The sequence below is a fragment of the Python bivittatus genome, unplaced genomic scaffold (genome assembly GCF_059951505.1).
Source record: "Python bivittatus isolate LINGU-HERP-01145 unplaced genomic scaffold, Pbiv_v1 ctg000080_np1212, whole genome shotgun sequence".
NCBI lineage: Eukaryota > Metazoa > Chordata > Lepidosauria > Squamata > Pythonidae > Python > Python bivittatus.
Genome location: NW_028277035.1, coordinates 49,052,072 through 49,267,055, shown reverse-complemented (window position 1 = coordinate 49,267,055; position 214,984 = coordinate 49,052,072). Strand labels below are relative to the sequence as shown.

At 39.8% G+C, this 214,984-nt stretch overlaps 5 protein-coding genes and 1 long non-coding RNA gene across 7 annotated transcripts; 2 read left to right on the top strand and 4 right to left on the bottom strand.

The window, feature by feature from the left end:
• The first annotated feature begins 20,242 nt into the window (after positions 1-20,242).
• Positions 20,243-46,503, top strand: LOC103063533 (semaphorin-3D-like). Its single transcript, XM_007438714.2, has 17 exons — positions 20,243-20,445; positions 26,070-26,230; positions 28,295-28,357; positions 29,172-29,291; positions 30,903-31,005; positions 31,670-31,798; positions 32,391-32,536; positions 33,554-33,668; positions 33,788-33,857; positions 34,529-34,673; positions 35,427-35,649; positions 38,688-38,776; positions 40,387-40,428; positions 40,919-41,076; positions 42,073-42,137; positions 45,326-45,459; positions 45,691-46,503. The coding sequence occupies exons 1-17, from the start codon at positions 20,310-20,312 to the stop codon at positions 46,114-46,116; spliced, it is 2,325 nt and encodes a 774-aa protein (XP_007438776.1). The 5' UTR covers positions 20,243-20,309; the 3' UTR covers positions 46,117-46,503.
• A 2,493-nt stretch (positions 46,504-48,996) lies between these two features.
• On the bottom strand, positions 48,997-120,574 carry RAD54L2 (RAD54 like 2). Of its 2 annotated transcripts, XM_088134030.1 has the most exons (23): positions 120,401-120,574; positions 103,412-103,621; positions 81,934-82,132; positions 80,158-80,297; positions 77,539-77,673; positions 76,757-76,989; positions 76,369-76,551; positions 76,054-76,187; positions 75,275-75,471; positions 74,283-74,625; positions 73,577-73,754; positions 72,622-72,873; positions 70,238-70,356; positions 68,435-68,553; positions 67,260-67,359; positions 66,766-66,971; positions 66,364-66,539; positions 63,745-63,941; positions 62,833-63,029; positions 61,928-62,017; positions 59,551-59,643; positions 54,571-55,011; positions 48,997-51,731 (listed from the first exon to the last, which is right to left on the bottom strand). In XM_088134030.1, the coding sequence occupies exons 2-23, from the start codon at positions 103,563-103,565 to the stop codon at positions 51,664-51,666; spliced, it is 3,954 nt and encodes a 1,317-aa protein (XP_087990156.1). In that variant the 5' UTR covers positions 103,566-103,621; positions 120,401-120,574; the 3' UTR covers positions 48,997-51,663. The 2 variants fall into 2 exon arrangements, with proteins under 2 accessions (XP_087990156.1, XP_087990154.1); XM_088134028.1 differs by having other exon boundaries at positions 48,997-55,011; positions 120,401-120,573.
• Positions 120,575-137,531: 16,957 nt separating this feature from the next.
• On the bottom strand, positions 137,532-144,746 carry LOC148216693 (uncharacterized). Its single transcript, XR_015795065.1, has 3 exons — positions 143,919-144,746; positions 142,976-143,121; positions 137,532-139,351 (listed from the first exon to the last, which is right to left on the bottom strand). It is a non-coding gene; the product is annotated as an uncharacterized LOC148216693 (long non-coding RNA).
• A 151-nt stretch (positions 144,747-144,897) lies between these two features.
• On the top strand, positions 144,898-193,726 carry DCAF1 (DDB1 and CUL4 associated factor 1). Its single transcript, XM_007432399.4, has 24 exons — positions 144,898-145,063; positions 154,428-154,545; positions 155,894-155,970; positions 157,915-157,988; positions 158,973-159,086; positions 160,097-160,234; positions 160,704-161,177; positions 161,651-161,752; positions 164,059-164,217; positions 165,041-165,217; positions 165,823-166,032; positions 166,857-167,026; positions 167,320-167,444; positions 168,272-169,532; positions 169,852-170,050; positions 170,882-170,964; positions 171,391-171,475; positions 173,606-173,839; positions 175,113-175,206; positions 176,499-176,603; positions 177,930-178,003; positions 178,142-178,246; positions 186,258-186,510; positions 192,776-193,726. The coding sequence occupies exons 2-24, from the start codon at positions 154,436-154,438 to the stop codon at positions 192,832-192,834; spliced, it is 4,482 nt and encodes a 1,493-aa protein (XP_007432461.1). The 5' UTR covers positions 144,898-145,063; positions 154,428-154,435; the 3' UTR covers positions 192,835-193,726.
• Positions 193,727-197,462: 3,736 nt separating this feature from the next.
• Positions 197,463-201,043, bottom strand: RBM15B (RNA binding motif protein 15B). The gene has a single exon (XM_007432401.4). It carries the CDS (start codon positions 200,924-200,926, stop codon positions 198,113-198,115), a length of 2,814 nt encoding a protein of 937 aa, XP_007432463.2. The 5' UTR covers positions 200,927-201,043; the 3' UTR covers positions 197,463-198,112.
• A 1,277-nt stretch (positions 201,044-202,320) lies between these two features.
• On the bottom strand, positions 202,321-214,115 carry MANF (mesencephalic astrocyte derived neurotrophic factor). The gene is made up of 4 exons (XM_007432402.4): positions 213,953-214,115; positions 211,553-211,680; positions 209,976-210,117; positions 202,321-203,656 (listed from the first exon to the last, which is right to left on the bottom strand). The coding sequence occupies exons 1-4, from the start codon at positions 214,038-214,040 to the stop codon at positions 203,472-203,474; spliced, it is 543 nt and encodes a 180-aa protein (XP_007432464.1). The 5' UTR covers positions 214,041-214,115; the 3' UTR covers positions 202,321-203,471.
• Positions 214,116-214,984: the final 869 nt, after the last annotated feature.

The window sequence follows — 214,984 nt, the reverse complement described above, 5'->3', positions numbered from 1 at the left end:
GAAACCAAGATGGCTTACAACAGAAAAAAATCAAGATATAAAATACCAATCAAGAAATTAAAAACAAGGCAATTAAAATCAGTTTAATGGTTGAATAGTATTATTAAAGTATTGTTTTACTTAATCAATTTAACAACCTTTTGTTACAATGTTCATCCTCAGGAAGACTTCTGATAACCAAATCAATTAAATAAAACATTAAAAGAGTTGTCTAACTTGCTCAGATTGCTGGCTGGGGAATTCGGGGACTTGAAGTCCTCATATTTTCTGTGTATGGTCCTGAAAAAAAAATAGTACTCTTGTAACTATAATAAAGTGTTTCTCAACCTCAGCTACTTTAAGTTGTGTAGACTTTGACTCCCAGAATTTAATCAGAAATTACACACACACATGCAAAAGCTACTCAGAGAGACTGGGGGAACTCCAAAAAGCTACAGATAGTGGAGTGGAGAAGGGTCCAGAGACCAATTCTACAAAGCAGAAGTACCCTTCAGAGCAAAGCCAGGATTTATTGGGAGAGAAATGGCATCATTTGTTCCAAACTTAAATATCTTTTAAGATCCCATTGCCACCCTCACAATCCCGAAGACTCAATGACTTTGGGTATATGGACCTTCTGGTGCCAGGAACCTTCCACCAAGGGTCTTGGATGGGGTGGCGCTGCCTCAGGCAGACCCGGTGCACAGTCTGGGGGTCTTCCTGGACTCACAGCTCCTGATTGAAGAGCAGGTGGCAGCTGTGGCTCAGAGGGCATTTGCACACCTTTGGGTTGTGCTCCAGTTATGCCCAGGAGACTCTGTTCACTGTTACTCAAGCCCTTGTGACCTCACACTTGGACTACTGCAATGCGCTCTACATGGGGTTGCCCTTGAAGAGCATTTGGAAGCTTCAACTGGTGCAGGATGCAGCTGCAGGGGTATACCGTAAATGGTGCTGGTTACTAGGCTCATGTAACACCACTACTTCGTGAATTGCATTGGTTGCCACTGTGCTTCCAGGTGCAATTCAAGGAGCTGGTTGTCACTTTTAAACCCCTTCATGGCTTGGAACCGGGTTACTTGATGGACTATCTCTCCCTGGTTGTTTCTACCCATCCAATCCAGTCTGGCAGGATGGGCATGCTCTGGGTCCCTTTGGTCAAGGGGTGCCGGTTGACAGGGCCCAGGAGGCATGCCTTTGTGATACCTTCCTCGACTGCTGTATATTTTAATTTTTGCATTTGTGGTGGGAATTGTTTTTAACTTATTTTAATATTGTTTGCCCCTCAGAATCACTTGCTGAGATGGGCAGCTATACAAATTGATTAAATAAATAAATAAGATAAACTAAGAACCCTTCTGGAACAATTGAACGTATATTGATATTGTTGCTTCACATCTTTTTTTTTTCTTCTCGGTAGTGATGATGTGGGGGTGTTACCATATTCTGGCTCCTGTTCACTCAGAAGGCAAGATGGTCATGAAGAAATAACATTTTAACTACAGTATGACATGAACAGATACATTAAGATATTATAAGTTGTTTCTTTAAAGAGCTGTATTAACTCAAATCCTCAAAGCTCAGTGACGGATGGTATGTTTTGTATACAGCTGTTAGAAGAGTCTCTCTTCAAAGTTGCACTTGATTAAGATTCACGCTGTCTGTTGACTAGACTTAGAAGTCAAAAATCATCCTGAAAGAAAACATAGGCGGGGCACTTCTATACTGTTGCCATGGAAGCTTTACCTTACTAAAATAAACGTCCTATTTCAGAAAATGAAATAAAAATGGTACCAAGCACTTTCGTTTGCTCAGGGAAAATGAATGGCTTGCTATATATGATTATCTTCCCAGATAGAACCTAAGGCGTGATCTTAATGAAGAGCATGGCTTATGAGCTCTGCCCAAACCCCCTCTTCTTTCATAAGTGTGAAAACTCCTATTTTCACTTGTGGTTTAACTTAGACATGTGAAACAGGGTCGTTTCTCTCTTCTACAGCAAAAGAAGGGTAGGGGATGACTTTGAATCTCATCACAGCTTTTTCCCAAGCCCCAAAATTATGGTTTCATTCGTTGTCTAAATTAAGCAACAGAAGTGTAGGAAAGAAAATTACCAATAAGGGAATGCATATCATAGAAAGAAACCAGAAGTTGGAAAAATACCAAATGTAAGAAAGGGCGGACCTCTAGTGGCCATAACTATCAATAACAACTAGAAAGCAAATCCTCTGAGGAATGCTGAGGATTTCTGGAATATTTTCCAACCATAGATGGCGTCTATATTTTCTTCTGTGTAATGAAGCAACATGTTCTGTCTATGTTTGTGCATTTCTGCTGCCCCCTCATATTGCATCTTTGTGTATTTATGGGTATATCCACAGTGAGAAGCACAGCGCAAATCGCAAACATTTTGAATCACATGACTAGGAAGCAGGCTTAGAAAGGAACCATCAGCAACTTTCTAAGATGCTACCCAATTACTTCTCCTTTAGGGATGCATTGGATTTTTTCCCCCTGAAACAAGTTTTTCTCTGATCCAGCCCATTTTGTATCCTGATTTTTCTTTTACTGGCTTCCCTCCATGTCCAATTTGGTCCAGTTCTATTCTGTTTTCAGTGTTATCTTCTCTGAACTCTGAGCCCCCTTACATCATTTATTTCCAGCATTCTGCTAAGATGAAAAGAATAAAAAAGAAACATTGGTGAGTAAAAAGGAGGAAAACAATTTTCCAATACATTTTCATTTTTGTCAACAGTTTTGTTTTGGATACTATTTCTCAGAAAAAAAGTTCATACATAATATTTTATATTCTCAAATGCTTAGCAAACGGAGGAACAACTAAGCCTGCAATTCTTTTGGAATAAGCCCTCTTAGATTAAGGAAATGTAATATGAGTATGATTGAGCTCCGAACCAGTCAGGGAAACAAACTATGAAAAATGCTGGCAGTTAATTTATTTAGGATGTATTTCAGTTTATTTTTCAATAGATGCACACATGCAAATCACACTGTTCATTTTGCACCAGAGCTCTTAAAGGAAGAAAAGCAGGGGGAAAGGAACCATTGTAGGAGATACGTGTAGTTTTCAAACTACTGTTGGATTGTCTGCAATCCCAGTGATAAACAGTTTGGTTTTGGCTTAACGTATTATATGGACCTAGCCTTTAAGGCTTATTCAACAATCCACAGTTAAACCATTGCATCATAATGTAGGAACCCTGTTCCACGTGCAGGAAACATAATTCAGATCTCTGATTTCCCATCAGTAAAACAAAACACTACAGATGTTAAATTGCAAGTCCTTAAATGCCACCAAGGCACAGTAATTTCCTCAAGTTGCAGCCATTTAGTTGAAAAGCCTGGTCACCTTTCCATAGCCATGCAACTAAGGACAACTGCAGTAGCCACTTCTTGGCCTTGAACTGTATGCAGACAGCCATCAGATAAGAATTATTTAATTTTCAGCATTAGTGCCTGGACTTGCTTGTTTGCTCTTCCGTCTCATTTCCTTTTTGGTCGTGTCTTTTAGAGATTTTTGTTTTCATTGATTGTATGTAAGTAGCTTAGCTGGCACATTTTAATTATTTATCATGAGCTACATTATGTATAATTGATTACCTTGAGCAAAGGCCAGGTTTCCCATTCATGTCAGTCTCAGGAAAAGAATATGAGGGTAGAAACCAGGAAAAGTTGGAGAAACAGACAGTTCACCACAAGAGGTCCTCATATCTCACTACTCTTTCTATCATCAAAGAATAGGGCAGAAGCTGGGACAGATGATTTGCCAACCAGCAGCTTCTACTCATTTTTATGAATGGAGGCTGTCTCGAGTGACATCATAGCCTCTCCACTCCACCCGCACTTTGGAGTCTCTGCAATTCACAGGTGTTTGGGTGCTCTTACGGTAAACGCTGCTGGTTTGAGACAGAACAGTGGTACTGCCTGAAGACTGCCTCACATTCTACTCTTGAAAAGCACTGAATATATGAACCATCAGGAGACCTCAGGACAGGTGAGCCCTGACGTATTTCTTTTAATGGGATTATATTAGAAACAATGCTGAGCTAGTTCTGCGTATTTAGCATTTTTCCTTATTTATATTATATGAATAGGTTTGCAAAAGTGATGGATCAGCTTGGACATTATACCAATGTATATGAATATTTATTTCTAGAATGCATAATCTTTCCATTTCAAGAAGATTGAGATACGCTTTTTATATTTCATGGCAACACCTTCTTAGAGTAAAGAGAGAAAGCAGCGTAAAAAATAATAGAAGTATGGAAGATCATAGACCCCCTGTTAAAATTTCAGAGTATTTCTTTTCAGTAAGCGTTTGGGTTAAAATCTCACCTATACTTCTAATTAATATTCATAGGACTGGGAGATTGGTAGTGCAATTCTAGACAGGTTAATTCATATGAAAACGCTCAGTAGGACTTTCTAGTAAATGCATTTAGGAAGAGAACCTAAAACTTCAATGCCATGCAGGTTTACTCAGAAGAAAGTTCAGTTGTGCATGTATAGATGTATATGTGGGTAAGAATTAAATTACAGTCACAAATTATCATTTTTTTCTCAGTTGCCAGCAGTCTTAATTATTCTGTTTCTCAAATCCTGAAAACTCAATATTTCAACAAAATCTTAGACCTAGTCTCAGCATGGAAGCTGAACAGCAAATAACCATGGTTTGATATGCTACAGTACTAAATATAAATGTAGGACATGCACATATAACATATACATAATTAGATAGGCAGGTTGCATATTAAATAGGCCCATTTAAAGGAAATGTAACATTAATTATTGTATCAGAATTTCCCTTAGACAAGGGAGGAGATATTCTGATTCTGTGGGAAATAACATTTAATAACACTTTCCCATACATACAACATGTCACACAGCATAGCAGATATAATCACTTACAGGTAGGCTTCTAAGGGGGCCCAAATGTCTACAAATATTGCAAACCAGCAAATGTATAAAAAGGGGGGAGTCAGAAACCCAATAGTTCTTTTTTATTATTATTATTTTCATTTTTCTTTCTTTTTTTTTGTTTTGGTAATTAATTCTTGTTAAATTTGCTCTGTTTATCTATTTTTTTTTCCTTTTAATAGGTATTATATACACACACACACACAATATTTTTTCTTTCTTTTTCCTATTCTCAATGTTTTAAGCAATTTAAATAAGAGAATATGAGTATTTTTTAAACACATCAATATATGGAAATCACACGATGTACTAAGATTTATAACAACATAATAAAAAGGGGGGAAAAAATTAACAGCCCTTTTTTCCTGCCCAAGTTACAAACCCTTTTGTGGTATGCATCTCTGTTTGCATAGCTAAGCTCTACAAGGAGGAAAGAGGAGGTGTGGGTATCTCCAGAACAGTCAAGGGCACAGACCAAGGAACTTTAGGTCTATTATAGTTCTCCAATTGCATTCCTGAACAGAGGCATGGTATGGAAACTAGAAACATTCACTATTTCCAGTTTCCAAATTTAGCCCTGGAACCATTCGCTAACAGACATAAGACAAATACAGAGCAGCTCTCACAGGGAGAAAGTGACACAACTCCATGGCTGTTCACGCATCAACCTAATCATGGCTTGTTTTAATTGTGCTTTGTTAAATAAACCACAGTGGAAAGGTTGTTATAATGCAAAGCCATGAACCATGGTTTATAAACCATAATATTTGATTCACATGTTGTGCTAAACCAAAACCAGCCAAACTGCATCATACCTTAGTGTGATCTGTGAAACCAGCCAGTGTTTCCAAGTATAAACTGGCCTGCGTGGCTCAGCATTCTGCCAGTTCTGTTCCCAACAGAAGTAAGAAGGCTCTGGAGTGCAGGGGGCCACTAAGCGAATATGAGAAAGCAGCGTTAGGGAACAGCAAACAAGGCTACTGCAATCCTGAGCTACATTAACAACATTACTTCCAATCATGGTGGGGGAGGGAGGGTAATGGTTGCATTATACTCTGCGCTGGTAAGGCCCCATCGGAGTACTCTGTCCAGTTTAGGGCACCACCCTTTACATAGGACATGGAAAAGCTGGAGCAGATTCAGAGGAGAGTTACCATGGAGATAAGAGATCTAGAAACTCTTTGAGTCCTTTGAAGCACACTGTAGTTAAAGAAAGAGACATGTTTTTACTTGCAAAAGAGAAGACAAAAGAGATATGGTAGGAGTCTACAAATATCTAAAAAGCTTTCACATGCAAGAGGGAGCAAACCTGTTCTTTGTTTCAAAACAAAAAAAACCCGATCAGATTGAATTAAAAAAAATCAGATTCTGGCTGAATATTAGGAAGACTTTTCTGTTGTTCAGCAGTGGGAACAATCTGCTTAGAACCGTGGTGGACTCCCCTTTATTAGAGCTTTTCCAGCAGGGATTAGTTGGCCCTGTTGGGGGTGATCAGCACCCCAATTGGAGGCTGGACTAGATGTCCTGTGAGACCCACTCCCAACTCCTACATTCTGTGACACCCTCTGTACATTTGGAGATTGTCAAGTTGGGTAGAGACAAGTGTAAACTATCTCCCAAAGTTCTTGTGAAAACAAAAGACTATTTTTAGTTTAAGTCACTAAAGTCATTCCATTTAGAAGAAAAAAATACAAGAGTAAAACACACTGTACCCACCTCCCTCTGCAGCCCATTTCTTCCAAGACATTCTAATAAAAGAAGAAGCCAAGATTACAATTACTCTCTGATCGGTTTGTCATATGATACAATGGGAAACTTCTGGCTAAGTCTATTTTTATTGCTGTCTCCGCTAATGCCTTTCTTTAGAGCCCTGCTTTTAATGATGAGGTTAAGACCGTCCATAAAGAGGCTTAGGAATCCTGCTGGTTACACCAATCCCAGTTCATCAATAATTAAAGTGATTTTGGCACGGTGCATAACTTTAAAAAAAAATGCTCTGGTTATTCCATTGGCTACAGACTGCTCCTTCTGACATCCAAAAATAAGTCTGTGTCTCATTTTATCAATATTTACCAAGTTTCTCTTGAACTAAGCGCATTGCTGCAAAGATTTAAACAGCAAAGCAAACCTGTCCAATCATGTAACGAGGCGGTTTGATACCCATGCAACTATCACTGTCATAGTCTGTCATATCAGGGCCTGAGCTTGTAATTCTCCTGAATATAGAAAATAGGGATACCTACCATTTTGCTAAATGGCTGGGTTCACACATTGTGGAATAAGCCACAACTGACTGGGTCCATGCAACATCCGAAGCTATAACCCAGCTTTCCAGTGGCTCCATGCACAAAGCCAATCAAATCAGTACCAGGGGTATTATCTAAATTAGGCAACAACAGGTTCCAGCAACAATTTATTATGTTACCTGTTCAGAATCTATTGGTTTATTATGTTACCCCTTCAGAATTTATTAGTTTATTAGGTTAACCCCTCAGAGTCATTAATAATCCAGATGTAGTAAGGTGTGGTTTTAAAAAAGCTGCATTTCAACAAAGATAAAAAACCAACACCTGGGAGACTGGGATTCTCAAACTTTGCCTTGCTGTAATGACTCTCTAAGATTTCCATTAGGACTGACCTTTCTCATCACCCTGTTAGCACAGATCCCGGAATCTGCTCAAGATTGAGTTGAGGAATTAAGTTGAGCTTAAACCCATGAGAAGGAGGAGTTTTGGAATGTAGGAGAGACCTAGAAATGTCCCCCACATAAATAATTCCCCTTAAATTGGATAGCACTTCTTGATAATAAAAGGTTAGAAAATTTGGTCCTGGTTACTTTAGTCAGAGAACTGGGGACGTCAAGAGAAATATCTTGATCTCCCTTTTGAGTTGGGATAGTGAGTGCTCTGCTCTCTGCTATTTCTTAAAGCAGTCAGACCTTTTTCAGGCTTCTGGTGAGCCTAAAAAAAGAGGTGCTGCTGATTTAAGACGTGTATCAACTTTAACGATTGCATCCTTTTCAATAGCAGTATCTGTTTTTTCAGGCTCATCCAAAATCCTGAAGCTGTAGGGTCCGAAAAATTTTCATTGACATTGGGACTTCAGCGCCATTTGAATTCGCTCACAGCTGATAGAGAAAGGGCTACGTCTGAAAGCAAGCTTCATCTCCTTGGGTTCTCTGGGTGAAATCCTTTGCCCACTGACTACACCAGTGTTTCTCAACCTTGGTAACTTTAAGATGTGTGGACTTCAACTCCCAGAATTCCCAGAATTCCCCAGCCAGCTTCTGGGAGTTGAAGTCCACACATCTTAAAGTTGCCAAGGTTGAGAAACACTGGACTACCCAGTGAACATTCCCAGAATTCTAATTGCCCAGAAAGGCAGAATAATCTGTATTTCTTGCCACTCTCTTTTTTCTATGCGGCTTCTCTACTTTGCCAAGTAGTCGCAGAAGCCTGGCCTTTTGGGGGGTATCCTATGACCAAAGACTACACATCATTCTATCCAAGGCTGTAACTACTAAAGGGGAAATGTGTCATTGATCAAAAGATAATACCTGTTCATTTATCCTAACCACAATTCAAGTGTTAAGCACACAGCAGAATCAACTCCTAATGTTCTCCCCCAAGCACCTGCTTTTCTCTCCCCTGTGTTTCTGATGACATCTTCTTGGAGATGGTTTACAGAAGAAAGAATTTATTGATAAACTTGGCACCTGGATTCTTTCTGCTGTCTCTTTCTTCTAAATACAGACCTCCAGGGGATTATAAGGAGGACCCTTTGAGGGTAGCAGACTATGACTATTCCAAATTTGTGTATTGGAGGAGGGGGGGGAGAGAGAGACGAAAGAAAGAGAGAGAGAGAAAGACAGACAGACAGATATTCCAAGGGGTCAGGCATGTCTGTCCTATAATAAATCTCAGTGGACATTTTGAGGTAGAAATGGAGGAATGGCAAAGGAAGATTGCAGACAGCAATTCACGTGTAAAAACACAAGAGCAGCACAAACCAATACCTGTTTTCTCCCAAGCACACTGGCTGTGTTCACATGATGCTGTAGCTTACAATGAAGCTGGTTAGCTTGTGGTTCACTCTGTTGTGAGAACGCAGCCAGTGTGTTTACTGGTTGTGCACACTTAGAAAATTGAGTTCGTTATAAGTGAAGGTGTGGCATGAACAGAGCCTTATGCTTACTGGGGACTTCCCTGATAAATTAATTTCTACCTTAGGTAAGGTACGCACATCTTAACTATTATATTAAGTTTGTCCTTTATATAGTTTCTGATTTTCTTTTCCTTTTTGTTATTAAAAAGAATAAAGGATGTTTCACTTACTGCAAAAAAAAAGTATTCAATGAACAACAGAGGTGAGGCGCTGGGTAGAGGGTGAGATAGTTCAGAAAATAAGCAGCAAAGATCAATGGGAGCTTCAGCTCAGCAGCTTCCCTGACCTACTTCTATGGGTGCCTGAAATGTTCTTCTTCCTTCTCAAAGTATTTGCCTCAGAAGTTAAGCAAGCAAACAGAATTTCAGCTGGCATTTCAGGGCTTTTTAAGTGTTGGGTTTGCAGGTTTCAAATCCATTTTGGACTTTGTCCTTTCTCTCTTCATGCATCAAGTCAAGAGTACTTTCTTCAGTTACAATATGTTGAATAAATCATTTTCAGTAGTCTAAATTCACACCACATTCAAAGCCCAAGGCATAATGTCCTTTTCTATGTCTGTCCATTATTTCATTCTCAACAAAGGTGTCTGATTCACTAATATCAAACATAAAGAGCCACATCTTTCTCTGGGCCTTTTCTGACCTTGATTTTTCCACAAACTTGCTTCACGGATCATGAGAACCCATAGTTTTAATCATGGTTTCTTGCATAGGTCACAGCTAATGGGTTCACACATGATGTTTAGTCATACAATATGGTTCACAAAACACAATGGCAGGGCAGAACTAAACAAACTACACCATGTTTTCTCAGTTAACCATAATTTACAAACTGCAATGGCTACACTGAAACCAAACAACCAATAAGCTATGTCTTAGCTTCTGGTGTGTATCTGGCCATCACGTTAAGACATAAGGTGATTTCTTTTGGTTTAGCATGTTGTGTGAATACAGTCACTGTCATTTGTTAACCAACCACAGTTTATTTAACCTGTTGTGCAAACACAGCCATTGTGGCTTTCAGTGATACGTGAACCAAATACAGTATCCATTGAGAAGGAGAAAGACATGCAGTATACAATGCTGGACCACGCATGCAAACAGCTCTTTTGCTCCTAGCAGAGCCCCTAGCTTTCTAGTAAACACACAGGGAGGAGAAGGAGCATCCACACAGCCCTCATCATGTTTGCATGCAGGTGTTTTCATCTTTTGTCTGGCCTTAAGACCACAGGAACTCCCAAGTCAAGGACAAGCAATGGGGATTCAGCTCTTGCACCACCAAGCTCTGGCCCAAGCCAGGGGCTTGTAACAACTGAGAAAACACCTCTTGAACAGCAGGAGGTTGTGAAACACTCTTGCACGATGGCTAGACTCAAGCTAGTTTTCTCCTTGATCTGAACAAGGCTCTGCCCAGGGGGCTTTCTCGATGTCTGACTTCACCCAGCTTGCCTCCTGCTGGCTTCACAGGAGGCAGTCCAACAACCTTGTCCCCAAAACGTAACTCAAAACTTTGGCCACAGATTATGAGATCTTTCAGAGGGGCACTAAGGAATAATGCCTCCCTGGGGCGGGCAAAGGCCAGACAGGAGAAGCCTGGGCCCAGTAATAGGACACTGCTTCTAAGAGTACGGAGGAGAGCAGACTGACCCAAAAAGGCGACCTCCAAACCCAGGCCATAATTTTAGAGCAGTTACAGCTGAAAATGTTTGACAAGAAACAGATAACAGAAAGATACCCTCCCCTTCTCCCTCCAGTGCTCATTAAAATGCTTTCCCTGGACCTTGACAAGCCCTCCTACACCCACTTCTGCTATGCCAATTACTAGCCCAGCAGGAAGAAAGGGGGAGAACTGATAAGGGGAGGGGAAGGGAGGGGAGGGCTTTCTCATTAAAAGAAAATAAAGTCCAACTTTCATCTTTCCAACCCTGGAATGAGTGGGCTCAGAACTGGGGTTGAAGGAGAAATGGCAATGCCTCTGCAAACTGGCCGCTTGGCTCAAACACACCAATCATCTCTATACCATAAAAGGCTGGAGATTATAGCTCCCCAGATGATATCTTATATTTGTTTTATTTTCAGTGGCCTTCCAAAACGCCTTTGGAGGGCATTGGCACCCTCTCCGCTCAGGATTAACAAAGTCAACGGTAGAATTTCCAAAACAAATGCAGTAGCACAAGGGGCTTTCCCCTCTTCCGCCACCTGCTCCACTTTTTCTCTCTAAGCTTCTTTTGTCCCAGACAGACATCTCTGGCAGCAGAAATGATCTCCAGACCACCACAACCTCCATACCCAAATGGGGGAGAGGGTGGATGGTGACCTGCGTCCCCTAGACATGCAACTGAGACCACCCACTTTTTCCACAAAAGCCATCATGCAGCCAACAGACACCATCATGTGTTGACCTGATCCAGCTTTGAACAGATGACCCAGAGGTGAAAAGCTGTGGCATTCAAATCCTGTGCTCTCTATTGCCTGCCCTTTTGATGAATAGATCACCCATGACAATGATGAGCAGATAATGCTTGTTGGAAGCAGACCCACTTTCCTTATATGACCACACACAGTGCCCCTGACATGCAAAGCTTGCATTTTTCCAATCTTGGCCAAATTATACTTTTTTTAATCTGCAAATGGTTATCAAATCCACTATTAATAGTGTGAATATTCTATTAATATGAATTTTTGGCTTCTATCACAGGCTCACTTCCTTAAAATAAAAAGCTACACTCTGTGATATTTGAAACTTGCTATATTAAATGTGCACTCTGATCCTGAGTTCACCTCTGTTGAAAAGCCAGCAAAACTCAATTAACCAGAAATGACAATGCAGCAAGAGAAAGGAATCCCTCTACCCTACCACCTTCAGCTTTTAGAGGAAAGCAATATTTTCTGCCTACCGCCATAAAGGGAGTTGGTGACAGATGGTAAAAGTTGGTTGGAAATACAACTTTTCCAAGTTCCAACAAAACAGAGACCTTTGGTTCAGGTTTACACTGTTCTTTTATTTCAATTCTAATACTTCAAATCTGACCCCCGCACATCTTCCACCCACCAAATCAACAGCAACCAGAGCCTGGCACCGCTCCTTCTCTCCCCATGATGCCATGAGGCTTGGGCAACTGAGCCATTTCACTACTGACTCAATTTTAACTCCAGAGGAACTGCTGTGAAGACTTTTCTGCAGCATTTCCTCTGGAGCTGGGGGCAGGCAGTTTGTACCCCCTCCCCCAGCTCCTGCGATTTCTCTCTGCGTCCTGAAGCCAAGTACCCATAACACCTTGCCATCTCTCATTTCTTTAGGCGGGGTGGTTTTTCACTCCTCTGGCACAATCAGCAAGGGTTGTGGGAGGCATTGGCAAGTCTGCGCATTTTTCCATTCTTCCATTGACCAGTTACATGAGCTTTATATTCTCCCTCTTCCTTATTCTCCCCGGGTCCAGGGAGTAGCAAACAGGACACCTATGCAGCTGCATGAAACTGCTGCAAAGGGCCAGACTGATGACCTCAGTGGCTGGGTGAGAGTGCCCCCCAGGCTCCTCACAGCAAAATCCACTTAACTCAATGTCACTTGCTTTGGAGTAGATGCATCTAAAACTGCACTGGAAAACTGACAATGCAAACAGCAATTGGACACATCAGAAGCCATTAGGAATTTGAATTGTTTGACTAAATGTCAAGCCATGTGTTAGACAGATGATAGGTGTCAGTTTCATCCCACATGATGACATCCCCTATGCAAAAGCACAGAAGAATGTAGACCTTTCAAGGATTATGTTGCTTTTGATATGCTACTCAATTTTTAGACACACATATTTGCCTTTTATACTTTCCCTATGGGGTTATTGATGCATGTATTAATAATTGAACTCTCTTAGTGCTATTTTCAGCTGAGTTGGTCCTGAAAAGAACAATATATATGCCGCTGCCTTTTTAGGCAAGATTGCAAGCCGCTTATTATCAAAGGGAGCGGTCAAGACTGCGGTGTCTTTAGGAAAACTCCTCTAATCCTATGTGAAGCCAGCTTTGCTTCTTGCGTTGTGTCATTCCCAAGATACTCCAACACTGATGGTTTCTAATTCACCATCGGGACATTGCTCTTAATATAATTGGAGAGACTCTATGGCTGTTGCCATTTTGGCAGGCTAGAGCTGCCTTCTTTGAACAACTATGGACTAAATTTGGAAGAGCAGGATGTGATGATATGGCATGGAGGGCTGCCAGTTAAAAAGGCTGTGATGATCCCGCTTGCCACTGCACCTTCCCTTCCAGCCCACTTGCTTCCAAATCTCCAACATTCTCTTCCATCATAGAATGGTTACTTTATAAAAATAGATTCTCTTACTTAATAATAGCAGTAATGTTACTTGGGTATGGTGAGTAATTACAGCTACACCCTACTATGGCATTGGATTGTAGTTAGTTAAATGTTCCGTTGCCTTTGACATCAATTAGGATACATAAGTTTCAGGAAAGTGAGCTACTGATATCCAAGTATTGTCCAATGATTATCAGTTAACCCTTAATAAACTGGCCCATTATATATGCCACCTTTCAACAGCAAGTGTTGGACCAGCCATCAGGTAATTGCCACAAACTCAGTTGCCTGCTCCTGCCTTCACCCATAAAATTAATGAGATGAAGATGGTTCCTACAAGCCTCTGGCACACTAGGAAAAGCAATCAGCTTCAGAGGAAGTGAATGAGTCAAGCAAAGTGGCCTACAGAAAGAAGGAACCAATTTCCTTTCATTTCCAGCATCCCAGCTGAAAAAAAGGGGGGGGGGAGGTGGTACATCCTGACAGTGAAGGCTGCATTATCCTCCTTTAACTGTGTGGGGGATGGGTCAAGGGAGTACTGTAACCTCAGCCTTTTGTCATGTTGTTAGACGACTCAGCAGGAAAGATTGTGCTTCTTCCAGAGCATCATTTTAAGAGGGAAGTTATATGAAAGCAGCAGTTCTTTTGTCAGTTCCCTTGACATTGATCCAATAAAAGTGATGGGATATAATATGACTGTGATCACACCACACATTTGCCTATGGTTATTATCACCCTGGTTTATTCAAACACTGGGTTTGCACAACATAAGGAAGATTGGGGTGCAGATGAAGATGCATGGAGGGCTAGGCTAAAATGGGACTGGCTAATTTATAGTTTGGAATGTCATGCAAAGGTTGAAAATGGACCTGCAGGCAACTATATTGTCCAAAGACAACTGTTCTGGGTGGCTGAGAAGCCGAAGTCCCCAAGGAAGTAGGGATAGGACAGCTGTCACTCAGACGAGCGCCAGTTCTTCAGTTTTGTGTTTCCCTTTGGCTAAGCTCTTTTTCATCTCACTCACTCATTGATACACTAGTAACTCGCTTATGCAACTGTTACCGGACATATTCTTCTCACTGGAGGGTTTGATTTTGACTGGCAGTGGTTTGCTGTCAGGCTACTAATAGGAAAGACTCAGCTGTAGTTGCTAGCATTTTAAGAGCAGTGATAAGAAATCAGTGGATTCTGTGGCCAAACAGGAACCCGGTGAATGATAAACAGTGCTTACAATTCTGAGACAGAGACAGTATCAGCTGCTGCACTCTTGGTTGAACGTCTTGCCAAAAACAGCCTATTCCCTTACTCAGTGCAAGGGAGCACAGCAGAGTTTCTTCACATGAGAGCAAGCCCAGGCATCAGTAAGTTAATCTCTACTGAAAAAACAACAGCAACCAGACTAATATTAAGTCCTTTGCTGCTCAACATGGGGGAGTAACATTCTGTTATTTGAAAAGTTTGAAGCTGGCAACTTTTCCAGATTTGTCAATCTATAGATCTTCTAACTTGCATTTCTGAAAAGCCACCTTATCCCTCTGAAAACTTCCTCAAGGAATAGGAGGTGGATCGTCTGTGTTGATTCACCTTATATTTTCTTGTATATGCACTGTTCAGGATGCAGTCCTTTCACAAGTGAAAATCCTAGATCTGATAGAGATATATGGTCTTAATATGTTTATTTTATTTATGATCATACCTTATTGAATAACTTTTTAAAAAATTATGCTAATATCAAAAATCTCCTTGTCTCTTTTTCTGACAAACATACATAATCTTTCTGGAGGTTTTGCATGTGTATGTGTGTATACAAAGGGTATACAGGTAATCCTCAACTTACGACCACAATTGGGACCGGAACTTACATCGCTAAGCGATGCAGTCATTAAGTGAGTCACGCCTGATTTAACATTTTGGCTGCAGTCATTAAGTGAATCACCATGGTTGTTAAGCGAATCATGCAGTTGCTAAGTGAATCTGGCTTTTCCCATTGACTTTGCTTGTCAGAAGCCCCCTGGGAAGGTCGCAAATGGCGATTGCATGACCCTGGGACACTACAACCATCGTAAATACATGCCACTTGCCAAGCACCTGAATTTTGATCACATGATCGCAGGGATGCTGCATTGGTCATAAGTGCAAGGAGTGGTCATAAGTCACTTTTCTCAGCACCATCGTCACATCAAATGGTCATTAAACGAACGGTTGTAAGCCAAGGACTACCTGGTATGTAAGATTGTGTGAGATAGATAGATAGATAGATAGATAGATAGATAGATAGATAGATAGAAGTACACATACACACATTGCCCTTTTTTATTTCCACCGGCTGTCTGGAGTCACTGATATCAGGTTTGAATTCCAGCTCACGGTGCTACTCACACCCATCTACAATCTTGCAAACATTTAGGAAACAATCAAGAATTTAAAAAGACATGTGGAGGACATGCAAAACTCCACTGGGGCCAATGAAACCCTTGTATTAATGGTTGGTTGATGCCAATAGCATCCTGACTGTTTTAGTGGCATAAAATCTTTCACCTAACCATAAGTATTTCTACTGCAATAAGCCAAACAATGTGGTTTGCATATTAATACATGTAGGCTGTAGGCAGTGTATAAAGTCAAAATACAGAATACAATAAAAACTGCAAGCATTGACAAACATTAATGGCACAGATCTTCCTAATCACAAAAGGCATTCCCCAAAACCAGGTTTTAACTATTTTCCAGAAGACCATAAGAGTGGGGCCATTGCTGCCCCAGGGTGTAAGCTGTTCCAAAGGAAGGGAGCAGCCGCTAAGAACATTTACTCCATGCCCCTCATGTCCTCCCTTCTGCTAGGAAGGGACCTTTGGCAGGTCAAGTGGGCAGAATTTACTTGGTGCTGGATAGTGTCTTCCCGATGTTTGAGTTAGCATCACACATGAATAGTGCTGTGATCCCAAAACTGGGGCAAAATGATGTGAATCTGTGGGCTATTGAGCTTGCCGAGAATGAAAAGCCAAATGAAACATATCTGCTATGAGCATTTATATCTCTGTCTCATTGGTATAGCTATGAAAATGCCAGTTGGATCAGTATTTCAAGAAAGAAAACTAAAAAGAACAAAGTCTTCTTTTGTTAAGGAAGATGTGCTTCAGCAGATCTATAGGGAAACATCTCATAAAGTGATATTCTCAACCTGGAACCTTCCCAAATGGGTGGAAATTAGAAGTCGCCAAATACCCAGCCAGCATGAGAAAGGCTGCCATAAGGGAGTACGAGTTACTGATCCAAGGACAGAAAACAAAAGGCCATTGGGCTGGGGTTAAGTTATCATTACTGTGATCAACAAAAGAGTTTTGTCAAAGTTGATAGCCAATCAAGTTGAATTGGCCATGCCTTGATGCCTTCAGGAAGTGAAGTGACTTGCCAAGGCAGAGTAACTTGCTACAATATGTCTTGGACTTAACAAAGAGGATGAACCTAGCTATTGTGGTTTGTAAACTATGGTCCTCTGGCTTAATAAGTTGTGTGAGCATAGCCAGTTAAAATTATTAAAATTAATAACCTGCTTAAACAAATTAGGACTTAGTATGATATCTGAGCCCAAACAATCTTTCAGTTTTTCAATAATTGACTGGCAGCCAACCATGTGCAACCATGTACAGATCAATTTTCAATGAATACGGAAGAGGGTTACCTGGCTGTGTTCTCACAACATACTGAACCATAAGTAAGCCATATGTTATATGAAGCCAGCCTGTGCACCTTGTTTAATGTGTCACCACAAACCAGATAATTGATTTCATTAAATAAACTATGTTTCAATTAACCTTGCATATATCATGTGCATAAGGCCAAGAGCAACAAGGAAATGTACAAGTTTGGGGAAACACATCATGTAATGATTTCAGGTTTGTACATATATGCGCACAGACAGAAAAAAACACCCACAGAAATACAGTTCAAAGCCCTTTTTCCAGTCAGTTTCACCTTTCAAATTAAAGTCATCAGCACAAATCATCTGAGCAAGTTCAACAAATACTCATTAAATATTCATAGCTAGGGTTCCAAAAATCTGAATGATTACTTAAGAGTAATAGTTTTCTGTATTTCCTTGCTTCTGCCTAGTGATTGTCCAGATTTTTGCAGCCCAGTTCTGGAAACCCTACTCACAGATCTGGACAGCTGCACTAAATTTTGAAATCAAGATTAGGTCTGTCTAGTTTTTATCTCAAGCATGTTCACATTACTTTATGCAAGCTGGGATCCAAGACTATCTTGGAAGACAACATACTACTGACATCCCACCAACTATGAGGTATATGCCATGTATTTAGACTCGGGTTTTTTTAATGTGATACTGGATTATTGTGATACTGAATAATGCATTATCATAAGTAATTTTTTTTAAAAATGATTCTTCTGTGCATATTTACTAAGAACACAGAGTTCTTAAGAGTGAAAAAAAATTAGGTTGTCTTACCTGCAAGTCTTGAGAAGCAGAATAGAAAAATGTGGATACAGAAAGGGAGAATAAGAAACCTTAGCACTATAAAATATCTGAAGAAGGGGATATGTGAAGACCATAAGGTTGAATAAAGGGAGGGATCTGCAATGAGAATTCGATTATATTCATCTGGTTTTGTAGCTAGAACGTGAAATGTTAGGCTCCCTGAAATTTGGATAATCACATACAGTGCCACTACAGGGGAAAACCACTTGCTTTTAGCAGTTAAGTAAAATCTGGCATATCTCCACTAAAACCATCCCCCCCCCCCCGGCCTCTCTAAAGTAAGACAACAATGAATGCTAGTAAATTTGTAGACTCAACTAGCAAAGGCGTCTGGAAAGCCATAGCATGGGAGAAAAGGCACTAAATCCCCTTTCACATCACTGTGGTCCACGTCCTGACCCCTCCCCCATCTGCTCTTTTGAAAAAAGTAAAATGTTGTCACACAATTCCAGAATTAAGTGTACGCATGAGACGTACTTACCAATGGTTTGGTTAAGTACAGCTTACTCAATCCCAATTTACTGGGATTACACTACACACTGATCCATAAACTGACCACATTGGCTGGATTCATACAGCATATTAATTTAAAACAGGAATGGTTAGTTTAAGGTTCAGTGTGTCATGTGGACATAGGCTGTGTCTTAGATTTAAGCCATTTCAGATCTGAAGGGAAATCTAATTTTTTTTTTTTTACTTGAAGATGAATTTTGTAAAAGAATTTAGGGGAACCCTGCAGATTTTATTTATTTGCATCCTTCATGTATTTGCTGTGCTGTGGAAAATACTGGGGTGATGCTGTTGTCTCCCACAATTATTTTATATAGGATCTACCTGAGCTGGCCAGAGGACCCAAAATTAAAACAACAACAAGAAGTGCTAAATTTCAGCATATGCTAAAATAAGTTTGCCACTTTTATGGCAAAGCTGATGTTACAGAATTCAATTATAATGTCATGGTCAGATATGTCATTATAATATGTTTTAAATCAGATTAACTGGTTTTTGTATTAAATTCCTAAATTCCAGAATATCCTCTAATGTTAACAATTCTACAAGCAAAGATATTGGAGATTAAATGAATGAATGAGTGAATGAAAGCTGACAGGATAATTGGTAATATTTTTTACCAATTCCCTGTTTGTTTTTCAAATCATATAACATTTTGATTATGATGTCCTATTTTTCAGTCAGTGGTTGATTTTTCACCTCCATAAAAAAAGATAACTTTCTAAGAATTTACTTTCCTTTTTGTTTATGAATATAATTTAAGCACTGAAAATCATTCCAAGTTTGATGCTACTGAAAAAGCAATACTGTTCCACTCATCTTGGTCCTGGAGAAAGCTACTGGAAAACCTAATTGACGTATTTCATCAAGTATCTTCCCCTGCACTCAAACACAGTCTCACATGTTGTGTTTATATTAAATGATGAACTGATCATAACATCATTCAATAATGCAAAAGATCAGAAGCACCCTGTTCTTCCTGTTTCCTGTCTCCTTTTGTGTTTAGATCCAGACTTCTTTTCTTGCAAACTGAGAGCCAGAATCTATTTTCACTCAGAAGTCATCTCCAACACAAACCCAAGGGACAAATTTCAAAACAAACCTCACCATTTTGTTTATAAAACATAGCTAAGACTTTAAAGGTTAGCAAACTGAAATAGTAATCCCTCAGTTCCAGCTTTAATATCCATTATCACAGAACAGGAATAGGGAAGAGAGGGGGCAATTACATGAGGAGAATGAGAGGCAGGATCTCCCCGTGAAATCTCCTCCTCCTTATAAGGATGTCAAAGAATTTTGCCACTGCTCTTTATGGGAGTAGATTTGTAGAGAAATGCTCCCTGTGAATTCAGGTGCATTAAGTAGAAGTAAGAGTGCAGGGATTATGTCATGATCATAATCAAACATATATTTGTTTTTTAATATGTTTGCATAGGATTGGGTTGCAAGACTAGTAAAAACACATGGATCCTTGTCTAACCTTGTACATTCTAGTAGGAAATTCTGTATTGCTAGATCAGCAGTTTTTCAAGGTTGAGCAAGGACTCAGGAAGGGAAATGGTCCACTGAGGGAGAAGAAATATATAGAGATCATTTCCATCAGAAGACCAACTTCTGATTTAATGAAGACAGTATGAAATTCAGGTTCAAAATAGCTGTGATATCTGCCAGCTGCCAACATAACTCTAGCTCAGGAGCCAGCAAGCCCAGTAATGTCCAAGTAAGAATGACCGGAAACTGGAACAGAACACATCTGCACCACTTGCAGGTTCTCCTTCTGGATATGACATTCATAAGAATTCTTTTCTATTTCCCTTATAGGCACTTAGCAGATGTCTTCCCTTGAGTAGAACATGCCTCTGTGAATGAGACTTTCTGACTGGCCTATGTGTTTTGGGCTGCAGAGGGGATGGTCAGCTTGACTTTTGGCATGTGCTACTGCTTCACCACCAAGCTAGCCCTGGTGGCTTGGTATGTTCTGCTAACAATTGAGAACACCTGTTCCTGGAGGGAGTGGGTTCCCCGCCTCCGCTTCTCATACCAAGGTAGGACTTTTCATGTTACTCTCTCAAGTGAGTTCTAAGGATTGTGGTTTAATTACACTGAATTAGATGCAGATTGCTTCCCCTCTCCGCTCCCCCCCACCCCCGGACACTGCACCTTCCCTCTTTCTGGCATCTGCTAATCCCAAGTATTCATTCTGTGACCTCTGCTGAAACTGAAGCTTTCAGGAATTTAAGGATCTGTGTTCATTCAAGTCATCTTCACAGAAAAGGATTCCTCTTTTTTCCTACATTCTAATCTCAGCTGACTAGCAACAAACCCTGTGGGCCATTCAAAGTGAGTACAATATAGACATCATAATTATACATTTTGTCACAGTCCAGGTACTTTCCAAATAACTGGACTTTGGCTCACTTCCCATACTCCAATAGTAATGTTATGTTCCTTGGGAGGAAATCTTAAGTTCCTTTCTAAAAGAAATACTAGAATAGCAACTACAGGTAGCCCTCATTTAGTGACTGCCTCATTTAGTGACTGCAGTTATGACAGTGATGAAAAAGTATATTTACAACTACTCTTCACATTTATGACCTTCACAGGTCTACAAAGCAAAGGAAAGCTGAAGTAAGGTCATAAGCACAGTTGCAGTTTCACTTAGCAACTGCTTTCTTTAATGGCTGAGTTGCTGGTCCCAATTGTGATTGCTAAATGAGGACTACCTGTATTCACATATGCAGCTCTTCTTCTGAAACACAGATGCACGTGCAAGCCCAGCTCCTATCTTAACAGAAGTCCAACTTACACAAGTTTATAAGGGTACAGCTGATTGATATAATGTCAGGCTTGATTAAAAAATGGAGAAATTCAAGGTAATAATGATTTTTATGCCAAAGTGAACACCAATCAATTGTGTGGAGCATGGATGCTCCTGAATGGCAGTCCACTCTATAATTCTAGGGACCATGTAGTAACAGATATAGGACTCAGCATCTGGAAGCAAACAATTATTGAAGTGCTGAAAGCGGTTCAAGAATTGCACCATGTTTTAGGCTGGGTAGGAATTTAACATAGGACACTCCAGTTACTGTTGCAGACAACTGAGCTAAAGTTGTGCAGAATATTTGCCTTAAGATATATTGCTAAGAGTGATTATGCCCTCCCCCAGAGGAAAATGATAGATCTGGTTTTCTTTGAAAAACAAGAAGCTGAGGAGCAACATTGGGCCCCCCTCTCCTCCCAGTTCATAGTGTGCCCCAGGGTCTGTCAGATCATGCTAAAGATGCCTCCTCTTGGTCTTTACTGAAGGAAGTTCCCAGCCTCAGCAGGACCACGGGGGCAACCCAGACAATGGCAGGAGGTGTGACTCAGAGATATCAAACCAAGTTCAAGGGTGAAAAGGATGACAGGGTTTACATTATGAAAGCCTGCAGAGACGCCCTCTGCCCTGGAGTAGAATAGGAAGGGGAGAAAGAAAGAAACAGATGGGCCTGCCAAGAGGAAATGAGACAACCCAAGGCAGGGAGTGCAAAGGAAAGATGTGCCTGAGAGAAGGAGGCCAAGAACAACAGCACACCATGGCAGTGAAACATCCCTTCCCGAGTGACAGTCGGGGAGACCACCAAAGCCGTCGTGCACACATGCAGAGATTCTCATCTAGCGGCAGGCGCACCGGGGAGGAGACGCGCTTCTTCTCCCCTAAACAACGGCAGAGGCGGGCTAGGAAAGCACACACTGCCAAACAAACAGGCTGTGCAACGTTTCCCCATTTGGTTTCTTGTTTTGTGGTCAACCTCTGTGGCCTTGGAAAGGATTTGATACAGTTCAAAAGTTTGCTTCCACGAATTTTGATCTAAATTGGCTCCAAATAATGAGGGGTGCCTAGCAGCAGCCCAGGGCCTGCGTGCAGCTTCTCCAAGCCGCCTCTCCTCAGTTGCTTCCCTAAGTAGAGCATTGGGTCAGGGCTGCAAAGATCCAGACAAGCCAGTAAATAGCAGGACAGAGAATCTCCAACTCTTTGCAGGCCTCTAATGGTTGTTTGGATTATTCCAGCCCAAATTTGGTCAAGCTTCCTTAAGTAACTTAAAATTATATTTGGTGGCTTTAAGACTGAAGAGAGAAGACAGGGAGTAAAAGATTTAGAAATTCCCTGTAGGTAGTCCTCACTTAATGACCCTAACTGAGACCAACAACTCGGTAGCAAAGCAAAGCGGTCATGAAGCAAAAGATCACCTGACTGCCCTACTTAGTGATAGCAGTTCCGACAGTCCCGGTTGCAGTTGTTAAGCAAATCATCTGCCGTTGTTAAGTGAGACATCACGTGACTGTGACTTGCAATTTCTTGCCAGCTTCCCCATTGACTTTGCTTATCGGAAGCTGGCTGCAAAGGTCACAAATGGTGATCACGTGACCATGAGATGCTGCTACCATCGTAAATATGTGATGGTTGCCAAGCGCCCAAATCACAATCACATGATTGCAGTCATAAGTGCAAGGACTGGTTGTAAGTAACTTTTTTCAGCACCGTTGTAATTATGAAAAGTTGCTAAACAGTCATTAAGTGAGGATTACCTATACTGAAAAAAATGGGCTCAAAGAAAAGATGTTCTTTACTCTGGCATGCCCTCTTTTGCTTTAATCACTCCATGGCCTCCTTACTTCACCCACATGCAATTAACATAGTCCATGAGACATCCAAGAAGCTATCAACATAAAAAGCTAGTATTTCCATGAAATAAAGTTATTTGTGTCTATTGCTGACTTATGCCCCTTGGTTTTGTCTAGTTACGTTGAATTATAATCCATCATTCCCAGACAACATGAGAATGCATATGAGAAGTTGCAGTCCAACACATCTGAAAAGGTTTGGGTTGCTGAAGGCTGATGTCTAGCATCACATGGTTTCTGTGTCACGAGTTCCCACCTCCACTCCCATGAAACGAAAACAATGGCTGAGTTCACACAATGCAATGAGCCGTACCTTCTTTAACCATAGCTTCATGAATAAGCAGTAATAGCTGGGTTCACTTAATAGCATACCAGAAACCCTAATGGCTTTACAAATCATAATGGCTCAGTTCACACAACGTTTTAAGTCAAAGCTGAATAAATGCATTATGTTTTAGCACAACATGTGAAGCCAGCCAATGGGGGAAAAAAAGCAAAAAGAAGAAAGCATTTTTAATAATCCAGATATGATTAGGTAGCTTTTTCTGCTTCTATCCTGGTGCAGGTTTGTGGCTGAGTTCAGTCAATATGCTAGCAGTTATTCTGCACAATACATTTGTTGTTGTTTAGTCGTTAAGTCGTGTCCGACTCTTCGTGACCCCATGAACCATATTGCGCCAGGCCTTCCTGTCCTTCACTGCCTCCCTGAGTTTGCTCAGTTTCATGCTCATTGCTTCAGTGATGCTATTTAACCATCTCATCCTCTGCCGTCCTCTTCTCCTTTTGCCTTCAATCTTTCCCAGCATCAGGGTCTTCTCCAAAGAGATCTCTCTTCGCATTAGGTGACCAAAGTATCTGAGCTTGAACTTCATTATCGATACTTCCAATGAGCAATCAGGGTTGATTTCCTTTAAGATTGACTGGTTTGACCTCCTAGCAGTCCAGGGGACTCTCAAGAGTCTTCTCCAGCACCACAGTTCAAAGGCATCAATTCTTTGGCGCTCAGCCTTCTTTATGGTCCAGCTCTCACAGCCATACATTACTACTGGAAAAACCATAGCTTTGACTATGCGGATCTTTGTCGGCAAGGTGACGTCTCTGCTTTCTGCACAATACATACTATGAAACAAATCACAGCTTAGGATGATATATATGAATCTGCAAAGTTGCTCAATTCATATGTCTACAATAATAGCATTTAATGACCAAGTTGATTCCCATGAGATGTCCACTTCCACTAGCAATTCCCTATGGAGTTTGCAACATTGCTGTCTAATGACCCGTGGCTCCTATTTATTGTTCTTGTCCTATCCTCTACACACCCACACAGATGTTACTTTTAAAATCAGCTTTCCTGCACAGATACCTCTCTGGTGAAACAAGGCCAGTCTCGGCCCTTCAAAGATTGTAAAGGGAGAGAAACTTCAGGAATCTGTCATACTCAATGCCAGTACATTCAGAGAACCCTCTATTGTTGCTCTCCAACAATGGCATGCTGTAAAGCCTCCATCTCTATTTTTGAATAATGCCTTTGGACCCCTGGTAGGCTCCATACTCTTTTTAGAAATAAAAATAAGCAGATGCAGCCAAGGACTTTTTTGAAAGAATGCCCAGTTGCTCCCCTCCCCAAATGATGGCAGGGAATGTCCTGCAGAACTGGGGCTAGAGAGGGATACAGGTAGCAAATCCCTGAATTGCTATGTCCCCTGATCAAATAGAACATTTTCAGTGACCTTGACTAGTATTGGATTATTGATAGAAAGATGGCGAGTGGGGTGGGGGTGGGGGGCAGGGAGAATAGGCCATTCAGAAGTCATGATCTTAGTACGTATCTGGAACCTAATTACAGTTTTGACTTTGTTTAGGCTATAATATGGCTGTTAATGTCACCATGCCATTAAGAAACGAGCTTTCTCTCTGTAGAAAGGAGGAAAAAGCAGTCCCCTCTTTAGTATAAGGACAGTGATGAGATGCCCTGGTAGAACTGTATAGTGTGCATTTCACAAATATTGGATTCTGCTTGATCAGCTTGGTCAAGATTGAGGAGCTAAGCAAAAAGAACTGAACTAACAATATCTTACTGTTAAGAGATGTACCTCGAAAAATCCTAATTAAAAGCACTTCCTCCAAACTTCATGAAGACAGTATCTCATATTAGGGCTGTCCAAAGCATACAAAGGGGAACATGTTGGTGCCCCTCTTCAAAGTGCTGAGATTTCTACATCTTCTCAAAACGTCAACTTGGAAATCCTTTGGCAATGTTCAGACATGGGAATTCCTTGGACTTGGGGTGACTGGCTTCTATTTGGGAGGAAGTTGAGTTCATCACCTTCAAGAGTACATAGGATTGCAGACTGAATGAGACTTGCAATTCTATGAGAATACAGGTAGTCTCAATTTATGACCATTCGTTTAAACGACTGTTCAGAGTTACAGTGGCACTGAAAAAAGTGACTTACGACCGGTCCTCACACTTACGACTGTTGTAGCACCCCACAGTCACGTGATCAAAATTTGGGCACTTGGCAACCAGCATGTATTTATGACGGTTGCAGTGTCCCAGGGCCGCATGATCACCATTTACAACCTTCCCAGGGGGCTTCCAACAAAGTCAATGGGGGAAGCCAGATTTGTTTAAGAACTGTGTGATTTACTTAATGACCACAGCAAAAAAGGTTGTAAAATCAGGTGCAACTCTGTTAAGTGAGACCACATCACTTAGTGATGGAAGTTCTGGTCCCAATTGTGGTCGTAAGTCGAGGATTACCTGTATATGAGACAAATGACTGTACAATTGCAGCAAAAATGTTTGCTTTCCTTTGCTTAAGCAGTCCACATGCTAAAAAAATCTAAGCAGACACATTGATCCACGTTTTGATATTTTTAAAATTAATCTCTTTGGCTGTTTTCAAATATAAAGAAAAGTTATATAAATACCTATCCCTTTTCAGTGACTACAAGGATAAAATTGCCATTTCTTTGTTTTTGCTCTACCTTCCAGACCTGCTGAGATCAAACAGCGCCCGCCTGCTGTTGAACTCAGAGAATGACCTTGCATTCCAGTCACTCCTTCTAGATGAAAAGAGGGCTTGGCTGATGGTGGGAGCAAAGGACCGTATAATTCTTCTGCACCTTGATGGTCCTAAAAGGGAACCTCAGGAGGTAAAAAGTTTGCTATTTGGCCAAGATGTAACACAAAAAATGATGGCACTTCTCTTTGATTCTTAGATACTTAAAGACAGCTAATGTAATAATTTAGGTTAAACACTGTCAGGTAAGTCCTTCCATACAGAAGATGAAGTAGAACCAAAGTCCTTGCAAATGTCTCCGTTCTCAACCTTTTATGATCAGATAAAATGGTGAACAGAAGAGTAGGAATTACTTCAGGTTATTCTGCATCACTGTTTCCAATTTCAACTTCTGTTCTTGAGAATTATGAAAAAGGAAAAGAGGGAATAGTTAAGGAGGAAATAGAGTTTGCATTCTGTTTTTTTTCCTTTTTCTTTTTCCCAGTAGAGGTTTTTATCATTCCAAAGGCTTGGCAGACCGAAATTAGTTTTTCCCAATAGGAAGTTACAATGAAGATTTAAAAAAAAAAAAAAAAACTTTCTGAATTTCTGTACATATAGTCCTCACTTAACATCCATTCATTCAGCGACTGTTCAAAGTTATGATGGTGCTGAACGAAGGGACTTATAACTGGTCCTCAAAGTTCCAGCTGTCGCAGCACTCCCACAGTCATGTGAACAAAATTCAGGCCTGCCCACATTTATGACCACCTCCCCACCTCCACTGCCACCCCCCACCCCTAGCTGACCTTCATTGTCATCTTCACCTGCCTCCCCTCTGCTGGGCTCACCCTCCTGACCATGTGTGGGGGAGGTGCTGTGGAAATGTCCTGCAGGCCAGCAGGTGAGAGCTACGGGCGGGTGTGTGCTGCACTGTGCATCATGTGCCACTACCAACCAGGTCCTTCTTTCCCATGCCTCCCAGGGCCTTCTTTCGCAAAAGAAGGACCCAGCCAGCACACAAAAGGCTGGCGCGAAAGAAGGACCCAGCCAGGGTATGAAAGAAGGACCTGACCAGGGTGTAAAAGGAGGCCCTGGCCAGCGCATGAAAGAAGCCCCAGCCAGCACATGAAAGAAGACTGGTGCAAAAGAAGGCCCTGGCTGCACCAGCACAAAAGGGGCACAAAAGATGGCCCTGTCCAGTAGTGGCATGTGGTGTGGCATTTGATGTGGTGGCGGGCAGAGCCAGGCAGTTGGGGCAGTTGGCGATGGCAGGTAGGCAGGCAGCCAAAAGGGCAGAGATGGGGGGAGATAGGTGGATGCGGGGAGTTGAAATGGAGGCAGTTCCTTACCTTCTTCTAAGAATGGCTTGGATCCCAGTGGGTCCTCGCCTAATGATTGTGTGGGATTTGCTCAACGACAGCAATTGGGATTGCTGGAACTGCCATTGCTAAGTGGAGCAGTCGCATGACATTTCGCTTAATGACTGCATCGCTTAGCAATGGAGTTGCCAGTCCCAATTAGGGTTGTTAAGTGAGGATTACCTGTTACATGAAAGGAAAAACTAAAGCACGGGGCACCTTTTGTTTAAACCAAAATGAAAACCATGTTTTCTGCATAGGCTTTGGTTTCTCTTTCTTCCTCTTTCTCCTGAAGCACCATTGTACCTAGTAAACATGAACATCTCTTGATTTGTGGCTGTCCTCCAAACTAGGTCACAGATAGACTTTTGGGCCAATCCCATCTCACTTTCTAGTATGGTCCTAATTAGCTTTAGAGCTAGACTGAAGGCTATGCAAAGCAATCCAAAGAGCTGCCTCCCAGTGCGCACCTACATCCATGTAGCAGCAGCGGGAAGCAACTTCTGAAGCAACAGCGTGAGCTTCTGGAAACATGACTGCCTTAGCTGTTCGGAACAAGAAGCTTGGCACGTGCTTTTGCACGCTGCAGAGCACCCATTTCTAAGCATTTGTGCAGCCCCACTAGACAGGGCCTTAAATGGCTCTTTATGCTTCAGGTACAGAGGGAAGGGCTCATAATGTTCAGGGGGTAGGGATTCAGCCCTTTTCTCATCTGTTGGAATCCTGAGAAAAATTCATCTTCTGAAGTTCTTTGCATTGGAACAAAATACCCCAGGTGATGTTATTTGCAATTTGGGGGTGGGGAGGAGGGTGTGTTTATTTAATAAGCAGGTACTTATCTTCCTTTTCATTTCCAGGTTTTCTGGCCAGCTCCTAAGGAGCAGGTGAAGCATTGCAGTCTGGCTGGGAAGAATCCTGAGGTAAATAAGATTTTCAGGTCCATGATTTGGGCTATCAATGGGCAACCTGCAAGCTGTGGGCTGTCTATGGCCCTCCAAACCCACTTTTGCAATGTGAGAAGAACTGTAGCACCAATATTCCGTTGCAAAAGGCCAATTTTCAGTAGCACATTTATTTATTTATTTATTTATTTTTCTCTAATTATTGCTTAGGATTGGTGCGATAGGCATCTGTTGAGTATCCTCCTTTTGAATCCGCCAGATTTCATCTACCCCTGCCACACAGTTTAGCCAGTGACTGAAACAATGAAACCCAATTGGTTGATAAATGGAATGAGTTTAAGTTGTATGTGACCGAGGTCACTATCATGGTTCTCAGTGTAGCACTAGTAAGTCCTATGCTCCTCAGCTGCACGGTGCAAATGAGGAATGGCAAGCAGCTAGCACAAAGGGCCTTCCCCATGGTCATGGAAGATTTGATGGGATTATCCGGGCAACATCTGAAGTGCAAACAATTCAAGCTGGCACACCATAGACTGACTAGATACATTTAACGTTAGGTGAATAGTCTTCCCTTCAAATAATATTTGCCTTTCTCACCTTTCACTGCACTCGAAATCTGCTCTAGGCAGTGTCTCAGTCCTCTGGAGCAGATGTGGGAGGTTCAAGGGAATGCCAGACAAAAGGTATGTCCCATTTGCTGGCAGATGCTGTTCTCTTGGCAGATGAACCTAACAAGATGACAGAGATTGGGATTATTTTCTCCCCTGGGAAGGGTGCTGGGGCAAAGCAGAATTTCTTTTTTATAACCCCATCATCTTTCATTCCTTTCCAGACAGAATGTGCCAATTTCATTCGATTTCTGCAGCGTTTCAACCACACTCATGTGTTTGCCTGTGGAACTGGCTCTTTCCAACCTGTGTGTGCCTTCATACAACTCAAAGCTGGAGCAAAGGTGAGTTTCACCCACCAGGCTGGTGTTGTAAACAACTAACACAAAGCACAAGCTTTTGGCCGCACATTCTAGGCGTGCTACTATTTTTGCATCCATCCACCCATCTGTTTTTTCTCTTGCTCTCAACCTTGGGCATCATGGGTTAGTGCTTGTAACTGTTGTTTTAATCTTTGTATACTGCTATATATATGTATGCAGTATGTACATAACCCAGAGGCAAAATGTTACCCATTTTTCTAACTACCACTCCCAATCCTTTCCCTGAAAATAAGAAGAGCCCATACCTGCTTGTCAAGCTTGACTCAGAAGATGACCTGAGCATCTGTCCTTGCCCCTTTTCAGACCATGAAGAGACTCCAGATGTTTGGGCATTTACAAGACAAAACCCTTCTTTCTTGGTAATCAATCTCCTCTGCAATGATTCTGCCCTCTCTCCTCTTCCCCCAGTGAATACAGTCCTGCAGTCTTCTTGCCTGGATCAGCTCCATGAACTTCCATCAGATTTCATCAGGCTTTAAGGTTCACTTTTAGGATTAGTAAAATAAAAGGAAAAATAATGGATAGCATATATTTCTTAACACTTATATTCCCTGTTCTGCTTCACTAAGTGGCAGAGTCTAGTCAACCCTGGCTGATCTCAAAAAACTAACCTGGGTAGGATTTGGCTGGGAAGCCAGGTTCTGTAGGCTAGATTGTGGATAAAAAAAAAATCTGGAAGAAAGCCACGCCAAGCCTCTTCTGTATTATTGCCAAGAAAACTATATAGGCATGCACATAAAGTCACCAGGAGTTTTGCCTGCATTATCTCAATTATTTTGTTGCAGTGCATTCCCTTATACCAGTGTTCCTCAGCCTTGGCAACTTTAAGACGTGTGGACTTCAACTCCCAGAATTCTCCAACCAGATGGCTGGCTGGGGAATTCTGGGAGTTGAAGTCCACATGTCTTAAAGTTGTTAAAGTTGAGAAACACTGTTTATACAAATGTAGCTCCTGGTAACATAATCTGTGGCTGATGGGTTGGGAGCATCCATTCTCAACACTGTAATCAAACTGCAGAATGTGCAACCCTCTTGATCCTGAGATGTTATGTTGCAGTTTGATGCATATATCCCAGCCAATATAGTATAGTGGTTAAGGTGTTGGTATCGGACTGGGGAAACACAGGTTCAGGTCCTTCCTAATCCACTTATTATGATATGGAAAAAACAGGAGGAGAGAGTACTATGCAGGTTGCCTTGAGCTACTGGGGGAAGGTGAACTATAAATCTAAGAAACTTAGTTTTGGTGAATGGGTAAATATGGTAGCTGTCACATTATACTGGTGGAGTAGGATGAAAAGATCAGTAAGTCAAACCCCATACTACAGGCCTGGGTGATTTATCCATTCAGACTCCTAAAAATTAATCCTTGCCCCATGCAAAGAACAAGGATGTTTCACTGAGTGAAGAGAGTGATTACAATTATGGGGTATCACCTTCCTTTCTCCAGTTCAGGAAGTCTAAAGTCCCCCTTTTGGACCACTGAGCCCTTTCCTTTGATGACCTCCAGTGCCTTGATGCTTCCCTTACTTTTTAAACCTGAACTAAAGTGCTCTCTTGGTCCCATTGCAGGAACCAGGAATATTAGCTATGCAGCTGATGACCCACTCCATAGAATCTGGGAGGGGCAAATGTCCATATAGCCCCCACGAGCCTTTTGCAGGACTGCTAATAGGTAAGAGCAATGGTGAACTGAAAGTTGCAACAGAAACCTAACAATATACTGATAGGACCAGCCCAAACAACATTTCTGCATATGTGTATACAGTATATACATGAAATAGCTTTCCCTAACGTGGTAACTTCTAGATGTGTTGGATCACATTTCCTAAAACAGCATGGCTATTGACTTTGCTGGCTGAGAAATACAGGACATGTGGTCCTATACATATAGAGATCACCAGATTGGGGGCAGTTATTAACAGGTAGCTTATCTTCGTAGGCATCCATTCAATAGAGGTTTCTGTTGTACTTTTCCCATTACCACTGTGTCTTATCTCAGGAAACACTTCATCTATTGAAAGCTAGGAAAAAGGGAACAACTGTACGCTAGCCCACTACATATTCCTCATTCAAAATGTACAGAATAAAATTATGAGGGAAATCCTGCTGTGTGGTGTGCATGCAAGATAGATATGCATATGCATATACATAATACATACTACTCACATAGACATACAGCAAACATCCATCCATCCATCCATCCATCCATCCATCCATCCATCCATCCATCTATGAATGACACAAATAAATGCACATGTATAATATACCTGAGAAAGTATACATGAGAAAGAAGATACAAGTATTTTATCCATGGATTTCTCTCCTGGGTTTCCTAGATGGGGAACTTTATTCAGGCACTTCCATTGACTTCATGGGGAGCAATGCTGCTTTCTTCCGAACTCGTCTTGACAGGCCTGAGCAAAACTATATCCGGACTGAGCAGAACCAAGATGATTGGTTAAATGGTACGTAAGAGAATCTATGTTTTTAGAAAACTCTAATTTTAAAAAGCTGTTATTAGTGAATATGCATGCCCCCAACCATTCTTACAGACTCCTGGCAGCTTACAACAGCAACCATAAAAAATAAAATGTCCACAGTAAAATAAAAAAATACAGAAACAAAAATACAACTATAAAATATATAAATAACCATTACAGTTATACAAGAATACTAATGGTGAAACAATTAATCTACAAAGCTCCTTCAGAAAAGTTTAATTTTCACCACTTTCTAAAATGCTATCACTAAGGGAACCATTCTAGCATTGGGAATGGGGTGGGGGGTGGCTATTCCATAGTCTTTCTTGGTGCCATGGCTGAAAAATATTTTCTGGCATCACAAAAACGAGGCACCACCAGCAGCTTCTCCAGAGAGGATCATCCCAGATGGAGCAACTCAGGTTGGAGCAGTGATCCCATAGGTACCTTGGCACCAAGCCATATAAGGCTTTAGCAATCAAAACTACTGCTTGGAATTGCATCCAGAAATCTATTGCTATACACACTCTTTTTATAGAAAAATAGGCAGTTTAGATCTGAACATCTTTCCTTGCAGAGCCAATATTTATTGAGGCCCATGCCATTCCTGATACTTACAGCCATGAGGATGATAAGGTGTACATCTTTTTCCGGGAAACTGCAGTGGAAGCTGGACAGTGGGAAAAAAGACGTATCCATGCTCGAGTGGCCCGTGTCTGCAAGGTCAGCAATGAGTGTCTCTGGTACAGCTTTGATTCACACAAGGCACCTCTTCAGCTCTGTTTAACTGATGTGCCATCTGGATGTTTCCTGGGAAACCATCTTTCTGTGAACAATGGCATTTATCCTCTAGTAAAATGTATTTAGCACTGTAGATTAAATTAAGCATCTCTGTAGATATTTCAATACTCCTGTTACGGTACACCTGCATAATTATCTCAATATTGCATGTGGAAGATGGATGTTAGAAGCTAGCAGATAATTTTAGGTCAGAGGTAAAATATGACTATTCCTACATTGGGAGGCATTCAGTCTGAATTTTGCTCCAACTCTCACTGTCTTGGAACACAGCTGGGCATCTCGCCAGAGCAAAGGTCTTCCATAATGCAGAATTAGCACATTATAATTCAAAACAGCTACATGTTGACAGTATGCCTCAGATTGTTCAGACATTCTTAAATCTAGAGTGCATAAGCCATGACATCACTCAAATGATAACTGTCTTTAGAGGATAGTTGAGTGTGACTATCAGCCAGGGAAAAGCTTTTGTGCTTATAATCACGTGTCTGTTGGTTTCCATGTAAGCCAAAAGCTTACCTGATCAAGCTCTTGACTCTTGTGGCTTCTCTCTTGCAAACATCTGTGTTCAACATGCAAGTATCTGCCAGAAGCTCACATTATTTAAAGAGATGACAGCAGAGGATGGATCATCTCCATATGACTCATGGTGAATGTTACAGGTTTAAGAACACCTGAATAAAATTTGCACTGGAAACAAGTTCAAATTCCTCTAATTTAACTCTGCACTGTTTCTCCAGGAAAAACAGTGAAAACAGCTCTAAGTATCTGTCTCACTGATAATGGTTGGACAGCAGTCACCTTCCTGTGGTTTAAGAAAGACCACTTGGGATTGTAAGCATGATGTAATGGATGCATTCAAAGCCATCACTCAGAGTACTGCAGAGCAGCTGCGGTGGACATGGAAATTATGCTTGACCTATCCCTGCTTCTGTCTGGCAGAACGATATTGGTGGGAAGCACAGCCTCATCAACCGCTGGAGCACTTTCCTTAAAGCACGGCTGATCTGCTCTATCCCAGGTCTCCAGGGCACTGAAACACACTTTGATCAGCTGGGTAAGGTTACTTGCATATTAGGAGCTGCCATTTCTAGAATAGAGTCCATGATCATAGGGGTGGGTGGAAAAATCATTCAAAGCTCTTCTCTGAGCTGAGTGTGTCCTGCTGTATTCTAGAAGATGTCTTCCTCCTTCAAACCCGTAACATACAGAACCCTCTGATTTATGGCCTGTTCACAGTTTCCAGGTAAGCTGAAAGGTGAGCAACGAATATGGCAAGAGAAAAAAAAAATTGCTTGGGCCCATGGGTCAGCAGGGATGAGAATAGTACCTCAGTTATAGTACCTCAGTTATACCTCAGTTATACAAGGCATACACATTAATCAATCTGAATGGCTTTGAAATTATTCACTGAAAGAGGATTCTGATGTACAGTAGTAGCTCTTTCAGGTTCCTGCAGAAGTGGTGCTTGTCACACTTATCCTACCTGGCAGGAAGAAAATGAGGAAAGGATTTCATGCAGTTTTCAACTGCTGGGAAGAACTAAAGCAGTGATCCACATGTGTTGAATCTCAGCTCCCATAATCTTCAGCTTTAACTGAGTTAAGGAATGATTGGAAGGAAAATTGGTGAGGACAAAGGGCCCCTATTAAAGATGAGAGAGCAGGGAGAATGCTTTTGAAATAAAATGGCTCTCTGAAGATAATATTCTCTAAGACCATGCGTGCGTTCATCTTCCAACTTCATGACCTTTAAATAAGTTAAAAGTCTCCAAGGTGTGGAGCCTATCTCTTAGGCAGAAAGGCAGAAATCTTTCAAACGCATGCTTTTGCAGAACTGTACAAAGTATTATCTCTTGTGCTGATTCATGTATCAATATCAACTATCTCCCTACATTATTCTTTTTTTTTTCCCCAGTGGTATTTTTAGTGGTTCTGCTGTGTGTGTTTATTCCCTGGCAGCCATTCGAGCTGCCTTCAATGGACCTTTTGCCCACAAGGAAGGCTTCGACTATCAATGGGCTGAATATAAAGGCCGGATCCCTTACCCTCGTCCTGGAACGGTATGTACATAAAACTTTCCCTGTTCGCTTTTTCTTTAGCTGTCGTATAAAGATAGACTAGGAAAAACAGTTGCTGCAGCTCACAGTTACTCTACTACAGGCTATGTCTAGAGTTGTCAGGCCTAGCCCAAGGAACTCCAAAAGACAATGCAAATTCAGTTCAGCTATGTTTATTAGCTACAACCTCTAGCAAGAATCTTCCCAGACTGAAACCCCATCTCCCAAATCAGCCAGCCACAACAGTGTGAATTCCACTGTTGGGAGGTGCCAGTCTCATCCTCTTGTAGCTCCCACGCTCCTCCGGCGAGCTAAGAAAATGTTTATCTCCCTGAGCTTGGCCTTCATAATTCCATTCCATCACAGGAGTTGTCTATTCCCACATGGGCCACAAGGGCTCTTAAAGGACACTTTTCCCTGCATTTTTTCTTTCTGAGATGGCTAATCTGTGTCCTGGATCCTCTTGTAGGTTCAACAAGTTGTTCTGAAGCAGGTTGTCCCAGACAATGCCACCAACCTGTAAATAGGGAGGTTTGAGAAACAGCATCCTGGGAATGCAGAATATTGTCACATTCTGGGAAAATGATTGTGCCATATGATATCATAGATGACAATTTATGGAAAACTGCAGGCTATGAGCTAATATCATGAGCTATGATATGGATAGATTTAGCTACTATAAATTGCAATATACTACTTCTTGTGAAATTGACTGTTAATCTTCTTGTTTCTTTCAATGTCTGTTCTTCCTGTCAGTGTCCCAGTGAAACATATGATCCATTCCTGCAGTCAACCAAGGACTTCCCTGATGAAGTGATCAGCTTCATGCGTACTCATCATCTGATGTGGGACCCCATCTATCCACTCTACAGGAAGCCTATTCTGATTAGAGTCAATGTGCCTTTCAATATCCAGCATCTGTTGGTGGACAGGGTGGAGACAGAGGCTGGACATGTTGATGTTCTCTTCCTTGGAACAGGTAGAGAAGTGCAAGCAAAGATGTTTTGATCTTATTGTAAGTCACAGGTTGAAATGTTGTTTGACTTTTTCAGCTAGCAAAGGAAAGTGAGGAAAGAACTAGGCTGTAACTTTAAGTGTAAGAGCATCCCTGTTCAAAATGCTTTTATGTGGTCAGCAACACTGTGGTTATTCTAGGATTGTTCACTTTCAACAGCAAATATTGCATTAGACTTTAAAAATAAAGGTGAGTAGAACCTGATCCCATATGTTGAGAGGCAGGGGTATTATCTAAATTGGGCAACAGCTGGTTCTGATGATAATGTGAGGGAGGACACTCATGGTGGAAGCAGCTCCTCCCCTGTATATTTATATTTTGGAGGGGAAATCATCATGATCATGATGATTGTGACCATCCTCATCCTCATCGTCATCATCATATTTGAATCTCTTGCCAACTGCCAACTGCCATTGCCATTGCCATTGTTATTATGATTGCCATTGTTATTATTTGTGAACCGTTTGACTTACTCTTGCCACTGACTCCACTGCTTGCATCCTCCCATGCTAGGCAAATGTGCCAGAAGTGTTAGCAGCAGCCCCTCCTCCCAGAAGTCAGAGAAGAGTGGCTTTCTATTCCCCTGCTGCAGCCAAGAGAAAAGGAAGCGATCCCTGCCTATTGCTTTATCATCTTTCCTCTTCAATGGGCAGCTTTTCCTTCAAAATCAATGCTTTCCTCGGCAAAAATAGAAGCTGGCTGATCCTTCTTAGTTTTAATGACAGAAGTGGGCCAGCAGCTTTGCTAGGACCTTTTTCTTTCATCCATGTTTTTCATGCCAGGTTCTTCTGACCCTCCTGGCTGGTTGTAAGATCTCAGTGAAGACTTCCTGTTCCAGTCGCTTAAATCTGATGTATAAGGGGAACAAGAAGGATCCTCATAAAATGCAGGTGCAGCAAGAGCAATCTGGCTGAAAAGATTCGGATCCCACAGCACAATAGATAAGCTGAAGCAAGTTTTACCTCAATTTCACGGTTAGATCAATTACAGCTGCCAAAGAAACATGGAGTGACATTTCAATGCAGTGGCAGAATAACAACAACAACAACAACAATTGTTGATAAGAAAGACAAAAAAGTCTAGATGGTGGACATTGCAATGCCTGGAGAGAGCAGAAGAGAAAAGAAAGAACTGGAGAAAATCGCAAAATACAAAGACCTGCAATTAGAAGTAGAATGACTATGGCAAAAGAAAGCAAAGATAGTACCAATAGTAATAGGCATCTTGGATGCAAACCCAAAACATCTGGAGTACCACTTGAATACCATTGGCATTTACAAAGATCACCATCAGTCAATTGCAAAAGGCAGCTTTACTTGGAACAGCTTATATCCTGCAGCGATACCTTTAACACCATCAAACAACCACATCTGCCTATCCCAGGTCCTTGGGAAGGACTCGATAGGTGGATAAAAATGCCAAATCCAGCCTAAACATCTGGCTGACTGTGTGATCAACCATAATGATAGTCCATATGAACTGGACTGAACTGTCCAGGCCTGTCCAGAAGGAAGAATTTAGGGCACTATCATCTTGGCAGGTTAAAAAAGTTACCTGATTTTTTTCTTTGCTCTTGAATCCACTCTTTTTTCTCCCAATGGATAAAATGCTGGGAGGAAAAAGCTGGGTGGCAGCAGGATTCCAATGACGACCACAATGTCTTCCCCACTCCCATTGCTGCTTTAGAAAAACAACACAGTTCTGCTGTGGCTGCTGACAAGTCTGCCACTTATCACATACATACTTACATACATGTACACACACACACACACACAGTGTGTGTGTGTGTGTGTGTGTATATGTGTATGTGTGTGTATATGTGTATGTGTGTGTATATATATATGTGTATGTGTATGTATGTATGTATGTGTGTATATATATATATATATATATATATATATATATATATATTTGCCCAGGGTATCAGCTGGGATTGTTTGTACACTACAGTACAATTTAATTGCTTCAGAGGCCTGGTTACAATTCCCTTGTGAAGTAATTGGAATTAAATGGTACCCTTTTGAGCCAGACTGCTGAAGTATTCACAGAGCCTCTAAAGATCAGATTCCTTGTAAGCAATTGATAGCTGCCACTTTAAAATATATAAAAACATAAAATAGGGCTGAAATGATAGGATCTCCTTTTCAATGAAAAAAAAATCAGCTTACTGCATTGTGCCTAACAAAACCACATACTTTGCAAAGAGATGAAATACAGCAAAGAAAATAATGTAATGACTTTGTCCAAACATCTTGGATGAGTTTCCATCTTGAACCCAGAGCTTTTTTTTCCCCCCAGCTAAGTTAGGGCTGGAAAAATGTATGGAAAAGGATAACAAAATGACCCTGATCTGAAATACATTCCGTATCTCATGGCTGCTGTATGAGTTACATAGCATAAGAAGATGTATTATATGAAATTAATAATGTTGCTATTTTTTACTGAAATCTTTCTGGGAAACCACCCATCACCCAATTCAAATGCTACAATGAATGAAAATATGTTCAGTTTGCCCCTACATTGTCCTAAGGTTGGCAGATTTTTTTTAATCTCTGAGAAGGGTACTTGCATGTTAGGAAAGGACCTCTCCTGGGATACACTAAACAAATGATCCACAGGGAGTGGCCCAATCCTTCCCAGCCCCAGTTCCACAGCAGGAGAATGCTGTCTGGGGGAAGGCTTCCCCAGAAATCCTAGCTCCCAGTGCTGGAGGAGCCTAGAAGTTAATTCTAGTACCTTGGTAGATAAGAGTATCCATAGATGTAGTCCTGTAGCCACAATCTTTTGTGCTTCTTCAGTGTCTCAGATGATCCTGAAATAATGGAGGATAGATCCATTTTGGGCCATCTCCCTTTAACACTGTGATCGTTCTTTTTCAGAGATGGGTTTGCTCTCATGTTGAGTCTCCTGGCTGGTAGTGAGATTAATAATTCCATACAGCAAGAGCCCAAGGGGGCACCCCCATCTACAGTCCTCTTCAAATGCGCTTCTCTTCTCCACAGATGAAGGCAAAGTGCTTAAGGTGGGGATCTCCATTCTAGAAGGCCGAGGCTCTCAGGAGATCAGCTTGGAAGAGATCCAGGTTTCAAAGGTAGTTGGAATATTTCTGTTACTCTTAAAACCTTCATGGGCTGGAGTTGTCTAGAAAAGTCCAACCTCCTGAAGTCCAGTGCACTGATTTGTGCTATTATTTTAATCCATGAGCCAGAAGTCAAAGTAATGATTTGTTAAAGCAAGTAAACCATGATGTTGATGAGAACAATTGAGTATCATGTCTACATATAGAGAGAGTGAAGATGAAAACCATGGATCCAGCTAATCTTTCCTGTAATGTGTCCTATCACTTATCTGTTTCTTGATATATAATTTTGTTTTATTCTTGATCTATATCATGGGCTACAGTGCTGAAAATCAACTGGGGGAGGAAGGGATGTGTGAGGCTGTAAACCAAGAACCAACAAACGTTTAGGGTTGGGGACTACACAACACTTTAAGAACAGCAAGAACTACTGTATGTGGATAAGGCCAATGACAATCAGTAAGAATTTATTATACTGTAAAAATTGTTGTGACAAACCTCTTGTCCCACTTTTTTTGAACTGTAAAATAGTGTCCCTAAAACATCAGATAAACTGACCACAAGGTCTGAATAAACAGAATTTAGTTTTTGCTTCCCATAAATGCTTCTCTCATGTAATCCCATCTGTATGAAAGAAGAACAAGTAAAAACTAGACTATATCTAGTTTTCATTCCACTAAGGGTTTGGAGGAACTAGGTAATGTCTGATTTATTGGCTAGACCCAGGACATCTGTGGTGGAGGTTTTCCTTGAGTGGTTGCTGGCAATAGTCAGTTTCCTCACAGAGACTGGCTTTTAATTGCTGCTTTTGTGCATCTCTTTACTATCATCTGTTGGTCAGCCCAAATCTGGTACCCCTGCACATATGAGCTCTGTTGTGGTGCTGCAAAGCATGTGAAAGCAACAGCAGATTAGGGAACGATGTCACCTGATTAGAGAACCAGGCTGTCCCGGTCTATCACAGAAGGTTTTGAGGAAGGGAAAACACTTAATGACGCTGAAAGTTGCCGGCCAGAAATGGTCGACACTTCAGCGGTTCGAGTCCAGCCTTCGTGTTAAACAGGGTGAGCTCCTGTTTCCTCCCCAGTTCCTGTCAACCCAACAGTTCGAAAACTTACATGAGTAGATAAATGGGGACTCTCACTCCGGTGGGAGGAAAAATGCTGGCGGCGCCTTGCAAAAAGGAGTCGGGAGCAGTTGCCGGTAAGCGCGAAAAATCGCGCGCGCCCGAAAAGGGTGCGAAGCAACGGAAACCCCGCCTCCTGCGCCCGCCAGCTGGGCTGTGCTCTAGGAAGGAGGCTCTGGCAAACCACTTCCGAAAAACAGTTGCCTTGAAAACTGCAAGGACTCGTCCAAGCAGTCACTGCAGGGTCAGCAATGACTGAGCGCAGACAAAAAAAAAAAAAAATCCAGATGACCACTAGTTGTCAGCAGAGAGGTCTAAAGACCCTTAACTCTTTGCCAACCTCTGGTTGTCGTCTTGATTGTGGAGCATGTATATAGAATGCCCAGGCCCAGGCACCAGCCTAAAGTTTGCGTGGACCCCCAGGGATGCGGGCATCCAATTCAAAATGGAATTTAGAGTATCTTTGCAAACTGCTGCTGTTTTCTATTTCTTGTAGGCGCCATCAGCTATCTTAGACATGCAATTTTCTCTAAAACGGGTAAGACGGTATTTGTTATTCTAACCGTAAACTATTTTCTCCAGGGCAAAGGGGCACAGCTGAGCCCCCAAAGCCACCTGCTGGCATCTCAGACCTTGAGTGCAGCTCCCAGAGTCCTGCAGGAGGGTTCTAAGTGACTGTTTTTAATTTATCAGAAGGGGAAATTATTACATGCATCACCAAAGAGTAATCAATGTAACTATATATTTAACTTTATCTCCATGAGATGAAATACAGGGTATTTTTTTTTTTTGGTCCAATCCTTAAAATACTGTGGGGAGTCTTGTCCCCAGCTCATTTCTCAAAAGCCAGTATTAAAAAGTCCTTTTTAAAATATTTACAAAGGAAATTTAGGTATGGTTGGATTCTCAATCTCCCTTCCTTGCCCCCTGCTAACATTTTTGCCCCGGAGTTGGGGGGGGGTGTTTGCCAGCCTCGAGGGTGGCACCAGAAGTTGCACGGTGGTATTTCTCCTCTGTCCTTTGAGCAGCAGGAGCTGCTTGTGAGCAGTGCAAAAGGGCTGGTGCAGCTTTCCATGTCTCGCTGTGAGCTCTATGGCAAAACGTGTGCTGACTGCTGCCTTGCTCGAGATCCGTACTGTACCTGGGATGGCAAGTCCTGCAGAGCCATTCTGCTCACCAAGAAAAGGTGAGGAGGTCCCCCTTTCCCCCCTCCTGCTTTGCAAAGGTGGCTTTCCCCCCCTTTATAACTGGGCCACTTTCTTGCGGCCAAGGACTGTATTTTTAATTTTGGGGTCCCCAAGGGCCACAAATGTGATATGACTTTGTTGGAGTAGGCAGGGCCACATTTTCAAGTTTCTAAACATGTTTTGGGGAGAGTTTTCAGGAGAAAATGGGTACTTTAAGTTTGCTCCTAACCTACCACCATAACCTTATGTCAGAAGATTCACCCCAGTTTTGGGGTTGTTCAAAGGGATTTATTGGGTTTATTAAGACTCTGCCTGGGTTAAGACATGCATTTTGCCTCTTAGCTCACCCAACCTCTTTTCCCCAAATTAAAAAATGTTTGAAATGTTTGGGCCTGGCAGTGCTTGAAAGGCCCCCAAAGGAGTGGTGACCTACATATTAAGCTTCCTACAGTCATTGACTGGTAGAGCTAAAATTATCTATTAATATATCTGAACGTGTATTTATTATTGCCATCCAGAATTCTTCTTGGTCCATGTAACCAAAGAACAACCCAATTAAAGAGGACTTGAGTCATTTTGGCTTTCCCTAATCTGATACATAAGGATCCACACCCAGCGTCCCTGCTAAGGATATCAGTTCCAGCTTCCTTTTCACCTAGATACCTTCTTTTCTCTAAAGGAGTGGCTGCTTGGCATTTATCTTCCATAGTAATCATCATCAGGCCTTTACAACCAGTTGGTCAGAGAAGGAATGTTTCTTGCTCCATCTTGCTCACACGAGGTATAGGGAGATGCACCGCACGTTGCAAAGTGAAACAAAGCAATAGTAGATGAACCTTTTGGGTAAAGAAGCACTGGGGACCTCATGCAGCCAATGCCATTTCCGTATGTTGACATATAGTACAGGCCACACAATCTGTTCATTCATGAGCCCCTTGAGAACTCAGTGCACCTGAGCATCCTGGCTAAGTGCATGCATGACTGTCTCTTTGCAGGCAAGCACAGTGCCAGAATGTGCTGAAGACCAATCCGATCAGTCAGTGCCTGGATGCTGCAAAAGGTGAGTCAAGGAGCCCTCCTTGGAGGTAGCAGGGACTTAAAATCAGAATGTACGAAGAGCACTGGATACAATTTGGAAGCAGAAAAAATGTTAATAGCCATATAACCCAACTCCATGTATCAAAGTAACTTTTGGCTCTGCTTGCATACCTATTTTAATGTAAAGTCCATTAATGGAATTATAGTAACCCAAGTTTTGAAGTTCACATTGACCCATAAACTTAACTAAAAAGGATGGGTTAAAATCTGGGTGGCTACTTTGTGTTTCACTTGTTCTTAGAATAGTTATAAACAATTGCTTGCACATTCATCTGTTTCCTCTTGATCAGCCAATACTCCAAGCTGACTAATCTCCAGATTAAACAAATTTAAACCTTTGTTTAAGTGTTAACAAAGTGCTAACAAAGGTTACTCAAGGCACCCAAGAAAGGCTTCTAGGAGAATGCTGTCCAGTTTGTTTAAACTGCCTATTTTTTTTACAATAAGTGTTGGGGCTGTGAAGGTCCATTAAGAGCCACTGTTGTGCAAGAACCAGATGAAATGAGTTCTTACCTAAGTTTCTATAAACATGGTCAACTTTGCATTTAGTCCTTTATGTTGATATAAAGTTATACTGGTTCTGGTTTGCACAGACTCCTCAAGAAAGGATCTTTGTTGCTTTACCCCTGGGATGGACAAATCTTTTGGGCTCTGAGCATCGTCTCATCTGCCAGGTCAGACCTTTGGGGGCCACCTGAACATACTGTAGGCACACACAAACCTCCGTCTGCCACAACACTGATCAAAGTTGTTGCATTCTCATTGCTACTCACAGAGGGAATGGGATCTTGAGATTTTTGTAAAGTTTAGAAGGTTGCCCGATTACACATCTTTTTTATAGCTACCGATATCAGCCAACAGGAGAACTGTGTGCTTCCATTAAGATGACTTCTCCTTTAATCTTTGCTAGAGCTGCACTCTGTGCTGTTGGAACTGAAAGAGGAAACCATCCATGAACCACTTTTAAATTTTCTTTTGTTAAGACCTCACTGATCAGGTTGAAGTTAAAATTAAAATATTACAATTAGGTACAAAGTAATATATTGCATTTGAAGGACACACACATAAATTGGGTGCTTAGATTGCTTTTCCTGCTGTATTTGGTATTTTTGTAATGCCAGACATACCTTCTTGGTCAGTGATTCCCTGATATGATCAAGATGACTGTGTGAACTCTCCAGGGACTTTTTTTTTTTTTTTGCAGCAAAGAACAATGGCTTGGTTCCAAAAGTTGTCTCAAAAGTAGAAAATGAATTATCCCCTTTCTTTCCCTCCCCAGTTGTGGACCATCTAGGAAATCCTCAGTCATCTTTTCAGAGCAGGGAGGAAGTGAGAAAGACCCATTCTGGGAACTGAATGGCAGTTTAAGATCTAAGCTAATGAACGCTAATTGTGGGAAAGAAGATCTGCAACCCTCCTGTTGACATGGAGGTTTAAACCCAGGGAACTACATGCATGCTCTCTTAAAATGCAGGGAAGTACTTCTCTCCCTCTCTCTTCTAAAGAAGAGGAACCTTTGATATGACAGTAGATGACTTTTATCCTCCTTAACAAAAAGCATTAAACACTTAGCAGGGCTTAACATTAAGTCCCAATGGTCAGGAGACGAGTCTGGGAAGACTGTGACTGCATTCCTTTATATCACCCACAACCTATTTTGTGCTGGTATTCTGCTGAATACATGGGTGGAGAGAGGGCCCACTACCCAGTAGTGAGAAAGCACATGCAGTGCTTACTACAATTCAGTCTGCTTAGTTGAGAAAATCATGTCATGGATACCAACAACCTTGAGTATCCCTTTCACTGCAGTGGAGTTGACTCCTTAACCCCTTTTCAAATGTTGAGCCTGGTGCCATCTACATAACACCCCAGACTTTATCTGACAAGGGACTGAATCCTGGGGATGCTGAATTGTTCAGCAGGATGCAAGCGTGTCATAAGGACAGGGGCATCTGCCAGGAGGGGTTCACAAAAATCAAGATGGTGCACTTGCTAAAAGGGAGGGTTTGACTGTACAGTCACAACCACTGCCTTTATTCTTTTGACCCCCATGTGCAGAAGCCCTGGCACGAAGGTCTAAACATCTGCACCTGCCACATGCCATTGACTGTCCAGTCACTGGGAGTTTCTGAGAAATTTGCTTTATTAAGGACTAGTTAATTCAAGCTCATAGTTAATTATTAGCAGGAAGGGTTTAAACAGACTGGATTCATCCATCATATTAAGCCATACAATTTCTTCTTTTGGAATACAAAGGAATGCATAAACTAACACATTTTGGGTTAGCCTTGTGTGCAAAGCAGAGCATCTGACCGGTTCAAAAACCATGGTTCAAAAAGGCTTGACTAAGCATTTATTATAAACCTGCCACTGTTACGTTCCTTACATTGTTTTTGTAAGACATACAGATACACATTATATATTAAATTCAGAATAGATGTAGTAAAGAATACAATTAATACATATAATAAAGTTATATAAATACTATATATACTCACAGATCAGTCAAGAATTTTAGCCTCCAAAATAACACCCCAAAAATTGGGTTTGACTTATCTGCAGAAGGGCTTATCTGCAAATATATCCAGTAATACTTTTTTTGAAGTACCCATATATAATTGCACATAAGCTGAGCCAAAATACCATGAAAATTGCAAAATTATAAAAACTTTAAATGGAATCTGTTCTGGAAAACAACATTTATTGATACAAAATATGAAAACAAATGAAATCCTACAGAATATATTTTAAAAATTATTAAAATTTTGAGGGTCAGCTTAAGTGCAGCTGGCACATTTTTCATGATATTTTGGTTAAAAATTCATGGGTCAGCTTATTCATGGATGGGCTTATCCACGAGTATATACAATACAATTTATTATAGACATTAACATTTTAGTATGTGATTTGGGAATAAACATGGCTTTACATATTATGTTTGAAAAGCTCATCAGTTCCAAGTATTTATTTCAGTTTCAAAGGCAGCTGAGGGGGATGTGCTTTCTATGAAGATGGCAGGATAATTTTACTAATAGTATGTGCAGCAGTAAATGGAAAGGCTGAAATGTTGGGCCCTGGGTGATTTAACATACTTGTTTTTTTTCTGAAAACTTCTAGTCATATGTTCTTGTTCCTGCTGTTTCCCTGCAGGCCCCCCCATGGCTGAAGAAAAGGTGATATTTGGTGTGCAAAACAACTCAACATTCCTCGAGTGCCAACCGTTTTCTCCCCAAACCATGATTCGTTGGCTAGTACAACGCAGCAACACAATAGCTCTGGAGGAGGTACTGGGGAAAAGCAAAACTAATTGAGAAATAGGGGAGTCTCTTCAAACCCTGGGGTGCCATAGGATCCTGGGGTGCCTTGATGTACTGCAAAAGGAAGTTGAATTGGATGGATGTGTTAAGTGACAAGCAGAAGCCCCACCGGTAGACTGATCCTGGAGGTTCTTCTGTCTTCCTCTGTAGCTGTAACTGGCAAGCAAATTGAACTGATGTTGTCTGGTTTCCTTGCAGGTTGGGAGCACAGGTCGTTTTTCAGTCCTAGAGCAAGGGCTATTGATTAATCAGCTGACCCAACAGGATGCTGGGCTCTACCAATGCCAAGGAATGGACAGCTCCTTTTCTCAAATCCTTACCTACTACAAACTACACATCATAGGGCAACAGGCCATGGAGGCTGTAACCTCCAGGCTTAGCAAGAATGCAGAAACCAAAGGGAACCACCACAGTGTGACTCCTGTGTCAGAGCTTCAGCTTCATTACAAAGGCTACTCCTGGGCGCCTGGTACTAACTTGGTTGAATTCTGCAATGCTCTGCAACAAAGGAAAAGACTGAGACAAAAGGCCTGGACCTCAAGGTGGCAGCAGCACCCTTCAGAAAGCAAGAAAGGCCGAGTGCGTCGACAGCCTGGCTCTCAGAGAGAGGAAGGGCCAGCCTGAGTTCTACCACTTTGATACAAGAGACCTGATTAGGCTCTCTAAGCAGATTCTGCCGGTCTCTTAAGCTACTCAATCCTATCCAGGCACACTTGTAGGTATTTGCTGGGATTTTCTGCCCTCTCCTGCTTCAAAAACCAAGAAAGCCAGTCTCTTCTTCCTCTGCCTGAAATGTTAGAGTTTACTTGTTTTCTTCTCTTGGGTAACTGAGAAAACTGTACAGTAGCAAACTGTACTGGCTGAGGAACACGGTGGTCTCAGGTCAGACTGACTGATGGGTGGCAAGACTATTCCTGATAACAAAGTGAACAAGAGGGCTTTATACACTTGTAGCACACATGTTGTATAGTTCCCTTCATTTTGCTTTTCTAATAAACAATAACTATTAAAGAGAACTGAGGTGTCAGAACTTTTTTATAAGTCTGCCCCTTACAAAATGGAATTCATCTAAATTTAAGTGATTTAGTGGGATCTGTACTCTGAAAGAAGTCACACTTTTGAAAAATGGGTCTCTTACATGGCAGGTGAGGGTTGTATAAATGACAGAATTGGGTGATAAAGAGATGAGTTGCATGTTCCTAAAACATGGTTTGGGGCCACGCCATTCCTTACATAGCAGCAACTCATTTTCCCAATATCTACAGTCAAAGCAAGAAGAGGTTTGCCAATCCTAATTTACACACAGTTGCAAATATGTAGTTGTCTCACATACAATTTTGGCTTTATACTATATAGAACTAAAAGTATGTCAAGCAGAGTTCAGTTTGGTAGTTGGTACATTAAACTCTTTTTAACTCATAGCTGCTCTAAACAAGAACAACCTGATAGCACTGGCTATCATGTACATATAGCACCACTGCTTTTGCAGGATAGATTTCAACCACTGGCCTTACCATAATGGTGAGTGGGAAGTTGGGGAAGTGTCTGCTTTCACAATGCTGAAGTATCTGAAAGGATCTCTGGTGTGGTAGACACATTGATATAGAAGTGAACTTTTCAGCAATGCCAGTAGTTCTCCTAGAGGAAGTACTTCTGTGGTGGGGAAAAACACGCAGAAGCAGCATTGCTAGCAAGTATCCCTCTGACGTCCCTCATCCCCATTTTTGCAGTGCCAAAGATCCAATGTTTAGGTAGTGGTTTACGGTACTGGACTACTTTAAAGGGCAGATAAACTTATATTACCAGCTTGCTCCATGAGGTAAAATCCTCAGCAAAAACAAGTAAGGCACCCAGTCTGTGATCACTGGAGAAGGCAGCACCAATCTGTCCTGGCAGAAGTGGAGAAGGAAGGGACATAAGAGATATAGTGAGACAAACTGTAGGGGCAGGTTCTTAGCTTTTCCCAACGCAAATCAAGGCTATTGGATGGGGCAAATATGAAATGGCAGCTTCTGATGCCACTGCTGATCACTAATTGAATCAGTGTGAAGTTGGTATTGGATGACCAGCTATTCAGCCCAGTGCAGTGTTCTGGGTTCAGGACTGCTGAGCCTACTATCATACATCAGGACAGTGATAAGCTTCCCGCACAACCACAATGCGAGGCTGAGGGAAATAACCTAAGTTTATTCTTTCCTACCCAAGAATCAATTTGGAATAATGCCTTAACACAAAATGTCTTCCAGCTACCCTTCTGTAACACTGAAGACACTGTTCTATGATGTGTACTGTTTTCTGTGAATTTGTCCCCAAAACAATTGAGTGGAGAGATCCTTTCTTATCACTCAAAAGAGGGGGAGGGGAGGAATCTCTTTGGGTACACACATCTTACATCTGATGGTTCATCTTCACAGAAGGGACAGTTGTGCCTGCAAATATCATTAATATTCTGTTAATGTGATATGAAGAAAAAAAGTTTAGTAGTTTTCCATTATAAAGCCACTTAAAATCCTGTTTTTGTGATATTTGAAAAAATTTACTTCACACAAATATCAACATGCCTGCAAATTTCATCTAATTTTACTGAAAAAATTACAGCTACTTACAGATGACTCATGGTAGTCCATGAGTGGAAGAAGCTTTGGGTTTCCAAATTCCACTTCAGATATGGCTCTTAATCAAATTGGTCTATTTCCAATCAGTACAACTCAAATCAGAGTTTGAACCAAATCTTTATAATTGATGCACATCCATATATAAAAAAGGTGATGGAACTTCTGTAAAATGGTTCATCCAGGGCTGATTATAAGTATAATAAATATTTCTGTCTCAAACATTACATTCTGTCTAGAGATTGAGGCTTTAATGAAGCTAATGTTAATTGTGACTTAAGTATCACTGAAGCCAATGCAAGAAATTGTTTGTTAAACATACAAAGTCATATTGTCCATGTATTTTTTTTTCTTTCAGTGGAAGAAACTTGTGAGCATGAGGAGGGAAAATTCAAACTCATTCCAGACCAAAATCACCAAATTCTTCATAACATTTGAAGTTTATTTTTTTAAAAAAGAGAGAGAATTGATAGGCATTATACCAACTTACAATTTATTTATTTTTTTAAAAAATGACATGAAACACAAGTAAAAATAAATACATCATATAAACAACAAAATTGTTCAATGTCTCTGTTCTGGGAGATTGGGTGAGCACATCCCATTAGACAGAGAGATGAGGGAAGCACATATCCCATGCGTGCAACCAGCCAACCAACTGACCCTGCTACAGAAATGTCTTTTTATTTCAACCACAAAGCACAGGCCACAAACTAAAGGCAGAACAAAAAACAAACCAAGAAAACCATTCAATTCATTTGGCTCCCCTGTACAAATAGATTTAATGGAGGGACAGAGAACATAAATGGGGAAACTAATAATATAGGACCCAAGAAGCAATGCAGCTGTGGGCAGCTGTTAGTGGTCTTGTTTCAATAAAGAGCACAAAAAGAAAAAAAAAAAAAAAGATTCCTTCTCCCTCTCTGCCAGCTCTCAATTTCTATTTCTGCTGATCCTCCCTAAACTTGCAAATATCTTTCCTACTTTCTACAGAAACTGCTTTCCTGTTTGAGTTACAAGGAGCAAACATTCCCACAAGGTCTAAAAATGTCCTTATAAATCCCTAGGCTTAATATAATATGGTTTTGGTATTAAAGAAATAAGACACGATTTTGTTTTAATCTACTGGTGTATATTTCCCTCGGTTTAATGGAGCCAAGATCAACCATTTCTCCAGTTTAATAATTACATCTACAGTGCCTCAACCAAGATTTCAGTGCAAATACATGTAATTACTAGTAGATTTTCATTTGACTTGAGATCTTGCAAGAAACTTTTGCACTGCTGTCATTCAGTCACATAATTCGGATAGCGCAATATAAGTCAGCTTTCTCTGAAACAATCATTAGACCATTATTTTAAGAGAGGAGGCTTGCGTATTCCTGGGATTCCTTGGCTGGGGCTGTGGTCAGATTTTTTCCTCCTCAAACTGTCCTCTATATGTCCATATAACTTTGTCCCACAGAACGCAATACTGTAGGAGCACTTTAATATCAAACCTGCCCTCTCGTGATAGAGCTTCTCCTCATTTCCGTCTCTTGATCACACGGAGATGGAGAGCAGTAATTAGCATGCAGACACATGGGCAATTCTTAACATGGTTGGGGAGAGGTCCTCCAGTGTTGTGCCCACCAAAAAAATGATTCATCATAGGAAATTTGTGTCTAAACAAGATGATCTTTGTCAGTTTTAAATTGTATACTGCCAGAACTGGAATAAAACTGAACATAGTAGCAAGGTCTGGAAAATATCACAGTTTAAGGTCACCTCTTTACCCAAAGCATTTATTAAGGGGTCAAGTTTTATTTTGTACCATGCCAACTTGGTACAGTACTGTTGCTCTAAAGCGCAGAGAATATTGCAGGATATGGTCTGTCAAGGAAAGTCCAAAGATGGAAGGCAAGAACCTTCCTAAGCATTCCAAGGCCTTGGCCAAGCACACCTAGACGTCTCTCAGCTCCACCTGCAAAATCTGAATACACGTTTCCCTCCTCCTTTCTTTTGTGGTCTGAAATTTAGCAGTGCAAATTGCACAGGCCCTGGCAAATAGATCTAACAAAAAGCCAGCAAAGGAAAGAAATTATACTGGAGATAAAAGAAAAAGTGAAATTCAGAGATCTCACAACACGTACACGGCTTCCGAGCAGCCACTACATTCCTGGGAATTACAGTGCATCAAGGAAGGGACCATTCCAACTTCGTACTACACAAGTCACTATGCTGTTCTGACTCCGCTCCCATGTCAAGCATTCTCTGTCCTTCACAAACAAGGCACAACAGCCACCCTTTGTTTCTAGAAGCCACACCTTCCTAAGGATGTTGCATACGTGGGAGAATTCATAATTGAGAAAGAGGGTACTTTTTATGCTATCTAGAAGCAAGAAGGGTGCAAAGCAGAAGAATGCAGTCTTCATTGCCAATGGCAATACTGTTCTCTCTTGGCAAGTGCTGGGAATGAATTTTAATCTCTAGGAGACCAAGTACATTTAAACCCCTATTATTAGGAAGGAGACACAGGTCAGGCACTTGCTGAAGTAAAGGAATCTGCCCCAAATGTGTTTCTTTCCAAAGTTTACAGAAAGTGGTTGGTCTAAATGAATGTGTGTGTGTGTGTGTGTGTAAGAGAGAGAGGGAGAGGGAGAGGGAGAGGGAATGAGAATGGACCTTGTCAGTGGTACAATTATGTTCAACATTCCACTAACATAAACATGTTAGGGGGAGAGAGAGAAAGAACAAGAAAAAGAAAGAAAGGGAAAGAGAAAGATGTGCACAGTCAGATTTAACATTTTTATACTTTTCTTAACCAAGTACAAAAGCCAATTTTTCAAAATATTGTATTGTTAAATCTAATAAGAATCCAAGTGATGCAACATTGCCATCCAGTGGTCAGACTAGTAAGTTACAGGTGCACACCATTTCCTACAGCTAATACCATATCTCCCTTTCCTATTTAAAAGATGACTATAGAGCCTGGTCTACTTAATCACAGCGGCATCTATTCCCCTAATCCAACATCCCATATTTTACAGAAAGGATGTCCTCAAAGCCGGCCAAGTCTGGTGACTCTTCCTGCGCTCTCGTACGATGTTCGAAAGAGACAAGAGAATCAGAAAGCAGCAGTCGGAAGTTAACAGTATCCAAAACGTATTAGCTTGTCTTGTCTGCTCCGTTACTCCATGAAAGTCAAGACAGGAGCTAGGAGGACTATTCAGGTTAGCTCTGCTGCCCAAAACACACTATACTGAATATTGGGTCTGCCTGAACCCTGAAGGAACAGAAAAATCCTTCGCCAAAAATTGCTTAGCTCCAAAAATGCTGCCTTCTAGCTGCTCAGGCACAGCCCCCCTGGCCTATATCCCGTTCCCGAGCCAACTTAGAGAGTTGCAGTTTACAGTACAATCAGTGCCGTCATATTTTGCGTGAGGTGGACACATACAAATCACAAAAGGGCATGACTCACAGACGTACCAAGGCCAAGTCTTTGGAGAAACGCGAAGGGACACCATCAGTTAATTTGCTTTGTTATTTTTGTGGGGGTTTGTGTTTTGTGTGTTTTTTTTTAATCCCATGGTGCATCCAAAGACAAGTTGTCCAGAAGTTTGCTCAGAACCCCTCGGTTTTCAACTCCTAGGATATGTTAAAGAAGAAAGCACTATTTTAATGTTTTTATTTTAAAATAATTAAAGTAATTTGCATAGCTAACTTTAAATCTAAGGCTTCTACAAATGGTGAAGTTAGGCCTGACAGGCAGTGCCCAATTAGCAGAAAAAGATAGTCAGAAAGCCCAACTTTACATGCTTTTTAATGGTACATACAAGTATACACATACACACACTCATACCCATACTCACATAGAGCTTTCTCTCAGAATCATTTCTGACTCACAATCTGAAAAACAAACAGCCACCACCTCTTTAACTAAGGGGTTTGGTAGGTCTTTTGTAGGGTGAGCAAAGGCTCAATTCTCACATTGCCTCCATTCCAATCATGTGGGGTTCAAACTTTCCATGGAGAGGTATGATGCGTGAAAGAGAGAGTTTTTCAGGGGGGTCTGGCAATTTTAGCCACTTCTGTGGAACCACTGTCTTCTTTGCAGCAACCACACAACAAAGATAAGGTGAGCACAGGATCTGAACCATTATCCTGGAAAGGCATTCTTGGCAACGCTCTCGCTGACGTCTTGCCGTGAGTGTGCAAGTGCCTCATCCCTTTTCCTTGGAATGGCAATACCTGACAACACTGATTTACCCAGTGCAATCTTTTAAAGACAAACGGGGAGTACCATTCCGTCACCCCCAGAGATACCACCATCCCCCTTCCCTGCACAATAGACAGGAAGGCAGATGTTGATTTCTATGCCAAATCTCTGCAACTTCCTTCTATTGTTAAGCCTTCTGTGAAAATAAATGGCTTCTTCCACATTTCTACGGCAACATATTATAAACTTGGGCCAGATACTAGCAACAATATAGAGGGGACTTTCCTCTGCAAAGCTTTAGCTTTTCTACTATTGAACCACTGGAATGGCAGGAACCTAGTTTAAAAATCCATGTCTCCAACTGATGAGAGAGCCACTTTAACATCAACCTCACTGTTGCCCGCTGCAAGGGAAAGAGCCAGAGACTAAACACCGCTCTAGCCAAATAATGCCCCGGCCCCTGGCCCCCAGTCTCCGCAATGAAGCACAGGGGTGGGGGTAATTCTGCCTTGGCCCTATACAACACCTCTGCATTTGTCAAGCAATCTACCTGTCGCTTTATGTCTTTCTCGTACAGGCCACAACTATAAACAACCTCACTGCTTTTAGCAAGGAAGAAGCAGGAAATAATTCCCCAATAAATATTTCGCTTTCATGAAATAAATTAACACAACAGTTCTATGGAGGAGGGAGATCATCCAGTCAGTGTCAATAAAAACTCTGGCAACAGGTACAAGGAGCTCAAGCAAATCCCTTCCGTAGGAGGTCCGCTTCATTCTGGTCAACAGGAACCTGACAGCTCGTTTCTTTTGCCAGTCCTGCAGGCTCATCATCGCTTCAAAGGGGGAGGAGCAGCAGGAGAGTAATCACTACAAAAAGCTAGATGGGGAACTGGGAGAAGCCTTAACATTTCTCCATCAAGCACTACCTCACTAAATGATGGACACAAGTCCTAACCCAATGATGCTGAAGAAGCCAGAAGAAACTGACCCACAATGGCCCTCCCCTTGTCTTCAAACATATCTCTTGAGGAAGGTGGTAGGATAACCCACATCTGCTCCCCATTTTCCCAACTCCCGCCACCACTTCCCAAGGGCCTGGATGAAGGGCACTAGACTAATTTGTCTTGAACGTTCAGAAAGATGAAGAATTGATTTTCACACAGATCCTGCCCCACCCACTCCCTCCCACCTACATATGACACATTGCCTGCTCCTTCCTTTCCCACCTCCCTCCCTCTATTAAGAATGCAATTCATCCTCAGGTTTCTTAGGGCACAAATCTCCCGCTTTTGATCATGGGACAATGAACTTTCTCAGATAAGGCCGTTTGTGTATGAGTGTTATTCCACAGACAAAAGGAAAATAAAAAGATCAGCCCAATGTCTCCAGTCTAACAAAGGGCACTGAAATATTAATGGCAAGTCTTCCTTTTGGACAACACAGACAGCATGGGAGGGAAAGTCAAGGAGGCACTCCTGTGGTTTGCAGTGATACTTCCCTTGCCCAACTCTTGTTTCTCCCCACTCCTGTGGGAGGGGTGTCCATTCAATTCAGTTCCCATACAAAGCAGATCTTTGACAACTAAACATGCCATTTCCTTTCCAACCTCTTCCTCCACTTCTGCTGTGTGTTCTAGATATAAAATCCTGACCCCAGAAAGGTCCAGCGAGGAATTTTTGCCTCCTGACTGAGTTGCAATCTAAAAGAAGTGACTAGGCCCATTACTTCCCTGTGATTTCTATTACATCATCATCTTTGTCCTCATCCTCGTTGGAGCTGCAGCCCACCTCAGAGACCTCACGGGTGTCAAATGGAGGCACCTGAGACCGAAGGAGGCCCCCCGCTGGATATCCCGCGTGAGGTGACATGAAGCCAGGATAGGCAGATGCCATGCTCCTGGGAAGGCTGCTTGATAAGACAGGGGCTGGAAAAGGAGCAAACATCCTGGGCTCAGGCAGGAGTGACTGTGAGAAGGGCAGCGAATAGTTGGAGAGCATCCCCGTCATGGAGGGGTTTAACATGAAAGAGGGGACGCTGGCGGTGGCTGAGGTAGCAGCAGAAGAACTAGCAGTGCCCGCTGTCAGCAGAGGGTCAGTAGTCACAGGGAACACCAGATGAGGATCTGATAGCAAGCTAGGCAGCTGGTAATAGGAGGAGCCTGTGCCCATGTACAACGGGTTGCCTGCTTGGGGAGCAAATGGATGGGTTAAGTTGTGGTTTAAAGGGACAGAGGGCATGGTGAACCCACCAGAGACAGGGTACCCACTTTCATATGGTTGACCTGTTGTTGGCAGTGAGCGTTTCTTCTGCTGGCGATGGGCTTGCTCATCTGGACCAGATGGTGAAGTTGACTTACGCTTGTTGCCTCGTAAGTCCAGCACTGAGTGGCTATCAACATTTTGACTGGTGGCTGGCAAGGCTGTTGAAGAAGCCAAACCATGGGTCCCTACTCGTTGCTCAGTTCCACGAGCTGTTGAATGGGCTGCATTGTCTTTCCGAGTGGGATGTCCAGGTGTAGTGTTGGTGGTAGGAGAGTTGTGTTTGGACTCACGGGCAGCCGCTGCCTCTGCATATTGTTGCAGTTCACTGATGATTTCAGGACTGTCTGGAGAAATAGGCCGAGTGAGCTCTTCTGTGTTGGGAAGTTTGGGTGATGAGGCATTGTGTCTGCCATTGCTTGTGGATTCAAGGGATGGACCTTGGGATCCTATGAAAAGCAGAGTATAACAACATGTAAGCCAGAGAAAGTAACCTAGATGGCACTAGAGTATCAGAAGATGTGGTATAAAACAACAGCCTGATTAATGAGGCTGCAGGCTACTTTGTTTTCAGTGACTCATTTCAGTAGCAGATGAGGAATCTAAATTATTATGGGCAGCAGGGTCTGAGAAAATTTTAAACTACACTGAATGGTGGTTGTTCTCCAGAAGATAGGGGAGGGGAAGGCAGGGGAGGGGGGAGGAAGGAATCAAAATTAAATTTTTAAAGCTTTTTCTCCCAGCACAATTTAACAAGCAAGCACTAGATCTTAGAAACCTTATCTCCTAAGTGCTTGCATTTACATTCCCCTTGAAAAAAATTATTTGCAGCCTGGTGACAAAAATGGAAGAATACTGCTTCAATGTTGCATCTTCTTAACTGTTTGTCTTTTCATTTCCATAGTCAATTTCAGGGGCTGGTTTTAGCATGGGTTTTGCAAAGTCTCCTGCCTGCTTTTCTTTTACATGATTTTTGACAGAGGAATATACAAATCAATTTTCTTTTTGATATCAGTTCCAGGCTGTCATGCATTTAAAAAAAAAAAGCGAATCGGACCGACAGGCAGAAGTTATGAAGACTGGTTGAAATGTATTATATAAGGTCAAAATATATTCAATAACTATGTTAATTAATGACATAAAATGTATATAAATTAACAATTGAGAATTAATCTTAAATAATGTGTGAAAGACGTATATTTAAGTCTGTTTTTTTAATTTCTTAAGATCTTGTTTCAGGAGATATATGGGCATTATTTTATCCTATATACATAATATATATTTCAGGGGAAGACGCCCCCAATGCATTATACCAGTGGCATGTTCCGGGCCTCAGAGCTCAAGCCCAGACCCTGGTTAGCAGGCCTACAGAGGCCCGGGCTTTCGACTGTTGCTGCTGAACGCCAGGTCAGTCAATAATAAGGCCCTCCTTATTCACAATCTTATTGGGAAGGAGCAGGCTGACCTGGCGTGCATCACCGAGACCTGGCGTGCATCACCGAGACCTGGCTGGCACAGAGGGGGGAGTAGCCCTCTCGGAATTGTGTCCAGCCGGGTTTAGGGTTTGGCACCAGCCGAGACCCCAGGGCAGGGGAGGGGGAGTGGCAGTGGTCATCAGGGAATCCCTATTGGCCTTCAGGGGCCCTGCTCCACAAGTGACTGGATGTGAGACCCTGTTTCTGAGGTTGGGCACACGGGATCAGTTGGGAGTGCTGCTAGTGTACCAGCCTCCCTGCTGCATAGTAGCCTCCCTGCCTGAGCTGCTGGAGGCCATCTCAGGGTTGGCAGTGGAGTTCCCTGGACTTATGGTCTTGGGGGACTTTAATCAGCCATCCCTGGGGTTGGCCTTGGAGGCGGCTCGGGAGTTCATGGCTACCATGGCAGCCGTGGGCCTATCCCAGATCATCGACGGCCCGACCCGGGACAGTGGTCACACCCCAGACATGGTTTTCTTGTCGGAGCAGTGGCAGTGTGATCTGGTGGGGGATTTTACATTATTCCCCGTCATGGTCAGATCACTCCCTGGTGGCGGCGGGATTCTCTTATGCTGCCCCCCTCCGCAGGGAGGTGGGACCTATTTGAATGGTCCGCCCCCGGCGACTGATGGACCCGCACGGGTTCCAAAGGGAGCTGGGGGTTGTTCCTGAGGCCTTGCTGCATGGTTCAGCGGAGGCTCTGGCCGCAGCCTGGAACAAGGAGGCGGCTGGGGCCTTGGACAGGATCGCGCCTGTGCGTCCTCTCTTGGCCCATCACCCCCACACTGCCCGTGGTTCACGGAGGAGTTGAGGGAGCTGAAAAGGGCTGAGAGACATCTAGAGTGCCGCTGGCGGAAAACTGGGGACGAATCAGACCGAACACGGGTTAGAGCTGCTATTAAGGCCTACCTAGTGGCGGTAAGGGCAGTGAAACGTCAACATTTCTCCACTCTTATTGCATCCTTAGAGTGTTGCCCTACAGCCCTGTTTAGGGTCACCTGGGCCCTCCTGGGAAAAGGGGGGGCGGAGGACTACTTGCAGGGTCGTGCAGAGGAATTTGCTGAACACCTGATGGATAAAATCGCTCAGATCCATTCTCAGTTGGAAGCCAAGCATGGAGCAGGTCCAGGGGAGTTGCCCAGGGAGCGTTCTTGCCCAGTTATCTGGGAACAGTTTGATCCTGTTGCCCCTGAGGAAGTGGACAGGGTCCTTGGGGCTGTCAGTGTGACCACCTGTGGTTTAGATCCTTGTCCCTCCTGGTTAGTTAAAGCTACCAAGGAGGTGACCTTAGGGTGGGTTCTGGCGGTGGTTAACTCATCCTTGCAGGAGGGGGTGTTTCCGAAGCCTTTCAAGGAGGCTTTGGTCTGCCCACTCCTCAAGAAACTGTTGCTAGACCCCACCCTCCTGGACAATTTTCGTCCAGTCTCCCACCTCCCCTTTTTAGGGAAGGTGGTGGAAAAGGTGGTTGCGCGGCAGCTTCAGAGGATCCTGGAGGAAACGGATTATCTGGACCCCTATCAGTCAGGATTCAGGCCCGGTTATGGGACAGAAACAGCATTGGTCGCACTTTTAGATGATCTCTGGCGAGAGCGGGATGGGGGGAGTGCATCCATCCTTGCTCTTCTTGACCTCTTGGCGGCTTTCGATACCATCGACCATGGTATCCTTTTGGGTCGGCTGCAGGAGTTGGGGCTGGGTGGCACAATGTTGTGCTGGTTCAACTCCTTTCTCCAAGGCTGAACCCAATCGGTGTTGATAGGGAGCGAGAGGTCCAGCCCCCGGCCCCTACTTTGTGGGGTGCCACAGGGGTCAGTGCTTTCACCACTCCTATTTAACATCTACATGAAACCGCTGGGTGAGATCATCTGGCACCATGGGATGAGGTATCATCAGTATGCTGATGATACCCAATTATACATCTCCATCCCAGGTGCCTTAAGTGATGCTGTGACTGCCCTCTTGCGGTGCCTGGAGGCTGTGGGGGCCTGGATGGGGGACAACAAGCTTCAGCTGAACCCTGGTAAGATGGCATGGCTGTGGATACGGGGAGCCTCAAGATCTAGGAGCTTGCCATCTTTGGTTCTTGATGGGGTTGCACTACCCCAGACAGACCCGGTGTGTAATCTGGGGGTTCTCCTGGACTCACTCCTGCTCAAAGAGCAGGTGGCAGTCGTGGCTAGGAGGGCCTTTGCACGATTTCGTGTTGTGCAGCAGTTACGCCCCTTCCTGGATCAGGAGGACCTCCGCACGGTCCCTCATGCCCTGGTCACCTCCGGGTTGGATTACTGTAATGCGCTCTACATGGGGCTACCCTTGAAGAGTATCCAGAAGCTACAGCTGGTGCAGAATGCGGCGGCACGGACAGTTCTCAATGCCCCTAGGAGGGCACGTATAACACCGCTGTTGCGCGAGCTGCATTGGTTACCAGTTTGTTTCCGGGTCCAATTCAAGGTGTTGGTCATCACCTTTAAAGCCCTTCATGGCACAGGACCAGGTTATCTGAGGAACCGTCTCGCCCCGGTCATTTCAGCCCGCCCCACTCGGTCCAGCAGAAGGGGCAGGTTGCAGACCCCACCAGTCAAGGAATTTCGATTGGTGGGGTCTAGGCCGAGAGACTTTTCTGCTGCAGCTCCCGCCCTATGGAACATCCTGCCTCCTGAGATCCGGTGTGCCTCCTCCCTCGTGGCCTTCAGGAAAGGGATTAAATCCTGGCTCTGCCAGAAGGCCTGGGGGCCGGAGGGGGGCCCGCACCTGTGGAGATGGCTGGTGGGGTGATGGGTTTGTCTCCCCCCTCCCAGCATCTTGCAGGTTTTTAGGGCTAAAAATTATAGGAGGTTTTAGGGCATTTTTAATATATGTTTTTTAATTATTTATAGATTTTATCCATGGTTGGATGGACTTGTGTTTTTTCTTTTTTATTATTGTGAGCCGCCCAGAGTCACCCGTTGGGGGAGATGGGCAGCATACAAGTTTGATAATAAATTAATAAATAAATAAATAAAATATTTCAATGTAATTTGTTTTTATTACAATGAAAAATTGATGCAAAGATTTTTCTCTGAGTTTTTGGTAGAATGAAACCAAAATTAAAACCATGAAAATAATTTTTGTTGTTTCCTTTGTATGAATGGAGTAAATCTGGCACAGGTAATTTAACTGGCTGTTAAAAAGACTTCCAAAATTCCTTAAATTGATAACACTTAGCAAAGTATAACAGTCATAACAGAATACCCTCCTTGTAAACACGTGTCAGGTCTTTTTCCTTTTTGTTTTAACATGTCTATTAATTTTTATTTTTTTCAGCTTGATTCTAATGTGATTTTTATTTCTTTAACTGAATGCATTCTATTTTTTTAATGTCCACTCTTCTAATGTCTACATTTTATTATGTTGTTAGAAAAAATACCTGGAATTATTTATTCCAGATAGTTTTGAATATCTATAATTCCTCTGAAAGCTTTCAAAATAAAATAATGGAAGAGAAACTCAGAGACACTTAAGAAAGGTGTTCACCTGAGGCAACCATGCGATGATCTTCACTGCCCTTGGGCTTGCCAGTGGTTCGGATAGCAAAGATCCGTCCATCACTGGTCCTGATGTATGTTCCTGAAGGAGAAATGGGTAATAATAGTTAAGCTGAGCTTCCCAATTTTGGGGGGGAGGTGGGTTGATATATTGGAAGTATTAATTATGCTTGCAGCTTGCGCTGTGCATTGTAACATGCTAGCTTCCCATTATATTTTCTTATTCAAAGAATATGTAAAAACAATAAAATATATTGGGGTGCAGAGTCTAGCAGCAACCAAGAAAGGTATTGTCAGTTATATAATGATTGCCAGGGAAAAACATCTACCTAACAGACCAAGCCCCCTTTTCTTCAACAATAAGGTAAATCATCTCCATCGTTCTCTAGTGTCAAGATACTGTAGATGCTCTGGTAGCAAAGACATGAAAGCAACACTTCACAACCATCAATTCTCAGACATAATATCACCCTATCACTTTTGTGGAATGCAACTAAAAGACCAATGTTCAAGACTACAAACGTTTAATATCGGATGCAATTCTTCTCTCATGGGTGGTAATTTGTATGTCTGGAATGCTTAGCATTACACCACAAGAAGCCATGAGATGAAAGGATGTTCATACTAATTACAGACAGAAAGGCTGGGATCAGTGGCTACAGCTCCCATATATATACATAAATATTAATGATATATCTTAAAAGGTTGTTGATAGGGCGAGTGAGATAAAAATCTTAAAAGTTCTCCATAGATCAGAGCTGCTGCAATTAATACCATGTACCATAACAACTGACTTGATTCTTTTTTCAAACTTTTAGCCACCCATAGTCATCACAGTGATATGGGCAGCCATATAAATAAAATAAAATAAATAGATTTTGTGTTTGATTCCAATGTCTCCTATATCTAGGTTTTTTTAATTGCATATGGTCTGTATCAACCTAGACCTTTAGAAGAATGTGGGTATGTCTAATTTTATCACTAGCAGGCTATAAGCATTCAAGAAATATAAAAGAAGAAATATATCGAATGAACTGTTGAAGGAACTTTTTTTTCATTTTAGGTTGTCTCAGAATTAATATTCACATATTTTTCATACATGCATCATATTCCCCTAATAAGCTTATTGGTTTTAAAAAGAAGCTACATGTGTGGAGCTACAAAATACGTTCAACAATAGAAACTCATTCACTAATAACTTCAGTGTAATGTACAAAATACAGGTAGACCTCGCTTAACAACTGCCCTGTTTAGTGACCATTCAAAGTTATGATGGCACTGAAAAAGTAGCTTTATGACCAGTCCTCGCATTTATGATGGTCGCAGCGTCCTGTGGTCACGTGATCACCATTTGCGTGTTTCGCAACCGGCTTCTGACAAGCAGAGTTAATGGAGAAGCCAACAGTAAAATTGCAAGTCGTGGTCACGTGATGTCTCACTTAACAGCCTGCAGAGACTCGCTTAACAACCAAATGGGAAGTGACGTCGTAAGTCTGTCACAGTCACATGTTTCACTTAGCGACTGCATCACTTAGCGACGAAGTTTCCGGTCCCAATTGTGTTCGCTAAGCAAGGACTACCTGTAAGAGGAGGGAGAAAGAAAGGTTCTTTATGGAGCAGTAGAATAACTAAGCCTATGAACAGTCTACAGTCAACCCCCTTGTTGCTCAAAGAACTCTAGGCTTGTAAGTGACTGCAAGTTCAAATTCTATATTTTTGAAAGGCCAATGACATTTAAAGAAAAGAGGATAAAAATAGTGGCCTGCATAATAAGCAACATCAGATATCTGTCTAAGTTAGTACTGAGAAGGTGAAAGCAGACTACTAAAATAAGGAAGATTTGTGGCAAAAAATGAAATGTACCCTGTCACTTGCAGATCACAGAACAACAATGTGCAGAAACTCTTACTTGGAAAGGACAAAACCTCCTCCAACCATCCTGATAAATTTAATTCTGTTTTCAAAATGTCTATCAAACTGTGAGATGGATAATTATCTTGTTTAATATCAAACTAAGCTGTCATAATGTTTCATATTAAAACAGGTCAATAATGAACAAATGTATGATCAAAAATGAATAATGAATGTGGTCAATCTGAACTAAGGAAAAATGAATCAAAATACGTTAATGTGTGGCAGAAAACCATGTGGATCTTCTTTATTGTATGGAGATTTTTCCCAAAGGCACTTCACTTTCTGAACAAGGGATGAAAACTTATCATAGAAGAAAAAGGAAAAACAAACAATATTGGTAACACTTCTCTAATAATACAATTTCCTTTTGCTTTCTATTTATTTCTAAAAATGAAGTCCCACCTCCTCCATTTTGCAAGCTTAAATCTGTAATGGAAAGTTATCTTAATTACCTTTAGTCCCACGGATAATGTGTATGCTTTCACCAGCGCTGATTCTTGCCTGCACATCCGTGGAAGTGTTCGTACCTGGAATCACTATATCTAAAATGGATAAAATAACAGGTACATAAATCATTGCATGTTGTTTCAAAGTGGATTGAATTTAAAAAATTGAAATAAAATAACATCTAAGCATTTAGCTGCTTAGAATATTATATAAAATATAATATTATATAAAATGGTATATATTTTATATATTACAAACATATAAATATTATAGAATATTATATAAAACACAGAACCAGTGTTTATTTGTATGCTTTAAAAACTATAACTGGAGAGAAAAAGCTAGTAAAAAACTATATTAATAGCAATGCTCTGCATGATGAGCTAACAAAGGAGGCAGCTGCAGCAGCAACATTTCAACCAGTCTCCCTCTTTTCAAGTACTGTTTGTGTTTTTGTAAGATGAAAACAGAAGACCTGGTACAAAAATGAAGACGCTTCTAACACAGTTAGTAGCTGGGTAGAAGGTAGAACTTTCATTAGGCACATCACTTCTGTATGACCAAAAGTGTTTGCCAAAATTCTCTCTTCCACACTATTATTAAGGGAAAAATATTCTCTGTTCACTCTAGAACAAATATCAGAAAGATAAGCATGCAGAATTTAAGTAATGGCAAATAAGTCTTGTTTTAGACTTATGTTAAAAGTGAGTCCTGAGCCCTAGAAATCTGTTGCTGTCCTATATAAAACATAGCAACAAAAGGTTAACATGGATAAGTTTGTTATCAGAGAACTAACCTTAAAGTACTCATGAAAAATTTTACTTCCCTATTCACTTTTGGTGCAACCTCATTTCCTAAGGAAGTTAGACTATGATTTTTTCTCTTTCCTAATGCAGCCAAAGCAACTAACCTGTTGTGGTGACAATCTTCTGCACAAGAACACCAGCTCGCTGCAGGTAATTGATGGGGAAGTTAATAGCAGGATTGGAAACTGAAGCTGCTCCCATACTGCCTAAGGGGACATGGCGAGGCATCATCGGAATAGGGGTGGACTGAACGGGACGCACACTTGCCACTGGCCTGTCCTCACCTTTGAGGCTTGGTCGCCTACGAAACAAAGCAGTCAACAGGATTACAGAATTTGAAAGGACCCAACGGCCTCTTTTCACAAGCAGGATCTTCCACTCCAGAATCCTATCACTGAATTTTAACATTGGGAGGGATCCTGGAAGTTATCTAATCCAACTGCTTGCCCAATGCAGAAACTACAGTGCAGCGTGCAACTGCAGCACTCATGACAGATGGTCATCCTGTTTCTGCTTAAATAACTCTTCCTGGGTCTTCCACAAGAAGAGAATAGGTACGCTACAAAGAGGTGCTTATGAGTATGCTCCAGATTATAAAATTATGCTGAGGTGCCATATTAATTTCTCCATATGCAATCACATAAGGAAGATCTTTAGAAACTTTCTCCCACAATATGTCAAGAAATCAATAACAACAAATTTAAAAAGCATTCCTAAAATCCTAGGTGGGAAGTGCAGATTACTAAGTCTCTGTGCTGTGGCCTATATGTGCTATCAGCACTTTAAAAGTTTATTTCCCCATCTCAGTAAATTTCCACTCAATGCATTCTAAATATCTATTCCCTGGTTTGACTAAATTTTTTGTATCATCTTCAGTTCACAGCTACCAAGATGACAATACCTTCCTTTGTTTCACCTATCTTCTGAGGGCCAGGAAAACACTACCGAGCAGGGAGAAGTAGGAGATAAAGGTTTGCTACTCCTCTTTAGCTTCGTGGAAAGGAACAAGAACCCACCAGTTCCTTTGACTGAAGGCAGGAATACTTGTCAGATTCTGGTCAGTGGCTGGGTAATACTGAGCATAGGAAGGACGGGTATAAGGGACAGATGCACGTTTCTCTTCCTCATAGCTCTTTTTTGCAGCTTTTTTCTCTGCCTTGGTGAGCTTGTGCTCTTTACGATCGATTAGCAGTGACTCATGCTGGAAAGGCTCCTGTGGTGATTAGAGCATAGGGAGGTTGCATCTGAAGCACATTGGTTTACTGAAGGAGGTACAGCAGGAGGTAAACAACAATTCCCCCCCTCCCTTGAAAATCACATTAATCCTCCAAATGTTCTAATGAAACAATTAGGACCATTTTGATGTTATTTTATATCACTGGTATTTAATCCTCTTTGATAATATCAGAAGCATTATGTTGCTCTTTTCTTTAAAAAACTCTCAGAAATATGCATTTAGATTTATGCCATCAACAAATGCTTAAAGTAGGAATGGGAAGGAACCTTCTCCTGTACAACAAAGCATCTTGACAGGAAAGATTGCTAGGAATGCTTCAGATGAAATGCTATTCTGTTTATTCATTTATTCATTTAACATACAGGTAGCCCTCGACTTACGACAGGAATTGGGACTGGAATTTCCATCGCTAAACGATGCAGTCATAAACTGCGACCACATCACTTAGCAACAGCAATCCCTGCAGTCCCGGTTGTTGTCATTAACAGAATCCCACTGTCGTTAGGTGAGGCAAGTTCCTGCTGGCTTCCCACAACCAAAGTCAGTGGGGAAGCCGGCAGGGAGATGCAAGTCCCAGGCTGGCAGGCAGGTACATGGCTGCTGGTGGATGGGGGAGGGAGCAAGAGGATGCAGGGGAGGGTCGGGGGAGGGTGCATGAGAGGGTGTGAGGGGGTGTGGTGTGAGTCGGGGAAGGTGCACAAGGGTGTGACAGAGTGCATGAGAGGTGTGGTGTGGGTTGAGGAAGAGGCGCGAGAGGCGCAGGTTGGGGAGGGTGTGCAAGAGGTGTGGCATGGAGAGGGTCAGGGAGGGTCTGCGGGGTATGCGAGGGTGCATGGGGTGCACAAGAGGCACAGTGCAGGCCAGGGAAAGTACATGAAGGTGTGAGGGGGTGTGTGAGGCATGGGTTGGGGAAGGTGTGCAAGGGGGAGTGCGAGGCAATGCAAGGTTGGGGAAGGTCTATGAGAGTGCACGATGGTGTGTGAGAGGTTGGAGAGGGTGCATGAGGGTGCAAGGGCGTGTGCAAGGCACAGCGCAGGGAAGGTGCATGAGTGGGCGCACAAGGCACAGTGTGGTTGGGAAATGTGTACAAGGGTACACAAGAATGCAAAGGGGTGTGCAAGAGGCCCAACGTGGGTTGGGTGCAAGAGAGGCGCAGCCCAGGTTGAAGAGGGTGCACAAGGGTGCAAGGATATGTGTGAGAGGCGTGGTGTGGGTTGGGGAGGGCACATGGGGGTGTGCGAGGCACAGGTTGGGGAAGGTGCACAAAGGGGTACATGAGGTGTGGGTGTGGGTTGGGTAAGGTGTGTGAGGGTGCACGAGAAGGATGGTGTGGGTTGGCTTAGGGAAAGTGCAGGAGGGAATGGTCATAAGTCAAGGATTACCTCTATTTCTATGGCCACCCATCTAACTTGTGGAACTCTTGGAAGCAAACAAGATTTTAAAAAATACGTAATCCAGGTCAATTAAAAAAAAAAGTCAAAGCCCCTATAAAAAATCTCATTGTCACACACATTAACATCCACAAATGCCTGACCTTCATTAATATACTGGCCCCGGTGCCTTGGGGGAAAAGCTAATATACTGGCCCCGGTGCCTTGGAGGAAAACCTAATGCAGGGGTCCCCAAACTCTTCAGATCATTGAACCCTTCATGAAGTTTCAGATTGTTCACTGATCCCCAAACATTTATTATATGAAAATAATTTAATAAATACTACTTTAATATTACTACAAATAACAACAACAACAATGGATTGTCCCATAGACCCTTGGGGGTTGATACTGACCACTTTGGGGAACCATGATCTAGAACCACTTGCCATTTTTATTTTCTAGATATATAATCAAGCAGTAAAGATTGCAAAAAAGCTAGAGGTCAGTCTTATGCTAGACTACATCCATTATTAAAGAACTAGATTTTTACCTGCACAACGGTACTTTCTATCTCCCCCCACCCCCACCCCCCACTTCTCTCCAAATCTAGTCTGGAGAATCCTCCAACTCTTTGGACCAAATGTGGTTGTCATAATGTGAGATAAAACTAAATAATTTGTTGCATTGGGGAAGTGGCATTTATTAATGGAATGACACTGTTGAATCCCACCTATGATGAAATATGTAAGCAATATATTAACCCTGGACTTTCCTGGACATAAACAAGCCCCTCATTATATCCAATTTTCTAAATACATTGCATCTGACAATCAGAAGCATTTTATAAGACAATAAGTGACAGACATCAGGTAATTTGAGGAGACAAATTTTCTTGAACTTAATTTACTACTGATGTAGTTTCTTGCAGGCACCACACATTCTTAATGTACTTTATTAGATGTAATTTTGACAGCCAACTTGTAAAATAGCATGGACATGGCATGTTTTTTTCTCTCCTTCCTAACCTTGGTGATGAGGTGAGGGTACTTGAGACAGGCCAGCTGTAAAACAGATTCCTTGATCTTACTGGGGCTAAATGAAAGCTGGGCAGGCTCAGGTTCCTCTTCCACAAAGTGCAGCAAGTTTTCCACCTCCCTCCTGGTAAAGTTCAACACTGGATTCAAGTCATCCACAACACGATCTAAAGAAAATATACATTGATCACCAAAGAGGAAGAACTGCTGTTCCTGCTTCATCTGTACCTCTAATAACATTCCCTGAACCTATGATATTAGCAAATTATTGCACCTTTAGAAGGGGTGGGTGGGTGGAGGGGAGAGAGCTAGAAATCTCACACCAAACCTGAAAGCAAAGGGAGCCAATTTCAGAGACCAAAAGATATCTGCCTAAGGCATGGCAAGATCTACCTGACATCCCTTGCTTGGAGATCTGACGGTCATAAATTTTCTTTTCCAAAGTGAAATCAGAAACGAGTCGGTAGATGTGGCAAGGCTTCTTCTGTCCGTAACGATATACCCGACATACTGCCTGTGCATCATGGCATGGATTCCAAGAAGCATCAAATACTACCACTCTGTTTGCACCAATAAGGTTCACACCTAAACACCCAGCTCTGGAAAAAACAATTGAATAGTTATTTGCCAGAGATTGAAATGTTGCCTGGTGTACTGCATTTGTAAATCAAATGTGATTGGGAGATTACTGCTTTTGCTCAAAGCCTTGTATAAATTAATATGATGTTAGAATTTGAAGATAATAGATATGGAAAGACCAGCTAAGTCCACATGGGATTCTACACACTCTTTAAATGAAGTAGATTCCATCCTTTTACAGGATGAACACTATCCACTATCCTTCATAGTCAATTACGTGTCTTATCCTTAGCAGGTACTCGACTTACCTTGTGGAAAGAAGGAAGAGACAAACAGAAGTGTTGCTAGGATCATTGAACTGGTTAATCAATCGTTCTCTCTCTGAGGCAGAGGTACTTCCATCCAGTCCTATGTGATGAGAATTGGATCATTACAGAATTTTCTGCATAACCTCTATCAAAATAAAACTATGTACACTATTAAAAGTATGATTGTTTGAGAAGATTCATGTGATACACACGTAGGGCAAAGTCCATTTAAATACTAAACTATCAGCTACAGTGGTACCTCAGTTCACGAACTTAATTCGTTCCGCGACCTGAATCAAATTTTCCCATAAGGTTCAATGTAAATATGGTTAATCCGTTCTGACCCCTCCGAATTTGGTCGCCAACCGATTTCGGTCGCGTCCCGAATCAAATTTCCCCATAAGGTTCAATGTAATTACAGTTAATCCGTTCTGAACCATATGTATTTTTTTTTTTAAACCACAAAAATATGAAACAAAATACAGTACAGTGCAGTACGAAAAGAGAGAACGCTAACCTTGCTCGAGGCGACTTCTGGTGTGGAGGACAGGAAGGCGGGTGGGGAGGCGGTTATTGCTTGGAGGGAGAGTCCCCCTCCCTACAGGAAGCCACGACCATGTGTCACAGCAGGGAAAATGGCCGCGGATCCTGTTTGTCACCCGATGCGGAGTTCGCGGACAGAAGCAAAATTTTGCAAACGGTGCTGTTCGTGACCCGAATTGGTCGTGAACAGAAGTGTTTGTGACCCGAGGTACCACTGTACTTCTAACCAAAACGTTATTCAAAAACCCTGAAAGCAATCAATCTAAACAAAAAGAAGACCACATGCATGATCACTTCTACCATGAAAAGATTGCAGAAAATCTAAGAAAAGTGATATTTTCAATGTCAGAGGAGAGATGTGTTAACTTATGGTAGCCAAAAATCAGAAGTGCTCTTGCAGTACTTTCTCAGACTAACCAATTTTTATTAAAAGGGATAAGTTTTCAGGAGCTATAGCTCAGATGCATGGAGTATGTTATTCCATGCATCTAATGAAGTGAGCTGTAGTCCACAAAAGCTTATGCCTTTTCATTACATTTGTTAGTCTGAAAAGGTGCTACCAGGTTTTTGATATTTTTTAAGATCTGCCCAGCAGCAAAATCCCAGGTGACTGAAGGACATGCTGTACTTACTATAATAATTCACATTTCGGATCCAATTATGGATTCCTTGTGCATCCAAGCTTGGGGGAGAAGGCACTGGCCTTTTTGCCAAGAAATCTTCAATGACAGACAATGTGGAAAGACTTTGGCTATAAAAATACAAGAGTTTCTTTCAGACTGACAAATAACACATAAGTGCCTGACAGTACAGCTTAAACAGTAAAGTCTAAACCTTGTTCACACTGTGAGCCAATCTTATACATGATATTCTATTCCATGTATGTTAATCCACCCTCCCCATCATCATATGCATGACCCAGTGGAGGAAAATGAATACAGCAATTGTTCCAAACTGAAAGGGGAGGGTCAAGTTAATTGTTTTTATTTTATTTTATTTTAATATAATAAAATAAAATAAAATAAAATAAACACAATTAACTTGACGCTCCCCTTTCATTGGGTACCAGTTTGCTTCTGGGTCCAATTCAAGGTGTTGGTTATCACTTTTAAAGCCCTACATGGCATGGGACCAGGTTACCTAAGGGACCACCTCTCCCCCATGACTTCAACCCGTCCCACCTGATCACACAGAGAGGGCATGCTTCAGACCCCCTCAGTAAAAGAACTCCGATTAGCGGGTCCAGAAGGTGGGCCTTCTCTGCAGTAGCCCCTGCTCTTTGGAACATTCTGCCCCCGGAGGTGCGACTGGCTCCCTCACTCCTGGCCTTCCATAGGGCTTTGAAGACCTGGTTCTGCCACTTGGCCTGGGGTGGGGAGGGAATACTTCAAGCATGGGGATAGCTAGCCCCATAGAGGCCCATTGTCTTCAAACCCAGATTCTTCATCTCTTGGGCTCTCCTTTTCTTTTCAGTAATGTTTTTAAACTGATGTTTTATGTATTTATATATATTTATGGTTTTAATGTTTGTGTGAGTCGCCCAGAGTTCTCCCATTGGGGGGAGATGGGCGGGGGAGAAATTTAATCAACAAAACAAAACAAAACAAAACAAAACAAAACAAAACAAAACAAAACATATATATAATAAACAGCAGGCTGAACAGTGTCCATATTATCAACTGAAGAAACCCAACTATTGAGCTATACTGAGAGATCTGAAGGTCTAGCAAATTTTTTAAAATATTTTTTTTCTGAACCTCTATAGTTCTATATTTGTCCCACAAAAAAGCAGGTTCAGGTTGTATACCACAAATGTTTAGCCACTACCCTAAAAAGTGGCCTGCAATAAAATCAACTGTATCAAAGCCAGCCAATAGAAACATAAAACATATCTGAACTTTTAATCCCAAATTCTAGTCGACTGGCTTAACTACTTAACAGAACATCATCATTTAATAAAAGGTGAAGTAAGAGGTCAAGCAGGCTTTCTTGGGTAGACAAGTTCTACAGTCAAAGCCAACTGTATCTCAGATGTCAAGAGCCTTCTGAGATTATGGAAACATATAGAGGCAACATTAAATGGCATCCAGATCATTTATGACTTGGAAAACCATGTTGAACAATGCCTCAAAACCAAGTGCAACCAGGGTAAATCTTTTAAAGGTAGGAATAATACAGTCTTCTTTGGTAGGCTTTCTCCAGTGGGCTGGTTACTGCATCCTGAACCCACTGTCATTTCTAAGCATCTTTTAAGGGCAACCTTAAAAATGTAAGAAATCAACAAGGGGTTTATTATTAGTTAATCAGCAGAAATATGATGACAATTCTCTTTCCATGAGGCAATGTTTTAATGAATAATTTGATTGGAATTTATGGTATTTATTTATTCATACTGTTTAACAATATATTTTAAATGTTTTCCTACAGCCTCTTACCTGAACACCAGTATTTTATCTCCTAGTTTCACACTTTCTTCTACTAGATGAAACAACAGCACCATCTTAGGTGAATTTTGTAAGACTCCTGTCTGATAATCACAAAGGATGTCTTTAGCCTGCAGGTAAAACAGAACATCTGTCAGTACCATGACACTTGCTATATCACAATTCAATTTATGACTCAGGAATTCCCTAATATCCTATGTGTCCTTACAAACATAATCAGAAACAAGAGATCTAGCAGCCAGCTTAAGCAATACAATAATTTATACTGAAATATAAAGCTTTTAGAAACAAATTCATTCATTAGCAAAATAATGCTAAGTCCTTCCAAAAACAAGCAAAAGCTCATAGGTCTATATATTTTCATAAAACATATCCCTTGACAAATTCTCTATTAATCCCTTAAGTATCATAATTATACTGGAAATTGATTTTAAAAACCCTGAGCCTTCTGACATACTACGTTTGTGAACCCTTTGGAATTGTTAATATTTCTGCATAAATATGTCCTAAAAGGTGATCTGTTCTCCACACAAGTCCTAAAACTAGATAAGGAGAACCTAATTAAACAAATGAGTCAAAAACATTATACTTGTTCATTGATTTATTGAGGAAAATGATCAAAGCTATATATTTGTGTGTGACAAAGATACATAAACTTCTAGGATTATCAGTTCATTTGAAGAGAAATTAGAGTCAGGTGTTTCAATCAATGGGATTATAAACAGGTATGAGTGTGGGAGGTCTTGCCTTATTTGAAGAACAGAATTCTGGGTATTCACTATCAAAGTCTGATCTTCACAACACAGATATATGGAAGTATGTCCTGGTTCAAACAAAGTAGATTTCTGAGGACCTCCAAAAAATAGCTGTTGATGCTCACCAGGTTGGAAAAGGTTACAAAACAATTTCCAAAGTGCTTGGACTCCACCAGTCCACTGTCAGGCAGATTGCATAGAAAGGGAGGCAACTGAACACCACTGTTATCCTCCCAGGAATGGTCGACCAATGAAGATCACACCAAGAGTAAGGCATATAGAACTCTGGGAGATCTCAAAGAAGCCCAGGATAAGGTCTAAGGAACTCAACGCCTCTCCTGCATTGGCAAAGTGTTGAAGTCAGTGTTCATGAGACCACCATCAGGAGAATACCAAACAACAATGGTGTGCATGGCAGGGTTGCAAAGAAAAAGTCACTACTCTCCAAAAAGACCACTGCTGCCTGTCTACAGTTTGCAAAAAAACAGATGGATAAGCCGCAAGGCTGTTGGAAGAATGTTCTGTGAACAGATGAGACCAAAATAGAACTTCTGGGCTTGAATGAAAAGCGTTATGTTTGGTGAAAGGCAAACACTGCATTTCAGCATAAGAACCTTATCCCATCTGTAAAACATAGTGGCCAAGTCAAAGTCCTGACATTAATCCTATAGAAATGTTGTGGAAGGACCTGAACCAGGCAGTTCATGTGAGGAAGCTCACCAACATCCCTGAGTTGAAGCTGTTCTATAAGGCTAAAATTACTCCCAGCCAACGTGCAGGACTGAACAACTGTTATCACAAATGTTTAGCTGCAGTTATTGCTGCCCAAGCAAAGGTTCACATACTTTTGCACATACTAATATGTAGCTTTGGATCATTTTCCTCAATAAATCAATGAACAAGTATAATGTTTTTGATCCATTTGTTTAATTAGGTTCTCTTTATCTAGTTATATGACTTGTGTGGAGAACAAATCACCTTTTAGGTCATATTTATGCAGAAATATTGATAATTCAAAAGGATTCACAAACTTTTAAGTACCACTGTAACTCAATGTTCTTAGCTTCCTTCGCTGTACCTAAGCTGTTGTGATATTGTCCATAACCTCATGTTACTTAGATAATCCTCCAAGCAAACCAATTACCAGCTACATTCTATAAAAGCACAGATAAAGAAGTCCCCAGTCCCCATAATATAAGAATGATCAGAGAACTGCTAAAAGTATAATAGCAGTAAATGGTGCAATCCCTCTTGAAGCTGCAATGAGTAAGACCGAAAGGCAAGAGATTCTTCACAACAAATGAAAAGAGGAGCCAAAGGTAAGAAAAATACCACTGCTACATAGAACTATTTCATACATAACAGTGTCCCTTAAAGTATTCTCTATGGGAAATGAGTCCATACATAGCAAAGGCTGAGGTTGGCATGAGTACTGGTATAATTGCAAATAAGCACACTGAACAACAGATGAGTACAGAAGATGCAGCACTGTGATAACTCTTGGTGAAAATAATACATTTGTGCATAGGTACATACAAGATTCTGCTTCAACATCCACCATGCTCAAGAGAAAAGGAGGAAGAAGTCAAAAATACCAAAAGTCTTGACTTTGGTACTCACCCATTCATATGTTACAACCTGATTGGCTCTCTCCTGAAAGGGGCTGAAGCCAATGCCCTGAATGTACTTGCTATTGGTAGCCTCCCCAACTGGAGATGGCAGAGCATTGCTCTCTGTTTTCACTTTTATGCCCTGGGACTGGCAGCGTGAATTGGTACCAGCTGTGCCAAGGTCATCCACATCCAGATCTTGCTCATTTGCCAAATTTTCTTTTTGCAATGCTTCATATAGCACATCAGGGTGATTCCATATCTGAGAGAGGATGGCAAATTATCTGGCAATTATTACTGTCAAATACTCAGATTTTTATTTATTAAATGTTATTAATTCTAGGTATTTTTCATTCCTGAGACGGGTAACTATTTTATTTACCTATAGCTATGGTTGCCCCACTGAAGGGGGTGAGCATGAGCAGCAGTAATTTTTTCAGGGGGGCATCCGTATTAGTCTGTTTCAGCAAAAGCAACAAAGAGTCTCATGGCAAATCTATTTAATAAATATATAAAGCTGGGGGAACACAGTAAAGCTTGAAGTAATTAAAACATATAAGTTGGAATAATGTAATTTGTGAAATTGTTATGATTAAAAATAGAGAAAGTCCTTGTACTGCAAAACTTTAGGGGAAGCATAGCTGTAACTTGTTTTCATGTCTTTAATAGTACTGTGAACAAGTAGTCAAAGTACTGTAATGAAAATACTCCAAGCCAAATTGCAACCCAAAGCTTTGTATCACTGGTCACCGGTATTCAAGGAATGTTTAGAACGTCTTATAGGAGGGAGCCTTAAAAGAAGATGGGTGTGTTCTGCATTATCATCACACTGTTAAAAAAAATAACACACAATACTCAAGATGTAGAAGGAAAAGAAAATGGACTCTAAATAATGATACTAACATCATCCTATCTTTCATAAAACCTACACAAAACAATGCTTCGTTTTTCTATTAAATACATACCTTACAACAAACACAAAAAGCTTTAAGTGGGTTCAGTCCCAGCCAGCCACTGTTGCCTACATCACGAAACCGATTCATGAACTCAGTATAAAGAGCCCGCTGGATTTTTGACAAACGCACCAAGATAACGTGTTCTTCCTTATAGGGAAGCTGAACTTTCAGCACATTATGCCCTCGCCTACAGATGCAAGAGAGAAAAGAACATTAGGAGAGGAACTGCTCAAAGTCTGGTCTCCATCCCTCTGTTAGCAAAGGAGGAAAGAGACACCTCAATTCAGGTATGATTATTTACAAGTATAAGAGAACAAGTGTGATAAGCACTTTATGTATGGAGATTAGTTTTCCATGGCAGATTGCTGCAAAATCTTAGTGCTTAGTTTGCTAACCAAGTGTAACCTCACAACTGAATATTTCCTTCCACTCCAATCCTTCCAATCTGTGATAAGATTATATTTAGAGTAATTTACATTATACTTCCAGTATATTCAAGTCCTTATAAATTATTTTCCCCAGATGAAAAATACTACCAAAACACACTATTATTAATATGAAACTAGATTTAATGGCACATACATCAAAATGGTACTGTTAATGATGGCCTAAAGTCTAACCCACCAACCTGGTGAACCAAACACTTCCCACCCACTCATAATTTAAACATTTGTTACAAAGACTGAAGGACTGATAATGTGGCAAATGGCCTCACCTTTGTACAAAACCTTCCAACAGGCTATGCAGGACATGACTGCGATACCTCATCAGACGAACATCTTGGGGGGTGCTGTCAATACACTGTCCATTCAGGATAGGGCGCTCAAACATATTACTGAATTCCTGCCGGGTACCAAGAAAGTCCGGGCGCACAAAGTCTACCATACACCAGTATTCAATTAGATTGTTCTGCAGGGGATAGCCAGTCAGTACTACCCTTCGCCGAGATCGGATGTTTTTCAAAGCCTGAGAGGTGCTTGCATGACAATTCTTTATCCGGTGTCCCTCATCACAGATGACCACATCTGGTCCAGGCCGGGATAAAGCTTTCTCAATTCCTGAAAGGAAAAGAACATGTCTCCAAAGGAATCTATTCTGCCCTACCCTTACCTGAAGTGGCAGAATAATTAAGAATTATTCTAAACCCAGTAAGGGGTTAGGAAAAAGAAAATGGATTGCTCAGAAATTATTATTGGATTTCAGAAATCTTTGTTTCAGTCTTCAAGACAACACTGATAACAGAAAGTTATTGATCACTTCACTGTCTTAGGCTAGGTAAGTATCATTTAAAATTCCCAATGAGATACTTCACTGAATGCAATGACAAATGAAACTAAAACTAATACATGTTTTTAATGGAAGTTTATTTTTCAAAAATGCAGTGAACCAAAATATGAGAACTGGGACAAAATTAACACAAAATCTTTCCAGAAAAAGTTGTGTTACAGTAATGAAACTCTCAGCAAAATAGTTATATAGACATCAGAGAAACTCTGCTTCTAAACCTTTTATGTTAATAAAGGAAGATTTCATGTGAACTAGAAAATCACTTTTCTGGCCAGAATAGACATATATTCCATAATGGATTCCTAATTTCAGAATGTCTATCTGTTCATGTCCAAATGCTAGTAAAAATAGTTGTCTAAGTATTATATCATTTGAATGGAAATGAAAAATATGCTTAGAAGGAGGCTCCTGGCTTCTCACCTTTTAAGAGCTCCTGCTGACGATCTTCTTCATCCACATCAATAATGACAGGGCCAGTTTGCTTTTTGCTTTTTTTCTTTCTGCCCGTAGCAAAGGATTTCTTCAATGAAAGCAGACGGTACATTTCGTAGCCCATCAACAATACACCACCATCTGTCACCCAGTCAGTTACCACTTTGGCACGTGCTGCAGTGGTCCTGCAAAAAAACAGGGAGACAAAATACAAATGGGACAGTCTTCGTGAAACAGGAGAATTCAACTCTAGGTGCACGTACATACATTCAAAGTCTGTTTGGAAAGACAAGATACAGTAGTTCAATCTACAATGGATGGGGCAAATCCTGCTATTAACCATGGCTGTCATTAACCTTAAACTCTCATTGAGCCCAAGGTATTTGCATTCAAACAATGTCACTGGCTTCTGCTTAATTTTTAAATGCAATACAGTGTTCATTTTTTCCTCTGTGAGTGTAATATTCTCCCTATATGCTTAGTTTATCTGGGGAAGCTATTTTCTTTTTTATCTTTTGTAAGAAAAGAAAAGAGGACAGCATTATAAGATTCAAAATGTGAGCAAGCTGAGGTGGCAGTTTAATGGAAGGTGTCCTACTTATTTTGGCAGTTATACTTATTGCTACACTGAAATTAATCAGATGTGGTGCATAAAGAGATCTCTACAAATTGCCAAGAGAACTTTCCAAGATCCATAAACAAGGCACAAATGCGTCAACAGCAGCAACTGTAAATAACATCTCTGAAATAGAATTAATTTCCCTTACTTGTGTTCATCATTCAAGATATGAACTTTGAAAGTGCGAGGCTGAATCTCTTTTGGGTCATAGTCGGCAGGGAGGGCTTCTGGTGCTGGAAGCCACATGTTGAACTCTGCTAACCAGTTCTGAAGAGTATTTACCTGTAAGAAAAGTGACAAGAATGAAGAAATGGGATCCATTAATTATATATTTCATGCTACCAACACCTTAAACACTGAAAAAAAAATACTACACAATATTTCATCGATAGGAAAATTTTAAGAGGCAAATACAGAAGTCGATGAACAGACTCAAGTAAACATTTTTGTTCAGCCTACTTACAGGTACAATGGCCAGGACGGTCTTTGCTTCAATATGACGGAAAAGTACATCCAAAAAGGAGATGACTTGCAGAGTCTTGCCCAGCCCCATGCTATGAGCTAAGATACAGCCAAACCCACTGCTGGTTTTAAATCTGTCCAGAGATTCTACCAAATTATCATACAGGAAACGAATACCACCAATCTAGAAAGAGTAACAAACAGTGTCAAAGAGATTATGGACGGATACCATCAAATTACTGGTTATACATCTAATTTGTAAATGCGTACACATATACACAGGCAAAAAACCTACTGACATTTACACAAATCAATGTCATATCACAGTAAATGTCTGGAAGAGAATTTGGTGACAATTATGTACATGTCTGAAGCAGAAATTTCAATACCTGGTGAGGCTTTACTGCTCGTGCAAGCTGAGGAGCCAGATAAATGTCTTCTTCATTTGGTGGATGGTTGATGTTAACGATTACTTGCCCTGAAGCATCTAACTGATTTAGAGCATCATTCACATGAGCACCACTGCTCTCTTCATTAGTATCATCATCTCCTTCATTGCCAGAATCACTGCTGTCCACAATATGTAGGGCTTCATCTTCTCCTGAACTTAATTCTATCACTTCTGCAACACAACCAGATATAGAGGATTAGCACATCCATTATATTTTATAATCAAATTGCAAGGTGACTTATGCCTCTATGTCTTCATCTTCTATACTCTAGTAAAAACTGGAAAAAGGTAAATAATAAATAAAGAAAAATTAAATACAAAATACAAAAATATGAAAGTGATCATATTGGCTTATTCTGATTAGTACTGAGTTACTGAATACCTTATATTATTTAATATAGCATTAACTTTGCCTAAATAAGTTCATAGATTTTACAAGTTTGTAAAGATATTTTTCAAATTGGGAATTTTCTTTCTATAGGCACAAAAACTGTATGTGTGAATCACTGAAATCCTGATGAAGAATAAATGCTTTATCTTCAAACAAAGTACTGTGATGACAGAGGAAATAAAGGGAGTTACTGACCATTAGAATTCTTAAGAAACAACATTTACCAATATTTAAAAAAAAGAAAGAAAGAAAGAAAATTTCCTGCTGACTGCAACATACCAAGGTCTTGGAAGCTACAATGCAGGAATGATGTTTCCATCCATTCTTACCATCTTTAATGCTATGGAGTCTTCCTTTGGAGTCATCCTCACTACCACTGCTGGTGCTGTCTAAGCAGATGACCTCTTCACTTAACACTTGTGGGGGAAGCTGAGCAACCTCTGCGGTTCTTAAAGCAATTTCCTCTAAAAACAAAGCAATACACAGTATATAATGGATGGAGGGGAAAATCAGATTAAAAACTACCCCTGGTTCAGTTTACTCTCCAATATTTGATACCATTCAAGTAACCAGTGTGGGGCTTATACAAATGTGATACAATTGATTATCTTTATATGAAAAGCTATTCTAATATGAATAACTGCTTCAAGTAATGTTTCTCCTGAATTTAAGCAGTCCTATTCTTACTGCATTCTAATTTCTTTTGGTAGGGTACACTCATGAACCCTTATCTCAGACTCCAAAGTCAGAAGACTACATTGTTCAAACCATTAGCAGGGCACTAAAAATCAGTTTGAAAAGCTTCGTTACTCTATATCGGGAATCAACAGCATGAAACTGAAAACAATTAAACAAATGCATATTCCCATTCTATTAAACAATTAAAACAAGACAGAATTTTAGATATGTGCCCCACACCCACTCCAAATACAGTACAGCAATCTAAACATAGCAAACAACTTTCAGGTTCATCTTCAATAGTTATTATTTCACATTACCTCAATTTGACTAAATTAATTAACATGTCCTGATCTTGTTCTATGCTGCAGCCCATCTAAACTGTAACTGAATAAATAAAAAAGATTCTGTGAGATTTGTCTGGCCTTTTGCAGTCTGAAGATGAGCAGCAAGTTTAGCCAATTCATTTTTTTCAAATCGCAGAGTCTCTTGCTGCATTTGCTGGCATGAAGAGTAAGCTTCCATGGAGCATTTTGGATGCCATCCATATTATGCAGAACAGATGCAAACAAAATCTGCTTGCCAATTACTCCTGCTGCATTGCTGAGTAGCCCAGCACTGGGAAATACAAGGCCATTCTCTTTCGTCCTTGCTCCAAATTTGAAATGGGTGAAGGAAGCAGAGCAGAAGATTGTCCGCACCCTAATCTAAAGGTACCACCAAGTCAGAGAATGGACAGTGTCTTATTAGTCACAGTGTAATGCCTCCTAAGGCCAGTCTGAAATTATGGATATTGAAAAATAGATTCACATCCAAAGCTTTACTACAAGGTTTTACATATATTGCTCCATTTTAATGTGGTCTGAATGTATTATAGGTAATGCTATTTCACTGGGTTGACATACAGGTAGTCCTTGCTTAATGATTGCCTTGTTTAGCAACTGTTTGAAGTTATGACAGCACCGAAGAAATAACTTTATGACTGGTCCTTGCACTTATGACCATGCAGCATCCCACAATCACGATTGCCATTTGCGCACTTCACAACTGGCTTCCAACAAGCATATTCAATGGAGAAACGGACAGTAAAATTGCAAGTCGTGGTCAGTGATGTCTCACTTGATGACTGTGGGTGATTCGCTTAATGATGGCATTGCTCATCCCAATTGTGGTCATAAATGAGGACTATCTATATATTTTTAGCCTCTTGCACAAAGTTTACACTGATTTTAAAATGTTGGAATATCTAAGAAGAATTAATAAGAAAAGAATAGCTCTCTTAATATAGAGAAGACACAAGGCCTTCATTCCTCCCCATTCCTCTCAGTAAAGGATCAAAAAGAATGGGATACATCTGAATTCCTGAAGCTTGAACAATTACTGATGAGCTTTAAGATACTGTATATTTTCTCTAAAATATGTAACAACCTTGATCAAAATGCAGCTGAGAGAATACATAAATACAAGGAAAATCTTTTAAGTAACAGATTTGTTGACTAACAACGTTGTATTTGTAAGTTTTGGGCAATAATATTTTTCAATATAAGAGTTATATATGACTTGATCCTGAGGAATACCAGAGAATTAGTAAACTGTTCTTAATGGATTGGCTTTGACATGGTGATTAAGAGGGACAAGGAAAACACTAGAGAAGAAGGGAGCTTTCATGACTGGTATCCAGAAAGAGAGGGAACTGATGAACATGCAGAGGAAGTAACTCAGTTTAGCTCATTACCATAGTAGAAAGCATGATTTCTCAGAGTGCTAAAATAATGCAAACAAAAGAACAAAACTGTTTATGGGAGGCACCATTTATTTCACACTGGAATTAAGCAATTCCAGCATGAAAACAGAACTACAAACAGTGCTGTTATACCCAGTCTATTAAAAATGAATAATTTTTACAATATTTTCATTAATTTTTGTTAAAAAACCAAGAATTATTTTATCCCTTCCACGAATGGCATATTAACATAGAAATTAATGTGTATCAATTAATATGATAGACACACAGTTCAAACATTAAAAGGAAAGTTGTATTAGAGAAAAATAGGCACACAGTGTTTTACAAAGTTACTTATGAATTATATTGTCCTTTTGTCCTTTTCTTTTTCCTGGAGGTAAACTAGAGCATGAATGTAAAAAAAAAAAAAAATGAAATAAACACTACAAAATGAAACAAAGTTAGTATGCTGACAGGATTGAGCATCATGATTTGTTTCATCTATCTTCAATTCAGCTTTTGGTTCAATACTTTGTATATAATTTACCTGGGAGAAACTCCAGAGGTACTGTGGGGATGCTGGCTTGATAATCCTTCCTTTGCTGCTCCAGCCGTTTCCTTCTTTCCAGTTCCTCCTGCTGTGCTGCTTTTGTTACAGCCTCCAGCTGGTCTTCCCGCAGCAGCTTTCTGAATGCACAAAGAGAAAAATAGATTACTTCCAAAGAAATATATCAATGCAGTTTCCATTTGGTTATGCCAATGGCAAATAAAAACTGGTTTGCCCTTCTTCAAGCAAAGAAAATGACAAGAGTCAGAAAAACTAGCCATTTTTCTCTTGTAGGTAGAAGGCAAGTGTCACTATATATTCCATACACTGGAGAGTGGGAGTGGGAGTAATATTAGTTTTTAGCTGAGGAGCAGGAGAGTATAATGAAACTAAAACAAGTAGTTGCCAGTAAATATGCATCTACACTGTGCTGCAACATTAAGGACAGGTGAGGGTTTAAGGCAAGGCAAGTTAGAAGATAGTGGACAATTCCTTTATATACCATGTGCCTTCCAGTTACAAAGAAGTGGAAAACAACACATGCTTTAAAAAACAGAACAGTAAATAAAAAACAGGACTATATTGGAGGCTAACTTGGAACTGAAGAAGACCTTTGATGCTGCTGTTTAAGGGCTGATGTGCAGTGCTAACAGGGATGTTTAAGATCTCTTCTGCTGTATTCAAAATCTCAAGAAAATGAATAACAGCATAAGATTCAAGCATACCAATGATTCTCATAGCCTCACACCTCCACTGGCTGGCAACTCAACTATTCAGAAAATAAGACATATAGAAAGCTCTAACGTGTCAGATATTGCCCGTAGGCCTAGCGTATCAGAGAACATTCCACTGTTGTAAATTGCACACAAAGTGCAGTTTGTGAATTCCAAATGTAATGCTAAACTGTTTCAAGCTGTTTTTATTCCTTCTAAAGTTTTTTTTTTTTTTTTAAGAATACTGATTTAGAGAATGGGTGTGGAACTGAATCCTGTCCAAGGGCCAGATCCCATTCCTCATCTGCCTGGGCAGGCCAGATGTTAAAAATTAATACTCCCCTTCCCTTCCTCCCCATTTTGTCTAAGGGGAAGCAGGGCTTCATTCTGCATAAGCACAAGCAGTTTGTTCAGGACAAGGTGGAGCCAATATTACCCACTGTATCATTGGAGACAATGTGGGGTGGTGGAAACAGCTGTACTTGCAGATGCTCCATGACGACAATCTGATTCTCTGCCATCCAACATATTTACTTATTATGGAAAGCACATGGTGGGTAAAAAGAGTAGAATGCTTGCAGGAACAACTTTTGTCACATTTAGCCACATGACACACTTCTCCATCCAGGGAAGTGTAGGGCAGCTGAAGCAGCTTATGCTGCTGGGGAAAGGGTAGAGCTTTGGGGAAAACAAAGTGGGGACATGCTCAAAAGCCAGATAGGCTGGGTCCAAGTAGATCAGATCATGCACATGGACCAGAAATTTCACATCACTGGTCTAAAGGAAAAAGAATCACACCACAACTCTTTCACAGGGTATTACAGAAACAGAAATGTGAGTACAATTATGATCAGTTTTCTTCCCTGGAGCCGTGAAAGCAGTTTCTTAGAACAGTTACCAGAGATGCCTGCAATGTTTCCTCACCAACTGGATTTGAGTTCTACTTTGTCTAGTGCTCTTGCACACAGACCATCATCAACTTGGATTCAAGAGATTATGCATGAATAGCGTGTAAGTGTAAATATAGAAATTCCTATCAAATATTTTTAAAATGCACGTTTACCTTATGTTCCTCCTCATGTGAGAAGGTTTCTGAGCCCTCTTCTTTTTGGTGTCCTCAGAGGCCAGGCTCTTGTGCTGGTTCTGCAACAGTTTCTCTGCCTGTTCACTCTGAGATGAGGTAGTTGAAGTAGAGTGCTGCCATTCCCCATCTTCCCCATGTTGAACAAGATCGCTTTCAAACACTGCTTCACGGGACTGGTCTGTAAAAACCACATTAGTGTAAGTTGTGCAAAACATGCTAGTAATTTCCTTTCTTTTTCACACTTGTGATAAATATGGACCTCACTGAAAGAATAAATGGCTTTTCAACCATTTGACCATGTACTTTGAGTTTACTTCCATTTATTCGAAATGCTGATGAGTCAAAACTCTCCAAATTCTTTTGTAAACCTCTCACACACAACCACAAAAGTTCTGATATCATGTCAAACCACAGGTAAATATGTTAACCTGCTCCTTGACACAAGAAATACTATGTGACTCCTGCAGCAAATAATTCCAGTGTTGGTCCAGTATTGCCAAGTGAACAAAGTGCAACACAGGAATCCATTACAGGAAAAGAAACAAGGAATACCAGTGTGGACAGAATGTCTTGGACAATTAACGTAGCAAAAAAGCCATTCTGTTTTATCTATCTTTTCTCTAGGCATATTACATGGCAGCTTTTGGAAAAAGTTTCCATGAACTTCCATGAAACATAAACATGAGTGGAATACTATTGCTTCCTAGATCTGATGTTGTGCCAGCTCAACTTCCTTTTCTCCTCTTTTTTCCAACTACCTATTACTAGTTTAGTATGAGATTAGACCACATGGAAGATGCTCCTGTTCCACAAACATTATGTTTGAAAGACCATGTACAAATCCAGATGTGCATAGAAGGACAAGTATACCTGTATCTGTCAAAACTGTTTACCAAAAATCTCTTTTAAAAACAGTGTGATTACTCCACGCTGGTATTTCTGAGCACGCTCTCTATTCTGGCAAAGCCTTTTAAAAGAAATGAATTGAAAGCAAATAGCTGCTATTTTACTCTCCCATAAGTAAGAGGTGTAACTGAACCAAAACTGACCCTCTTGTTTTTTTCTTGGAAGCACAAGTCAGATCACATTGTGAACTTGATACATTTTCTAGAACAGACTGGATTTAAGGATTCACGTGGAGTGAAACTGTCACAACAAATGAGCTCACACTCATTTATCTGGAGAGCTCCTGGTACTGAGAACAGACTCTAGTTTCCTTGAATTTTCTCAGACTTGTTTATATTAAGTAACATTGCTCCAGCATATCATATCAACCAAGGTTTCATAATATGGTATGCAGCATTTTTAACCAGTGGCTTTTCTCCTTCATTCACAATTATGTAACTAGATCAAAAGAGTGGATAAAATAGGGCAATAGGAAGTGGTAATAGCAGTCCATGTGATTACATTCTGCAGGCTGAGTCATCCCACCAATGACTTCCCAAGAATCAAAAACAAAGGCATAACTCATGCAGAATTCAGAAAGGTGAAAATCAAGTATTAGTGAGAGAGAGAGCCATAACTCATATACATTTGTTAAAACCTTTGTGCTACTTGTACGTATCTTTTCAGAAAAATCAAATAAAAACACTGAGATTTAGTTGAGTATTAGGCCAGATACCTCCAATGTAGTCTTGTCCTTCAATATACGATATGATGATACAGCAAATACTTTCTGTGATCCCCACTTGATCAGAAGCTTATTAGCTTATTATTATTACCATACCCCAATCTGTTTCTACTTAGAGGTCTCCCCAAATCCTTTTAATTTTTTCCCCAAATTCTGAATATCCCTTTCCATTTTTTAAAAAAAACTTTCCTGGTGGTACATGCTTATTAAACCAAGATATCATATATCCCAAATTTATTTATTTATTTATTCAGCAAATTTATATAGAAAATGGGACAGCTGCATTATTATTTTGAATGATAGATAGGCTAATAAAACACATTTTATGCTGTAATGGATTCTGGGCAACACTTGATTCATGAAGTAGAATAAGGTGATTAAAATGAAAGAAAACTAAACACAAAACTCCATGTAATTAGAAAACTAGTACAGTAAGGAATAGTCTGTGTTACTTCAATGTGTTACTTTGAAGAAAGGGTGTTTCTTCAAATATAATACAGTATAAGTAAAACGAGTACAATGTTTTTCATGTGAAGTATTTTAAAAATGACATATCAGCAAGCCAAAAGTATAAGAGTCAACTTCTTTCTGATGCAAACATGAATCCAGGTAATATCACCATTCTATATAAACAATATATAAGAACAGCTTCTCCTTGTTTCTGGATTCAAACAAGCATCTATCCTAGTTATCAGAGAAATATCATTTAATCTAAGTAATAGAGAAAAATTGCTCTGCATTATCAAGTTGAAAGGGAGTATTAAAGATGACATCTCAAGTTGAGCTTGACATCTGAACATTTCTTTATATATAGTTTCCTTGGTAACAGTAAGGAAATGATTTGTCATTGTTTTCTTCTAGGATGCTTTCTGAATTCCCAGGTATTTTTTGGATTAGCCTCATTCAAATACTAACCAAGTCTGACCATGCTTAGTCTTTTTGAGATTTATTTATTTATTAAATTTGTATGCCGCCCACCTCCCCCAATGGGTGACTCTGGGCAGCTCACAATTAAAACCAAAAACCCAAGCCATTAAAAAAACAATACCATATAAATAATTAAAATTAATTAATCAATTAAAATCTGACTATAAAACAACCCTATACATAAATACTAAAAAACATTCAAGATGATGGGGGGGGCAAGGTCAATGACCCCACAAGCCACTTCCACTGGTGGGAGCCCCCATCCAGCCCCCAGGCATTCTGGCATACCCAGGTTTTCACGCCTTTCCTGAAGGGTTAGCCAAGAGATCAGCCAAGACAGGACAAAAATGGTATTTCCTTCAATTTCATTTATTATAGAAATCTATAATAATTTATTCCAGAGAGTTTATATACAAAATAGCAATTAGGAGACCAGAAATGATGTAATTGTCCAATCCCTACTTTATAAAATGAACAAGAAAGAGCATCTACTAAACCATGAGCAATTTATGTAGAACAGAGGTAGAGAAAACAACTAATGCTCCTTTATTATCTGTCGAAACAAATTATTTCATCTCCCACCAAGAATGGCAAATAAGACAATGTCTCTGCCAAATGCCAGAACGTTGAAGCCTTTGAAAAAATTCTGCCGCTATTAGCCTGCCTAATCAAAGTGTAGTCTCACTTCTTCAGGCAACTCAGTAGCTTGAGGTTCCTCCTACTCTGGAAAAACCTAACAAAGAACTGATTATATAATGATTACATAAGGAGGCACACCTACCTAACTCAGATATGCTCACAGAGCAATTCTTTACAAATACTCTAGATGATAATAGAGCCAAGAAAATCTCCAGTACAGTGGTACCTCTAGTTAAGAAATTAATCCGTTCCGTGACTCTGGTTGCAACTCGAGTTGGTCTCAAGTCGAGGTAAAGTTTCCCATAAGGTTCAATGTAAATATGGTTAATCCGTTCCACCCTCCGAATTTGGTCGCACCCCGAGGTAAATTTCCCCCATAAGGTTCAATGTAAATAAGGCTAAACAGTTCTGAAACATATGCATTTTATTTTTAAACCTCAAAAACCTTCCAAACGCCACAAAAACTTTCCAAATGCCACAAAACACACCACAAGCCTCACCGAATGTCTCCTTGCTACCGCGATCTCGCCCACAGGAAGCCGCGACCGTGTGGCAGCAGGGAAAATGGCCGCGGATCCAGTTCGTAAGCAGAGGCGAATTCGTAAGTAGAGGTAAATTTTTGGGGCCGGAGCTGGTCTTATCTCGAAAAATTCGTAAGTAGGGGCGTTCGTAAGTAGAGGCACCACTGTATAGTGCTTCTCTATAGATGGAATACTGGACCATCGTTAATGATTTCTGATAGAAAAAGGGGTATCAGGCTAGATTCATCATCTCAATGTCATTTCATGCTGACATTTCACCAAAAAATGTACAGTAGTTAAAATTCTTGAGGCTATATTTCAAGCTAGTATCCCTACACAGAATTGCTGAGTGTGTCTCTTAAGAATTTTAACTACTAGTCATTTAATTTGGAAGAAATAATCAGGCACTTCACTAACAGATACCAAATTCTGTACCACAATACACAGCGTAACTAAATATCAAGTCATTTCATTTACTCTTTATTTCCAGTTGCCTTTTTATCTAAAAAAAAACACCCCATCACCACATAAACACAAGGGTGTCCATAATCATTCTCTGGAAGCATTCTTTATCTGTGTGCAACACACAACAGCAAAATTTTAATAGTTTTTAAAATTATCTTACCACAGGCAAGACAACAGTGAGGATATTTCCTATATGCTTCTCACACTGCACTTATACACTTTCATTGACACGAAAATTGTTTTTCAGGAGCTATTAGAAGGACCATGATCCTTCAGCACAACGTAACTGCTGTCTGAGCTAAAACAATACCAATTGAAAAAAATTACTTTTCCAAATCCCAAATATTATGACAATTGCTCCTGTATTTCTTGGCTATGGCCCTAAGCTTCTAAGGCATTGCACTGATTTTAACATAGGAAGGGGCACACATTTTCTAAGTATAGCAATAGATGTTTACAGTGGTTAGAAGATGGAAGTGGGGGTGGAGAACAATAATATATTGCATTTCCCAAAGAATGGCTTCAAGCTGTTGATTTGCAAATGAGATAGCAACTGGTAACCAAGTTGAAATGGGGGGTGATTAACATCTGTAAGTCACTGATTGCAGCTCTCTTCACTTTCTCCCAGCAGTCATTCGAAAGAAATGAATGTGATAGGTTTTGCTGGTAGATTGATAATCAACAATTCCTCTAGTTTATCACTTAAGAATCCAGAGCTATGACCAACCAAACATTAATTGTTCCAAATCTTTATTGCATTACTGTAAGTCAGTGATTATATCTATATGCATGAATGTGCAGAGGGTTTTAAAAAAATCAACAATTAGTTTCTTTCCAAGTATCTCCTCTGTCCCTGCCCAACACCATTATTTACAAATTAATATGCCACTTACTCCCAAATGACTCTAGCTAATGCATGCACTCATGCACACCCATGCATGAATGGATGTATACAGACGCACATTAAAACTATGATTTTTTACTGTGTTTATCCCAGGGGGACTCTGACAAATTAGCCCAGTCCTGTAAGAACATACCAATTCTGCTTCAGCTGGAGTTGTTTTCAGAGTTTGAGAACTATACCTGCCTTTTGAAGTATTCCTTTAGAAAATGAAAAAGGAAGGCCCCGCCCACTTTCATCTGCTTTTGCCAGAAAAAGGAGTGTATTTCTGAGACTACCTTGGCTTCTGCAGTATGAGAATGGGTGTGGCTTGTAAAGTTTCTTTTATCCATTGCCCAAGTGACAGTTTGGAAGATGGAGGAGAGTACTGGGATGAGATTATTTGCAATAGCGGAGAACAGTCATGTTTGTGTATAGGTTGTGAGTAGTATTTTGAGCCCAACTGAAGAGTTACATGATTTTGTGTTTAGGGGTTTTAGTCTCTGTGTTATTTCAAGAAATCTGTTTTCTCACACTTAGTATTATTTATTTTCAGCCTGAATATGAATACATTATTCTTCTCAAGCGGCATTGGTGTTTTGATTTAATTTAAGGCTGTAAGGGGGAGGGGGGAGGAGGGATAATCTGTAAGGGGACCCATTTGATTTTAATAGGTCCTGCTTGCACCTCTTCTACTTACTGGGGAGTCTGGTGATTTTTACACCAATCCTGTTGAATACCAGGTTGGTCTCTAACAAAAGAGACAACCTTCATGATCTTATAAACAGATTAAGGTGCTATTCTAGAGTGAATAATGGAAACTTGGCTGGATGTGATGAGGCACAATTTGAGCCACTGTTAGTCATTCCTGAGTGATGCAGATCTGTTAGTTAGGGATACATATAGTTAGTGTTATGTCAGTCCAATAAAAACAATGGAATAAAAACAGAACAACTCTGCTAGATCAACCAAACTATTTACCTCCTGACTCAACTCCAACCTAGCCCAGTGCTTGGGGAAGAGCTAGATCTTCATCTTCCAGAAGGCTAGAAGGATAGGGGTCCCTTGAATCTCAGGTGGAAGGCTATTCTAAAGGACTGGGACAGCTAGAGAGAAGGCGTACCCCCAAGGTCCCATCAGATGACAGCATTTAAAGAAAGGGACCTGGAGCTGCCCACCCTATCTGACCTAATGGGTCAGGCAGATATCCTTGGGGAACAGTGGTCCTGCAAATAACCTCACCCTGTGCCATGTAGGGCTTTAAAGATGATAACCAGCATCTTGAATTGTACCTAGAAAGCAACTAGAAAGAAGCCAGTGCAGCTTATGCAACAGTAGTGTAACTTGGGTGAACCATGGATGCCCAGAACTGTACCCACCACTGCATTCTGGACCAGTTGGAACTTCTGGATGGACTTCAAGGTGCAGGGCTTATGTCACAATAACACAACACTTTCATCAGTCTGACACTACCACTCCCTTGCTCCCTGCTCTGCAGACACCACTGATTTGCTTCCTAACTGAGACTATGGAGCACTAGCCCTAGGGCTGTTGGGAACTTGAAAGAGAGCCATCTTTAGGGCTGCTGGGCAAATGACCTATCTGCAAAAGTTTAGCTTTTGTGTTTTTAAGATATTATTTATTTACTGGATGTTAATGATGCCTTTTCTACATCTTGAAAGTCACCCAGCAGGCTGAATATAAATCTTCTAAATAAATACTAACCATAAATTATTATTTTATTTTATTTTATTTTATTTTATGTTTGTTTGTTGGATTTCTCCCCCGCCCATCTCCCCCCAACGGGGGACTCTTATTGTTATATCCTGAAACATTCTAATAAACTATTGTTAATTATTTATTTAGAAGATTTATATGCTCCCTACTGGATGACAGCATTTATACGGAATATTGGCTGTCAGCTGTTAGTGTACTGTTCTGAATGTTGTAAAAAACAACAACAACAACCCTAATGGGCGCTGAAGAAAAGCACTGAAGCCTCTGTACTCCCAACTGAAAAAGCATTATTCCCAAATTAAAATACTAGTACTTCTGGCTGTCTTGTTTTCATGGTATTTTTCATACTGCCTTGGCAAAGTGGTCTGCATGGATCAGAGACAGGCAACGTAAAGCAAAAGAAAAAAAAGGAACACATTAAAAAAGAACAAAGGAAGTGTAATGGAAAAGGCAGCAGATGCCGCACACACTGAAAATCTGGAACATCCAAAGGTCAACTTCAGTGACAAGCAATTTATCTTGGAACTCCAAGATTATGCAAGTGGAACAATGCCCCAAACACTCCAAAGCTCTTACTCTGACCTCAGTGCTGCACACAGTAGAGTCCTGAATTACATAAATGCTAATGACTGCTTATATAAACTTTTTATGAATGTGTCCAAATGTCAATATTCACAACCCAAAAGAAACCAAGTTGCCAATCTTATCAAGTCTAATCAAAAACTTACAACGCTGACCCATCCAACAGATGACAGTTTCCCACAAGAGTTCAGCTAACACTAAGAAGTCCATTTAGATACTGTAAATATTATACTCAGATTGGCTTAAATATACTAAAGTACATGGATGTTTGCTTAATTACTTCTCTACAAAGTAATAGAAAGATTCATGTGGAAGGAGAAAGAATGGGAAATGGCAATATTCTGCTACCTTATTAAAAATTTGAATTTTTATAAACTTCCTCCCAAAACATCACACAAGTAGCTAGCTTGATATGGTAATTAAGTCATAAATATTAGAAGTCAATCAGGATCTACAAATTTAGACTTTTAATGTTGTAGCAACCACTATAAAAACTGACATTTTTCTATCTGATCATCTCTTAATGTTCTATGAATAGCTTGGTCACAATGACCCAAGTTATTTTCCAGTTTTTTTCTGCCATGGAGTTTCAGTGATATGCTGCCATTGCAGATGCATTAGATTTTTCTCAAACTAGTTAATGAATTTTTCAATAAAATACTAAAACAGAAAAAAAAAACATGAAGGAACTAATTTGGCTCAAGTAATTTTTCAGTGCCTCATACTAGAAGTCACAACGTTCAAAGTGATGTTTATTGCTCTCTTTGCATAGATTTCATCTTTGCTGGGTCAATGTAGATACTATCATTATTTTGTAGGGTTGTAAAAGGAAACTGAAATAAGAGGGGAGGCAGGTAGCTTGTGTTATGCAATGATTACATAAGCCAGTGCTTCCCAAAACTGGGTAAAAGTGGTTTTTCTTTGGGTAACAACACACGAACCCATTACCCAATCACAACAGGGACATTTAAAGATTGCCATGTGTACTAAAATATATTTGAAAGTCCAGTAACAAAACAACTGCAAGCAAACAACCAAGCTCAGAGAGCACCAAGGACTCGACAGTTCAACCCTGAGCTACATATATTCTCTTCTATAGGAATTTTTATAATTAATTCCAAAATCTTACTCCTAATTTATCTGGACCTATACTCCGTTTAAAGATAGTCCTCAAGTTATGACCTTTTGTTCAACGACCATTCGAAGTTACAACAGTGCTGAATGAAGGGACTTACGACCAGTCCTCAAAGTTCCAGCTGTTGCAGTGCCCCCGCAGTCATGTGAACAAAGTTCAGGTGCCTGGCAACCAGCTCATGCTTACGACCAGTTGCAGCATCCTGCAGTCACATGATTGGCATTTGTGCCCTTCCCTGCTGGCTTCCCCCAAGCAAAGTCAATGGGAAGCTGGCAAGGAAGGTCACAAGTCACTGGGGTAAGTCTCCCCTCCAGCCTTTCTGGGTTCACACGGACCATTTCTTCCTTCCTCCCTTCACTCATGCACACCCTGCACACTCCTTCTCCACCCTCCCTGTGATTGCACACATGCACACATGTACCCCATGCCCTCTTTCCTTGGCCTCCCTGCGATCACACACACTCACACACGTACCTTATGCCCTCTCTCCATGGCCTCCCTGCGACTGCATGCATGCTGTGCCCTCATTTCTGGGCCTTTCTGAGCTCATGCCACACTGAGCACCCCCTCCCCAACTCACACGCGCCCTGTGCTGGGCCTCCCATGGCCTCCCCCACCCTTCTGTGGCACCCATGTGCTCCTTACCTGGGTCTCCCTCCACTTCCCACTTAACAAGCCATGTGTCTTGGATTATGACAACCCGGGCTGCCTGGATTGCCGTCGATAAGCAATGTGGTCCTGTGACATCACGCTTTACGACCACATTGCTTAGCAATGGCAATCCCGGTCACAACTGCAGTCATAACTTGAGGACTACCTCTATAACTATCTAGGATCAAACTCTTATTTAGCTTTTTGCTGTTTATTTCAAATTTTTTAAATTCTTAAGTTTATGATTAAAATTTTCTTTCATTAAGGGTTGAAGGAAAACACCTGGCATTTTTAGACTTGTTGATCCGAAAGTCTTTAATAGCTTAAAAGTAGTTAACAAGCAATTCCCAAATGTGATTAGAAAAGGAAATGTGTGAACTTTGTGTCCTTTAAAAGGTGCCAACTGCAGTTGCAAGCAAGATGGCTATTCCCATTGTTTCCCAGTGCTCAAAAGCTACTGGGGACCGCTGGAGTACATGTGGGCAATCTCCCGTCCTCTCCTTGTCCGGAGAGGTTCTGAAGAGCCAGTCTACTCACTGGCTCTTCATTCTTCACTGCAGTCATCGGCTCTGCTTTTCATGGAGCTGTCTTCAGTCCACTATTTCTTCCTCCAGAAGTCTGCAGTTACATTATTATTGAAGGAGTCCATTATTCCCAGAAATTGCGGGGGGGGGGGGGTGTTTCCATTTATATATGTTATAATTTTCCAGCTATTGATGTTCTGCCTCCTCTTTCAAAATATCTATTATCCCTTTTACTGATTACACATTAACTAATATTTCAAGCTTCCTTAAACAATATTTTGCACTGGGCAGGGGGTTGGACTAGATGAACTCCAAGGTCCCTTCCAACCTTTATATTCTATGGTTCTATGACTAAGTTAACTAGAATTCATGTTTTTAATATAATTTCCTTAGCCAATTTATCAAAACTAAATGGCACAAACGTGAATTACCCATAGTTTGAATTCATCATTTTTTATATATATGGGGTTTTTTTTGTTTCCTTTCCATTTTTATATTTGCTGCATTTTTGGCACTGGATTGTTCATCCTGCTTCGTGTGCTTTTTCAGCCACAGGTTCAGCAAAAAGGCATAGGGTACAAATAAAAGTTCCTATTCCTAAATTACGTTTGTAGGTCCAGAGGCAAAGGTGGGGAGGTGATTTTTATCAATGTATTTTTCCATTTCCTTTTCTCCTGGAAAGTTATTACAGAAAACTGGGAGGTTCTCTGGAAAAATTCTTCAGTGGAAACTTTTGCTAGTTCTCAGTACTTTCTACAAAACAGAAGGCTCTTTGGATCCAGTTTATAAGTTCTACCAATCAATTTCACTCAAACAACTTTTCTCAGCTTCAAAATGAAATATGAACTCACATCAATGAAAAAGCATACAGTTTCATATCCATCTTGTCTTCTTTTATGATTTTAAGAAAAGAAATTAGTTTAATATGAAGGGGACCCTTGGTTAAGTTACAGAAGAATGGAATCACCATTGAAAGCATATAGAATAATGTTCCCTGTTATGTTCTTAATATTACCACTCAAAACACAATTTAGGACCTTTCCTCATTGGGACAAATCATGATATGCAATCTACCACTCCATTGAAAGTAGGCCAACTATCATTCTATGTTCTGTTCTGTTCTGTTCCAGGAAATGAATGCTCACAACCTACACAGTACAATTTTAAAAATGCCAGAAAGGAACTAAATATTTACAAAATATACCAAATTTTGTTTAATAAAAAAACAATTGCAAAAGTGACAGCTTCAAATATTTAATAATATAATATAAAACAGATTATATTCTTTTGCTAGAATCATATTTAAGAAACTGCAAAGAATCATATTCAAAATGATGCTGTCTAAATCTCATGTCAATCAAGGGGATTAATTTTCACTAAATTATTGACTGCTAAGTACCAAGTTGGTATTACTAAACATTTTATTTATCACAGAGTATACAAAAAGCATTCTCAAAACATAGTCTCACATTTAATTTCCCATGAAGAGTCGTTTGTCAGAGCAACCAAAAAGGTGGCAAATGGAAAAGAAAAAATTATAGGACTGACCAAGCCTTACCTGGAAACTGCTGAGATTCCTCCAAAATAAGCATTTTTGACCAGTATACATGGCTGATTTTAATACACCTTTTTAAACAGGTGGTTTAGTAACTTAGCAGAAGAGACTATGGTAGAGGAGTGCAAGTTATTTTAATCTCAAATAAAATGTCTGAAGTCACTGCAAACTATTTATCCCCTCTAGTTCAAGTATCATAATACGATTTCTGTTAGTCTAAAAATGTTGTGAGAAAAAGACACATACCATAATCAGAATTTCTGGTAAACAGCTCTTGGCATTCTATCCTATACACTGCCTTGAGTACATTCAATTGAAGTACGATCTTTAACTAGCCTGTGGCTGAGATAGTCATTTACACAACCAATTAATATACAGTATGAACAATAGTGACAGTATTACTAGGAGCAGATTCTTCTGAACTGGTTCCTTCCTGGTCAGTGTGTATGTGTGTGTGTATTTACTTATTTTACAATATTTATATACCACCCAGCTCAACTGATTTCTGCCAGCCAGATCTTCTCCAGCCCAGAGCTTCCAGCTATCAGTGCTGGGCAGCCCAGCTTCAATGCCTTGTTTACTGGCTTACTTGCCTGGTGATTTCTCCTAGGAAATTTCTTCTCCTGAGAGAAGAAAGAATAAATAGATGAGAAAACTCACAGCAGTATTCCATGCAGCCTTCCTCCAGCTTGGGCCCATGGAAGGGGTGAGCAGAGAACCTGACTTGGTGAAAGGGACCCCAGTGTAGTTCAGAGGCTTTTTGTGGGAGGAAATAATCAGGTGACAGGATGTTCCTACAAAGTGAGAATTGGGACACCATTGGAACTAAGGAGACAAAAGGAATGAGTTTCAACAAGTCTGGCTGAATACCTACGAAAGGACTGAAATCCTGTGTTTCTTCCACTTTTGTCTCCAATAACAAGAGGCTTTGCAGTTTTTTGGGGGGGGCATACTTAACAGACTATGCAAACTATTGTACAATATCCTTAATTTCACATGCTAGCAAAATAATGTTTAAGATCATCCAAACCAGATGAGACACCCACATGGAAAGGGAGATGTCAAATGTTCAAGCTGGCTTTATAAAAGGCTGAGGAACAAGACACATCATTTCTGATGCACACTGGATAACTGAGAAAGCCAAAGAATCCCCAAAATAAGTAAATATGTGCTTCACTGATCATGAAAAAGGCCTTTGTGTTGACCATGTCAAGCTCAGAAAAATGGAAATCCCAGAACATCCTATTGTCCTCATATGAAACCTATACACAGGTCAGGAAGCCAGTCTAGATGGAATATGGCCAAACAGACTAGCTTCAAATTGGCAAAACAGTGAGACATGGCTGCATATTCTTCCCTTATTTAAATCAATCCATATGCTGAATTAGGTTGATTTAAATAAGGGAAGAATATTAGGTTCTAGCTCTGTTTGGTGTAGTGGTTAAGGCACCAGGCTAGAAACGAGACTGTGAGTTCTAGTCCCGCCAGCTGGGTGACCTTGGGCCAGTTACTTTCTCTCAGCCCTAAGAAGGAGGCAATGGCAAACCACTTCTTAAAAACCTTACCAAGAAAACTGCGGAGACTTGACCAGGCAGTCTCCAAGAACTGGACATGACTGAATGGATTAAAAACAAAACAAAACAAAAAAACCCATGCTGAATATATCTTGAAAGAAGCTGGACTGGAAGAAGGTGAGTGTGGTTTTAAAACTGGAATAAGAAATACCAATAAACTGTGCTATGCTGATGACACTACTCCAATATCTGAAAATACAAATGAGCTCTAGTAATAAAAATCAAGGAGCACAGTGAAAAAATGGGACTTAGATTATATAGAAAGAAGACCAAACTAATGGCTACAGGTACAGCAACCAGCCTTAGAATTTTCAATGAAGATACTGAAGTCATGGATAGCTTCTGCCTTTCATGATTGACTATCAATAGTAAAGGAACCAGCAATAAAGAAATACACCACAGAAAAGCACTTGGTAAAGTAGCCATAAAGGTCTTGGAAAAGATATCCAGATGCTGTGATGTTCTATACCTACAAGGATCAGAATAATGCAGGCAGTGGTATTGCCTATGACATTCTATGGAAGCTAAAGTTGGATTTTGAAGAAGCAGGACAGAAAGAGTATCGATGCCTTTGAACTTTAGTGCTGGAGAAGACGCCTGCGAATACCATGGACAACCAAGAAAACAAACAACCGGATCATCAAACAGATTAACCCAGAGTTCTCACTCAGGACACAAATGATCAGGCTTAAATTATCATATTTCAGACACATTAAGCGAAAAGCTAGCTCTGGAGAAGGTTCTAACACTAAGTGTAATGTTGGGGAGGATGGAAGGAAAGAGAAAAGAGAATGACCAGCAGCAAGATGGTTGGACTCAATTACAGTGGTGATGGGTAAGACTTGAAGCACCAGTTTGGGGGCAGATTTTCCTGGAGAAAATCTATCTATGTAGTTGCTAAGAGTTAATACCAACCTAAAGATGCATAATCAAACAGTCAATATTTGTCTGTGAGAGAGAACGATATGTAAATGAAAGACAATATTTTGTGTGTGTATATGCAGATGGGGTAAATTAATTTTAGAAATGGGGTGACTTATCTTACATGAAATTAATTTTAATCAACAACTACTGATTCAATTAATATTATTTTCCCCAGCTTCTGCCTTTTTTTGACTATGGCCTTTGATATATACGCACAGATTTTTTGGCATGGGGGGGGCAGGGGAAATCCCCAGAATTGGTTTTAGTTGAAGTTGGCCACCTTGTTGACAATGCAAGAAAGCTGGGTGTTGCTCAGGATTTCTGTATGCTTATATATTTGTTACAGATAGTCCTTGGGTTACGACCACTCATTCAGCAACCATTCAAAGTTATGATGGCACTGAACAAGGGGGACTTATGACCAGTCCTCAAAGTTGTGGCTGTCACAGCGTCCCCATGGTCACATGATTGCGATTTGGGCACTTGGCAACTGGCTCACAATTATGACAGTTGCAGTATCCCACAGTCATGTGATCGCCATTTGCAACCTTCCCTGCTGGCTTCCCACAAGCAAAGTCAATGGGGAAGCTGGCAGGAGGTCGCAAGTTGCTCCCACAAGTTGCTCCCACTCCCACTGCTTTTTGTCCCAAGGAGTCCCTGGCTGGCATGGGAATCTCATACTCTATAGCGCCCAACCACAGCACCCACCCACCCACATTCTGCAGCACCTGCCTAAAGCACCCACCTACCTGCCTGCACTCAGCAGTGCCTGCCCACAGCACCCACCTGCCTTCCCACATCACGGTCACCTGAGGTCCTCGCTTAATGACCCACATGGTGCTTGGTTAATAACAGCAACAGAGACTGCTGGGATTGCCATCGCAAAGCAATGCAGTCACATGATGTTGCGCTTTACGACCGCATTGCTTGGTGATGGAAATTCTGGTCTCAATTGCCTTCATAACCCAAGGACTACCTATACTGTCTAATCTTTCTTTTTAACAAGATTTTCTTAAATTCAGTGTTGTCTTCTCTATGGTGGTATTTTATGTTTTTTTTGTTTAGAAGTGCCTTGAAATTTTGAATAGGAAAGTTGTCTAAATATTTTAAGCAAACATATGACATATTATTTTTACAATCACGGTTTCAACCTTTTTCTCTCATGAAAGCAAATGACCACAGGGGGAAAAAAATACCCATTTTTGAGAGTAGAGAAACTTAGAAGCAAAAATTTCATAAAGCTGTTTCGTTTGTGCCAAAACCACAAGTCTTTTGCAGCTTTTCTTTTTAATACTAAATAAGTTTACCATTATTGGGAAACATCACCAATATCGTTACATAACCTCAGCTGGAAAAAAAAGAATGAATGAATGAATGAATGAATGAATGAATGAATGAATGAATGAATGAAAGATGCAATTTCTTGCTACTGTTATAATGTGTAACTTTATCAAAGTTAAACAAGGAGTGTTTATTTATATTTGATGCTGATACTATCTTTTGTATTAAAAAGCAACCAAACCAGCAAATCAAAATTAATAAAAACTTAGTCCTAAATTATTGTTCCTGAACATACTTTGATGATGGTTTATTTTCATATCTAAGCTTCATTTATAATTCTAGCAAAATTTTAAGATATAGCCAATGCTTAGTCATTACAGCAGAAAACAACCATTAACCCCTTTCAAGATAAGACCTGGTTTTACCTCTTTGTTGTAAACAGTCTAAGCCAGAACAATTTACAACTGTAAATTATTATAATTTACAAATATTGTAAACATATAAATAACTCCTAAAAGAACCATATTAAAGCAACTGTCATACAAAATCACACCTAGAAACATTGTGCTGTACCGTACCTGTACATTACCTTTTATTTATTTTTAATAAAAAACTGAAATACAATGTTAGGAACTTCTAAATATCTGTTTTATGTATATATTTATTCCTTTGCTTCTCAGATGATGATGATGATGGTTTACGTTTATAAATCCCCCAAACCCTAAGGACTTTCAGTGGTTTACATGAAAGATAAATAAGAAACATTATATAGTGAATACAAGTCTACAAATAAGAGGTCCATAAATAAATGAAAACATACCAAGATAGAACCAAGGCCCATATGGTCTCCAGAAGAGCCCTGTTTTGAGCAGCTTTCAGAAGACAGTCAGAATGGGAGTTGACCAGACCGGGAGGACATTCCATACAGTTGTTCCTCGTGAGGAGACCGCAAGACAGTAGTCTTTGGCAGGCTTAGAGCTCTGAGAGATGAGGGAATAGCCATATTGCTCAAACCACAGTCAGCACCTTTAAGGATACTGGGTTCGCACACTTCCTTTTCTAATCACTTTTGGAAATTGCTTGTTAACTGCTTTTCAGCTATTAGGAACCTTTGGATCAACATGTTTTACAGCACCAGGTAAGTTTCCTTCAATCCTTAGCGAAAGAAGTTTTAAATACAAATTTAAGGACTTAAAAAATTTTTTTTGGAATAAACAGCAAAAGGGTGATTAAAACTTTTATTTTGGAAAGTTACAAATGGACTAAGGGTCCAGATGGATTTGAAATAAAATTTTGGACGTAATTATAAGAAGCCTTCCCATGGGAAAATGCTTTTGTTTTGAATTCTTTAAAAAAAAAAACTTTAAAAAATGGACATTAGAGGGAACCAGAAGGATCTAAAGATTACAATTAAAGGAGAACACCACTTAAATTTGACTTACTAATACAGAATGAAACAAAATCTTTTAGCATTGGATATACTGAAGGATATTTTTGAACAATGGTCCCAGAAGTTAATTTTAAAAGTATCTGCCTCTATAGAGTGTGTTTAAAAAATGTTATGAAAGAGGAACAAATTTTACCTGACAAGATTGAGACTGATCTGAAAGGAGATTTAAAAATAACAGGCTACAAGAATGATATGGAAAAAGGTGCTACACTGGACATACAGAAGAAACCGGCTGATGTCCTAATAATTAAAAAGGATATACAAATAACAAACCAAGAGAGTGACCTGGATAATTTTCCTATATTGGATTTACAAAAGAGGCTTGCTAAACCTTTGAAGAATTTTGTGAGAAAGGACAAAGAAAAAATGAAAAGAAATAAAGTTTTAGGACATTATTTAAGAGACTAAAGATAAAAATTGTTAAAAGTAAAAGGAAGGAATATAAGGTTGGTTTATTTGACCAAGGTTAAAATAGAGACATTATCATCTCTGGTAACCCTTAATGGGCTTTTGCTGACCAGGACTGAGACAATGAGGCTTTAAGGATTTGTTTATAGATAAGAGATGGGATATGGGAAAAGAGATCATTTGTTCTATTTTAAGAGAAGGTGATAAATTATTAAAATTGTTTATACTTGTTGTGATAAAGGGGGAAGTCATTTCTCTATTTCTTTTCTTTATCTTTATTTTTTTCTTTTCTATTTTTCTATTTTTTTCTTTTCTACACTTCCTATTCTTTCTTTTTTATTTTATTTTTTTTAGTTTGCATTAGTTTTTATCTTTGTAATTGTAATTTTTAACAAAATTACTATTAAAAAAAAAGTGACAGCACCAAGCTTTGACCGCCCCCCCCCCATACCACTAATAGTTTTACCTGGGTAGATCACACTGGCTGGGCTGATTCCAATGGAAGAATGGGGTCCTGCAGATAGCTAGGCACCATGTCATATACAGGCTTTATTAATACCAGCACTCTGCATTGCACCCAGAAGCCTGTTGGCAACCAATCAGGGTCTGCATCACTGCTGTAATGTGCTCCCACCGGCAAACACCAGTTAGCACATGGGCCACTGTATTCTCAACCAACTGCAACTTCTGAATGACCTTCAAAGGCAGCCACATGTAGATCTTTTTGCAGTTCTCTAAGTGGGCGGTGACAAGGGTACGAGTCACTGTAGCAAGATCCTCCTGCCTGAGGTACAGCTACAATGGGCATCCCAGCCAAAGCTCGGAAATGACCACCCTGTCCATAGCCCCTCACTTGCTGTTCTAGCATGAGCCATGAATCCTAAAGAACCCACAAGTCACAGTGGGTTCAAGGGTGATGCTATCCCATCAAGTAGGTGTCAACTCTTAGTGACCAGACAGATAGATTTTCTCCATGATGATCTGTCCCCAACCTGGTCCTTCAGGTCTTCCAACAGTATACCCATTGCTACTGTAATTGAGTCCATCTACCTTGTTGCTGATCATCCTCTTCTTCTTTTTCCTTCCATCTTTCCCAGTATTAAAGCCTTCTCCAGAGAGCTAGGCTTTGCTTAATGTGTTTGATAATTTTAACCCAGTCATTTGTGCCTTGAGTGAGAACTCTGGGTTGATTTGCTTCCTGAACTATTTGTTTTCTTGGCTGTTCATTGCATTCTCAGGAGTTTTCTCTAACACCAAATTTCCAAAAAGCCCTTTTACTAGGATTCAGTTTAACTCTGTTCTTTCCTATCCAGGCACTCACAGCCGCCAGGCACCAGGATAGGACTTCAATGGCATTACAGTCTGGCCTGGGATAGTGATGTAAAGCTGGGTATCACACTGAACCCCAAAACTTTGGATGACCTCTACCAGGGGCTTCATGTAAATATTAAATAGAAGAGGGGATAGAACCAACATTTGCAACACCCCACAAGGGAGAGGAGCCATCAGGCCAATCTCTTCTGCCCCACCACTACTGACTGGAACTGTCCACCTAAGCAGCAGACTGTAACACAATGCTCTGAACCCCTACCCCCCACAGGTAGTCCAGAAAGATGATATTGCAGGCCACCGAGAGGTAAACAGGACCAGAATGGACACACTTCCTCTATCCAGATCCTGACAATGGTCATCTACTAGTGCAACCAATGCCATTTCCATTCTGTTTCCAGGCCTGAACCCAACCATAGAGGGCCCAGAAAGTCTGCTTCTTCTAGGGTGCTCTGTAGTTGATTCCCCACCACTGTCTCAATAACTTTCCCCAAAAAGAGAAGGCTGGAGATCAGGCTATAGTTGTCTAATACCTCTAGAACCAGAGAGGGCCTCTGAAGAAGCGGGCACATTACAGTTTCTTCAAGACTGCCAGTGGTATCCCCTGCTGTAACAAGGTGTGATGCTACTCAATCAAAGGATGACTTCACTTAGCTTTTTATTGAAAGCTGTTTCAGAGGAGCGTGGGGGCACTGTCAGCACTTCCTTAAGTGAAACACAGATTTTTCTAGGATCACATGGCTAGCATGTGAGCCCAGGAAAAAATGCTGCTTCTTTAAGAGGCACTGGCAGATGTGCACCCATGCCCACTTCGTAGCACCTTTTTGGATTCAGATCTGAACCATAGACATCATTAATCCTAAAATATAATTCAAATTTGGAGCGGCATCTGGAAGAGAACTGGGGAAGCGAGAAAGGCCACCTTTTTAAATGAGAGAGGATACTGACTAATACAGCTGAATTTGAAGTAAACAGCTATAACAGCTATCCCAACCTAAAAGATTCTGAAACATAAGATGAAGCATCAACTTAGAATGAGACATTATTACTGGTCAGTGTGGGTGAGCTAGATTTTTCTGTTGGTTTTATTTTCATGTCAAATTTTACATCTATACATTTAATGAATTAATGAAATAATGAATTTAAAATGTTATAATTGTAAATACTTTATTTCTATACTGATATTTTATTATTCACCCACAATGTCTCTCTCCATCTTCTTTTCTTTTCTGAAGCTATTTATTCTGTTCCTTAAATGTTTTAAACAAATATGTTATTATTTTTAAAAAATTAAAAGATTATGTAGATGTTTTTGTTTTTTATTCTTTTTACATGTATTAGACAACTTTTCTTATTGTAAACTATTTAAATATTGACAACAAATGAAACCACAATAAATTTAAAAAACAAATCTTTAAATGGGTTTCCCACCTAGTCTTTAAAAATCACACACCTTCAAGCAAGTCAATCTTATTTCTCTTTACCATAAAAAACAGATGCAAGCTATAAGTGGGTATATATATTATTACAGTACTTAGGATTTTTCAGATGCCTCTGCACTAAAACTAGATTTGCCTTCCCTCTTATTGAAGTTTTAAATAATGGCAGTAACTATGTCATGATTCTGAAAGGGTGCCAAGGATACAGATGCACAAAGAATGTGGACAGTCATAACTTGTGTTTGTCTTGAACACTAGCTGGTTACACCTCACCTACCCATGTGCCCTCTAACCACCACCAGTCAATTGCTTATGGCAATTTGTCTACTGCTAAATTATTTTTTCCCTCTGGTTAGAATGTAGAAAGGCAACAAAATATACTTTAAAGAAGCCAGGTGTGGGAGCTGGCATGATCAGGCACATTCACAGCTAACCGTAAGTATTCTAATCATACCACTGAAACACTCCCAGAACGTAATATTGGATTTTAAAAACATTTGTGAGGAAAATGAGTTTTCAGATGAATGGGATCATTTAAATCAAACTGAAACATAAGGAATTTGCAATAGCCTTGGAGCTGGCTTATCACCTAGTTCACACCAGCCTGTTGTAAATCTTATCAGAACATATCCATACCCAGGAATCTGTCCTCAAGATGCCAATGAAGGATGTCTTCATTGTCCCCTCCTTTTGATCTGTTTCTTCTCACTAAGACACTTGTTTCCTTTGCAGTAGACAGTAGAGGAGCCAGAAGTAGCCTGAGATCTATTACTCATGAATGTATGCATGCATCATTTTTTCCCCTTTTCCAAAATGTATAAATATCAGTGCATCTCTTTTGTTTGTACGGGTATCTCTCACTATCCTTTCGGTGGGGTCCCCTCCAGTAAGTACTGTTGATATAATAAACACTGTAGTAAGCCTTGATTATTTGCTTTGGGTCCCATGTTTTGATTCCACACATCTAAACAGATTTATCAAAGATAGAACTATCAACCTGCATTAGTTACATAACTGAGCCAAAGAAAACTCTAACTCCAAGTATCAATACTAGGTACAACAAACAAAGAAAGCCACACCTTTCATTTTCTGACTGTGAGGTATTTTGAAATCATCTGGTAGTCCAGTACTGGAAATCTCTTTTTCAATTCAACTAATTCATTTTGCATTTTTCACTGAGTTTTATATGTCTACCCAAAGATGCCAGCAAAAAAAATTAATAATATTTCCAAAAAATATGCGTGGCTGTTCAGTGCTTTACAGAATTTCAGACTTATTTATTGAATAATTATCAATAAATCAGAACAAATTATTTAAATAATAAAAATAGCAGAATCACACAAAAATATACATACTGAGAATATCTGCATAATCTACATTTTAGGACATTTTCTTGACACAGAATATTTTTAGCAAAAGCTACATATAACCCTGGGTTTAATTTTATTCATTCAAGTTTTCTTTCTGAAATACAAACCATTTCACAGGAAATATATAATTGATGCTGGAGTGTGAATTAAAAGTATAGCATTCCTTTGGATATTTTTGCAAGATGTAGGCTTCCCTGGCTAAATGGCCCTGTCCTGATTACAAATTTGGAATACTGTTTTAGCCACAGCACTACAAGTCACCAACCCAGGACTTGGCTGCTCCTTTTATACACTACCAACTAAAGTGTCCCAAATTTGTAACAAACATTCCAAACTGAACAAATCTGTATTTTGTATAAAATTAAAAGATTCATTCACCAGAATTCATACACATTTCCAGCAAAATGTTTACTGCTTCCCGAACCCATTAACTCACCATTCTCATCAAGTAAGTCCTCTTCATCATCTCCATCATTGTCCTCCTCCATTGCTTCCTCCTCATCTTCTTCCTCCTCTTCCTCTTCCATATCCTCCTGCTCCAAATCTGGGTCCACATCTGGATCACTCCCTGAGACTGACTCGTCCGACATGATTCCCAATAGCACTCCTTGTGCATTACCTGCTCATGATCTATGTTATAGCAGCCCTACAAATGAAAAGACAGGAAATAAAAATAAAATAAAATTTACAAGTTGTATGGCATGATATAGCACAAGCCAAGTTTGTTGAAAACTCTTCAGATCTCTATATTATTAACTTAGAGTTCTTATAAAGACATCACTTTTTACAGCTATGATATCCTTCTCATGGCAAGGCACGGGAAATGATTACAAAGTCTCCAACCAAATTGTTTTTTCTAATTTACAGCTGAAAATATGATAACCAGCACCTTAAACATCTGTGCATCTGATGACAGAATTACAAACTGAAACAAATCTAAATTGTCTTAAATCATGCATGCATATGTGCATACATAGATGATTATAATCAATTGTGTCTGAATCTCTCCTGATTCATATTTTCTAATGAATGCAATAAAAAACATGCACACACACATTTGCTCATTTTATAATAAAATGTTTGTTCCTACTTTTGAAATTTCTGTAACATCTCTCTCCCTCACACTACCTAACAGGACTTTTAAAGTGAAGAAAGACAAATATTTGCCAAAAATGATGGCTTAGTGTTGTAACTCATGCTATCATTAGTGCATAAAATGGTGTACAGAATTTTCTATAACAATTTTTTAAATACAAATCATATATTTAATGCAAACACAAATATATAATCAATTAACATTTACAGTATAACAACATATGTGTACAACCAAACTAAAGAGCAACAATAAGGGCAGCAGGTGAACAACACAAAATCAAAATCAAGGAGTGGGACAGGTCAAGGAATTGAAAAGTTAACAAGTAAAGGTAGCTGTTGTATGAAATACATGCATTAATATAGATTTACAACATTATTATAATGTTTTAATGCATAGTCAACTTTTGATCTTTATGTGTCTACTGCCTATTCAAACATTTGTACAGAATGCAAAATTTACATACAAACATTTGATTTAAAAAAAACCAATATAATCAATATGTAAAATACGATCTATCACAGATTCAGGTAAATGAACAAGGAAAGCATCTCAATAGGGAAATGGTTTATTACTGCAGTTTAACGGAAATGTACAGTACATCTTAAGAGTCTTCTCAATAATCTGGTGATTGAATTTTAACCTTATAGCCACTCGTGCATTGTGCAAGAAATGAAACCCAGTAATATGTGAACAAATTTCAACTAGCACAAACTTCAATTTGCACAAGAGTCTGGAGTACTTTCAAAGTAAATTCTGAGGGCAGTGGGAGGTCAGATAGGTGGGAGTACACTTCTCCTGATTAATCAGAGGAAACTGTATAAAGAAAGCATAAAATTGGATTTTACTCCATGTGCTGTTTTTGACTTGCAAAGCCCTGAACAGATTTCATCCTACCTAAATGTGTAAATGCATATCATACTTAAATGAACAAACAATGAATATGGTCTCCTAACTTTCATGCATGACTACCGGCTCCACTCACAAGAAGCCAGAATGTCACAGTTCAGCATAATTGTGTGAACTCAGTCAGGGATGCTAAGTCAAGAAATCATGGGTTAGTATAATATGTGAACCCAACATTGTATAGTTGCACAGCGGATACAGGAAATTATTAAGAGCAAAATAAGGAGCCTAAAGTATAAGCCAACCCAGATCGGTCACTGTTTAAATATGTACTGATTGCTTCCATTTCTTCAGCCTTGATCAGATTTAATCTAATCAGATTAAGTATAGGAAGAAAGACAAAAAGAAAGAAAAATAAAGCAAGCACAGCAAGAAGACAGTTACATAACAACTTCCTTAAAATAAACATAATGGCAAATTTTATGTTTATGCTTCCCAAAACTTGTTTATTTCTTTTTTTAAATTAGCTCCAAATTTGTCATCCAAGCAAATAGGAATATGTTCTATTTTTTCAACTTAAATAGCCAGGTTGCCTTCAGACCTTCAATTGTGGCATCTCCTATAAAATCCAGTAAAAGATCAATGTAACAAAATCAACAAATCCAGCCAGATTTAAGCATTTTTCTAAAAATTGCAGCTACATACATATATGCATACCCAAAACATCCATTAAAAACATTTTTGGCCAGTTTGGATGCATCATAGTATATAGTTACAAGGAAACACATGAAGGTCCTTTACAAGTCAAAACATATAAGAATAATTTTATATTAAACTTATTTACTCTCTCCTTGCCTTGTGGTTTGTATATTTTAATTTTTAATAATATTTTACTTTTTAATAATAATTGTGTTTATATATTTGTTGTTTTATTTGATTGTTGTATACCACTCTGAGTCACTCTGTGTGAGATGGATGGCCATATAAATTTGAAAAATAAATACATAAATATTAATATAGCTCTACTAAAATGTCATAATTGTTTCAGCTTATTATAATAAAATTGCTGAAAACAAAGAATTATTAAATAATTGAACAGAATGCTTTTAATGGATGATTTTTATTCTGATGATGTGGCTAAAGTTATCAGTCTCAATCTGACAAATAAAATATATACAGAGTGTACCAAAAGTCAGGCCCCGTAGACAATTTATCATGTAAATTACATTAAATGTTCGAATTGGTTGCCATTTTCTTCTAAACACTTCCTTACTCCTTTGATGCATGACCTTTGAACATTTCTAGGTACAGTGCCATTTTCTTTGGGAAAAAAAAAATAAAATTATTAAAACATATTATGATTGGCCTATGGGGCCTGACTTTTACAATAAAAAATCAATTTCATTTATTTTAGGGAAGCTCATGCCCGGCCTGTGTCAACTTATGCAGTGCTTATTGATCAAGCAAAGTCTGATCATAAAACACCTATCCCAGTATCATGTATCTATCCTATTTCCAGTTATATAACCAGTGTTATTTTAGAGGGCTACCTGCCAGCATGATAAACTTGGGATATAAAATATGAATATCCTATCCCAGCCAGGTAACCACAACAGACATTAGCTTGCCTCATTTTTCACACAAACCCAACCCAGTTCAAAGCCGTCCACCAAGAAAAATTACATAATACACCCACCTCCCTAGTTTTATGACAGGTTATTCCAACCTTTATCTCTCTGCACAAAAGCATCAGCATTTAATCCATGGTGGCAGCACTCATTTCAAATGGATGTGCAAGTTATTTTCAAAGATTAATTACAATATGTTGACAGTTCAGAAGTATCTCTTAATAAAATCATCTTGTTATTCCCCTAACATAATAGATATCACATAAAAAGCTAGTATTTTTGATCCATTAATTTACACACAAAAATTAGAAGTATAAGGATTATATGGCCCTGGAGAAAAAATGATCTAGAATAACTGTGACAAACTGCAAAATTAAGGAAAAGAAAGAAGAGGAAGAAGCAGTAGGAGAAAAATAGAAAGTAGAGGAAGAAGAATTCTATTTCCTTTCATAAGAAAAGGAATGAAGTGTTTATTTCAAGAGACTATTGCATAAATATCAACCTCATGCTTTTTCAGGATGTTATTATGCATCCTTTAGGAATAATGTTGTTTATTTTTAGATATGGATAGGGAACAGATTATGTATTTCTTTTACTAAGGTGGAATTTATAGCTGCCAGCCCCTTGTTACTCCAGCTTTAACCAATGGAAAGCAAGGTGAGAACAAATATTTTGAAGTTTTGAATAAAGATAGCCATGGAAATCAGGTATTATGAAACTTTTATATAATTACAGTTTCCTACATAAGTTTCTCCATTCATCCAATAATTTTAAAGATTAAATTTACTTAGTTTTTGGAAACATCAAATGTAAAAATACAGATAAAAATTACTTTATTACGAAAAACAATATATTTTACTATAATCAATAAAAGGGCAAACTAAACTAATTTGGGAGCATTATATTTCTTAAATACAACAGAAATTCAGCTTAGAACCTAATCCCATGAGCTATTAGACTAACAAATTTGATTTATTTTATTTTCATGCCAAACTCACCTTATAAAAATGACCTATTGTTTATAATTAACAATCATGACACAAAATCTCAGATACCTCTCAAGGGTACAGAAGACTTATATGAAAAGAGGTATCCACTAAGGAATGACTTATCCAGAAGGGTACAAGCAATCATTGCAATTAAAAATCTGTGTACTAGCAAAAGAAGGTGAAAGCCAAACTGTATTTGCTATATTTTTTGAACTATTTCCAAGGTAGATTAACAGAAGATGATACGGTAGCAGAAAATTTTGGAAAGCAGAAATATTTTTAAAAAAAACTTGGGATGAGAAAAGATAATTGCTGTCTTTCACCAACTCCATTGTACTGAAATGGAGTAGAATAACTGTCAGCATCCATTCTGATTCTAGAAAATATTACGTATATAGTAGCATCTGCTGATACTTATAGAACAAAAACTGGTGGTGACAGAACAGGTTGGATCATTTATGAGTCACAAAGTTTCCAGGCTATGCTATCTACCAATGTAACTCAATTTCATTACAGCCTATTGCATACAATACTCCAATAAATATTTTTAGCATAGGCAAGATTTAGAATATTACAAGTTATTCCAATCTAAAATATTAACATTTATATCTGGATTGCACTACTTATCTGAGACTGTGGCAAACTTTTGTTTTTATTTATTTCTTCTATTTATATAATCTAAAATCCTTATTCTAACTTAGGCTTGTCTTGATGTGCAAAATCAGTTGACCATGAGGCTTAGAAAGAAGGGGCTATTTTAATAAGGCTGACCATTGCTGCAATCTAAGAACAAACCAAATCTAATCCACTTTGGATATCCCATGTAAATGGTAAATCTATTATATAACTTCAGTAAGCTATTCTTTCAACATAGCTATCAGATTTCATACTAGGCGTCACATAAGTCTTGGCTCTTCAGAAACTTACCCCATATTCAAGAACATGCTTACAGCAGAAGCTGATTAACGCAGAGAGCTAATTGCTTTATGGAAGACAAGAATGAAGGCATGTACATGCAGAAAATCTGCCAACTGCAGTACATCAACACCTATACATGTATTTGCTCCAGAGTTTAAATTCTAGACCTTTCTTTCCTGTCTTTCTGAATCAACAGAACTTTGGCAGTTCACCCTGCTCTTTGGCCTGGAAATGGATAGTTCCTGCCTTACAAGCTTCATTCTTACATCAGCATTCTATCATACAATAAGAACATTATATAAATTGCAAGATTTGTTATTCTTAGTCAAGCATACAAATTAAACACAATAACTACAAGTTAGAAGAGTCTGTGGCTGAAAAAAAAAAGTGTCCTATTCTTGTCCAGAGTTGCAATAGCCTTCCTGCAGACTGGAGTTTGAGCCAAAGGCGAAAAAACAGTTTATGAATAGCAATATTCTGGACTAGTACCTATACCAACTTTTTGCACTTGGCTTTCTTCTTGTTCTCTATATTACTTTATACTTTTAAAATATATATTTAAAAAAGGAAATGTATTTTTAAAAATTGAAAAGTTTAATTTCCAAAACAAAATAATTTTATAAATACACATATATATTTCCAATAAGAGGTCAAGCCACAGAATAGTTTAATCATTCTAGAAAGAATCAGAATGGTTATTTAAGCAGAAATAAGAGGCATGGCTTAAAACATTAATTTAAAAATTAGTGATTAACTTGACAAGCTGACTAACCTCAAACTAAAAAGACTGACTTTATACAGACCTGTCTTCATGGGTCTTTCCTGGGTGCTGTATTGTTATAAAGTGAAATATTCAACAGGCAACACATTATTTTGAGTTATTTCTGTCACGGTGCTATTATTTCAGTGAAATATTTTCAATATACCACTTTTGCAGAGAAATTTATATTATCAGGCACTTAATCAGAAAAGTTAAATGGCTATATCAGCAATAGAAACATGTTCAGCTCTTCTGAGTGTATAAGTAACCTTCCTAATAAACATAAATAATATAGCTGTGTTTTGTTTTACATTCAGTTGGTAAGAGGTGTTTTGGAACATATGGGAGGTTGAATGCAAAACTGGCCACAACTCATTAAAGGAGTTGCACCTGTTTCCAAGGAAACCACCTCTTTCCAGTTGAATCCAAAGCACTGCACATCTCCAGCTACAGTTTTTATGTCAATTTCAGATTCTGAAAATGGCAGATATCCTATGTGTGTCCTCTACAGATCCAGTATGATTTCTATGGGAAAGTTTGCAGTAATGTATTTATGAGATATTTGCCTAAACCCACTCTTTGTGCAAGCTGGCAAACCTACGATAAAGCCTTCACTTAACTAGTTTCTCGTTCTGTCCTAGCTGAAAAATTATTATATTCTGCTTTGAAAATCTATACAGAAAAAAAAACCTCTGCCATGTCATGCAGAAATGCATATATATATTATTTGGAACTCAAAAGATGTTCAGTAGATGCAAGCTGAAATAGCATTAGATATTTAACCTCTTAGGGCAATAATATTCTTTCCTCAATTTAATAAACTAGTATCTAGTATCACAAATCCATATTTTAAAACTTACGTTAGAACCCTGGAAAAAGTAGAAGCAAGCACTGATCTTTTCCTTCTTCTTTTTATCATCCAAATCTTAATCAGTTCAAGAAATGGGAAGATAGGATTCTATAGGATTGGAAAGCTGATTATTGATTGGAAATATATTTCTTCTGATTATATTTTACAGAATAATAAGTTGACAAGTTCCAACTAGTTTCAAATGAGACACGTCTGGTCATTTCTTAAGAGCACAAAATCTTGACAATCAAAAACATTAGCATTATTTGAATAATGGTATATTTCAACATTATTCAAAGTCAGAGGGACCTTGTTAATATTACACCAACTCTTCTATCAAATACAACAGATTCTCTTGAATGCCTTTAAAAAGTATGGGAAGAGAAATGAATTTGCTAAATCTTCTTGGAACTTTTTATAATACAAAATTGCTATTAATTTTTTAGAGGAACTGATATAACAATAGTTCATCAGTATTACTACATGCCCTTAAAATTATATCATATACTATAAATTAAAATACTTCCATATTGTTTTGCAAGGGTTCATATTTCAATGACTAGTTACTTGGTTTAACAATGTTTTTGAGGAAATTGGAAAAATTGCACAACAGTCTTTAATAATTTATGCTATAATTAGCTTCTAGACTTAATATAACACCTGAAAATAAAAATGCATCTTTCTCTGGATCAATGGTATTTGAAAGTATGGGAAAGAACACTGGCTGTGGAGTCCTTGGTGCTCTCTGAACTTGTTTATTCTTATGAGGTTTTTTATATTCAATGGTTTGTTGATTGCTGTGTCAATTAAGATTGACAAGATCTTTGAAGAAAATCTTTTCAGATACCCAAATAATTCTGATATTTTTATTGTCCTCACTAAATGGCTTATTATAGTACGTATTCTTAGGCCTTCTGTAATAACTACTGCCTTCCTGTTAATACATCTGACAATACTCTTTTACAGTGGTCCATGAAGTACAGAACATTTTGAACAGACACATTCAGAACAGGATTTTTAATCTGATTCTTTTAAAATATACCAACAATCTCAGTAATTACAAGAGCTGTTCTTGGCACTCTTTTTTCTAGAAATGCAATTAGAATTTAAAGACATATCTAGAACTAGCATGCTACATGTATTAATTAAACATTATTAGATCTAGATCATTCACCATTACATACTGCTGAATCCTGATATGATGTGACTTATCAAATGGCACAATCAGTCAATTAGTCAGTCTCTCTCTCTTTCTCTCTCTCTCACACATACACTCAAGAACTTTGCTGCCCAAATCATTCGCTAACCATTCTCATTCCCATCCTAAAAAAATCCCCTTTAAAATATTCATTATGTTTTCCCACACCATCTGTAATTTCTTGATATATCTGTTCCTATAGCTCTTGCTTTAACCAAGTATTTTACTCTCTCAAGGACTCATGCTCTTTTTCCTTGCTGACCTCTAGACTTAGATATGTATGGGAACTGCACAGAGAATGAATGAGACTTCAGTGAATACTACATATTCTCTCCTCTCCTGCTAGATTAGAATCTATTTGTGGAAAGTGTATTATGGATCAAAGCAGTAGTTTCTATATTTGCAACCTATATAAGCCTTGCAATAAGTTTGTTACTGTATACCAAATGTGCAAAGGACACTAATTAGTAGCCCTTCAACAGAGAATTATTTAGGAACATTGTCATACAAACACCTAGCTAATATGATCAGTAGGGTGCTCTACTTTGCAAATACAGGTAGTCCTTGACTTAAACCACAATTGGGATTGGAATTTCCATTGCTAAACAATGTGGTCATTAAGCAAGATGCCATGTGACCACATCGCTTAACAACAGCAATTCTGGCACTCCCCATTCTAATTCGATGGGTCGTTAGCCGAGGACACACCCCAATCCAAGCCATTCTGGGCTTGGTCCTTTCCAGCCTAGAGCTTCAGTAATGCTGCAGCTCAGGGGCTTCTTGGCCCTCCTTCTCCTTCCCACTTTGCTCGCACACACACACCAGTGCTCTCCTTTCTGTTTCGCTCACATGCATGCACCATCCCCTTCTTCTCCTTCACTCATTCACATATACCAGCGCCCTCCTTCCCTCGCTCGCAGCAGTGCCTTCCTTCCCCCTTTGTTTGCTTGCATGCATCAGCACCCTCCTTCCCCCTTTGTTCACATGCACCACACCCTACTTCCCTCCTTTGCTCATTAGCATACACCCATACACCGGTGCCCTCCTTTCCTCACTCACACTGCATCCTCCTTCCCTCACATGCACCAGCGCCCTCCTTCCCCCTTCACTCACTTACATGCACCATGGCTTCCTTCCCTCCTTCACTCGCTTGAAGACTCTCCAGTGGTGCTTCTGGGCACTGAAGGATTCTCCAGGGGTGCTTCCAGTGTGTGCTCTACAGCTCACATTGGAAGCCCATTCATGAGGCTTTCTCATTCCTCCTACAAAGCCTTCCTCCTGCAAAGCCCCAGAGCCACAGCACAGTGCAAAGGTGGCATGGTATGTCCAAGTGAGCGAAGGGGGAAGGAGAGTGTGATGTGAGTGAAGAAAGGCCAGGGTGGGTGAGGGAGACTTACCCAAGCGACTTGCAACTTCCCCTGCTGGTTTCCCCATTGACTTTGCCTGTGGGAAGCCAGCAGGAAAGGTTGCAAATGGCGAGCACGTGATTGCAGGGTGCTTGGCAACCCATCGTGTGAACAAGTTGCCAAGCACCCAGATCGTGATCATGTGACTGCGAGGCCACTGCAACGGCCGTAACTTCAGGGACTGGTCGTAAATCCATTTTTTCAGTACCATCATAACATTCCACCTGAATGAATGGTTGTAACTTGAGGACTATCTGTAAAAAAATTTATATTGCAAAGTCAAGATGATGCAATGTTGCTTTGCAAATTTACTGGTACTGTATACCAATCCAAACATGCTTACTTAAAGTAAACGATGCATAGCTCAACAGGACTACCAGGCAGCTATGTTTCAGGGTCAAATCTTTCAATCCCTCATATTACAATGCTGCAACAGAAAAAGATTCTGAAAAGCTGTATTTGTGAACATTCTCTCCTTTGTACAAAGTATTACAGACTATTTTGTACAAACTATTTCCTTCTAGGTTGTTTTTTTGAGTCCCAGTGATTTAATACATGTTTTAGACTAGATGTAAATCAATTCCTTCTTGCTTATATTACTCCTAGGGTAGTACTACTCCTGGGGTAAACAAAGAAGCATTCTTGATATATTTACAGTTATATAAGATTATATTAGATAAAAAGATAATTAAGGATTATATCTGTCTGGTTACAGAAGTTTTAGGCCATTGAAGAAAAATGGGCCAAAGTATAGTCAATAACTAAAGAGGCATGCTTCAATAAAGGACATGCTAACATAGAAGGATAACAGAGGATTTACTTCAAATTAGGATTCACCAGAATTATGACATATACTTTGCATGTAGTACCAGGCTTACTGTCTGAGTTATGAGAAGTAATATTGACAGGAAATATTCTGAGCAAATTCAAATGGACTTCTTCATGGTTGAGAGCCTATATCCCAAACAATGCTTTACTTGTCCAGTTTTTCAAAGAAATAAATCAGAAAGTGGAATTTCCAAAGTATAATTTCTAGTTAACTAATATAACTCTTTAACAAGAGCCTTAACAATATTGTGTTCGCCAGCATATATAAATTACATAAATATCAACATCAACTGAAGTTTATTATTACTTCCAATAATGAGGACAGCAGAATTCACTACTATTCAGGTTGAGGGATTGCTCAAATATTTATTTGTCATTCCCCAAGTATAAAACAACATCCTAAAAATATGGGATTGACCCTAATTCTACAGTGCAGATTAGATTCATACTATGGCTACCAGATCAGGGCTGCGGAATTCCAGACAACCACTTGATGTCAGCAGGAACTATGCATTTTCTATATTTCTTTGCTGCCATTGAGTAGTTGTGACACAGCTTATAACTGCAGTCATGAAATAAAGAGACACCTACTATTTGGGGAAAAAACTTTGACAGGTTTGGAAACACGTTAAATTGCAGAAACATAACAATAACAACAAAGGTTCACACTATCAAGACCATGGTTTTCCCACTTGTAAGATATGGCTCAGAAAGCTAGACCATTAGAAGGGTTGAATAAATTAATGTCTTTGAATTGTGGTGCTGGAGAAAACTGTTCTGCCTTGGACCAGAAGAAATTATTCAATTCTAGATGAAGTAATACCAGACTTCTCACTGGAGATACTAATAACAAAACTAAAGCTTAAATATTTAAGGCACATAATACAAAGGCAAGAGTCACTGGAGAAGCCCCTGATACTAGGAAAAATTGAAGGCAGTCAAAAAAGAAGCCAACAGAAGACATAAAGGCTAAATACTATCATTGTTGACATAAACAGGAGTTTACAAGAACTAAAAGAAGTAGCTGCTGACAGCCAATCCTGGTGAAACTATGTTTATCAGGATATGAAGAGTCAGAATGCACTGAATAAGTAACAACAACTAAGTAGTTGTCTGGATTTTTGCAGCCCAAATCTGGAAGTTCTGTTAATTGCAACCCAAAAGGCATAAATTTTAGTTTATCACATAAAGATAAAAGGTGGGAAAAACATCATTTCTGAATTTCTGTTTTTTGAGGTGTTACTACTAACGTGTATTTTACAGAAAATTTTTTATTGGAAACAGATCTGGGAAATGTTCCTATGAAAATGTTCTGATATTTTAGAACAGGGGTTCCCAACCTGGGGTGCCTGCACCTCCAGGGGGTACAAGATGGAATTTCAAGGGGTGCGACAATTTTATGCACTGAGTTAAAAGCTTATTTTTTAAAGTTCAATTTGTTCACCCGCATTAGAAATTAGACTTCTTGATTTTCAAATGTGATATTACTTTTGTAGAGGGTGCAAACATTAATTAAACATTTCCTAGGGGTATGGGGCATAGAAAAGTTTGGGAACCACTGTTCTAGAAAATAATCAAAATAATCCTCTAAAATAAATTTAAGAAATATTAAATAAATATAAATCTTTGTGCAATTATTAAAAAGTACTAATCATTTATGATTTCTTTCCTTTTTTATTTCTGTAACAACAAATAAACTACATAAAATTTATCTCACTTGCTAGGAATAATCACTTGAAAACCATTACATTTTGAAGCTGTCAATCTAGTCACATGCTAAATTTGCAAATAGTCACCATTCATTTTTAATAATGAACACATGAATTGGGAAAATTCTTCTGGAAAAAATTAAGCACTTGAAAATTTTCCATTCAACTAAGCAGTTAATTCAACAAACACTTTTCAAACATTTTTTTCAAACTGTTCTTTGAACACAATGAGCTGGATCCAACTCTAAAGATCCACTGTAATTGGCAACAGTAGTAAACTGTCAAACGTTTTACAGATAGGAATCTAAGTTCAATCTGTACTTATAGGTTAGATTTGCACAACATAATTAATTAGTCAGTTAAAGTCCTACTGGCTGCATTTCCACAGCATGCTAGGTTTAGTTAGTTTTAAACTTGATTAGTTTGCTGTGGCTGAGGGTGCTGTATGAATTCAGTTCATCTGGTTAATTTAAGATTCAATATATTGTGCAGACCCAGAAAAGGAGTTAATTCAGTAATCAAGTTACACGTTATATGAATTTACTGCTGTACATACATCTTTTTCATTTTAAAATATCTGCTACTGCACAAGTTTGCAACTGCCTCTGTATTAACTAGATTTTGCCTCTGACTCTGGTATTATTTGTAAACTGTGTTTTCTCTCTACAAACACAAAAGATAAAGTGCATGTGAGCTTTCAAACTTCTACCATAATTGCAAAACTATGCATTAGTGTGTGGCACATTTTACCCTATAAACACAATGGATATTGCACAGAATTCATCAATGTGTGATCCCACAGCAGTGGTTGCCAGTGGAGGAAAAAGTAATGACATAGCAGTGCCTGGAGATTAAAGGGGCTCTTTTTCACAATTGTCACTCTTAATTGTTCTCATATGGGCATATTGAGAGGGGCAATCTGAGGGACAACATTTTAAGCCTGGTTTAGTGAGATCATTATGTTTACAACATTGTTTTAAAACTACTGGAAATTATCTTCCAGTAAACATGGAGAGAGATGGGAAAGAATTTTGAAATTCCTAAGTAGCAGCACAAAATTTCTTTCAGTGCCAGGGCCGTATTAAATTCCTTAGCTCATGTCTGTACAAGTAAATCCCGATCAGGAAATGGACCCAATTCCAAAAAAGGTACAGGACCAAGCTGACCACTGTACATGTATGTATGTATGTATGTATGTATGTATGTATGTATGTATTTCACTGAATTTGTTATGACCACCCACTCCAATAGGCTCTGGGTGGTATTACACTTAAGTAACAGAACTGACTTAATCTTCCAATGTCTATAACTAACTATAACTTAGTGTGTAACTAACCTAAACCATGTAAATGACAACTTCCTGTTTATTCTTACTGCCACATCCATCTCCTTTTCTGTAGTTTTTTCTGTTTGTTTTTAAGGTAAAGATGTCCTTGAGTTAAAATCAATCCCTGGTGACCGATTCCTTCTTCTGGGTTGCCATTTTTCCCCCACAACTTCGCAATCTAGAAAAAAGCCCTGGAATATCCAAGTGGTCCCCCATCCAAGGATTAATTAGAGCTGAACATGTTTATCTTTCAAGTTAGCCAAGTTCTGCTGGATGTTATTACCTGCTGAGGTGGCTGCATTTAAATGTTAAATTCCTTGGGAACAGGGACTGTCACATTTTATTCTGTAAAGCACCATGCATATTGATAAATACAAATAAAAACCTTTAAAAAACATTTGGGAAAAATAAAACAATAAGGTTGCTCATGTATGTATACAAAATGTAGATGTACAACTGTTCCAATACTTCATATGAGACAGACATGACACTCCCACATTCCCTTTCCAATTCTCTTTCATAAATTAATAATTTAAACTCTGCTGTCTTTCCACTCTTAATTATTCTGAACATTCATTCTGCTGACCTGGTTTACATGTAATGCAAACCCACATTGTAGCTCATTTTGCTTACTTAGAATAATATGTGAACCCATCCTAAGAAAGAAAAACAAACTTAAAGTTTTCAAATCATAGTGGATGGGGTCACACATAACTTCCTTATTGATTGCTCTGACAATCCCACCTCTTGGGTTGGAAAGTACAATGATCGGCTCCAGAGAAAATGTGGCTGAAGCATGTGGAAGAAGACCTAGGAAAATTCAAACTCAACCAACAGAAGTGAAACAACTGGCCCATAACCAACAAAAATGAAAGTATATGCTACTGTATGTATCTGATATCTTGTCTTTCCTCCAGGAGCTCAAGATGCTATAACAGTACCTTCTTTACTTTTTCTCTATAATCACAATCCTGTAAGTAAATTTGGGCTGACAGACTGTTATGAAGTCATGTACTGTACTGAATTTCCATGGCTAAGGATAGACGTGAACCTCATTTTATCCCATCCTAATCCCACATCATAATCAATACATTCTGGCTTAATGTGTGAACTATTATTTGACTGAATAATTCCTCTTTGGTTCTGTCCTGTTTCTATAACTATGCCAAGCCTTACTAAACTCAAACTTCTGAGAGTAATTTCTGATATGCTCCTGATGCACAAGATAGAGAGAGCAGAAGCTTCTCCTGTTTCCCATTCTCTACAACTCTGTTTTGCCCAAAATTAGAATTTTCACACTCTCCAGGAAAATTATAAAAAAGATGCAAAAGCTATTAATGTACTAAAAGTCTGTATATGAGATGCAAAAACTGTATTTCAGATAAAACTGAAATATGGAAGAAGCACAAGGCAATTATAATTCCCTTTTCCCCAAAACACTAGAATATAAAACATCTCTTGACAAATCAGTCCAGAGTTCTCATTCGAGGCACAAATTACCAGGCTCAAATTTTCCTACTTCAGACACATTATACAAAGACCCAACCCTCTGGAGAAGGTTTAATGCTGGGAAAGGTAGAAGGAAAGAGAAGAAAAGGTGGTCAGCCGCAAGGTGGATGGACTCACAGTGGTGATGAGTGCACCCTTGGGAGTCCTGAAAGAACAGGTTAGGGATAGATAGTCATAGAGAAAATCTATCTATGTGGTCACTAGGAGTCAAAAAGGACTTGATGGCACATAATCAATCAATCAATCAATCAATCAATCTCAGGACAAACGTTTGTCTATCACTCATCTCTGCTTCCTTTTTCAAGTTTTGCCTTCTATCATGCTATTCATTATCCTTCAGTTCTCTTCCTTTCCTGATCAAGGCATTAATTCCTTATGTATTATTAATTAATTCAATTTCAAGTGCCACCCAATTGCCAAGTGATTCAAGGCCTCTAATACAAAGGATTAAAACAAAATCAAGACAGTACATTAAAAAAAAAATCAAGATAATAAAACAACCATACCAGGGGAATGGCTTGACTGAGTGATTATGTGTCAGTAAGTCAGTGTTGACTCTTAATGACCACGTACATAGATTTTCTTCAGGATGATATGTCTGCCACCTGGTCCTTCAGGTCTTTCAATAGTGCACCTATCACCACTATAATTAAGTCCATCCACCATGCCAGGGGAAAGCAAATCTCCAAATACATAATACCTGGTAGGTTCACAAATCACCCCAGCCCAGTGGCAGAAGGAACAGCCATATTTTTAAGACCTTCCTAAAAGCCAACAGGATTAGGGCTCTATGGACTGGGGGGGGGGGGGGCATGCTATCCCAAAGGGCAGTCATAGCAACAGAGGAGGCATTACTCCTTGACCCCTTTGATGACACTACTTTATTGACAATACCCCGTCAGTTCTTATAGGACTAGCAGGAATAATGGGGGAGAGGTGGTCTCACAAATATCCAGGTCCTAAACCATGAAGGGCTTTACAGATCATCAGCACCTTGAATTGCACTCAGAAGCCAAATGGCAACCAGTGCAGCTCAGAGAGGTATCAAATGGGTGTATCAAGGCTCACTTATAAGTACTCATGCTGCCACATTCTGCACCAGCTATAGCTTCTAAGTAGTTTTTAAGGACAGCCCCATATATTATGGTCTCCTCTTCTTGTACTACCATGTTCTCCAAAAATCTATCTCATAGAATTATCCAGTCCTCCAGAACAGATGCACCAGTGAACTGGGAGTAAAACAGAAATCTATTCCCCTGACAGATTCTGTTCCTTCAATAGACACAGCTGAATATACAATGTATCTTCACATTTTTCTACAATAATTTCATTTAATATGTGACATGACTATCCTAACTCATACTTTCTAGTTTTTCAAACTCTGATCCTCTCACTGTATCAGATGCAACCCTTGGAGGCAAAATGAATGCAACTTCAATCTTCTGAACAGCATCTATTTCACTTTAATACTCGGTAGTAACAAATAAAATAAAAGCATATATGATTTAAGCAAGTCACCACAAGCCACATTTGGTAAGTTAAATAGGACAGACATCAAACAGCAATTATCAGGTGCTCTCACTTTGAAGTTTTCAAAGTGTTAACAAAACACTTTGTTCACAACTGGTTAAAATGGGAAACAGCCAAATCTAAAGTTTTATCATTATGCCCAAGTCTTTCCAGAGTGCATATCTAAATTAATCTTGCCAGCTACTTTTGTCTCTTAATTTACTTTATAACATTTTATTCTTGTAAAACAATCCAAAGATCTTCCAAAGAGTTCATAGTATTTTGAACTAGCCATACAATGCAAGGACGCCGTACTCCTTGCAGCAATAGCCATATACCTCGGGACTACAAATTCTCACTCAGCATCTAGCCAATAATCTTATACATATTCTTTGCTCCCGTACATATCTACTGAGTCTTCCCTCAGCACCCCTAAAGTCTCCCAATCTTCAAGGCAGCAAAACGTTAGAGAGGAAATTCCACCTCTTTATTCAGTGGAAACACTCTTCCCGTACACTAATTTATCCAGCTTCCTTCCACCCACCCACCCGCCGAAAATTTCGAGCCTTGATCCCCTTCCTTACACCTCCCCATGCCGGCCTTTCCGTCCCCGTGTGCCCACGCCAAACCCCGGCTGAAGCAATGCAGCGGCCATGCATTCTCAGGGCGACAGCGATGCCTGGCCTTCTTTCTCTCGAGCCTAGCTTTGCGACGGGGAGGCGGGGGCGGAGGGGTGCCGATTCTCTGCCTCCCACCCCTGGGCCCATCCGCTCCCCCGGCGCCTCCATTGGTGCGCGGTCTCTTCCTCCTTTCATACATCCCTCTTTGCGATTCCAGCCAGAGTCCAGCTCTCACCTCCTAGTGGGGCTGCGGGCCAGGCCGCTGAGGGAGCTGGGGAGGGGGCTGAGGCACTCCGCGCGCTCCTGGTGCGCGCCGGCCCCCGTTTACTCTCGTCGTTGTCACCGTCACCGCCTCCTCCTCCTCGTCGCTCCTCAATCCCTCCGCTTGGGGTACGCAACGGTAAAACGTCCCCTTAGTCGGAGCCACTAGGAGGATCCCCCGGGCAGCAACAGGCGCACCGGCAGCAAAGGTTCCGAGAGTGCACAAAGGTTCCCACATCCCTCGGGGGTTGGCACAGTAGACAGAAAGGAGGCGAAAAGAGAAAAAGGAGGGTGTGAGGACCTACAAAAGGCACCGATCAGGGACAAAGAAGGCCCTTCTTTGCTAAAATGGTTATAACAGAACCTGAGGCAGTCCAGGCCTAGAAAGAAGCAGGGGATGTTCAATCCCAGCGCCGATCTTCTTGTCTTAACAGAGCTCTTAGCAAGCCAAATCAAGCAACCTCGGTCTGCTTGTTCAGGTCAGCTAGCTTCCACACAGCTATTGTACCAAGGGGCCGGGGGGGGGGGCGACGACAGGTGCCCACGTGGTCCTTACGATAAGAAAACAATGGTTTAAGTCCCGGGTTCTTTTTTTTTCCAATTTGCTAAAAAATAGCAGAATGCAATATAGTGCTTGCATATAAATAGAAAAAACAAAGAAATACTGTTCTGAAGGCCAACTAAAATATCAAAGTAACAGAAAGCATCGGAGCAACCCCAAGAACTTCTGAACGTTTGCAGTACAGAATTACTGACTGAAAGTTCAGAGAAGAACGAGAGGAAAAAAATTAAGTTGGGCAACCTGCAATTGAGGACTACATACAGCCTTCAGCCTAATTTCACAGTGGTGAAAAGATCCCAGAAAGGAAATAGCTTGAGCAACTGAAGAAGGGGAGCCAGGAAAAAAGAAATGATCTGTAAGTATGAAAGCAAAAACTAAAACCCTGTCAGAAGAAAGATGGAAGGAGAGAGCAGGAAGTTCTCTATAATTTATCAGTTAAAATCTCTTGACAAGGGGTGTCCTATTCCTTTTCCAGCAATCTGTGGGGACATAAGAGAATGGCAGAGAAATAAGAAAGAAAAGAAACCATGTTCATCCCTCCCCAGATCATCCAAGCCCTTCCCCACTCTCCCACTGAGGAGTTTATTGTTACTCCAAAAAAAGGTATGGTTTCAGCCAAGCTGTATTATGTGGAGGCTGAAGTTGGTTCTTTATTCCCAATTCCCAGTTCCTGATTAACGTGAAAATTCCAAATATAGTAATCAGTAAAGTGGATATAAATACAATGTTTTTATAATGATAGACCTAAAATTAAAGATAGAACTCCAAAGATAGGGACTCCAAAGGTAGAACTACAGTACTTCATATCTTATATCTTTGTAATCAGGACTCCTCCCCCTTCAAGTTAAGCAATAATATAATACAATAAACACTGTTATTTTTATTCAAAGACAATTCTTTAATTACAAGAAATATGATGCTTGATAACTGAAATTATGCTGCAACTGAACACTGTGTGCCATTCTATCACATGATCACCCAGAAATACACTGTTCTAGTTCTTTGATAAACTAGCTAGGAAAGCAATAAGAATTTTTACACTTTCATACAACAGTTCTCACAAAAGGGAGACAGAAGGTTAACACAGGCTGATGAAATGAGATGGGTGATGAACCATGTTGGACTGGAGAGTTTTGGAGCTGCCAAAAGTTTGTCTGCTCCAGAGTGAACCAAAGTATTCCAGAGTGGACAGGAGAAGACCACTGAAACATTCCAGAGTGAACCAAAGACCACAAAGAAATGAAGAGATCATCCATTATGGGATCATATTTTGAAGGAAGTTCAAGGAAGAAAATGCTCTGCTAGCCTGAGAAACTGCCAGTCATGAGTACTTAACATCCTTGCTTAACTTTAAGTGGGAAAGGGAATGCAGACAAAGCTATACACGTAGATACCCACAAGCCTAACTTAAGCATGGGTCAAGCAGAGAAGAGTTAACCCAGAAATAGTGGCTCATGAAGCATTCCTATTCCTTTATGGTCAAAGAAAGAAGACAAGGGAAGAGGGAAAATCCTGTTTAACTATCTAATACATAATTAGTCTTGCATACAGGAAAACAAAATTATGGTATTCCTAGGTATGTTATAAATAAAGGGAGGATACCCTTACCACAGCAAATGTGAGACACAGACAGCCCCAGTTGCACACCCTGGTGTTAAACTCAAGTTTGCCAAACCACTTTCCACAGCAAATGGGGAAGGGAGATTAGATGATCCTCAAATTGCACCCCCATCTCTATCAGATCGAGGGAGAGATTGAATAAAAATGTCCCATTATGTGTTTAGGCAGCTACTTAAGAAAAGGGATTTTTCTAGGCATAATCTGGAGGAAGAAATAAAACAAAGGAATTTAGAGTGCAGGGATTGGCTTGAAAGCAGGAAGAGAAAGAGGAAAAACAATAGTCAGTCCTATTCAAAGCAATAAGCAGGGGGCAGGGGAGATGGAACTAGAGTGTCCTCAGCCACTGGCCCTGTTTCTAGAGACCCTGCTAGCTTAAAATTCCTAAACTGGGAGAGGGAAATGAGGTTTTCTTGGCAATATTTGAGACAGCTGCAGTGGTGTATCAAAGGCCCAAGAAAGAATGGACAGCATATTTGGCTTCTAACCTCACTGTAAAAGCCTGAAAAGCTTACACTAGTCCTTCAGCTGGAGATTTAAGCGAGTATGACAATCTGAAAGAAGTGATTTTGCACCTGTGTGATGTTAACATATTGAGAATATGCTTTTGATCTACAAGAAAACATTAGAGAACTGTAGGCCAGGTTACTGGATCTAGGAATAAAATGGCTTTAGCCAAATGCCAAAATCAGTATACAATAGTAAAAGAAATCGTCCGTGAACAGCTATTGCATATCCTACCAAATTCAATGAGTTTCTGGGTTCAGGAACACCATCCTGACATGGGAAGAAGGGTGATAGAACCTCCAGAGGATTATTTAGCAGCTCAAAGAGCAGAGGAGAGATGCCATGGACTTTCTTGTTTTAGTAAAACTCCCAGAGCACAAGTTATAACTGCAAGGAAAAACACAAAGACTCAGGAGGCAAATGGAGGCTTACCAGAGGAAAAAGAGGGAAAGGAAGCCCCAGACAAAGCAAAAGAAGCATATTTTCTGCCACTATGGATATTGGGTTGTATCATACAAAGGAAAGAAAATGCAGAAGAGGACAAAAATGTCTGTTATATATGGGATAAAACAAGATATTGGGCTATGCCTCAAAAATATCAAAACTCTAGAATAATTCCCAGAAGAAGTACGAATAGTATGCATCAATTTGCACATCACACAGGTGCAAAATCACTTCTTTCAGATTGTCATACTCACTTAAATCTCCAGCTGAAGGACTAGTGTAAGCTTTTCAGGCTTTTACAGTGAGGTTAGAAGCCAAATATGCTGTCCATTCTTTCTTGGGCCTTACTTGGGCCTGAAATCAATAGTCAGGAAGCAGAAGGCCTCACCTAGACAGAAACATTCATAATGTGTGTCTAAAGGCCATCACTACCATCTTGGGCAGACTAAAAAAGTCCCATTGATTGAAGCTTAGATGTAGATCTAGAGTCAGTAACAGAAAGTTACTGTTAGTATTGTGAAAAAGCTGCCATGCAAAGTAATTACTGATACTGACCTGCTAATATGTGAGTACCTGGTAGCTGGAGATATTGCACTGCAACATCAGTAGGAGAAAGAAGTAGCTAGTGTCACTACCAGAGTTAAAAAGTAACAAAAGGAAGTGGAAGAAAGGATAACGGAAGAGCTATCCTCAATTTTACCCTCCCACTTGGATGTCATTGATCCTGTCAAGTAGCCATATAAAGAAAAAGATTTTAGGTGGGTAGATAAAAGTACTATCCAGCCTTTACAGTGGAAATGGGATGTGGATATAAGCCATCTTTAACAAAAAGGCCCTTCCTTAGCAAGCTGCACGGAGGCAGTAAAGATGACCCTGCTTTTATGAGAAACCTTACAGAGTTAAAGGAGACCCTGGCAGTGGAGAAAAAGTGAAGCAAGTAGTGAGCTCCACAGAGTTTCAAAGCAGACTTATTCAAACTCACCCATAAAAATTCTTAGTCAGACTATGTAGCACAAGAAGAAAATTTTGATGAAACTTAGAAATTGTCAAAGGGCTGGCAGAAACAGATTCCTTTAGGCAGAATAACTAAGGATAAGGAAGTTCATTGTCAATCCTGCCTAGAGTGCCAGGATGTAAAACCCAAAGGGAAACAGGACAATGCTCCCATGGGGAAAAAATCCATTGCTCCTGTCCCATTTTCCAAAATTGCCATGGATGTAGCTGGACCCTTATCAAAGTCAGCTAAAAAGAACCAGTATACAGTATTCTGGTTTTAGGTAACTGTGCCACTAGATACCCTCTTGCACACGATAACAACCATCATAATTGCAACGGAATCAATTCAGATATTTAGTAGAGAGGGCATACCTAATGAGATTTGGACAGATCATGCTCCAAACATTCAGTCTCCACTACTGAAGCATTTTGTATGCAGTATTTGGGCACATCTGGAATTAGAGCTGGTCTGTATCATCCTCCAATGGATGGACTAATGGAGTGTCTTAACCAGACTTTGAAAAAACTGTTAAAGAAATATGTACGGGATAACCCTAAGCATTGAGATGTCTGGCTTCCCTATACTGTATATTTTTGGCATATAGAGAAGTTCCACAGGCTTCCACAGGCTTTTTAAGATGTTATATGGAAGAAAACCAACAGAGATATTGGATGTGATGGAGAGGCTTCACAAATGAAGTTACAGGTCCAAAGAACATAGTTGACTAACTTTTAAAAGCGAAATCACAGAAATTCAGTCACATGGTACCCCCCAAACAACAACAACAACAACCCTAAAGGTTGTGCAAGATATACAAAAACACTGACACAATATTAAGGCCAGGTAGAAATAAATAGGAAACAAGGTGTTGCTTTTGTTATCTAGTCAGGAATGTAAACTGCAAGCTTTGTGGCAAAGCCCATTTACTATGGTACAGAAGATGGAACTTTACAGTATACCTTGCATGTGATCCTTAATGGATCTGTATCTTCACAGAGGGACATGTGCAGTGAGGTATACTAGTTCTGTCCTGGGCCCAGTGCACTTCAACATTTTTTATAAATGACTAAGTGAAAGGAATAGAAGGGATGTTCATCAAATTTGTAGACAGCACAAAGCTGGAGGAAGTGGGATTTGCTAACATCTCAGAAGACAGGTTCAAAGTTCAAAAGGCTTTTGACAGACTTAAATATTGGGTCCTATCCAACAAAATGTTGTTCAGTGGTGAGAAATGTAAGGTTATACACTTAGATAATAAAACCAGGTACACAGGCACAAGATAGGCAGTACTTGGCTTGGCAATAGTACTTGTGAGAGGATCTGGTCCTGATAAATCACAATTAAGCATGAGCCAGCAGTGTGCTGCAGCTGCCAGAAGAGCCAATGCAATCTTAGGCTGCATCAGTGGAGGTATAATGCTGAGAACACAGGAAGTGATAGTTCTGCTCTATGATGCACAGGTCAGACTACACAAAACAAGAAGGCTGGTGAGGAACTGTACTCTTTTGTATGCTTTTCCACCATTTTTTTATTTTATCTTTTTAATTTAAATTGGTTGTTTTTAATGGTTTTTTATGTATTTTGATTATTTTATTATGTATGCTGCCCAGAATCACTATGTGAGGTAGGCAGCTATACAAATGTAATAAATAAATAATGGAATGAGTGCAGAGAAGAGCAACAAAGATGGTGAGGGGCTTGGAGGCAAAATCCTATGAACAACAGTTAAAAGAATTGATTATGCTTAGCCTAAACAAGTGGAAGCTGGGAAGACACATGACAACAGTTTGAAAAGCTGTCACAGAGAAGAATGTGTGGATTCATCCTCCATAGTTCTCAAGGGTAGGACAAGACCCAGTGGGTGGAAGCTTTATATAAAGAGATCCAAACTTGAAAGGAGGAGGAATTTCCTAACCATGGAACAACCTGGCTCCTGGAGTTGTTGGTGCCCTATCACTCCAGGTTTTCAAACAAAGTTTGGGCAGCCATTTGTCTGGGATGGTCTGAGGATTCCTGCTCTGAGCAACGTGTTGGACTGAAAAACCTCCAAGGTCCCTTCCAACCCTATGATTCTACGATTCTAAGTGTGATCAGTGCTGTCTCTGTATTATGTCCCAGCTTGAAACCCAGGTCCAGATAATCTGTTTCTTCCAGAACTCTTTGTAGCTCTAGTCCAACCACCTTCTTGACAACTGCCAGCCTTTGAGGTAGGCCAGGTCAGGAAACTATACTTTATTGATATAGACTATAATAACAGAATCTTGAAAGCCTGACTGAGTTTTCCCTTTCCTTCCTCTTATACTCTAGTGAATTACAGGAGAGCCAGTATGAGCTTCTTTCTTAACACTTTCTCTGTTTCTTGGGCTTAAAGCATGCTTTGTTTATGCAACCGTCATCACTGCGTAGCTTCTTGAAGGTCATCTCTGTGGCTCTGTACAACAACCTTACGTAAAAGGGAAGATTGGTGACTGGATGAAAATTGTGTAGAGCAATGCTTCAAGGCAGGTGGAACCACCTTCTCTCTCAAGGATGAATTTACCACTGTACGGATCCAAACACATTTCACCTCCTTTAATCAACCAGGAAGGACATGGATCTAAATCAGACTAACAAACCTGAGGATCCTTTCCACTTCTTCAGGCATTATAGAGTCAAACATTTCCCAGGTAACAAGACTGTGCATTGGCCAACTCAACAGGACTTGCCCAGTCGGAGTCTAACTCAGAGCAGATCCAAGTGATTTTATCCATCAGGTGCCTAGACTATTTCTCATAAGAGCCCTGTAAATATTCTTGTGATCCATTCCTCCCTAGCAGGCTGCTGACTGTTAGCTATTTACAGACACAATCAGAATGGAAAAATACTTAGGCTTTCCTGTTCCTATTGCCATAATAACTATAATATGGGGGTCTCATGTGCTCGGTTGAGTTCCTTCTTGGTCTTCCTCCAATAGCACACTTCTGTCATTTCCTCTCCAAAAACTCCTTAGAAAACCAATCAGTACCACAGGATCCACAAACAGAGAAAAAAGTTGTCTTTTTAAATCAATAAAACCGAATATCTAGATATAAAATAGAGATTATTAGGAAAAGGAAAGCACAAGACAAACAAGAGAAGGCAATCTTTACACAGGGAATTCTGAATGGAATCAATACAGTCAGGTTAGTTTAACTAGTTATGTATTACGTGCTTGAATAATACCTTCAGACAGTATTCCTCAACCTTGGCAGCTTAAAGTCTACACATCTTCAAGCTGCCAAGGTTGAGGAACACTGCCTTCAGACATTCACTGCAGACAGCATGGTTAGAGGACATCTGAGCCTCCCACCTAATGTTGTTATGCAGGCCTTTCTTGCCCTTTCTTTCTTCCTAGCATTATCTGCATAGTTCTACAAAATATAGAGGTTAACTGAAAGCCAGCCTGTTTGGGAAGACTGTGTGCTCCTTTGTCTAATCAAGCCAAATGTTGCAAGCAAGAAATAGTACTATTTAGTTTCACAGGCATGCTGTTGTATAGAAAGGTTACATAGAAGAGACTTTTTTGGAAAACAAAAGATGAATTCCTTCTATTCAGAACTCTCAGCATGGGTTCAATTCTTCAAATGCTTTAGAGTGTGCCATAACAAAAAAATAGAAGTTTGTCACACAGACTTGTTTTTTTGTCTCAGTGGTATCATTTTGTCAAAAAGGGAGTGGTTAGTACGGTTACAGAATCACTGAAGCATACCCTAGTGGCCGATTTTTGTGGCCCTACGTTTGTGAAGCATTTCTGAGGCCTGTGGCCCATTGAGGTGGCTGATGCTAATAACTTATAGGAAGGCAACCAAGATCATGGGAAGTGTATGCATTAGCAATGTGCAAAACTTTTGATAAGAACTCTTTTCAAATAGTTAGAACAATGTAATTTGCATGACATGCAGCAATTTCAAAAGCTGTTCCTAACTATCTCCATAAGTGGAATAAAGTGATTGTGATGGTGCATGCACATGTACATGGAGATAGCTGGGAACAGGTTCTGAAACATTACATGATTTGGAGAGAGATGTTCGGTAATCTGCTTGCACAGACTGCAAGCACTTTTTTTTAAAGACTTGCACAGCTGTATGGTGCATGTCATTCAACATGGCCCTGAAATTGCCTGACATGCCTACAGCAATCTTGGGACAGGATGCACCATATCAGTGCCAGCACTGGGATCCAGGAACAGAACACCAGGGAATTTGCCAAGAAGCAAGGGCATAGCGTGGCCACGGAAAGCAGAAAAAGCAGCCATAGGCATTAGATCATTGGGCCAAGGTAAGTTGGATTGGAGAACTTGTACAGATCCACTAAGTAAGTATTAACAAGCAGTGGGGGAAGGATCCATTCATCCTAAGTGTCATGTATGAACTAAGTAGTTATTTAAAGTATACAGCAGATTCAGATCAAGTGGAGATCTGAGTGTGGCAGACTCACTTTCAGTGCTATTGAAATGGGAGAGGCATAATGCATGTTAATTGAGCAGGATACATATATTAATTCATCTGTATTTTTCACATAATGGTCATTATTCCATGACTAAGGTATTATTTTTTTCATTTTCATTTTCATTTTCATTCACTGAGTCCTTTTTGTTTGTTTGTTTGTTTTCTTTGGTTTCCATATGTATACGCTGCAAATAGGTTGACTGTTACAATTGTTTTTATTACATAATTTCATTGTTTTATTGCTTTCCATTCCTTTTCTAAAACCTTTTATTCTTATTACTTGAACTTGCTTTTAAATTAAAAGCATCCTAATTGTTATTATCCTAATCTGCTTTCCTTCTGTCCTTGTCATGGATTCTGCAACCCCTGTTAAAGTAGAAAGTATCAAATTGTGCAGCTCCCACAGCAGTGTTATAAGGGCATATCATGGCATGCACAATACGGAACATATCACTGCATTCTGGACCAGGAGGCGATTAGGACATGAGCAATCTGAGCAGTGCTTTCCAACCCAGGAATGCGTGCAGCTGGCACACAAGATGGATTTGTGCAAAGGCCCTCCTGGCTACAGCTACCTCCTGCTCCTTCAGCAGGAGCTGTGAGTCCAAAAAGACTCACATTGCATACCAATTCTCTCTGGGGGGGTATTACCCCATCCAGAGTTAATTATGGAAGATCGCTAGATAAGGGAGGGCCCTAAAACGTGGCCTTGGTGGGGTTGAGTTGAAGGTGCTGCTTCCTCATCCAGACCTCACAGCCTCCAGGCATTGGGGAAGAGCAGAGTGGTATAACTGAGTATCAGCAACATACTGATGATACTTAACCCCATTGAGGTAGATGTATTTGTCCAGCAGTTTGATGTAGATGTTAAATAGGAATGGGGAGAGAGTCGACCCCTTTGGCATCCTGCAGAGCAGAGGCCTAGAGCTGGACCTCCCTCCTCTCACTAATGCCAACTGGAACTGGCCTCAGAGGAAGGAGGAGAACCACTATAGAACTGTGCCTTCCAACTCCTTCAATCATTCCAGAAGGATACCATGATCAATGGTATCAAAAACCACTGAGAGAGCAAGGAGAGCCAGGATGAATACACTATCCCTGTCCCAAACCAGATCTTCTACAAGCATGGTCAATGCTGTCTTGGTACTGTAATAAGGCCTAAAACATGAGTGCAATGGATCCAGATAATCTGCTTCCTCCAGAGCCTTTTGAAGCTGCAAGCTTACCACCTTCTCAACAACCTTTCCCAAAAGAGAAGGCTGGAGACTGGATGAAAATTGTCTGGACTCAGCTACATGTCACCTCCCAGAAGGCCTTGACCAACCAGGAGGGGCATGGATCTAAGACCTAGGTGGCAGAATTCAACACCCTAAGGACTTTCTCCATGTCCTTAGGAGTAACTGGCTCAAAGTCAGCCCAAATAACTAGATACAGTAAGACTGGGTCTTAATCACCTCTACAGTGATTATATATTCATGTTGGGAATAAGCAGTTAAGCAATTGCCTGTCATGGAGAATACAGAAAATAAGTTTATTTCAAATATTCAACAGAACTGGACAATCAGTAAGTCCTGATTATGAACGCAGCCGTTCATAATCAGTAATTGTACTGAATTTTTAAAAATTGTCCATAGAGGTAGTCCTCGACTTATGACTATTCGTTCAGCAACCGTTTGAAGCTACAAACATGCTGAAAAAAGTTACTTATGATTGATGCCCAAAGTTATGGCCATTGCAGCATCCCCGCAGTCACACGATCAAATTTTGGGCACTTGGCAGCCTGCTTGCACTTATGACCGCAGGGGTGCTTCAACTCCCCCACCCCCTATCTCCCCCCATCCATGCCTTTTTGGCCCTCTGCACCCTGCCTTGTGGGGTGGCAAGCAGCCCCTGAGCCACAGTGCAGCATGAAGCCACAGTTGTTCATGGAAGCCTCAGCTGCCCCAGCCCACCCCAGCAAGAGCCAGCAAGCCACAGTGGCTGAGAAATGCCACTAGGCATCAGCAAGCATGTTTGCCCAGCTGCCTTCTCTCTCAGTTCCTTGCACTGACCTTTCACCTTTTGCGCCCAACCACAACAGCCGAGAAGCGCCAGCAAACATTCATTTGCCCAGCTGCCTTTGCTGTCTCCTTTTCAGACCCAGCTTCTCCTGCAAATGTTTCCTCCACGTGGCTCCCTCAGCCTTCGGAAAGCTGCACTCTCTCTGCAGAGTCTTTGGAAAGAGAAGGCAACTGTGAAGAGAGCACAGCTCTCCAAAGGCTCAGGGAGCCACGTAGAGGAAATGTCTGCAGGAGAAGCTGGGTCCGAAAAGGAGATAGCAAAGGCAGCTGGGCGACCGAATGCTTGCTGGCGCTTCCCAGCCACTGCAGCTTGCTAGCGCTTGCTGGGGTGGGCTGGGGCAGCTGCGGCTTTGCACTGTGCTGCAGCTCAGGGGCTTCTTGCAGCCCCAGAGCTTCACAGTTCTGGGGCTGCTTGCTGTCCACAAGGCAGGCAGCAGGGCGGCCAAAAGGGCAGAGATGGGGGGAGGTAGGCAGGCGTAGGAAGTTGGAGGCAGTCCCTAACTTTGCTGAGGCTCAGGACTGGGAGGGACCAAGCCCAGAATGGCTTGGATTGGGATGGGCCTCGACTAACGACCAGTAAACTTCCCTTAACAATGGCAAGGGGAATCACATGATGCAAACAACTGAGAAAGTTTAATTATATTGGATATTCAGCTCCAGGAAATGCTTACATACATACATACATACAAACTCACTGCACTTCATTTTCAGGTAACATTGAACAGAGTGCAGAAAGGAACAAGAAATAATAATGAAAAGAATTTAAAGGCAGAAAATAAGAGAAATGAAAAATATATCAAATTAAATGCAGCTTACCCCAACACTATTCACTCCATACCAGTCTATCCTTGCAAACCACCCTTGCTTTCCATTACATCCATTCACCATCTCATACACTGCCTATTGTTCTTTAAATTTCTCACTTCTCCTTTTGTGGATCTTAGCAACTCCATCCAACCACAACTTTCTTGAACTACTCTTCCTCTCGACCCATTCACTCTTCATATCCATATATATGTTTTGCTATTCAGTCCTCATTCATTCTTTCTTCATTCACTTTGGTATTCAATTCATATTACTCATCAACCATTCAGTCTTCATCCTATCACTCTTTATATTACTATATACACTATTTAAGTACCTAATTTTCACTGCATTCAACTTACTTGCATTTTCTCCTAGCATTACTCAAATCTTATTTCCATATAATGAAGTGGGCAGAAACACCCGTAGACAGTTTTCACTTCTTTCAACAAAAATCCATTCTTTGCCGCATACTTCCTTCTACCTTTGTAGAAGTTAAATGTCTTACTATTTCTCCATCCATTGTGCCATCTTTAGCAAACATTCTGCCAAGATACATAAATTCATCTACTTGCCTACATTTTTCACAATTCATGTATAATTTGCAATCATTCACTCCTTTCTGCATGTTAAACACAACTACAGTTTATTAATTTTTAGATCCAGCCTCCATATTGCATCATACAATCCATCTAACATTAACTACAAATCATTTGGGTTCTCAATCAACAACACTGCATCAACTACAAACATACACAGATACTCATATTTCTAATCAACATACCTTTGCTATTACCATAAGCATTGTTTGCACTATCCATAAATACATTAAATAACTAAGGAGACATCAACATCTTTTCTTACTCCATGGTCAACAGTGAATCATTTGCTAAATACTCCATTTATTCTCATGCATCTTTACATCAATCATATACTTACTATGTTTAGTAATCAATGTTCAACCTCACAGTTGTGCAAAAGTACTATATTTCAAGCCTTTTCATTTTAGCATAATGCTTTCTCTAAATCAACCACCATAGAATAAACTTTCTTTCTCAGATCCATACATTTCTCAGCAACCTGCTGAAGAACTAAAGTCTGGTCTGCACACCCCCACCTGGCATGAAGTTATATTGCACTATGGAAATGCAGAGTAATTAAAAACATCTAGTATACTTTAACCCAGTGTTCCTCAACCTTTTTTCGCTTGTGGTCCTCTTCTGATCTTGTTTTTCTCCTGTGGCTCCCCTGTCCAGGTCCCATTACTGTAAATGGACATAGGACAGCAGTGGTGCGTTTTCTGGCTTCAACAAGGCAGCATTTGCAGTATAACGCACTTTTTTTTTCTATGACTCCCTCAGTAAGTGTCGTGGTCCCTGTTACATGTTTTTCACTTGTGACCCCCTTAAAATATCCTAGAGCCCCCAGGGGGCCATAGGCTCCCAGTTGAAAACTGCTGTTTTAACCAACCTTTTGCTCAAGCTACTGTCATTAAGTAGTAATAAAAGTACTTGAATGGGAATCATCTCTCACTGTTGTCTATATCCTGCCACTTTCTCTTGATAAGTGTTTGGCTTTCCAATGAAAGGTATTCCTCGCAAAGAGACCATCAGCTGCAGCAAAGAAAAATCTAGCTGAATTTCCCCCTTCATTTCCCCCTCTAAACCACTGCCATTATTATGCAGACACACTGTCTTCCTCCTATTCTAAGAAGAGAGAGCTCCCAAAATAATATCAGAAGGGGAGGGACGCTTCTAAACATACTTATTGTGTAAAACGGGCATGATCCTGATAGCATAATCAGCTTTGAATCATCAGCTCATATTTGATCTTCCTGTAATCTTCCTTAACAGAGATAATTTATTTAGACAATGTTATCCTGAATGGAAATACAACTCACAGAAACTGTTGACATTTGAGGCAATTTTTTAAAGTGTGTGGCTTTGATATTAAATTAAATGTGACAATCTTTTTTGACACACATTGATATTACTAGTAAATGTGACATTCTTTTTTCTCTCCCTCCTATTCCTCTCACTCTTAGTTGTTATGGGGAAGTGTGTCAGGGCTTTTGTCTCCCAGGTTATAACAGTTACTCATGCCTTAGTTATTTCCTAACTTAACTACTGCAACACAGCTTACATCAGGCTATCCTTGAGTACTGTTTGGAAGCTACAATTAATGTAAGGAGAAGCAGCTAGGCTTCTAAATGATACGATACTAGGAATATATTATCCTGTGTTGAAAAATACTGGCAGTGCTTGCCAATTTAAGACAAACTTTCATGACCTATACAAAGACATATGAACCAGTCTGGATATTAAACTCCACAGAAGAGGCCTTTATGGAGAGGTATTTACATTTAGGCCTTTTGCTAGATGCAGAGGAGAAGGTCTTTTTCAATGCTGCTTCTAAGCTATGAATGCCCTCCCTCAGTAATTGTGCTCAGCCCTCACTCTTTCCACTTTCAGCAAGAAATCAAGACCTTCCTTTCCCCCAGGCCTCCTTTTAGTGAGTTAATTCAGCAATGAGGTTAACTGTTTTTATGACATTTTAAAAGTTTAGGAGTTATTTGTATTGTTGGCTGCCTTGAGTACCCTTTGGGCAGGAAGGAGGATAGCAGCAATAAAAAAAAAAAAGATAATGCCCATCTTCCCCCCAAAAAAGTCAAAAGGGAAGCTGTGGGTCACAGGGTGTGACCCTAGGGAGGAGTAGAGGGATTCAAAGAGCATCCTTGAAGTGATACAGTACTCTGAAATGTTCTTATATGCCTAAGTGACAAGTTGGAGCTATTTCCTCTACCAGCGGATGTCCTTGAGAAGAACTACCACCTGTCTGCAAATCACACCAGATGTTACAGAGTTGTGCTTAAGTAGGCATAACAGTAGATAATTGCTCAGAAGCATTCTAGGCACACACGTACAATATAGCAGAGAAACTAACTGAGGCACAGTAGGATTTCCTTGATATAATGAAAATGATATAATGCCTTGTCAGCTACTCTGGAAAGATTTTATCCTGAAAAATAGGTTACAAATGTATAAAGTAATTCATTATGCAATTTTTAGCCACACTTTTTAAACATTCTTATTGTACAGTCTAAATCTCAGCTACAAAAGAACCATAGACAGCTGATATTTAATTATACCTGGAGAGCCACAGGGTCTACATTCCTTAAATGCCAAGTTATGTGAAATAGAAAAGGACTTAAAGTATTTAACAGCATTATAATGAGTGTTACTTGTTGCACTGGGTGATTCCAGTTGAAGAATGAACACTTTGTTTTGGAAATAGTTAACACGCACCACACATATACAAATCAAAACACTTTTCTGTCCCTTCTCTTTCCTCATGCTTCTCCCTTTGTCTCTTGCATTGTTGGCCCCAGTCCCTTGGTTCTAGGATTTTGCTTCACTTCCCCTTTTGCTTTAATTAAATACCCCACTGATGAGATTGGTGAGACGTTTGCCAAACACACCCTTCACGAGATGTACACTCTATCTTGTCAGAAGTCTTTCATAAAGGTAGTGCAATCTAGTCTGGGAACCTTTCTTGGTAGCAAATTCTACATAGTTGTTTGCTTCCAAGATCCTGTTCTTTCTTCTTGCGCTGGGACCCTCTGTTTGAAGAGTGAAAACACGACTTGTGCGTTCAGTTTCTTTTTTGTTTCACCCCAGCTCATAATCTCTGGAGATCCATTAAAGATCTTTTCTGGCAGAGATAGTTATCACTGTCTCTGAAGAGTTTTTGCAGCCTGCCTGTCACATTCTGAATGACACCACAGTCTACAATGTATATCTGGCCTGCACACTGCAGCCTCTGTTCTTTGAAGCAGGGAATCACTCCTAACTACAATGTACTTCTTCTTCCTCAGACTGGTTCTTGAGTTTCTTTTACCCAAGGGAGCCCGAGTAGCAGGCTTAGATTGGGGGGAATTCATCCATCCTGAATCTCCTTTTGATACCATCGACCATGGTATCCTTCTGGACTGACTTGGGGGGTTGGAATTGGGAGGCAGGGTGTTACAGTGGTTCTTCTCCTTCCTCCAGGGCCAGTTCCAGTCAGGGTCAGGGAGTGTCGGGGGGAAGCAGTGTAGGCGCACGGTTTGCAGGCTGTCTCAGGTCTCTATCTTCTCCCCACTTGCTTTCAGTTCTACATGAAGCCATTGGAGGAAGGCATCTGTCAGTATGGGTGCAATATCATCTGCATGAGTACACTGATGATACTCAGGTGTATATCTCTGGCCCTGGCTGACTAAGTGGTGTTGTCAAGATTCAGTCCCCATGTCTGGAGCCTGTGGGGATCTGGACAGAGAAGAACAGGCTTCAATTCAACCCCAACAAGACCGAATGGCTGTGAGTTTTGGGCCTACCAGGTCCTGGGGGTGGGGAGAGATTTTCCATCTTTGGTTCTGGTTGGTGGTGGCACTTCCCCACTCAGAACCAGTATGCAATTTGGGGTTCTCCTCGACTCATAGCTCCTGCAAGAAAAACAGGTAGCAGCTGTGGCCAGGAGGCCTTTGCACAACTTTGTCTTGTTTGCCAATTGCCTCTGTTCTGGATCAAGAGGCTCTGCTTGCCATCAGTCATCTCAGTCATCTCCTGGATGGACTACTGCAACATGGGGCTGCCCTTGAAGATCATTTGGAAGCTACAATTGGTCCAGAATGCAATGGCACAGGTAGTTATGGGCACACCTCAGTACGCCCACATAACACCACTACTCCATGAGCTGCACTAGCTCCCAACAGGCTTCAAAGTGAAATTTAAGATGCTGGTTATCACCTATAAAACCGTACATGACACAAGGCCAGATTATTTGCAGGACCCCTGTCCCCAACAGTATCTGCCTATCCCACACACTCTAGCAGGATGGACATGCTTCAGGTCCCTTCCTTGAAGCAACATTATGTGGTGGGTCCCAGCAACTGTGCTTTGTCTGTTGCAGTGCCTACCTCTGGAGCAATCTTCCCTCCAATATATGGTTGGCTCCAATTTGCTGGCCTTCAAAACAGCACTAAAAACTTGGTTGTTTCCTTGGGCATTGGGGCCAAGTTGACTGGAGTTTTTGCCTGGAGGAGTGTACGGTAAATTTGGGTTCTGATCTCCTTTTAATTTATATTGCTGTTTTTAATTGTATAGGGTTTGTTGCTATTTACTTTTTTTGTTCTTTATTGATTGTATGACACCCAGAGTCCCAATTGTTTGAATTGGGCAGCCATAAATAGAGTGTCTTCCACCCTGTTCTGTGAAGCCAGGTTTGGTGAGAATTGCTCAGATAGCCATGGACTGTTTTCTAGAGCAAGAGCCTGATACCAGTTGCTAAATTCCATTGATCCTGGGTACCTCCTGATCCTTCTCTGGGACACATGCTTCCATTTCTGTCCTTATGTGTTCACTTTCTTCCCTGTCCTACTTAGGAACTTCTCACTGTCCCTGTTGTGTTGCAGTGTAGAAATTTTCTCCTCAAACCCTTTAATCTTGTTCAATAATATCAGCTTGGACTTCTAACAGGTATAATTTGGGCTCTCTTCAGGCAGAGGGATGAACATTGCGTATATTTTAGAGATCTTCACAAAACTTCCTTCACTGTCCATGTTGCTTAGAATCTCCCTGCATTCTCCTCTTGCCACCCCCACCCCCAAAAAACCTCTCTTACTCTATTTATTCTCCCTATTCTCAGATTCTGGCTTCTTCTTATGTTCCCTGAAACTGCTCCAACTAGGTCAGCAGTAACCAATGCTCCAATCACACACAATGGGCAATCAACAGCAGTCAGGAACAGCCAATAAGAGAGATCAGTAAGCAGTCTTCATCTCCATCTCCTTGATTCTTCCATTCTCTTCCTCATCCTTTTTCTTCTTAAACAATCTCCTATGAAAAACACCCACTTGCTATACTGGTTTGCTCACTCATGCAAACAACTAATCAAAAACTGTGATATAATTCTAGTAAAGCTTAAGACTTAATAAATAAATAAGAAAAGCAAGGACAAAAACTTTTTCTCTCCATTGCTAGTCAGGCATGTTTATAACAATGGAACAATAATAAAAAAAAAGTTACTGTTGAATAGAACTTAGTTTTTGCAGTGCTAGTGAGAAAATGCAGAATAAATTCTTCAGTAAATACAACTGAAAAATACCGTAAATCTCATTTCCACACAACCTAACCTTTTAAGAACTCCTTCTGCACCAATACATCCACTGTGATATATAATCCCCACCCCATACCATATCACTTTGTTTTTATTTATTACACACTACTTGTCTAGGGCCAATAAAGAGAAAAATGCTTTCAAGGGAATACCTGTCTGGTTTATGACATCACAATGGAATCTGGTGATAAAACACACTGTTAAAGAAGAAAAGGTGGTTGAACCAGAAGATTCATCAAATGAAGCAAATTCATTTACCACCTGAAGAAAACACTTGGACCATCCAGTCATTGCTGAGCCAGAATCCTCAACATGAATCATCGCATGCTTTTGTAAAGGTAAACAGAATTTATTCTGTGAAATATTCTGCAAATAGTCCTATAAAACTTTCACACATTTCAAAGTTAATCTGGATTTACTATTTAGTATAACATTCATAAGGAATTTTACCCAGTATTGTCTACTTCTTGAATATACCTCCATGATGTATTTTCATGCCAAATTGTCAGGTTGTCAGCCCTTCAAGCTACGTAGGCACAGGCATGAAACTGGCAGGATAAGGATTCCAGGAATTCTCTTGATTGTTGTAAGGTAGAATGACAGAGCCTTAAAATCCTGTCAGAGTTTCTTGCTGTCCAATTTTATACTAAACAAAATCAAGATGGGGTCATTCTGAGTTTCTTTCTTACATATTCCTCTTTCTTGGGACGTCTGCAAAGCCCCCCTTCCTGTAATGATTTGTTCATTCCTTGCAAATTCCCAAGGCCAGGCCTACATTCCTTCACACAAATCTACATAACTTATTTTTTTTTAGGTATATGCTTAAAAGAAAAGCCAGCAACTCCTAAAAAGCCACTCTGTTCCAAAAGCAAATGAAATCTACCATCCTGAGAAATTGTTCTAACCAGCAAAATTGAATTTTGCTTTCTAAATTTTGCATTTCTGATTTATTACAGAAATGTAAAGTGAATGAGAAGTGAATGTAAAGGGAATAAGTTACAGAATACTTTCTGTAACTTCTTATTCACGGTATATTCACTTCTTATTCATTTTATATTTCTGTAATAAATCAGAAATTGAATTAATACATCAGAAGTGAATAAGCAATTACAGTGGTCATATAGGATTGAACAATCTTCTGTGTTTTTGTAATATTAATAAAACATATATGTAGCAGATATTCCTTGATGTACAATATTTAAAAGTGCTTCTGCATCCACTTTTCTTATGTAATGCAATTCTTAGATTCTTGCTATGGTGTACTTGCACAAGCTGGATAACTAAAAATCCCAAGAAAAGCCGACTTAGAAAATACCTAGGAAGTAGATAGAAGTATGATGAGATATTTTTAAAGCACATATTCTGTATGTTTTTAATCAGACTTTCTATTTTATCATGCATCTAATGACTTTTTTTTTGCAGAAATTGGAATGGGAAGATAATCATTTTGTAAAAAAAAAAAAAAATAGACACTTGGAATCTTGGCCATTTAACATTTATCGTTCCCAAAGTTCAAGTCTACTGAAAGATTAATAATTATCACCATATATCACTAAGGACTTTAGTGATATATGGTGATAATTATTAATCTTTCAGTAGACTTGAACTTTGGGAACGATAGCATAGTTCCAAATGAACTGGGCTGTGTAGATGAGAGTACTGAAGACTGAGTTGAAGAATTAATTTATCTACTTTAAATAAAGCAAGTAAAAATACACAAATATTAGAACAAAGAAAGATGAAATATATTTGAAGTTCTAGGACATTTTAAAAGATTAAATTATATTTGAAACTCTAGGACATTGCTGTAGTCAAGCTGTACTGTTTTTTTCAAGTTTGCATGAATTCTTCAATTCTAAAGCAAATAAACGTTCACCCTTCTTCCTGCACATTAATTAAATGTATACCTTGTTTTTCTGCTCAATCAAGGTAGCTAACTAAACTTTTAAAAACAATACAAGCAATAATGCAGTGAAATGTCATTTAATGGACTAAATGATGGAGGAATTACCTGTTATTCACACCTGATAGAATGGAAAATGGGGACAGAGGAGAACGTCTACTCTGTTCTCTATTTTCTTATTGCCATATAGAGGACTCAAAGGCTTGTTAAATGTCAACTAACTTGGTTTGATTTGGAAATCATTTTGCATACAACTGAAAAGCACAACAGGGAATAGGAAATGTTTGGAAGTACTGGAAGCTGCCTCATTGTAGAAGACCCTTCAAATATCTTCCAGGAGTTTTGTATGTGTTTGTATATGTAACTTTTATCTAGGATTCTTAAGAAACTGAGTTATGGATTAACATTAATAAATGTATAAATTCATAAAAATGAAGGTATCCCCCTTTCTACTCCTGGAAAACTGATCACCCATTTTTTCCACTCATCCTTTAATTCTTTCACTCATAATTTATCCCCTTCTATTATTTTTGTTTACAGTGGAGATAAGTGCCATTTTGATCAAAAGGCACATTTCTATTGTTCCTTGTTATTCTTACTGATTTAAAATGTCTAAGATACCAGGTGGGATAGAAACACTGAGATTTCTTGCATCTTGCTGTTGGCAGCGATTCTGATAAAGGTTTAGAACCAACTGAGAAAGTGCTTCTAGAACTGCTTAGAGATTATAGAGGTGTGTGGACATAACCCAGACAAAGGAATGGAGGAACCATTAAGGAAAAATGACAGTTTGGTCCTGCTAAAAGGGAAACTGTGGGAAAGAAACTCAAAATTACCCTGATGTACAAGAATACAGAGATAACCCTGAAGACGGAATGCAGAACTTTTAAGTAAAAATCAACTTAGCCCAGGGATGGAAGAGGGGATGAGAAAGAAATATAAGATAACCTATCTTCTTTTTTGAGTGGAGTATATAAATATGACTGTGCAACAAACCTAAAATTTTCAGAGGACAATATTCTCTTGAATTACATACTTAGTACATGGAATTTGACAGCTGGACAATGTAATTGGATTCTCTGTGCCCTATGGCCAAAAGACTGATATTGATATGGATATGGAAAGATAAATGTATGGCCCCATTCACTCAATGGATTGAAGACCTGATTACACTGGCCACCTATGAGTGGATTGCCTCTAAATGTGGACTTTGTATGGACAAGTATAATGAAATATGGGACTCATTTATACAAAACACAGTAGGTTAAAAAAAAGCATGTTATATTAGCGTATTAGAAATATATACTAGTTTAATATTTGTATTAGATAAGTATATATAGAATTGTAACAGTTTATTGGTATAATTATATAGTATATTGTTTCTTTTTTTCTCTTTCTATTGTAATTTTTTTTCTTACCTTTTTTTTTAAAGCACTCGGTATGTATTTTTTTTCTTTGACAATGTATGTATTTCTATCATAATTATTTTTGTGCTTGTGCCTTTTCTTTTTCTGTTAATATTTTGAAAGCAATTTTAAAAAAAGATAACCTTGTCTTGATTCTATTTGGTATAAGAGGGATTAGAAACTTTCAGAATTCTGTTCTTATATCCTCCAACAATAAAGTAGAATTCCAACAGTTGTCATGAGTCTGCTTCCTGACCTCAGGTACCTTGAAGGACTGACACCTGCCTTGATTCTGCTTGTTAGAAGAGAGGGTAGAGGGCGGGTTTTTAATATTCTGGTATTATACTCTACAACCATGAAGTAGCATTCTGATGATCCTTGCAGTTTCTGTTTCCTGATCTGGTGTAACTCAAAGGGCCGACAGAGAAAAATGTGAACTAGTGAACATTTTATTACAGGCAGCGTAGCTTTTTAAGTGGGAAAAATTAACACTGGTACATCCTCATGTTCAAGCCTATACCAAGGTAATAAATGTGGGGAAGCATCAGTTCTTCATGTTTATTGCATCCACAGATTTTGCCTATTGGCTCTGTTCACGGTGGCAAAAGATGCCTCCAGGCTTTCTGGATGATTTTGCATGTTTATTTGTAAAGTCATTTGTATTTGCTCAGGTTTGGACACAAATTGGGCAGAGCCAAGTGAGGTGAGATAGGTGACTTGTTACACTATAAACTGTGTTTCTTGTGGAACTAGATAGGGTCTTTGTAGCATGAGGTCTGCCACCTATTAAATTCATGTCCATCTTGATTCTTTCTGGGCTCCTGCAAGGGCTGGGGATTGGGGGCACTGGATAGAAAATTCCAATTGGTGGTTAAGGGAGAAGAGTGATTAAGCCCTTGGGTTGCTTCAATCACAGGGTTTGATCCTCTTCTAATGTAATTTAGCATCTATATGATATTGTTGGTCAACCATTAGCTTGGGATAAGGTATATCAATGATACTCAGCTGTACATTGCCACCCCAGGCCAGGCTGGAGATGTTGTGGAAGTCTTGAACTGGTGTCTTGTGTGCTATCAGAAATTGGATGTAGAGATACAGATTCAGACTAAACCCTAGCCAGATAGAGTAGCTGCTCGTCCATAAGCATCTTGCCTACGTAATATTGGTCACGAAGGAGTTGGTCTGTGACTTGGGTGTCCTCTTGCTCAAGCAACAGGTAGAAGCTGTGGCCAGGGGGGAGACTTTGCCCATTTTCAGTTAGTATCACAATTACAGCCCTACCTGGGCCAGGAAACTCTGATGACAGTAATTCATGCCTTGATAACTATTCCTCTGGACTATTACAATGTGCTATACATGAGGCTATCTTTGAAGAGGACTCAGAAGCTTCAGTTGATGCAAAATGCAGCAGCTAGATAGCTAGCTGGAGAAAGCTGCTATAGCAGAGTTAGGCTAATCCTGGAGTTTTTACACTCATTACTGGTAAGCTGTTGCCCCAATTCAAAGTGCTGGTTATCACCTATAAAGCCCTTTATGGCATGGCAGTGGGATGTATCAGGGACCATCTTGCCAAGAATGATTCTGCCTATACAAGCCTATCATCCAGAGAAGGTAATGCTAAAAGTCTTACCCACACAAGAAGTAAAAGATGGCTTGGGCCAGACAGTGAACTCTATACAGTAGTAGCTTCCCTTGAGGTATGCTTGATTCCTACTATTCTCTCCTTCTGGAAGACCTGAAGATATTGTTCCATATTGTTCCAGTTGGGCCTCTGGCCTGTAATAGGAAATTGTGGGTGATCAATGGTTATTTTTTGTTGCTGTTATTAACATTATTGTTACTCATTAATATTTTATTAGGACTTATGGGAATTTATGGTTTTAGTTCTGTGAATAATTCAAAATCTATATTGACTGGGGTGGTATATAAATGTTGTAAAAGAAACTAAATTTAAGATTCTTTTATCCTAAAACATCCCTCAAAGCAGTCATATCATGAGGCTGGTCAATAGTGCTACTGGAGATATTAGAAGTTAGTCTTAAATATATGGGGTTGGGCAACAGATAAGTGAAGTCTGTACTATGCTATATAAACAAGTAAGCAATTTCTTAATTTTTGTTTCATATAACATACCTACCTAATGTTTAAAGCAACCCAGGATTGTAATAAGGGAAGAGGGTGATGGTGGTTCTGAAGCTGAGAGATAGAAAGGCTTACCTGAAGCTATCAGGGCTTATCCAGGGTCATAAGTGATATAATCTTTGATCTAAGGCACTGAAGATGCATTGGCCATTTCATTTATTACTCCACTTTTAAAGGAAGTTGGCTTTGTTTCTTACAATGATATATACTTTTATACACATCTGCTTGGAAGATTTTATTACAGCTCAGTCCTACGTAGAGTAGAAGTTCTATTTAACCATCAGTGAACACTAAGGTCTTTTTCCATGCAAGAAGAGAGAAGATTAGACTGCATAGCAACCATGTGAAAGGAAGCAACAAACCCCGATTGATTCTGTGAAATAATGCTAAAAAGTCCACTAGGAAAATAAATGGACAACTCTGCACTGTACCTATTTGTAAGATGAAAGCATGGCAATCCTCATTCCTTTTTGACCTCTCCTTCTTTTGGAGTGCTAGGACTTTCAAATATAACACAGTACAATGTTACTGCTACAACTATTTGTAATGGTTATGAAACTGAAGAAATGGTGAGCTGCAACATAATGTTGCAGCATAGAGAGAGTTTATCAGGCATTTCAGCTGCTACTTTATAATACTGAACTCTGTTTCACCTCATGGGTTCCATGTTTATTCTTTAAATATTCAGCCATTATTCCACTGCCACTTTTAGAGACTTACTTCCCTTAGGGGTTTTTCACCCTTAGTAGCATTGCACGTCCTTTGTTCTTCTGCCATGATGGTGCAATTTATTTACATAAGCAGCATTTAGAGAGCTGAATTCACTTTCTTAATGTAAGACAGAAGCCTTTACCAAGAAGTCAATCCAATCGAGATCAATGAGTTTTGCTTCTACGTATGTTGAGGGCTGCAAATGTAGACGAAGTAGTTTATGTCTGCAGCAGATTCGCGTCACGTGCCCTGCCGGCCCGATGTTTGCCAACTGAAAAGTTGTGCTTCGTTTTTTGCAGGTTGAGGTTCTCATCAAACTTGGATTTGATCGATGTTCTGCTAAAGTTTGAACTGTCGTTATAGTAATACTCTTCAGGCTATCTAAGTCCTTGTGGTTTTGAACATTATTTTTGGTGCCATCGAAAACTTTAACAACAGGCCGTTCTTATGACTGCGGACCTACGGAGAGCGTACGCTCTCTAACAGAACAATTTCGCGCTCTTCTCGCGGCGTAGAGGAAGGCAGCAGCTCCTACAGCGGAGGAAAACGGAAACGTTTCAGAGAGCGGAGACTACGATTCCCGAAGCCCTTTGCGGGGAGGAAAGGGGAGAAAACGTATCGCGGGGAGACTGCTCATGCGCACTTCGCGGACTACATTTCCCTGGGGCCTGTGCGCGTGCCGCCTAATGAGTCTCTCGCTCTGGGTCGAGGAGCGCATGGGGGTGGGGGAGGGCGACGAGGCTCTGCCGCGGTGACGAGCAAAGTGTGTGCCCGCCATAGTGCTAGCAGCCGCCGGGCCGCGGTGCGTGGGGCCGGGAGGAGGCCGAGAGGGTAGCAGCGGCGGTGGCGGCAGGAGTGAGGACAGGTACGTGCGAGCTCAGCGAAGGGAGAAGCAGGCCAGCAAGCCGGAACTGGTGACAGGCGCAGGCCGGGATCGCCTTGCGGAGCCCGCCGGGCGTCGTGGAGGCTGTTCTTAAGCCGAGCGGGCTTCCATGTGTTTCCAGGTGCCCCTCAGTAGTTGCGGGACGGGGAGGAAGCGGAGGACCTGGCCCGTCCTCGCTATTGGAAGAAGGCTGGGAAAACACTGGTGGTTAGCCAGCTTCCTCCTCCTCGATATTCCTGATCTGTAGAAAGAAGGGAGTTTGCGCCTGCTTGCAGGCGAGTGAGAAAGGCATAGTACAAACTATGGATGCAGTCCTATGAGGAAGCCCCATTGACCCACAAGAGAGTTACTTCCGAATGAGGATAGTTGAAGACGAAGCGTTCACCTTAGATATACCCCTGTAATCATCCCTACATGGAGGAAAGGCTTAAGCGAAAGGCCACCACACTTTGAAAAGCAGGTGGTAGTTTTTCCTTCCTCTCTTGCTTGGCCGGCTTGTTTCTCTCTCTTGAACCCAGTTTAGTCTTGTCTCTGTTTTACCCTCTCATTTTCCTTTTCTTTGGTCCTTAGCTGTCAGCCCTGGGGACTAGGAGGAATGGTGCTGCTTGGTGGCTTTTCTGTAAAATCTCCAGAAAGATTTTGCCTGTCAGAAGGTTGTCTTTTTTCACCATTTTTTTCTGTGCTTGAGCATAATTTGAGTTAGGCTATAACCTCAGATTTTTTTAATATCAGAATTTAGTCCTGAAAGAAAAAATAAAACATAGTATGTGCAAAATTCATTTGTCTTGCTAAAGAACAGCCACCTGCAGCCGTCCTCTCCTGTATATTAGATGTATGAGGAGAGGAATTCAAAACAGCTTTAATAGATTGTGTGAATTGACACTGGGGAGGCCCCATGTCCTAGACTGTATGGTTTCTTTGGTCAAAACTACATGTGATAATTCTTCCTAGAAATAAAGTAATTTATTTCTTGTATGCCTTTCAATATCATGGACAAGATTGGTGTGTATGGAGAAAAGGCTTATATACTGCCAAGATTGCTGAGATGTTGCAGCCCTCTGCCTTAGGACATCTTTTGCTGCAGGTTGGACCACTCCGTTCAGCTAGGTTTAGCTACTTACGATGTTGTGTTCATAGGTTATTTGCCTTTCTGTTCTATAGGATTGAATAACAATAATTCTGTTATCCAGAAAAAAGTGATGAAGTATGCTGTTTTTGGCCAGAACTTTTGCCTAAATGCCAGCTTTACACTGCTGCTGCTAGTTCTGTGTCTGGGATTGCCCTCCTTTGGTGCAGTCCTTTTGGTTTTTTCCCCATAGCTCATTGGCAACTTTTGAGAACTGTTGCAACAATCCCTATCCACTTAGTAGTATAAAATGCTTGATGTTTTAGAGGGAGGGATATAAAAAAAAAGTGTAACTCCCTTGCTCCTAGCTTGTCAGTGGTACCTGGGTCAAATAGTGTTTAGAGTTTTTTGGTTTTGTTTCCCCCAGTCAACTGAATGGCACCTTCAGTTATACAGACTATAATGGTAGTGTATGGAAGTGAAATCTCTTCTTCCCTCCCCGCCTCCCTGCCCTTTCTTGTCCCAATTAAATTTGTCCTCTAAAGCCAATTCTTGCTTTGCAGGGAAAAACAAATTTGTAGCATTTACACTGTTTTTCTCACAGGATCAATAGCTTTATGTGAGAATGTGATGGGGAATTGGGGAAATAGCATAGAAGGAAGTGATCATGAATAGGAAGCCTGTATCCTGTGGGTCAGATTTATCCTAGAGTCTTTCCATCCATCCTATAATTTTTTTCCATTTGGCCTCTCTGTCTTTCCATCTTTTCTGTCCAATCTATTACCACCCAGCCATTCCCAGGAGGGAAGAGAAGATTTTGAACCAACGGCTTTACAGAGATTCCAAGTAGGGCATTTTAGGGATACTTGCTGTTAGACTCTGACTGGACATTCAACCTCATGCATGTGACTATCTGCATCTAGGTTTCTCTTATTCTCCACTTCTCCTGCCTTCTGAATGACTACCCATTCATTGTTTGTTCCCTTACTGATACTGTGGTCTAATTTGATTTGCCCTAAATTAAAAAACAACATAATACAGTCATAGGAGATGCCAATCACTTTCTCCTGTATTAAGTATACTGTACTTTGGTCTTCAGTAAGAACTATTGAAACCCAGTGTAGCCTTCATTTGTATGATTAGCCCTACGTTACGTTTCTTGGCCAGAATAGAATGTGACAAAATGGAATATACTGTACTTCTTCCCATTGCACCTATCCTGTGAAATTATATGATTATATATACAGGGAATTGAGGTAGAACATTAATGTTATAATAAGGATTGAAGAATCCATGGTTAAGTTAGGGGTTTCCTGATCACTGGCTTGCCACTAGACCGTTCTGTGAATGTTTGGAGTTTTTCTTCAATACACCCTTCAGATGCAAACAGAGATTTACCTTCAGTTATAAGTTTAGTCCTACCAGGTATGCACCTCACTACAGTGTCCTTGATTGAGAAAAATGAGTTGAATTATTTTGCATGCTGCTTGAAATAATGCAACTTGAGTATGGGCAGTTTGCAGTTTAATCTTGTTAGGTTATATAAGTGGAGCTTTCTTCAGTTCAGTGCAGTGCTTTTGTATTGTGGCAATATTTTTAGAAATGCTATACCTTAGTGTTAAGTACCTTGTTAGGTTTTCCAACAATAATAACTTATGGTTCTCTACATCATTTAATACTGGCAGATGTATTGAATAAGGGAATTTACAAATAAACCCTGTTAGCTATGTAATACTTTGGTCAAAACATTGTGTTACACTGGATTAACATTTAAATGTTAGGAGTGGATACATGTATTTGTGTGATGATTTTGTTGTACAGTGCCTTTGAAACTTTGTTCTTGTTTGTTAAGATTTTTGGAGGAGTTATGTTTAGAAATAAACTGTATACAGTACTTTTTCAGATATACCAGATACTTTAATTGCATATAGTGTAGCCAGTTAAATAATTTAACCAAACCTATGGGCCAATATTATATAGTAATTGGATTTATTTCCTCCCTTCAAAACTTGTCACATATTTGAAATAAAGGATAATCAACCATGTTCTTGGAAAGAAATTGGCTTTTTCACTTGGAGGAGCAAATGACCCTTTTGCAGAGACCAACAGCAAATATTTATTATGGTTTAATACAAGGTTCATTATCTAGATCACCGTGTGTGTGTGTATCTTCCTCATTTTCTCTCCATACTATTTAAGTGAACTAGGAATTCCTTTTTTAAAAATCTTTTAAAAATGCTTTATGCATACTAATATTTTTAGAAGAAATGATGACCCATTACATTTTTAGGCTATTCCAGTGATCAAATCTTATAAATTAAAATTCCCTCCTCTTTTTCGTTGTGACTCATCATATATTACTGAACCCTGGGTTGTATGTTCTTACTGCTACTTTATTAGCAGTAAGACCTTTATTAGCAGGTCTCATCAGATCTCTTGCCAAAATATTCATCACCATCCTTTTCTATTTAGAAATACAGGTAGTCCTTGCTTAATGACTACAATTGGGACCAGAATCTTGATTGTTGAGCGAAGCGATTGTTAAGCAAGACACCTGTGTGACTCGGACACTCCTGGTTGCAGTCATTAAGTGATCTCCCAGGTCGTTAAGTGGATGGAGCGAAAGAGCTGCCTGCTGAAAGATTTCAGCACCACGCGGAGCTGAAATCCTCCTGGCAGGCAGCCCCTTTGCTCTCAAACGTTTCTGCAGCCCACTGAAGGGTTTTCCCTCCCCTCCATGCATGGAGGGGAAATCTTTTGTGGGGCTGCAGGAATGGAGCTCAAATCCTGAAGATTTCAGCTCTGTTCCTGCAGCCCATAGAAGGATTTCAACTCCCCTCCATCTCCTCTGCTTACAAACTTCCCTGCCAGCATCCCCATTGACTTTCTGGGGAAACCAGCAGAGAAGATTGCAAATGGCAATCACATGGTCACAGGGTCCTTGGCAACTGGTTGTAAATGCGAGCCAGTTGCCAAGTGCCCGAAATGTGCCCACATGACTGCAGGGGGGGCAGCGCAACATTTTACGATGGCTAGAAGTGCTTTACGGGGCCATAAAGCACCCTTTCCAAGGCCATCATAACTTCGAACCATTGTTAAATGATCATTAAAAGAGGACTACTGGTATATGGTTGATGAAAATATAGCTACCAACTTGGATCCTTTTGAAGGAGGTTACAGACATTTGGGAAGGCTAAGGCTATCCAAACCTACAATGGATGTTTATTAGTTTCAATATCAGAGACAATTTATGTCTCAGTAGCAGTTGCTGGGAAAGGCTATTGGTCTCATTCAGTATGTTACCTGAGGGCTTTCTGGTGGCATCTAGTTAGCCACCATGGAAACAGAATGATGGACTAGATCAGGGGTTCTCAAATTTCATGGTGCCACAGCCACCTAAAATGATAAATTAATTTGTGTGAATTTTCCCAATGAAAACGAGCTGCTCCTGAGTAGTGTTGAGTGCCAGCTGAAGTTTAGTATTGAATGGATTCCTTATTTCTTTATTCCCTTTATATACTCAGAGTTGGAGCCCTGCCAGAACTTGCCAGCTTGTCCAGGCAGAGAAGGACAATGTTCTTACATGGCTTTGGGTATGCTGGACGGAGCTTTTGGGTACCTGTTCCCAAAAGGTGGGATGTGGGTCACCTGATTGATGAGTGTGTTCACCCAGGAAGGAAAGATAAATTTGAGGAAGACCAGATTGGAGATCGAAACCTAGTTCCTGACAGAAACTAGCTTGGAAACTCTTGGAACAACGTTGGCTGCTGTGTCAATAAAACAAGACTTCTGCTCTCAGATCAAATTCTGATTGTGATCCAGCTTTGCAAAATTTGACGTTGCAAAATTTGAGAGGGATCACCAGTCCCATTTTGGCTGGAAAAGCCAGCAACTGCATCATTAGGCTTCCTTTTCATCTGAGTACCAGGTTTCTCCTGCTATTAAGCTGGAACAGGATAACCTACCCAGATGGATTCTCAAGAGGCCAGAGGGAAGAGGCAGCTCTGTCTTTTGCAGTCCAGGTCTTCCTGCCCTGCCACCTTACGTCCTGCCCACAGACATTCCTCAGAATCACTGTTACTGCTGACTTTGGGCTCAGATCTCAGCATGCCTGTCTTTGCTTCCTCCTAGCCCTGCCACTTGTGTGTCCTTTGCTGTCCTCCACAGACCAGTTTCCCCCAGGGTATTCCTGTCCATAGAGCTCTTGACCCCACTTTCAGGCTCTGGTGTTGCTACTGTCCTTGGGTACAGATCTTCAGTGTGCCCACTTGTCTCCTCCCAGCTGCGTTGTCCATATGGCCTTGTGATCTGGCTTTGTGCTCCTTTCAGATTTACTTGTGATTTCCCAGGAATTTTCTACCGGCAGTTTGGGGATCTCTGGACTAGATAGAAGTTTGGTCTTTGCTTATGAAGTGGGAAACAAAGTGCAAATGAGAAAAGTTTTTTTAAAGTATAGATTGCTATTTACAATATGTTGTGTCAATTACATACAAAGCTATGAATCTATATGGAAAATTTTTGAATATGAGGCCTACCAAGATCATACAAGAGAACAAAAAAGTCCTTTCTCCCACATCTAATAAGAATAGTCCTATGAAATGTTGTTTTATGACATTGTTCACTTTGCTTTATATTTACTATCAGCTTAGCATGTACAGCTGATGAGTGCCTAAACGCAAAGAAAAATTGGTTATCTTTACATACACCAAAGTAAGAATATGTACTATATATAAAACTACCGACAGTATTTGAAACAGATATGGTTATACAGTAATTGAATGGTCCAGGTTATTTACTTCACTCATTGGTGTAGTTTCTTCCTTGTTTTAAAGCTGTTTTCTTGCTAGGCTTTAGATGGGTGTGGGAAAAAATGGCCAGCTGATTTTGTGATCTGAGTTTCAGCTACAAAGGATAATCTTTGTATTTTGGCTGATTTTAGGAAGTTTTGTTGCTCAGTATGTATCTACCTATTAAAATACTGATATCCCATCTTTTGATAAAATGTTCAATCAGGCTAATAGTAATGTTGTTCAAAAATGATATCATCAGTAACAGTACTGCTCCAAAGAAGAGCAGTATGAACACCCACACCCACACCAATATCACAGTGACTAATTGTAGATTTTGTAAGTCAACTTAAATCAATCCAAAATTTTTCTTCCAAAGCTTTTGCCATGTGTCAAAAGAGGTTAGTGTGCAGACTGCTTTCAGGAGAAGGCATTTATAGCCTAAGTTATTCAGTCAAAATACCTGTCAGGTATCTGTACCCCCTCAGATGGGAAGGATTTGTGTGTGGTGGGACAGCAGAACAGACTTGTAAAGAAAGAGGTGCTGCCTGAGACAATCTGGTCCCAGGCTTGTCAAGACTTTGAAGGCCAGTCTTCTGAATTAGGCATTGAAGCAAACTGGTTATTACTGTGGTTGAAATGACTGTGCTCTGAAGAATGCGATACACATAGATGTAATTCTGGGAGAAGAGCACTCTGACTGCTGCATTCTAAACCTACTAAAGTTCTCAACACTTTTCAAAGGCAGCGCCACATTGAGTGCATTACAATAATTTAATTTGAATGTAAATAAAAACACGAATGACTGAGGCCAATTCTGATCTTTCCAAGAAGAAATGTTGTACTGTAGTGAGATCTGTAGGAGATGCTGGAAAGCACTCTGGCTACAGTCATTGTTTAGGTGGCTAGAAGTGGTGCTGGATCCAGAAGCACCCTTGAACTGTGTATCGGATTCTTAACTGGAGCTTCATACAAAACAAGCTGAGTGCAAATGTGGTGTTCTGCCTCACCTATCTTGTTGTGGGATTATTCATCTGTAAATAAGGGTAGGAATCATCTTGTAATAAACAGTTTCTACAGTTAATATTAGGTGATCATTGCTATGCTACAGTTTCCAAATATTTAGTACCTAGATGATTGGCCAGCCATGTGGGATTGTAAGCATTACTCTTTGTTGTGGAACTAGCCTATAGTTGTATGGTTCTAGTCCCTTTGAGAGACTTTTCTGGCACAGTTATGAAAAGATGCAGTCTAATATTGGGATTTATCAGATTTTATTATTTAGTTAAAATGTACAGAATGTTAAGTTTTAAGAGCCCTAATGTTCAAATCTCTTTGTAATAATTATTACATATATATTTGAATCCTACTCAAGGCAACTCTTGAATAGGTTTCTCATTCCATTCAGTGTACTATTTATTTATTTTGTTACAGTACTGACTCCCAAAGCCTCTTATCAGTTTATAATAAAAAAATATAATTTGATTCATGCTGTGCGAGAAAAACCTTGGGCCAATGAACAGGTAAGAATTTCCCCTGTTGTTATATAATGTTCTGGAAACAGAAATTTCTGAACAGATGTCTGGTACCTCTCCAGCTTAACTTTGTTTATAAGAAGTAAACCTTGTTAGTTTTAAAGTCACTACTTACAGATCAATATTTTAGGTTTTTTATTATTTCCCGTGCTGAAATTCATGGGTGATTTGCATGGAATGATTTGTTTTTGGGTGATAATGAAATCAGGTCTAAATCCCAACACTTGCCCAGTGGGCCATTGAGCTACAGTATGTTGTACGGAGGGATCCTATTACATCAGCAAAAATTCCCTCCCTTTTGCCCTGCTAGGAAGGCTCCAACCACAGTGCTCCCACTACTCTAAAAGAAGCTGAATCCAAATCATATTTAGTTTTATAGCTTGAATTATGTGTCCATTCTTTCTGTTCTCAATTTGTTCCCCTTGCTTAAGGTTTTGTGGGTAAGATCCTCAAACATTTTAGTGATATTATTGGCATTTTATATCAGTGTGTGTGAACATCCGAAATGGATAGGCATAGATGATCAGAACTGTTCATAAAAACTGTGGGCTATTGTGACCCTGGTTGACCCCTCCTGGCACACTATGGAATATGGTTTCCCATCATTTGACAGACAAAAGGTGCAATGTACACCCTAAAAGAGACATACTATAGTTTAAAGCAGTGTTTCTCAACCTTGGCAGCTTTAAGCTGTGTGGACTTCAACTCCCAGAATTCCCCAGCAAGCTTCCCCAGCCAGCTTGCTGGGGAATTCTGGGAGTTGAAGTCCACACAGCTTAAAGCTGCCAGGGTTGAGAAACACTGCTTTAAAGGGAAAAAACCCAGAAAATTCAGGCAGTACTTATATTTGTGATGAGAGCTTGCCCATTTTGCCTCCTCATACTTCTGGCCTTCTTCCAACTAAGTGTGACTTTCAGCCCCAAACAAATGGCTCATCTCTGACTTGGATTCCTATATTGGATTTTTATGAGTTTTGCTATTGAGTTTACAACTCTCTCTGTTTGGTTGCATGGATTAACTATATGGAGTTTAGATTTATTTTTACTATATGGCATGTAGACTTATTTTAATCCATTAAATCTTAGTCCTACTTTCTCATTTGATGGGGCAGAGAAAATTTTTGAAGGCTGGTGATACCTTTGTTATTCCTGGTGCCCTTCTCTTGAAATACTTGTATCAAAAATAAAACATTAAAAAAAATAGTGTTTTCACCACCAATCTGTGCAAATTGGCAAGCGCTCCAATAAGTTACTGTCTCTTTGTCCAGCTTCCCCTTCCTGTGTCAGGCAGAATATTTGTGCTCCAGAGCAAATTTATTTTCCTTGGTCCAGATAATTTACTGTGAGCTGAACATTTCCAATGGCTGAAATCTCTAAAATCTTTTGTGCTGACAGAATTGAGGCTCAGGACTTAGATTGAAGAGATAGAAAGAACAAATAACCCTTTGCTTTTGAGCCTGATGGAACGAAAGCCAGTGCAGTCTGTAAGCCAAAATTCTACAAACTGACACGTTAGGACTAGAGATCATGGCCCACAGAGACTTCTGAAAGTTGTAATTAATTGTAATTTTTAACATGGGGAAAGAGGAAGTAATTACATATATGACTGGAGAGTAATCATATTAACTACTTTTTATTTCAATTAACATAAATGACATTAAATACAATTTTTGTCTCGGTTCCATCTTGAGTGGCACCTGATTTGGAAATGTTGGTATATGATGTCAACTACCTACTATAAAAGAGGAGGAACATTGTTTTAAAAACATAACATGCTGAAGATCTTTGTGATGAGTGCCTGCAAAGGTTTAAAACATTGTATGGCTTAACTTCCCCATTTTCAATTGCTTTTGTAAAAAGTATGTGGCTTTTGAAATTTAATGTTTTTTTCCTGAAAACGAATGCAATAAGAATTGAGATCTTTTCACCTGATCTTAATTGCTTCTCTCTTCTGTTTAGAGTGAGTCATGACTTCATGTTCTGAGCTTGTAGATTCCAAGGCTGAGCTTACTGCTTTGCTAGAGCAGTGGGAGAAAGATCATGGCAGTGGACAAGATATGGTTCCTATTCTTACCCGGTGAGTGTGATCATTCAGAAGGATAATTATATGGAATATACTATTGAAATAATACTATTCAGAAGTAAATCTCAGTAGGACTTAATCCCAGGTAATTTTTTATAGAATTTGGCTTTTACATTCTATTTACTAGGCTTGTGCAAATAATTTGATAAGGCAAGAAGATTTGCTAATTATTCAGAAGTGTCTTCTGAGCATGGAAATACATGAAATAATACCAGAAAAGCAAGTGGACTAGTTTTCTGCTCCTAGTAAAAAGTAATTTCTTGGACAGGATAAAAATATTTGCTATCAAGCTCCCCTGTCCAAGATTTGGCAGTAAATGCCAGATTTTAACACTTCATAGCTTAATTCATTTCCTTGATTAAGCTTAGCAGAACAGACTCAGCTTGTCTGGGTGACAAATTGTATTATAAACAAGAATGAAGCCATACTCAAGAGTTGATTACCCACTACCGTGAGAAGATGTAAATTATTCTTATAGCCTTAGGGTTTAAATGTGTAGCTTCTTCCTTCCACTTTTCCAAATTAATGGAGACTTGGGGTAGTACCTGGAAGCCTTGAAACTGAAGGTTTGCTGTTTGTTTACATGATGGCTCTCTCTGGCCTGAGAACTGCCTCAAAGCTTCACAATTCCTAGCTTACAAGTCCAATAAGTAGCAAAGCTGACATTATTACACTGGTAACAGTGTAGAGAAATTATATAGTTCATGAACCTTTGGAACATGCTTTTAAATAGATGAATAAATTATAATAGAGCTTCCCTGTTAATTTTTTTTTTTTGCTGAAATGTTGTTAAATACAGGTAGTCCTCGCTTAATGATGGCAATTGGGACCAGAAACTCCATCGCTAAGTGATGTAGTTGTAAAGTGTGATGTCACTTGACCACACCAACTTACAATGGCAGTTGCAGCAGCTCCAGTTGCCGCCGTCAGGCGAATCCCGCACAGTTGCAGCATCCTGCAGTCATGTGATTGCCATTTGTGATCTCCTGCCGACTTTCCCGTTGACTCTGCTTGTCAGAAGCTGGCAGTGAAGGTTGCAAAAGGCAATCACGTGACTGCAGTACCCTGCAACCATCGTACTGTGAGCTGGTTGCCAAGTGCCTGAATCATGATTGTGTGACTGGGGATGCTGTGATGGCCACAACTGCAAGGACCTGTTGTAAGTCACCCTCATTTAGCACCATCATAACTTCGAACTGTCACTTCAACAAGGACAACCTGTAATGTCTTGATCATATGTAGTCTAATTAGAATCTTGGTTAGTCACGGTTTTGTAATCTTAACAATTTAAATGTTAAAGAACAACTTTTTAAAAAGTGGCTTATGTTTTTTCTCTTTCTAGAATGTCAGAATTGATTGAAAAGGAGACAGAAGAATATCGCAAACGAGATCCAGATCCATTTGATGATAGGCATCCTGGTAAGCTGAGATGAAAGCACTTATCTGTGTTCATACATCACCATTAAACCATGTTTTTTCTGAACTAATCAAAGGAGCAAAGTAATCATTGTCTCCTGTGCAGTGTTTTTCTTTCATATCTCTGAATTAACTAGAGGATTGGTAGAACTTAAAAACAAAGAGCGCTAATCAAGGAAACCATAAATAAACGCTGGGCACATTTCATACATTATTCTAAACCATAGTTGCAAGAACAAATGTCAGATTGTGGTTTACTGCCTTAAAACAAGCCATGGTAAATTAACTGACACATTTGAACACCACATTAAGCCACAATTAAATGAGTCCTATTATGACTTAGCATAAATATAACTTACCCAATGTAACTTTGTTTTTTAAATAAAGAGACAGAATAAAACCATGAAGCTATAGCACAACAATGTTTATCTGCTATTCTTGCATTTCAGACTCATACCACATAAGGCTTTTCAGAAATGTCTCTTGTATATACTTCATGAAAGCAAATAGAGTGAGGATTATAGCACAACATTCTCTCTGGTTCTCCTGCATAAATGTTGATAGTATACCAATTAATTGACGCAGGTGATAACTGCTTTTGAAGGCTAAAATTTTATTTATTTATTTATTTATTTAAAAGATTCGTATGGCTGCCCATCTTAAAGCACAACTCTAGGCGGCTCACAACAGCAATAAAATGATGGAACCATAAAAAACATAAAACCATAAAATAAAAACAGGGTGCCTCAGTCATCCCCCTGGGATGCCCCAACAACCAGCCCTAGACACCATCACTCTGTCCCAGTGCCTGGGTAAAAAGCCAGATCTTGATGGCCTTCTGGAAGGCTAAAGGGGGGGGGGGGCTGCCAGATGATTGGGGGAAGGGTGTTCCATAAGGTAGGGGCAGCTGTGGAAAAGGCACGCTGCCAAGGTCCCACTAGATGGCAACATTTCAGGGAAGGGACCTGGAGCATGCCCACCCTATCCAATCTGGTAGGATGGGCAAATACACTCAGGGAGAGGCAGTCCCTCAAGTAATCTGGTCCCATTGTGGGTGATTTCACTAAATCAGCCTAATTACAATGCATGCAACTAAATTGCTTATTGGAGTTTCTGTAATTCTTCTTGCTGCCCAAGTAGTCCAGAGATATAGCTTTAAAGAAATTAAAAATACATGGAAACTGGTTTTAAATGCTTTATGGGAGGCCTGGCATAAAAAAGTGAAAGGCCTGCTCTTACAAAACAAATAGAAGGCAGTCTTTCAACTAATTAAAACGTCCTCCTGTAACTTAAGATATAAACTGTGATTATATTGTAATGTTTTCATCCACCAAAAAAAAAACCCTGGTGGACACATTTCAAATGTTATTTAGTAAAACTTATAGAAGGTTCTTATGTATGTGCTAAATGTTGAATAAGCTTAGGTGTATGACGTGGGACTGCCTATCTATCTAGCTATCTAATTTAGAAGGTTGCCTGATTCCATAAGATTCTGGGCAGCGTACAACATTAAAAAAGTAAGAAACAAGAAAAGAACAATGTATGGTTTTGGTATCAGTATTATTAAGCTGATTGCAAAACTATTTTAACATTCTCTTTTTTCTTGGATATAATGTACTTTTCATTAAGACAAGCTACTGAAGAGTTATTGGCCAATGGTTTAGATTAGGAGGCTGGTTTTAGTCAACCAAATAAGTTTATAAAACTGAAATATAAATCCATAATTTTGCCAACACAGATTTCTACCTGAAGTCAATGCCAGTATTTAACTTCCATTGATTTGTGGGTGGAAACTTTTGAATTGCCAAGATAGTTAATCACATTAAACTTTACTTAGCTACAGCATTGTTTTACATGTTGTTTGTTTTGCTTTCTTTGCGTTGCTTCTACTTAATTTTGCTAGTGAGCGTGGTCTATTAACTGATACTGTTGTCTGTCTGTTTATAGGTCGAGCAGACCCAAAATGCATGCTTGGACATTTGCTGAGGATTCTTTTCAAGAATGATGATTTCATGAATGCAGTGAGTTTGCCCTTTGTCTTTATAGATTTCTACTTGGCATCTGTAGCTAGTAACTTTTTTATTACTTATTTTTTTTGCCCACTGTAGGAGTGCTAAGATGTTCATTTTGTTTTAGATTCATTCTCTGCTGAAATAGGAAAGTTTGCAAAAAAATAATATAAAATTGGCCTAAGACTGATTTATTCAAATCATGATGCAAGCAGCATAAAAGAGCTGCTTATCATCTATCCTTATCATCCATCCATCCATCCATCCATCCATCCATCCATCTAAAGTGCCCTTTACCTTCCTCTGCATTTTCCAGGAAATTGCAAATTAAATGTGATTATTGAAATTGAAGTAGGTTTCAGTAAACTGAAAAGATTTATATACAATGACAAGCTCTAGTTTTGAAACTTGCATTTTGCTGAAAATATAAAGACTGACATGTTGAAGATTTCAGATGCTTGGATAGGTTACTATACTTAAAGATGTAATATGTGCAGCAGAATCTTGTGAAAATTAGTCCAAATGATTTAAGTGGAGTTAAATTTTAAGTAAATGCTCATATAATTGCATTGTAATTGTCTTATCTTCTGCTTCTGTATTATTTTAAGGCCATCAAGGCCTTTATTATGCTGACGGAGGAGAATACCTAGTCAGTTCCACTTTTTAAAAATTGATAATAGCAATAAAGCATGATATAGATTTGAAAACTTTTTTCCATACATGGCTCTCTGCTCATGGAATATGTCTGATTTTTGCAAATTTCATTTTTTCCACAATACCGTGTCATGAAACAATTTGCTCCAGAGAGTTAAGGATCCTATGGATGAAACATCATTTGTAAGAGGAAAGGAATTTTCAAAATTCAGTTTCCTTCCTTCCTTCTTCCAGTGGAGGCCTCTGCTGGACTGGTTCTTTCCATGAATAGAAGGGCATTTAGATCTGATGTGTAGTTTTTTCTTTCAGAAATAATCCAAACAAATTTTCTTCTTCTCTTAGCTGGTAAATGCTTATGTCATGACAAGCAGAGAACCACCACTGAACACTGCTGCCTGCCGACTCCTGTTGGACATTATGCCTGGGCTGGAAACTGCTGTTGTCTTTCAGGAGAAGGTATGGGATATAGGAAGGTAGACCTAGAACCAACATGTTGCAGATCTTAGTAGACTTTGCTTTCCGTTTTGGGGGGTTGGTGAGAAGAATGAATTCCTGGTAATTGAGAACTTTGCTTCTGATATAGTTTTATATTTCTTATAGTTATATTTTCTGAGAGTTGATATTTGCAGAGATCAAGACAGATAGAAAGTTGTTTATTAAACAGTATTGATATGCCAAGAGTTTACTCTGTGGGGCACATTGTAATTGTTATGGCAGGGCTAGGGTTAGCGTTTCAGTTGCTTTTCAGCTGTTATAGAATGGCTGCAATCAGGCATAATACATTATGATATTCCTTTTTTGTTTGTTTGTTTTCATGAAGGGAGGAACAGGGAAGAGTGAATGGGTTATAGTGCTTTGCCATACTGATAATTCACATTGCAGTTGATACCGTGACCAAGAATTTTTGGCATTACATGACATCCAAATGGATTCAGTGTGCCTTCTGTGTGATCTGTAAATTGCCATGTGCCTACAGTTCCCAATGCACTTTGTAGAAGGTAGCCAGAATTGAATTATGTTTGCACTGAGTTTCTGAATTATATGTCGATGTGCAAAAGAACTATATATGCTTCAAGAATTCCTATGCATAGCCAGAAGTTTCTTCATGCTTGACTGCAGCAATTTTGGTGAAAAATTATGTTGATGTCCAGTTTAACAAGTGCCTTTCCCTTTTAAGTAGGAAGTTGGTACTCTTACTATGAAAAAATTCAAAGAAAACTGTAGCTAAAAAAAAAATCAATCTGGATATGCATTCATTACTTTAAATTTTGATCATAACAACATCAACAACTTCATTTGCTTTTTGAACTTGAAAAGCTACTTTTTGGAACAAAGCCCAATATAGATTATGGTACTTGTATGTGAATAGACATTGTATTAGAGTGTAGGCTGTGAAGAGAAGAATTTACCCTGCCTAATTATACCTCTCTTGTCCACCTGCACACACACACACACACCCATTCTAGGAAGGCATTGTTGAGAATCTCTTCAAGTGGGCACGAGAAGCTGATCAGCCTCTAAGGACATATGCAACTGGATTGCTTGGAGGTGCCATGGAGAATCAAGATATTGCTGCCAACTATAGAGATGAGAATTCCCAACTGGTAAACAGGAAATATCCATAACATATTGTGGACAAGTATTGAAAAGTGTGATTGGAGCAGAATGCCCTAAGCTTTTATTTGATTCCTAAAGCACTGTCACGATGAATGTAGTAAAACTAGCAATGTTGCATATTACTATTGTAATTTAGAAATGTTCTCTTTTGCAAGTAGAGAAAACAGATTCATATATCAGCATGTTTGGGTTTGCAAGAGAATTTTTCTCCAACTCCAGTTTCCTGCCCTCCCCCACAGTAATAAGGTAGTAATAAACGACCTTAATTAAGTTTGCAAGGCTATTTTTAAATATTTAACATTTAAAATTAGCACCAATTTTCTTGCTGCTCCTCTTTATATTTCCTTTTTGGAAGGTGAGTGGCATAATAATAAATAACGGGTATGAGTTTCTTTGGGCAGACTGCAGTTTAGTAGAACTGTGTTAAAATGATGTGTGTTCAACTTTTTATGAAAGGTGGCCTTTGTACTTCAACGTTTGCGAGAGCTGCAAGTCATTGAAATGAACACAAAACATGAAAATAAGCGGCCCAGTCCTCGAAAAGTGCCATCAGACCCCCTGCTGCCTCTGGACGAAGAAGCTGTGGACATGGATTATGGGGAGATGGCTGTGGACGGTGAGCAGGAGGAAGTCACAGGGGACATGGAGATTTCATTTAACCTTGACTCGAATCACAAGACAAGTAGCCGGGTAAATTCTGCTGCAAAAAAATCAGGGAAGCAACATGAAAAAGAGAATTTCCGAAAAGCCAAACAAAAACTCGGCTTCTCTTCTGAACCAGAAAGGATGTTTATTGAACTGTCAAATAGCAGCTGGTCTGAGATGTCTCCTTGGGTGATTGGCACAAATTATAACTTATACCCTTTGACCCCTGCCATAGAGCAAAGACTGATTCTGCAGTACCTGACTCCTCTAGGGGAGTATCAAGAGGTAGGTTTAAAAAAACAGAAAGGAACATGATGATTAAATTTCTTTTAGGAAGAAATTAAATTTTGTTATGGAGAATCATAATCTCTTCAAGGTATGTTTTTATACCAAGGCATTCTGCAAAGAACAAAGAAAATCTTTGAAGCTGTTTTTCCAATTTATTGTCCTTTGTTATGTGCTTGTCTTAGGACAGGATGTTAATGTATAATAGATCATATTATAAAGAATGCATTGTTTGAAAAGAAATACTGAAGTAATCTAATAGAAAACTATTCTTGCTTCTTTTCCCTGGCTACCTATCTTAATCTAAAAATATAAGGGAGGAAATGGTTAGTTGAACAGTAAGAAATCACCCTCAAAGTTACTCAGCAGAAATCTTGGTCAACCATACTTTGCATCTGTCTGCATTTAAATTTAGGAGAAAGAAAATATTCAAGATGCCCACCTAAACCTTTTTTGTACATTTCCCTCATCAGTTGCTGCCTATCTTCATGCAGCTTGGATCAAGAGATTTGATGATGTTCTATATTGACTTGAAACGGACCAATGACGTACTGCTTACTTTTGAAGCCCTAAAGGTAAATGATAGCACTATGAACTGCTTGTTCACAGTGAAGGCATTGTGGCCCAATATCTCTTCTTTATTGTCCTTAAAAATGAAGGGTTTTGGTCTTGTACAACTTTCCACAATCTGGTGCCCTCCAAGTGTGTTGGATTTTTACCCTAGCCGAGCACTGCCATTGCTACATGGACTAAAGATTATGAGTATGGAAGGTCAGCATCTCTGGAAGATGCCAGCCTGGAGAAAGTTGGACTTGTATCAAGGAGATACAACAATTACAGAAGGAACATCAGCTCTGAATACTTACTTTTTTTCTTTGAGGCTTTGAAATATTTACCCCTCGTTTCTGTTGTTTGCAAGATATATACTTTTAAGAGCTATACCATGCTTCAGTTTAAAGACAAAAAGGTGCTCTAGTGATGTTGTGGCTGACAGAGTGAAAGGCTGGAGGCCCTGAAACCTCCTGTCAGAACCTGCCTTGGTCTTCTCACCTGGTCTTGCCTCCTGGTATAGATTTGAGGGTGCCAGCACCTGTCCTCTAGGGGGCACCTCACTTGGGATCTACCCCATAATCCTGGTGTGTTTGAGAAAGGAAGAGTTCTTTCACTCTGTGCTGCATTTCTGGTAATAGTTGCCACTTCCTTGCCATGCTGTATAGACACATGGTGATTAGGAGATTCGGCCTTTCTTTTCCCCTTGGTAGATAATCCGTCTCACAGAATATCACTGTAATAAAGCAGCTTGCAAATCAGTTTAAGAAGAAAATGGTCTGGACAAACACAGAATACTCCCAATCTGTGACGGATCATGAGCCCTCTACTCAAAATATAGATCACAATGAGAGAGTTATTACAGATAACAAAAAGATTTTGAAGAAAAAAAATATTCATGCACGTAGCCTGAAAAATGGATGTATGTTGAAATTAAGCACCCAATTCCGTAAATTATTCAGCAAGCTAAAGAATATGAGACTTAGCACTACATAGAAAACATAAATAAAATACTTAGCATAAATTCTTGACTACATGGTTTACCTATTTCTGTAATGGTCCTCTGTTTCAATGTTAGTGGACTCCTCCAGCTTCTTGAATATTACAGATATTCATCAGAAGCTTTGGAGGAGATGGGAATTCCTGTCCTTGTTGAGCTTCTGTCCAAGGACTTCTGACTTTTTTAGAAAAACCAAAACTTTTCTATACACAGTAGAGAAGGGGGCTGTAGTATCTGACTCCATGTGCATGATTGAGAGCCATCTCTTACTTTGGGCATGTGGATTGTGAGTTTCTAGCCTGATGTCTGGCATGCAGGCCATATTCACAACAGGTCGTTTGGAATGTAATTCAAGGAAAAAGTGCAGCTGCTTTAATATGTTGCAGACAGGTGCTACCTGAGTGTACCTGTGCATTCCAACACAGATTGTGGCTTTCATATCTGAAGTGCTGCACAAGGCTGCTCTTTTTGTCCTTTGTTTTTGTGGCCTGTCATTTGTGAGAAGTTCTGTAAATGGCCTACAGTAGTATTTAAAAGCAGATAAAAAACAGACCTAGTACTGGCTTTGCTGTGATTATCTAAATATTTCTCCTTTCTCTGTTTAAAATTCCTAACTTTCAGGTTTTGACATAAAAAGTGTGGGGGGGGGGCAGTTTAAGGCAAAATCATTTTGTAGTGTTATATTATCATTTTTGTCTTGGAAGGGAGCCATTCTAATTAGACTAAGAAAAGTTTCAAAACAGCCATTGCGAAATAACTCATAGCTGCAGATTCCCCCTTTATTGGAGAAGATAAAGGGGGAATTCCCCCTTTCTCTGGGGCACCATAAGACCATGAGAAAGGCCTAGAAAAATCTCTGTCCTAATGTACACATAGATATTGGTTCTAAACTGAAAATACTTCTCTTGCTGGAATTCTTGTATTACTACTGATTTCAGTTCAGTCAACCTTGCTGAAGAGAACCTTGTGTGATTTGTGCTTGGGAAAAGCATTTTCAGTTCACGTAGCTACCAGAAGACTGACATATATTAATATTCCAAATAAATCTGTGTATTTAAGCACGGGCAATTATGTACTGGTTGTATAGTGCTTGGAGGCAGAACATTACCCTTTTATGCTTTACAAAAGCATTTGAGCTGGAACCTGTTCTTTCTTAAGTTACTGTTTTTCTTAAAGGGAGAAATGGAGGGAAATCTCATTCTTCCTTCTCCATTTTTCACAGAGCACGAGAAAGAATATTTCAACTGTACTGGAAAGCTTTGCTAGGTTGATTGTAATTGTCCCACTGGCCCTATGTTGCATTTGACAGTGATTTTATGCATTTGTCTGCAGTATTTGGCATCTTTGCTGCTCCACAACAAGTTTGCAACAGAGTTTGTTGCTCATGGAGGAGTACAGAAGCTCCTGGAGATTCCTCGCCCTTCTATGGCAGCCACAGGTGTCTCCATGTGTTTATACTATTTGTCTTACAATCAGGATGCTATGGAAAGGGTAAGAGCCCATCCTGCCATTAGAGGCTGTATGTTTTTAAAAGGGTTTGCATATTTCAAGTGGGAATTGGAATATTCCAGATATCCTGACCTTTCAGGAATTCCAATGCATTTTATAAGCGCACTTGTGTGATAACTCATAATGGGATAATAGTTACTAGTAAGCTGCTGAAGTTGAGATCAGGTCATCAATAAAATACATATCTTTATTGAAAGGTTAGTATGAGCTCTGTTACTTGCATAGACTGTCCCATTAATTTCAACAATTGGAGACATGTTATACATTTCTTAATTTGGCTTGACAATGAATGGGCCTGAGTCTCTGTACCACACTAATTGAAGACAACAATGATAAGGCACACACTTATTCATGTAATATCACATGGATTTTTTTTTGCCTCAATTTGAATAAGATATGTCCACTAGTTCTGAAGAAATCTGGGAAGGATTGCACAGCTTTTTGGTTTTTTTTTTATCAGAATTCTATTGTGTGTTGTTTCGGTTTTGACTGTTGGTTTCAACTGTTTACTTAACTTTCAAGCATAGATACCCTACGTTTATCTTAACCACTTATATTTAGTTTTGTAGTAGTGTTTTTATCAGAATTTGGGTGTATTTATTCTGCATTTGTTTCCTGAATATCCATTTTTCAAGGACTTTTTCAGTTCAAAGAATCCAAACGTTTTTAAGGTGTGTGTCATCTTTGTCACTGAAATTGAACAATGAATACTATCCCTTTCATCACAGCAGTTGCTGGAGGGTTTATCTACATATTATTCCATTAATAGAAGTACAAACTATCATAGTGTTTTCTTGTTCTGTAGGTATGCATGCATCCCCACGTGTTATCAGATGTTGTGAACTACACCTTGTGGCTGATGGAATGCTCTCACGCATCAGGCTGCTGCCATGCTACCATGTTCTTTTCCATTTGTTTCTCATTCCGTGCAGTTTTAGAGCTCTTTGATAGGCATGATGGCTTACGGCGCCTAGTTAACTTGGTAAGTGTTAGAGCACTTGTATTTTGCTGTTCTCAAGTACTTCATCAGAACCGTTGCCTTCCTTTTTTGGGTGGTGAAGTTGAGTGCCGGTATGGGACTAGCCTTTCAGCTTGGCTCTCTTTGTGTAAAACAGGAACTTAAGGTTGCCTGTGATCCCTGAAAGTCTTTGCTGTGGCTGTAAGTGCCTCTTCAAGGGTTGCCACCAAGCAGTAATATTTTATATGCTAGAAAGGGGAAATTATATGGGAAGTAAAGCCAACTGTATTAAATTAATTTTTAATTAGATTGCGCATCTCAGTTTAGCCACCATGTTCTAAAAGGCAAATGTGGCCTTCTGACCAAAAAGAAGTTACACATATTCCATCTAGATACTTTGCATAATGCCTTGTAAAGTGAATGTTGAGTCCATGCCTGCAAATGAGCCCTTCATGGTTTTAGGAGAATTTCTTTTTGTAAGGCTGATTATATGAAAATTTGAGCAAAACAACCAGCAGGCTAAGAGGAATCTGTGGCTAAAGGAACCTTTAGCCAAAATAAGGTAATGAGCCTTTACATATTAGAAATAAAACTGCAGTAAACCTGTTTTTTTTTTCCTCTCATTTTAGATTAGCACCCTTGATATCTTAAACCTGCAAACCCAAGGTGCACTGCTAAGTGATGATGAGATCTTTGCTAGCCGGCAGACCGGAAAACATACTTGCATGGCCATGCGCAGGTATTTTGAGGCACATCTTGCCATCAAAGTGGAGCAAGTGAAGCAGTCACTTCAACGCACAGAAGGTGGAATTCTGGTCCATCCACAGCCTCCATACAAGGTAGGTAGCATATTTGCTGGAAGTAATAAACTTCTAGCTCTTGCCTTTTTGAGAGATCAACAACAAGGCCTGGCGCAATATGGTTCATGGGGTCACGAAGAGTCGGACACGACTTAACGACTAAACAACAACAATACATCAAATGTATCTCTTCCTAGAGTACAAGGACATTGCTGTGATTGCATTTGGCATCTCATGGACCAGTTGTTTCTCAACCTTGGCAACTTTAAGCTGCGTGGACTTCAGCTCCGAGAATTCCCCAGCCAGTGTGACTGGCTGAGGAATTCTGGGAGTTGAAGTCCACACAGCGTAAAGTTGCCAAGGTTGAGAAACACTGTCATAGACCAATTTAGGGCATATTCTCTCTGAGGCTGCAAGTAGAGAAGCATTTAACTGTACTACTTTTCAGCATGCTTTGGGGATCAAGTTCTATGTATGGAATCCTCATCCTCTTTTAGAACTTTAGTTCTTCAGGTGAACCTGATTAAAATTTCCCATTGATGGTTCCATTACTCCAAATTTTCCTTCACAAAAGGCCACTAAATTGACATTCTTTACAATCTACTAATAAATGAAGACTTTTTCATATTGAATACTTTTGGATTTACAATTTAAAATAATGAATCAGATCATTGGGTTTTTAAATATATGCTTCTGCTTTTATTTGGTGCTTTTATAGATTTTAGATTTTGTATTTAGTTTAGCATGATTTCCTTAGTGAAAATGTAGATTAGATTTTTTAAAAAAGTAATCTATTTTATAAAGTGTTTAATTTCTCTAGGTAGGTGTGATGAAGCTACTAGAATGTTTGTTTGTCCTTGCAGGCTTGCTCCTACACTCATGAACAGATAGTAGAGATGATGGAGTTTTTAATAGAATATGGACCAGGTCAGCTCTATTGGGATCCAGCAGAGGTGTTTCTCAAGCTGTGTTGTGTACAGCTCATGCTCCAACTTATTTCAATAGCATGCAATTGGAAGACCTACTATGCAAGGTGAGAGAACAACATGATATCAAACACCTTGTAAGTTGCCGTCAGGATGGAGCTGATAGTCGCTCCAGGACAACTAGCCTGTGTGTTTAATATTTATTTACTTACTGTGTTTGTACTCCACAGACTTCTGGAGTGGCCCATAAAATCAATAAAAACAAATACACTCTCTTGTTTTTGAAAAGGGCTATCCTGTTTCTTATGAGGTGACTTTGTTCTGCTCATCTTTTCTTTATAAAACATGTTTCATATTTCATAATACTTTGAGTTATACGTAGTTCACTTCTCTTCGCCAGAAACGACACGGTGCGTTACGCATTGGATGTTTTGGCCATCCTTACTGTGGTTCCAAAAATCCAGTTACAGTTAGCTGAGGCAGTGGATACGGTGGATGAGGGAGGAACATCCATTTCTATTGTGGGTATGTAAAACCTGATCTCTTCATTTGCTTCCTATGAATGCTTGTACCACTATGAAACTTTTACATCTGAGTACAGGAACGGTAACAGAGGATCAGTTTGACTCTGTGGCTCAGTTAGTACAGACTTTTTTTTTAAACTGGATGGTTTCATCTGTCTGAACAGTGTCTGTCATGGACATTTGTAGGATGCTTCTGCCTTTGTCAAAATGTTTAAAAGTGTTGCACCGTGAGCTCTACTCCTTTTGTACATGTGTAACAACATAGATGAAGCACATTCAGAGAAGGTGGGGTTTGTATTATACGATGCTGTTTTCATCTGTCTGCCCTCTGTCCCTCACTAGTGTCTACAGATAGATTTGAAAGAGAAACAGAAGAAACAAAAGCATCATGTTTATTGTTGGCTCTCTCTTTCTCTCATACGTACCCACTTCAGAATTTTCACTTTCAATTAATTGGTCCATTTTCACACTCTTAAACGTTACTGTGAGAGGATCTAGTGCTACACCATTAAGAGCTATCTGAGAGAATGAGATGTTGAAGGGATAATTAGAATGAGGCTGACTGACACTCTTTGGCTAATTCTTATAGAAGGAGCTTAGCTGCTATATTTCATGGTGATGGGGTATGTTGAGATGCAGTGAGAAAAATAATGTTTAGTCTGTATTGTGCATTGCTCAGCATTTTCATTGGATAGACATGGACTTATGTGCCATCACAAGAGTCAAAAGGTATATCGCTCCTGTAATATAGAAACTGAGCCATCATTCTCTTATGATATAATCTGTGATACATTTTACTTGCTGATGAAAATTATTTCTTTTTGCCAGGTATAAGCATCATCCTGGGGCTTGCTGAGGGTGAATTCTTTATTCATGATGCAGAAATCCAGAAATCTGCCCTTCAGATCATCATTAACTGTGTCTGTGGTCCAGACAATCGCATTTCCAGCATTGGCAAATTTATCTCTGGCACACCTCGTCGCACACTCCCCCAAACACCGAGGAATAGTGAGCATACTTTGGCCAAGATGTGGAATGTGGTGCAGTCGAACAATGGCATCAAAGTACTGTTATCATTGCTATCAGTCAAAATGCCTATTACAGATGCAGACCAGATCCGAGCATTGGCCTGCAAAGCCCTGGTTGGATTGTCACGGAGTAGTACAGTCCGGCAGATCATCAGCAAGCTGCCCCTGTTCAGCAGCTGCCAGATCCAGCAGTTAATGAAGGAGCCCGTGCTTCAGGATAAGCGCAGCGAGCATGTCAAGTTCTGCAAATACGCTGCGGAGCTGATAGAGCGCGTTTCAGGAAAACCCTTGTTGATTGGGACTGATGTCTCTCTGGCTCGTCTGCAGAAGGCAGATGTGGTGGCTCAGTCAAGGATCTCATTTCCTGAGAAGGAACTGCTGCTTTTGATCAGGAACCATCTCATTTCTAAAGGGCTAGGAGAAACTGCTACCATCCTTACAAAGGAGGCAGATCTACCCATGACAGCAGCTTCTCATTCCTCTGCCTTCACCCCAGTTCCTGCCACTTCATCTCCTGTGTCTCTGCCTCGTACCCCTCGCATAGCAAATGGCATTGCAGCCCGGTTGACTAACCATCCTTCTGTAGCTTCTGGTGCTTCCTCTGTTCACACTCAGCCAAGGCCAGCTGGCTGCCAGGGCCCACTTGCACTGCCAGGCCCATCTCATGCCACCAATTCCCCGGTGATTGGCAGGATTAGCTTTGTCCGAGAGAGACCGTCTCCGTGCAATGGCAGAAAAATCAGAGTGCTTCGGCAAAAATCAGACCATGGCGCCTACAGTCAGAGCCCAGCTATCAAAAAACAGCTGGACAGACACCTCCCTTCCCCTCCCACCTTGGACAGTATAATCACAGAGTACCTTAGGGAACAGCATGCACGCTGCAAGAACCCTGTAGCTACTTGCCCCCCCTTTTCTCTTTTTACACCCCACCAGTGTCCTGAGCCAAAACAGAGGCGCCAAGCGCCAACTAACTTTACCTCGCGGCTGACCCGCAGGGCGGCCTTCCCAAAGTATGGTGGGGTGGATGGTGGATGCTTTGATAGACACCTTATATTTAGCAGGTAAGGAAGATCGTTCTTTATTCCTACGATTCTTTTGGCCATACCATTTAAAAAGTGGATTTGGGTACCATGCCGTGGCTTGGACAAAACTGATTTCCTTGGGACCACAAGGAGGACTTTCCTATATCACCTCTATAGCATTTCTGGGATATTTACAAGATCCTTCCTTCCTTTATGAAGAAAGCTGAAGCTGTGTCTTCTCTCTTAGCAGGCTAAGATGCAGTTGCCGAACTTCAGCTGTGTTTGGCCATTGCTTCTGTTTCTCCTTTTCTCTTCCTGAAAATTCATTTTCTTACTCAGTTGCTCTTTCGTACCCCAGGTTCCGTCCAATTTCTGTGTTCCGGGAAGCAAATGAAGATGAAAGTGGCTTTACGTGTTGTGCATTTTCTGCACGGGAGCGGTTCCTGATGTTGGGCACCTGCACAGGGCACCTGAAACTCTACAATGTCTTTAGTGGGCAGGAGGAGGCCAGCTACAAGTGCCATAACTCTGCCATCACACACCTTGAGCCATCCAGGGTAAGGAAAAGACTGAGAATATTTAGGTCAGGTGCGCCTTAATAACAATATCATTCTCTCTTTCATAAAGATTGGGAGATTAGTCAAAACCTTGGGAATGAGGAAACAAAAGTGAAAATAAGAATTAAAGCCAATTAACATCAGGTCTTCTCCATTGATCATCAATCAGAGATGCTTAATGTTTTCCTTCATTTGGATTATATATCAGATTTGAATATCCTGAGAAGATTGTGTTGATAGTACAACACAGATTGGATGTTATGGTATGATTTTATTGACCTAGATGGAATTTTTAGTAATTGCTTACAATAATCTGTCATAGATTTCTCTATGTCCAGTATAATGCATACATTATATATAATGATACAGCTTAGGCCAGGCAGGGAGGGCTTATTAAAAAACAAAACAGGTGAATCACTAGAATGTATGAAAGAAAGAGTGGTATTTTGAAACATATTTTTAAATCTGAATATTCACAAGATTGAGGAAGAGATGAGCTTCCAAAACTAGTTTCTGTTTGCAGGGAAATAGAGCTATCCATTTTCCATTTTCTGCTGTTTGGAGATTATTGGCCTGTGCATGAGGTTGAATCGCTGTTCAGGACAGTTGATTTGTAACAGCCACCTGGTCTAACCAAGCCAATTGTATGGTTAGTGGCTTTATCTGTGTGTGAATGTGAACATGTTGGCCTTAAATTGGCAAAAGTGTTATCTGCCCAAAGTATTCTAGGGAATTTCTCCTTCTCTTAAAATGAACTCACAAAGTGCAGAACAGAATGTCCACATGTATAAACAAGTGTTTGCTTCTTTGAATTGTCTTCCCAAACTACAGGATGGTTCTTTATTGCTGACATCTGCTTCCTGGAGCCAGCCACTTTCTGCATTGTGGGGAATGAAATCTGTCTTTGAAACCAAGTATGTATGCTCTATATGATGTTTTCACTTTCTTGAATGGACAGGGAATTAATTGAGCAATTTTAAAAATATTTAAAACCTTTATGTGTTGTGCATTTTCTGCACGGGAGCGGTTCCTGATGTTGGGCACCGGCACAGGGCACCTGAAACTCTGCAATGTCTTTAGTGGGCAGGAGGAGGCCAGCTACAAGTGCCATAACTCTGCCATCACACACCTTTTGGTTTTAAATACTCCATAATATTCGGGTTCTTTATAGTAGCTGGGAAGTAGTACTTTCTTCTATTAGTTCCTGATTTAGTATTATGTACTACATGACAATACATTAAAAGATGTATTAAAAGATGCTAGATAAAAATGCAGAGCATGATTTTTGAGTGAAAGCTTTGTTCTTTGTAGTTTGTTGATGAGGTGCTTTTTCCTCACAGGCATTCCTTCACGGATGACCACTACGTTGAGTTCAGTAAGCATTCTCAAGATAGGGTCATTGGCACCAAGGGGGACATTGCCCATGTAAGTATTGCTTGTTGAGTCTCAGAAGAAATATGGAGTTACTTACAAGCTACAACCATGTCTTATAGACAGTACTTAAAAATACAGTGTGGAGAGTGAGGTTATAACTGAGTGTTTAATGGTTTGAAATGCTAGGCTATTACCATTAAAATGAAAATCAGTAGCCACTAGTATATATTTTATAATAGAAAGAGAAGTGGCGTTAAGTGAAAAATATATTGATTAAAGATAAGTACACTTTGGCATTGCTTGAGAGAATTAGAAATAAGCTCAGATGTGATCAAAAGATCATATATGTTTTATAGGATTAGATTAGATGTTCTTTAATGCCAAAATGTGCAATATATTCTCCTTCAAGATACAATCCTTCTATTATTTTTGAGCATCTGTAATTATAACACTACTAATTCACGAGAAAGGATGTTTCTGGAACATATCCTAGAATTCATTCATGAGGATTTACTTCTTAAAAAGCAAAATGGCCATACATCAGCAAATGTTTCCTCACTAGTTGTAAAATAAATTATTGGAGGCTTTAAAGATAGAATCTATAGAATTTTTTTTAATGATAGTTGTTTACGTCAGGATAAATGAAGATGAATCTTGGATCCAGAGTTCTGATGGGGAAAATTCTTCTCGGGATACTTATGATAGAAGAAGGAAGGCAGGATTGGGGTGGAAAATGATAGCAGTAAATTTTGCCAATTTTCTCTCCCTTTTAAAAGGAAGAAATGTCATAGTTGCACTGCAGGAGAAAAGGGAGAGTTAGTGAAAATCATTCCCCTTCTTCTTCCAGTGGGAAGCTCCTCTTGTGCTCAATCTTTTCACAAATGAAAGGATAATTTCTGTTTTGGAAGATCTAACCCAATAGATAAAATAGGTATTTTTTCCCACCACATTTTATTGACAAAATAAAAGCACTCTGAATGCAACAGAGTCAAGCAGAATTATTAGTATAGGATGTTCTTATTTTAGAAAATAAATATCATAAGGCATATACCCAGTGATGTGCTGCTAAATGTTTAATAAGCAGCTCTACTGGTTCCATGGCCGCTGTTGCGCTGTGCTGCTAGCCGCGAAACAGCTGAGTGGCACACTAGGCGTTAGGCTCAGCGTTGCTCTCAACTGGCTCACAGAACTCTAGAAAATGTAACAATTGGCTCTTGTGAGACAGTACGAGCTGGCTCTAGCACACGCTGGATATACCTGTTCAAATCTTGGTAATTTTCCTTATGCTTTTGTTGTTATTCCTGCATGTTTGCATTTAAGCCAGACATCTTTCTCTGTTGATTTGCTATTCCTTTTGTTAATCTTCAATTACAGTCTGATCTGAGTTCATAATTTGGTCATTTGTGAGGGTAACAAGTTAAAATGTTTATTCTGAGCTTCATCAAAGTACAACTGGCAGCTAAGAACTCTGGATGTATTCTATTCTGACAAAAAGGTAAAAGTAATAAAGCCAGATGCTCAGAATATAAAATAATAAATTACTTTATAAGAACAATTTTAAGGGAAGGGAACAAGGCTGTTAAATGTACTGAATACATGACAGAATGTTATCTTCTTCTTTTCTGTTTTGTGAATCTTTTTCACCATGTACTAAATGGGGCATTAATATGTAGCTCACTGCCTCTAAGATCAGCTAGAATAATTTTCTGTTGCAAGCCATAAATTCAGATATCAAGCACATTTTTTGGCACAGCAGCTTTGCTTCTTGGACAGGCTGTGAAGTCAGAATATTCTGTGGCAGAGGAATGACAACTATGTTTCTCCCCTTGGGTTATCAAGTGGCATGCCATGAAGTTCAATTCTGGGCCCTCTACTCTACAACATTTCTTTTAATAATTTGGAGACAGAGGTGGAAGAGTTTATGAGGTTTGCATGTGACACAGAATTCTCTGAGATAGCTAAAACTCTAAAAGACAGAAATAAAATTCAAAACTATTTTGATTGGTTAGATCAGTGTTTCTCTATCTCAGCAACTGTAAGATGTATGGGCTTGAACTCCCAGAATTCCCCAGCCAGCATGAGTAAAACAAGGAAGATGGGAAATGTCTGCATGTGCTTTTTGGACAGAATATCTGACAGGTCTTGACTAAGTTATTTTCTTTTTCCTTTTTCATCTGAAAGATCTATGATATTCAGACTGGCAACAAGCTCTTGACTTTGTTTAACCCAGATCTTGCAAACAACTACAAGAAGAATTGTGCCACTTTTAACCCCACAGATGACCTTGTCTTAAACGATGGTGTCCTTTGGGATGTTCGCTCTGCACAGGCTATTCATAAATTTGATAAATTCAATATGACCATCAGTGGTGTTTTTCACCCAAATGGATTGGAGGTCATAGTCAACACAGAAATTGTATCCTTTTTTAACCTTAACTTCAATGTCTGTTGGAATGTTAGAGGTTGGTAGGAAGAGCTTGCTTATTTATTTATTTATTTGTCTATTTAATTTCAAGATTTATAAGGCCACCCAGCTCTGTGATTCTGGGCAGCATATAACATAAACACAATATGGAATCCTCTTTCATGTGGGAACTCAGAACAAGGTTCCTTAATTGTGGAAGTAACAGCAGGTTGGTAAGTTTTTTGGCCTTGGTTATTGTCAAGTCAATTCAGGCCTTCTGCTCAAAGTGACTAAGACTAAATGTTTCAACAGAAGGTATAAATAGTACTGTTCTATAGAACAGAAATGAGCAAACTGCAGCCAGGGTTCTAAAAGCAAGAAAATTGGCAAATTGGGGGAAAGATGAGAAAAGCTACGATGGAAGGAGAGATGGAAGCCATTTAGAAAAGTATCAGTTCAAGCTTCTGCCAAGGGATAAAGGGTATGATGTAATGGGAGAAGAAGCCAGAATAGGGTAGAATAATGGAAGCAAGACAAAGCCAACCACAGGTAATGAATTCAGATTTCTGGAAAAAGCAAACTATTTTTATCCTGGCAATCTTCTGGGTATGGATGAAAAGAGAGAAAAAGGAGTGGTGGAAAAACTGTAGAGTTGGGTTTCATTGACTAAAATTTTTCAGTTTTTCAAATATAGTTGAACCATAAATTTGTGTAGAAGGATTATTATACTGATGGTTGTATTTTCAGTGTGTTTTTAATGTTCTCTAACATAAAGTTTGCCTTCATTATTGCAAAAGAGAGAGCAATTATGACTCTGCTAACTTTAGAATCTGGTCTTATCTACAGGCATGTAGCTCCTGACAGATTACAGAATATGATCCATGGTAGAAAAAAAGTGCTTTACCCCACCATAAACACATCTATGATATTCTGTACATGAGAAATTACAGTGCTGTCAATTCAAAAGTTTAAGTGTTTTTGTATACTGCAATTCTGTATCTGAGGAATACAATGGGGTGGGGGAGTTCAAAAGTATTGTTCTGTGACTAGGATGTATCATGCAAATTGAGGAAAATAGACACACACTTTCATTAGATTATTCAGATATGTTACTGTAATTATTAGAAAAGTTCTGCCTTGGGGCTGGGAAGATTTGTGGTGAGGAAGATGATGGGGACTGCTAGGCCTGTCGTTAGAGCTAGACAGAGAGAGAGAGAGAGAGAGATCCTTTGGTAGTATCTCATTTATGGTGGCAGTTGTGTGGAATCCTTAATGCACTCTCCAGTGGGACTTGCGGACTTTCCACTTGTTACACACAGTGCCTGCTTTGGATCAATGCCGTGTTGTTTTCAACCACACTGGGACAGTTATGTATGGAGGTAAGCTGACTGATTTTGATCTTGTGTTAGTAACAGCTGAGCCATAGGTTTTCTTTCTCCAGTGCTTCCTAGCACACACCAAAAAGTACAGTTGTCCGTTGCCAAGGCTTGCCAAGTGAAAGAACACTTTTAAAAAGCTCTTGGGTTGGCAGTAGGCTTCAGAAGGGGCTGAAGTTCAGTCTTAGAATTCATTTCTGACTTGCAAAGATCCAGGTTCAATCTGTGGCATTTTCAGGTAGGGTTGGGAAAGACTGTAGTGGGAAATGTTGGAGAGCAATTGCCAGTTGGGGTCAGCACTTCTGAGTTAAGTGAGAAAGAATTTTGACTCACTAAAGCAATTTTCTATGTTCCTGTACATAATAACATAAGCAGTGATCTGCTGGATTAGACCCCTGGCCTATCTTGGCCAGCAGTCTGTTCTCACAGTGGCCAACCAACTGCACAAGGAAGCCCACTAGTCTCCCAGCAGATGGCCTTCAGAGACAGTCATACTGCCATCAAGGCTAATAGCCACTGATTCACATGACCTCCATGAATTGGTCCAGTCCTTTCTGGAGACAGTCTAGCTGCTAGCCAGCACCACATCTCGTGGTAGCAAATTCTAAAGTTTAATTATGCATTGTGTAAAAAAAAAAAAATCCTTTTGTGTCTCCTGATTCTTCCAGGGTTCAACTTCCAAGTCCCTGTGTAGAGTTTAAGGCATTAATGGAATTGATGTAGAAATTCTTTGGTTATTTCTTTCCTCTCAAAAACTCACAAAAAGAATAATAGTAGCTCCTCTTGGATATTCATCTGAGTTTTGATTGATTGTTCATTTCCCCCTTATTCATGTGCATCTTTCCCCAAACTGGTTGTCTAGAAGGGATGATCAATATTTCCTGTAATCACCCATGGTGGTATCAGGATGGAGAAAATTATTCTAGTATCTGCTGGTGTCACCCTAACAGCCTATAGGCTTCTCTGGAAACTTGCTTGACTTTGATGTTTTTCCTTATTCATTTTTTTTCTGGTGTCTCTTTCTCTTTGTTTAGCCTTGCTGCTCTATTTGGTGTTCTTTGGATCATAGACAGAATGAATCATAACTTACTGGCAGGGAATTTAAATTCTTAACATAAAGTATATTACAATTGCACAGCTCCACATTTTCCGAATTTTGGGTTTTCTGATAGTCTTATTCAATTCTAGGAGCAAATATGTATTTAAAAGAAAACCATTTCATTTAAACTTGTAAAGCTTCTTTGTTTCACATGGCCTCTTCTTGTATTCCCTAAAATCTTTTCTCTCTTGATCAGCTATGCTACAGGCAGATGATGAGGATGACCTGCTGGAAGAGAGAATGCGAAGTCCTTTCGGGTCATCTTTCAGGACATTCAATGCAACAGACTACAAACCAATTGGTAAAGATTATAATTGTTCTTACTGAAATAAGCTGAGTGAAAGTATTATTTCAGTTGCTCTGCTAATGGATATCTCCATTTCCAGAGGCTCAGAGATATCATGATATCTACCAGAACTCAAGTTTGGTTAAACATAATCAAAAAGGGGTTTTTCTGTGAAAGTACAGAAAGAAAATATAAGAAGAAAATGCCAAATAAATAAAAAATTCTCAAAATTTTGTTCAGAATGGGGAAGTTCAGTAAAGGTATACTACGTCTGGCAAATTTTTAAGGTCAAATATTCAAAGAAATAACAATAAGTGAAAGGGAAATCTGTGCCTTGAAGAAGGTTGTATTGTACAACTGAGGCATATTTCATTGTCTGATAACTTTCCCAATCTGAGCATCCTTTGTGAGGCTCGTCTTCCCTTCCCTTCCCTTCCCTTCCCTTCCCTTCCCTTCCCTTCCCTTCCCTTCCCTTCCCTTCCCTTCCCTTCCCTTCCCTTCCCTTCCCTTCCCTTCCCTTCCCTTCCCTTCCCTTTTCTTCTACATAGGCAAAATTAAAATAGTGCATTTTTTATTGCTGATGTGTGTTCAGAATCTGTTCAAACATTTTTAGTAGAGCATCAGATATCTTTGATTCCTACTTAATAATAGCACGTAAAAAGTCCTCCCCCTCCCATGCTATTGAAATAAAATGAGAGGAAATGAGAGCATTGTATCAACATGGAAACTGATCTTCAAGCTGCATGTGATTCTTCCTTCCTCCATTTTGCTCTTCCAGAGTACTTCTAGGTCATGCTGATAAATGCAGTACTGTGTGTGTGTGTTTTTTAATTTGATCTTGTCCCCATAAATTTTTGAACATTTTGATCTCTCTACTTAAAAAAAAGGGGGGGGGCAAAATTGCTCTTTTTTCTCTTCCTTGGCCATTACTCCTCTTAGGAATTTCATGGTATAATCAGGGACATGCTCTCTATGGTCCTTAGAGGCTGAAAAAAATAATTGTAGCCCCCAGCTGAAAATATTGCCTGTCCTAGTGTATTTGGAGGTTCCTTTCTATTATCTTAAATAATTTCAGAGCTGTATGTGTAAAAATGTCTTCCTGATATATGACTTATAGATTGCAACAAGGAATTGCCTTCCAACTCTACACCGCCATTTTGTATTTTCGGTCTCCCTGCTCCCCAGGCTATCCTTTTGCCTGGAGGTAGGCCTTGGGGTTCTAGATATACAGTAGATACAGATACATAAAACCAGATCTCACAAGCCTGAAGTCTACTTATCCTTCCAGCTCTGGGACTTCTAGAGTCTTGTTGACTCTGTTATATGTGTTTTTTTCCCCAGCCACCATTGATGTAAAAAGGAACATCTTTGACCTGTGTACGGACACAAAGGATTGCTATTTAGCTGTTATCGAGGTAAATTTTATTCCTAGTGACCAGTTGTAAATATGCATAATTTCTGTTGAAGAAAAATAGTCATACAAATGTTCCTTCATGTAATAGCTTTGTCTGAAAATTTAATTCACTATGTTGTGCTTGTGGTTCCTTTTGCAGAATCAAGGAAGTATGGATGCCATGAACATGGATACTGTTTGCAGGCTCTATGAAGTGGGCAGGCAGCGTTTGGCAGAAGATGAGGAGGATGAGGAAGAAGATCAGGTGAGAAGCAGAATGCCTTTTGGAGGTTAAAGGCTAACTCTCTAGCTGAAATATTTGAAAATCTCTCTTGAGTCATTAGTACACCCACCCACACTATAACTATTTTGTCTTGAGTTCTGACGAGTGCTTTGTTTCTATCGACAAGCTATTAGAAACTTTTGACTTACTGGGCGCTTAATTATGCAGCTACATGATTAAACTGGTCAATCAGTACATAGCTAAGTGAGATAGCTATGCTTCTAGTTCTGTCCGGGATATGAAGACAACCAGTTGTGGTCCTCTTGTGGTGCTTTGTGGATGTTCTTGGTATTCTTCTAGTGTCTGTGCTTCCAGCAGTTAAGCATGCAGTGGGAAGGCTTGGCTATAAAACTGTTCCTGGCTAAGTATGAAGAATAATGTAAATCTGCTTAAAGATTCTGCTGTTTCTTTGTTTCCATTGTTTCACTGATATATCTATTCTGTAGTTAGCTATTAAGGTATTTGAAAAGGATTACTACTCCTTGTGCTTAGGGTTGCAGAAAGTAATATATACAGTTCAGGTGTGCGTCTCTGCTCAGCTGCTATTAAAGCTCTTGATGCATTTCTGTGTCACATTTTTTGTTGTGTTTTGCTACTTACGTGGAGGATGAATTCTTTTTATGATTTATTTCAGCAGAAATGTTGGTGTTTATTCTGACAAAGTTAAGGGATTGTCCTGGCAAAAGAAAGTTTAAGAGAATATAGCAGGGAAATAGTTTTGCAGTTTGGTTTTCTGATTTGTCTGTAGATTCATTAGGCAGGATTTCACCAATTTAATCTTTTTTAAAACCTGTTTTTATCCTTAGCTATTGACAGGCCATTTATTTCTGTAGCTGCTGATTATGATCCACGCCTGATAACAGGCACTAAAGCTTTCATTGCTATTTTTTTATTATTATTATTATTATTATTATTATTATTATTATTCCATCTGTTATGAAGTTTCTCCACATGTTAATATTCTTTACACTTGTCTGAAAAGCAGGATATTGCCTTCGCTTTTAAAACCCCTTAACACATATTCGATATCTCTTCCTGGAAGGCTCTGTTGCACATGAAAGGTTGGGATAAGATCTGCGCATAGGCTGGTGCTCCTAGTGATATACTTTTCCGTTTTAGTGCCTGCTTTTCTAGCCATACTTTTATCACCTCCGAGGACAATGGAGGAAAAGGCCGGTGAGTTACAAACTAAAGTCAATACTGAAAAGGAATTTTGATTTGCCTCTCTGTATAGAAGCTTTTAGTATTTGCAAGGGCTGAATTCCTGGATGATAGATAGAGCCCAAAGTAAAAATGGGACAAAGAGATGTTTTGTGAAAGGAAACACAGAATGATTCATTGAGACTTTTAGGGAATGCTGCTTTTACAAGGAATAATTGCAATTTTGGTAGGTCTCTACTGTTGGTCTGTAATGTCTTCTAAACCTTTTAAATTGTGGGTTACATAAGATTTCAGAAGACAAACATGTATCTTTGTAGTTATTTGTTTGTTTGCTAGTGGTATTCTTTTTTCCACTTAACTATTTGGAAAGCGTCTTTAAGGCATGTTGAGATTGCATAGAAAACTCAACTGATACAGTGCAGTGTGAGGTTATCTTCCCCTGCCCAGTTCTTTCTGTCCTCTCATCATCAGTTAGAACTCTGCGACTTGTGCCAAAAACGGCTGGTTTGGGGTTTCCTGTTTGGGATGCCCAGGATGCGAAATAGGCATCAGTGCCTCTGCTTTTAGAACAGTCCTGTTTCTGGATATGGTAACTGTCTTTCACCATCAGTAAGCTTTGGGAAGATTTTTTTTTATTGTATTGGAATCCATCCTTTATCTGGTAAAATAGAATAGTATTCCTTCCTGAATAGAAATTTGCCGGTATACACAATTTCTCCATCCTGGTTTGTCCAGTATAATAGCTGAGTGGGCTGAGTAAGGAAACGGTGCTATCAAGATGCCAGCTCCATTCCTTCTGCATGCACAAAAGGGGAGGAGCGTATTGTGCAATGCTGCTTTCATCACTGCCCCCTCCCCCTTTGGCCATCCCCTGCAGACACTTCTGGTGGTTACATCATGAATGGAAGCCTAGCTGGAAGCAGCCGTCTCTGCTATGGAAGGCTTTACCTTTTGCGGGAGAGCTGCTTATTCAGCAGTGTTGGAAAGCCACTCTGCATTTCAGGTCCTTCCTTAATATGTCACATTTCTCAGCACTGCACACAAGCACAGCCATATGGTCACAGCTCTTCCTTGAATGTATGTCTGATTCTGCTAGTGCAATGTCGAGATTTCACTGACTGAAGCACATAGGGGGGCCACTTGCAAAAAGGGATGCCTGTATTAGCGGCCTTCCCTCTCTTATACCATTTGGTCCTTTCTTTGCAGTACCACAAATATTTTACGGAACTATGGCAATAATGATAAAAAAAAAAAAAAAGCAACAACCCAAGAGCCAGCCTGTCTCCACTAGCCTCATCATAGCATGATTTTTAATGTGAAAAATGTTGATCGGTTGCACATCTTTGTTATAAATATTTAGGCCTTTTTTATCTGCTTGAATAGAAAGACAGCTAAAACTGCAGAACAGCAAATCACTTGTGAATGCAAATATTTGAGAAACTGCATAAATGTAAAGGAATGAAAGTTCCCTTTTAAGACAGAAAAAATTATTATGTCACACAAATGTTTTATTTGTTTTGTGGCAAGCTGTTCTAGCTCATAACAGTTTTCAGTGTGCATCATTCAAGGCTGTTAACGTCACTCATTATCAAAACAGTTGGTACATTGCGATAGGGGTACCATGATGGAATTTCATTAGATATCTTGTACTCCAGCCTGTTTGATTATAAACATGAATTGCTTGTTAACTGTCAGTGGATTTTTTTTTCAAAAAAGATTATTCTTTTTGCATAGCGTACCCAAAGTATTTGCAGCCTTCTGTTAGTAGGATTCTAGCCAATCTTACCAGTGATTTTTAATCAATAGAGCATGTGGCAAGTAATTGACAATTAACTTAAAGCCCAAATAACAGTCTTTAAGAAGTAGCTCTCTGGAGCTCTTTTAAGTACTCCATGTGATTAACTACTGTTAAAAAGATCTATATAAATTTACCATGTCATAAAATTTCAGTATACAAATGTATTCGGGACAGGTAGTCCTCAGTTAGGAATGGCAATTGGGACCAGAATTTCCATCGCTAAGTGATACAGTCGTAAAGTGCAACATCACGTGACCGTACTACTTAGTGATGGAAATTCCGGCACTTCCAGTTGCCGTCATTAAGCAAATGACCACGGGTTGTTAAGCGAGGATGTAATGTGGTCTCCATTTGCGACCTCCTGTTGGCTTCTCCAGTGGCTTTGCTTGTAGGAAGCCAACAAAGAACGTCACAAATGGCAATCACGTGATTGCGGGAATGCTGTGACCGACGTAAGTATGAGGACCAGTTGTAACTACCACTCATTCAGCACCATTGAAAGCTCAAATGGTTGCTGAACAAGTGGTCATTAAACAAGGAACACCTGTATATAAAAGAAGGTTTTTTTCTGATACATGTTTAATTTCCCCCTAAATACCATGATACTCATTTATTTTGAAATTTCCGTGATTTTTTTTTTTTTAATATAAAAGGTTTGCCTTAAAGAAACATGCTTCCTCAGGAAAATTGGAAGGAACCTTATACTAAAACTGGATTGTTTGTCAATCCAGCTCGATGTTATTTATACTCACTGGCAGTGGCTCTCCAAATCAGGGTCTTTTCTATTACCAAATTCCTTTTTACCTGAATATATATTGCATACAAAGCATGTGCTCTACCACTGGATCATGTTTGTTCTCTAAATATCTTGCACTGAATGAAGACAGCATGTTACTTATGGAACTCAAACAGGATAGTTGTAAGATGCAACATCTGTACTGTAGATAAGAAGTTACTGTTTTAGTTGGCTAAGCTGCAGAATGGCAATAACTGTGTTTTATCTCTTCACTCCAATTTGGCATCTATGACAAATTGTTTGCTGTGTTACGCGTATTCCGTCTATCCATGTCTTCTGGGTCTACATAGAAGCCTATGGTAAGAATCTTGCTTTCTGCGTGCTGATATGTATAGTCAGGTCTGTATTATATTTGGATGACCCATGAGGAGTTGGAATGCATTTGGAAGCCAAACCCTAAAGGTAAAAGCAATTGTATCTTTTATAGAGGATTTCTGTATGAAATCCGTGCAATTTAGATGAAAGAATAAATGATTTCAAATTTAGGGTGGGCGATGAAGTTTGGAAATGTAAATAATCATAAATGGAGCTAATAATGTTAATTGCCAAATGTTTTATTCAGAAAGGGTAAATAGCATTTAAGTTGGAGATAAGCTATTTTTAAGCAAAAAGTAATATGTTTTTAGGGAAAGAGAGAGAATTAGTTTATGGGAAACATTTATGTTCAAAGCATCAAGTATTTTATACACAACACACACACACACCAGAACTTATACTGTAATTGCATTTTAGCACTATGCTTGACTCCTTAACACTACTGTTGAGCTAGTTACACAAAATGTTTGGTTTGTGTTCAATTTTGGATATAACACTAAATTGCAATTAGTTAAAGGTGGAAGAAAAAGTTTCTGTTCTCTTTCTAGTTGTGCCAAAGTAGGGATAGATTAAAGTGCCCCTTTTTTATACAGTATAATACTCTCTACCATGTAATATCTGTAAGCATTGAAACCGTATTTGTAGAGTTTAAATTTGAAAATGAAAAATTAATAATATACATCTTAATATATTCCATGTAATATTTTTTCATAGTTAATAACCATTTTCATGGTTAACAGTTATTGTGAAAAATCTGTGTTCCATGAATATATTTAGCAAGATTTAGTTGCAGCTCTCTGTATGTTGTACAGCATACATCTAGATTTACTTCTGTGTAGTATCTTAAAAAGTTCCCAAATGCTTCCTAAAAATAAAAATCCTATGTATGAGACAGTCAAAAAAAGTGAAGGTGGGAGGAAAGATATTGACACTGATGGACTCAACCAAACCTAAGTCTTATTGATTGGACTTCATTTTGGACAACATGACTTAGGAGAAGATGATTGTTTAGCCAACATACAACACGTTTCAAATTGCGATAATACTGGTGAATTTCATCATAGTAGGTGCGTGTGATTAAACTTTTTTGGTAGAAAATAGTAGCCCTTGGGTGAGAAATAAATATCCTTGGATATAAAAATACTGGTGGTTTTTTTTTTATGATTTCATTAGTGAAATATGTTTTATTCAGTAAGAGTAATTGTCTAAAACAGTGTTTATAAAGTGGAATATGCCTTTAATAATTTAAGACCAGGTTAGAGAAGGAAAAGTACATAATTTCTAATATATAGATATTATTGTAGCAATTGTAGATATTGTTGTAGCAATTGGTATTTGGGGTTTTCCAGTACTAAAATGAAACCTGATACTCAATTGCATCATTCTTGCTTGGATTTTAAAAAATAATTGCAATTTCAAACACATAGTGAATCTGCAAACATTTTTTTAAAGCTTCTTTGACAGGGATAACAGCCTTCTAATTTTTTTTCTTAAATATCTTTAGATACCTTTTATCTAAAATAATAATTAGTAGCTTGTTTCGGAATTCAGGATCTCTTTAAAAAGTCTAGAGACTCCCTGCATGCCCAAAGTAGCTGGTGATATTCCCATGTATGGGTGTTTTGAGTTACTCTTTCTTCCTCTTTCTCTCTCCCCCTTCTCAAAAAAGTCTACAATAATAACTAAGAATAGTTTCTAATAAGGACTAATAAGGAATTTAAAACTAGAGGCTTTAATGAAAATATGACTGACAGTGGCAATTTGTAAATTTGTACAATTTAGCAACGAGCTTCCATTATTTAGATACAGTGTGAAAATGTATAGACTGAGAGGTGGGCTACTCTGACCCCTGGTTCATAGGTGAATCTCCTTGGCCTTTTGTATGGCTCGCCATATGTGCCCAGAAGCCCCTGCCATTTGACACAGTTGAGATTGCTCATAGCAGCAGAAACCTGCAATTTCTGCTAGAAGTTAAAGCCTTCCTCTCCAGTGATCTTGATGTGAGTGAGATTGCAGGTTTCCCTACTAACAGAACCAGAAAATAGTGGAATCTGTTTAGATCACCAACAAGGGAAAGCTTTATGTGTGAATGTATGGGCAGTTCTTGACCCAACCTCTGACAATGTGGTGGTCCGTGAAACTGAAAAGATTGTCAGTTCTGGACAGGAGATGTACCGTGTAACAGCTTAGTATTATTTGTGGCCTGTAGATTAAAAATTGCTGCTTCTACTTTTGATCTGTTGTTTGAGATGACTCATAGATCAGGAAGAGATCACTCTTGAGACATAAGAACTAAAACATTTGTTCCTACTGATGTGTATCACTAGATTATATTGCCAGCCTGAATAGTTCCCTTCTGCTAGAAATGTTGCTAAGAATACATTAGGGCATTCCATTTTGTGCTTTGTGATAAGCTTGGCTGTAGGGGAACAAAATACAGTAATGTGAATGTATTTTGAAAGATACTTTGCCAATTAATTGAGGTGTGCTGTTCTTATAAATGCTATCATCTGTGTCTTGAGCGCTCAGGTCAGCATACAACCAGCTCAATGGAACATTCTTTACTCGGGTTTGTTTCTGTGTTACAGTACTCAATTAAAAACTAAGCCAATCGATTTTCTGCAGAGTATACCCAGAAAATGTTCATCAAGTACAGGAAATGTTACTAAGTTTTCATTGAAGACCTGTAAGGTTTGTCTATGTTGTTAATAAATCTTAACATAATCATTTGTAGCTTAGCAGTTTTCATAAGTGAATTGTGTTTTAAGTATGACATATTTTTGGAATGTATGAGTCCCATCTTTGTTGATAATATCCAGGCAGGGTGAGAAGAAGTAGTCTGATTAATAAGGTGAAATGATTTTTTTTCTTTGCCATTCTAAAAAGCAATGATTCTGTTGTTAAGAAGAAATGCTATTACGACACTAATTATAATGACACTTTTTCTTTTTATAATTTACAATTTATAGTTTACAATTTATTTTAGGAAATAGTAGAATTTGGTTGTTGAATAGTTGGGGGAAGGATCAGTAAGAACCTTTTACTTTGAGTGGAAAGTATGGGAATGACTTTGAGTAGTTTTCCCAACCTGGAGCTCTCCTGATGGATTGGATTATAACTTCTGTAATTATCTCATCTCTTATGCTAGTTTACTAGTCATTTACTAGTAGATTATCTGACCAAAGTAGAGTTTATGAACAATACAATTGAATGGAGCTAGTGATGGTGGGCAGGATTCAAATTAAGTTGATTAAATCAAAGAGAACTTGATCAGTGGGTCAAGTTAGCTATGAGTTTTGATGGACCTGAAGTTCAGCAGTCTGGACCTAAACCACCAAAAGTATGTTGCCATTTTTTTTTCTAAAGCTGTTTAAAATACATTTTTTAAAAAAATAATAATATAACATGGTTTCTATTTACTTAACATAGTGTATGAATCCCCACTGATTGTGGAACAGTGATATGTGTGAACCAGGCCCCATATCAGTTGTTCAACAAACCATGTCTAAAAATCATGGCTATCATTATGTTTATCATTATCATTATATTCCGCCAATGTTTTGGTTGCTTGAAGTAGATATGAGTGCTGGTACAATGGGCTTCTTATCTATCACATATGCCATGGACTTTTTAGTTTAGACACTCTTTATTTTATATTATGATACTATAGTTTGATGTAATATATTATTGTAGCATTTTTATAAAAATCTGCAGCTTTATTGCATTAGTTATTATGCACTTATAACTAACATAGTAGTAAAATAATTACTACTACTACTACAAACAACTATTACATTTGATAGAAATCAGAGAGGGACTTTTCTAAACTCTGTAAATGTAATGCTAGGAAAGTGTCAGTTGAAGTATGTCTGCTGGTTTGCTTGTTTTATCATTCTAATGAGGCTTCTATCATGTCTTTTCAGGAAGAGGAGGAACAGGAAGAAGATGATGATGAAGATGAAGATGATACTGATGACCTTGATGAGCTGGACACTGATCAGTTGCTAGAGGCTGATTTGGAGGAAGAAGAGAACAATGAGAATGCAGGTGAGGATGGAGAAAATGACTTCTCACCTTCTGATGATGAGGAAGTGGCCAATCTGCTTGAAGAGGGAGATGAAGGAGAAGATGATGACTCTGATGCAGATGAGGAAGTTGAGCTGATCCTTGGTGATAGTAAGTATACACAAGTTTTCTAGAAATAATATTGATTTGATTTGATTTGTAGACCAATCCAGTTGTGAAACTAGATAGTGACAATAAGGTAGAAAAGAACAAAAACAGCAAATTATGACGATACCATACATACCAGAATGAATGCTTGCAATTTATTTATTGATTCGATTCAATCAACCAAGGCCAAAAGGATAATAGAATAAAAAAAATGAACTTTTTTCAAATGCAAGGAGAGAAGGTGCAGTACTTACTGCTGGGGAAACATGTTCCAGAACATGGGGATCACTGCTGCCTAATCCTTGTCCCATGTGCTTCCTGGAGAGGGGAGACTCTCAGCAGCCCTTCTCAAGATGTTCTCTCAAGACAGGGCTGTGTGGATAATCACTTGTACTTTGAACTGCATCCCCTTCTATGGCAACTATTGGAACCGATATTACCAGATTGCCACAATGTTTGTTGATGAAAAACAACTCAGTTTTGGGAGGATTTAATCAGAGTTTATTTCACCTCATCTAGACTCTAACAGCCTTTAAGTACAGGTTCAGGTTTTCCATGGCATCTCCAGATTGGCCTGGGGTGGAAATGTATAATTAAGTGTCTTCAGCATACTGATGATACTTCACCCTGTACTGATAGATAAGTCCTTGGTAACTTCATATAGATTTTAAATAACATGGGAGAGAGTACTAAGCTCTGTAGCACCCCACACTGGGGCAACCAGAAAGCCAAGTGCTGTCTACTCAGAAGTGGAACTACCAAAAAAATGGTGCTCCTGACCGCCAGCCCTTACAGCTGTCCCACCACAATTCCATGATTGATGGTATCAAATACTGCTGAGAAATCCAAAAGTCCAAGAGGAACATACTCTTCACATCTAGATCCTAACAGAGGTCATCCACTGGAGTGACCAATGCTGCTTTCTGTCGTGGCTCCAGCTTAGAATCCTGACTGGCAGGGATCCAGATAATCCATTTAATCTAGGATCCTCTGTAGCTGGATACCTAGAATCTTAAGAACCTTCCCCAAGAAAATGGCTTCCAGTGGCAAGGGCGGGTTGAACGCATCTCTTCCTTGAGCTCTGATCAAAGGGACTGTTGGTACGGTGGTTAAGGCTCAGGCAGGTCCCCTTGAGCCTGAAGGTTTCTCCGGAGTCAAGGAGAACACCTGAAATTGACCATGTGTCCTCCAGACGGTTGTTCCTGGCAAGATCATGAAGTGGAGGTTTTTGCAATCCCCTGGTGAGTGAGCAGCTGGGGGGCGGAATTTCCATCCATTTCCAAGCCACGCTGAAGCCAAAATTCAAATGGACTGTAGATCTGACCGTCCCATTTCTTAATTTTTATGGATTACCTTTTTATAATTAAAGAGAGGCTTTTCCTGGGCACAGAGGGCTATTTCCTCTTGGCAATTATAGGTATTTCAAAGGAATATTGATTTTTTTTTTTTTAACTATGCTTATTAGTTTTGCCTAAAAAAGCAAAGAGTAATGGAGTTTGGATTATTGTGGACTCTTAAAGAAACAAAGAATTTTTTTTCTTTTTTTTTCTTCTACTTTTTTATTAGTAATTTTTTATTAGTTATTCTTTTTGGTGAATCTGCCTTTGATGTATTTCGCTGGGCTTTATGCATCTACGTGAGAAAGTTGTCCTTTTTTTATCTACTCTGCGCTGATTGGGGCAGTTCATATAAACAAGCTAATGGAAAATTTCTGGAGTTTTTTTTCTTTCCAGCAACATTATTTTTGACCACTAGAGTGGGTATTGTCTAACTAATCCACTACCTGAAAGTTTCTTTTGGTGGATTTCTTTCTCATTGGCAATTTTATGGTGATATTAATTTAAAAATGACTTCCAAAAGACCCTATAGAAGTGTCTGCAGAGTTTGATTTTTTGAGGCAGATGTTTGAAGACTTTTCAGCTAAAGTTATACAGACTATAGATGCCAGATTTGAAACAATAGAACAAAAATCAGATAAAAAAATAAAGAAGATGGATGCTGTTGTAAAACAACTTACTGACAAAGTACAAATACTGGAAAATAGAGTGGATGCTAAAGATACAGAAATGGAAAGAGGATTGGATAATTTTGCTCTACTTGAATTTAGAGAGAAGGAATTCTGTTTAAGATTAAGAGCAATTCCTGAAAATGCTCAAGAGAATGTCAGACAATTGATTGTAATTGCTCTGTCCAGCTTATTAAGCTGGGAGGAAGAGAGGATCGACCAAGAAGTGGACAAGGTATATCGTATAAACTCATGCTTTGCAGCTGTTAGAAAACTTCCTAGAGATGTGATGGTTTACTTTTTGAGATGGTCAACAAGAGAACAAGTACTACAGACTCACTTTGATTCTAGACTAAAAATTGGTAATAATCGGATAATATAATTGCATTAAAAGAAATACCTATTAGAATATTGAGAAAGAAAAAGGAATACACCTTTTTGACATCTTTCCCTAGAAGTATCCAGGGAACTGAACAGAGCCACCTGGTAGGAGTTTGTGGACATTTCACCACTACATTTCACCACTGTCTTCGGCAGAGTGTTAGTTAAGATGTAAGCACTTACCAGTGCTCAGTTGTATCCAGTACTCTTTTCTGCCACTGTTTCTCTAGACATATTTCCGGCCTTTTCATTTCACTCAGCTACTCCAGGATCAGTGCTGCACAGAGATCTTGCAGGAATGATCCCATTCAGAGCTCTGCCTTTCTTTGTATTCCAGTGTTTGTCCAGACATGACATAGAACTAGCCACCAAATTGTTGGGAAAAACTCCAAGGTCTTCCTAAGGGTCCTGCTGCTCATGCAGAGGTCAGGTGCAGCTATGATGCACAGTATGACAAAGAACTTTTCAGCCTGTTGAGGATTTGGTTTTAAAGACAAAAATCCCATCTAAATCACAGAAGTATGCTTTGACTAGGGCCTCTTTATAGACCAGAATGTCAGGTTTTCTTCTATTCCTTGACTTTTTAATATTTTCATAAGAAAAAAAGTAGTAAGATTTCTTTTCAGTGTTTCAGACATCATTATTCTTCACTAACCTGACACTGCCTGGAGGTGTGTGGGACCTCAGTTTCCAGAATTCTTGGACCCTGCAGTCATGTTCTGTTCTCAGTACATCCAGACAGTCCCAGGTTGGGGGAAGCTGTGTTACAGATTTAGGAGTTGAGAATTGTGGCAGTTTTCTCTCCTCCCACAACATCTTACTCATCAATCTGATTAACTGAATAATGCATAACAGTATATATTATTTGGTTAAAAAAAAGTAGCCTCATTGTCTGCAAGAATTTCTCTATATTGCCTCTATTGATTTGGAAGCAGCTTTTACTCAGACTTGGGAGTGGTTATGGAGGAAATTAGCAGCTATGGATTGCTGCCTTTTTCAGCTGATGATGTTGCTCCATGAGAACATCTATGTACAGATAAAACGCTCTGGCATTGGTGGTCTTTCTGCATGTGTACCCACTTTGAAGGGAGTCAAAAGTGTGTTTCTCTGCCCTCCTTTCATTTTCATATTAATTCTATAGTACAGGTTCTCTCAAAACGTGAGTTTTCCCCTCCCCACCCAATTGAGACAATGATGCTGTTTCCATCCTGGTGATGGATGCCACCATTTTCTCCCAGATTCAGGTCAGCCTTTGATGGAGCTTTCAGGTTCTAGCAACGTTCTGCTATTATGGAAAACACTCTCCAAAATGAAAGTGGTTATATTTGCCAAGCAATGTACAACTGCCTTCCTAGAAAATCAGTGGCATCTAGATTGAATAGAGTAAGGTTTTCAAATATCTAGGAATTTATTTTCAGTCTTCCACTGTAATAAACTCAGGAAATTCCAATATATACCCAGAGATTACCAGTACTATAATTACATTTGCTAATTTATTTATTAGATTTATATGCCTCTAAATCTGCAAGAACTCATGGCAGCTTAAAGCCCATATAAAACAAATTATCAGTAAACAAAAGCAAGTTATATATCTACAGTATCTACAATGAATATTAAAATAATGGTTGCCATAATACTTTCAAAATTAAACATTGAAACATCCATAATAAGCTCAAAAACAACTCATGACTTAAATAAAACCATAGTTGAACTGTATCAGAAATTCATATATTGCCATCCAAGATAACCATCAGAAGCCCTTTGCTGGTTGTACGAGCAACAACTTTATCTCTGCAGCAAATTGTTTAAAGCCAAGGTGCTGTGACTCCTGCAGTATGGTGCATAGCTTTACACCTACACAGCTATAACAGCTTTAGAAGCAGCCCAATCAAAATCTGTAAGAATTGTGCTTTGTGCCAGATGTGCTGCTTTGGGTAGAATTAGGCCCACATGAGAATTTGTTGCTTGAAATTCTGAAACAAATTTTCTGGGTGTGTCCTTAGGCCAGTCCATCCTTGCCAATAAGTTTGCCTCCTCTTGGGAAAAATGTGTACCTTCCATTTGCCCTGTTGTGGCCTCTTAGCCCAATCCCTGTTAATGCCTGGACTAGAGAAAGCTACATTAAACATCAAATAGAGAGTCCTTGACTCGAACCTGCAAAGGATAGATTCAGGGTTTCAGACTATTTGCTATTCCCAATTATTTTCCCAGCATTATACATAAAAGGATATATACATCAGTAAGCTTTACCACTGAGGTAAAGCTTTACCAGTGAGGGTATTGAAGGGGAAGTTCAGTAACATCCCGTATTTGGAATGCCTCAACCCTTGCTTGGAGGAGGCCACTGAGGCTGTTTCACCCATCTTGCTGTGTTGCTCCTTGTACTATACTCTGCACTCTAAGTTAGAATTTCCCTCCTTGCAAAACCATGGGCTGTCCTGACATGCAAGGTGTGCGCTTTCTACTGGCTGATTGATCTATAAAATTTTCTTTGAAAGTTGTTAAGCTATGTTCAGTTGTGATTTCTGTCAGAAAGTGCAAGATTTGAAATGAATGGTCTAGTTAGCTACGCCTTGGGTAGAAGATTAATCTTTTTTTAAAGTGCCTCTAACTCCTACCTAATGTATTAATTTCTCATTTTGTTTGTGGGTTATATTGTATTCATGTTTTTTCTTTGGTCATTGGCCATAAATCAGTGTAACAATAATAATCATGATTGTAATAATAATTATTAAAAAGGTGTGAATGGAGATAATAGGTATTAGAGGAGGAAGTGAAATTAAAGGCAGGGATGAGTGAAATGATAGTTAGATAAAGTGTCAAAGGAGAAGAGGAAGATGAAACACATGATATTTTGAGGGATACAAGAGGAGGAAGAAAAAGTATGCTTCTGTGCAAACCTTCAGCAATTCCCTGTCAATTATGATGACATAGCCTTTCATAGTTTAAGTTGGTCTGGGATTTTTTGGTAAATTGTTCCACTTTGCATAACCTTTTTTTGTTATTGTTGGGTTAAAAAGTTTTAGAGGGATGATGGTGGGGTTTTTCCTAGCCTCTTCCACTTTGAGTGCTGCACAAATGTGACTTTTGTCCTGAAAGTTTGCACATCCTTCAAATAGAACCTCTGGATGGATCAGCAAATTCTGCCTGAAATGAGATTTATCAGTATAGCTTTTGAACGTATCTTTATATTTTAATGAAGGAAAAATGGCATTCTAGAGCATCTTGCCCAAGAAAAATTATAGTGGCAAAGTATAATGATTTCCAAAGAGAGATTATCAAAACAAAATAATACTAGTGTCAAATTCTTCATCTTTCTGTCCTAGAAATTGGACATTTCTAGCTCTTCCAACAGAGCCTCTCAGGTTCAGCTCAAGAATCACAACGAGACAGTCCAGAAATCAGCTCTGCACCTAATAGGCAGAATCTCGCCAGACTAACTCTAATCCCCCAACGACAGCAACTATAACAATCATGCCTTTAGGGAGGGGCCAGTCTCCTCCTCTTGACTTTCACACAGTCCGTCTGGGGGCTGAGGAGAGGCTTCCCTTGGAAGTTCTCTCCCCCCTCCCTGTAACCTTGAAGCTCCATTCCAGAATCCTCCCTGCTCGTGCCTTCCATCGCAGAGCCATAGTATAAAGTATTGTAGGGCTGCACTAGTTGGAAATTCTAGGATACAAACAGATTGGGGAAGGACCGTATGAGTATGTTATTAATATCTTCATCTCTTACAAGTGTAAACCAACTTTCCTTTACCTCTTACAAAAGGAAGAATTGCTTCACAGCTGTTTAAATTACAGTATTTGATTTGGGCCAGGTCCTTTGCTGTATCAAGCCTTTAGCAACTGAATGTTTCTAATAACTAATTGGTCACCTTTGCAGCCGACAGCTCAGATAACTTGGATCTGGAAGATGACATAATCTTGTCTCTGAACGAGTGAGGCGCAGTCTTCCCCCGGGACGTTGGCCGCAGAAAAGCTCCTGATTCGGAGGCCAGGAGAGCCAATCAAGAGGCGAATACTGAGCACCCTCTCAGCTTCTACTACTTGGCAAAATCCAGTCCTTCCAGTTTTGCAGTGGACAGACACAGGCTCAGGATAGGTCCAGAGTCTTTCGACAGAGACCAGGGGTTCGGCCTTTATTTTCTCTGCCTTTTTATTTTATTTTTTGTTTTGATTTTAGGCCAAGACATGACTCTTCTCCAGGGAGACTTCTGAAGATATTTCACAGTATATTTTCTTTGTATAAAGTTCTTTCCTAAAGAACAGAAATAGTTTTATATGAGACAAACAAGCAAAAAAAAAAAAAGATTAAAAAAAAACAGGCAGGTATTATAAAGAAGGTATGACTTTGTACCCTTCTAAAATTTAGTTACCAAAATGGATTTCTGGGAGATTAAAAATAAATTTAAAAATAACAAAGGGCATTTTTACTGAAGAGAGTGGGAAAAAGTGAATCATGGATTGTGAAACTGTGGACGAGTGATTTTTATTTTGAACATGATTTTTTAATGGAGTTGTTGCTACCTGCTGTGAAGAGGTCATTTTTTGTCCTATACCTTTTGTCCTGTCAAAAGCCCTGTGAGGGTTCCTGCTGCAGGAGCCTTGGTGGAGGGCTGGAGGTCCAGTTTGGTCTCGTTCAGAACCTGCCATTGCTAGAGATGAAGGACTCTGGCTTCTAAGCCTCCCCCCATGCTACCCCCTTCTTTTTGTCGTTGGCATTTTTAATCCTCTCTTCCCTTACCCTTCTGCCCTCTGTGTGAAAACTACAAATTGAAATCCTTTTTCTTTAATGTAAATTGTATTTATTAAAAAAAATAAAAATAAAATGCAAGTCCTGTCTGTTCATAGCTCTGAGCTGCTGTCACATATATTTATTGCCTTGCTTCAGGTGAAGATATGAAGGCAACAGTTATTTAAAATACAAAGATATGGGATATTTAGATAGCAAATGCTGCTGCATTCACAGGAATGTAACTGAACTACAAAGTGTAGTCTTTAAGAGATATTCAAGAGTTGTGGTTTCTGAACTATTGACCTCTTTAAAAAAAGGGGCACACAATGAACTTCTGCCAGCAGAATCATGTTCAATGAAGTCATGGGAGAATTCTGGTCTCCAGTTCTGCATAGTCAATGCCAAGATACTTTGGAAACAGAAAAAGTGGGTTCTTTTCTTTTAGAGTTCAGATCTTCGAGCAGGCATTCTTCCTTCCTTGTATCTTTTCTCTACAGGTTCTTCTAAAAATATAGCAATAATAAGTTTGGTAGATGATGCAAGTATATAAAGATTTATATAGAGAGGTTGAAGCTGTTGACTTCTTGCACCCAGTCTCTGATGCACATACATTATAAAGTCATTACAAAATTCTGCAACAGCCCTACAATGTGGATCAGCATTTACCTTCCACCTTGTAGGTAAGAAGCCAAAGCTGAGGGGAGCTTATAGCTCACTCTTAGGTATTATTTCACATCAACCTTTTTGAATTAAAAACCTTGAACTTAGTATGAACTGAGGCTTAACCTATGAATAGCATTAAGGTTTTTAAAACTTTACACATTTCTTCTACACTTAGCTTGTTTCAGTATACATAACCTTTTCCTTTAATAAATGAAATTCTTAATTGATTCTCTTTAAAAAATTATGAACACATTCACTCAGATGACTAGTACTAGAGTTGGAAAGCTTGTTGGATATGCATGGGCCAGAGGTGGGCATACTTGGTTTGTTCCAGCAAAATGCATTTGAGCAGACCACCTTATTATTATTATTTTTGGCCAACAGTGGTGCCTTTCCAGTTTTTTTTTGACAGCTGTTAAATCTGAGCTGTGATGTATTAATATGCACCATTCGTCAGTTGATGAAGTGTTCAAATTAGCTTTAGATGATAGTCATGTTCAGTTTAACAGTATGTTTAACAAATTAAGATATAGGACAAATTGCTCATCTCAGTTATATAACTGATCCAAACCTGTATATGTGCCTAATCTTGCTAAATAAAACTATAAACACTACAATTAGACTAGACCATATTGTGCATTACAATGAAATCTAAGATTCATTCTCTACCAACATCCATGGTTTAAAAATGTGGTTGCTTTATATAACCCACTAAACCATCATATCATTGTAAACAAGAAGAGTAATTTGTTACTTTCCCTGAAAAAGAAGAGCTAATAGAGTGATTTGTGGAGTTGTATTAGCACGTTCCTTATTTATCCTTAGTGTTTGTTCATGAAAGAATCTTAATTACTAGTTGCAGATAAATGGTTGATTTTGTCAAAATGAAGATACAGGTTGGATACTTCAGGAGCTTTAGGTGACACAGCTGCTAAAGCCAACGAAGTATTTGCTATTGAGGGGGTTGTGTAGGCCCCCAATCCCTAAAGGTAGAGCAAAAACGTTATAACACTGTATTTTTAAAATATTTGTTCTCAGCCTAACCAGACTTCATTCAACTTTTATCTACTTAGAGCAGATCTATAGTTTAGGGCCCCAGATGAGAGAAATGGAAACCCAGGGTGGTAAAAATGCCAGTTTAACTGAGGCAAACAAGATTGTGGAATGCTTTACAAAATTGAAATGGATTACATCTTTATTACTATTTAGTTTCTTTTGTGCCTTCTAGTCATTGTTGACTCCTGGCGACTATCTGGACTAGTCCCTGTAGTTTTTTGGCAAGGTTTTTCTGAAGTGCTTTGCCCTTGCCTGCTTCATAGTGCTGAACGCGAATGACTGGCTCAGTGTCACCCAGCTGGCTTTGCACTGAGGGCAGAACTAGAACTCATGGTCTCCTGGCTTCCTGGTCCAGTCCCTTAACCACTACACCAAACTGGCTCTTTAGTTTCTACACTTATTTCCCAGGATCAGGTAGCCTCAGATTTGTTAAAGAATTATTCCTACTGTTTCATATCAATAATAAGGGATTGAAGCAGCATAGAAGCCCAAGCAAATGAATAAACACTTCAAGTAGAAAAATATGGATTTCAAAATTTACCTCATTATTATTTATATGGCTGCCATCTCATCTAAGCAAATCTGGGTGGCTCACAACAGATATATAAAAATATATACTGTACCTTGGAAACAGCAGAAAACAGTTACTTCCACTTAATGTTAAAATTTAATTTGCATAGTTTTTAGTCACCATATTTTTTTCAAAATTGATAAAAAACCTGTTTAGATTCCATTCTTTAAAGTCTATTTTAAAGACTTTTGATTATTTTTGAAGGCTGGGAGACAGAATTCATTAAAATGATTTGCTCATGCTAGTACGCTAGGTATCCTATTTACAGCAACATAGATGGAAGATTAGCCCTGAACACCATTTAGCAATTTCTGTATAATAAATTACTATAACTACGTGAAACATTTGGGAGTATCACCATTGTAAAATTGCATTTTGAAATATTCTTATGACGTTTGAACATTTTAAGAATTAGCAATTTAGGCACAAATATAACGTACAAAATACCAAAATCTTCTAAAAGAACAATGCTTACATTAGACCTTTCTTTTTCAGCCTAGTGTTAGAGATTACAAGTCAAGAGAATTTTCAGCCAAAAGTTTTATAGTCCCAGCACATCTAGTTTGGGGAAAGCTGATCTCAGTTCCAAACTAGTTGTTTGAACAGAAGCTTAAGATTTTCAAGTATGAAAATGCTCTTCGTGAGCAAAATCATGACATTCTCAGGATATGTTCTAAACATTATTATTAAAAACTTCTCTTAAATGTATTGGGGAAGGAGACCGTGGGAGTAGATTGTTTCAGGTTAGTATCATTCAGAGTACAGTCGCTGCACACAGTATACTTCTTGCTACTCTGGGATTCATGTATCTTCTTAACCATCTACAGATCTTTCTCCCATCTACCCTCCCATTCTTTTAGGAAAGTTATTTCTTCAGAAGTGAACTGCAACAGTGAATTCTGGAAAGTAACTAGGTTTACAGCTATTTATTAATTGCGTAAGTTAGACACAAGGGAGCTAACCTGGCTGTAGAAGGGGGAAGAATTTCATTACATGCTTTTTAAAAAGAATATACATGACAGTCCTTACTGGACTACTCCACAAAAACCTACGAAAGTAGTATATTCCAGCAATAGTTATGTGAATTCATTTGCAGTTACAATTTCAAGTCTGTGGTAAAATAGATGTATATTTATGCATTACAACATAATTGTCTGTTGTGAAGGGTATAGACAAGGTATATCCTGCATTAGCACAATCATGAAAAGAGTGCTTCAGAATACATCCAGGTAGCACATACATTTGCCTAACCCCTTTGGATATAAAAAGGGAAGCAATTTAGAATTTCATAGTATTATATACGATAGTACAAACACTATAAGCAGGCAATTTGTCAAGTTTTGTCTTTTATTTTTGCTGTATTAACTGATGAAGGAGCTGAACAACACAATCACGTAGATGTTGTTATCAGGTCCTACTCAAGTGCCTGGTTATTTGTCTTCCTGAGAAGCCCATAATTATTACTAGACAGGATATCTAAGAACAGCTTTCAGTTTGCAATATTATAATCAATCCAACAATCAACACAATAAAGAGAGGAGGAAGAAAAAAAAAAAACCCAAGGTGCCTCATATCTTTTATTGCACCAAGAGTTGCAGAGAACTAACTGAAGCTTTTAAGTTTTACACAGCTGTTCTTTGGCTAAGACCACCTTAAAAGCTTTCATCCACCAGGAAAAGGTTGGTCTGAAAGATACATTGACTTTTTGTCTTAAAAAAAAAAGACTACCTACCTACCATTGAGGAAAGAAGCAACCAGGCTTCAGTTATTGAAGAAATTAAAAGAGCACAAAACTGGCATAATAGTGTTGAATAGCAGTAGATGGAAGAACTGAATTTGGTAAAGTCATTAGCTGTTATATTCTGGAACACAGAGCCAGCCATTGGCAGACTACAGAAACCAGGACACTGCACAAAATTAAAAAACCCATCAGCGAACAAGGCTTTACTGACAACTTTCCATATATTTTTAAAAAATAAGAACACAGCAGACAGTGTCACGTATTAAAACAAACAAAATGGGATTCATTAAAATGGGTATTAAAAATATTAGAAACTAATACAATTGTAGAATTTGGTGGGAGGACTCTTAGGGCCTCACTCAAAATAATTGGCCTTAAAAGCAACCAGGCAGTGAGAGACACAAACACAGAATCAGAACAAGGGAAGAAAGAGGAAATGGATACAGAGTAAATACTAGGCAGTGTCTTTGACTATCACTATCACCATATGTTCTTCTTCTAACTTTCCCAATGTTCTTAGTGCAGACTGGAGGTACTGCTGAGAAAATTCACAAGGAGGAAAAGCATAAAGCATGCCTGTGCTGTCCCTGCCCTTTGCCCCTCCCACAGGAAGGCTGATCACTCCTGCAGCCTGTTTTTGTTTCAAGTAAGAGACCAGGTTCCTGAGAAGCCGCCTTTGTAAGCCAGGCTCCGCCGCTGGGAAGGTCCCTTCAGCACTTGCTCCTTGAGCAGCCTGGGTAGCTAGCAACACAGCATAGCCGTTAGGGCTTCCTTGCTTGATACGTCGAGTTACTTCATCCAGTTTGGGTTGATCCAACCGAAGTCTTTGAGCAATCTTAAGCTGTGTTAGCTTTCCACCAGACAAATGGTCTTTCAGAAGCCCATTGATGACTCCCAAGTCTCCTTCAAGGATGTGCATAGATGTAGGGAAGCAGCTGTTTTTAAGGACAAGTAGCCCATTCCAAGCAAGCTGCAGCGTGTGGGCATAATCAGACAAAGTTTTTAACTTCTTTGTTTCAGATTTGGACTCTTCATGAGTCTTTGATTCAGACTCACCAGTTCGGTGATTGCGTTCACTGTCTCTTTTTTTAGGCTGAGGAGGATCAAATGTTTCACGGTGAGCTTTCTCCTCTAATGCATGTCGATTATTCTGCAGTGAGTTATTTTGTTCTTTTTCCATGGTGGATTCTGTAGTGTGATTCTCTTTCCGAGCCCGATCTGGACTGCGATCTGCTCCTGGCCCACCAGCCTTTGTCCTGCCTCTGTCCTCATATGGTGAATGGGTAGTCCTCCCACGGTCATTGGAAAGGCTACGACGTTTACGCCTTTCCTCCCAGGGCTTGAGAACACTGCGATCACTATCACTGCCCCAACGTTCTCCACTCCGACTGCGTGCTGAACGACTGTATGTCTCCAAATTATTCCTGCGCTCTGCATTTTTGACAGAGCTAGCCCAATCAGCCTCTAGAAAACTCCTTTCCCTGTCTGAATAGAGGAGATGAGGAGGAGTCCTGTCTCTTACCCTTAAGTCTTGCTCCAAACTCCTGTGTCTGCTATAGCCTTCAGGAAGCAATTCATAGTGTACAGGAAGTGGTGCAGGTTGGTACTGTTGAGGATAGCGTGCCTCCTCAGCTTTAGCAAAATCCACTCTAAGTCTCCTGTCTGGACCGCCCAAAGGGAAGCCTCTCATTTGTGCACAGGCAGCCTGAGCAGCATCCAAACTCTCATACTGAATATAAGCAAAACTGTCCCCTTTTACATAGTCAATAGTCCTAATGCTACCAAAACGATCAAATTCCCTAGCAAGAGCAGCTAGGGAAGTACTTGGACCAAGACCACCAACCCAAAGTCGGGTAGTCGGGTTGGCCTTCCCATAGCCAATTTTGATAGGGTTTCTGCCAACAACCCGCCCAGACATAGCAACTTTGGCCCGATGTGCCATGTCCAGGTTTTGGAACTTAAGGAAGGCATAGGCTCCACCCTGACCCCGTGCAGGCCTCTTGATCACCACTTCCTCAATGATACCGTATTTTTCAAAGGCACGCCTCAGTTCCACCTCAGAGACGTTGTGATCTAGATTGCCAATGAAGAGATTCCGAGTAGCTCTCTGATCATCTTCAGGCATTAAATCCTCCTCAGCCACTATGGGATAGCTGTAAGGACGGCCACGTTCATCATATAACCCATAGTAATCCAGCACCCTTTCCCTTTCTCGAGAAAGCCCCAAGGCAACAGCTTCCAAGGCAAATGCTGCTGCTGCAGCTTGAGCATGTCGAGGTCTCGGCTCCCTCAGCAAAGGGCTGGCGACAGGAGACAGCGATCTTTGTTTATACGGATAAACACCATGGATGGGAGGGAGAAACGCCAGGGGTTCAGGAGAGGGGGTAGGTGGAGGAGTACGGCTCCGTCGACCCCCTCGCAGGTACACAGGCTCCACCTTCAGAGGACGATCATAAAGTAGAAGTTGCCGGGCTCTGGCATGCCGTCGGGCATCACGGGCATCTGCCGGGTGCCTGAAGTTAACATAAGCAACACGGCCAAGTTCAGGAGTGTGGGAGAGCTTGACGCTAATGTCACTGGCACCACCGCTAGCAAACCTCTGGAACTGGCGAAAGAGGCCATCCTCCAGCAGCTGGTCAGGTAAGGTTGGGCCCAGGCCACTTACAAGCAGAGTCTTGTAGTCACTGGAGCCAGGAGGCTCACCTGCTAGACCCACCCCGGCTGGCAGGCCGAGACCAGGTGCCAAGAGGAGCGATGGGGCTGCCACTGGTGGAGGCCCACCCAGAAGCAAGGAAGGGGCAACCACCGCTGCAGGGGGCACTTTGGCCTTGGCGACCCCCAGCGCCCGAGAAGACGACGAGGACGAGGACGAGGAGGACGGGGTAGGCGGGACCGCGGCAGCCGCGGCGGCGGTCTGGCTGCTGCTGTTCCTGGCGCTGGAGGAAGCTGCGCGGTGGTTCGAGTCGCCTCCGCCTCCTCCTCCCGGCCGCTCCTCCCCGCGATGGCTCCGCGAGCTGGAACCACCAGCGGCAGCCTTGTCCCGGCTGCTGCGCGACGAAGCGGAGGTGGAAGCGGACGACGAAGAGGAGGCGCCTGAACTCCGGTGTGGGCCCCGCCGGCTGCTGCTGCTGCTGCCGCCGCCGCCGCCGCCACCTCCCCCGCCACCACTGGCGCTGCTTTCGCGCTCCCGGGGCCTTTTAGCGGAGGAGGCGCCACGCGTTCCCCCAGACCCGCCCGGGCTGGAATCCCGCTCGGTCGCCCGCTTCATGGCTTCGGGGCCCGCGATTCAGGAGGCGCCTCCGGCGGCAGCTGCCATCTTGGACAAAAGGGAACGAGCGAAGGCGGCTCTGCCCAGTTGCCGCGCCGTGTGCGCCTCCAACGTCATCATCCCGCGCCCCCGCCCGCCAGAGTGAGGGCTGCTGCGGTGGGCGGCGCGGGTCGGCCCCTCGCGGCCAGCTCTTCCCCGCCCTGCGAGCGGCGTCCTTGCTTTCTGCGACAGGAGGGCCGCGGGCGCCGCGTCTTGCTTCCCGCCTCCGTGTGCCACCAGCGGCCCACCTGGAGGCTCGCGGGGCCGAGGACCAGGGACTGAGGGAGGCGCCATAGAGCGAGCGAGGAGCGTGAGCACTGGGAGCATCGTGTCAAGACTCCGCGCGCACCCGGCGCTGCAGGCCCCTGGCTTATGATTCCGCCAAGCCTGGCAGCTCCTGTTTAGCGTCAAGCTGCAGTTAAAGCCACAGGAGCGGGGCCCCTTGGAGGGCCCTCTGAATTAGACTCGCTAGCGTAATAAGAGGCGCACACGTCTTCAGATCCAAGTACGCAACTCGATTCGGCAGAATAGGCAAGCGGTTATACAGTAAAAGAAAGTGTTAAGGATTTTAAAAGCAAAAGGGTAACGAGGTCAGTTATTAAACTGATTCAACAGGATTTCAGTTCCCGTCTTTCCTAAACAATTGATACCATGCGAAGACGCGCTGCTGAATTACTTGAATAGAGTTTGCAGCTGCAGTTTAAAGCCTATTAAAAGGGAATTACTATCCTGTAATTCATACATACATGACATACAAGATTCATGACATACAAGCAGTAAACAATACCTTAATCAAGGAACTACCGGGGGGAGGGGGGAAATAGAACAAAACAAAACCCCCACCAACACTGGCAGGGCATGCCACAATATATAAGCAGAAAGCAAACCCCATCCCATTCTAGCACTGAAGATGTTACCTAACCGGGTAATGAAACGTTTGTAAGAAAACCAAGCTCAGAGAACCCCAAGGACTCCACAGTTCAACCCTGAGCTACACATACTCGCTTCTGTTGCTATCCTGTTTAATGAAGTCAAGAATGAACTTTATCAAGAGTGCTTTTCTTTCCATTTTACATCAGTTAAACAAGCTTTACTAAGATATTAGGACAATCCAGGTAAGGAAATCTCACACCATCCATTTAGTTTAGCCTTTCTGCTATGCATTTATAACTTTAGAAATTAAATGTGCATGTATGTAACACACATATCTTTAATTTCTTCTAATAGGGTTTGTAACAATTCTGTGTATGTTGTTTTCAAACTCAGTTACATGTGGGAATCAGATTACATCCCATTTCATAAATTTACTTCCAAAACTATTTAAAACCAAGAAAGTCCTCAGGCTCACAACCACACCTATTTTACAATATTTATTATTTCAAAGTATATTTATTAATTAAGGGCACACTTTGTTTTTCCCTGTAGGGGTTCCTTCCTCCATTTTTTCCCCATATGATTGTAATTTCTGGTAACATAACATTCTGCAAAACTTCCTGTCCAATGGCTGCTCCCTGCCAAATCTATTCAAATGAGCATACATCAAACAAGGGAATCAGAATACAGTTCACGTATATATTTAAAGCCCTGAGGGACTTCCCTGAACAAAACTAACAATTCTGAACAATTGTCTCTTTTTTGTAATTCATTAACACCTCAATGCCTTCACGTTTACATTGGTCAAAAATAAAAAAATTTCTAGTTTACAGCCATATTTTTCTCAAAAGGGAGTCACATGCAGTTTTAATTCCATCCTGAGCAGAGAAAGCTCAAGTTGATGCCATCTGCAATGCCTACACCCAGAACTGGAGAGATGATGACACCACTGACAGCCAGCACAACACAGGTTGCTTTAAGTTTATAGTATGGGCATCATATGAAACTAGTACTCATTCTTTTTTAAAAAAAAGTGAATGTAAGTTATCTTCCCCTTCTGCCAGTGCATATTTGTAGTTGAATAAGAAAGGATTGTCATCTGCATTGGCAGTGGAAACAGACAGAATGAATGTCTGTCTTACTCAAAGAGATTAACTCCTGTCAAAGATGTGCAAGACTAGCACTTAAAATATTTCATCTGGATATGTAATAATAGTGTTCAGCATTTAAAAGGATGGAGTGTAGAAAGACAGTCATAACAGCAAACTCAAGCTATACTTTCTCATAGATCATCTTCAAACCATTATGTCTGTTACTCAGGTAGTGCTGGAAAAGTGCAACATTCAGTCTTGACATTAAACTAATGCCAATTCTTAGTTCAACTGACACTAGGTTTCATAACTTTTATTCAAAAATCCCATATGCATGTCAAAGTCTTATAATAAATCAGAGATAATAGAAATAAAAACTTGAGACATGACAAGGCAGCTGAACCAGCATTGCAAGAATCCCTCCAATTTGACACTTGAAACCCAGTTAAATAAGTTACAAAAAACAGCTTTCCAGGAAAGAAAATAGAAAGATTAACATAGTTTGTGTGTATCTCGCTAATTGATAGAGGTCACTATGGTGGTCAGAGATCTGTCCGCGAACTGGCTGCTTTTGGTGCATATTTAGGCATCAGTTCATTGATTTTACGAATGTAATCTGATTTTTCTGCACAGCCCTTGCATGTTTCACCCCAGTCATCTAGAATTTTTTTCAGTTCTTTGACTCTCAACTTCTTCAGGTCCACAGTGCTCAGGTCAATCTGTTTATCTGTGAAAAGAGAAGAAGATGTTACTACATGATGAATTAATAGTCCAAACATTAGATGATTAATCTCTGATTTGTACCCTGATGCCAATCATAATTATTCAGCAGTTGATCTTACATAGTTTACAAGAATAGTTTCCAATTAATGGTGGACAGTGATGAAATGAATTTCTTTTTCCCCTAATTTGTCCAATATTCCCTTTTTCTTTGTATCTTTTATTGAAAAAAAAGGTGGTTGGTAGTCCTTTGGGTTCAAAGAAGACATGCTGCTGTGCAGTTCATCTTTGGACACGGAGGTGGCTCTGCAGTCCTGGTTTGATAGTGCAGAGTCTAGCACAATGGGGGCACTGGAAGTCAATTGTAGTAACTGGGTGTTTTTCAGTGATGGCACTTATGGTTTTCTATCAGTTTTTGGCAGCGCCTATCTTGAAAGCTGGTGGAGGCTTCATAGCACAGGTCTTGCCAGTGGGTTCTTCAGCAGCCGCAGCTTCTAGTTCCCTTGGCTGAGGGATTTCTTCGCTTCCCTTGGCGTAGGGTTTCTTTCACAGTGTCTTTGTAGCACTTACATGGTTGACCGCAAGGTCTCTTCCTAGACTCCACTACACTACAGAACAACTGGCAAGGCATATGGTGGTTATCCATTCTGATGACGTGTCCCACCCACCATTATGGCTGGAGTGGATGACCAGGACGTCTAAATGTCTTGTTATACTCTTAGCACTCCACAATGTCTGCTAGGCCTGCCTTCTTGACCGGTGGACCGTTGATCAGTCTCTTCTGCTTAATCTGCCAGGGCCAGACTTCACACGCTGTTCACTATGCTCAGCTTGTAGTGGCTAAATATATATGGACTTCTTTTTAAAAAACAAAAGACTACTTCAAATCAACTTTAATGAAGAATGCAAGCTTTTATAACTCAAATCTATACTAGAGTTGGGAATAAAATAAAACTGACATGGTGTTTTCAGTAGATTTCTAATATCAAAAAAAAATGGAAGAACAGTAATATAAGAATCATTCTGCACTACTCATAACTCCTCTATACAGCCTACTACAGAAACTATGCCCATAAATATCTCCTTTGCTTCTGCTGCAATTGGGTTATGGATGAAGATGGGTAAGGATGATTGTCCTTGAACTTCCTTGTCTGCCTTAAAATAGGGCTCTGGACTGCCTGGCAAACCAGTGAGTCATCCCTGTGTAGGTTTTTCAATTTAAACTGAATGACTCTCATCAACTATAGTTATTTTGGTGCCCAGGGAGAGGACATTTAAATGTTACATATGAATATGTATATGTGCAGACCTGGAATGTTCTACTCATTGCTATACGTGGCCTCCAATGAAGCTGCAGCTGGTATAGAATGTGGCAGCACAGGCAGTTATACACGCTCCTAGATCAGCATGTTACACCTCTGCTCTATGAGCTGCACAATTCAAGGTGCTGGTAATGACCTATCAAGGCCTGTATGGCATGGGACTTGGTTAACTGAGGGTCCGCTCTGCCCAGTTACACTACCCATCCCATTAGGACTGGTAGGAAAGGCATGTTCAGGACCCATCTACAAAAGAGTGTCACCTCCCTGGACCCAGGAAGAGAGCACTTTCTGCCGTTCCACAGAGCCCACCCTGTGGAACATCATCTCCCTGGAGCTTAGACTGGCCCCAACCCTCCCGGCCTTTAGGAAGGCCCTGAAGTCAAGACTCTGCTGCCATGTGTGGGGGTCCAGCAATGGTGAGGAGCTTTTATAATGGTTGTGCTGAGCTGAGGTAAGGCTGGATTCTGCTGCTGATCACAATTATTTTTGTTTTGAAATTATTACTGATGGGTTTATATGTTTATATGTTGTTTTTTAAACTTGCTTTTAATGGATTGTTGTTTTTACCTGTTGTGAGCTGCCCAGAGTCATTCAGATGAGATGGGTGGCCATACAAATTGAAATAATAATAATAATAATAATAATAATAATAATAATAATAATAATTATTACTACTACTACTACTACTACTACTACTATTAATCTACAGTTAGATTCACAGGCTAAGACTGGTAAAAACTTAATAATTCAAGTCCTAACCAAGGACTTAAGAATTATTAAGGTAGTGTCTAAGAATATAGGCAGTTCCAGTCAAGGTGTTTTTTTTGTAAAATTAGGATGTTCAGGTCTGATAAATTCAAATTTTCCAGATATCGAGGGAGTCCTTCAGATATTGCTCCGAGGGCTTCAATCATGATTGGTATAACAGCAGATTTCTTTTTCCATAAGCGTTCAACTTCAATCTACAAGTCCCAGTATTCTGTAATTTTTTCCAATTGCTTTTCCTCAGTCCTAGCATCACCCTGTATAGCAACAGCAATGAACCAGACTTTCTTCTTTTCAAGGACTATTATATTAGGCATGTTATAAACAAGATCCCTGTCTGTTTGGATCTTAAAGTCCCGTAAGATCTAAACCCACTCATTTTCCAAAACCCCTTGATGATCCCAGTAGTTTTTGTTACATTGAAATCCAAACCTCTGGCAAAATTTTCAATGAATAATTTTGGTAACTACTTATAGTCAGTTTGTGAAATTTTGCTACAGCCACTGATCAAATGTTCAAGTGTTTCATCCTTTTTACTACAAAGGTGACATTTGCTGTTGTTTGCTACATGCTGAATTTCACTTTCATGCAATTAGTTGGCAAAGCTTGTTCTTGAGCCACTAAAATAAAACCTTCAGTTTCTTTCTTTAACGCTCCTGATCTTAGACAGTTGTATGTGAAGTGTTTATCAGCTTTCCCTTCTATATCCTTCAAGTATTGACCATGCATTGGCTTGTTCTTCCAATTTACAAATTGGTTTTCAATTGTTTCTGCTCTAGACTCAGCCTTCACTATTGTTTTCAAAAGCTTTTCTTGATTGACTTCCTTCAGCAAAGGTTCTTGGCTTATCTTGATGTCATGCTTTTCTTTCTCCACAGTTTGTTTCACCTGTAGGAGTCCTCTGCCCCCTTTGGCTCTTAGCAAATACAGCCGATCAATATTGCTTTTTGGGTGTAAAGCATGGTGCACTGTCATTAGCTTTCTTGTTTTCCTATCCAAATTATCAAGTTCCATCTGGATCCAGTCAACTATTCCTGCTGTATTACCAATAACAGGGACTGCCCAGGTATTAATTGCTTTGATGATGTTCCCACCATTCAGCTTTGATTTCAAAATTTTCCAAACTCGTTTGATATATTTGGTAGAAGTACTTTCTTTGACTTGGTTCTGTAGTAAATCAGAAGCTTCCAAAACTCCCAAATATCTGTAGCCTTCTTCTGGTGCTACTGCCTTTATCAAATCTTCATTATCAAGCTGTATTCCATCACCTTCAACAATTTTGCCTGCCTTCATGGCTATGGTTGCACACTTATTGATGCTAAATTGCATTCCAATATCTTTGCTGAATTATTTTGTGCTTTTTAGTAAGAAATCTAGTTCAGTCTTCATTTTTCCAAATAATTTTAAATCATCCATACAAGAAAATGTGAAATTTTTACTTTTTTAGCCAATTCATATCCAGAGTTTGTCTTGTTCAAAATTGTTGTCAGTGGGGGCATTGATATATAAAGAGTAAAGGTGATAATGAGTCGCCTTGGAAAATTCCATATTTGATTTCAGCTTGTCCTAACTCTTCCCCGTTAGCCATCAGCTTTGTTCTCCAAAACTTCAATGAAATATTCATAAATTACTGAATGTTTCTACTGATTCCAAAACTTTCAAGACATTTCTCAATTCAACTATGTGGAACAGAATTGAATGCCTTTTTATAGTCTATCCAAGCCATAAACAAATTTGTTTTTTTAAAAAAATTCTTTGAAATCAACTTGTTAATCAATAACTGATTCTTCACTCCTCTCAAATTTTTGCAGCACCCTTTTTGTTCTACAGAGAGTGCAGTAAATCATTCCTTTTCAATAGTTATAGATTTGATTTGCAATTATGCCTGTAAGTAACTTGTATGTTGTTGGGAAACAGGTTATGGGTCTGTAGTTTCCAGGCTCATTTCCCTTCTCCTTGTCCTTCTGAATTAAGAATATCCTCCCAGTTGTTAACCACTCTTCATTTTCTGGTACTTCCAAAACTATTCATCTGGTCTGCTAGCCTTGAATATAGACTTATCAGTGAATTTAGCCAAAATCCATGGAGCTCATCTGGTCCAGAATCATTCCAGTTTTTGACCTTCTCTGATGGCTTTCATACCACTTCCTCAGTTATCCTAATATCTTCCATGCTAAGTACTTTCACTGTGTTTTCAAATTGCTCGATCTATTTTATATTCCTATTGTGATGCCTGTTGTTTTCCCACAAACTTTTCCAAAATTTTAGGGTCTTTTCTTTGTCAGGCTTTTCATTTTTTATGGTCGATTCTTTCCCATTTTCAAGTGTTTTATAGAATTGATGCTGATTTGCTCTAAATTGCAAATTCTGCTGGAATTGGATTATTCAATTGTCATATTGCTTGATCTTCTCTGTAAGATCTGTAGCCATGACTCTTTATTTCAATTGTTCTACAACCTCTGCAATTTCTTTACTCTCCAAGTTGTACTTCACGCACAGGCTACTTTTGATTTTCTAATTCTTCAAATTTCCTTGTCTCAAATTCTTCAAATTGCTCAAATCCACGCAAGTTTTCTTTATCTTCAATTCCAATCAAATTTTCCACTTAGATTTCCCTTTCTTAATAACTTCATTCCTTTATATTTTAAGTCCCAATTCTTCAGTAGTTATATAGGCAGCAGCATAGCTGGTATGTTTGGGTCAATGTTTCAGTTAGAATAATTTTGACAGCTTCATTCGCTATTTTAGCCAAAGTCTTCTTGTTAATTTGATTCAATTTTGGCTAACGTATTCTTTCAATTTCTTTCATTCAATCCTTAATTTTCCCAACTAATTCTTCATTAACCAATGGTGTTTGCAGCTGTTTAGCAACTTCAGTTTCTTCTCCCTATTGATCTTCATTAATATCAATAGTCTCACTATCCGCTGTTTGTTATTCACTCTGCAAATTTGTATTATTATTGGTAATTCCGAATAAACTTGAACGTTGAGTTGCTTGTTTTTCAGTTACTTCCAATTCAGCATTGGTGAAGAATCTGTGTTTCAAAATTACATGCCTTTGTTCCATAAGCCTCTGCTCATTAACCTCTAAGTCTGGGTTTCTTTCCAAAGCTGGTACGTTCACTTCTGAAATCTGCATTTCGATGGTTCTGATTGGTAGAAACATTCCATGATTGAGTAGTTTTCTTCCTTTGACCAAATTTTTCATTTTCGATTGCCTTCCAGTAGCCTGTCAGCTCCACGTCCTGGTTGCCTAGCAGAGGGAGCTGAGCCCTATAACACATTTTTTGATGAATGCCCAGGAACCATAGCATCCAACATGACACTTGCTGATCCAGGCAACAGTTGATTAGGCATGAAATTTGAATTACGTGTTCTCAACATATTAAATAGGGTAATAATAATAATTATTATTTCCAAACATTACCAATTTGTTTGGTAATGAAAGAAGAAATGTATCTTTTAGTTGATACGCATAGAATTGCTGTATTTACTTGGAATATGTTTTACTCAGTGAGACTTATTCTCAATAGCTTTCCTCTTATCTACATCCTGCAATATTTTCAATGCTTAAACTAGAACTTTATTCTTCTCTGACAGTACAATTACTTCAAGTGATCCAATAAAGCAAAATAGTGGAACACTGATGACAGAAAAAGCGATATTCAGAGAATTCACCACCACCAAATATAATACCTTAAGGAGAAGAGGAGACAAATTCATGAAGGATAAAACCAGTTCTGTGTTGTCTCTAAATCACTGCATGTTTTGAACATTTCTGAGACACTCTTACCACATTAGTATAATTAATAACAATACTGCTTTGAGTTTGTCTGCATTTTGAAGCAGTAGACAAATATATAGGTACAGTCTCTCTTGAATTGAGTTCAGCTCCAGGTGATGCCATGGCTATTTTGTTTGGTTGACAACATGGAAGTGGTTGGCACCGCGACCTTTGGGGATGATTTTCCAGCTTCACAGTTTAGCCTACAGCCCTGAGAGTTCTTGTGGTCTCCCAAATATTAAGCAGGTCCAACCCTACTTAGTTTTTTTCAAGATCAGCTAAATCCATCTAGTCGTGACTATCTGCTGTGATTTACAAATATGATTATCCTCCTCCTATTATTCTATGAATTTGAACTGTTGGAAGAAAATGCTGTATTTGGAGGGTTTTTAGTGCAACCCAGCACTCCTCTTAAGTTCTCATTTATTTCACAGCCAACATTTATTCGTACTCACCATATTTCAGTTCACAGATCTGACTATCTTTCTTTTTCAGCTTCTCACAAATCTTCTCAACAGGGATATGATGACTTAGAGGTTTTGATACCTCATTAATTATTTTGGTGGCTGCATCACTGGTTGCTCCAATGTAATAACACTAAAAGAGAAGCAGTGAGAAAGAAATCAGGACATTATTTTTTAAAAAAAGAATCAGGTATCTCTTGAGCACCTATCAAATTTGTCAAGCGCGTAAATAGCGCTTAAAGTAATTCTGCCTTTGTTTTCTGATACAACTCTCCAGCACTGTGTGGTTCTTCCTTTCACTGAAAACAACTAACACGAGGATGGCCCTTGTTTTACTATAAAATAGTATTATAGTTATATATTGTTACTTAGTTTTTATATATCACTATTAACTTTTTAATAGTAGTATTAATTGTAATGTTTTTTGAAGTTTAGATGAAAAAAAAAACCTAGATGGCCCCACCTATGGCTAGTTTAAGATTATGTGCAATGTGGGAATTCTGAATTCTTTCTTTCCTAACTTCTTCTTTGCTTTGATGTCTAAAGTAAATAAAGAACATTTGAATCTAATCAATCCCTTGTTTTCAAACAGGACAAAAATTCAGAAGTGATGTTAAGTGGAAAGGGGACTTGAGGATTACTCATATATAGCCAATTCTCTCAAAGTAAATAAAGTCAATCCAAATCACCTAACTCCAAGAGTACTATTGGAAAGCATTGCTTTAAAGAATCCAGTAATAATTTTTCACAGGAATGTTCTGCATAGCTTAGGTGGGTATGGAGTCTTTGGTGTTCTCTGAGCTTGGTTGTTTTCTTGCAGATGTTTCGTTACCTGACTAGGTAACATCTTCAGTGCTAGAATAGGTGGGTATGCCAGCTCAACTTATTTTCTAGAGAAACTACAATCATACATGCTCCATAAATCAAGTAAAGTTACCACTACCCACTACATGGCATTGCCTTTATAGAATATTTCTTAGGGTTGATTTTTTTATATCACCCAATTCCTGTTGAATTACTTCGCTACTTCTTGATTTGTTACATAGCCTAATTCAAAGTGCTTAATAAAATCTAAAATGATCTAGGAGTAGAGTCCACAAAGACTGTCTCTCCCATGATGATCGTTTCTAGCCACTCAGTCTGAAAGAGATACCTTGTTATATATGCTGTCAATGGGTCCATCTCTACTGCAGTGCCTGGGTTCAGGACCAGTGTAATCTGGCTGGATTAATGCTACTTCAGTGCATATGAAACTATCTTCTGAGCAATGCTTTTGGCCTAGAGACCTGATTCTTGCTTTCCTACAGGCAGTGCCAATGTTACTGTCTTTTTAACATTATAGCTGGATTTTGAAAATTAAAAACATTAAACATCTTAGAGAAAATGCTGCTTGTATGAAGTTTCCATTACAGATAATTCAAATAAGATTTTTCTCTAGCTCTCAGTAGCGTACTTGCTCAAATATATTTTGTCTTTTAAGAAATTTGATCTTTCTACTAGTTTCACATTGCTTAAAGTCATATTTTAATTGATTGACTGAAAACCCAAATTTTATTATTAATGCTTACAAAACGGTTTTCTTTGCCTTTTGCCTCTTTGCAGAATTTCAAAAGTTCTTTTTCAATACTGTTCGGTGTGAACTCAACATTATTCTCTTGTAGAGCCTGATAGAAAGTTCCCAGGAATGACACACATACTGTGAAGGAAAAAACAGACATTTAACTAATTGTATCTTTCTTAAGAATTCAAGGGGTTTAAACAAAAATGAAAAAAGAACATTACATGAAAAAACAGAACATTAATGCAGAAAACAAGCTATTGGGGAAACAGGAAACATACGTTCAGGTGACATGTTAGTATAGCAAAAAGAAGTGGGATAATGCAATATAAAATAGTTGAATTAATTGAAAACAAGTGCTATAAGCAGTAAGTAGAAATTGCTACAGCACTCCATAACATCAGGTATCTTAGTATGTGACTGCATTTACTCCTCTGTAAGCCTTATTTTTCAAAAAGGAAAAATCCTTCTAATATTTGTTTGACTTTCAGGTTGGATTAATGTCTTAAGACTCTACCATGAAACCACTGTAAGTAGTACACATGTGGGTTGAGTGATCATTGCAATGACATTTGTAGCAGGCTTTTAAAATAGGCTGGGGCTTTATCTGAACACAAAACGGCACTTTGGGCTATTAGGAGATTTACTGAAATTCAAAGGTCCCTTTATCTGATCATATTGGCAGTTAGTATAGCACTGCTTATTTCTGCACCACTAACATAATACAAGATGGAACAGGTTAGAGAGGAAGACATCATTTCAGAATTGCTTCAGTTTTCATGACAGCCTCACCACAGGTGCCTCACATCATCAAGGCAGCTCTAGGAGTTATGGAGAAGCACTCTCATACTGCCTAGAAGGAGGTATACAGAATAAAGTTTCTTTCAATAATGAAGCATGGTGCATACTAGTCCAGTGAACATGAATATAAGAAAAATATGTTGTGTATTGCAGCCACATTAAGTCTATGACATTGTTTTTAAGCCTCAGGATTTCTGTTTTACTAATCAAAATACTCATTTTAATTTGTATTTGGATAAAGATAAGTTTCTGTTAGAGAGAAATAAAGTATTCCCATCTCGGCAAGCATCTTCCGTTTCCAGACTTGTATACTTACAGAAACAAAGCAAGAAAGATGTGTATTCTTTGAAAGAGAAGTGATAGCTGATTCCACATTTTGTTTCTCAGCATGATATTGAGTTGTTATAAGAATGAAATGCACATTCCTTTAATTGTTCTCAATAACTTTATTCGCCTATAGCAAAGCCCCTAAAAGATACTGAGTAAACTCTTATTTCTCTCTTTAATGGGACAGTAACTAAGAGGTGCTAGTTTCTAAAATGGAAAAGGTGTTAGGGAAAGCAACACACTTTTTCCTAGAAAGCACTGCTAGAAATCCCAGATGTGTTCAGAATGATTGTGGTTTATCAGTGTGGATATAACACACTCAGCACACACTTAACAAAATGTTATTCTTGTAATGGTTAATTTTACTACTGAAAATACTGTGATTAATTCTGATTCAAGCTTGAGCCTGGAACAAAGTTTGTGTAAATAAAAATGACTAACCAAGCTGCTGTTCATACAGGAAGGGCTGGACAACCTAGAACCAGGAAACATGGTCCTGTCAAGAGCAGGAAGTCCACTTTACTACATCTGCTTTATTTCATTCCAGTTATTCAAGAACTCAAGGTAGCTTAGACGGGGATCTCCACAACAGCAACCATATGAGCTAGGTTGGGCTGAGAGTGTATAGGTAGCCCAAAATCTCTCTTTACTAGTAGGTGTGAAACTAAACGCTTTCCAGCTCCTACAAATACTTCCCAAGAACCGTCTGAAAGTGACGTTTCATTTCAACGCCGTTAACCCATTTTTTTCAGAAACCCGATCCTCCTCTCTTCCAGCGGGCTAGTCTGTCCTGTCCTGTCCTGCCCTGGTAGCGGCCCCCACGAGCCGGGGCCTTTCGGATCATTGGACTGTGATGGTCCGCAGCCCTAACCGCGGCCTTTTCCACTTTGCGAAGGAACTTCAGGAGGCCACTTCGCAAAGCCGGCTTCCTTCCAACGGGACGCGGACTCCAAGCGCTGGGCCTCAGTCCGTCGCCGGAGGACTATCACGGCTTTTAAAAATTCCAGATTTATACTTTGGCAGCGCCGAGGCCCCACAACAACCCCGCGAGGTGGCTCAATGCCGCTCCGGGTGATAAAGACCAAGCGTGAGGGAGGCGGGAAGGCTCTGGCTGGAACCAGCCCTCGCTCCGACCCGGAGCGGAGCCGGGTGGGCTGAGGGGCTCTTCGCTCAGCGCATCTCTTTCCTTCCTGCCCCAGCCAGCGGAGCCCCGGCAGCCCCACGACTTCCACGGGCGGCTACTGCCGCCTCACCAGACCCTTGCTCCCCGAACCCGACTCACCTTCGCAGTCTCCCTCTCGCAGAGCGTTGCTGTCTCCGGGGAGCAGGATCAAGGCCAGCGCCGCCCAGAACCCGTTAGCCGCCCGCATCCTACTTCTCCGAGCCCGCCTCGGCCGCTCGCTCGGCTCACACTAAGCCCCTTCACAGCCGGCACCTTGACGACACGCTTGCCGCCCACTCGGAATCTCATTGGCTGCCTTTCCCTCCTTCGCTCTAGATTAGAGGCTTTCGTTGGACCACTCTATAACAAGCCTCCACGCTGCTTTTCCTGGTTGGCCAGGCGTTTTCGGGACGGGTGAGTTGGCGGCCGCCGATTGGACAAGCGCTCTCGAAGGGAAACGAGAGGCGCGCCTGTGCCACCGGCCGTACCCAATAGCGGAGCCGTGTTTGGGCGAAGACGACCCTTGGCATCGTGGGAAGACAGTGGCGGGCGCGAAGGATTCGGGAATCCCCGCTGGCGAGCGCTCGGTGCGCCCTTCTCGCACGTGACGAACGGCTCCTGTAGGGATCAGCTCCGCAAAACCAGCGCTGGGCCGTGGGTCCGTCTGCGCTCGCGCTCTCGCCGACTCTCGAGTTGCAGCCCCGGATGGTGAACGGAGTTGGAACCAACCGCCGGCAGCTGGGGAGAGCGCGCGCCGGCTTGAGGAGGGTTTCTTGGTGCCAAGGGGCCAGGGGTGCAAGGATGCTCGGAAGTCGTTTGTCGGAGCCAGGAAAGTGGGCCACCGGGAGTGACTCTTACGGGCACAGGCTGAGCGCCGGTCGCTCTGGTCTGGCATCTGAAACAAAAAGACGTCAAGAGCCGTTCTTGGCTTTTAGGGTTGGGACCGCAGTAAGCACTGTGTAGATCAGGACGCGTCCGCCAGTAGAAAGCTCATCAAACCAACGAATCTTATAAATCAGTACTTTCACTTGCTTTTCCATTGGAAAAGGTGAGAAAAATAATGGCATTGAATCTCAAAGTGATAGAGTTCGTTTCAAATACAGGATGGCAGATATTAAAAAAATAGCCTCTGATTAATGCAGGTTGTGGACC

Bases quoted from the DNA above. Each gene is read 5' to 3' on its own strand.
- LOC103063533 (XM_007438714.2), top strand. From the start codon at position 20,310: ATGGTCAGCTTGACTTTTGGCATGTGCTACTGCTTCACCACCAAGCTA. The intron at 42,138-45,325 runs GTGAGTCAAGGA...GTTTCCCTGCAG, and splicing joins GTGCCTGGATGCTGCAAAAG to GCCCCCCCATGGCTGAAGAA. The intron at 45,460-45,690 runs GTACTGGGGAAA...GTTTCCTTGCAG, and splicing joins ACACAATAGCTCTGGAGGAG to GTTGGGAGCACAGGTCGTTT.
- RAD54L2 (XM_088134028.1), bottom strand. From the start codon at position 103,565: ATGTCGGACGAGTCAGTCTCAGGGAGTGATCCAGATGTGGACCCAGAT. The intron at 77,674-80,157 runs GTAAATTATATA...CTTTGTTTTTAG, and splicing joins ACCTCTGGAGTTTCTCCCAG to AGGAAATTGCTTTAAGAACC. The intron at 66,540-66,765 runs GTAGATCTTGCC...TATTTTCTTTAG, and splicing joins CTCCAAGCAAGGGATGTCAG to ATCGTGTTGTGGATGACTTG.
- DCAF1 (XM_007432399.4), top strand. From the start codon at position 154,436: ATGACTTCATGTTCTGAGCTTGTAGATTCCAAGGCTGAGCTTACTGCT. The intron at 166,033-166,856 runs GTAGGTAGCATA...TTGTCCTTGCAG, and splicing joins ATCCACAGCCTCCATACAAG to GCTTGCTCCTACACTCATGA. The intron at 167,027-167,319 runs GTGAGAGAACAA...TCTCTTCGCCAG, and splicing joins TGGAAGACCTACTATGCAAG to AAACGACACGGTGCGTTACG.
- RBM15B (XM_007432401.4), bottom strand. From the start codon at position 200,926: ATGAAGCGGGCGACCGAGCGGGATTCCAGCCCGGGCGGGTCTGGGGGA.
- MANF (XM_007432402.4), bottom strand. From the start codon at position 214,040: ATGCGGGCGGCTAACGGGTTCTGGGCGGCGCTGGCCTTGATCCTGCTC. The intron at 210,118-211,552 runs GTAAGCATTAAT...CTTCTCTTTTAG, and splicing joins AAGGCAAAGAAAACCGTTTT to TGTTATTACATTGGAGCAAC. The intron at 203,657-209,975 runs GTGAGTACGAAT...CTCTTTTCACAG, and splicing joins GATCTGTGAACTGAAATATG to ATAAACAGATTGACCTGAGC.